This window comes from Schistocerca piceifrons, chromosome 1, assembly GCF_021461385.2.
Source record: "Schistocerca piceifrons isolate TAMUIC-IGC-003096 chromosome 1, iqSchPice1.1, whole genome shotgun sequence".
NCBI lineage: Eukaryota > Metazoa > Arthropoda > Insecta > Orthoptera > Acrididae > Schistocerca > Schistocerca piceifrons.
In genome coordinates, this window is record NC_060138.1 from 120,198,261 (window position 1) to 120,453,601 (window position 255,341).

Sequence of the window (255,341 nt, forward strand, 5' to 3'; positions counted from 1 at the left end):
GTGCGCCTCGTCCACTTCTCCGTATAGCTTTGACGAATGTGCAGAAACATGATACACGGCAATGGTGTACGCAACAAGAATGGCATCAGATAGCGTTTTCGGACGAATTCAGGTTTTGTTTGTTTGAAAATGATGCCACGTTTTCGTTCGCCGATGAGAGGGGGAGCGGCATCACAGTGGCTGCATTCGCACAAGACACGGCGCCAACTCAAAGCCTTATGGTGTGGGGGTGCTATTGGGTACAACCACGAATCACAGTTGGTGCGTGTCCATGGCACTGACCAGGGTGACCTACGTGAATGGCATCCTGACACATGTAGCCACACCCTTTCTGCACAACACCCCCATCGCCATTTTTCAGCAAGACAACGCACGACCAAATGCTGCAGCAAGAACACGTGCCTTCTTGGTGTCACAGGATGTCAACCTTTCGCCCTGACCCGCCAGATCACCAAACTTGTCGCCAATCGAAAATGTGTGGGATATGGTGAAGTGACAGGTGTAATGCTGTGACCAAATGCCAACCACCACACATGAACTTTGGAACCAGGTGAATGGAGCACGGATGGCTATAACACAGAATGCTATTCGCGCCTTATACGCGTCGATGCCATCACACATGGAACAAGTTATCAGGACCCATGGCGGACCCTGTGCCTGTTAGGCAACAGAACACATGGTGAACCGAGGTGACTTAAATGCTAATCATTTCTGCAGAACATATTAATGTAGATGTCCTGTGGATATAAACGTCGTATCTCTAGTCGTTCAAGGTGTTCTGTTTTTTTTTTTTTTTTTTTTTCGAACATGAGTGTATTTATGACTGTGGTGACTCAGTCGCAAATCTGAATTGCAGTCTTCAAAAATTCGGCTTCACGCAATGTTGTGCGAAGCTCACCTGATGTTAGCCGATCTCTGTGATAATTATAATTGTATATGTGACGCTGAATCTCGTCTTGTGAAGAAGTATCCAGTAGTGTTTGGTTAATGCAGTGTGAATTTCATTTACCAGATAAGAATAGGAAGTGAACTGACCAATTGCCAGGGCAGTTTGCCATTGCCGAACGGTTTGGGTGTGACATTGAGTGCTCTCTCTGGAGGAAATCAGCTACAGCACGTGAAGTGTCGATTATCAAGTAATTTTAGTCAGACTATAGGACTAGACAAGCTTAACTGAAATCACTAAAGAGGGAATGCTGAGCCAAGTTTAAGCAACAAAGAGGGGGAAGGGAGATAACAGAGATGAACCTTACTGCATCGTTGGCACTGTTGCTCTCTTATTTTATCGAGAAAAACTCGCCATCGCCAAGCGACCGAAGTTGCTAAAATCTGTCCAAATTAATGAATCGTTAAACATCAGAGAAGCATGCCTTAAACTATGACATACATATTATCCCTTCCTTTCTGTGGTTATTAATTATTATTATTATTAAGTGAAACACAAGAAAGAGATAATATAAGAAATATATATATAGATTGATTTGTAGGTGGCCAAAGATAAATATTAAATTATGTTTCAAATGAGCGCCAGGCTCCCTACAAATTATTTCAAATGCTTTCGGCGAAATGTAATGCAGGTTAAGTTCACTGACCTAGAATAAATCGTATCTTTGAAAGTATGCATTTTTTGACGAAATAAAATTAGTAAAGCTTTGCACTTTAGTTAATTGAATAACGTGAATGATTGTTTCTGCTCTGGCTGTGGTGCTATGTTACACAAAAAAAATAAATTTAAATACGCCGCATAGTGGCGGCCAATTGTTGCCAGTCAAAGATCACCGCTGCTCGCTTCGCAGAGACTGAAAAAATGCTATATAACTACTTGTAATTATTAATTCAGGAAGATTTGTTTGCATGAGTTCTTTAAGTAACACAATGCACTCACCTTTTGTAAATATATTTCCACTAAGCACAGAATACACACTTGAATTATTCGCTACGTACGAGAACAAATAGAACAAAAGCTACCGCTTTACAATAGCAAGCGTACCTTACATACAGCAGGAGAAATTATCTGACTCGAAGTTAGTTTCGAGAACGTTATGCACTACGATATCATCTAATATAAATAATGTCTTTTTATTACATTGCAATCGATACAGTCTTTCTTTGAAGCTAATTTAATACATTTTCATAATTAATTTTGTCGTTTATATTCAGAGTCCTTTTATTATTTACTTCAAATATATCGGTCGGCTTGTATATTTCAAAAGGGGACACTATACATAGTTTCGAGCGCGGTGGCAGCCGCTGGTTCTTCAGGATCTTGAAGAACTGCGGGAGTGGGGAGGGGGGGGGGAGGAGGTAGTCAGAGGTTTTTGTTAGCTGGACGGCTCTGCACACTAGTATACTTACGTCTTCAAAAACAGTTTGAAAAAAATTGTTTTTGTCTAACAGCTACACAATTTTATTTATTCTCTACCGGTTTCGGTAATGGCTACCATCTTCGAAGGAGAATTGTAGATCTATTACAGTGGAAATTCCATTAAACAGCCGTTGCGATAATTCGTCGCATGTTATATTTGATGTTGCCGTTTTTGACATAGATGTGTTTTTGATGCACGTGTTTTTGATGCTGTGAAAATGGTAGCCAGAACCGAAACCGGTGGAGTATAAATAAAATTATATCGCTTTCGGCACAAAAAAAATTAGACAACCACTTCAAGAACGCTTGTCTGCCTGCTGGGCAGACCAACGGCTAGTTCTCGCCTGCTGGGCTGCAGAACTTTGTCGCTTCTTCTTTGCCACGCCGGCCGGGGTGGCCGAGCGGTTCTAGGCGCTACAGTCTGGAACCGCGTGACCACTACGGTCGCAGGTTCGAATTCTGCCTCGGGCATGGATGTGTGTGATGTCCTTAGGTTAGTTAGGTTTAAGTGGTTCTAAGTTCTAGGGGACTGATGACCTCAGAAGTTAAGTCCCATAGTGCTCAGATCCATTTTGAGCTTCTTTGCCACATAAGTTTCCTGCCCTGTCGCCATTACAACCGTCAGAACGGCGGCCTTTTCTGTATCCCTGCGCTTCTCACTACCAAGAAGGCGTTTTATTCGAAACTGAATGTTTTCTATTGTCGCTGCCATATTGAGCAAATTATTAATTCCTCCCAAAATGACGGCAGCCGAAATCTGTTTATAGAATTCGGTTACTCTGTATGTTGGGAATAATCGGCATTATTATAAGATTTTTTCCCTCCCTGTAATTACTTTAATGCTTTAATTTTTGTGGGTGTTTTAGGGACTTCGAAATAAAATTGATACGTAGTTAATGGCTGCAGCAGCAGTTTTTTCGCCATCAAGAGGTCCCGAATCTGATACCGGATTTAATATTCACTCATTACTATTCGACTCATCCTTTGTTTTTGGTTATGTGTGGCTGCCCAAGTGTTCGTCAGGGCACGTGGCGTTCTTGGGGGGTTCGTAAGACTAAGGTTCGTAACACTAAGAGCAGTGGACCGAGGCGCTTCCTAAGGTCATTTTAGGGTTACAGACGGCTTATAAATCTGACATCGGTGCATCGTTGGCAAAAAATGGTATACGGGGAGCCACTGACGGTTCCGGCAGTCTACCTCACGCCTGCACCACTGCTAGATTAGGCGGAACTACCACCATTGGTACAGAAAATTCGGGAACATGTCTCAAAGATCGACAGCCAACTGATCAGCGCCACGGCGAACACCTCAGTGTTATACACAAAAAGCATTTGCGGACTTCTCCCATGTCCCATGTCATGCTCAGCGGTGATATAGTTCGAACCTCTCTTGAGCCGGCATAAACCGGACAATTCCAAGTGTTGCACGTGAGGACCACACATTGGACATCCTGCAAAATGACGAATGCAGTTGGGTATCTATCGAGAGAGTGACACCAGCGTGGGACAAACAGTCGTCACCTCTGGGCACCACGCCAGTAACCATGGTTACACAAGGCCCTGACACACCCATGCAGACCTCAACTACAGGGTCAACGCCCAGTCGCCCACACCTGTGACTGCAATGGTGCCATAGGAGCCAGACGACAAGTTAGGTTCAAGTACCCCTTCTTCCCAGGTGCACGTCACTTTAGGGGGAGGGGGGGGGGGGATGACTGTGTGAGGATAAACGGTCGATCACTCACGTTTTATATACGTTCTGTGAAATTGTTGCTTGTTCTCTATGTAATGTATTATTCGCGTTGTTTTACGTTTTCCTAGTAAGTTTCTCAAATAAAAATTAGCAATCATTATATGTGGGTATTAATTTCTCCTACAAATTTAAAAATTTGCTCACTGAGTACCTCCAGGGTAACGCTGAAGACACCAAATCCAACATGCTGGGATGCCAGTTAAGAGATTCATTGACGTTCTTAAGGCTTTGGCATACGTAATTCGTAAGAAATGTGGCGACGGAAGTGCAGTAATAGGTCTTAAAATCCTTTTCAGATTCTATATAATCCACTAGAAAGAATTACCTAAGGCGTTACAGTCTGAGAGTATGGACGTACTTACTTCACACAAATGCGGGCACAGTTCCTGTTACAAGGCCACAGCCATCTATCTGTCCCATCATTGTGAACCATACCTGTAAGTATGTAAAGGGTTGTATACACTGAAGCGCCACAGAAACTGCTATAGGCATGCGTATTCAAATACAGAGATACGTAAACAGGCAGATACGGCGCTACGGTCGGCAACACCTAAATGAAACAAGTGTCTGGCGCAGTTGTTAGATTGGTTACTGTTGCTACAATGGCAGGTTATCAAGCTGTGAGTGAGTTTCGTAGTGTTACAGTCGAAGCATGAGCGATGCGATGCAGCATCTCCGAGGTAGAGATGAAGTGGGGATTTTCCCGTACGACCATTTCATGGGTGTGCCGTGAATATCTGGAATGAGGTAAACATCAAATCTCCGACGTCACCGCGGCCAGAAAAGAGATCCTGCAAGACCGGGAACAACGATGACTGAACAGAATCGTCCAACGTGACAGAAGTGCAATCCTTCAGCAAATTGCTACAAATTTCACTGCTGGGCCATCAACAAGCATTAGCGTGCGAATCATTCAACGAAACATTGGCCGAAGGGCCACTCGTGTATCTTGATGACTGCAAGACACGGAGCTTTACGCCTCGCCTGGGCCCTTCAACACTGACATTGAACTGTTGACGACTGGAAACATGTTGCCTGGTCGGACCAGTCTCGTTTCCAATTGTATCGATCGAATGGACGTATACGGGTATGGAGACAACTGGATCCTGCATGGATCCTGCATGTCAGAAGGAGACTATTCAAGCTGGTGGAGGCTCTGTAATGGTTTGAGGCGTGTGCAGTTTGAGTGATATGGGACCCCTGATACGTCTAAATACGACTCTGACTGGTAACACGTACGTAAACATCCTGTCTGATCACCTGCATCCATTCATGTCCATTTTTCATTCCAACTTGGGCAATTGCAGCAGGACAATGCGACACCCCACACGTCCATAATTGCTGCAGAGTGGCTCCAGACCACTCTTCTGAATTTAAACACTTCCACTGGCCACCAAACTCCCCAGACAAGAACATACTGAGCATATCTGGGATGCCTTGCAACGTGCTGTTCTTGGCACCTCAAATGGATTACAGTATGATAAAATCAAAAAAATATTTCACTCATAACCACAAAACAGATTTTTCTATCTGTGTAACTAATTTTACTATATAGTGAGTGAATTGGCAAATATGAGGAGTGTGCTACCATCTAGCGGGATTTATACCCTGCGCAGACGGTTGGTCAATGCGATTAATCAACGTCCAGTCATTGAATTCTTGACAGCAGAAGGTGTCACCCAAAAGGAGATTCATCGGAGAATGAAAGCAGTTTATGTTGATTGTGTTGATGTGAGTACTGCAGTATTTCTTATGTGTAGCGATGTAGGGATGAATAAATTGGGAACAAATTGTTAAGATTAAATTCTGCTTCACTAAGGTAATTAAAATAAAACATACCCTTTTTTTAGTTTTACTTACTTATTTTTGACTCTAGTGGGAGACAAACAGCTGGTTAATGGTGTAATGGTGTAATGAATTGTGAAAAGAAGGGAAAGGGACTGGCTGTGAAAGACGATATATGGGCGAAGTTTTGTTGAGTTGAGAATGGGGTGGAGTGGGCAAAGGAATATAGGAGGAGGAGGGGCCCAAACTTTATGTGTTTGCCACAGGGCTTCCATGACTTTATATACTCATGTGTTCAGGATTGCTTATTGTAAGCCAGACACACTGATGGGAGAAAAAAGTGCTTCGCAAAGAAGAGGAGATTCAAGACCATACCACAGCTTTCCACGGAGCACGTCAAGACAGTGACAGTAAGGTATAATCATTGCATGCTAAAACTAAATGTTTTTATTTTGTCAGGGTTACTAGGTGATGAGGTTATCACCTCGAAACGTCACTCAAATAATAGTTAATGTAAAATACAATACATTTCTTGATTTCAGGAAAAAGTCACAGTGGGTAAAAAGTTAATATGGCTGCAGACTATTTCAAACCTTTAGTTGCATTTCAATACAAGATTCACGTGCACCGATATTGGAGCTTGGATACGAGCCTGTCTTCAAGACACGTCCAAAACATTCAGTGCAGGGGGTCAAATTTAATTGGCATCATGTTTTTAAAATGCATCCATGTTCATGTCGAGAAATGACAAATAGATTTGCACACTCAATTATTTGTCTAGTGTGACCAATGGAATGTGGTAAGTGTAAAAACAGATTTACAAGTGCAATAGAGCTATCCATTAATATCAAGTTTGTTTACAAACAGTGAAAATCATGATGACAGAAAGCACTGAGCATGTGCGACAAAAGCTTGCTGAAGCGTAGCCACTTTCTCTGATATAATTTGCAAATATCTGGGAGGATAAGGATCCATTCCATTGACTGTCGTATATTCTCGTGTGCATGGTGAATTCCCCAGGTTTCATCGTTTTCACAATGCAGTATAGAAAATTGTCTATTTGGGCTGGCAGTTTTCCACGATTTTTGAGAAGTAGTTGTATCCGAGAATAGTAAATCACAATTTAGATTGCAGAAGAGTTGCTCAACTAAGAATGCCATTCACTCGTTCACCCACAAAATTTGCTAATCGTTAAATAACAAAATAGCATCGGTTGGTATTTTCTGTGACTTGTCTAAGCCATGTGACTGTATGAATCACAATATTCCCCAAGCTAAACTGAAGTTTTATGGGATTCACAGTGTTGCTAACCAACAAATAATGCCGTGCATAACCAAAGGATGTAGAAAGTTGTACTTAATAATCCAACAAATGCAAGCAGAACAGATTCTTCTGACTGTGGAGAACTGGTTCCACAAAGCCTCAATATTAGGTCCACTTTTGTTTCTTATGTATGTAAACGACGTTCCTTCTAATATGCAACATTCATAATTAGCTCTTTTTCGGACGACACTAGTATTGCAATCATTCCCAACATGCATACTGCAAAATAAGAAATGGTAAATGATGTGTTTAAAAGTACAATTGCCTGGTTTTCTGCGAATGGTCTCACTCTTAATTTCAGAAAGACACAACATATTCAGATCTGCACATCTGGAGATATTAAACTAATGACAACACACTTAAGTGGAAACTTCAAAATTTTAGGTGTCGTTAATGATAAGGACTTAAACAAGAAAAAATACATTCTGAAACTCGAAAAACAACCTTGTTCAGCCACATTTGCACTTAGAACCACTGCAAATCCTGAGGCAAGACAAATCTGTAAGTAGACATATTTTGCATAGTTTCATTCAGTAATGCCATATGGAATAATGTTCTGGAGTAACTCATCTCAAAGAAAGAAAGTCTTCATTGCCCAAAAGAATAACGTGTTGTGCTCGCCCACGATCAAATTGTAGACATGTGTTTATTCCCTTATGAAATTTGTTGTATATAATCCAGTGCAGTTCAAAAGGTACAATGATGTACATAATTACAGTACACGAAGAAAAATCACATTCATTACTTGATACTAAAGCCGTCTTTAGCAAAAAAAAATTCTGCACAATGCTGTAACCAAAAGTTTTGAATACTAACCCAGTGATATAAAATGTCTAACAGACAGCAAAGTAAACTTTGAAAACAAACTGAAAAAGTTCCTCCTTAACAACTCCTTGTAATCTGTAGAAGGATTTCTATTGTTGGAATCTGTAATAGGTAGTGGACAGAAATTACTCACACCGGTATTTAAAAAAATAAATATATAATAAAAAAAGTAAAACAAAAATAAAACACCTTGTAAATGGTCAGTATGTAGCCATATTTACACAAGAATGAGTAAAGTGTGAGTAAAATGACTCGTTCCACATCATTACGATGAATCATACAAGTGATCCATGTAAAATGAAACAAATTAGTTCACGATATGGATTTTCTACGTACACTAGTTTGGCTTTGACACTGCCACATTTAATCTGTTTTTCGAGTGCTACCGTAGTCCAAGATAACGAGTCATGAACACAGTTTTTCTGCAACTTCGTTACTGCATCGTCACCAAGCGGGTGGCCAGTATGAACACACTGAGGAACAACTGCATATATGGGATGGCAAGGCACATTCAAAATGCACATGAGGTCGTATGTCGAGTTTGTTTTTTGCGCTGTAAACTGTAGCAGCTTCAGTTTGGTTTGGCTTAGGCCTACATGAAGGATTGTTATTGTTTATCAGGGACAGAAAATTGGCACCGTACCATTAATTGATAATACTGTTCACTTGTAGCCGAAACAGAACAGGAATAATGGAACATGTGGTAACTGTAGTTTGAGACATGAACATAAATAAGAAGGAAGCATCGCAAACGGACATTCCGAAGGATTGAAAGTTAGAGACGAGAAAGAGACTCTTGGAGATATATGTACATTTTGCTACTTGAGAAGCAGAACAGATAAACACGATAGGCACATACAAGGCAGAGAAGCAGCAAGAAGGCCAAAGGGCGTTTATAAGAAGCAGTAGTAGCGAATCTCCAATAATGTAAAAATCGCATCTTGTTATGTATGTATTAGCATGAGTCTGAAATCGCCAATGAAACTCGTGAGACGAGCTATAATCGTGCTTTTTTCGGTCATAGTGAATCTGGAGTCTTCCACTGCGAAGACTGCACTTCGGTTTCAGGATCTATATACCCACGATGCGTCACCTGTAACTACCCTATTTAACAAATCTGCGTCATTTTTAGTCCAATTAATCAGTCCTTGGCACACTTCAAGTCGGTATTGTCTCTGGTCACTTGACAACACCTTTGGAATGAATTTTGCAGACACTCGACGCACGTTCAGATCTTCAGTTAAAATTGACTGAACTGCATAGAAACTTAAATTAAGTTCATGAGCAATCTCCCTAATTGAAAGTCTACGATCAGAGCGCACTAAGTCGCGAACCTTCACAACATTTTAATTCGTTTTTGAGGTGGAAGGACAGCTGGACCATGGTTCATCTTAAAACGATTCGCGGCGATTTTTAAATCTGTTGAACCAGACAAAAACATTTGACTGGCTCATGCAATTATCTCCAAAAGCTGTTTTTAATAGTTCATAAGCCTCAGAAGCTGATTTCCCGGTTTGAAAACAACATTTCACACAAACTCGTAGCTCCGATTTTACGTCCATTTTCACGCAGACAGAATCCGGCAACAAGCCCTAACAGACCGACACTCAACCAGCCGCCACAACGAACTGAAAAAAGGAAACGCAGTTTCCTGTCAGAGGGCGTTCAAGGAGAAGGCAATGACTCACTCCCCACCCTCCGTGTAGCTGCCCGCAAACCAGTAAGCAGTAGCGTCTTAAAAAGTTTCCAATCACACCTCGTACACTTCCAATCGTGTCTGTATTCGCTACCAATGGTATAAGCGCTGTAAACAAATTGTGCGTTTGGGTGACCCGCACAGTCCCGATTATAGTGAAACAGTTGATCTGCAATCTTTCTCAAACTATTTTAGAGAAACAACTAGGGGAAATAAATGATTCTAAAGCATTTCATAGCTTGAACCGTTCCTTGAACTTGGATGAAATGCATAGCTCTCTCTATACTCGAGAAAATGGATTGTATATAGCACAATTCATTCCGGTCACGCGTCCAGATGTTAAAGTGAGAATGAAATATTCATCACACTCTTCTCTCTCATGAAAGGATTGAAATATCGAAATAAACTTTGGGAAAATGACAACGCACAAAGAAGAGAGTGTGCTGTCATACGGTTACTGTGTGTATCTTCCTTATCTAGCATGGCAAACAAGTAACTGCAGATTTTCTTCAATGGAATAATGTCATTTTTTATGAGTCATTGACAGCTGCTGGAAAAGAGAATTGTTACAGATTCCCAGAAACCAGAAAAAGTTTTCAGGACATGGCTCTGACAGTCACAGTTGGATTTACACACCATTGTAAGAATTTATTGTGCAGTCAACTACTAAAGTGTTATTGGATTGCCAATGGCCACTCTACATGAGAGTCTTCTGAAGATCATTTTCTAAATAGTGTAAATGATTTATATAACATACATAGCTTACTAAATGCAGTCAGTGACGCTGACAGAAAACACATTCATTTAAAACGCCCAGACAATTCTGGTACAATGTTTTATAATTATAAACATTTTCATTCAATCGTACAACAAGCAGAGGAAATTCATTTTAATCGATGTTGGGCATACGGGAAGGAAAGGGGAGGTGGTATATTTCATTCTTCTAATGTATTTAGCTTAATATACCGCCATACTCTCCACTTCTAACTACATCAGTTGGATTGCCTTTTGCATTTGTTGGAGATTTGCTTCAAAATGGCTCTGAGCACTATGGGACTTAACATCTGTGATCATCAGTCCCCTAGAACTTAGAACTACTTAAACCTAACTAACCTAAGGACATCACACACATCCATGCCCGAGGCATGATTCGAACCTGCGACTGTAGCGGTAGTGCGGTTCCGGACTGAAGCGCCTAGAACCGCACGGCCACCACTGGAGATTTGTCATATCCATGGTTGAAGCACTTTATCAAATATATGTTTTAACTGCTTGGAATGAATATTTCAACAAAGGCTTTTCCAGACCATGACGATTAATTGAATGTGCTTATGTAATAATGAGCACAAAGTGGAGCATATTTTGGGAACCAAAAGAAACTACACCAGAATTATTGACTTACAAGTATCCCTGAGTGTCAATGACCAACATGCAGTAGAAATAGAGCGTTTTGTGCAAGGCACTTATCGTACAGGACGAAACTTCAACAGCGCTTACATGAAGCTGTCCATATGAGACAGCTTTAAAACTTTTTGTCTCATAATAAAACACGATTTTCATGTGTTTCTCGGCTATGCTACTTCAATATTATTATCGCCTCTCGTTTTAAGACCATGAAAGAAATTAGAGATTAGCAAAATGTATTCTGTACCTACGGTACAGTCTATAATTCTACTGCCACCTCATCCAGTCCATAATGAATTAGTTGTGATGATAGTTGTTTCGCTGGTCCCATTAAGTACGCCAAGTAAAAACAGCTGCCAGCAAAGCTTCCGCTGATACCATTTTCTCAACAGCACAACAGATGAAACACAAGCACCAGCAACAGTACTGACCGCTATTACAGCCGTCTTTATTCCATTGGAATAATACATACATACATGAGTAAAATAAGGAGACATGGTACATGAGGTGTTGTGTACTACGCCAATGTCCACTACCGGAGTGGGGACTTACAGGGCAAACACCTTACTAAACTTATGTATAGAGGAAGAAAACACAAATATAAAGACAAAGAAAACAGGAACAAAGACGGGATTCCTCCTGTTGACAGGCCCCAGGAGTCAAGGCAGAAGAATATCCAGCAGCCTAGCCGACGCCGGCTCGTGGCATCAGCCTTGGCGCCGTCATACGTTCGTAGATGCGATAACTCGTACAGCAGATCTGCAGTACTCTGGTGCTGAGTACCGCCAGTTCTCGGGGTCGAAAGCCTAACTCGGAGAGGTCCCTCGCCGACGCTGGAGACCATGTGCCCCTCCAATTCAACGTTGCGGTGGACACAGTTACCTCCTCGACGTCGCGGTGCAGGTTGGAGATGGCACGCCGGATGGACGGCGTGTCGTAATAGGCCGCCCTCTGGGAGTGACACCAGTCGAGTCGAAGATGGTCTCCGACTACCTGGGCGTCGATCACGCGGGCGATGCCGTCTTTAACCGCCACCACGTCAGGCTTGCGGATTCTCTCAGGTGTACGGAGGTGGGGCTCCACTGACAAGGGGAGGCCGCCAATTGTGAAATTCAGATTCGATTCATACTGCGCATAATAAAAGTTCATGGCCAGAGGTGTAATATGGCAAAGCACCAAGACGCACTTCTCACCCGTTGTCGAGAAAATCGACAGTTAAAAGAAACCGTTGCGGTGAAATACTCTCTACGATTAATAGTTTTCTACAGCGTCGTGGCGCAGCGGTAAGAAGATTGCCGGATCGAATCTCGCGCCATGCAACATTTTTTTATTATTTGTTTTTTTGTAATTCAAATATATATATATATATATATATATATATATATATATATATATATATATATATACAATATCACAAATAATATTCAAGTGGATACAATTTATTGAGAAGTTCGGTGTACACTCGCACATAATTAACAATTAGTGACCAGAAGTAGCTGGAGTATCGCACGAACCAGAGTGATAGTTATCATAAAAACATGGAAAGCAGAAAACAGCACGACATCGAGCACATCTGATAAACGATGCGTTTTTACAAGAACAATTGTTTTTTAAAGTATCTGTTGGGAAACACACCTGACTGACATTCTGAAAAATTGTTCTATCGTTCGTCAGGTTTGATGCATACCACGCGTATCGTATCATATCGGCAAAAATCGGAGAAGACAATTGGTGGTGGACGATGGATTGGATTTATTTCAAGCATATATATATATATATATATATATGTGTGTGTGTGTGTGTGTGTGTGTGTGTGTGTGTGTGTGTGTGTGTGTGCGTGTGTGTGTGTGTGTGTGTATACATTTGAATTACAAAAAAACAAATAGTAAAAATATGTTGCATGGTGCGAGATTCGATCCGGCGACCATCGGATTACGAACCCGAGCGCTTACCGCTGCGCCACGACGCTGTGGAAAATTAATAAGCGCAGAGAGTATTTCACCGCAACGGTTTCTTTTAACTGTCGATTTTCTCGACAGCGGCTGAGAAATGCGTCTTGGTGCTTTGCCACATTACACCTCTGGCCATGAGCTTTTATTATGCACAGTATGAATCGAATCTGAATTTCACAATTGGCGGCGTCCCCTTGTGAGACGTTGAAGCCCCTCTGCGCGAGTCCACGAGTGACATAGCGCACAATAGCGTCATGACGCTTAACTCGGGACCCGTGCGTCCTGAAGCAAGCCTGTAGTACATGGTTGCCTGCAGCAGTAGCCGACTGCTGCCGGCGTTGCCCGAACACAGTCGGAGTCGCTCAAACGCTCTGGTCGCAGCTCTGTGAAACAAACATGTCTGATTCGCTCAGTGCCGCTCTGTGCCACTCTGCGTCGTGGCGCTCTGGTCACAGCGCCACTATAATCACAATCACGTGCGCCATTGGTCTGTTTTGCCAGCGCTGCTCTGCTCCCCGCGCCAGACGGCGCCGCTCCACTGTAACTCAGCTTACAAGGAGAGGCCACGACGCTGTGATCACAATGTTACTTCAAACTGTGTACACCTTTAGTAGACCATTAAAACAACGTGATGTGGAAGAAATAAAGTGCACCAGTCTGGCAATCGTAAGAGAAATTTTACGCGTCTATTATGTAACTTATGTATCTACATCTACATTTCCATTTGTACTCCGCAAGCTACCCAACGGAGGGCACTTTACGTGCCACTGTCATTACCTCCCTTTCCTGTTCCAGTCGCGTATGGTTCGCGGGAAGAACGACTGCCGGAAAGCCTCCGTGCGCATTCGAATCTCTCTAATTTTACATTCGTTATCTCCTCGGGAGGTACAAGTAGGGGGAAGCAATATATTCGATACCTCATCCAGAAACGCACCCTCTCGAAACCTGGACAGCAAGCTACACCGCGATCCAGAGCGCCTCTCTTCCAGAGTCTGCCACTTGAGTTTGCTAAACATCTCCGTAACGCTATCGCGCTTACCAAATAACCCTGTGACGAAACGCACCGCTCTTCTTTGGATCTTCTCTATCTCCTCTGTCAACCCGACCTGGTACGGATCCCACATTGATGAGCAATACTCAAGTATAGGTCGAACAAGTGTTTTGTAAGCCACCTCCTTTGTTGATGGACTACATTTTCTAAGGACTCTCCCAATGAATCTCAACCCGGCACCCGCCTTATCAACAATTAATTTTATATGATCATTCCATTTCCAGATATTTTACAGAAGTAACTGCTACCAGTGTTTGTTCCCCTATCATATAATCATACAATAAATGATCCTTCTTTCTATGTATTCGCAATACATTACATTTGTCTATGTTAAGGGTCAGTTGCCACTCCCTGCACCAAGTGCCTATCGGCTGCAGATTTTCCTGCATTTCGCTGCAATTTTCTAATGCTGCAACTTCTCTGTATACTACAGCATCATCCGCGAAAAGCCGCATCGAACTTCCGACACTATCTGCTAGCTCATTTATAAATATTGTGAAAAGCAATGATCCCATAACACTCCTCTGTGGCACGCCAGAGATTACTTTAACGTCTGTAGACGTCTCTCCATTGAAAACAACATGCTGTGTTCTGTTTGCTAAAAACTCTTCAATCCAGCCACACAGCTGGTCTGATATTCCATAGGCTCTTACTCTGCCTGTAGGTGCCAGACGCTAAGAGTTCATTGTGCTTAGTGTTCGAGCATCATAAGACGAATGTGTACTAATCCACGTTGCCTACACCTTCCTTGGTTCCAGGAGGTTGGGAACAGGACATGGTGGCCGGCCTTGGGTTGCTACTCCTGCCCACTTTGCCCCCACACCTCCATTTGGGGAGCTTTTAACTTTTAATCTATATTTTTTTCATCACTGGTCATTTCATTTAATTTGTGTGAAATTTGAGGGGCAATATAATTAAAAAAAACATGTGTATTTGCATGAAGTTTTAGTGAATTTCATGTTATTTGAATATTTATGTTTTTTAATTATTAGAAAAAAACATAACTACTGACAAGTAACTGAAGAAATGCATAGAGTTGTCCTGAAAATGTATGCCTGTCATGATTTGTGAAATCCCTTATACATGCAATCTGGTAAGGTATCCAGAACTACCTTGAATCTCAGTGCTTCGATCTGCAGACACAGAGGTAGGCCCCATTTGGCAGTTATCCTGCATTGGTTGATACTTCATTTATGTACCAAGAACGAATAGTATACGTGCAAAGTTTTTCAATATCACATAAATTACACTTGTACTACAAAAATAAAGGTCTTTGTGGGAGTCAAACTGTCACCTCATATACATTTGTCTTACATATCTCAAATGCTAACCACTTTTTTTGTCTCATTTTGTTCATTATTATTCATTGCATTCGTTTGGGGCAGAAGTCCCATGAAACCCGCTGAAGTTCATTGATGATCCATTCACTCAGGTTTCTTCTTCTTTTTTTTTTTTTTTTTTGTTTCTTTTAAATTACAGAGAGCAGCTAACCCTCTAACTGAACACACAGAGCTACCATGACAGCACCACTTGACCACAGTGAACCATGATGTACGGTACCTATGCACAGACATATCAGATATAGATGCGTAAAACTTCTCCACCGATTTTCTCGGAATTGCGAGAGTAGTGCACGTTACTATTTGCTTGTTATGCTGTTTTAATGGCCTACTAAAGGTGTACAATGTTTGAAGTAAATCTGTGATTAAAACGTCATGGCCTTCCCTTGTTGGTGTATCTCAAGCTGACGGAATGGATTGCAGGCACACTAATAAAGACATCTTGTGAAATTTGGCCCAATTACCCCTCGGGCATGTCCGCTAGTAGTAACAGACAATTTTTTTATTTTTATTTATTCATTAGTTATTGCAAAAACTGTCACCAAAAGCACGCAACAAAACTACATCTTTGTTTCCGACATCCATCATCTTAATTAAGCTTAGTTCTTCAAATTTCAAAAAAACTGCTATTACTCAGTGCACAATATCCCATAGATTAAGCAAACTGGTTGTTTTTTGATTTCTGATAAGGTTTGCAGTCTGCAGGACTTCCATCATGGACACATCTCATTTTGGACAGAGTTGCTTTATCTCCTTGGACATGGGGGTGGGGGATGGAAGGAGGTGAGGGGAGAGGGATGAAGCGAGGGTGGGGTGACTTCATGATGATTGAATTTCTTTAAAAATTCGGAAAATGTAATCCAAGAATCAATAATTAATGTGCTTCATTAGATTTTTCAAAAAAAATTTAATGTCTATTTTAAAGGCTGACAGGAGAATGGACCCTTAAGTCACCATAACGTATTTGCCCACAGTTTCCGCATGCACTTTCCATAAATTTGTAAGCTGCCTTTTCTTTGTTTTCCTACTTTAACACACAATATTATTTACGGTAATATAGTCGGAGACTTTTTGTCTTATTTTTAGTTCCTCCCTAGGTCAATCTAACACTTGGCACTCAGAGCATAGTATCTCAAAATTTTATTCAAATAGGCTACAAAATATTTAGAAGCAATGTTCCATTTGATATCTCTTTGTCTGTAATCACCTATAAATTTCAGTGTGCTTTCTTGGGAGTCGACAGGCATCTCAGCACACAAATCACCTCACTGTACTACACAACAAAACACACATGGGTCCCAGATGCCAGTCATATGCTAAACTGTGCAAGAACATATAACTTGTTGTAAAATCTTGGAACATATTCTGAGCTTAAACATAATAAGGTATCTTGAAAAAGTGGACCTGCTCCATGGCAACAATCATGGATTTTGAAAACATTGATCATGCAAAATCCAACTTGCACTTTTCTCACATGACATATTGAAATTTTTGATTTCCAAAAATCATTTGACTCACTACCACATCTAAGCTTCTCAAGTGAATATTATGATGCATTGAAGATTTTTTGGTCGGGAAGAAAGCAGCATGTTATCTCGTAAGGAGAATCATCGTGAGATGTAGAAAAAGTAACCTTGGGTGTGCGCTTGGGAAGTGTGTTGGCACCTTTGCTATTCATGTTATATATTAATCACCTTGCAGGCAACATTAATAGTAACCTCAGAGTTTCTGCAGATGATGCAGTTATCTATAGTGAAGTACTGCCTGAAAGAAGCTGGATAAATATTTAGTCAGATCTTTTATAAGATTTCAAAGTGGTGCAGAGATTGGCAATTTGCTTTAAATGCTCAGAAATGTAAAATTGTGAACTTCACAATGCAAAAATATGTAGTATCCTATGACCATAATAACAATGAGTCATATTTGGAATTTCACCAACTTCTACATATACCTGGATGCAACACTCTGTAGGAATATGAAATGGAAGGATCACATAGGCTCACTTGTGAGGAAAACAGATGACATATTTCAGTTAATTAGTAGAGTATTGGGAAAATTCAATCAGTTAACAAGAGAGATTGCTTACAAATCACTCATGCGATCCATTCTGCAGTGTTGCTCAAATATGTGGCACCCCCAACAAATAGAACTAACAGGGGATATTGAATGTATACAGAGAATGGCAGCACGAATTGTCACAGGTTTGTTTGACTCATTGGAAAGTGTCACAGGAATGCTGAAGAAACTGAACTGGCAGACTCTACGATAGACGTTAACTGCCCCAAGAAAGTCTACTTTCAAAGTTTCAAGAACCTGCTTTTTAAATCATTATTCTAGGAATAGACCAAAACCTCCTACTTATCACACAAATAGAGGTCATGAAGTAGATTAGATTAATTACAGTGCACACAGAGGCATTTAAACAATCATTCTTCCTGTGCTTCAAATTTGAATGACACAAAGTTTTATGCCTCGTCTGGGCCCGTCAACACCGACATTGGACTGTTGATGACTGGAAACATGTTGCCTGGTTGGACCAGTCTCATTTCAAATTACATCAAGCGGATGGATGTTTACAGGTATGGAGACTACCTCATGAATCCATGGACCCTGCATGTCAGCAGGAGACTGTTCAAGCTGGTGGATGCTCTGAAAGGTGTGGAGCGTGTGCAGTTGGAGCGATATTGGACCCCTGATATGTCTAGATACAACTCTGACAGGTGACACATACGTAAATATCCTGTTTGGTCACCTGCATCCATTCATGTCCATTATGCAATCTGATGGACTTCCACAATTCCAGCAGGACAATGCGACACCTCACACATGAACTGCTACAGAGTGGCTCCAGAACACTGTTCTGAGTTTAAACACTTCTGCTGGCCAGCAAACTCCCAGTCCTAAACATTATTGAGCATACCTGGGATGCCTTGCAATGTGCTGCTCAAAGGAGATCTCCACCCCATCATACTCTTACAGATTTATGGACAACCCCACAGGATTCATGGTGTCAGTTCCCTCCAGCACTACTTCAGACATTAGTCAGGTCCATGCCATGTTATGTTGCGGCACTTCTGTGTGCTCGTGGGGGCCCTAAACGATACTAGGCTGGTGTACCAGTTTCTTTGGCTCTTCAGTGTATATCTTTCATTCTTATAAGGTGTTGTAATTTTCATAAACATGAACATAAATTTTCCCTTAGAATATTAACTACTACAAAAAAAGCAGAAAGTAATGCATAGTTGTTAGATATTGTAATCAACAATAAAATAAATTTAAATTCAGTTTTACAAAAGTGTTTGCTTCTGATCTATATCATGAAGAAATGAGCTCATATTTCATAATGTACCTATTTTATTCTCATTGTGACATGTGGCCTCTTTTTGATGATCAACTCTGTTACCAGACTTCCTTCATACTTAACTTCAAGATGTTCTGTTTTTATGCTGTTGAATAACACAGCAGCGCTATCATGTTTACTGTCTCTGCTAAATTCCATTTGATAAATTTTTGTTCTATTTATATTGAAACCACATGTCAATCCCTTATAAACAAGAGGCATTGATTCCATTCAAAAGAAGAAGAAAGCTAGATGCTGTTGAGTGGTACACACTACTTGGATGGATGGTACCAAACTTGTAATTAAAGCATTGATTATAACTGTTTGCAAATATGTGTTACAATCATACAGTTTTAAACCATTGATGATTTCTTGACAGGGGATTTTTTTTTTTTTTTTTTTTTTATTATTAATTACCCTGCTAAAGAATTCTGCACTTCGTTTCTTATCAGGCAAACAGAAATTGCTTCATGTTGCACAAAAATGTGAATAGGGTGAGAGCAGTCATTTCCAAAAGAAACAGAAAGGAGATGTTTCAAATTTTTTGCAGTGGTTTTTAACATTGACTTACAACACAGTGAAGATGCTAATTCTGTAGAAAAAAAGTCCTATGTTTCTAAGTGCAGCCAATTTAGGAAATCATGTGTCAATTGTTCTGGCTGATGCATCCCAAGAGAACATGTGTTCCATCAGCAAACAGCACCTGCCTCTAAATTGCATAAAGCAGTTTAGAAACACTATCCTGCAGTCAATAGCCATGCCACAGTGGATGCATCAGTTCCCTTCAGATAGGCACAGTTGGGCATGATCAATACTAGAATGAGTACGCTGTGTGCTGTTGGCAATTTTCCCTTAACCTTTACAGCAGAGGGGACAGGAAGGGTGGTAGCATAAAATACCTGATCACCAGTCTTTGCACCAATGTCCTGGATTAAATTCCAAACCTCTCCATCGTGTCTCATGAAGTGAGGGCATGTGACACTGTTGATGGTGATCTGTCTGTCAGGTGGAGTTGTTAAGCTCTACTGCTCCCTTTGTGTTATTTGAGAGGAGTAGGCTATGTGCCAGCATTGGGCTTCACCCTCCCCCTCCTCTCACCATCATCCAACACATACATGACAATACAATACACATGAACTCACTACAGTCACCCACACTTCAAAGTTTCATTTGAACAACAAACAACGTTTGCACTTCACAACAGAAAAGTGCCTGCAGGTGTGAAGTTTATAAAATACCTTTACAGTTCAGGTGGCTGAAACTGACCTTCAGGGTCTCCCAGCCAGTCATGCTACACAACTTAACTTTACCATTGTGGGATCTACATTTCCTGTTCTTTTTACATTGATCACACAGATGAAAAAGAATGCAGGCAATTGACATTCTGATGTTTGAGAAAGAGGTTGAAATGCAGAAAATCCTAGTCAGGTGCTTAAAATGATGTCAAACACGACAGGGGTATTTTTGATGGTTTGATAGACCTGATTTGGACTGTCATCAGTTAGGTTATGATCAGCTGATGCTTTGGCTGAAACACTCAAAATTTAGTTTTGTGAAAATTTCACATGAAGTTTAAAAAGAAAAGCAAAATTATAAAAGTATAAGTTGATTTAAATAATTTGATGAACAGGCAAAGATCGTTGATAACAGGGAGAATATTTTACAGGCTGAAACTTTCATTTCTGGTGAAATTTTCATTGTGCATATAAACACATAATTTTCTACAAATATTTTACTTCAGCTACATCAAGACAGCCATGTCCGCCCCAGTAGCTGAGTGGTCAGCGTGACGGATTGCCGTCCTCTGGGCCCGGGTTCGATTCCCGGCTGGGTCGGAGATTTTCTCCGCTCAGGGACTGGGTGTTGTGTTGTGTTCATCATCATTTCATCCCCATCCGGCGTGCAGGTCGCCCAATGTGGCGCCGAATGTAATAAGACCTGCGATATGGCGGCCGGACCTGCCCCGCGAGGGGCCTCCCGGCCAATGATGCCAAACGCTCATTTCCATTTCCAAGACAGCCATTGTGTGTTAGAGACAAATATGAAGGACAGATTAATACCCTGTAGATTAGGATGATTTCAGACTGCAGAAAGAAAACTTCAAAACTTCGAGTGCAGTGTCAATGTCTCTCTTCCCATTTCCTCAGAATCTTCATTTTTAATTGAAACAAAAAAATTAAGTATATTTTTACAGAACGTAACACAACACTTCACTATTGTGAGTCTCTCTCTCTCTCTCTCTCTCTCTCTCTCTCTCTCTCTCTCTGTGTGTGTGTGTGTGTGTGTGTGTGTGTGTGTGTGTGTGTGTGAGGGTGTATTTTTTTGCAACATTCTTTGCATAATTATGATATAGTAAAAATTATTACTTCCATTCAGGACTGGTAAAAAGACAGTAGCTCTGAACAAATGTGTTATTTTTATGCATTGTTACTGTGTAAATTATTGCAAACATAATCATCAGACAAAGTTGGAATGTCTACAGCATTTCTGAAATAGTTACCATAGTCCACTATTTTGCAAACAGTCACAAAATACTCTCAGAACTAATAAAACAACTGGACTGAAAAAATATTCTTCTCAGATACAAACCATTTTCATTACTATTTTACACATTATATTTTTATGTCTTATGATATTCACTGATGGTTGCAGTGATTTATTGTGAGTTTATTTGGTCAGTGTGCCAGTATTGCAAAGACTTATACATTCATATAAATACTTAACACACTCATTCATTCACTCATCACATTCCGTAGATACCATCAAGAACAAGAACCTTCAGGAATGTCAAGCAAATTAAGATATAGATTAAAAAGACAAGCAAATTATAGAAACTTGATCTGCAGTAGCTTTTAAATAAACTGTCTCTATATTGCTTGTAGTATTGTTTGTGCTTAGACCAGATAAATGTAGCCTACTAAATCAAAATGAAATTGAACACTTTGAAAGGAGCTGGTATTTCCTCAGTTAACATTAAAAAGCTGCTGTTCTTCCCTTATAGGTATGGTAGCTTAATATTTACTAGATTACACTGGTAATTTTAAAAAGAAAGTAGTTATCTACACCTTAATAACAGAGTCAGTTTATTTATTTGTGTCCAAAGCATCACAAAAGGTATAGACAAATGCAGTATTTACATAACATAAAAAAGCTATATGTTCATAGAATAGATGGTATAAAAACGAAACTTGTTACATTAGAAGCAAATAATGATACAAAACTTAATGAAGGATATATTTATATATCAATATTATTGGCTATGTCAGTTACACTGGACATTGCTAGCCACAGATCTTCAGACAAGCATGTTGCCGGACACAATGGACAGTTCATTAAATGCTTTGTTGTTTGTCCTTTTCCACATTCACACATAAGTGATTAGCATAGAAAGTTCCACTTTACTCTTTTCGTCTTCAGTGGTATCCATGTTGACTCTGTCTCTTCATGTTGAGGTAGAAGTTAGAAGCCTGTCTACAATATACTACTGTCTGTCATACTACACTCCTGGAAATTGAAATAAGAACACCGTGAATTCATTGTCCCAGGAAGGGGAAACTTTATTGACACATTCCTGGGGTCAGATACATCACATGATCACACTGACAGAACCACAGGCACATAGACACAGGCAAACAAGCATGCACAATGTCGGCACTAGTACAGTGTATATCCACCTTTCGCAGCAATGCAGGCTGCTATTCTCCCATGGAGACGATCGTAGAGATGCTGGATGTAGTCCTGTGGAACGGCTTGCAATGCCATTTCCACCTGGTGCCTCAGTTGGACCAGCGTTCGTGCTGGATGTGCAGACAGCGTGAGACGACGCTTCATCCAGTCCCAAACATGCTCAATGGGGAACAGATCCGGAGATCTTGTTGGCCAGGGTAGTTGACTTACACCTTCTAGAGCACGTTGGGTGGCACAGGATACATGCAGACGTGCATTGTCCTGTTGGAACAGCAAGTTCCCTTGCCGGTCTAGGAATGGTAGAACGATGGGTTCGATGACGGTTTGGATGTACCGTACACTATTCAGTGTCCCCTCGACGATCACCAGTGGTGTACGGCCAGTGTAGGAGATCGCTCCCCACACCATGATGCCGGGCGTTGGCCCTGTGTGCCTCGGTCGTATGCAGTCCTGATTGTGGCGCTCACCTACACGGCGCCAAACACGCATACGACCATCATTGGCACCAAGGCAGAAGCGACTCTCATCGCTGAAGACGACACGTCTCCATTCGTCCCTCCATTCACGCCTGTCGCGACACCACTGGAGGCGGGCTGCACGATGTTGGGGCGTGAGCGGAAGATGGCCTAACGGTGTGCGGGACCGTAGCCCAGCTTCATGGAGACGGTTGCGAATGGTCCTCACCAATACCCCAGGAGCAACAGTGTCCCTAATTTGCTGGGAAGTGGCGGTGCGGTCCCCTACGGCACTGCGTAGGATCCTACGGTCTTGGCGTGCATCCGTGCATCGCTGCGGCCCGGTCCCAGGTCGACGGGCACGTGCACCTTCCGCCGACCACTGGCGACAACATCGATGTACTGTGGAGACCTCACGCCCCACGTGTTGAGCAATTCGGCGGTACGTCCACCCAGCCCCCCGCATGCCCACTATACGCCCTCGCTCAAAGTCCGTCAACTGCACATACGGTTCACGTCCACGCTGTCGCGGCATACTACCAGTGTTAAAGACTGCGATGGAGCTCCGTATGCCACGGCAAACTGGCTGACACTGACGGCGGCGGTGCACAAATGCTGCGCAGCTAGCGCCATTCGACGGCCAACACCGCGGTTCCTGGTGTGTCCGCTGTGCCGTGCGTGTGATCATTGCTTGTACAGCCCTCTCACAGTGTCCGGAGCAAGTGTGGTGGGTCTGACACACCGGTGTCAATGTGTTCTTTTTTCCATTTCCAGGAGTGTATTTTACAGTCAGTACTGGTACTTGCCATCTTGCTAATTGGAATTTTCAGTCCTTGAATCTAGCTAATCAGATATTATGTAGAAGGAGTGGTTAATGAGATATATCCAGTTTTCTTCTCAGTTGGTGGAGATTCCCAATTTCTTGCTTTATGTTAGACTATCTGCTATCTGTGGCTGTGCCCAGATACCACTAGTTTTGTTGTAATGAGTTATTGTATGTAAAGTTACACTACTTCCAATGACATCAGCTTCCCCAAAGTGACTGCCTGTTCCGCTAAGCAGAGCTTCCCGAGCTGACCCAATGCACGGTGCATCAGCATGCACAGTGTTGCAGCCGAGCAGAGTGTACACACAGGCAGTGGCAGGAGTATGCATCTACACATTGTGCTATTGAAGTAGCTACACATTACACAGTATGTATATCATGCAACAACTAGTGTGGAAGTATGGATTAAACACACTGAAAATTGTACAAGCATTGCGTTCATTACTTTGAATTTTATCACACAGCACATATCAACCAATAAAAGCATTTTCACACACATGATAAAGTTCTAAAATCAAAGAGCAAATAGCCTTTTCAAAGAGCAAATATTTTTCCCTAATTCACATAATATTGTACTACAAACATTCTAAAGCAGCCTATGTTCTTCCTTAGGATTAAAGCAATGTCCATACCAAATTTCAACAAAATCAGTTCATTGGGTTAGCCATGAAAATGTAACAGGCATAGTTAATCTGCCATTTATTCTATTAGTATGGGTAAAACTTTTAATTGCAATTTTTTCTGTAACACAGCTGTGATGAAATAAAGCCTATATGGTGATGGTCAAGGTACCCATGAAAACCCCATGAAAAGATTAGCACATTTGAACAGAGAGGCAGATATGGTGGTTTTAGATAAAACTTTAATCTTTTTTTCCATGGTCTGACTTTGATGAAATAAAGCCTTTACAGTGCCTCAAGGTATAATCATGTTACCTGTGGAAACTGCATGAAAATTAGTCTTGTAGTTTTGGAGATTAGCATGTTCAGACAGGCAGACAAGACAGTTTTAGTAAAACATTAAATCATGATGTATTTTTTATTCCATGATCAGATTTTGATAAACTAAAACCTACTTGGTGCCGCAAGCTATGATCAAGTTACATGCAAAAATCCCAAGAAAATTCACCAAGAACTTCTGGAGAAGAGAGTTCAAATAGTCAGACATGACAATTTTACAGATTTATTATTAGTATAAAAGATGCAAGATGGTTGAATACCTTTGCTCCAGGGCACAATTCCACCCCAAACCCTCCACAATGAACATATTATTTCCAAGACCTTTAAAGATATTTGTGCTAGATATACAGTTATCTACTTTCCACAATGTTCCTATTGCTTGCTTCTGCTTACTAAATACTTTCTTTACTTTAGCTGCATTGCCTCAGAAGATAATTTATAAGGCAACAGGGAATACATGCAAAATTAACCAACACTCTTGTCTTTATGTGAACACAGTAAAAGATACTTCTAAGAGCAAAATATGATGAACTGAGATTTTTGGGTAGCTTATTTGTTGTGTTGACACCATTAATTTGTTATGCAAGTGGACCTCAGTGAATTTTATATAAGACACTTCATTTAGGATATGACCACTAAGATCTACTATGGGTGGTAGCAGTTCTTTCTTGCTTGTTTTAAATTGCATATTATGGGTTATTATAAGATTATGACTAAAATTGTTTTGTGTGTGTCAGCTGTACACCTGTACCATCTGAGTTGTGTCTGGTAAGGTTCAGTTTGGATCTTTGATTAGCATGTTTGTGTCATCAGCAAACATTCTATCTATTTATCTGTATCCGGATCCCACTCCAGCTACTGCTGGGTCTGAGTGCTGACGAGTCCTCTCCATTTGGCTTGGTCCTCCCACCACTTTTCTTCCTCCACTTGCTTCCAGGTCACACCTCTCCTTTCCACTGGTCATAATCTCATTCCTATTTTCCACCATGTTCTTGGGTGGCCTCTAGGTCTTTTCCCATCCATCTTTAGTCCTTCCATAATTTTGGGGAGTCTCTGCCCACACATCCTCTTAACATGCCCATACCATCTTAGTCTCTTTTTTTCAATTTCTTCTCTTATACTTTCTTGTCTAAGGTCCTTTCTGATATGTACATTCCTTAGCCTGTCCATTCTTGTTTTTCCCTTAACTGCTCTGAGAAATTTCATTTCCCCTGCTTGCAGTCTGCTCCAGTCCCTTTCTGTCATTGTCCATGTTTCTCCTCCATAGGTGACAATAGGGAAGTAATAACTATTATACATAAGGAGTTTTGCTTTTTCTGAAGCTTCCTTATTCCAAATCAGGTGTTTTATTGTTTGTTAGAAATTGCCTCCCTTCTGTAACCTCCTATTAATTTCATTGGTTATTCTTCCATTGCTAGATATTTCGCTCCCTAAATAAGTGAAACTGTCTACCACTTTGAGGGGTTCTCCATTCAAAGTAATATTTCTGTTGATCCCTTTGCTCTTCCAAAAACCATTACTTCACTCTTATCTCTATTTATTTTTAATCCATATCTTTTCATTGTTTCCTTCCACACATCAAGTTGTAACTGTACATCTACCTCTTTATCGCACCAAATTACCACATCATCTGCAAAAATCATCTTTTTGTCTTTTTCTTTTACAATATCTTTAACTGTCCTATTCATTCCCTCCATCACAACATTAAAAAGTGCAGGAGATAGAATGCTACCTTGTTTAAGTCCTTGTCTTACTTTGAAGTACTCAGAGTTCCCCAATGATGTTCTAATTCTACAACTGTGTCCTTTGTACATTGTCTTTATTACATTAATGTATCCATCTTCTATATCTATTTTCTTCATTTCTTCCCAGAGTCTTTTCCTGTTAGCTGAGTCATATGCCTTTTCTATGTCTATGGAAACCATTATCACCCTTTTGTTATACTCCCAACTATTTTCCATCAGTTGGCAGATAGAAAATATCAGGTCAATTGTGCTTCTTCCTTTCCTAAACCCACGCTGTTCTTCACTCAGCTCCTTTTCTATCTTTTCACTTATCAGATTTAGTAAAATTCTTTCAAAAATCTTGGCCATATGACTCATAAGGGTTATTCCTCTGCAGTTTTTGCGAAGTCTTTTATTGCCTTTTTTTATCATGGGAACAATGTCTCCTCTTCTTCAATCATCAAGTATTGTACTATTCCTCCACACACTTGATAGTACTCTATGCATCCACTGCATTCCCACTGGGCCTGCTACTCTTGTCATGTCCACTGATACTTCATCAGGTCCTGGGGCTTTCCCCCAATTCATCTTCTTCACAGCTATGTCCATTTCTTCCTGTGTAATTTGTCCTAATGCTGCTTCCCAACTTCTCTCCATTTCTCCATTATTTGTTGTTTCCTCATGTACCTGCTCCTCAGCATTTAACAGTTTCTTAAAATGTTCTTTCCAGAGATCTTTTATATTTCCTGGATCTTCAATCACAGTACCATCCTCTGTTTCCATCTTTACTGGTACTTCAGAAGTCTTCCTTTTATTTTTCATCATTTTTTAGAACTTTTCTTATTGCTCTTCACATCTTCTTCATTTTTTTTTTTTTTTTTGTAAACTCTTCCCATGCCTTTTTCTTTGCTGTTTTGACTATTTCTTTGCACTTCTTATTTTCCTCTATATATCAGTTATCGTCCTCATCATTTTTAGTTTTCCACCACTTTCTGCATGTTCCAATTATACTTCTAACTACTTGGATTGTGGTATCATCCCACCAATCTGTCTGTCTTACTTTTTGCTTTCTGGATGTTCTACCACATACTTTTCATGCTGCTTTGACTGAAGTGTCTTTGAATAAACTCCATTCTTTTTCTACATCACAGAAAACTTCTTTTGATAATTTTTGTTTGGTTAATTCTCTATACTTCTCAGTACTTTCACTTTCCTTCAGTTTCCAATCCCATATCCTTATCAGTTTCTTTTGTTTTATATTTTTCACACACTGATTCATGTTCCATTGTCCCACCAATAATCTATGGTCTCCTTCTGCACCCACACTTGAAATTACCTTTGCATTTGTTACTTTCTCTTCCTATTCCCTATCTACTATAATATAATCAGTTACACTCTTGGTTTTCCATCCCAACTGTATCTGGTGATAACATGACTTTCTCTCTTCATAAACCAGCTGTTCGCTATTTTCATTCCATTCCTCTGGCACAAATCCAGAAGACTTTCCCCTTCTTCATTTTTGCCTCCATATCCAAAACATCCCAACACTTGCTCAAATCCCTTTCTGTCTTTACCTACCTGTGCATTAAAATCTCCCATCACTATATTAGCACTCTCGATATGGTTCTCTAATTCATTTTCAAAGTCTATCTTCTCTTCTTCACTACATCACACTTGAAGTGCATAAATCTGGATAACTTTTAGTGTTTCTTTTTGAAATCTCAGGTTTAAGATTATGATCCTGTCTGATATATATCTCACACTTTCAATACAGCTTTGTACATTCTTATTCACCAACACTGCCACACCTTTTCTTCCAAACCTGTTATTCCCACTCCAGTACAGTTTTCCTCCTCCTCTCAAATTCTTCTCACCTTTTCCCTTCCACTTTGTTTTGCTTAATCCCAAAATATCTAACTTTCTTTCTGTTAGTACATCTGTCATTTCTTCCATTTTTCCATTGAGGGTTAATATATTAAGGGTGCCAATATTTAGGTTATTTTTTAGTCCATTTGGTTTCATCTTCTTGTACTGATGAATATCATCAGGTGTCCCATAATTCGCACCAGTAATTGAGGAAGCAGTGGAGTCAAATCCTGAGTGGTTCGTACCAAGATTTGTCTGTGTCTTGAAAGCAATATATGATGACTTTCCTACTGGCTTGCTGGGCCTAACGCAAGAAAGGATTTCTGTTGGGATTGTCTCCCTTAACCTTTGGAGTTTCTCCTCCACCACAAGGCAGTGGTTCCCTTCTCATTTAATCCACAGAAAGGAAGGTTGCCTCATCTGCCAGCTACGCCGTTCCGAAGTCTTTCTTCTCCGCTGTTGCTGCCATTAAGGTCTTCACCCGTAACCCTGGGCATGGGTTCCATGTTATACCCCACAGGATTGGGTCCTTGCCTGAACGCAGCCATCCTATCACTCTGGCCTACTGAAGTGTAGGATGCCCACTCCCACGACGTGGACATGCCAGACAGGAATTACCCAGTGGAGGAATAGGGAAGGGGACCCTACCTCCCTGGAGCCGGGTTAATGATTGTATATGGTGCCACAATCAAACATTTTAGATTTTTTTTTTATATAACTAGGGGACCAAACTGCTGAGGTCATTGGTCCTTAGACTTACAGTAAACTAACTTATGCTAAGAATAACACACACCCATGCCCAAGGGAGGACTCGAACCTCCAGCGGGAGGGGCAATGCAATCTGTGACATGGCGCCTCAAACCACATGGCCACTCTGTGTGGCTATAGTTATTCCATCATACTTTGAAGTCACTGGAAGATGCTTTGACTCCTCTGTTTGTGAACAGCTTGCTTTCTGTAATACATTTTGTCTGACTGTTAGTTTGATATTCTGCTCTATGTTATGAAAGTTAATTTGCATCCATGCAAGAAGTATGTCATTAACATCATTTTAGTTTCCCCAATATAATTTTGTAAAGCACAAAAACAAAGGCTGTGGCAAGGTTCCAAGAATAAACCAGACAACTTTTGTACTTTTGTTGTTTAGCTCTTCCAGGATTTCATTCATGAGATATTGTGTGGATTTCTGTTTCTTTTTACAAAACGTAATACTGAGAGACAGCTAATATGCTGTCACCAGAAACATGAGCCAGTGTTCTATTATAAGTCATGTTGTCAAAAGCTTTTAAAAAGACTGGCTGGAGTAAAACTGACCTGATTTGAGTGTTTTTGAGATGGATTTTAATAAAGCATATTTTAGTCTGTCAGGAAATACACCCAGATAGCAATCAGAATTATTACATTTTAGTGACCTGATGAATTTTGTATTCTATTTAGTTGAATCTAATGCCTTTTGCTTGTGCATGTAGTGTCTGCAAAAGTAAATGTAATACATCCATATTTGGTGGTTTATTGGTGGGTGCAATGTTTTCTGACACTGTGAAGAAGTAATCACTGAATCTCATGACTGATTATTTCAAAGTACCAGTGTCCTGGAGACTTGATTTCATTTGCATCACTATTTCTATTTTTTTATGTTTGATGATAGTCCAAATTGTTTTTGCTTCATCCTTGTGCTGTTTCATACTTTGAGTAGAGAATTATGTTTCACTTTTTAAATAATTTAATGGAGGAAAGGAGAGAATAGGACATTGATTAACAGGATACAGAGAAGAAAACCTAAATTACTTGGACACCTAACTCAACATAACAGATTCATAAAAATCATCTCACAATTAGAAGCAAAAAGCCTGGGGAAAATCAAGAGGCAGATCCAGAACATCTATGTTACAAAGGTTATTATGGAATGAACAGCTGCAACTACAACCAAATGCTAAAGATGGTAGGGGATGGAAAGGAAGGCTACATCTACAAGGTGTTTCCTGTCAGATGTTGGTGATTATTATTATTACTATTATTATTAGTATTGGGAGATATAATCATATTGGTGGTAAAGGAGTTACACCTCTTTACTTTCTCTTAATTAGGTAGAAGCCTCCATTTTTTTAGGGGAAAGAGGGTGACAATCATCACTTGTATACAGTAACCTGTTTGATGTAGGGTACTTTAATTACTGGTTTGCGTGTGTGTGTGTGTGTGTGTGTGTGTGTGTGTGGTCGCATCAGTTTTATCTGTGTTTATTGATGGAAACCTGATACTAAAGGTGCTGTAGAAATATGTTTCAGGCAGTGTTTCCACACTGTCTGCCTTATAAATCTCTTCTCAGAATTCTTCCCATTTCTCTCTAAACAGAGTTGAGTCACTGTTTCTGATTCTGTGATATAGTACTTTTCTTCTATGTTCTGAAGCTAACTGGACAGTGTACATAAGTTTCACATTTGTTCATGGACAGATAGACCACTGGTTATTGATTTTACATTTATATCCCAGAAAACAACTGGATCTAAAAACAAACTGTTATTGGGTATTGTGCTATGTTGTTTAATACTATTAGGGGGTTTCACTATCAAAAATAATCTAAAACTGGGAACAGTAATTCTAGAAGTCCTTAATCAAAACTGTCTACAGAAAATGAATGTTGATGCTTCCACAAAAAACAACATTTTTCTGTTTATTTCCATATTACCTTGTAATACTCTAGTTGGTATACCAATAGTCTCTAATAGTGGCCTGTGAACAGTCATTATCAGTGTGAGTGTGATTGAGAAATTAAGTTTCCTTTTTGTAAAAAAAGAAAATATAGTTATGTGGAAAACTTTATTGATAACAGTTACAGCAAAATTTAAGCTATTTTCAACATAATCACCACCAAATCCGAGACACTTGTCATGTCATGGGATGTGTCACAGAAGTCTGGCATCAGGGAATGGAACCAGGATGTGACGTAGTCCTCAGCTTTTCATCATAATCTAAGTGCTGACCAGAGGACAAGAAGTTTCTGAGATACAATCAAAGCTGAAAATTGCTGGGAACAACATCAGGACTGTACAGCGGATGATCAAATAGCCCCCAGCTGAACTATCCCAGAACAATGTGCTCATCACTTTGAACCAACACAACCTGTTTGAAGTTTGTCTTGACTGGAGGTCCAATGCATTGACTGCTGCTTCATATCAGAGGTAAAGTGAGCAACCCGTGTCTCATTGCACATTGCAACCCTGTTGAGGAATTTGTAGTTATCATTATGGTACTACTGTAGAAATTTCAGTGTACACCTAAGTGATTCATTGCATGTTCTACTGTCACATTGTTTGGAACACACCTGCCACACACTTTGGTACTTAGTACCAAGGATCACAATATCTGCTGAGATCCACAATGTAGAGTGACAATTCTCCATAATGTGTCACCGCAGGACGTCCACAGGGCCATCATGATGAGAGACTGTCACCCACAGCCCTCTTCAATATGTACACTTCTACACCCTTTGGAAACCATCTGTTTGTACATGACATTTGCCCTATACACCTGACACAGATGAAACTCAGTTTCAATAAGCAGTATGTTTTAGGCATTAAGAAATTTTATTACAGATCAAACCTCGTAGACAGTGGGAAATAGAATAAGAGCTGCCATTTTCAGCCACTGCTGCATTGTTACTGACTAGAGTCCTGTATGAATGAGTAAGTGAGCATAAAATGTATGATGTGGCAAGAAGAGCCTATTGTATTGTATGAAACCGGGGACCTAGAAACGACGGACAGGCTTCGTCCCGCTGTAGCCCTCAGTGATTCACAACCCCACAACAGGCCACTGCAGTCCACCCACCTCACCACCACCCCACACTGAATCCAGGGTTATTGTGTGGTTAGGCCCCCAGTGGACTCCCCCCTCCCCTCTGGGAACATCTCATACCAGATGAGTGTAACCCCAGTGTTTGTGTGGCAGAGTAATTATGGTGTACACATACGTGGAGACAGTGTTTGTGCAGCAATCACTGACATAGTGTAACTGAGGTGGAACAAGGGGAACCAGCCCACATTCGCCAAGGCAGATGGGAAACCACCTTAAAAACCACCCACAGGCTGGCCGGCACACCAGATCTCGACACTAATCTGCCAGGTGGATTTGTGCCGGGGACTGGCAAGCCTTCCCACTTGGGAAGCAGTGTGTCAGACTCCACGGCTAGCTGGGCAGGTTAAGCAGAGCCTAACTTGATGCACTGCTCACACCAATTATTATGTGTTGGCACAGAATTCATGACCAAATCCTAGGTAATGTTTAAGTCCAATGATGGTAAACATGTTTTCATCTGTGCACAACTACAGCCATCACAAGTTTATCATTCATGAAGTGTGCATCTGTAATAATGTAGTGTGAGAAAGCAAGAGCAATAAGAAGTAAGACAGAAATCATTGTGTAAATATTGAAGAAACAGGAGGGTCTAAAAAGTAGTGTCTGGAATAAATTTCTGGTGGTTGTAGATAAGAGTAGCAAGTTTATTGGATTCCTATCATGCATAAATGGCTCTACATTATATTGTTTTCAGTTGGTATCAAGTTATTTAAAGAACCACAATTGCAAGAAATTCTTCACTGATAGCTCCTTCCATGGATACTGACAGTAATAAAAAACTTTATAATAGCAAAATGTGTTGCAATGTATGCTAAAGATATGATACCTTTTGATGATGCTTCTGATAAAGGTTCCAAAGAATCAGGGAAAGAATCAATAGATCTGGGCATACATTATGGGGAATTCAGTGTTTCAAATACCATACCACATCACTAAGTAAACATGTCAAAGAAAAAGTTGATTCAATTCAAAACAGCATAATGCCTTCTGTTATTACAGAAATCATTAACAAAACATACCCTGCAATAGTTTATATCCAGATTGATTCATACAGTCAGGTATGTTATTTGATGCTTACAGTACATTACATACACACTAACTGGCCTCTTATGAATAATGTTTTATTTATAACTAAGTTCTCATATGTTAAGAAGATGGGAGTAAATATGAAAGAAATAGAAGAGAGGAAGGTTGATTGGAACATTTCACTGGAATTGTTGATTGGAACATTTCACTGGAATTGTCGCATAATTTTTTTGTCTCAGACCAAGGTGCCAACATAATAAAAGGTATGAAAAGTCACAAAAGGTTTCCTTGTGCTGCTCATTATATCAACACAGCACTCAGCCAAATTTTTTTGAGGCTAGTTTATTGTTAAATCATGCCCTGAACATTGCAGAAACAATAAATACTGCAAAATACAAAGAACAGTACATGAAGAAAAGTAGCCTTGTCTCATACTCAGAATCAATTTTGAAAAAAGAAGTAACAACACACTGGAGCAACGTGTTCTATGCTTGAGTCCTTACACAGTAGGATGAAGTTGCTGTTTTACTGATGGATTATTAAAGGGATATGATGATAAGTTTGCTATTAATGACAAATTTCAAAGCAAGCTTAGGCCCAGTAAACAAGATACCAGGCTAATACTAGCACGCAACTGAGTTCAGAGTCCATGTGCACAAACCAGGAAAGCTATGACTCCAAAGGCCCTGCCCAATGTTTGCGACACTGATGCCACTTACAGCGGATTTCTCGGCCGCAAATGACTTGTCATCTGACATACAGGAGTCAGGCAAGAATACCAAACTTACCATGTTTCAAGAACCAGCATTAGGTAAGGAATATAGGAATATCAAAATTGTTCTATGTATTGTTCTAATAGAGACTACAAAGACATGGTCAGATTACTGTATTACAGCTTGCACAGAGGTATTTAAGCAATCATTTTCCCATGCTCCATACATGAATGTAATGGGAAGAACACTAATATGGGGTACAATAGGAAGTACCTCTCCCACACACTTCATAGAAGTTTGGAGAGTATCAATGTAGATGAACTGAATGGAGTACTAGGGAAAACTGACAAATGCTGCTTTAAGATTCCCTCCACCATCCACCAATTGGTAGCTTGCAAAAGTATAGATACAGATGTAGATTTGCATCACAAAATAATTTTATTTCACAAACCTCCACAATACAAATTTTTAAAAGGAATCACATTTTGTAAGATGTAAAAATTATGTAAGACAGAGTATATTAACAAATCTTACAAATATCCCAGACAGGCTACAGCACATTTCATAGTCCATTGTGATCCTCTTCACTCTCTCACTAGTATGGTGCACGGTACGGGTATTCAGGATGTTCGTTAATCCTGTAATGAAAAGAAATTATGCTTATCAAGACTGGCCTGTAACAATGTAAGTGTTACTACACTGTTCTATAACTTGACAAAGTAAAGTGTTTTCTAAAATTATGTGAATCATCGAAAACTTGTTTTCTCTAGTCAGCTCTGGACACAAACATATACAGAGTGACATATAGAAACAGCTAGATTCAGAAAATCGGTGAAAAAAGGAGACTTCTGCCAATGTAAATCTGTAAGTGTAGTTTGATAGGATCTGGATTTATTCATGCTATTTAACAATACACATATAATCAACTGAACTGATGTAGTCAAAGCTTTGTTGTCCACTATCTTAATGTTATAACGAATATCACTTTATCACAGTGTAAAATCCTTTGTTATCTTGGACCACTTTATCACAGTGTAAAATCCTTTGTTATCTTGGAGCAGTCACACACCATCTGCAGTTTCAGTAATGTTGAATGTGGCATTTCAAGCTTCATTTTATACTTTCAGTGATAGCTCCAAGAAACAAGAAATGTAGGCAGTTCTCACAGGCAGGGCTACCTGTGAAACCAGTCATGTGATTTCCAAGCTAAGCTGCAACCACTGTGCTGCATTTTATGTAGGCATGACAACCAACAAGCTATCTGTCCGCACGAACGGCCACTGACAAACTGTGGCCAAAGTAAACCACCCTGTAGCTGAACACGCTGCCAAACATTATACCCCTCACCACAATGACTGCTTCACAGCCTGTGCCATATGGATCCTTCCCACCAACACCAGCTTTTCTGAATTGCACAGGTGGGAACTTTCCCTGCAATACATCCTACGTTCCCGTAACCCTCCTGGCCTCAACCTTCGTTAGTCACTGTCGTCACCCATCCAGCCCCCTACCTGTTCCCATTCCAGCACTGCACAGCCATCATTTCACCACCGCACCCAGTCTTTTAATTTATTTTTATTTTTATTTCTCTCCTTTCCACTACTTACCCCCTCCCCCTTCCCCCTCCACACCTTCTCTCCTTCCCTCCATCTAAACTGCAACACTTCACTGTCCGCCACTCCCACCAAACTATCCCTCCTCCTCCCTGCCCCAGCCTCCTCCTTACCCCCAACCAGTCGCCACTCCCATCATGCACTGGTGCTGCCGCTCGCAGTGTAGTTTCAGCTCTCTGAGACTGCAGATGTGTGGGCAAGTTGCACTTGCGTGAGTGTGTGTGTGCGCGTGTGTATGTTTGTCTACTGCCAACAAAGGGCTTAATGGCCGAAAGCTATGATTGTCTGAATCTTTTTATTGTGCCTATCGTGACTCAGCACCTCCGCTATATGGTGAGAAGCAACTTTCCTTCTCTCGTATTGTTACATTCCATCCTGGATTTTCCATTGTTTGATATATTCTGTACTCATTGGACTGTTCATTCCATTCAACAGATCCTGTAATTCTTCTTCAGTTTCACTGAGGATAGCAATGACATCAGCAAATCATATCACTGATATCCTTTTGCCTTGAATTGCAATCCCACTTTTGAACCTTTCTTTTATTTCCATGGTTACTTCTCTGATGCCTAGATTGAACAGTAGGGGTGAAAGACTACATCTCTCTCTTATACCATTTTCAATCTGAGCACTTTTTTCTTCACTTTACACTCTCATTGTTCTTTATAACACATCTTCCATTTTCTTTTCTTTTCTTCTGCATACTACTCTTGTCAACAACTTTGATGCATGAGCTGTGAAGCTGTCTGTGCGATAATTCTCGCACAATGCCTAGATTGAACAGTATGGGTGAAAGACTATATCCCTCTCTTACACCATTTTCAATCTGAGCACTTTTTTCTTCACTTTACACTCTCATTGTTCTTCCATTTTCTTTTCTACTCTTCTGTATACTACTCTTATCAGCAACTTTGATGCATGAGCTGTGAAGCTGACTGACCGATAATTCTCACACTTGTTGGCTCTTACTGTCTTCAGAATTGTATGGATAATGCATACATCATACATCCTTCAGTGATTATCAAAATTCTGGTGGAATGTTATCTATCCCTTCTACCTTATTTGATTTTAAGTCTTTCAGAGCTCTTCTAAATTCTGGTTCTAATACTGTATCCCCTATCTCTTCTCTACCAACTCCTGTTTCTTCTTCTGTCTTGTCATCAGATGTCCTCCCCCTCATACAGACCCCCCAGTGTTCTCTTTCCACTTATCTGCTTCCTCTCCTCTGCATATAACAAGGGAATTCCCATTACAATCTTAATGTTATTGCTCTTGCTTTTAATTTCACTGAAGATTGTTTTGACTTTTGTATATACCGAGCCAGTCCCTCTGACAATCATTTCTCTTTTGATTTCTTCACTTTTTCCTGCGGGCTTTCTTCATGAGGCCCTTAGCTTCCCTCCACTTCCCATTTATTTCATTCCTAAGTTACTTATATTTCTGTATTCTTGAATTTCCCTGCAAATTTTTGTACTTCCTTCTTCTATCCACCAGCTGAAATATTTACTCTGTTACCCTTGGTTTCTTTGGAGTTATGTTCCTTGTACCTGTGTTTTTCTTTCCAGATTCTATGATTTCCCTTTTTTAGAGATGTCCATTCCTCTTCAACTGATCTGAGCCATTCATCATCACAGTATCTATAGCTTCAGAGAACTTCAAGTGTACCTCTCTATTCCATAATACACTCCTGGAAATTGAAATAAGAACACCGTGAATTCATTGTCCCAGGAAGGGGAAACTTTATTGACACATTCCTGGGGTCAGATACATCACATGATCACACTGACAGAACCACAGGCACATAGACACAGGCAAACAAGCATGCACAATGTCGGCACTAGTACAGTGTATATCCACCTTTCGCAGCAATGCAGGCTGCTATTCTCCCATGGAGACGATCGTAGAGATGCTGGATGTAGTCCTGTGGAACGGCTTGCAATGCCATTTCCACCTGGCGCCTCAGTTGGACCAGCGTTCGTGCTGGACGTGCAGACAGCGTGAGACGACGCTTCATCCAGTCCCAAACATGCTCAATGGGGGACAGATCCGGAGATCTTGCTGGCCAGGGTAGTTGACTTACACCTTCTAGAGCACGTTGGGTGGCACGGGATACATGCGGACGTGCATTGTCCTGTTGGAACAGCAAGTTCCCTTGCCGGTCTAGGAATGGTAGAACGATGGGTTCGATGACGGTTTGGATGTACCGTGCACTATTCAGCGTCCCCTCGACGATCACCAGTGGTGTACGGCCAGTGTAGGAGATCGCTCCCCACACCATGATGCCGGCTGTTGGCCCTGTGTGCCTCGGTCGTATGCAGTCCTGATTGTGGAGCTCACCTGCACGGCGCCAAACACGCATACGACCATCATTGGCACCAAGGCAGAAGCGACTCTCATCGCTGAAGACGCCACGTCTCCATTCGTCCCTCCATTCACGCCTGTCGCGACACCACTGGAGGCGGGCTGCACGATGTTGGGGCATGAGCGGAAGATGGCCTAACGGTGTGCGGGACCGTAGCCCACCTTCATGGAGACGGTTGCGAATGGTCCTCGCCAATACCCCAGGAGCAACAGTGTCCCTAATTTGCTGGGAAGTGGCAGTGCGGTCCCCTACGGCACTGCGTAGGATCCTACGGTCTTGGCGTGCATCCGTGCGTCGCTGCGGTCCGGTCCCAGGTCGACGGCCACGTGCACCTTCCGCCGACCACTGGCGACAACATCGATGTACTGTGGAGACCTCACGCCCCACGTGTTGAGCAATTCGGCGGTACGTCCACCCGGCCTCCCGCATGCCCACTATACGCCCTCGCTCAAAGTCCGTCAACTGCACATACGGTTCACATCCACGCTGTCGCGGCATGCTACCAGTGTTAAAGACTGCGATGGAGCTCCGTATGCCACGGCAAACTGGCTGACACTGACGGCGGCGGTGCACAAATGCTGTGCAGCTAGCGCCATTCGACGGCCAACACCGCGGTTCCTGGTGTGTCCGCTGTGCCGTGCGTGTGATCATTGCTTGTACAGCCCTCTCGCAGTGTCCGGAGCAAGTATGGTGGGTCTGACACACCAGTGTCAATGTGTTCTTTTTTCCATTTCCAGGAGTGTAGTTCTGTAGCCCAGTTATTTGACCATTGATTTTTTGTGACTACTCGCTTAAGTTACAGCCTACTCTTTGTCATTACTAAATTGTAATCTGAGTCTATGTTTGCTCGTGGGTATTCTGTACAATGCAATATTTGCTTTTGGAATTTCTGCCGGACCATGATGTAATCTAACTGGAATCTTCCAGTGTCTTCAGGCCTTTCGCAACTATACCCACTCCTCTTGTGATTCTTGAACAGAATATTCACTATTACTAGCTGAAATTTATTGCAGACCTCTATAAGTCTTTCTCCTCTCTCATTCCTATTACTGGCCCCATATTCTCCTGTAACCCTTTCTTCTAATGCTACCCCTACAATTGCATTCCAATACCCCTGACTATTAGATTTTCATCTTGTTTTACGTACTGAATTATCCTTTCAATATCCTCAATCTATCTCTTCATCTTCTGCTTGCAACATCAGAATGTATACCTGAACTATTGTTGTTGGTGTTGGTTTACTGTCAATTTTGATGAGAACAGCCCTATCACTGAACTATTCACAGTAACTCACTCTCTGCCCTACCTTCCAATCCAATATGAATCCTACTCCCAGTATACCATTTTCTGCAGCTATTGATATACATCCTACACTCGTGTACCCAGAAATCCTTGTCTTCTTTCCAATTCTCCTCACTGACACACATTATATCTAGAATTACCCTTATCATTTGTTTTCAAGAATTTATAGCCTCCCTACCACATCTAAACCTCTGACATTCCATGCCCCAATTTGTGGAAATTACCCTTTCGTTGATTATTCACTCTTTTTCTCTTGGTCACTTCCCCCTTGGCAGTCCCCTCGCAGAGATCTGAATGCGGGACTAGCCTGTTTTCTTTTGTCAATGGAGAGATCATCATGACACCTTTTCAATTACAGGCCACATATCCTGTGTTTACACATTCTTTGTCTTTAACACAGTGGTTTCCATTGCCTTCCACATCCTCATGCTGTTGATCATAGTTGATTATTCTGCCCTTTAGAGGCAGTTTGCCACACCAAAGGCAAGAGAGTGCCCTGAATCTCCGTCTGCTACTCCACCATTGTTGACATGGCTGTTGGCAGAATGATCATGACTTCTTATGCCAGAAGCCTTTGGCTGCCATTGCTGATTATTTTTATTCAGAACTTAAGCACCATTTGACTGTTCCAAATAAGTCTGGCTTACTGTATTAGTGGTAACTTATTTTTATTAAAAATGGTGCACCTGAGATTTTTAGGTAGAAACTGTCTTAAAGAAACATTGAAGGACAAACAAAATAGTAAATCTTAATTAACCTGAATCTGCTTGAAACTGGAGGACATCAAGCAAATTTGAGATGGTTAAATTGGAAATTTGTACAAAATTATCATAGTTGAACAGAGCTTTCAAATCTGTGCATTATTTTCTGGAAGAGTTGTTATCTTGAACAGTACTTCTGACGCTATTACTGTTTACACAAAAGTGTTGCTATTGAGCAATTCTGAAGTAAATCTGAATGACTTCAATAAAAAAATCCAAAATCAGTGATAACTTGCTTAAATTTGGATGAATGCAAGACAGTGTAAATGAGTAGAGGGGAAAAAGCCTGGTACATTTTGAGTGCAGCATGCAACTGAACATGGTTCCATTCATTAACTGTCTTGGTGCAGTGCAATATGAAGTGGATAAAAGATATAAAACATCACTTGTAATTCATGGCATGTGTTTATCGGGTGACTTCTGGGAATGCACAGGACATATGAAAATGAGATTACATACAATAATATTGTTCAGCCTACTCCTGAGAACTATTTAAGTGTTTCATATTCTCAAGGAAACAGATTTTTGTCAGTTCATTCAGTGATTGTAAGTGTGTTATGGAGAAGATCTGGGAGCTTATCTTGGAATGTATGGAAGATGGATTACTACCTTTCCATGAAGTGATGGGCAAGTTAGGATAACTATTATTCAAGATGACTGGTTAAACAATTTTTCTGACTCTATTGAATACTATGTGTAAGACCCGCAAAACCAAGAGAAGAGATATTAGTGTATGTAGGAAGCACAAAGACAGATGTTATCACTGCTCATATTTTCTGAAGGAAACAGAGAGGAAGTGACAAATACAGAAAAAAAAATTTCACCATGCATTGTGCAGTTGCTTTGGGTATATACATGGCATATCTAAAATTAATGTAAAAATGCAGGGATGGTATAGAGGGTCGTAACATGCAACTTTCCATTAACAATCCATGTTCACACTCCTTATCATTAAGAGCTAGATATCATTTAAAAGTGTGATGTGCCACTAGAAACGTAGCCATTAACCCACCATCCGACCCAACATGGTAGCAGGTCTGCAGGTCAACATTTTCAGTTTCTTTGTAACATTGAAGTAGAAGAGAAATAAGATTGTCATTTATAATCTTTATTTGCAAACAGCTACAAAAACAGCTCAAAATTACACCCTTCTGCTTGAATGCATGCCATGCAATGACACCTGAGTGAGTGTCGCGCCCTTTTAAATGTCCCTGGCAATGTGAGGATTGCATCAGAGGCTACCATAAATCACACTATCAGCTCTTCATCTATCTCAATAGGTGTTTTGATGAACAATAGATTTCAGGTAGTCTCAGACAAAAAAATCAAGGGGCATCAAGTCAAGGAAATGTGCATGACATGGTATTGATCCACCACACAATCATTGTTGTTGTTGTGGTCTTCAGTCCTGAGACTGGTTTGATGCAGCTCTCCATGCTACCCTATCCTGTGCAAGCTTCTTCATCTCCCAGTACCTACTGCAACCTACATCCTTCTGAATCTGCTTAGTGTATTGATCTCTTGGTCTCCCTCTACGATTTTTACCCTCCACGCTGCCCTCCAATGCTAAATTTGTGATCCCTTGATGCCTCAAAACATGTCCTACCAACCGATCCCTTCTTCTAGTCAAGTTGTGCCACAAACTTCTCTTCTCCCCAATCCTATTCAATACCTCCTCATTAGTTACGTGATCTATCCACCTTATCTTCAGCATTCTTCTGTAGCACCACATTTCGAAAGCTTCTATTCTCTTCTTGTCCAAACTGGTTATCGTCCATGTTTCACTTCCATACATGGCTACACTCCATACAAATACTTTCAGAAACGACTTCCTGACACTTAAATCTATACTCGATGTTAACAAATTTCTCTTCTTCAGAAACGATTTCCTTGCCATTGCCAGTCTACATTTTATATCCTCTCTACTTCGACCATCATCAGTTATTTTACTCCCTAAATAGCAAAACTCCTTTACTACTTTAAGTGTCTCATTTCCTAATCTAATCCCTTCAGCATCACCCGATTTAATTTGACTACATTCCATTATCCTCGTTTTGCTTTTGTTGATGTTCATCTTATATCCTCCTTTCAAGACACTGTCCATTCCGTTCAACTGCTCTTCCAAGTCCTTTGCTGCCTCTGATTGAATTGCCATGTCATCGGCGAACCTCAAAGTTTTTACTTCTTCTCCATGAATTTTAATACCTACTCCAAATTTTTCTTTTGTTTCCTTTACTGCTTGCTCAATATACAGATTGAATAACATCAGGGAGAGGTTACAACCCTGTCTCACTCCTTTCCCAACCACTGCTTCCCTTTCGTGCCCCTCGACTCTTCTATCTGCCATCTGGTTTTTGTACAAATTGTAAATAGCCTTTCGCTCCCTGTATTTTACCCCTGCCACCTTCAGAATTTGAAAGAGAGTATTCCAGTTAATGTTGTCAAAAGCTTTCTCTAAGTCTACAAATGCTAGAAACATAGGTTTGTCTTTTCTTAATCTTTCTTCTAAGATAAGTCGTAAGGTTAGTATTGCCTCACGTGTTCCAACATTTCTACGGAATCCAAACTGATCTTCCCCGAGGTCCGCTTCTACCAGTTTTTCCATTCGTCTGTAAAGAATGTCATTGACAGAGCACACAATCATAGTTCTCACCAAAGTTCTCATCTAAATGATTTCACACCACACGAGTGAAGTACGCAGATGCACCATCATGTTGGTACCACATGCATTGTCGGATGTTGAGTGGAATGTGTACCAATAACTCTGGTAATGTTCCCCTTAAGAAAATAAAGTATCTTTTCACATCCAGTCATTAGGGGAGCATGTAAGGATCAATAAAATTATTACCTACCAAACCAGCCCAAACGTTGACAGCAAAGCACTCTTGGTTACCATGAACAATGGTGATGTGCACATTTTCCCAGGCCTACATTTGTTGATTGTGGTTATTGAACACACCTTCCTTTGTAAAGGATGTCTCATCTGTAAAAAGTACAATGTGTGAAAATTCAAGTTGCATGGCATATTTTTGCAAGAACCACTGCCAGACATCAATGTGATGCAGAAAATGGGTTAAGGGCTTGAACTTTCTGAAAGTGGGTAAGGGTGTAAATCATCCTCATTCCACACACGCTGGATCATGGCATTGCTTACATCCATTTCTTGAGCAGCACTTTGTGAGCTAGTTGAGGGCATGTTTTGTAACAATGCAAATGCATCCTCCTCAAGCTCTGGGGTAGACACTGTGCAGCCTCGTCTGCCCAACTTTCACACCTTTATCACAAATTAATGCATGTATCAGGTTTTGATGTACACCTTAAATACACACCCACCATTACAATACCTTGTCAGTGGACTACTCACCTTAAGTGAACTTGCTTCTCTTAGGGTGTTGACGAATGTGAGGATCTAGCACTCGATAATTTGGAAACAGCTGAACAGGAGCATTTCCATCTCCCGTCCCAGAACCACAGTGCATGTCTGCCCTTTCCTACCAAGAAAAGCACTCCATGCACACGCATCATTACACTACCTTGTCAGTGGACTACTCACCTTAAGTGAACTTACTTCTCTTAGGGTGGTTATGAATGTGAGGATCTAGCACTCAATAATTTGAAAACAGCTGAATATACAACCTGTAAGCAACGGGAGCACTTCCTTCTCTCACCCCAGAACCACAGTGCATGTTTGCCCTTTACTCCCAAGAAAAGTACTCCATTTCCCCTCTGCTCTGCACACCCTACCAAAGACATAAGTAGCCCTGTTTGTTGACACAATGAAGCAAGGTAACCAGACTCTGCAGTGCTGCCCTCCAAGTGACTTATATCAAACAGGCATTTGCACTGCCAAAAGCAATGTATTTTCATCCCAGTAAATGCCAGAAGTAACTCTGTGGTGTTTTCCTGCCCACAATACCTGCTACCATTTTCACTCCAATGGTGGATTGTATACCTACCTTCCCGGTAGTGCACGACACTCTTAATGGACATAGGCTACTATGTGAAAGCCGCTTGATATGATCCACTCTACCAGCCCTCTCATTTTGTTCCATTCATTTGAGAAACACCCTATATGAGAGGGGTAGTCACAAAGTTTTAATTAACACCTTCAAAAAATGAAGTTACATAATTAATTTTTTATTTGCAGGTACAAGTCTGCAATCCCAGCTGAAATGCCTACAAACAGTACCAGAGCACACTGCTAGAGGAGCCAAAAACAAAATGATGTAGCTCATAGATAAAGAGGAGTATCGTACAATAATTCATTTCTGCATTTGAAGGGGAACAATGCTGTAACAATCCCTGCTGAGTTTGTGGAAATGTCCAGCAAAAATGCAACATCATATGATATAGTGGTGCAGACATTTCCAATGGGCTAAAGAAGTTGGACTGATAAAGAAAGGAATGGCACACCATCCCCCTGTGGAGAACCGAGATTTTCAAAAGAAATGGAGACCCAGGTGCTTGAAGACCAGCACATCATGGCAAATAATGGAAAAAGTGACAATTAGCCATGGATCAGTTTTTTTAACATCTTTCATGACTTTTGAACATGATGAAGATCACTGCCCACTGGGTTTGACTTCTCATTCACATTGAGAAAGCCCACCAAACTGAGGCAGAAGTGGTAATGTTGCAGTTGTGTCTGGCCAATACAGATGACTTTTTTTACCAGCTTAATCACTATGAATGAGTGCTGGGTGTAACACTATGACCCTAAGACAAAGGAACAAAGAAATCAGTGCCAACATGTGGATTGACCAGAGAGCCAACCATCAGAAGGCAAGGTAATGCTGAGAGTTTTTTGGTACTGCCATGATGTGGTCCAATAAATTATATTCATAAGGAGTAAATGACAACATGAGCTTAGTACCAAAATCTGATGAGTGACATGGCTAGTGTCGTGGGAAACTGTGTGATGGGGTGTTTTTGCTCCATGACAACACCCTAGTTCATAAGGCACAGATCAATCATTAAAGGCGCTTCTTTGGGCCATTAAATTTCCTCTCACCCCCATATTCTTTTGGCATGGCAATCAGTGACCTTTTATTCAGATGAAGAAATCATTGTGTGGCAGATGTTTCCAGAATTATGATGAGCTGATTTTTGGAGTGGAACATTTTCTGAACAAGTCTCTGCCAGTGCATCCATTGTTGAGGAAAAATATGTTGCATTGAATGGTGAATACATGGACAAGGAGTGACATCATTATTAAGTCTCATGGTCCCAGGTTGGCTCTTTCAAGACAATAGTTAAAAGTTAATGACAAGTCATCATATATGGGTGTAGATTATGATGATGATGATGATAATGACGTAGAGTGAGAGTCTGGTCTGAAAGCTTCTCTGTGAATGATCATTCTCAAAACTTTGTGTGTGATTCACTAAAATACTTTTCTTTAGCTATGAATTATACTTAAACAAGCAGTCAATGATTAATACAACCACCTCATCTGTATTATTATACATCTATTATGTTACAGCCAGTTTCGTTCATTGAACATCTTCAGGTTACCGAGTTGAACTAAAATCATGACACAATTTGTCTGGTTATCATAGTTAATGTTAAAGACCAAATCCAAAATCACTGATCATAAATATTCTATCAACTGCCTAGTCGAAGTATGGCAAGCATACGCAGCATCATGCATACAGTAAACTGGGAATTCTGCCAGCTGATCATCAGAATGTTTATGATAAGTGTTTTTGGATTTGCTCTTTAACATTAACTATGGAAACCAGATCACTTGTCAAAGGTTTTCAATGAACAAAACTGGTTGTAACACAATAAATGGATAATAAGACAGCTGAGGTGATGTATATTAATCAGTAACTGCTTGCAAAGTATAATTCATAGCTAAAGAAAAGTATCTTAGTGAGTCAGATATATAATTTTGAAAATGATCATTCACAGAGAAGCTTTCAGTCTAGACTGACAGCAGTCTACCTCATCATCATCATCATCATCATCATCATCATCATCCTCATCATCTACACATACACATGATGAGTGGTCATTTAGTTTCAACTATTATCTTGAAAGAGCCGACATGGGACCATGAAACTTGGTAATGGTGTAAATCCTTCTCTACATATTCACCACTCAACGCAACACACTTTTCCCCATGAATATATGACTGAGCAGAGACCTCTTTTGTAGGAGGCTGTTCAGAAAATGTTCCACTTATCTCATCATTCTGGAAATGCCTGCCAAACATTGATTCTTTCATCTGAGGAAAAAGTCACTGAGGGTTAAGTCAGGAAAATGTGGGGGGGGGGAAGGCAAAATATGATGGCACAAAGGAGCACCTTTCATATGACCATTCTGTGCCAGCTGAACTGGTGTGTTGTCAGAGAATGAAATCACCCCTTCAAAGAGCTTCCCACAACACTCGACAAATTTCGGTAGTAAGGTCACGTGATCATTTGCTTCTTATGAATATAATCTGTTGGCACCACACCATGACAGTCTCAAAAATGCACCCGGTATCACCTTGCCTGATGGTGGTTGAGTCTCTGGTGAATCAACATGTTTTCATCGCTTTCTTTGTTCCTTTGTCTTAGGGTCAAAACGCTACAGCTACAGCCAGCTCTCATCTATGGTGATTAAGGTGCTAAAAAGTCATCTTTATTGGCCTGACACAGCTGCAGCATTGCCACTGCTGCCTCGGTTTGGTGGGCTTTCTCACTGACACTGACACACACACACACACACACACACACACACACACACACACACACACACAAAATTAAGGTGAGATGTCCACTGATCTCTTCAGTGCAGATGCAAACCAGGCTCAAACTCATATGGGAATTGGCAAAACACCACAAGAAATGAGGATAATGGGCAAGGGAACTAAACATTAGTAGGGTGTGGATAAGTTGAGAATTTGTATCTTATTGGGTTGGATGGAAGGCATGCTAGGGTAGTCCATACAGTTGCAATGACCACTGTGTCCAGATGGCTTAGTGGTTACAGCATCTGTCTAATAAGCAGGAGACCCAGGTTCGAACCCCAGTCCAGCATAAATTTCCAACTTTCCCCATTGGTTTCAATCAATGTCCACTTGCAGCCAATATCTGTAATCCCTTTATGTCTTAATGATCAAGATTATTTACAAGCAGTATCTCTCATAGTTCTTTAGTCTGTACAACATATAAGAATTCAATCTCTTAAGATAAATTCCATTTCACAATCTTCCACGAACTCCTCAGTGTTCACACCTTGATCTTTTCCCATACAGATGTATGTACCATATTATTTCATGTTCAATTAGTCATAATTAATGATTACATTAACTCTGAAGTGCAATGCCATATCTGTGCTACTTTACCAAATCCTTTACCAAAATTTTCAAATTCAAAATGCTGCTCATAGTTGACAAGTTAATGACAGCTATAGGAATCATTGCAATTGTATGTAATGAATTCCATACTTCTCTAATTTTTTCAGTGTCTTTTGTAGTGCCGTAAGTATTAAAGATGTGAAACCAGTCATATTGTTCACACATCACTTCTTGTCCCATCCCTGTACAAGATAATCATAATTTCTTTAAAAGCAGACAGAGAATAAGATGGGACTAGGAAGCTGTTGAGGTAGAGGTAAGTGGATTTCAGGGAAAAGGAGGATTGGAGAACCAAAGGTATTGAGGAACATTTCCCATCACTATAATTCACAAGGGTTAGTGGTGGAGAAGTGAGCAGGATTCACGTAGCTCAAGTCACACATTTGCCACTGAGGTCTACCATATTCTGATCAGCAGTGTCCTTTTCAACTGGGTGGCCAAGTTTACATTCGGCCACAATTTTATCTAGGCCTTTAACAAAAGTGGAAAACCGATTGTAGGTCATGAGTATGTAAAAGGCCAGACAGCTAGTTGATGGCTGGATTTACAGGTAACACTGCATCTAATGGGATAGAATATACTCGTACTAATGACAGGGCTGGAATGATATGTGATGTGATGGAAGGATGCATGTGGATGTTTCATACAGCGGTAATAAACATGGCAAGAGATTAGGAAGAGCAGTGTGAGGATGTAACATAGTGTTTCATATAATGAGTAGTGAAGTACCACACTGGGATGACCAGAAAAGATCTTGGGAAGAAAATTACACACTTTGGGATGTGCTGAAAAGTGGTTAATATCCTTAAAGAGGATGTGATTCAGGATTTTGATGGTGGCATTTAGTAGTAATTGAGGTACTCTTTCACGGGTGGTTGGTGGCAGTGAATGGAAGATTGAGGATACTTCATGTTTATGTAAGTTAACTTTTTCTTGAATTATTGAATATTTGCGCTGGAATTACTTTAGTAATATTTGGAGGGAAATTAAATTTCACCAGGAGGAAATCTCAAACAAAATTGTATTTGTATCATAAAATTCACGTACCCTTTCAGCATGTGTTCACCAAATAAACGTCCTTTGTGACCTTTGTCCAAAGCATTTAGTTCTTCCATCTCCTCATTACTCAGTTCAAAATCAAATATCTGAAATGTATATCAAAGATTGACATTAAATTTCAAAATGCTGGATTGCACTGCAGAGAATGAACTTTTTTATCAAGCAAACAGGAGAAGCCCTCAATGAACATGAGAAATCAAATAATAACACAATGAAAAATTCAACCATCTATAAGATTTTGCAATCTGCAGAAAGATTATATTAATAGAAAATTACTCTGGAGGCTAAGAGAAATGAAAGATAAACATCAATGTAAAATGTTAACTATCAGTGTTACTTACATCAATATTTTGTTTTATTCGCTGGGGGTTTGCGCTCTTTGGAATAACAGCAATGTCACGCTGAATGATGTGTCTCAGCAACACTTGAGCTGGAGTTTTGTTGTACTTTTCTGCCAGTTTGCACACCACGGGCTCCGTCAATGGGCTAAGTTTTGGTATCCTGAAGAATAATGGTAACACACTTGCTTAATAACTTGATGTACGAATAAAATTTAATTTGTTAAAATGAAAGCATAACTGGAATATTAGTGATTTTGTCTGCTATAATATGTAGAATACTAGTTAAAAATATGGATGAGTCTTCAGATTGCTTCCATTAAATTGCTTCAACAGGATGCATGTGGGAAAGGGGGGCAGGGGGTCTGTAAGTACAGTTGATGAGAGAAGGGAACATCTTTAGAGCTCTATTCAGCTATACTAATTTTCTAACTGACCCAGAAGTTGAAACTGTTTCCACATTTTCCAACTGCTTCTGTGTAATAAAAGTTCCTGTTATTGAGGACAGTGTGCTGAATCTTCCCAATCCCATGCATAATATCATGGCCATGAATGTTTAACGCAGAAATATTGTGAATTTTAAAATTTTCCCAGTGAATTGAATGTTCAAACAAATTTCAGTTTAAACATTGACTGGCTGCAAGCCCAAAATTTGTCTGAACGTACAATCATGGTTTGACCCATACATGTCTATGATGCACAGCTGATCAAATCATCTCTTAAAACAATGCTGCAACTTACACATCTGCTATTATATAATTCCAGTATCCTATTCCAGCCCACATAATCCTATAACTAAGACAAAACCTCCACCCACCAAATGTGAATTAATGTCCTCATACACCTTAATGGCACACCCCTCTACCTAAAAAACTCCTTACATCTCATACTAACTCTTAGACGTAAATCTGTTTCGTTACTGCTGCAAAATATCTACCCCTTTGATTGCTCCCACACCCTTCAATAAATCATTCCAGCCATCCATTCTGTATTCTATCTAAATACCACCTCCCTCTTCCACACTCTTCCCCACTTCCTTTCTCTTACCCAGATGCCTTGTGTCCAATCCTGCTTTCATTCTGCCCTGCACAGCACTCAAACCCCTTTACAAGCATGACATGATCTAGGAATGACGTCTTCAAACCACTAAAATCTGATATATCAATGATTCTTTATTTGGAGGTAGTTCAATCATAGATCATTATCAGTCAACATAATATTGGGTTGGTGCGTAAGTCCAAGCTGTTTTTCATTGGATTGGTGCATAAGTCCAAGCCATTCTTCATTGGATTGCCACTCTTGCTTTGTAAAGCCTTAGTTTTTTGTTATTCCATTGTTTTTCTTCTGTTTTGAGTTTAAATGTTGCAAACATGGACTTGCATGTTGTTAACAGCTTGTTCTAACCATTTGCAAGACTAGTCAGTATGGAATGTCAAGTAGAGAAAAGTGAACATTTCCAGTAGATTTTACTCTTTGACTTTAATTAAGGATCTAGTGCTGCAGAAACCAAGGGAAGAATTTGTGATCTGTACAGGAGAGAAGTATTTGCTAAGAAGACACCATGGGAATGGTTTTCTTGTTTCCAAGAAGCAAAATTTTACTTGTGTGATGAACTACATTCCAGAAGACCTTTCTCTGATGAAAACTGCCTAAATCAGTTGGTTCAAAATAATCCTTGCCAAACAATGCAGTAATTGGCATAATTTATGTAATGTGATCACAAAACAATTGTGTGCCACTTGTATTCATTGGATAAGGTGCAAACATTGGGTACCACATATTAAGAGGTACTAACAAAAATCAGCGAATAACCAATGTTCATGTTTGCTGGCCCATTATAGTTTTGTCTATTGTAGGCACACAATTATATACCATATTCTCTAGATTTAGCCCCTTCTGATTATCACCTTACAGATGATGAGATGATTAAACTTGCATGCTCAAAATATTAAGTTGTGCAGTTGGTGAAATCAAACAGGCATTCCTCATCATGAACTGCTACTAAGGAAGTTAAAAATAACAGCTGCTGTGTACACATAACAACTAAGATGACTTGCAGTTGCTACTGAAAACAAAACACATGGTAAACCTGTGCTGTTATACCATGATAATGCATGCCTGCATAAGGTCGCAATCATGACATATGCATTTGCTCAACTTGGTTGGCAACCACCTCCTCACCTTCCATATTCTCTCGACTTAGCGCGTACTCATTATAACGTTTTCTGGTCTCTCTCTCTCTCTCTCTCTCTCTCTCTCTCTCTCTCTCACACACACACACACACACACACACACACACACACACACACTCCTCCCCCCCCCCCTCTCCCTCTCTTTGACAGCATTCTGGGACAAGTGTTTAAGTGTTTCATGATGAAGTTTCTCTTAGCACTGGGTAACAGATTTCTTTCACTTAAAACCACAACAGTTCTGTAGGAGAGGCTCTGAGCTCCAGCCAGAACACTGTCAGGCAATCACTAATGAAGAATGAATATATATTGGGTAGTGTGTCAATCTTGTTATCATGTATTATATTGTAATGTAATGTTGTGTACTGTATGCTAATGAAATAAACCCATGGCTTTGAAAAATTGGCATGAACTTATCCACCGACTCTATATTATACAGTACATATACCAAGGAAATTTATTGATGTCAAGTATACAGACAAGAGAAAAGAGCACTGTGACTCTATAAATACTTTCAATGATTGGTATGACTTTGCTTTAAAATGAATGATAGTCTGTTTGCTCAGTCCACTGAGAAAAACTTGGAATGTAAAGACTGAAATGTTAACTTCTACTTGCCAATAAATATGGACAGTTTCTTCTTTCTATCATAAGGCCTTAAATGTTATGCAGGTTACTGTCACCTCATTTTATTTTTAACAGGTATATTTTTATTTATTACCTGTTTAACCTGTCAAGGCCTTCTCCTACATCTAACCAGGTGTTTTACGTATTTTGCGTCACATATATTTCAGTAAGCATGTTATACCACATTTTGGAATTAAAAATTACAATACTATAGGTAAACAGAAAAAAAAAAAACACACACACACACACACACACACACACACACACACACACACAAACACAAACAGCTCATTATACTTGTATAGCAATAATTAGAAATTATGGAAAGGTATGTTTTTACTTATGAGCACTAGCAGCAAGCAGCAAAGCACATGAGAAAATGAGGTGAAGGAATGTGATAACACACAGGTAATGAACAGAGAGAAAAGAAGGTGGCACGACTCAGAAAGAAAAGAAAAGAGAAATGAGCATAAATGGGAGAAGATAGGAGTACAGGGGTAGTTGGCCCTCTATATTAATTTTTGAGGAAAACATTAGGAATGTGACATAAGGAACTGCTTCAACTTCCTCTCAAATGCAGCAGGGCATTGAATTATGCACAAAGTGCAGTGGAGCTTGCTACAGAGACAGGCAACAATGACAGTGAAGGAGTTTCAAATACTTTTGTTTTGTGAATGGGCTCTGTTAGAGTACTAGATAAATAGGACCTTTGTTTCAGTTATGATGCCATGATAGGTGTTTAATCTCTAGTGTGAGGTAATGGGATGCTCGAGCACGGAGGAGCTGGTGAAGTAGGAAATCATCTGGTATTCATGTAATTTATCTGGTTGCAACCACCGCAACTGTGCATGTGAAGCACTGACATGGTCATATCAACAGATGTTGAAGATGTGACACACACAAACATTCATGGTTAGTTCTAATTGTCTTGTGTTTTCACTACTTATTTCATGTTGAATTACATCACAACAGTGGAGTTGTAGTTAAAGAAATGCTTGCATGAGTTTACACTTCACATCCTGTGGAAATATGTTACAAAACTTTTTGAGGGTGTAGAGGTTATCATAAGTGTTCAGGCAAATTGTGATAGTGTTCTCTGCCCAACTGAGACGGTCACCTGGAGATACACCCAAGTTCTTCACTGTTTTCTGATAAGGTACTGGAATACCATTGAGTCAAATAGGAGGCAACTGTTCACAGATTTCTGAACTTATTAATTTCTTATGGGATACCAATATAACTTGTGACTTCTTTGCATTTAGTTTAAGCCCCAGGTTTTTCTCCCATGTTACTACTGAAGACAGATTATCATTTGTCTAAAATATTGCAGCATCTATATTTTCAGATGTGGCTCTTAGGTAAAGCTGGAATTTGTTGGCATAGAAATGATATTTACAGAAATACAGAACCAACAAAATATCATGCACATACAAGGAAAACAAGAGTGGGCCTGAGAGTGGCCCCTGTGGCACTCCTGAGACAATATGTTTCAAGAATGATTTTTCATTCCCACAGACAACCCATTGCTGTCTGTTTCTAATGTAGCTTTCGAACTACTTCAGTGCCACATCTGAGAAACATGGCATTCAATTTTTCTAAGCAGAATAATAAAGTTGACAGTGTAAAAAGCTTTGCTAAAGTCTAGTAGTGTCAATATTGTGATACCATGTTTGTTGATGGCATATTTCACATCATCAGTTACCTTAATTAGTACACTGTTTGTACTGTAGTTTTAACAAAATGTGGACTGATATTTGCCATACAGGTTGAATTTGCGCAAATGTTCAGTGATTTGGTCATGAACAACATACTTCAAGGCTTTGGAAACAGCAGGTGACATATTTATTGGTCAGAAACCAGGCAATGTGGGTTTTTGGTCCACGCATTAGTTGGACTATGCTTTTCCATGGAGTGAGATATATTCCATTTATGACAGAAAAATTATATATTTCACTTAAGATAGGTATTAAGCCATTGGTGACATTGTTGCTCATGGTTAAGCTGATACCATCATTGCCTATCACTTCAGAGTAAATTATTATTATAGTTTCTTTTGTCACATTTATTGTACATGTTTTAGATGTAAAGTGTCATGGTTAGTTATATAGATTGTGGACTCTTGTGACAGTTTTTTGACACCTGTGGGTTGACTGGTGGTAGAGAAGAATTAATTCAGTTCAACAGCTGAGACCTGAAAAGCAGTTCCTGATTTTGCCTTACTAATATCCGTGTCATATAGATTCTTCCACAGCCTCACAGATGTCATATTTCAGCACACAATGGAACAAGGAAGCCTGATTTTGGCATTGTAAATGCATTTCTTTACCCTGTTTCACAGCTTTTTATATTCTTTGTAACATTCAGATTTGTCTTGAAATGTCTATGAGCAACATCCCTATCATTCATTATTTGATGTAATTCAGTTGTCACCCATGAAGCAGGAGATTTTCTTCCAACAGATTGTGTGTATAAGGGGATGTTTGCCACACAGAGCAGTAAGTTTATTAGTGAGTCATTGCTTTGGCAAGAATTGTAGGCTGTCTGATTATTTTATGCCATGAGGTTCCGGAGCAATCAGCTGTTATGGCATCACATTCTAGATGTTTAATGTTCCTACAAGTTATGTGATGCATTATCAGCTTTGGAGGCTGCACAGAGTAAACCAGGAATATTACTGACAGGATTGGAGCCAAAGTTTGACCTATATCTCTTACTTTGTCAATGTTTTTCATTATGATTACTGTCTTGGCTATCAAATTTTATTAACACAAGAGGTGTCATGACTGTCAAATTTGATTAATGTAAGAGATGTCACGGTTATCAGATTCTAGTAATGTAAGGAGATGCACAACGCAGCTGGAGGGAAGTAGAGTGAGCCGTAGCAATGACAACACACAGAGGTGAAAGTGAAGCACTCACAGAGCATGGTCACTGACAGACAATAAATGCTTGTATTCAATGTTCATAACAGTGGCCAGACAGCCAAAGCAAAACACAAGAATGGTAGCAAAGTCACCTGCATCTGAGAAACATTTCAACTGAGGTTGGGTGTTTCTGGAAAATAGGGAAGAGTCAGAGAAAAGTGACATTATGTGAGAAACTCATCCAAGAGACCTGAAAAATCAGTATATAAGCAGTCAGCACAGGGAAATAAGTCCATCAGTCCTGTGAGTTACAAGGCATGAATACCAGAAAGCAGCTAGGGTAGTACAACAACCAAGTCATCAGGAGCTATCACTACATAGTGACACTTTGATGCTAATGCAGTAAAAACTACAAGAAGTCTGTACACATTTGAGGGAGGACAACTGAGTTTCTGATAGTGAGGGTAAAGCAACACTATGAGAGAAACTCGTCCAAGAGCCCTGAAAAATCAGTATGTAAGTGGCCACCACAGGAAAATAAGTCAGTCAGTACCATGAGCAAGAAGGAGTGATTACCAGGAATCAGCAACAACCAAGTCATCAGGAGAAGTCACTATATAGTGGCACATTGACGTTGATTCAGTACGAACTGTCAGAAGTCTGTACACATTCAATGGAGGACAAGTGAGTTTCTGATAAGCATTCAGCAACAGTTATTATCTAGATTGTTTCTGTCTGTTGGAAAATAATGAGCTCTATAGATTTTGTCTTCTGTAGGGGCAACGAGTACTAGGTGTTTATTTATTTTTTTTTTTAAACACACACATCAAAAAAAGTTTTGCATCACCACGGTTCCCAGAACTCCTGGAGACAGATGTTGACTGTGGATATTGTATCACAGACACAGTACCTTTGACTGTTCAGAGATGTCCCTGAACCTGCCCAAAGATGTAAACAACCATGCATAAGCAGATGAGCAGTGCCTATTAGATGGAGAGGGTCCAACGGCTGATCAGTTCCAGTCATTCCACCAGGAAGGAGGTACACGTCTTGTGTTGTCTGCTGTAATTCAACCATGCCTAGGTGGTCAATACTGCAGTTTGATCATGTCTGGATTTTTACTTTGTGCCAGGAAGGGCTCTCAACAAGGGAAGTGTCCAGGCATCTCAGAGTGAACCAAAGCGATGTTGTTTGGACAGCAGTGGATGACCTCTATGGATGACCTCTACCTATGAATTATGGTTCGAAGGAACCCCGACAGGAATGCCACCATGTTGAATGATGCTTTTTGTGCAGCGCAGCCACGGGACATCGTGTTATGACTCAAACTATGCGCAATAGGCTGCATGATGCGCAACTTCACTCCCAACGTCCATCTTTGCAACCACGACACCATGCAGTTCTACAAATGGGCCCAACAACATGCAGGATGGACTGCTCATGATTGGCATCACATTCTCTTCATCGATGAGTGTCGCATATGCCTTCAACCAGAAAATCATCGAAGACGTGTTTGGAGGCAACCCAGTCAGGCTGAACACCTTACACACTCTTCAATGAGTGCAGCAAGGTGGAGGTTCCCTGCTGTTTTGGGATTGTATTATGTGGGGCTGACGTACGGCACTGGAGGTCATGGAAGGCGCAGTAGTGGCTGTATGATACGCGAATGCCATCCACCGACTGATAGTGCAATCATATCAGCAGCATACTGGTGAGGCATTCTTCTTCATGGATGACAATTCGTGCCCCTATCATACACATCTCATGACTGACTTCCTTCAGGAAAATGACATTGGATAAATAGAGTGGCCAGCATGTTCTCCAGACATGAACCCTATCGTACATGCCTGGGATACATTGAAAAGGGCTGTTTATGAATGACGTGGCCCACCAACCACTCTGAGGGATCTATCCCGAATTGCCATTGTGGAGTGGGACAATCTGGACCAACAGTGCCTTGATGAACTTGTGGATAGTATGCCATGATGAATACAGGCATACATCAATGCAAGAGGACTGCTACTGGGTATTAGAGGTACCAGTGTGTACAGCAATCTGGACCACCAGCTCTGAAGGTTTCACTGTGTGGTTGTACAACATGCAATGTGTGGTTTTTATGAGCAATAAAAGTGGTGGAAATGATGTTTATGTTGATCTCTATTCCAATTTTATGCACAGGTTCCCGGACTCTCGGAACCGAGGTGATGCAAAACTTTATTTGATGTGTGTATAAAGAGGAACAAGTTGTGTTGTAGTTATCACAACATGTTACAAGCAAAGTGCTCATCTCCGACAGCAAAAGGTAGAATTCAGAAACATGAAGTTGGAGGGAAGGATTAATATATGGTGGTAGAGTGTACTCACTGATTTGCAAAGATATAAATCCACTGTAAGACACCTCTGTGAATCAGGTTGAACTATCGGAAAATAAACTGGATAAGAAGACAACAACTTCTCTACATTTCAAAATCACCTCTGGTAAGCGCCCTAGGAGACTTTCTCCCTCTCACTCCATTAATGATAACTCTCAGCCCACTTTGTCATCAACACCCTGATTGTGCCACACAGGCCACATCTTTGTCCAAGCTGGCAACAGAACCTGTTACAGGATGTGACATTATATCTACAAGAGTGTGACTGCTAGCCATACAGGGTGTAGGTTGTAATGGAACAATGTTTATGTTGTTGCAGTGAAAGTGTCTCTCACAAAGTATATGTTCATAACTCCCATTACGATGACATGTTCATAATGATGCTGAAGTGAATGTACCATGTCTTTAACAGTGGACATTATAACAATCCTTCAAGAAAAACTAAAAGTTTTCCTTTTCTCAGTCAGCTATAAATGTACTGAGTTTTAAATGACTTACATTTCAGGGTCATCCCCAATCATCTTCACAAAACTTTGTAGTCCAGGTGATCCAATTGGTGCATAAGCACAAACTGATATGTCCAGTGCATGACAGAAAGCGACAAGTTCACGCTGTTGAAAATATACGTGCAATTCCACCTGTAGATTTGCGGGTACAATGCGAGCAGAATCTGTAATTCGCTTTATCTGGTTTGAATTAAAGTTAGACAGTCCAATAGCACGAGTTAAACCAGCATCCACGAGTTTTTCCATTGCCTGAGAAGAGAAAGTAGCAAAATTTCATATTTATTAAAAAATAAAATAGAAGAAGAAAAAAGACGGAGTAGCAAAAGCACAACATCAACAGCAATAAAATATTTTTAATAATTTAACATAATGCAGAATACATAATTTATTTTATCTGAAAATATGCCATAGTGTAACAAACTATTTTTAAAAAGTACTACACTATTTTACTGATGTGACTGAGGCAATTGTTATTAACCATTTAATAAAAATCTGTCTAGTCACACAGATGACTTTCTATTTCACACATGGTAAACCCAAACTCCATTGACAAAATTCTGGAGGTTGTTCAGGGATAAAAATATTTAGACATAAGGGACCTGTGATCTCCAGTATCTTATAACAGAATAATTGCATTTTGTTTGATTTCTTATCTACATCTATCTTTCCTTCTGTACTGCACTGAAATATCTGCTCAAATTGTGAATGTCGATATCATTTGCTGTGTGTCTTGTTTGGTTACAGACTTGCTTGATTCACTCAATGTACTTGCTATTGACAACAATAATGTCCACTTTACTCTTCTCCCTCAAGCTTCGATTCAGTACTGCTATTTTGCCAGCAGTGTTTGTTGTGTGTTAACAGAGATAAAAAGTGGTATGGATAGGTTTCTCAGAAGAATTGGCCGATATGGTATGGTTTCACTGAAGGTATTGCAAAAGCTGTGTGACAATGCTATATTGAGTTGCTCCATCAGTGATGATAACCACATCACAGTAATCTTGAATCTGCCCATAGATGGCCTCAAGAAATCAGATACTTCTGTGTTAAAATGGAAGATAATGGCCAGAATGCCCAGTCTGAAAGTCAATGTGTTGCACATGATTGGTGACAATTGTGTAATACTTAACTGTGATCATGTCACCATCCCATAAGCTCATTTGGTTGCACACATTTGCCACATCTTACCTGTTTTTCTCATGGGGCAAAAAGCCATAGCAAAGGAGCTGGTCAGTAAATACCTGTGAACACTCAAGCAATATAAATCCTTATTTTCCTATTATAGGAAAATAAGGATTTATATTTGTTTGATGAAGAACAGAATGGTGTATTTTCAGGATTGATACTTTTATCTCACAAACAGCTACACTTGTTTGTTCATGGGCTACTGTAATTAAAATGTATCAAAACTAGTGGTCAATCAAGTAAATGATAAACATGTTGTGCAAGTGTACAGGAAAGTTGATGGTTGCAAGCATGTCAGCTATCAACTTTCCTTCACATTGCACAACGTGTTTGTCAATTACGTGATTCGCCATTAGCTTGGTAAGTGTCAGCTTTGACATCTGGTACATATCAACAATTACAATTGAGCCAATCACTACACAATACAGCACTTTCAACCTAGCATAGTACACCATTATTACAGTCACATATATGGAGTACTTCAGTATATGGCCACCACAAACCCCTAGCTTGAAGAATCTTGTAAAACACATACCAATTGGCAAGTAAGCTATGTGATTATTTTTATGAAATATTTTGAGTCAACAGTCTTCTGACAGGTTTGATGCAGCCCATCACAAAGTCCTTTTTTGTGCCAACCTCTTCATCCCAGAATGTCCTCAATTATTTGTTGTATGCATTCCAGTCTCTGTCTCCCTCTACAATTTTTATCCTCTACAGTTCACACTAGTACTATGGAAGTTCTTTCCTGATTTCTTAACAAATGTCCTATCATCATGTCTCTTCTTCATGTCAGTGTTATCTATATGTTCCTTTCTTCACTGATACTTCAGGGAACCTTCTCATTTCTTATCAGTGCACCTAATTTTCAATATTCTTCTGTAGCAATACATCGCAATTGCTCTGATTCTCTTCTTTTCTGCTTTTGCCACAGTCCAAGATTCATTGCCATAAAATTCTAAGCTCCAAACATACACCCATAAAAATATCTTCCTGAAATTAAGACTTACATTAAATACTAGTAGACTTTGTTTAGCCATGAATGCCCTCTCTGAGTGTACTAGTCTGCTTTTTATGTCATCTTTGCTCCATCCATCATGTATTGCTTTGCTTCCAAGATAGAGGAATTCTCCCATTTCATGTAGTTTGTGGTCACCAGTTTTAATTTGAAGTTTATTGCTAATCTTAATGCTGCTGCTCCACATTACTTTTGTCTGTTTACACTAAATCCATATGCTGTGCTCATTGGACTGTTCATTTCATTCAACACATACTGTAATTCCTCTTCACTTTCACTGAGGGGAGCAATGTCATCATAAAACCTTATCTCCTTTCACACTGCTTTTAATCGCAGTGTTAAAAGTGTTTTTCTTTTTTTAATTGCTTCTACAACGCATCCTTGTCTTACACCCTTTTCAATCCAATACTTTTTTCTTGGTCTTCCATTTTCATTGTCCCCTCTTGGTGCTTGTTCACATTTTATATTACCCATCTTTCCCTATAGCTTGATCCTATTTTTCTCAGAATTTTGAACCTCTTTCACCATTTATATAGTTGAAGTCTTTTTCAGTGGTGTTCATTTTAGCAGTATCTACAGCCTTAGAGAATCTCAAATGTGGTTCATCCTTCATCAGTGCAGCAGCATTCAGTGGCATAGCAAACACAACTAGCACCTGGGGCATGAAGCATTATTGACCCCCCACACCACATCGGCATCCAGGGCACAACACTTTACTGGTGCTGCCCCCCTCCTGGGAAATCAGGGTTCTATGCTACACTCTACAGGTGTCCTCTCCCCCTCCAGGAACATAATAGTAATATACAGATTGTACTCTAATAATAATACATTCTCCATAAAATCTTGTTATTTCTTGGAGACCATTTGGCACTCTCTGCAAGTGGCGTTCGGGGCATGACAAACCCCCCACCCCATTCCCCTTGCTATGCTGCTACCAGTGTCCTACTTTTCTCTGTATTTACTCTCTTTGACAATTCTCTTCAACTTCAATCTACTCTTCGCCATTACTACATGGTGATCCAAGTCTATATCTGCTCCTGAGTATGCCTTACAACCCTATATCTGATTATGGAATCTTTGTCTCGACATAATGTAATCCATGTGTAATATTCCCATGTCTCTGGTCTTTTACAAATACCCCCCTCCTCTGGTTACTTTTGGACAATGTATTGGTTACTACCAGCTAAAATTTGTTGCAGAACTCAATTAGTCTTTCTCCTGTCTTATTCTTATTACCAAGCCCATAGTTTCCTGTAACCCTGTCGTATGTTCCTTCCCCCACTGTCACATTCCGATTAGCCATGATTATTATATTATCAACTTCCTTTAAATACTGAATTACTCATTCAATATCTTTGTATACTTTCTCTGTTTCTTCTTCTTCTTCTTCTTCTTCTTCTTCTGGCAATATGTATACCTGAACTATTATTGTTGGTGTTGTTCTGTTGTTGGTTGTGATGGTGACAATGTTATCACTGAACTGTTAACAGTAGCTCACCCTCTGCCACTGGAGAGACCATCATGACACTTTGTGTGGATACACATTATGTAATAGTTTCCATTGGCTTCTGCATCCTCATGCTGTTGATCATTGCCAATTCTTCCACCATTTGGAGGAATTTTCCCATCCCCAGAGCAAGAGGTTGCCCTACTTCTACCTAACGTCTTTGGCTGGCATAGCTGATGACTTTCATTCAAAATTTAAGCAGTAAGTGGTATTGAACCCCAGACTCAGGACACTTTGATTACTAGTCAAAGACACTATCCCTAGACCATAGTCACTACACAGTGTAATGTGAAGAAACATTTTTTTTTACAACCTATTAAAATGATTCATTTTTCATGATGGGGTATGTTACCAATGCAAAGACGAGTGTATACTATAGTGAAAACTGTCTCAGTTGAACAACAGCATGCATCCATTACAGATGCTACAAGCTGCTAAATTAACATTCACATTTGGAATAATTTTTCACATCTTCTGGTAGCCTATCCCAGTATTCTGTTTCTGGCTTGGACAGCAACTACACAGCTGTTCAGAGGTTCTGCAATGTGGTGAGCTTGTGCGCCAGTTGAAACCACACAAGTGTTACCCACTTTTTTTGTACTTAAGTTAGATTGACTGATTGATTGGTCTGTTTCGTCATGTTTGTACATAGTTACAAACTGATATTGGACAAGTAATTTTTTTGTGAGATGATGAGATGAGACAATGTGAATTTATGTGATGATTATAAATTGTATATCTACTACAATATAAATAAATTTGCATACATAAAACTGTAAGCAAATGTATACATACAGATTACTGTCTTCATGCTCTCCTCAAGAACTTTCATCAACTTTCTAGTTAAAAAGCAAGAGGATTTTTACATCAATGTGTTGATCACAGCTTACAATTTCTATAAAGAACTTCTCCAGGTAATTACCTTAGCACAGAAGAGTTCATGTGGGCAACGAGGTTTGGATCCTTCCATTCAAGGGTTATGCTGGCAATAGCATAGTAATCAGTAGGGACTACCACACTAGAAAGGACAGATGAATGTATCTCATAATGATTTGTGTTCTCCTGTCTCTATTAGTGCTTGGAGCTTCTGGGAGGAGTCACTAGCTCAGAGGCTCCTGACTCCCATCCTAAACCTTTTCCTCTACTCATTCTGTCCTATAATGGTGTAGGATGGATTCTGTAGGGATGGTGATTCTGAATACAATCCTCCCAACTTTGAAGGAGCTAAGTAACATACCCTCTGCTGTGCTCACTGTGCAGAACACTCTTAATGTGGCCATGGGGTGTCAAAAGTCAATTATAAGCTTAACTAGCATAAACTAGTGGTTCCTGATGCGCAGATAATTATCCCTCAGGGGATAAAACTAAATTATCTGAGGGACAAGAAAAAATGGCTTGATTATGGTTTAATCATTACTCTAAATTATTTTAAATAAATAATCTTCATCTGTTAGCAATTAGCTAGACAGTGCCTCTGTATTAAATCTCATTTTTCATAAATGGAATTTGATGCTCATGGTTGTCAGAATTGAGTTACTATTGCCGTTATTCACATATACAAGAACAATACTGCTTGAACTACTGCTATGAAAAATTTCCCTTCCCTAGATGCGGTCACTTTCAAGGCTTAATGTTGTCCGAGACTTCGTGGTCATATTCTGCCTCTGCTAGTGCTTCTGTTGCTGGTGATACAATATAATGAGAATGAAAGTTGCTCCTCACCATATAGTGGAGATACTGAGTCACAGATAGGCACAACAAAATGACTTTCACAATTAAAGCTTTCGGCCATTAAGACCTTCGTCAACCACAGACACACATATGCATACACACACACTCACTCAAATGCAACTCACACACATGACTACAGTCTCAGGCAACTGAAACCACACTGCAAACAGCGGCACCAGTGCATGATGGGAGTGGTGACTGGGTGGGGGTAAGCAGGAGGCTGGGGCAGGGAGGGGGAGCGATAATATGGTGAGGGTGGCAGACAGTGAAATGCTGCAGGTTAAATGGAGCATAGGGGAGAGGTGGGGAGGGGGAGTAGTGGAAAAGGAGAGAAATAAAGAGACCAGGTGTGGTGGTGGAATTACGGCTGTGCAGTGTTGGAACGCGAACAGGGAAGGGGCTGGATGGGTGAAGACAATGACTAATGAATGTTGGGGCCAGAAGGGTTATGGGAAAGTAGGATGCATTGCAGGGAAAGTTCCCACCAGCACAATTCAGAAAAGCTGGCATTGGTGGGAAGGATCCATATGGCAGGCAATGTGTTCAGCAACAGGGTGGTCCACAGGTTTCTTGGCTACAGTTTGTTGGTGGCAATTCATGCAGACAGACAGTTTGGTCATTGTCATGCCTACATAGAATGCAGCACAGTGGTTGCAGCTTAACTTGTAGACCACATGACTGGTTTCACAGGTAGCCCTGCCTTTGATGGGATACGTGGTGTTAGTGACTGGACTGGAGTAGGTGGTGGGAGGAGGATGTATGAGACAGGTCTTGCATCTAGGTCTATTACAGGGGTATGAGCCATGAGGAAAGGGATTGGCAGCAGGGGTTGTGTAAGGATGGATGAGTACATTGTGTAGGTACGGTGGACAGCAGAATACCACTGTGGGAGGGGTGGTAAGGATAGTGGGTAGGACATTTCTTAATTGTGAGAGTCTTTGTGTTGTGCCTATCTAAGACTCGGCATCTCAACCATATGTGAGAAGCAACTTTCCTTCTCGTAATATTGTTACATCCCATCCTGGATTTTCCATTGTTTGATTGTTGCTGTTAATAAGCTGTTGTGTTTCATTCTAGGTGTTTTGCAAATTAAGACCTGATGATATGTTATGTATTTTAATTAAAGGACATGGAGACACTGCTAAATTTTGTTTAACGAGTGCTTGGGCTACATAAACATCTTTTTAAAAAATAAAATGTACTGATCTTGCCACAAGCTGAGAAGTGATTTATTCTTTTTAAGCCACTTCACGCCTTCAACACAGTATCCTGACCCTGGGGAACACTCTGTATGCTCTATAAATCACACAGCTATTGCTGTCTTAACATGGTGTCTATAGATTTACTGTAGAAGGTCTGCTGTTAAAAACCCATTCACACATTCTCAGTTGACTGATAAATAGCATGCAGCAGTTGCATATTGATTTTCTTTACATCACTATAGCAAGATGGTACTGTGAGAGAAAGGTGACAGTGCCGTGTAATATGACAGGTTTGACAGCAATGGTGCTCTGGAATCTGCTGTCAAGAAATAATTATAGATGGCAAGTTGCGAGGTGACTCCCAAGCCACACACGCAAGTGTGGTCCAAGTAGATATTGCCAAGAATTTCTGATGAGGGGGGAGAGCAGTAATAGAGGAAGCACCTGACCACAGCACATGAAAATAGTGAGATTCTGTCTGCATTTGAAACTAAAATACAGATTCACTAAAAATACTAAAATTGTCTCTACTAAAGCTATAATAAATCTGAAAACAGTATTGAAATCACAAGAAAAAGACAGTTCCTATAAAAATATCACCATGTTTGCACTACTATTACAAAATAAAATATTAACAATAGTTTACAAAGCCATCTAACAATTATAACAAAGGATACCAACATGTTGCCTGTGCACATGATATAGGAAATGTTTGAGCATGAAATCCACTAACAGGTGAGTGTGTTTGGCATAAGGGTAAATTAAACTACCTAATTATTATAAACAAAACTGCTTAAATTACTACTGCTGTGTGCCCAAAACAAAGTTCTCCTTAAACACACAAAACAGCTAGCCTCTGCACAGATAGTTTATAGAAATATTTAACTGTCTATGTTTATTTAATGAAAAATTTGAATGTTAATATTTGCGAGATGACATTTGAGTAATTTAGTTAATTCAGTACAGAAAGAAAAAAGGAGCACTTTTGACTAGTGATTGCAGATCCAATTCATGCAATGTTGAAAATGTAATAAGGAGATGGAATATATAACAATGTGTAAATGAAATGATACTACCCTTAAATGTATGTATACAAAATTAAGTAATGCAGGCACGGCTGAAAAATACTAACGCGAATTCTTTGCAGATGAATGGAAAAGCTGGTAAAGCCGGCCTTGGGGAAGATCAGATTAAAATTCCGTAGAAATGTTGGAACACGTGAGGCAATACTGACCCTACGACTTATCTTAGAAAACAGATTAAGGAAAGGCAAACCGACGTTTCTATCATTTGTAGACTTAGAGTAAGGTTTTGACAATGTTGACTGGAATACTCTCTTTCAAATTCTGAAGATGGTAGGGGTAAAATACAGGGAGCGAAAGGCTATTTACAATTTGTACAGAAACCAGATGGCAGATAGAAGAGTCGAGGGGCACGAAAGGGAAGCAGTGGTTGGGAAGAGAGTGAGACAGGGTTGTAGCCTATCCTCAATGTTATTCAATCTGTATATTGAGCAAGCAGTAAAGGAAACAGAAGAAAACTTCAGAGTAGGAGTTAAAATCCATGGAGAAGAAATAAAAACTTTGAGGTTCGCCGATGACATTGTAATTCTGTCAGAGACAGCAAAGGACCTGGAAGAGCAGGTGAATAGAATTGTCAGTGTCTTGAAAGGAGGATATAAGACGAACACCAACAAAAGCAAAATGAGGATAATGGCATGTAGTCGAATTAAATCGGGTGATGCTGTGTGAATTAGATTCGGAGATGAGATGCTTAAAGTAGTAAATGAGTTTATTTGGGGAGCAAAATTACTGATGATGGTTGAAGTAGAGAGCAATGGCAAGGAAAGCGTTTCTGAAGAAGAGAAAGTTGTAAACAGATTATAGATTTAAGTGTCAGGAAGTCGTTTCTGAAAGTATTTGTGTTGAGTGTAGCCATGTATGGAAGTGAAAAGTGGATGATAAATAGTTTAGACAAGAAGAGAATAGAAGCTTTCAAAATGTTGTGCTAAGAAGAATGCTGAAGATTAGACAGATAGCTCACATAACTAATGAGGAGGTATTGAATAGAATTGGAGAGAAGAGAAATTTGTGGCCCAACTTGACTAGAAGAAGGGATCGGTTGGTAGGGCATATTCTGAGGCATCAAGGGATCACCAATTTAGTATTGGACAGCAGTGTGGAGGGTAAAATCGTAGAGGGAGACCAAGAGATGAACACACTAAACTGATTCAGAAGGATGTAGGTTGCATCTACATCTAGATATACATCCATACTCAGAAAGCCACCTGACGGTGTGTGGCGGAGGGTACCTTGAGTACTTCTATTGGTTCTCCCTTCCATTCCAGTCTCGTATTGTTTGTGGAAAGAAGGATTGTCAGTATGCCTCTGTGTGGGCTCTAATCTCTCTGATTTTATCCTCATGGTCTCTTCGTTAGATATATGTAGGAGGGAGCAATATACTGCTTGACTCCTCGGTGAAGGTATGTTCTCAAAACTTCAACAAAAGCCCGTACCGAGCTACTGAGCGTCTCTCCTGCAGAGTCTTCCACTGGAGTTTATCTGTCATCTCCATAACGCTTTCGCGATTACTAAATGATCCTATAACGAAGCACGCTGTTCTCCGTTGATCTTCTCTATCTCTTCTATCAACCCTATCTGGTATGGATCCCACACTACTGAGCAGTATTCAAGCAGTGGGCGAACAAGTGTACTGTAACCTACGTCCTTCGTTTTCATATTGCATTTCCTTAGGATTCTTCCAATGAATCTCAGTCTGGCACCTGCTTTACCGACGATCAACTTTATATGATCATTCCATTTTAAATCACTCCTAATGCGCACTCCCAGATAATTTATGAAATTAACGGCTTCCAGTTGCTGACTTGCTATATTGTAGCTAAATGATAAGGGATCTTTCTTTCTATGTATTCACAGCACATTACACTAGGTACTGGGAGATGAAGAACCTTGCAAAGGATAGAGTAGCATGGAGAGTTGCATCAAACCAGTCTCTGGACTGAAGACCACCACAAAAACAACAACAACAACAACAACGTCTGGTATATTTCAAGCCTGTGCAATGATTATGTAAATGAATGATGGTCAGGCATATAGATATTCTTTTGAGCAGAGTGGCAGGTCATGTGATATAACCACATGTGTTACAACTGTGACATAACTGAGAACAGAGTGTGCAGGGCTGCCATCGGGGTCTTTTGCTGGGGGATGCTGTCTGGGCAAGATTGGTTGAGCTGTCACAGTGCCATTCGTATTTGACTGTATTCTGAGTTACGCACATTCCTGTGTGTGCTTATATGGAATTTAGTTACTGTATATCAGTTGGTGATTTTGAGACCTTGAAACTATCATATGATGGTCTACTTGTTGCAAGGAGATTTGACTGAATTTGTAAAGCGCTAGGAATCCATAAAATCTTAAATGAATTGAAGTGCACTGCTCAATGATTTTGCTTTATGGTAACCATTGCCTGCAACTGCTCTGCCCACTCTGCTAGAACAATCATTAATAATTTCACCTTTACTGTTGTGGATAGCATTATCCTGTGTAGGGCCATCATTCAAAGAAAATTTGTCTTCTATTAATAAATCAGAAGTAAAATTTGAATGTGTGGTTAGTCTACATCATTATCATAAGGGATCATTACCTTAATTTCCTGTTAATTAATCATTTATATTTATTCATATTGTATACATGTAACATTCATTGATTTCTGACATAGCCCCCTTGATAATCTTTAGACACTTGCATAAGGACATAATGCAACAGCGTTCAACCAAACCTCTTTGTAGATAAGCCACCTCACAGTTCTCTTAGGTTGTGTATTTGTTCTGTGGTGGATTGAGAGCTGTAAGTAGTTACGAAACCCCATCTCCAGGCATGTTACAGCATCATGCTGTACTGTTCACTGCATTTACAAATGATGTTCTATTATCTTCACACAGTGTGAGATTGACAATGATATTGTTACAGCCACAGCTACAGCTATAGATTACAGTCATCCATTAAACTAAATTCAGCAATATCTCACATCCTTTAATTCAAATATCTAACATATCATCAGGACTTAATTTACAAAAACAGTTTACCAACATCAATAGGTGCACCAGCAGATGCAGAATATGAATACAGTGTCTTTTACAACATCAGAGTCCTGAAAGCGATGATATGTTAGTGAGGGAAATTTTCCATAGCATTAATTCCAACAAAAGTAATCCAATTCTGGCCTACATGAATATCAGTCTACATCAGTGTAAAATCAATTTAATAGCACAAAAAACTGAATGACCACAAAATAATTTCTGATATGTAGTTGTGACTGTATCACTATGACAGTCACTCTCAACATCATAAAGCTGTCTCTAGATGGTAGGCTGCTACCTATAAATATAAACACAGTGAACAGAATGGCGTGGTGTCAACGTGCAGTAGCGACAAACACAAAATTAAAATGACAGCAACTGCTCACCATTTATACAGGGATCACACCAACTGATAACATGCAAGTGGGTATTCAACGACAGACCACCTATAGAAATACTAGAGGGAGTCTGCTTTATCAGCATTTACAAGCATTATCATCATCATCATCAAACATCTGACACCCACTGGCCTCGAGCAGATTTCAAGCCATCATAAAGGCGATGGGTGGGTGTACCCCTGTCCACTAATAGGTGTCTGGCAACTTTTGATCAGATACTGTGTGTTCATTCACTTTAGGTGTGTGTTGGCACACACCACTAATAATTTTGTGGTTGATACACATTCTATGAGCTCATGAGAGTTACTGTTGGGTTTTCTGGTTATGTGGAAACTAGTGCTTAATTTGTTGTTTTTCTATCCACCTGCACACATGCATGAACGTTTCTCCAGCTTTTTCATCAATACATGTGGTGACTCATCAAGGATGATAATGTTACTGTCATCAGCTAACATCACTGTTTCACCATGTTTGACTCTCTGGGAAGAATTGTTGATGTATATCAAGAATATACTGGTCCAAGCTTTAAACGGGACACCCCCCATAATGACTTGCCTCCTTCCACAGCCAAATTTGTTCAAAAGTTATGATCACCAACAATAAACTTTTCATGTGAATTTCCTTCATTTATTATTGAAGGGGTGGATGAATGTCTATGTCTCCAGCTGATAAACAGATTACCTGTACACATTGTCCAGCTCTGTACTGACTGAAAACTTAATGTGATGGGCTCAGTTAACACTGGGTGTGATAGACAACTATGTACAATCTCAATACAGAGAGCTATTTCTGGGAAGTGATAGGGTTCAAATCGGTGTCCTTCCTTCAGTGCATTCCTGAAGCTGTACTACAACAAGATAATTGACATTCATACATTGCAATGAATGTTTGAGACGTCTCTATAAGAGAGATACTGCTTTTCCTTGGCCAGTCCATTCACTTTTCTTCAGAGACTAGTACGCTAATCCAATGGTCAAAATATGTGAACTGACTGAGACTGAAGCTACCTAAAATGTTATTCCTCCAGGATGCATAAAAAAACTTGTTTCATTCAGTGCTGAGATGTGTCAAAGCAGCATTTGCAAGTTTCCTAAATATTAATTATGAGCATGTAACAGTATTTTAAAGCTCTGTATCTTCAATCATTTCTTTGTATCACTATAGGTCATATGTGGAATAAATTTCCTTCCTTTTTATGTGACATGACATTACAAATATAACAGTGGTGTACAAAAATTTCATTCAATAATTTTGATGACAATGACTACCTGAAGTAGGCCCCTAGTGCTACAATAATTATTTAAATTTGTTGTCAGTACTTTACCTTCCACACACTTATGATGTCTGTTTCCTTATCTACAAGCAGTGCACCAGACTCATCTCGAGGCAACATGTCACCTTCTCTCTCGACAAGACCACATGGATGGTGGACCAAATACAAATCTAAATAGTCCAACTGCAGGGCTGCCAGTGATCTTTTGATGTATTTTTCTACTCTGTCAGGGTGGTTTCCAAAGTTAGGCAACTGAAAAACAACAAATAATTTTCTTATACACATCTACATGCAACATTAATAAGTGCATAAATTACATAATCAGTTTCAAATTACATTTTTAAATCAAAAATCAAGGATGGGGCTTCAAATTATATTTTTATGTTATCATTACTCTACAAAATTATGTTTAAGTACTAATATCTCTGCACCTGGAATGAAAACATACTGAGTCAGCAATAATTAAACAATTGATTACATCATTCACTTATTCAATTTCATTTCTGTTCTTTTCAGAATCTGAAGTTAGTTTGTAGGCTCTTAGTTGTATAGACAGACAGCAGTGCTTCACTGCCCAGTTTGGGAAATCTTTTAAGAGGTGTTGCATTAGTTTTCAAGGTCCAAGCAAGATCCATAAATGCCATGAATGGCACTTATCGTATGTTTTATACTCTTGCTGGTGGTACACACATCATCAGTATAATATGTGATGCTCTCAAGAGACAATACAGCATGTCATTGGTGTCTGCAGAAATTTTTCTAAAATGGGGCACAATTCAAAATTTAACAGTTTTGGTATAAATGATTCAATGAATTAAAAAGATGTGTCATACCACATGGACTAAATTTGACAAGAATTACACAGAACTTATTGTATCTCAAAGATTTGATAGTTATTTATGTAAAGTACATCTTTTTATGTCACTAATATGAACATGGGTGCCACCTTTTTGATTCAACAGTCTGAAATGAGATCCTCATAGGACTAAATCCTGCATTTCCAATTACTTATTAAGTAAAGCTGGTAAATATTCACAAAAATAATTTATTCTCACTCTGATAATGTTGGGTTGAATGTCAAAATTAAAAATCTGAAATGGAAGAAAACATCAGAATGACAGACAATTCTGCTGGATTTCAATAAAATTGCCACATTTATACTCCTTGAAATGGAGAACAGGGGGACAGACTTTTAAGAAAGGATTGTTCAACTTTGATGCTTCCTATAATATTTTACATCTGTTTATGTTAATGGATTCATTGAACTACTTCTATGGTTCCTGCATTTTTAGTGTTGGCTGCCATAGCTGAAATGCATAAGTGTATCCCATGACCAGTATATGACTAGACGAATGTGAAACCTTCCCAAACCATCCTCAAATTGACCAACAGAATCATTTCTTTGCAGCCTAGAACTTTTCCATCCCGTCTTTCCCATTTGTCACATTAATGTGCAGCATGTCTACTAGAATGCAGAAGTCTTAGTTCTGTGACTGAATATGACACTGTGTTACATGCTTAGACTTTGATAAGGTCTTGATTCTGGCATTCACATGTTTTCGACCTTGAAATTTCACACTGTTTTCCCTATCTGCTAACACAGAAAATTATATTGTTCTTTCTTTGGCTGCTGTGTTTGGGATCAAATATAGATGTACACACCTGGAATGTAACATGCCTGGTTCTTTTGAATGTACTACAACAGCTCTGCTGTGTTAAACGGAATGCAGAATCAGCAAGCTATTATGGATTTTCATTTTCTACAAACAAATGGTAACTACTGTTGTGATTCCAGCATGCTTGAAGGGGAAGATTGGTTGGTTGACAGATTTGGGGGAGGGAACCAAACAGTGAGGTCATTGGGAAGGATGGGGAAGGAAGTCAGCCATGCCCTTTCAAAGGAACCTTCCAACCATTTGCATGTAGCGATTTAGGTAAATCATGGAAAACCTAAATCAGGATAGCTAAACACGGATTCAAATAGTCCAGTGTGCTAACCAATGTGCCACCTCACATTGAAGGGGAAGGCAGTCAATATGGGAACTGGGAACAGGTGACTGGTATGTATCCTCCTGCTATTTTATGCACCAGGAATCTGAGCTGGAATCTGTGTGTTAGTGTGTTTGACAGGATCCTTTCTGCAGTTCATTAAGGGCTGAATGAGGAAGCAACAGAAAAAGACTGAAGATGTTATTTTTGGCAAGGTTCTTCAAAAGCGTATATCAATCTTCATTGCATATCTGTACCAAACTGCAGCTGCAGTAAGGCATCAAAAGAATTTACCATGAACAGAGTGAGAACTAAGAAAACCAAAGGTATATATATCTGACTGCATTTACATGCACAGTGAGAATGTACTTAATTCATTAGATAAGAAACTAGGGGTTACTGGCAGTTTCTGTAATCTGTCAAAAGCCTTCGACTGTGTGAATCACAGATTTCTCTTAAATGAATTAGAATATTCTGGCATCACTGGCAGTGCTGCAAAATGGTTTGAGTCACACCTGACTAACAGGAAACAAGGGGTGTCATTACAAGATACCTGTGGAGTAAGCAATCAGTCTTCATCTGACTGCGAACACATGCGGTTTCTGTTCCTCACAGTTCCATCTTGGATCCATTGCTTTTTCTTGTGAACATTAATGACCTCTCATTTTTTACATTTCCAGATGCTAATTCTGTTTTGTTTGCAGATGATACAAACTTTGCAATAAATAGCAAGTCAAATACAGATTTGGAAATGGCTGCTAATCAAATTTTCACGGAAATTAATACATGGCTTAAAACTAATTCACTGCCTTTAAACTTTGAAAAGACTCACTATATGCAATTCAGAACCTGGAAGATATTTTCTTCTGGTATGTGTATAACATATGAAGACATGCAGGTAGAAGAGGTCGACAGTGTCAGGATTACAACTCCCAGTTGGGAAGGCCATACCATACAATTGCTGAAGTGCCTAAACAAGTCTGTGTTTGCAAATGTGGGTGATGTCAGACATGGAACATATAAATACAAAAAAACTTGCATACTTACTTTCATTCTGTTATGTCATAAGGGATCACATTCTAGGGCAACTCATCAAACCAAGCAAAAGTTTCTTGAGTGCAAAAGCATGTAATGAGTGAGACTCATTTGTGGTGTAAATTCAAGAACATCATATAGTAACCTGTTCACTGAACTGGGTATTCTAGCCACTCTTTCTCAGTATATTGATTCCTTAATGAAATTTGTTGCAAATAATATGTCTCTATTTCCAACTAGTAGCTCAATACATAGTGTCAATGCTAGGAACAAGAACAATCTCTGTAAAGACCTAAAATCACTTACCTTGGTCCAGAAAGGGGTCTAATATTCAGGGGCACACATTTTCAATAAATTGCCAGTAACCACTAAAACCTTGGTTCTGGATAAACATAGTTTATATGGAGTTTGAAAGACTTTTTAGTAGGCAACTTCTTCTGCTCTATAGACGAATATCTTAACAGGGCTGTTAGAACAACTTAAGAAAAATTGTCTGTTAGATTTCAGTTTTGATGGCACTTGGTCACAACAGTTAAGATTACGTATTTTGTGTACAATAAATTTATTAAAAGTACAGAACTATGTTTCATTCTGACATTGTATTAGTTCTGTAAATATTAGCAGTTCCAGTTTACTATAATGTATTCACATATATTGACAGTCTTCTGACAAATGATCAGGGAAGTGAGTATTATATTCAGATTTCTGTGTTCTTTATGTTATACTTCCTGGCATGTTCCACTCCCATGAGAATCATCTCATTTTTGGGTCTATGGAACAAAAACCGAATCTAGTGCAATCATGTTCATTTGGGTTAAGGTCAGGGAGTAAGTTGGCCACTCTATATCAACTATATTTTTCATGTTGAAGGCATTTTTCCCCTGCATTATCATCTGCCAAACGAAACCAAGGCCCGTTTACATCATGCAAAAGGTTGAAATGCCATCCCATGAGGTCATTCCTAAGGAGCACAGTCACAACAGTACACATGAAGCTGCCCAAACAAGAGCCCTGGTACCACCATATCAATTCTTCCACAATATCAGCCAGGTTGTAAAATGTCATATGGATGTCCTAGACAGTAGGCACTCAGCATCTCTCTCCATAATAGATGTAGATATCTGACTCATCTTGAATAGGCAAGCACCCCATTATTCCTTGATTCATATATTAATTGACACAAGTAATGCTTTTGTACAACGGAAATGCATCTGGTAGGACACTAAACATACAACAGTAATTTCTAAAAGTCCAAGATAGATTCTTATGGAAGATGTGTAGCCCAAAGGCTGCCATGATGTATCTAACAGATACTATTTCGGTTGAGTGTCTTCAGACTTAAGACAGCAATGATGCTGGCTCCGAGATGAATCATTTGTATGTACATACTACCACTGAATGTTTTATGCCTCCTCTTGGGACATAAAACAACATTTCAGATGACACTCAGCTCCTAGCATATCTCACGCACCTAATCTACCAATGATCCATGAATATTTAACGCCATCCATATGTGTTTACTGTGCCACCTTGTTACCCTGTGAATCACCTCATGCACTGCATGTTGTTTGTACCTAAAATCCAGTCAGAACTGAAACACTGGAGACTTCAGCACAGGCACACTATATGAGCTCATAATTTTGAGCCAAATTCATCTTGTATTTGTTTGTTGTACAGCTGCATTTCAGTCCACACAGAGTCATATGACAGGCTTTTACATGGGTCTTAAAGACCCCTTCAGTTACAGGTGTTAGTGCAGTTGGAAGATTTCTGTGAGGAGATATTTCTTTCATACACACCACAAAAATGTCCTGTCTGCTCTTTTAAGTCTCTCTTTCTTTGCCTTCACATACTGTTTCTTTACTACAGCTGTCACTCATGTTTGTCATGTCAAAACTATTATACAATCTTGGCATCTCGAACTCCGCTCTTAAAGTAAATATGGCTCTTTACTACAGTTGTCAGCCAAACATACTCTAACCACTATTCATTAACTATTAAAAACCAGTCTGGAGTCTTCAGTCTCTAAGGAGTCTTTTCGGAGAGTACAAATGCTCATTCAAGTACTACTTGAAAGTAAGAAAATATTAGCTACCTTTTTATCTAGGGGGAAAAAAGTTACAATGCAACAGAAGTTTACAAGATTTTCATGTCTTCATAAGTTTAATTTTATATGAAAGCTACACCCCTTAAGAATATATTTAATATATGAAAAATGAAAATTTTAAAATAAATCAAAGTTGCATGTTTGTCATTAATGAAATCATTTCTGCAGAGAAGGCCAAAGGTTAGTATTGAGCAACATCAGCACGGTTTTGTGGGCATGCAAATGGACTGTAGGGGCTGTCTATAGTAATGGTAATTGCAGCTGACAGGTATTTTCATTAATTTACAGTTATTGTTGTATCTCTAGCTTATGGTATATTTTATAATTTCCTCACCACAAAGAGAACACAAAATAGCTATAGACAACTAAACAATGTAAATAAATACAAATTATCAATAGACAATTAAACAATGTAAATAAACATTTTAACTAACAGAAGTGCTGTTACTTTGAAAAATTCTATTTTGGGCCAGATACATCCATCTTCTGCTTATCTACTGCTGCTGTTTCATATTTACATAACTACAGTCCTTACTGATACATACTGAGGTTTTATATGTGAGCTGGAAGATTATAGAGTTATTTTACTACATACATTTTTCTTACAAGCTTTTTTAGTCATGTAAACCACACGTTTTATAAAGGAGCATTTAATTAGGTAAGCAATTATCAGTAGCAAACTCACAAATATGAGAGATACTGTAGGGTTAGATCAATGATGGCTGTAATGTTACCTTTGTCACAATAAACAATTCTTCCCTTTTGACCTTTCCTGAATCCAACCATTTCTTCAAAGCTCTCCCAATAGGAGCTTCATTCATATAAACATAAGCTGTGTCAATGTGCCTGTAACCAGCTTCTAGGGCTGTATTTATTGCTGTTTCCACTTCTTCATCGGTTGCCTGAAAACAATATGTCCATCAGAAACATAAATAATGACATTACAAAGTTTAAAGGTGCATACTACAAACAGAAAAGTTCAATAGTGTCTTCTCTGCTTTATTTACATCTTTATTGGTCTCTAGTAAAAAATGTTTGTAGTAATAAAACAAAAATAATGGCATTCCAAGAAAAGAATCCACTCAGATAGAAAATCGTTTTAGATCACTTTTAGAACAGGTCTCTCAGATCTCCCACATAGGCTACGACATAAGTTTTGATTTTGACTTTGATACTGAAAAGAAAATTCACATTTTGCAAGCTATGTGTGGTATCATTAGTAGAAGATTGTGCCATTAAATACAAAATGAGAGCACCATAAAATTGTATAAAGTGATGGCGGCTCCTGTCTTATGCTATGGAAGTGAAAACCGGGTGTCAAAAATAAAGGTCAAACAGCAGAGATGAGGTTCCCTATGGAGGACAAAGGGCTGCACAAGACAAGACATGACTAGAAATGAAGATATCAGAACATAATTAAATATCTTCAACAAGAATAAAACAATTCAAAAGCATAATGAAAATTAAAAACAATACCTCATGAGAATGCCAGGTCATAGAATTCCCAGAAGATCCTGAACTAAAAATCAAATGGGAAAAGAGATATTACCTGTTTGTAAGTTTCGAACAAGAATAGCCAAACCTTTGAAACAAAGATGATGATGGTGAGATAGGTAGCTATAAAGTGCACAGAAATGTTGGAATACCAACTCTTTGCTGTAAATTCAGAATATTTCAACATTTACTGTTCTTTTAAACCATTAGCCTCCTTACTCTTGCCATGTGCATCTGTAAGAGTTTGTTTAGAGAGAGAGTGAGGGGGGCAAGTTTGCGACAACTAAACATAAGTAAGTCATAGCAATTGCTAAGGTCCTAGTATTGTCTCCTGTAATCAGTCACAGAAAGCTACAAGTGACCATTAGAGAAGTGTAGCGGAATCATGAAAAATCACTTCTGGAAGTCTATGAAAAATCCACAATTAATAAAAATTCTGTCTAAATTTACACCAATACTCTGCAAATCGCTGAAGTTCATGGCAGAGGACACTATCTATATCCATTATTAGGGCTTCTTCCCATTCCATTTACAATGGAGCACAGAAAGAATGCCCCTATGTGTGCTGTAATTAATTTAATCTTGACCTCACAGTCCATCAAAGAGATACACAGGGTGTTGTGTGTACTCTTGGAGTCATCATTTAAAGCTGGTTCTTGTAATAAGCTTCCTCAGGATAGTTTGCATCTAACTTCAAGTGTCTGCCAGTTCAGTTTCTTCAGCACCTCTGTGATATTCTCCCATTAGTCAAACAAACCTGTTACCATTCGTGCTGCTCTTTGCCACATACATTCAATATCTCATGTTATTCCTAGTTGGTACAGGTCCCCCCACACACTTGAGCTATATGCTAGGATGTCTCACACAAATGATTTGCCAGCAATCTCCTTTGTAGACTAACTACACTTCCCTAGTATTCTACTAATGAACCAAAGTCTATCACCTGCTTTACCTACGACTGAGTTTATGAGATTGTTCCATTTCACATCCCTACAAAGTGTTACAACCAGGTATTTGTACGATTTGACTGATTCCAACTGACTTGTTGATACTGTAGTCATAAGATACCACATTATTCATCAACTCTGGCAAAGGTAAAATTCATTACACATCCACAAAACACAGAGGGGCTCCGCAATATAACTTAGGCACCAACTGCATTAGCTGTAGTAATCTCCAAATCGTCGATTGCGTTGCATATGGTCATGACCGAACATCTCCTGTATCTCATGTAGCGTGGCATCTTTTGTGTGAGCGATCTAATGTGCCGTATGTGTGGCTGCACGAATACTGACGCCTTCTTTGACAAAATGATTACTCAAATAGAAAAAACAGTTGCCTAGTAACCTAGTGGTCAACTTCCGAAGCATTCGCAAGAATGTCCCAAAGTTTGAAGCGCTCCTAAAAAGCACTGAAGCTCACACAATAAAGAACTCAAAAAGCTGGTTACAAACCGAAACTGACAGCTGTGACATTTTTGGGGAAAATTTAAGAATACATTGAAAGGATAGGCTAATGGGAATTGGAGGTATTGTATTTGTACCAGTAGGCAATAAACTCAAATCCACCGACATAGGAAATGAAGCTGCATGGGAGACTGATTAGGCAAGAGTCAGTGTCAGAGATAGGTAAAAAATTATAGTTCGATCCTCCTATCGACCACCAAACTCTCCTCCTAGCGTAATCAAATCTTTGGAGAAAATCTCAGTTCGCTAGTTCGAATGTTCTCAGATCGTACTGTAATAATCGGAGGAGACTTTAATCATTAACAATCAATAGGTGTTGTTACAATTTTTGTGGTGGGCATAACAAGACATTCTGTGAAACATTATTAAACTTCAAACTTTCTATGAGATTTGTAACGATCTCACGTTGGCTAAATGTACCAGTCACGAATCTTGCCGCTCTTCTTTGGACCTTCTCAGTCCCCTGAATCAGACCCAACTGGTAATGGTCTCATACAGACGAACAATACTCTAAGACTGGACGAACTAACGGGAGACTGATTGGGCAAGAGTCAGTGTCAGAGATAAGCAAAAAATTATAATTGGATCCTCCTATCGACCACCAAACTCTCCTCCTAGCGTAATCAAAAACTTTGGAGAAAATCTCAGTTCGCTAGTACGAACGTTCTCCAATCATACTGTAATAATCGGAGGAGACTTTAATCATTAACAATCAATAGATGTTGTTACAATTTTTTGTGGTGGGCGTAACAAGACATTCTGTGAAACATTACTAAAATTTAAACTTTCTATGAGATTTGTAACGATCTCGCTATGGCTAAATGTACCAGTCACGAATCTTGCTGCTCTTCTTTGGACCTTCTTAATCCCCTGAATCAGACCCAACTGGTAAGAGACCCATACAAACGAACAATACTGGAATGCACGCTACAGGGCGTCTAGCTCGGTGCTGTCCTTCAAGCAACCGATTTGTATCAGTTCGCTGTGTCACTGTGGTGCCAATTGCTGCTCACACTGCTGCTGCAGATGCAGTACGATGCGCCAGAGCCACACGCCGAACACGATGGTCTTCCCTCTCGGCAGTGCCACTTGGCCGTTTGGAGCCCGGTCTTCTTGCGACCGTATATTCTCTTGACCACCGCTGACAGCAGTTGTGCACAGTGGCTACATTTCTGTCAAGTCTTTCTGCAATACCGTTGAAGGATCAGCCGGTTTCTTGTAACACTGTTAAATGACCTTGCTCAAACTCAGTGAGGTACTGATAATGGCGCCTTTGTTTCCTTAAATGCATTCTTGACTAACATCAACTCATCACGTCCAGTCTCAAAGAAACTAACGCTCACAGCTTCTTTTTTTTCCTTTATTGTAAATTCCTTTGATACAAAGGGGGGCTGGCAGTGGCTTATAGACGCCGCTCTTCAGCCTATAGGATAACAGAAATCGTACAAGAAGACATAAAAACAGATCGACATGAATGTTAAAAACAGTTGGTACACAAGAGAATGTGATGGAAACGTTCGGTGCACGGCACATGACACATAAGCAAGGTCAACAGAGCACACAAACGAAGGCAGTCAGTTGTCCACGGAATGAAGGAGCACACCGAAGAGAACGCTGACGCACAGTAATGACGAAAACACTGTTGCACAAAACACTGGCAACGACCTCTGGTGCTGAGAACACTGAACACAAGGGGGGGGGGCTGCCACTGGGGGGAGGGGACAGGCAGGGGGGAAGGAAGGAGGAAGAAGCCAATGAGAGAAAGGGTGGGTTAGGGGAGGGGAGAGGGTAGGGTTGGGTGTGGAAGCCTGGTGAGGGAGGAGGGGGAGGGAGCGGGAAACTGGGAGGGAGGAGGAGAGGGGGGGGAGAAAGGAAGGTGAGGAAGGAGAGAGGGAGCCCTGGAAGAAAAGGGAGAAGTAAGAGAAGGGGAGGATTAGATCTGATAGGAGGGGTATATGAAGGGAATGGGGAAATCATCAGGAAGGGGGAGTTGGCGGAAGCCACCTTGGGCAAGGGTGTGGAGAGTGTGAAGATGGAGAGCAGGTGGGACGCAAGAGTGCAGGCACAACAGCGGGATGGGGTGGGAGAGGATGGAAGGGACAAGCGGGTGGTGGTGGGGGGGGGGGGGGGATGAAGCTTGCGGGAGGTGTAAAGGATCCGTATCTGTTCGAGGAAAAGGAGGAGGTGTGGGAAAGGAATCAAGTCATAAAGGATCCGCTTCGGAGATGGGAGACAGATGTGATAGGTGAGGCGAAGGGCATGGCGTTCAAGGATTTGAAGGGACTTATAGGAGGTGGGAAGGGACGCTCACAGCCTTTACAGCATATATTTACAGCAAACCTGATTCGCAACCTCATAGTGTCGCTACTAGCGCCATTCTTACGTGACTGGTGCGAAATTTGAATAGACGTCATTTTCCAGATGTAGAAGCGCGCGTACCAGCTGTCTTTTATGTCGCACAGCTACTTGCAGTTTTTCTCCGTCAGTGCACTTTCATTTGACGTGCGTGTCAGTTTAAACTTGCGTGTAGTCGAATCCAGCGCTCCACCCGTGATTTCTCTTTCGTATCACACACAAATTTATGTTATCCCAGCCAGCTGTTGTGACCGACCGGTTCTAGGCGCTTCAGTCCGGGATCGCGCTGCCGCTATGGTCGCAGGTTCGAATCCTGCCTTGGGCATTGATGTGTGTGATGTCCTTAGGTTAGTTAGGTTTAAGTAATTCTACGTCTAGGGGACTGGTGACCTCAGATGTTAATTTCCATAGTGCTTAGAGCCATTTGTACCATATATTATCCCTTTCAGTTGCACACACAAAAAGTTTGACTGTGTTAATGAGTTTTCAAATACTTTAACGAAAAATTTTATACAGTTTCACTACTTACTGGTGAGCTTTCTTCACGAATAAGATATGATTTACGCAGTTAAACAGTGTCTATTGTTTAATAAGCGAACATAACACTAGATATCCCATTTTTTCCTGATGGAAAATTATGTTGTCAAAAAGTTACATTATTAAACCAAAAAAGAGAACCAAATTTTATATTTTCATGCCTTCCACCCAGTTTAATTCTTAGCACAGTTTTATTGATACTGCAATAGCACAGTAGGTCTGGTTCTTTCTGCTCTCGTTAAAGCCTTTACAAATCTCAGGAGCCATTTTAAATGGAAATTAATCGTTTCTTTCAATATTTAATTAATCGTTGTTTCTTTCAATATTTAGCACTGGAATAAGATACAGAGATTTATTTCCTTTATAATGGAATGATTACGTAGAACTTACCAAAAAAACTCGTTTCCACGCTCACCAGACTTAGACAGCATTTTAGAGCCCGAAAAAAAGGCAGGGGGGGGGGGGGCAGATAGGCATGTGTCGTATGTGTTGAAAAATATTCTCGAATCAGCTCTGGATACAAACGTGTGAGTTGCAGTTTTGAAGATGTGTGTGACTGAGTTTTATGAGACAGCGGAGATATTTACGATGTTTCATCTCATTTATTTAATCAGAATCCTACAATGTAATAAATATGAGTGTCCGGTATCTATTAAGGTGCGTTAATGTGATGGTATTTGTGTACTACTCTGAGGGACTTTTGAGAATGGAAATGAGGCACCAGATCACAATGCGAAACTGACGATGAGGGTAGTAGGGCTTTGATGAAACTTATTAATCCACAGTCATGCACGTCAGAGTACCCGAGAACAGGTAAATGTGATGAACTGTGATCACTCCACCATCGTCCGCCCCGGTAGCTGAGTGGTCAGCGTGTCAGACTATCAATCCTAAGGGCACGGGTTCGATTCCCGGCTGGGTCGGAGATTTTCTCCGCTCAGGGACTGGGTGTTGTGTTGTCCTAATCATCATCATTTCATCCCCATCGACGCGCAGGTCGCCGAAGTGGCGTCAAATCGAAAGACCTGCACCAGACGAACGGTCTACCCGACGGGAGGCCCTAGCCACACGACATTCCCATTTTTACTCCACCATCGTGCGACATTTGCTTGCAATGCGGAAGGTGTATGGGTACCGTATGTTCTACGCCAAATTCACAAAAATCTGCGGGCGGCCAGATGTGCATCTCTGTTTGCTCGTCATCAATTGGCTCGCGAAAAACACCGACCATTCCTACCCTGTATCGGTACTCTAGTCGGTCCAGGGGTAGCGTCTTCGATTCATAACCAAAACGTCTTCGGTCCCGGGTTCGATCCCCGCCACTACCTAAATTTTGATAAATAATCAGCATTGGCGGCCGAAGACTTCCGGCATAAGCAGTCAGCCTCATTCTGCCAACGGCCTTGTCAAAGATGGCGGAGGAGCGGATAGAGGTTCAGGGCACTCTCTTGTCCTAGGGGTCGGAAATTGCCACTAAAGGCGGATGAATCAGCAATGATCAACGACATGAGGATGCAGAAGGCAATGGAAACCACTGCATTAAAGACACGTAACGTGTATCCACAGGACATGTGGCCTGTAATTGAAGAAGTGTCATGATGATCTCTCCATTGGCAAAAGATTCTGGAATAGTCCCCCATTCGGATCTCCGGGAGGGGACTGCCAAGGGGGAGGTTACCATGAGAAAAAGATTGAATAATCAACGAAAGGATAACGTTCTACGAGTCGGGGCGTGGAATGTCAGAAGCTTGAACGTGGTAGGGAAACTAGAAAATCTGAAAAGGGAAATGCAAAGGCTCAATCTAGATATTGTAGGGGTCAGTGTAGTGAAGTGGAAGGAAGACAAGGATTTCTGGTCAGATGAGTATCGGGTAATACCAACAACAGCAGAAAATGGTATAACAGGTGTAGGATTCGTTATGAATAGGAAGGTAGGGCAGAGGGTGTGTTACTGTGAACAGTTCAGTGACCGGGTTGTTCTAATCAGAATCGACAGCAGACCAACACCGACAACGATAGTTCAGGTATACATGCCGACGTCGCAAGCTGAAGATGAACAGATAGAGAAAGTGTATGAGGGTATTGAAAGGATAATGCAGTATATAAAGGGGGACGAAAATCTAATAGTCATGGGCGACTGGAATGCAGTTGTAGGGGAAGGAGTAGAAAAAAATGTTACAGGAGAATATGGGCTTGGGACAAGGAATGAAAGAGCAGAAAGACTAATTGAGTTCTGTAACAAGTTTCAGCTAGCAATAGCGAATACCCTGTTCAAGAATCACAAGAGGAGGAGGTATACTTGGAAAAGGCCGGGAGATACGGGAAGATTTCAATTAGATTACATCATGGTCAGACAGAGATTCCGAAATCAGATACTGGATTGTAAGGCGTACCCAGGAGCAGATATAGACTCAGATCACAATATAGTAGTGATGAAGAGTAGGCTGAAGTTCAAGACATTAGTCAGGAAGAATCAATACGCAAAGAAGTGGGATACGGAAATACTAAGGAATGACGAGATACGTTTGAAGTTCTCTAACGCTATAGGTACAGCAGTAAGGAATAGCGCAGTAGGCAGTACAGTTGAAGAGGAATGGACATCTCTAATAAGGGCCATCACAGAAGTTGGGAAGGAAAACATAGGAACAAAGAAGGTAGCTGCGAAATAACCATGGGTAACAGAAGAAATACTTCAGTTGATTGATGAAAGGAGGAAGTACGAACATGTTCTGGGAAAATCAGGAATACAGAAATACAAGTCGCTGAGGAATGAAATAAATAGGAAGTGCAGGGAAGCTAAGACGAAATGGCTGCAGGAAAAATATGAAGACATCGAAAAAGATATGATTGTCGGAAGGACAGATTCAGCATACAGGAAAGTCAAAACAACCTTTGGTGACATTAAAAGCAACGGTGGTAACATTAAGAATGCAACGGGAATTCCACTGTTAAATGAAGAGGAGAGAGCAGATAGGTGGAAAGAATACATTGAAAGCCTCTATGAGGGTGAAGATTTGTCTGATGTGATAGAAGAAGAAACAGGAGTCGATTTAGAAGAGATAGGGGATCCAGTATTAGAATCGGAATTTAAAAGAGCTTTGGAGGACTTACGGTCAAATAAGGCAGAAGGGATAGATATCATTCCATCAGAATTTCTAAAATCATTGGGGGAAGTGGCAACAAAACGACTATTCACGTTGGTGTGTAGAATATATGAGTCTGGCGACATACCATCTGACTTTCGGAAAAGCATCATCCACACAATTCCGAAGACGGCAAGAGCTGACAAGTGCGAGAATTATCGCTTAATCAGCTTAACAGCTCATGCATCGAAGCTGCTTACAAGAATAATATACAGAAGAATGGAAAAGAAAATTGAGAATGCGCTAGGTGACGATCAGTTTGGCTTTAGGAAAAGTAAAGGTACGAGAGAGGCAATTCTGACGTTACGGCTAATAATGGAAGCAAGACTAAAGAAAAATCAGGACACTTTCATAGGATTTGTCGACCTGGAGAGAGCGTTCGACAATATAAAATGGTGCAAGCTGTTCGAGATTCTGAAAAAAGTAGGGGTAAGCTATAGGGAGAGACGGGTCATATACAATATGTACAACAACCAAGAGGGAATAATAAGAGTGGACGATCAAGAACGAAGTGCTCGTATTAAGAAGAGTGTAAGACAAGGCTGTAGCCTTTCGCCCCTACTCTTCAATCTGTACATAGAGGAAGCAATGATGGAAGTAAAAGGAAGGTTCAGGAGTGGAATTAAAATACAAGGTGAAAGGATATCAATGATACGATTCGCTGATAACATTGCTATCCTGAGTGAAAGTGAAGAAGGATTAAATGATCTGCTGAACGGAATGAACAGTCTAATGAGTACACAGTATGGTTTGAGAGTAAATCGGAGAAAGACGAAGGTAATGAGAAGTAGTAGAAATGAGAACAGCGAGAAACTTAACATCAGGATTGATGGTCACGAAGTCAATGAAGTTAAGGAATTCTGCTACCTAGGCAGTAAAATAACCAATGACGGACGCAGCAAGGAGGACATCAAAAGCAGACTCGCTGTGGCAAAAAAGGCATTTCTGGCCAAGAGAAGTCTACTAATATCAAATACCGGCCTTAATTTGAGGAAGAAATTTCTGAGGATGAACGTCTGGAGTACAGCATTGTATGGTAGTGAAACATGGACTGTAGGAAAACCGGAACAGAAGAGAATCGAAGCATTTGAGATGTGGTGCTATAGACGAATGTTGAAAATTAGGTGGACTGATAAGGTAAGGAATGATGAGGTTCTACGCAGAATCGGAGAGGAAAGGAATATGCGGAAAACACTGATAAGGAGAAGGGACAGGATGATAGGACATCTGCTAAGACATGAGGGAATGACTTCCATGGTACTAGAGGGAGCTGTAGAGGGCAAAAACTGTAGAGGAAGACAGAGATTGGAATACGTCTAGCAAATAATTGAGGACGTAGGTTGCAAGTGCTACTCTGAGATGAAGAGGTTAGCACAGGAAAGGAATTCGTGGCGGGCCGCATCAAACCAGTCAGTAGACTGATGACCAAAAAAAAAAAAAATCGGTACTGGTGACGGAAAATTATGTCTTTACGCTAACGTAAGAAAAACAAAGGAATGGTTGTGCCCAAACAAATCAGCAACTTCCCGTACAGAGGCCTACACGCATCCACAAAAAAATAATGTTATGCATCTGCTGGAACAGCGACGGTGTAGTACGAATTGCTTCCACAACGTATACCCATCACTGCTGACACGTATTGCCATCAAGTGAGACGTCCTGCAGACACAGTCCACGAACAACGACCAGGAAGTAAGTGATGCTGCCCCACGGTTACGCCTGCCCACATTCCGCTAGACTGACAAGAAACACTGTACAGGAGTTGTGTTGGGTAGTCATTCCGCAGCCACCTTGTTCACCTGACCTTGCGCCCTCAGATTTTCATCTTTTCCGCTCTCTACCGAAAGACCTTCAACGAACATCCTTTCCGGCTGAAAATGCTCTCCGAAAGTGGCTCGACGAGTTCTCAGAACCATGTGATTTCTACAGTCACGAAATCGACAAGTTAACCCAGCCTTGGGAAGCTGTCGTAAATAGTGGAGGAGAATATACGGTTGATGATTGAAGTCTCTGTTACTAGTATCTGTTGTGTTTATTAAACTTATGGTAAACGCTACGACGTTATGCACCAACCTAGAAACAACCAAAAATGGACCTAATATTTAATAAATTTATAACGAAAGTACATACTGTCCCAATGGTTTCATTTGGAAACCACTCATAAAAGAAGTAATCTGACTCCGATTTATGTTAGAATAAATTTAGATATACTCAGTTTCGCCGTCCATTATAACCTCAGTAATGTCACTATAAAAGAAAGGTCACAATCTCCTACAATCACTTAGAACAGTCACTGCGCCCACTATTGCTTTGAACGTTGTGACTGATACAATGCACTACCTTCGTAAAAGAACCTCACTTACCACCAGACGTCTGTCTTGCAGTAGCAGCTGTGATTTCACGCGAAAGGCGCTGGTACTTCAAAATAAAAGTAATAAAATGGTGGTTTCAGGCAAAAACGAACTGTACTCAAAGGTGTTCTCCCTTTCTTTTTCCTTTTTCTTCTTTTTCTTTTTTTTTAAAAAAGAAAAACTGGCTTTCGGCATGTGCCCATACAGTCATGTCAACAGTGGAAGATGCGACATTGTGTTTCAACAATTCAGAACAGTCATTAGCCAAGCCGTATCCTGGTGCGAAGCTACATAGTTAAGACTTCTCATGTGACGCCGTGCAGGGACTGTGATTATAAGAGGCGTGTTTTTTTAAGTACGTACCGTTTTGAAATTAAAAAAAAGACGTACTAACATATCTCAATAATTTTATTTTTACATGAAAGCCTGTACCTCAATCTACTTTTCTACATAATTTCCGTCAATATTGAGGCACTTGTCATAACGTTGTACCAGTTTTTGAATACCCTCCTCATAGAAGTCTGCCGCCTGACTTGTTAACCACTGTTTTGACTTCGTCATCGTCTTGAAGACGCTGACCGCCCAGGTGTTTCTTCAAGTACAGGAACAGATGGTAGTCACTGGGCGAAAGATCGGGGCTGTACGGAGGATGATCTAGAGTTTCCCATCGAAAATATGTGATGAGATCTTTGGTCTGATTCGCCACATGCGGGCGGGCATTCTGTGCAGCAAAACGTTGCCCTTGCTCAACTTCCATGGACTGTTGTTTCGATTCTGGTGTGACGTAGGCCAACCATGTTTCATCGCCCGTAACAATTTGGCTTAAGAAATCATCACCGTCGTTGTGGTACCGCTCAAGGAATGTCAATGCACTGTCTAAACGTTTGGTTTTGTGCACATCCGTCAACATTTTCGGTACCCAACGTGCGCACAATTTTCGGTAGTTCAAGTGCTCGATCACAATCTCATACAAAACACTACGAGAAACATTAGGAAAGTCATCCCGCAAGGAGGAAATCGTAAAGCGTCTGTTTTCTCTCACCTTATTGTCCACTTCCTGCACCAAACTTTCATTAACGACCGAAGGACACCCACTCCGTTGTTCATCATGCACATTTGTGCGACCATCTTTAAATGCTCTCACCCACTTTCTTACCATTCCATCACTCATAATGTTTTCTCCGTAAACTGCACAGATCTCACGATGAATATCGATCGCTTTTAGGCCTTTAGCACTAAGAAATCTTATAATAGCCCGTACTTCACAGTCGGCGGGACTCACGATTATCGGAAGCATCTTAAACACTTAGTACACAGCGTAAACAAGGAAGAATCAGACTGTAATGGCGTCAGTGTATAGATTAAGGTACAGGCTTTCATGTAAAAAGAAAATTATTGAGATATCTTAGCACGTCTTTTTTTTATTTCAAACGGTACTTACTTAAAAAACACGTAGATGGGGACACTATAAGGTCGCTGTCGGTCACAGATGTAAACAAACGAGGACTTAGATCGCCCGATAGGACAGGAGCTGTGCGTGGGCACAAGCCCCGACTCCCTGTCACAGGGCTGGCAGCCCATGTCCGTATTCTGTGCTTCTGCGAATGCAGAACCTACGTAAAGTCGTATGGATCGCCAATCCCTCTTGGTCTGTCGAGAATCGTTCTCGAACCCACCGGGATCAGTCTCTTCATTCATTTCAAATCAGGAAAGGAAACGAAGAACAACGCACAATACAAAGCAGAGTACACGAAGCATTCGATAACAGTTACAGCGTATTTGTTTGATGAGGCTGGAAAGCCTATAACGTGGTAGTTCTCGTCCAACCTCCAGAGGTATCTTACGCAACCATATATCAAAACACAGCCCACCTAGAACTGCCACGTTATAAGTGTTCGCTTAATAGTCATTTGATAATGTACGAAAAAGTTATAAATAATGAGACTTCGTATCTTTTGTTCAGCTATTAGTTTTACTTGCTCAAATTTACCAGCATTCATTGACGAGAAAGATCTGTCTCTTAAAACAATCACAGTTGTCGTTTACAATCGTATCCATTTGTTACATAAAGCTAACAGACAGCAAGAATAGGTGACGCCCATGAGATCTGAAAAAAGATGAGTAATGTCTTCCCATAACATTTTTCTGTGAGTTTTACCTCTGGTTTCGTTTTGATTTACATCGAAAAACAGGAATCAATCATCTGTGTTCCTCTGCGTTTTCTGCATGAAAACCAGACGATTCTAGCACATGAAAACAATCCCGTGTTAGTAATTCGTTGTTTTCTGTACACATGCATCCTGAAATAATTCGTGATCTCGCATGGCTGTAGATAAATCCTAATTCACCAATGCCACTCTTCAATCGAGGTAATGAGAGGGGCTGTGATGATGATTTATTCTTCCGTCGAAAACATCTGTTCCTCTCTACCGACAAAGCCACACAGAATGGCGAACGAAAAACAACCAGCAATCGTAGTTTCGGAAGTACGGGTTCACGTAGTACAGGTATTAGTGGTTTGGTTTTCTTTGCGAACAAATTTCGGTCGAAGCAATAACATTTCGGAGCGTCCACGATCTTAATTCACAAGGATGACTTTTAGAATTCTTCAGTGCTACAACATGACAACGACCTCGCTTTCGAAAAGTGAAAATGTACACAGAATGCTTGTTCCACTTCCAGTATTCAAGGACGTAAAACAGCTGAACAAAATTCGCTTCGGTGTGAAGCGTTTTTTCCTTATTGTTTCTTTCTGTGCAGCAGTTTTCTTGTCTAGAGAGTGTATTCTGTCTGCTCACATTAACGTAGCATATCTCCAAGGTCTGCGGTCACCCGTCGTGTAGCTATTTCCCTTCTAAAAACCATTCGCTGTTGTCAGGTCCACCTTTATACTTCGCTGCACAGCAAGACGTAATTGAACGTAAAGGTTACTGGCACTGACGCAAGCACGTAATTACAAGCCGCTTTAGGACGCTACTTCTATTTTCACAGCACATTTTTCCTATCTTTATTTAGTCTAAATACTGGTCGTTTGTGACTCTAACACTGTCGTAAGACAGTCATAAGTGTGAAACCCAGCTCGCGCTATTCGTCCACGAGACTCAGAGGGCCATAGACACGGGTTCCCAGGTAGATGCCGTGTTTCTTGACTTCTGCAAGGCATTTGATACAGTTCCCCACAGTCGTTTAATGAACAAAGTAAGACCATATGGACTATCAGACCAATTTTGTGATTGGATTGAAGAGTTCCTAGATAACATAACGCAGATGTCATTCTCAATGGAGAGAAGTCTCCCGAAGGAAGAGTGATTTTAGGTGTGCCGCAGGGGAGTGTCGTAGGACAATTCACAATATATATAAATGACCTTGTGGATAACATCGGAAGTTCACTGAGGCTTTTTGCGGATGATGCTGTAGTATATCGAGAGGTTGTTACAATGGAAAATAGTACTGAAATGCAGGAGGATCTGCAGCGAATTGACGCATGGCGCAGGGAATGGCAATTGAATCTCAATGTAGACAAGTGTAATGTGCTGCGAATACATACAAAGGAAGAGCCTTCATCATTTAGCTACAATATAGCAGGTCGGCAACTGGAAGCAGTTAATTCCATAAATTATCTGGGAGTAGGCATTAGGAGTGATTTAAAACGGAATGACCATATAAAATTAATCGTCGGTAAAACAGATGACTGAAATTCATTGGAAGAATCCCAAGGAAAAAATGGCTCTGAGCACTATGGGACTCAACTTCTGAGGTCATTAGTCCCCTAGAACTTAGAACTAGTTAAACCTAAGGACATCACAAACATCCATGCCCGAGGCAGGATTCGAACCTGCGACCGTAGCGGTCTTGCGGTTCCAGACTGCAGCGCCTTTAACCGCACGGCCACTTCGGCCGGCTATCCCAAGGAAATGCAGTCCGAAAATAAAAGAAGTAGGTTACAGTACACTTGTTCGCCCACTGCTTGAATACTGCTCACCGGTGTGGGACTCTTACCAGATAGGGTTGATAGAAGAGATAGAGAATATCCAACGGAGAGCAGCGCGCTTCTTTACAGGATCATTTAGTAATCGCGAAAGCGTTACGTAAATGATAAACTCCAGTGGAAGACTCTGCAAGAGAGACGCTCAGTAGCTCGGTACGGGCTTTTGTAGAAGTTTCGAGAACATACCTTCACCGACGAGTCAAGCAGTATATTGCTCCCTCCTACGTATATCTCGCCAAGAGACGATGAGGATAAAATCAGAGAGATTAGAGCCCACACAGAGGCATACCGACAATCTTTCTTTCCACGAACAATACGAGACTGGAATAGAAGGAAGAACCGACAGAGGTAGTCAAGGTACCCTCCGCCACACACCGTCACGTGGCTTGCGGAGTATGTATGTAGATGCAGACACCTCTATATAACCTAGAATTACTAGGAATAAGGAACGTAGGTAATGACTGAAACCAATGTAGGTAACAGACAGTAGAGACAGCATAAACCTCAAATAAGGCTAAACTTTTAGTGAAACACTTATCAGAACCGTAATTCATTAATGTAGAAATTCCTCAAGGTAGCATACTAGAACCAATATTGCTCACATCAGTGGCTTTCCCAACAGCGTTAGTCAAAGAAAAAAATTATCTTTGCTGACAGCAACATTATAGTCAACAGGACTACTTGCATGGAAAGGAAATACAACGGTTGGTCAATATACCCTAACGGGAAAAAATCGCAGCACCAAGGTCAAGTTGTGCGATATGAACGAAGGTTGGCAGGCATGTTTCTGCATCTGAAAAACGACGTCTGTTCATACAACGCACCAGTCGCGGAAGAATGGCGCTAGTATCGCGACTATGAGGATGCAGATCAGGTTTGCTTGAAATACACGCTATAACGGTCGTGAGCGTTAGTTATCTTTGACAATGGACGGGGTGAGTTGACGTCAGTCAAGAACGACTTTAAGGCGATAAAGACACAGTTATCGATAGCTCACTGAGTTTGAACGAGGTGGTGTAATAAGGCTACGATAAACTGAAACTGATACTACAGACTTGGCAGAAGTGTAGCCGCTGCACGTGGTTGTTGATAGCGGTGGTCGCCAAACATATGGTCGCAAGGAGACCGGGGTCCGGACGGCCACGTGACACTGCCGAGAGGGAAGACCATTGTGTTCGGCAGAAGGCGCTGGAGCATCGTACTGCATCTGCAGCAGCAATCTGACCAGCAGTTGGTACCACAGTGACGCAGCTAACTGTTACAAATATGTTACTTGAAGGACAGCGCCGAGCTAGACGCGCTGTAGCATGCATTGCACCGACCCCAAACCACCTCCATTTGCGACTTCAGTGGTGTCAAGCGAGAGCTCGTTGCATGGGAGGGTAGCGGTCTGTTGCCTTTTCTGATATAAGCTGTTTCTGCCTTAGTTCCAGTAATGGCTGTATGTTGGTAAGGAGACGCCAGTTGAGGACCTCCAACCAACCTGTCTGCGTGCTAGACACACTGGACCTGTAGCTGGGATTGCGAGGGTGAGTCGAATGAAAACCTTAAATATATTTTTTTTAAATATTATTTATTGTGCAGAACTGGTACAAAGCTGTATCACTTTTCAACATAATCTCCCCCACGCTCATTGCAAGTCCTCCAGCGCTTACAAAGTGCATAAATTCCTTTAGAAAAAAAATATTTTGGTAGTCCGCGCAACCACTCATGGACCGCGTGGCGTACCTCTACATCAGAACGGAACTTCTTTCCTCCCATTGCGTCTTTGAGTGGTCCAAACATATGGAAATCACTTGCGGCAAGGTCTGGTGAGTATGGTGAATGAGGAAGACACTCAAAATGCAGGTCTGTGATTGTAGCAACTGTTGTACGGGCAGTTGTGGGGCCTTGCATTGTCATGTTGCAAAAGGACACCTGCTGACTGCAATCCACGTCGCTTTAATTTGATTGCAGGCCGCAGATGCTTTTTTAGGAGATCTGTGTATGATGTACTGGTGAGAATGGTCCCTCTAGGCATGTAATGCTTCAAAATGACGCCTTTTTCGTCCCAAAAGAGAGTCAGCATAACCTTCCCTGCTGATGGTTCTGTTCGAAACTTTTGGTGATGAGGAATGGCGCCATTCCTTGCTCGCTTTCTTCGTTTCCGGTTGGTGGAAGTGAACCCAGGTTTCGCTCCCACTAACGATTCTTTCAAGGAAGCCATCACCTTCTCATTCAAAGCGCCGAAGAAGTTCTTCACAAGCATCAACACGTCGTTCTCTCATTTCAGGAGTCAGCCACTGTGGCACCCATCTTGCAGACACTTTATGAAACTGGAGCACATCATGCACAATGTGGTGTGCTGACCCATGACTAATCTGTAAACATACTGTAATGTCATTGTGTCACTCGGCGGTTTTCCTTCACTATGGCTTCAACTGCTGCAATGTTCTGTGGAGTCACAACTCGTTGTGCCTGACTTGGACAAGGAGCATCTTCCACTGAAGTCACACTGTTTGCGAACTTCCTACTCCATTCATAGAGTTGCTGCTCTGACAAACATGCATCAGCGTACTGAATCTTCATTCGTCGATGAATTTCAATAGGTTTCACACCTTCACTACGCAAAAACCGAATAACTGAACGCTGTTCTTCCCTGGTGCAAGTCGCAAGTGGGGCGCCCATCTTTATACTGATACTGCGACGGTATGTGTGCATCTGAACTATGCTGCCACCTACAGGCCATTCTGCACCTTGTTTGTAGCACGCTTACCAACTTACAGGATAACGGCGCGAAATTTCGACTTGTTATTACAAATTTAAGGTTTTCATTTGACTCACCCTCGTATGATCTGAGTTGCGATTTCGTTTGAACAGTAGGAGCACTATCGTGATTATCCCATGCTTCCTGACTGCAAAACTGTACGTCAATCTGGTGATTCGACTTGTCGTGCTGCCATTCATGAAGAGCATTCTAGGGGGTGTTTTCCAACGGTATAGCGCTCGCTACAGACCACTATTTTAACCCTACATGGCCTACAGAGTGTCGACATGTTGACTTGGTCTGTTCGATCACGAGATAGTTTTCCAGTCGATCACACACGGGACGTCATTCGGACGATAAGTCCAGTGTCATCCACAAAGAGCGTTAACCGTCCCTGTATTGACCTACAAAGTGCAACAGGCATGGAAGTCCATCCCACAAACCGATATCCGGCACCTGCACAACAAACTGCATGTACGTTTGCATGTGTGCATTCAACATTCAGGCAGTTATACCTGTCTTCAATGAACCAGCATTTCACATTTACATTAACCTGTGATGTTGTAATGTTAATCACTTAAGCATGTTACCTGGACAAATGTATTCCCAAAATTTCATTCATCATTATCATCATCATTAGTTTTGTGCTGTATTGGCAGGTCCTTTGCCTCTCCATTTTCTGCGATCCATTGCTTCCTTCTTAAGGCTGCATCACGTCATCCAGTATCTGAAATCTCTTCCTTCCTCGCTTCCTTTTCCCTCCTACATAGCCTTCTAAAACTGTTTTTATCAGTCCGTCATTCTTTCTTAATATCTGCCCAATCCAATTTCTTTTTCTTCTTTTTATTACATCTAGTAACTGTCTTCTCTCTCCCACTCTTCTCAGTAACTATTCATTTTTTACTCTGTCCATCCAACTTACTCTTTCCATCCTCCGTCGTGTCCGCATCTCAAAAGTCTCCAGCCTTTCTCTGTCTTTCTTCCTCCAAATCAGCGTCATATAGAAGAGCACTCCATACAAGACGTTTTATGAGTCTCTTTCTGAGTTCTCTATCCAGACCGCTGCAGAAAATTCTCCTTTTCTTATAAAATGCCTCTTTTTGCCATTGCTATCCTTGTTTTAATTTCTGTGTTGCACTTCCAGTGACTATCCTGCTTCCAAGATACTCAGAATTTTGCACCTGTTCTAGTATTTCTCCATTCAGCATAATTTTTATTTCTTTATTTCCTCCTAGTGCCAATACTTTTGTTTTCTTTGTGTTAATTTTCATTCCATAATTTTTGCCGTTAGCTTCAATGGTGTCCACCAAATCCTGTAATTCTTTTTCCCCTGTAACTAGAAGGACCTTCCCACGCCCGGGTTCCCGGGTTCGATTCCCGGCGGGGTCGGGGATTTTCTCTGCCTCGTGATGGCTGGGTGTTGTGTGCTGTCCTTAGGTTAGTTAGGTTTAATTAGTTCTAAGTTCTAGGGGACTGATGACCACAGATGTTAAGTCCCATAGTGCTCAGAGCCATTTGAACCATTTTGAACTAGAAGGACCATATCATCAGCAAACCTCAAACAACCTACACTTCTTCCTCCAAATTTCTACTCCTTTGTCATCTAATGAGCATTGGTCAACCGTATTTTCCAAGCAGAGGTTGAAAAGAGTATGTGATAGACAGCATCCTTGTCTCACTCCTTTTCCTAGTCCGATTCAGTTTGTACTTTCTCCTCTCACTTTAACTGAGGCTTTATGATTAAGATATAATGAGTTTACAAGTCTTCTGGTTTTCCAGTCCACTCTGTTTTCCCTCATTATAGTCGCCAGCTTGTCCCAAACCACATTGTCAAACGCCTTTTCTAGATCGATGAAGCACGTTTATAGGTCTCTTCCTTTTTCAATAAACCTTTCTCCCAAGATTCGTGGGAGCCCTATTGCATCTCTGGTGCCCGTATTCCGTCTAAAGTCAAACTGCTCCTCGCCAAGATTCTCTTCCATTGTCTTTTCAGGTCTTTTATAAATTATTCTTAACATAACTTTGGCTGCGTGTGAAATGAGGCTGACTGTCCTGTGCTCACTGCATTTCTTGGTTCCTTGTTTTTTCGGTAATGGAATCGTTACTGTTGTCACAAAGTCCTCAGGCCATTCACCACTCCCATGTATTTTATTACATAACCCCAATGTTTGTCTTATTCCATCTTGGTTCTCTTGGTATCGTATTATCTGTACCTACGGCTTTGCCATTTTTCATTGCAGCTATGGCAGACTTTACTTCTTCCATTATGATGGTTGGTCCTTTCTCGTCATCACTTACACTGTTGTGTGATTCAAGTTCAAGAGTTTCAGGTTTGCGATTTGTGTCATATAGCTCTTTTAGATATTCTTCCCATCTCTGAAGGATATCGTCACGGTCTTTGTACAGTACCTCTTCGTCTTTACTCAGAATTTTCATAGTAGCACTTCCTGCTCTGTTTTGTTCCGATATCATAGTCTTTACTCTGTTGTATAGTAAGTCGTATTTTTTTTTTAATTTTTTGTGTTACGATTTTTTTTCCTTCAGTGTATAATAAAATGGCATTGAACAGAAAAAAGAAAAATGTCTTTCATTTCAATTTGAAGTGTGAAAATGACACTGTTTAACTGAGGATACTTGGCACCTCTACAGACTGTGCAGCAAACACAGAATTTCTAGGAATGGGTATTGATTCTCAGCTGAAGTGGTGTGAACGCACAAAGATACTTGGAAACAGAGCCCTGTCATCAGAACAGATGAACAAAATACGAACACGATTGTGGATCTCATAGTAAAGGTCTGTTCAAAACACTGTAGATTTTAGCTACACCATTGTGTGCATCAAACATAATACTGATAATTACCATACAAACTGTTCTGTGCATGACTATGGAACAAGGTCTAAACTGAACTTACATTTACCAAGTAAGAATGAATACAAAACTTAAAATAGCAATTTCTACCAAGAAATAAAGTTGTATAATCAAATGCCCAAAGAGATAGATTACTGAAACGAAGATATTTAAAAAGGACGTTAAAAAGTACCTGTTAAACAACGCATTCCATACAGTGGAATTTTATACGATGCTGAGTAAGAGTTTGGTAAATTCTGTAACACAAGTAAACTGAAATAAAACATCTACGATTGTACATGACGCTTCCAAACTAAGTTTTTCCTTCTTTTTTCTTTTATTATTAACTCCTAAAACTATGCACTGTATAATACTAACGACTTATAGTCTTTCTGAGCTTCATCTCACTCATTACAGAGAGATGTTGATTCAGTTGATCAGGCTACCAAAGGGAAGTTGCTGTGTAGAAAATGGAAAACAGACATCGTCACCATGGTCCTGGTATCAGCTAATAGAGTGTGTAGTGTTACTTCATAAAATAATCTGCGTATTGTGTGTGTAGCGTGTGCAGTGACTGGGTGTGTCAAATAAATGAACAGTGTTGCACTAGCTTTTTAAATTATTAAATAATGTCATTCCAAAACAGTACTGTCCAATAGGTATAAACGGAATGAGATAGTATTGTTTTATACATAATGATCTTGTCTTCAGAAGGGTGGAGGTTCCAGTCTTCATCCTGTCATCTAAATTACGTCAGGCGATTTCCAGTACGGTTCACACTATTAGGACGCGACCGATTATCTATCCCATCCTTGTGAAACTAGATCTGTAAGTACGTAAATGTCATATATAGCGAAGAATTATGTTAATTTTTGACGAACACTCTCCCTCTGCCTCGGCTACAGACTGCCCATCAATTATACATCGTAAGCTACCATAAAGCGCGTAGAGGTGATTATTGTGTAACTATATTAGGGAATTAACAGCCAATTTCGTTGGGGTACTGGGTGTCATAAAAATCCTTGCACAGTGTCCCCGAATTTCAAGCACTCTTCCTAAACGCCGGAGCTGTAGACCTGCTAACAAATTGGTCGCAGTGACGCCTTGTAGGCTGCTTCCCCTACAAAAGAACCACGCTTTCCCGGAACCCTTCCAATAAATGTCTTCCATTCGCCTTTCTTCTTTCAGTAACTGCTGTACCCTATCCTTTAAAGAAGCGAACTCCTGTGCATTAAACAGCTTCAAATGTCTGATAATTTTAAAAATTAGTTAATGTGTCAAATATTTGTCATTAAACCTACAGGGTTATTACAAATGATTGAAGCGATTTCACAGCTCTACAATAACTTTATTATTTGAGATATTTTCAAAATGCTTTGCACACACATACAAAAACTCAAAAAGTTTTTTTAGGCATTCGCAAATGTTCGATATGTGCCCCTTCAGTGATTCGGCAGACATCAAGCCGATAATCAAGTTCCTCTCACACTCGGCGCAGCATGTCCCCATCAATGAGTTCGAAAGCATCGTTGATGCGAGCTCGCAGTTCTGGCACGTTTCTTGGTAGAGGAGGTTTAAACACTGAATCTTTCACATAACCCCACAGAAAGAAATCGCATGGGGTTAAGTCGGGAGAGCGTGGAGGCCATGACATGAATTGCTGATCATGATCTCCACCACGACCGATCCATCGGTTTTCCAATCTCCTGTTTAAGAAATGCCGAACATCATGATGGAAGTGCGGTGGAGCACCATCCTGTTGAAAGATGAAGTCGGCGCTGTCGGTCTCCAGTTGTGGCATGAGCCAATTTTCCGCGGGCTACGCGTGAAACTTGCCCGCACGCGTTCAACCGTCTCTTCGCTCACTGCAGGCCGACCCATTGATTTCCCCTTACAGAGGCATCCAGAAACTTTAAACTGCGCATACCATCGCCGAATGGAGTTAGCAGTTGGTGGATCTTTGTTGAACTTCGTCCTGAAGTGTCGTTGCACTGTTATGACTGACTGATGCGAGTGCATTTCAGGTACGACATACGCTTTCTCGGCTCCTGTTCCATTTTGTCTCACTGCGCTCTCGAGCGATCCGACGGCAGAAACCTGAAGTGCGGCTTCAGCCGAACAAAACTTTATGAGTTTTTCGACGTATCTGTAGTGTGTCGCGACCATATGTCAATGAATTGAGCTACAGTGAATTTATGAAATCGCTTCAACCATTTGTAATAGCCCTGTATAAAAACGCCATGGCTGAATAAAAAAAACCCTAATTTTGTTAGTTTTACTACTTTCGGGGCATTCAACCAAAGACTAATGAAAAAGTCAAAACAAGAACGACGTTCGTAGAATGATATACAGGATTTAGATTATGGAACTATATGAAATAAAATCGTCATTACTTCTGAACGGTTTGAGTTACGACGTTCAAATTGCGCGGTTGGCCGCGGAGCATGAAAGGAATTAGTACGTTGTGGTATGGTTTCGTTTAGCGACGAAGCCCACTTTCATTTGGTGGGTTCGTCAATAAGCAAAACTGGGGCATTTGGGGGACTGAGAATGCGTGCATTGTGTATAAGAAATCGGTTGGAAACTTTCCTCATGTCAGCACGTTGTAGGTGTCGCCACTGGCGCCAACATTGTGTGAATGCTCGTAAAAGCTTATCATTTGCATATCACAGCATCTTGTTCCTGTCGGTTAAATTTCGCGTCTGCAGCACGTCATATTCGTGTTGTAGCATTTTTAATGGCCAGTAGTGTAACTGTAATAAGTCACTGCTGTAAAATACTAACACGAATTCTTTACAGACGAATGGAAAAACTGGTGGAAGCCGACCTCGAGGAAGATCAGTTTGGATTCCGCAGAAATGTTGGAACACGTGAGGCAATACTGACCCTACGACTTATCTTAGAAAATAGATTAAGGAAAGGCAAACCTACGTTTCTAGCATTTGTAGACTCAGAGAAAGCTTTTGACAATGTTGACTGGAATACTCTCTTTCAAATTCTAAAGATGGCAGGGGTAAAATACAGGGAGCGAAAGGCTATTTATAATTTGTACAGAAACCAGATGGCAGTTATAAGAGTCGAGGGGCATGAAAGGGAAGCAGCGGTTGGGAAGGGAGTGAGACAGGGTTGTAGCCTGTCCCCGATGTTATTCAATCTGTATACTGAGCAAGCAGTAACGGAAACAAAAGAAAAATTCGGAGCAGGTATTAAAATCCATGTAGAAGAAATAAAAACTTTGAAGTTCGCTGATGACATTGTAATTCTGTCAGAGACAGCAAAGGAACTGGAAGAGCATCTGAATGGAATGGACAGTGTCTTGAAAGGAGGGTATAAGATGAACATCAACAAAAGCAAAACGAGGATAATGGAATGTAGTCGAATTAAGTCGGGTGATGCTGAGGGTATTAGATTAGAAAATGAGACACTTAAAGTAATAAAGGAGTTTTGCTATTTGGGGAGCAAAATAACTGATGATGGTCGAAGTAGAGAGGATATAAAATGTAGACAGGCAATGGCAAGGAAAGCGTTTCTGAAGAAGAGAAATTTGTTAACATCGAGTATAGATTTAAGTGTCAGGAAGTCTTTTCTGAAAGTATTTGTATGGAGTGTAGCCATGTATGGAAGTGAAACATGGACGATAAATAGTTTGGACAAGAAGAGAATAGAAGCTTTTGAAATGTGGTGCTACAGAAGAATGCTGAAGATTAGATGGGTAGATCACGTAACTAATGAGGAGGTATTGAATATATTGTGGAGGAGTTTGTCGCACAACTTGACTAGAAGAAGGGACCGGTTGGTAGGACATGTTCTGAGACATCAAGGGATCACAAATTTAGCATTGGAAGGCAGCGTGGTGGGTAAAAATCATAGAGGGAGACCAAGAGATGAATCACTAAGCAGATTCAGAAGGATGTAGGTTGCAGTAAGTACTGTGAGATGAAGAAGCTTGCACAGGATAGAGTAGAATGGAGAGCTGCATCATACCAGTCTCAGGATTGAAGACAACAACAACAGAGTAACTGAAAAGTGGTCATCGTTACTTTCCCGGAGAGTTTAGTAACAAGAGCTAATTTTTGTTGTTCCAGTTTAGTTCCTCTACAAAATAGTTAGACCACTATGCACAAAATTCAGAAAAATAAATTATGGATTTACGTTGTTGCCACGTTGCTTCTTGAATCATTTCAGATGATTTCATCCGCTTGAAACGGGAGCGAAGCAAATTGAGGAAGAGTGAAGTCCGCTCGGCGTATTAATTCACTGCTATCGTGTCAGAAGACGCCGGAACCTCTGTTCCAAAAGCGTAACCACCGTTAGCGCTGCCAAATGAGCCAATCAACGGTTCCCCGATGACACCTGCGCGGGAGGCAATCACAGACTGTTAACTGTATGGATAGCTCAGCTTAACTGTCTGTGGGTGGCTACTCCAGAGATTGAGAATGTAATTAAATAACAGGCTATTCGTTTATTCAGTACTGTTCGTATCATTAACACTTCTTTTAAAAATCATATAAAAAGAATGTATACGTGGAAAATACCTGAGACACCGATTCAGATTGATTATATGATGGTAAGACAGAGATTTCGGAACCATATTTTAAATTGTAAGACATTTGCGGGGGAGGATCTTGACAGAGCACTATTTACTGATGTAGGTTAAAACTGAAGAAACTGCAAAAAGTTAGGATAAGCTGAAAGAACCAGACGTTGTAGAGAGTTTCAGGGGATGCATTAGGGAACGATTGACAAGAACAGGGTTGGTTGGTTGGTTGATTGATTTGGAGGAGGGGACCAAACAGCGAGGTCATCGGTCCCATCGGATTAGGAAAGGATCGAGAAGGAAGTCGGCCGTGCCCTTTCACGGGCACCAAACCAGCATTTACCTGAAACGATTTAGGGAAATCACGGAAAATCTAAATCATTATGGTTGGACACGGGTTTGATCCGTCGTCCTCCAGAATACGAGTCCAATGTGCTAACCACTGCGCCACCTCGCTCGGTCAACAACGGGAGAAAGGAGTATAGTAGAGGAAGAATCGGAAGCTTTGAGAGATGAAACAGTGAAGCTAGCAGAGGATCAGGTAGGCAAAAAGACGAGGGTTAGTAGAAATCCTTGGCTATCAAAGAGATATTGAATTCAATTGATGAAAGGAGAAAATATAAAAATGCAGTAAATGAAGTAGGCGAAAGGGAATACAAGCTTCTAAAAAATCAGACTGACAGGAAGTGCAAAATAGCTAGAGGACAAAAGTAACGATTTAGAAACATGTATGACTAGCGGAAAGATAGATGCCGTCTACAGGAAAATTAAAGAAAGCTTTGCAGAAGAGACCTGTACGAATATCAAGGGCGCAGATGGAAAACCAGTCGCAAGCAAAGAAGAGAACGCTGAAAGGTGGAAGGCGTTTATCGTGTGTCTATAAAAGGGAGATGTACTTGGGGTAATATTATGTAAATGGAGGAGGACGTAGATGAAGATGAGATAGGACATATGCTACTGCGTGAAGAATTTGACAGACCACTTGAAAATCGAAACAAAGCCCCGGAAACAGACAACATTCCGTCAGAACTACTGATAGCTTTGGGAGAGCCAGTCATGACAAAAATCTTTCAACCAGATGAACAAAATGTATGAGACAGGCGAATTACCTTTAGACTTCAAGAATAATATAATCTTTCCAATTCCAAAGAAGCAGGTGCTGACAGGTTTGAAAATGAGCGAACTATCAGTTTAATAATTCACGGTTGCAAAGTACTAACTCGAATTCCTTACAGAAGAATGGAAAAACCGGTAAAAGCCGACCTCGGAGAAGATCAGTTTGGATTCCGGAGAGGTAGGTAGGTGGTTAGTGTTTAACGTCCCGTCGACAACGAGGTCATTAGAGACGGAGCGCAAGCTCGGGTTAGGGAAGGAAATCGGCCGTGCCCTTTCAAAGGAACCATCCCGGCATTTGCCTGAAATGATTTAGGGAAATCACGGAAAACCTAAATCAGGATGGTTGGAGACGGGATTGAACCGTCGTCCTCCCGAATGCGAGTCCAGTGTGCTAACCACTGCGCCACCTCGCTCGGTGATTCCGGAGAAATGTAGGATTAGAGAAAGCTTTTGACAATGTCGACTGGAATACTCTCTTTCAACTTCTGAAGGTGGCAGGGGTAAAATACAGGGAGAGGAAGGCTATTTACAATTTGTGCAGAAATCACATGGCGTTAATAATAGGGTGCACGAAACGGAAGCAGTGGTTGAAAAGGGAGTGAGACAGGGTTGTAGCCTGTCCCCGAGGTTATTCCATCTGTATATTGAGCAAGCAGTATAGGAAACAAAAGAAAAATTTGGAATAGGAATTGAAGTCCAAGGAGAAGAAATAAAAACTTGGAGGTTTGCCGTTGACATTGTAATTCTGTCAGAGACAGCAAAGGAGCCGGCCGCTGTGGCCAAGATGTTCTAGGCGCTTCAGTTCGGTACCATGCGGCTGCTACGGTCGCAGGTTCGAATCCTGCCTCGGGCGTGGATGTATGTGATGTCCTTACGTTAGTTAGGTTTAAGTAGTTCGAAGTCTAGGGGACTGATGACCTTAGATGTTAAGTCCCATAGTGCTTACAGCCATTTGATTTGAACAGCAAAGCACTTGGAAGAGCAGTTGAACGGAATGAACAGTGTCTTGAAAGGAGGCCAGACACTGTATCTGGATACTAGGCTGAAAATGAGTTACAAGTTCGTGGCGCCCTCCATCAGTAATGCTGGAATTCAATTCGTTAAACCAAGCGAGGCGTCGTTTGGCATTTACCGGCGTGAAGTGTGGCTTATGAGTTAGCCGCTCGACCATGAAATCCAAGTTTTCTCACCTCCCGCCTAACTGCCATAGTACTTGCAGTGGTCCCTGATGCAGTTTGAAATTCCTGTGTGACAGTCTGGACAGATGTCTGCCTCTTACACATTACAAGCCTCTTCAACTATCAGCGGTCTCTGTCAGTCAACAGACGATGTCGACCTGTACGCAGGGATGATTAGGAGTGTGGAAATCTCGCGTACAGACGTATGAAACAAGTGACACCCGATCACCTGACCACGTTCGAAGTCCGTGAGTTCCGCGGAGCGCCTTGATGATAGCTTCCACTCTCGAAGGCATACGTTCAAACAGGAGTTGGAAGGTTTCTTGGGGAATGGCATCCTATTCTTCAAGGAGTGCTGCACTGAGGAGAGGTATCGATGTCGGTCGGCGAGGCCTGGCACGAAGTCGGTGTTCCATCACAAAGGTGTTCTATAGGAGCGCCCGATTCTGCTCTCTCACGATTTCTAATGACTACTGAGGTCGCTGATATGAAGTACGTGGCAGTAGGTGGCAGCACAATGCACCTAATATGTAAAACGTATCCTTTGGGGGTGTCCGGATACTTTTGATCACATAGGTTAAGACGAACATCACAAAAACAAAACAAAGATAATGGAATGTAGTCGAATTAAATAATGAGATGCTGAGGGAATTATATTAGGAAACGAGACACTTAAAATAATAGATGAGTTTTGCCATTTGGGAAGCAAAATAAGTAATATCGACCGAAGCAGAGATGATATAGAATGTAGACTGGCATTGGCAAGAAAAGCGTTTCTGAAGAAGAGAAATTTGTTAATATCGAGTATAGATTTAAGTGTCAGGAAGTGTTTTTTGAAAGTGTTTGTAAGGAGTGTAGCCATGTATGGAAGTGAAACATGGACGATAAACAGTTTAGATAAGAAGAAAACAGAATCTTTTGAACTGTGGTGCTACATAAGAAGGCTGAAGATTAGATGGGTGGATAATGTAATTAATGAAGGGGTACTGAAAAAAGCATGAGGAGGAAAGAAATTGGAGGCACGACCTGTCTATAAGAAGGGGTCGGTTGGTAGGACACATTCTGAGACATCAAGGGATCACCAATTTAGCACTGGAGAGAAGCACGGAGGTAAAAATCGTCGAGGGGGACCAAGAGATGAATACAAAAATGGTTCAAATGGCTCTGAGCACTATGGGACTCAACTGCTGAGGTCATAAGTCCCCTAGAACTTAGAACTACTTAAACCTAACTAACCTAAGGACAACACACACATCCATGCCCGAGGCAGGATTCGAACATGCGACCGTAGCGGTCGCGCGGTTCCAGACTGTAGCGCCAGAACCGCTCGGCCACCAGTGGCCGGCAAATGAATACAGTAAATGGCTCTGAGCACTATGGGACTTAACATCTGTGGTCATCAGTCCCCTAGAACTTAGAACTACTTAAACCGAACTAACCTAAGGACATCACACACATCCATGCCAGAGACAGGATTCGAACCTGCGACCGTAGCGGTCACGCGGTTCCAGACTGAAGCGCCAGAACCGCACGGCCACACCGGCCGGCGATGAATACAGTAAGCAGATTCACAAGGATGTAGGTTACAGTAGTTACTCGGAGATGGCAAGACTTGCACCGGATAGAGTAGCATGGAGAGCTGCATCACACCGGTCTTGGGATTGACGACCACAACAATTTGTTGTAGAATCATGGAACATATTTTGTCTTCAGACATAATGACCTTTATAGATTCTGAGAAGTTCATCTGCAGAAACCAGCACGGTTTTAGGAAACAGCGGTCATGCGAGAAACAGCTGGCCCTCTTTGTGTATGATATACAACAGGCTCTAGATACCGGCTCAGAGGTTGATGCCATATTTCTCGACTTTCGGAGGCGTTCGACTCAGTTCCGCAAAGTCGATTGCTACAAAAAGTGCGCGCTTACGGTCTATCCGATGACATATGCGGTTGGACAGAAAGTTTTCTAACAGACAGCGAGCAGTGCGTCGTCCTGAACTGGGTGACTTCAACAGAAACAAGCGTAACTACAGGTGTGTCCCAGGGCAGCGTAATAGATCCTCTGCTTTTTATGATTTACATAAACGATCTTCAACGTGAAGAAACTGCAAAAAGGTGTGAATTTAAGGAGATGGGACCTGGATAAACTGAAAGAGCCAGAGGTTGTACAGAGTTTCAGGGAGAACGTAAGGGAACAATTTACAGGAATGGGGGAAAGGAATACAGTAGGAGAAGAATGGATAGCTTTGAGGGATGAAATAGTGAAGGCAGCAAAGGATCAAGTAGGTAAAGACGAGGGCTAATAGAAATACGTGGGTAACAGAAGAGATACTGAATTTAATTGATGAAAGGGGAAAATATAAAAATGCAGTAAATGAAGCAGGCAATAAGGAATACAAATGTCTCAAAAATGAAATCGACAGGAAGTGCAAAATGGCTTAGCAGGGATGGCTAGATGACAGATGCAAGGATGTAGAGGCTTTCTCACTAGGGGTAAGATAGATACTGCCTACAGGAAAATTAAAGAGCCCTTTAGAGAAAAGAGAACCACTTGATGGATATCAAGAGCTCAGATGGAAACCCAGTTCTAAGCAAAGAAGGGAAAGCAGAAAGGTGGAAGGAGTATATAGAGGGTCAATACAGGGGCATTGTTCTGGAGGACAATATTATGGAAATGGAAGAGGATGTAGATGAAGATGAAGATGGGAGATACGATACTGCGTGAAGAGTCTGATAGAGCACAGAAAGACCTGAGTCGAAACAAGGCCCCAGGAATAGACAACATTCCATTAAAACTATTGAACGGGAGAGCCATTCCTGACAAAACTCTACCATCTGGTGAGCAAGATGTATGAGACGGGCGAAATTACCTCAGACTTCAAGAAGAATATAATAATTCCAATCCCAAAGAAAGCAGGTGTTGACAGATGTGAAAATTACCCAACTATCAGTTTAATAAGTCACAGCTGCAAAATACTAACACGAATTCATTACAGACGAATGGAAAAACTGGTAGAAGCCGACCTCGGGGAAGGTCAATTTGGATTCTGCAGGAATGTTGGAACACGTGAAGCAATACTGACCCTACGACTTATCTTAGAAGAAAGATTAAGGAAAGGCAAACCTATGTTTCTAGCATTTGTAGACTTAGAGAAAGCTTTTGACAATGTTGACTGGAATACTCTCTTTCAAATTCTGAAGGTGGCAGGGGTAAAATACAGGGAGCGAAAGGCTATTTACAATTTGTATAGAAACCAGATGGCAGTTATAAGAGTCGAGGGACATGAAAGGGAAGCATTGGTTGGGAAGGGAGTGAGACAGGGTTGTAGCCTCTCCCCGATGTTATTCAATCTGTATATTGAGCAAGCAGTAAAGGAAACACAAGATGAGTTCGGAGCAGACATTAAAATCCATGGAGAAGAAATAAAAACATTAAGGTTTGCCGATGACATTGTAATTCTGTCAGAGGCAGCAAAGGAGTTGGAAGAGCAGTTGAACGGAATGAACAGTGTGTTGAAAGGAGGGTATAAGATGAATATCAACAAAAGCAAAACGAGGATAATGGAATGTAGTTGAATTAAGTCGGGTGATGCTGAGGGAATTAGATTAGGAAATGAGACACTTAAAGTAGTAAAGGAGTTTTGCTATTTGGGGAGCAAAATAACTGATGATGGTCGAAGTAGAGAGGATATAAAATGTAGACAGGCAATGGCAAGGAAAGCATTTCTGAAGAAGAGAAATTTGTTAAGATTGAGTATAGATTTAAGTGTCAGGTTGTCGTTTCTGAAAGTATTTGTATGGAGTATAGCCATGTATGGAAGTGAAACGTGGACGATAAATAGTTTGGACAGGAAGAGAATAGAAGCTTCGAAATGTGGTGCTACAGAAGAATGCTGAAGATTAGATGGGTAGATCACATAACTAATGAGGAGGTATTGAATAGAGTTGGGGAGAAGACGAGTTTGTGGCACAACTTGACAAGAAGAAGGGATCGGTTGGTAGAACGTGTTCTGAGGCATCAAGGGATCACCAATTTAGTACTGGAGGTCAGCGTGGAGGTTAAAAATCGTAGAGGGAGACCAAGAGATGAATACGCTAAGCCGATTCAGAAGGATGTAGGCTGCAGTAGGTACTGGGAGATGAAGAAGCTTGCACAAGATAGAGTAGCATGGAGAGCTGCCTCAAACCAGTCTCAGGACTCAAGACCACAATGACAACAACATAAACGATCTGGTTGATGGTTCTGACAGTGGCCTTAGACTGTTTGCCGATGATGCTGTAGTCTACAGGAAAATAGTATCACCCGAAAGTTGTGAACAAATCAATGAGGATTTGCAGAAAATAAGTGCGTGGTGTAGTGACTGGCAGTTATCTCTAAATATTAGTAAGTGTAGCCTACTGCGTATAACAAGGCGAAAATCCCCATTAATGTACGAGTACAAAATAAATGCCCAGTCTTTGGAAGCGGTAACATCCGTCAAGTATCTAGGTGTGACTATTCGAAATGATTACAAATGGAACGATCAGATTACACAAGTAACGGTTAAGGCGAACTCTAGATTGCGGTTTATTGGTAGAATCCTGAAGCGATGCCGTCCTTCAACAAAGGAAATAGCTTACACTACGTTAGTTCGTCCAGTATTGGAGTATAGTTCGTCTGCATGGGACCCTTACCAGTTGGGTCTGATTCAAAAGATTGAGAAGGTCCAAAGAAGAGCGGCAATATTCGTGACTGGTACATTTAGCCACCGCGAGAGCGTGACAAATCTCATAGAAAGTTTGAAGTGGGACACACTTGCAGATAGACGGCGCGCTAAGCGGAAGGGGCTGGTCACTAAATTCCGAAATCCGATCTTTACCGAGGATGTAGAGCATATATTATTACCACCAACTTTCAAATCACGCAATGGTCACGATTCAAAGATAAGGGAAATAAGAGCTCGTACTGAGGCGTTCAGACTGTCGTTTTCCCCTCGCGCGATCCGTGAGTGGAACGGGGAGGAGGAGGGGCGAATATGTCTTTGGCGCGAATTGTACCCTCCGCCACACACCGCTTGGTGGCTAGCGGAGTATATATGTAGATGTAGATGTAGAATAACATAGGTAATGTTCATGAGCAGATGTGACGCAACGTAACGGAGACGCAGTCTTGACGAACATACTATAAGTATGTTACTTATCGACTCATCGTTTAGAGGTACCAACACAGTATGAGAAAGGGATAATAATATTACTGGTCGAATGTAAGCAACCACATCTACACACTACAAATAACGGCAAAGCAAGTAGCAGAGTTTACTCCTCACAGCGCATGTCAAACACAGGCCTTAATTTGAGGAAGAAATTTCTGAGAACATACGTTTCGAGCAGAGCGTTGGATGGTAGTGAATCATGGACTCTGGAAAAACTGGAAAAGAACAGAATCGAAGCGTTTGAGATGCAGTAGCATAGAGGGATGTTGGAAATTAGGTCGACTGAGCAGGAATGAGGAAGTTCTACGCAGAACTAGCTAAGAACGGAACATGTGGAAAGCACTAAGAAGAAGAAGAGACGCAAAATAGGACGTATGTTAAGACATCAGGGAAAAATTTTCTTGTTACTAGAGGAAGCTATAGAGAGTGACTGCACGGCAGTAGTCGAACTGCGGCGTGCGGGCTGCATGCGACCCAAACCGGGTATTCGTGGAGCTCGAGGTTTTCAGCCATATTTTATAATAATACGCGTCTAACAACTAACATTCGAATCAAACAACGTCCACTAACGTCAAGAGCTTCGTAAGAGTGTAGTTTTCCTGCTCAGAAACAAACAAAAATACTTACAAAATGGCTCTGAGCACTAAGGGACTTAACTTCTAAGGTCATCAGTCCCCTAGAACTTAGAACCACTTAAACCTAACTATCCTAAGGACATCACACACATCCTTGCCCGAGGCAGGATTCGAACCTGCGACCGTAGCAGTCGCGCGGTTCCGGACTGAGCGCCTAGAACCGCGAGACCACCGCGGCCGGCAAATACTTACACACACAGTAATATTGATATTAATTGATGATGGTGAATTCGGCCGTGAGCTGGGTAAAGTCGGTAGTTTACCTCTGAGGCAGAGGGGTAAGTAACGCAGCCACTGCAGGGTTAGGGGATGTGAAAGTAACCCACTGCTATGGTATAAATTTTGACACAGAAGTAACATGGCTTTATGAATGCGCATCACAGAGACAGTAATCTTCAAATGCTGTACAGACGAGGGCTATTCGGAAAGTAAATTCCGATCAGTTGTCAAATGGAAACCACTGTGAAAATCAAAAACGTTTTATTTGCAACGGTTGGTTACACCTTGCAGCCAGTTGCGTACACAGTCACCGCTCCGACTTACACGTCTGTCGCAGCGTTGTACAAGCTCTCCAATGCCCTCGTCATAGATGACAGCCGCCTGTGCTTTCCGGCAGTTCTCTACGCCGGTCTACTGCTTGTTGTCCGTGCCAAAATGTTGATTTCATAGCTACCAGTTCGTGTGAGCAGAGATGAAACTCAGCGGGAGCCAGTTCCGGGCTGTACTGTGGGTGATCAAACTCTTCCCATCGAAAACGCCCAGGACCATCTTGTTTGCCCCTGCAGACTGCGGCCGAGAGTTGTCACGAAGAAGTGACAGTATCGCAGTTATGTTATGTGGGCATCAAGCGAAATCTCTCACCAGGCGCCCATACTTGGCGGGAGACACTATTTTCTAGGCTCACTGAAAAGAGTGACACGACGCGGTCGACAAGCATACTAGAGACGCTGCCCAACAAAGATGTGTAAAGCTTCATCAGGTTTTCACAGAGTTTCCATTTCGTGACCTATCGGAACTCACTTTCCGAATAGCCCTCTTATTTGTAGAAAGGAACATGAAATTTCATTAAGTCTGTTTAATGCAAAGTAATGCTAAGAGAAAAATGACATTCAAAACATTTAGTAGAAGATTTGTGAGTGCGTCTCATATCGCATAATGCATTTAAATATAAGCACAATTACTGTTATTAGTCAATCATCCGCTTACAAAGACAACACAGCAACAGGACAAGAAATTACAGTGTCGCAACTTGGGGATCACTGGGTGGTAGCAACCTGAGAAAGAGAACAGTTTATACAAAGTGTTCTGAATGGTGCCAACTTATAACGACCAGTACCTGGAGACTTGTAGCCAACTTATCACGCACGTATATGTCTGGTGGACATTCACAATATACCATTTTATGTGGGTTTCCAAAAATGTTCAAATGTTTGTGAAATCTTATGGAACTTAACTGCTAAGGTCATCAGTCCCTAAGCTTACACACTACTTAACCTAAATTATCCTAAGGACAAACACACACACCTATGCCTGAGGGAGGACTCGAATCTCCGCCGGGACCAGCCGCACAGTATATGACTGCAGCGCCCAGACGGCTCGGCTAATCCCGCGCGGCTGTGGGTTTCCAGTTAATGGTTCAAATGGCTCTGAGCATTATGGGACTTAACTTCTGAGGTCATCAGTCCCCTAGAACTTAGAACTACTTAAACGTAACTAACCTAAGGACATCACACACATCCATGCCCGAGGCAGGATTCGAACCTGCGACCGTAGCAGTCGCGCGGTTCCGGACTGAAGCACCTAGAACCGCTCGACCACCGCGGCCGGCAGTTTCCAGTTAATAACAATAACAGTCTATTGGGTCTTCAGCAAGTTGCGACCACTGCTGTAGCGAAAGAAAGAGATTAGAATACATCCACCAATTAGATGAGATCGGTGGGTACAAGTGCTACTCCTAGACGAAGTGGTTAGCACAACAGGAAATTCGTTTGTTAAGAAGTTCCATCCATGCCCCAGGTGGCTTAAGATTAACCCATGGAACTCGCACTCGAGATCCTTCTATTCTCTCACACGTAATAGGATCACGTGAATCTAAAGAAGCCGTTCTTAACCTAGGTGTCAGAGTGACGAGTGGGGTGGGGGGGGGGGGGGGGGGCTGAGAATAAGATAAATTTTTCAGCTGGGACGGAACGAGAATTGTTCGATTATGGTTTAGTCACGACTCAGACCTCATCACCCATTTTACATCCGCTTCTGGATAGAGCTTTTAGACTTTTCCCTGCGCTTTGGTCTTCACATATAGGTCTAAAAATAGCTGCTACTGCTGAATGTTTTCTACTGTGGCCGGCCGCTGTGGTCGAGCGGTTCTAGGCGCTTCAGTCCGGAACCACACGGCTGCTCCAGTCGCAGGTTCGAATCCTGCCTCGGGCACGGATGTTTGTTAGGTTAGTTAGGTTTAAGTAGTTCTAATTCTAGGGGACTGATGACCTCAGATGTTAAGTCCCATAGTGCTTACAGCCATTTGAACCATTTTTTTTCTACTGTGATGTAGCCACCTTCCATTAGATCGTCCGTCGTCTGGGCCTTTTTTTTTATCTCTTTTAATTCAGCAAGCCGGCCGAAGTGCCGTGCGGTTCTAGGCGCTGCAGTCTGGAACCGCGAGACCGCTACGGTCGCAGGTTCGAATCCTGCCTCGGGCACGGATGTGTGTGATGTCCTTAGGTTAGTTAGGTTTAACTAGTTCTAAGTTGAAGGGGGCTAATGACCTCAGAAGTTGAGTCCCATAGTGCTCAGAGCCATTTGAACCATTTTTAATTCAGCAAACAGCTTGCCTTGGCCATCCTACATCCATTCTCCTGACTATGTGTCTCGCCCACCGTCAGGTAACTTCCACTACATTCATAGTTACACTATCTGATGAAAAGCATCCGGAGACCTATTAGAGGTCATTAATATGGGGTGCGTCCACCCTTCGCCTTCATGACGTCTTGAACTCTTCTGGGGACACTTTCAACAAGTGTCTGAATGTCTACGGTGGAATGGCGGCCATTCTTTCTCAAGAGCCAAAACCAGAGAAGGTAGTGATGTTGGAGGTTGGGGTCTGGAGCGAAATCGACTTTCTCCAAGTCAGATTGGTATTCTTAAGAAAGCCAATCCATATCTATCTATCGCTTGAGCCTTGTCTCGCATTTACGCAGGGTCAGCCATCGTTAATCGGATTTGGCAAGTTAACGTTTAGGGGGTGGCCGGATGCCCTTCCTCCCGCCACCCCATACTCCCGGGACGGAATTAGTGTACCCCAACTGTCTGCGTCGAGTGTAATCCATGGAAGAATGCGAAAGTGTTCAGATGTCTGCGAGCCGTCTAACTGAGGCGGAACATGGGGACCAGCCAGGTATTCACCTAGCGGGATGTGGAAAACCGCCTAAAAACCACATCGAGGCTGGCCAGCACATCGGCCCTCGTCGTTAATCCGCCGGATGGATTCGATCCTGGGCCGGCGCGCCTACCCGAGTCCAGGAAGCAGCGCGTTAGCGTTCTCAAAGCCAATCCATATCAGGACAGCTAATGTCCATAAACCAATGGCTCGCAGATGATACTTCATGATAGGATGCACAGGATGCTAATACAAACAATCATTGTCTCAGGTTCCTCCCCTGCGTGCAATATACAATGCCATACAATGTGTTCCCATCCTTTGGCACTTACCGTTTTCTTAAGCGCAATACGGGGCCACAATCTGGCCGCAAAACACAGTCCTATATCGTAATAGCCACCTCGTGCACACTTCATGATGGCACAGCACTTGATGCCATGTACCGTGCGCCAGGCTTTCGCCAATCCCGAACCCTTCCGTCGAATTTTCACAAGATATAGCCTAACTCATCACTCCAAATCACTTGTTTTCGATCATCCGCTGTCCAGTTGCGTCGCTCTTTCAACCATGTCAAGTGTCGCTTAGCACTGAGTACGAAAGTATGTGGCATATGAGGAGCTGCTCGAGCATTCAGCCTTATTATTTTAAATTCCTTATGCACAGTCATTGTGCTAGGTGCATTGCTGCACTAACGAGCAATTCCTTCCGCTGGTTTCATGTGATTTTTAGTGTTCCTTACCTCAATCTGTAAAAACACGATCACTTTGCTGTCCATCTGTCTGCCTGTCCAGCACTTAAAAATACCTTTCTTCAGGAATGGTAGACTTTTTTCTTCTTTGAGGCCTCAATCTTCTGGCTGGTTTGGCGTGGCTCGCCATGAATTTCTCTCCTGTGCTCAATTATTTGCTGGATGTATTCAAATCTTCAATTCTCTTAAGTTTTTACCTTTTACAGCCCCTCTAGTATCGTTGAGGCTATCCCCTGATGCCTTCACAGATGTCCTATCATTCTGTCCCTTCTTCTTGTCAGTGTTTTCTACATATTCTTTTCCTCATTGATTCTGCTGAGAATTTCCTCATGTCTTACCTTAACTGTCCACCTAATTTTCAACATTCTTCTGTAGCGCCACATCTCAAAGGCTTCGATTCTCTTCTGTTCCGGTTTTCCAACACTCTACGTTGTAAGTAGGCTGTTTAGGTTTTTATGTTGGTGACGCCACGTAGCGCTCTATATGAAAATCACTGACTGTGCTGTGTGCAGTCTGTGGCTGGTTGGCATTGTTGGAATGTTCGCTATTGTAGTGCTGGGCACTTGGATGTGAACTGCGCGTGGCATTGCGCAGTTGGAGGTGAGCAGCCAGCAGTGGTGGATGTGGGGAGAGAGATGGCAGAATTTTGAGAGCGGACGATCTGGACGTGTGTCCAGATGCATTAAAACAAGCGTTCAGTGCATAGTGCTGTGGAATGTGGAAAAAACCGCAAATTGGCGTTCATAAGAAGAAGAACAACACCAAAAATGCAACAGGAGCGTAATATGTAAGAAATTGTCCACGCAACCTGCCACTGATGATGCCTTGCAGAAAATAAAGGCGAAACGCGTATGGCACTAAAATTGTGTTTTATTCAGTTGCTGTCAGACGGTCCATAAGTAAAAATTATCAATATACCGTAATAGGACTACAGTATGTCTACTCTGTGATGACCTACCTACCAATATTCTTCAAAACTTCGACTGACTCTGCTGTGGGTTTGCTCTGTTGTGGCCCATTACCTATCAACATGTAAAGAGTTAGCACTGTCTTTCCATTGGAAGGACAACACTACTTCTTCGACACTGTATGGAAGTCCACTACTTCCGTGTGCATTTTCTTTTACTGCTCAGACTTTGAGAAAAAAAAAACTGCAATTACTACTGTGATGAATGATCAGGACTGTCTTTATGGACTGTGAGAAAATTTTTGCTTTTGACCAACACTGTATCGATAAGTGTGTGCATTTGATACATTTGTTAGCGTTAATATAAAAAATTTTTAACAAATATGTATTGGCCAATGCCCAAAACAATTTGTAAAATTTTTTGTGGGGAGCATGGGGGCTATGTAAGTAGGCTGTTTAGGTTTTTATGTTGGTTACACCACGTAGTGCTCTGTATGAATATCACTGACTGTGCTGTTTGCAGTCTGTGGCTGCTTGGAATTGTTGGAATATTTGCTATTGTAGTGTTGGGCAGTTCGGATGTGAGCAGCGCGTAGCGTTGTGCAGTTGGAGGTGAGCCGCCAGCAGTGGTGGATGTGGGGAGAGAGATAGCAGAATTTTTAAAGCGGACGATCTGATCTGGACGTGTGTCCGTCAGAAAAAGGAAATTTGTAAGACTGGATGTCATGAACTGATATATATATGTTATGACTTTTGAACACTATTAAGGTAAATACATTGTCTGTCCTCTACCAAAATCTTACATTTGCTAACTATGCCTATCAGTAGTTAGTGCCTTCAGTAGTTAGAATCTTTTATTTAGCTGACAGTATTGGCGCTCGCTGTATTGCAGTAGTTTGAGTAACGATAATTTTTGTGAGGTAAGTGATTCATGTAAGGTATAGGTTATTGTTAGTCAGGGCCATTCTTTTGTAGGGATTATTGAAAGTCAGATTGCGTGGCAGTAAAAATATTGTGTGTCAGTTTAGTGTTGATCAGAATAAGTAAAGAGAGTAATGTCTGAGTACGTTCAGTTTTGCTCAGCTGTTTAACAATCAAATAACGTAAGAGGTTTACCAGTACTGTCATTCTTAATTTTTCTAAGGGGATGTTTCATAACGTCTCACAGCCATGCAATGCTGAGCTCCAAATGTAAGACCTATGTTTGATACTAGCAGACCACTCTTGGCCGTGAATGCGTTTATTGCCAATCCTAATCTGCTTTTTACGTCCTCCTTGCTCCGTCTGTCATACGTGATTCTCCTGCCTAGATGGCAGAATCCCTTAACGTTGTCTGTTTCGTGGTCACCAATTGTAATGCTAAGTTGCTCGCTGTTCTCATTTCTGCTACTTCTCATTACTATGGTTTTTCTTCGATTTGCTCTCAATCAATATTCTGTACTCATTAGCCTGTTCTTTCCATTCAAGACCTCCTGTAATTGTTCACTTTCACTGAGGACAGCAATGTCATCAGCGAATCGTATTATCGATATTGTTTTACATTGAATTTTAATCCAACACTTGAAACTTTCTTTTATTCCCCGCATTGCTTCTTCGATGTATAGTACGGGCAAACGACGACATCCCCGTCTTACACCCTTTTTATTCTGAACACTTCGTTCTTGATCTTCCACTCTTATAGTTCCCTCTTGGTTTCTTGTACATACTGTGTATTACCCACCTTTCCCTATAGCTTACCCCTGTTTTCATCAGATTTTCAAGCATCTTATACATTGTCGAAAGCTTTCTCTAGGTTGGCAAATCCTATGAACGTGTTTCGATTTTTCTTCGATCGTGCTTCCATTGCCAACGGCAACGTCAGAATCACCTCTCTGACGCCTTTACTGATCTTCATCTAACACATCCGCAACTTTCTTTTCCATTCTTCTGTATATTATCCTCGTCAGCAACTTGGATGCATGAGCTGTTAGGCTGACTGTGTGATAATTCTCGCACTTAACTGCCCTTGCTAGCTTCTAAAACGTGTAGATGATATCTTTCAGAGAGTTTGATGGTGTCTCCGGTCTCATAACTTCTAAACACCAACATGAATAGTCGCCTGACTGCCAATTGCCCCCACCGATTTTAGAAATTCCGGTGGAATGTTATCTTTCGCCTTTGCCTTGTTTGACCTCAAGTCTTCCAGAGCTCTTTTACATTCTGATTCTAATACTGTATCCCCTATCTCTTCCCTGTCGGCTCCTGTTTCTTGTTCTATCAGGTAGTCAGACAAGTCTTCCCCCTCGTAGATGCCTTCAATGAACTCTTTCCACCTATCCGCTCTCTTCTCTGCATTATGCAGTGGAATCCCCATTGAATTAGTAATGTTACCGCTCTTGCTTTTAATTTCATCGAAGGGTGTTTTGATTTTTCTATATGCTGAATCCGCCCTTCTGACAATCATTTCTTTTTCGATTTCTTCACATTTTTCATGTAGCCATTGCGCCTCAGCTTCCCTGCACTTCCTATTTACTTCGTTCCTAACTGACTTTTATTTCTATATTCTTGAATTTCCCTGAACATTTTTGTGCTTCCTCCCCTCATCGATCAACTGAAGTATTTATTCTGTTACCCAAGGTTTCTTCGCAGATACCTTCTTTGTACATATGTTTTTCTTTCTCACTTCTGCAACTGCCCTTACTAGATATGTTAATTCATCTTCAACTGAACCGCCTACTGAGTTACTCTTTGTTGCAGTGTCTATAGCTCAGAGAACTTCATGCGTATCTCTCGATTTCTTAGTACTTCATTATCCCACTTCGTTGCACACTGATTCTTCCTGACTAGTCTCTTAAGCTTCAGCCTGCTCTTCATCACTGCGAAATTGTGATCTGCGTCTATATCTGCTCGCTAAAGAAAATGAGAGTTCCAGCGCAAAGGATTACGATAATTCAGTAGTTATACAAAAATAATAAAATAAGAACTTGTGCTGTAAGGAATGGGGTAGAATTTGCCGATATTAATCAAGGAATTAGACAAGGCTGCTCATTGTCCCTCACCCTTTGCAACGTTTATATTGAAGATATCTTTGTTAGTGCCTTTGTATTCTCATTCGACTTCAATGACAGTCAATATTCATCCCTAAAAATTGTGTATTTCTTACCCAGTCCGCGTGGAACTATCATCTACTTTCGTTATTATAAGAACAGTAGTGTCGAATCATCTTTTTCAATCGGAAATTCAGTTACGTGTGAAATCTTGTTGGGGATAGTGCGTTCTATCTGATCTCATTCCGGAATAGTCTCAGAGCGGCTGAGAAGCGTTGGTCTGTAGGCCGCCTTTGGGCTCAGTGGAAAGGAGGTGCGCACACAGCGGAGTTCAAGGCACGAGCGGCTTCGCAAAAGCGAAGTTGGTTGGTTGATTTGGGGGTAAGGAACCAAACAGTGAGGTCACCGGTCCCCTCGGATTAGGGAAGGATGGGGAAGGAAGACGGCCGTGCTCTTTCAAAAGAACCATGCGGCATCTGCCTGAAGCTATTTGGGTAAATCGCGGAAAACCTGAATCAGGATGGCTGGGCGCTGGTTTGAATCGTCGTTCTTCCGAATGCGAGTCCAGTGTGCTAACCATTGCACCATCTCGATCGGTACTTCGAGAAAGTGAAGTACAGTAGAGTCTCGATTATCCGACCTAAACCAGCCGCGGCAAGGTCGGATAAGCGGGAAGGTCGGATAACACGGAAAATAATACAAAGAAACACAAAAATTAAACTAAAAGTAATACATTACAAATCAAATGATAGAACTTTCTTGTTTCACTCTGTTCCTTTAGTTCTTCTAGTTCTTGAAATTACTTCTTATTCCACTCTCTTTTCTTTCTCTTGCACAGTCTGTTAGCTCTTCTCCTTAATTCTCTATATTGTTCCACATTATTTCTGGTTTCTCTCTGTAGCATTTTTGTTCTTGCCCTGTTCTTTTCCTCTATTGCTGACCTGCAATCTTCATCAAACCACTCCTGGGTTCTTCTGTTCCTTCTTATGCCTATTATTTCCTCTGCAGCATCCTTAATGGCTTTTTCAAATCTGTTCCACCTTTCATCTACTCCTACTGTGGTCTCTTTATTGCTCAACTTTCTGCTTAGTGCTACTTGGTATTTTTTTACTTCATCAGGGATGTTCAGTTTGTCTGTATTCCATTTCATCATCTTTCCCATTCTGTTGCCATTTGTTAGTGACAGTTTCTCTCTCAAGACTGATTTTATCAGAAAGTGGTCTGAATCACAGTTTGGTCCTCTGCAGCTCCGTACATCCGTAACTGACGTGGAGTGGCGTGCAATCACTAAAATATGATCAATCTGATTGACTACTCCATTGGCTGCTGACTTCCAAGTACCCAGATGGATCCTTTTATGTGGAAAGCAGGTACTTTTAATAATCATATTATTCCTTGCTGCGAATTGGCATAGTAAGTCTCCATTCTCATTGTTTTCTTCATGTAGTGAATATTTTCCAGAAATTCCATACAGATGTTCATTCCTCCCTATTTTTGCATTAAAATCTCCTATCACTAGCATCAGGTCATATTTAGGTACTGCACCGTATACTTTTTCCAAGTCTTCGTAGATAGTGGAAAGATGGGCAGAATATTTCAAAGATACACTAAGCACCAGTCTAGAAGATGAAGAGACATCTGCACAGGAGGAAAGAGTGGAGCTGGAAGTAGACAATGAAACCAATGAGGCAAGAAAACCAACACTACAAGAGGTCTCCCAGGCTGTGCACAAGTCAAAAAACAATCGAGCCCCTGGGGAAGACAGCATAATTGCTGAATTAATAAAAACTGGTGGTGAGGCTGTAATAAAGGAACTGCACACATTAATATCAGATATATGGGAAACAGAAACTATGCCAGATAATTGGAAAATTGGAATAATAGTCCCCATTTATAAGAAAGGGGACAGAACAGCATGTGAAAACTATAGAGGTGTAACACTCCTAAGTACAGCTTATAAGATCTGCACAAGTATTTTAAACGAAAGGATACAGAAGTGTGCAGAAGGCATACTAGGGGAATATCAGTGTGGCTTTCGACCGGGCAGAGGAACAACTGATCAAATATTTGTGATAAGGCAAATGATGGAAAAGTTCTATGAATATGATATAGATCTGCATTTCTTATTCATCGATTTCAAACAAGCCTTTGACAGCATAAATCGGCAAGAACTATACAGAGTACTGAAAGAAGTTGGTATATGTGCTAAATTAATAAGACTAATCAGAATGACAATGACAGAGACAAGAGCAAAAGTAAAGGTCCTTAGCAGAACAAGTGAAAGCTTTGACTTTAATAAAGGTGTGAAGCAATGGGATAGTCTCTCCACTGTCCTATTCAACATTGCCCTGCATAGTGCAGTAAATAAAATCAACAAAAGAGGCACCATATTTATGAAAACTAGCCAGATATGTGAATACGCTGATGACATTGCTATAGTAGGAAGAAATACCAATACACTCCTAGAAACATACCGGGCAATGGAAACAGAAGCCTTAAAAATTGGCCTCATAGTAAATGTAAACAAAACAAAATATATGGTAATGTCACAATCTGAGGCCAGAAGAACCCCTAAAAACCTAAACATCAATGGGAAATGCTTCAATGGAGTGTCCTCTTTTAACTACTTGGGAGCCCTAATAACAAATGATAACAGTATTGGAAAGGCTATAAGGGAAAGAATACAAGCAGGAAACAGAGCTTACTTTGCAAACATGCAGCTTTTCAAAAGTAGCCTTGTTACAAGAAAAACTAAATTGCTAATATATAATTCCCTAATCCGCCCAGTTATCACATACGGCTCAGAGGTATGGACGTTGACAGAACACGATAAAAATGCTCTAAGAAGCATTGAGCGGAAAATACTACGCAAAATCTATGGGCCAATAAGGGAGGAAGTAGGCTGGAGAATACGCTACAATGCTGAATTACAGGAGTTAATACAAGGCAGGGACATAGTAAAATTTGTTAAATCACAGCGAATACGATGGCTAGGACACTTGGAGAGAATGGCAGAGGATAGAATTTCAAAGAAAATGATGAAAGGTATGATCCATTCAGTTAGGCGAAAAGGGAGACCTAGAAGAAGATGGATCGATGAGGTAATAATGGATATCAGCAATATGGGAGTCCAGGGGTGGAAAAGAGCAGCAAATAACAGAGAAGTGTGGAGGAAGATTGTTGAAGAAGCCAAGGCTTACCAAGGGCTGTAGAGCTACTGAAGAAGTAGAAGAAGAATACAAATCATATTAGACTGAATAGATATTCACTGTGTGAAGAAGTTAGTAATTGTCTTTTGTTTGCCTGCTGTTTGCCGTTTTTTTTTTTTTTTTTTTTTTTGCCGCTAAATCACGTAGACTCTTAAGAAGTAAAACCTCGGTAGACGATGTTTCCTCCAGTTGCTCTACATATTTTAAAGCAGTTTCTAAGGCCTTATGTCCTTCGTTGTGAGAAATCTTAGGCGCACTTTCCTCCACTACATCCGCTTCTTCGTCTTCTTTTTCGTTTACCATGTTGACTATTTCTTCATCTGTCAATTTAAATTCTTCATCTTGGACAATCCATTCATTTATGTCATCTTCTGTGGCGTCAGCACATCCCGGAACTTTTCGTAACAATGTAAGCAGGGTAGTATTTTCCGGTTCGGTGAGCTGCTGTAGATTTTCATCATCTGGAGAATTTTCTTGATTTTCCTGTAGCAAAATTTTCCAGGATTTTGCAGTTGTATTTGTTCCAACACTCTCCCAAGATTGGGCCACGTCATAAGCTACGTCTTTCAAATTAATACGGCGCAACTGCTCTAGCACGTCTCCTCCTTTGACCGTAGCATTAATTAAAGGGGAAAGCAAGTTTCTGCGGTAGTTTCTCTTCAGTGTCTCTAACGTCCCTTGGCCCATAGGCTGACATAAGGATGTGACATTTGGAGGCAAAAACATGGCCTTTATATCTTGATCTTGAAGTTCATCTCCATTAGGAACACAAGTAGCATTATCTACAAGCAACAGTGCTTTGCGGGGCAAGTTGTTGGCTTTCAATAACTTTTCAGTTTGTGGCACGAACTCGTTAAAAAACCATTCTTTAAAAAGGTCTGAACTCATCCAAGCATTTTTTTGGTTGTAATATTTCACCGGTAAAGCATTTTTAGATACATTTTTAAATGCTCTCGGTTTTTTTGGCTTACCTATCACAGACAGTTTCATTTTCAAATTTGCTGTGGCGTTACTGCATGCAAGAATAGTCACTCTTTCTTTGCTACGTTTGTAGCCTGGCGCTGCCTTTTCGGCCTCTGACGCTAATGTTTTTTCCGGTAACATTTTGTAATTGAGACCAGTCTCGCCGCAGTTAAAAATTTGATCGCCTGTTAAGTTTTCCTTGTCCAATACCTTGTGAAGTTTATCCCTAAACAATTGAACAGCTTCAAATTTTGTTGAAAGCTTTTCACCGCAGATATTAAGTTGCTGAATTTCGTATCTTTTCTTCCATCTATCGAGCCAGCCTACACTAGCTGTGAAATCAGGTTACGAAACTTTAAGGCTTTTTCCTGCAATATAGGTCCCGCCATGGGCACACCTTTATCTCTATGTTGAGTAAACCATAGGAACAAAGCTTCACTTACTTTTTCGTAATCACATTTTTTCATGGTTTTCCGATCTTCCAAAACAGCCAAGGTTGCTCGCTGAGAACACCACTTCTCAATTTCATTGCGATTCCTTTTACAGTCTCCCAACTGTTGTTTTCCCGACGTTATAATCTTGCGCCACTTTTAATAAAGTTTCACCATTGTCTATTCTTTTCAAAGCTTTAAGTTTTTCTTCCATTGAAACGACCACCTTTCTCAGTTTTGAAGCCATCACCACAAATTTTTACAACAAACAAAGTGCAACACGTCCTCTCCACTACAGATCTAAGTTAGCACTGAGGAGTGAGGAGTAGCAGACGGCGACAATGAACTGAGTATCAACAAACAACACGTTAGTCACTAAGCTGTCGCCGGCCGGAGTAGCCGAGCGGTTCTAGGCGCTACAGTCTGGAACCGCGCCACCGCTACGGTCGCAGGTTCGAATCCTGCCTCGGGCATGGGTGTGTGTGATGTCCTTAGGTTAGTTAGGTTTCAGTAGTTCTAAGTTCTAGGGAACTGATGACCTCAGAAGTTAAGTCCCATAGTGCTCAGAGCCATTTGAACTAAGCTGTCGTCGGCTGACGCACGGAAGGCGTGGTGAAAGAGTCGGACAACACATAAGGTCTGATAACCGAAGATCGGATGATCGTGACTCTACTGTAGTTGTGTTTTCCGAAATGCCTGAGCTGTTACCGATTGCACAATAGTCTGATTAAAATCACTTGATAGTTGACACTTCCCGCTTTGCAGCTGGTTTCCTCCAATCACAGCGCTCAACGTCACGCCCGAACAGTCCACCGTTGCCAAACTGCCACAACAACTGGTCAATTCACTCCCAGTTCCTTGTTTAACATATATTCTTGATGTGTTTGGATCCCAAATCCTGGGTCTGGCACTTGTATTTTGTATTTCATCATACGCGATAACCGTACACTACAAGCAACACACACAAATAACGATGCACATGAAATAATACGTTTCATACACAGCACTAACTCAACTCTACTGGATACTTCCGCACAAGACGCGATTCAGCGTCACGTAAGCAGTTATCATAATCACAGAGATCTACTTACATTAGATAATCTTTGCACGATATTGCTTGAAACCGAGTTTTTGAAGGCGACTGGGTGACCATAGTCAAAAATATAACAACAAATGGCTCTAAGCACTATGGGACTTAACATCTGAGGTCATCAGTCCCCTTGAACTTAGCACTACTTAAACCTAACTAACCTAAGGACATCACATACATACATCCTGAGGCAGGATTCGAACCTGCGACGTAGCGGTCGCGCGGTTCCAGACTGAAGCGCCTAGAGCCGTTCGGCCACACCGGCCGGCCATATAAAAACATCACCATGCGTTGCACTTTACCGCAATGGTTGGCATATTAACCTGCAAAGTTGAATGTCGCCAGTTTTTTTTATATTTCTAAATCTAATCAAACAAGTTTCATTGTAATTTTTATTCAATTAATTGGTTTAAAAATTACTTTTTAAATTTCTATTGTCACATCATTTTCATCATCGTATTGACTTTTTCTATTTGCTCTTAATAACCTACTTCTCATTTCTTTTCGTCTGGAAGCTGCTTGTATGGTTTATAATATGGAGCCAAGTGCCAACTACTAGGACTGCTCATCGGTTGGTAAAGCGGCAGCTCGTGCGGCCAGTGAGAAGATGGTTTCAGGTAACCAACGGCAGCAAGAAATTACAGTTTGCTTTTAGGGCAAAAACTGAGTATTGTCTGCCTGGAGTTTGCTCGTGAAGGTTAGCTTTTATAGTTGTGAGGAAAGCGATGGTGAATTTAGTTCTGCTGCAAATTGTTGGCCACCGCTTTCTCGGATACACGACACATAACGAGGTTGTGGTTAGCTTAGAACATGAGATAAAGTTCAGGGCTACAAAACGCGTCTACTGTCACAGTTCACCCATTGGTCAATTAAAATCAGCTGACGACGGAGCATCTCTCATTTTTTACATACCTTGCGGCGGCTACGCCCAACATTGCTCCGCGGTAGATTTTAACAGAAGTTTGAAGTGACTTGCCTTGTTTGTTATGTTACCTATGACCGAGCGGTAGCTGGCGGCCGATGGGGCAACGATGTAGCGGCAAGTGAGAGATGTCAACTATCAAGTAATTTTAAACAGACTATATAGATGTACGTAGGCATCAAACCGGCTTCCACCTAGCTCCCAAAACCTGTTCAACTGGTACGTCACAGCCGAAACACTCGCGACCAGTGATTCCCCAGGCTAATGTGCAGGCCTTGGAAACAGTAGAACGTGTCGTCCTTCGAAGGAAGCTCGCACATTCTTTGCGACACGTGGCTGGGCGTTGCCCTCCTGATGTACGGCACGTGGAGCTGGCGTCCTCGGGCTCGTAAACCTAATGTGTCAACGGCTGTGCCGAGGTAGATACACCGGTTCCCGTCACATCACCGAAGCTAAACACCGTCGAACGTGGCCAGTACTTATAAGGGAAAGTCCCCATCAAACCCCGCTCAGATTTAGTCTAAGAGGGCCCAGTGGGCAGTCTGTCAAAAACTGAACACAGGTCACGCATGAAAACAGGCAGAAGGTGTACTGAACTGCGGAAAAAAGTTAACGACAAACCGGAATTGTTCATAAACAGGTACTGCAAGAGAAAAGGTTACAAGCGCCAGCGAAAGAAAGATCTTGCAATATCGTTGCAAAGAATCTGCAGCATCATCGCGGAAGTCAGAGAACTTACACGAGTGGTAAACAATGCGGAACGAAGCGCTTTGCGATCAGTACAGCTGACTGAATACAGCATTGTAGGACCTTCTGCTTTAATAGAGTGGTAGTTTTTAGCAGAACGCGTGGCTCAGTGTTCATTCACAGAAGCCAAGGGACCGATCGAGGACAGAAAGTGGTTTTTGAAATCGTTATTAAAGACTGAAAAAAATAACACACACTCTTTATCCGAAACATAGTTCATTAAGTGAGTCGTTACTGACGTTTTCTTCTACTCGTTGCGTGAATCACTCATTATGGGAGACGCTCGATAAGCAAGGGTCAACTGTAATAAAAAAAAATTATGGCGGGCCGGTGTCGGCCCCGGGCCGTAGTTTGGGGACCCCTGGGATACACCATCTGTGGAGACCCGCTTGTCACGTTGAACCTGTAATTTAGTTGACAGAGTTCTGAGCTGCAAGGAGGAAGATAGCAGGTTCGCGCCTAACTCCTTCCAGTTCTTTTTTCCTTTGTTTTCTAAAAGATTATGGGTCTATTATTAATTTATTAGAAACACTGCCTGCAGTAGTCGATGTTATTTATTATAAATCATGTATTCGCCGCAATTCTTGTTGTAAAGGCAAAAGACAAGAATGTTTATCCTGTGGCCAGAAAACTTAACGTTACTTGCAGTCGATGTCAGAAAGTAAACAGAAGTTACACACTGGAAGTTTTTGCTCTTATGACACTTTGTGTACAATACGTATACCTATCTATTTGTTTTAAGGACTGCCTCTCGTCTGCAGGTTATCGATAAACATTGTTTTTCCAAAGATGGCGAACAGTTACCAAATGAAATTACGAAATGAATCTCGATCTTGATATCTATGTGAGGAAGTACGTTACTTCGGAGTAATGGTAGTCAACTGAACACCGAGAAAATGGTTACTGTGCATGCGCAAATTGACAATAGGCACTATACTTCAACTGTATTCGATTTAAAAACGAACAGGATAAAGATTCTGTTGAGCTAACGACTAAATTCTTCTAATATGTACTAGTTCGCTGAACAACAATATTTGCTATTCAAACCATGGACGAGTCCACAATCTTCTTTGCGATTTCCTCCGCTTTTCTTCGACAATCGCTAAAAGAGTTACCGCAGCTATTTTGCGTGCGTCCATTGTCGTAAAGAAACTGTGTGATTTACGCGCCCAGACATCTCAGACTCCCGTGGTGAGCGTTGCTGTCGCAAATGACGATGTTCTGTGAATTGTAACTGGTCGTTTCAGAGCGTGCAGGGACCACGATGATTACCACATCTGGAGTGCTTCGCGCTGAGAAACACGTCCCGTTTGAGGACGGTTTTAGGAGATGTAAGTTTCTGTGTGAACATATACATTCACATCTACGAGGAGACTTACTGCAGCAGGCCAAGTAGCTTTCATCTCTTTTCCGCAAGCTGCCGAGCGATGTTACTTCGTGTACTGCTGTCTCCTGCGACATTTGCTGTCCACGTGACTACTCTTGCAACTCTTCCTTTCGTCCTATCATTGTAGTTCTTCGTTTAAACTTGCGCATTTTCAAGTTTTGTATCAGAAATTTACCTCTGGTACATTAACAGTATCATTTCTCAGAAAATAAAACTAAAATATGATTACAGTTCTGTACTATATTTTACAGTCTTGTATTATCACACATAAAATGATCCATATGCTGCCTTCTTAATCCTCAGCGTATAGCTGATGGTGATATAGCACAAAATTTGCAGTAGTTTCCCTACCCTTATCCTTAAGTACAGATTCCGTCCTTCGACAGCCAGTCTTCTCAGTATACCGAAGAAACAACGATATGCCCAAAAGATCTTGACCTTACAAAACAAAACCAAAAATTATTTTTTTAACATATGATTTGCTTCCCGCTCGATGTTGAAATATACCTTCTTAATATTTCATTTCCCACCGAAATTAAATGGAATAGTGCTGGGTTACCTAGCGATTTGTACTGAAGCCTTTCTAGGTAAAATTTTCACCAAAGAAAAGGAAATTCTATGGAGACTCTAAATGCTGCTCTGCGAAGGATCCGTGCAGTGGAAGCTAATTAGCAGGTAATGGAAACGGAGCAATAAAATTTCTGCTTTAGATGACGACTTCGTCACTTCTGCTAGAACAGCAAAAAAACACGCACTTCGATAATTCTCGCACTTGTCGACTCTTGCACTGTTCGGAATTGTTTGGATGATGTTTTCTTCTATTGCCACGTTCCCCAACGATTTCAGAAATTCTGATGGAATGCTATATCCCTTCTGCCGTATTTGATCTTAAGTCTTCCAAAGCTGTTTTAAATCTGATTCTAATAATGGATCCTGTATCTCTTCTACATCGACTCCTGTTTCGTCTTCTATCAATCTGTCAGCCAATTCTTCCCCGTTATAGAGGACTGTAATGTACTCTTTCCATCTAACCGCACTCTCCTCTGTAAGTGTTGCCATCCTTGCATTTCACCGAAGATTGTTTTGACTTTTCTACATGCTGAATCCGTCCTTCCGACTATCAAATGGTTCAAATGGCTCTAAGCACTATGGGGCTTAACATCTGAGGTCATCAGTCCCATAGACTTAGAACTACTTAAACCTAACTAACCTAAGGATATCACACACATCCATGCCCAAGGCAGGATTCGAACCTGCGACCGTAGCAGCCTCGTGGTTCCGGACTGAAGCGCCTAGAACCGCTCGGTCACAGGGGCCGGCTTTCCGACGATCATTTCTTTTTCTATTTCTACACATTTTTGATGCAGCCATTTCGCCTTAGTTTCCCTGCACTTCCTACTTATTTCATTCCTAAGTCTCTTGTATGTCTGTATTCCCACATTTCCTGAACATTTTTGTACTTCCTTCCTTCATCGGCCATCTCCATATAACATATTTTTTTCCTTTATGTGTGAGGACTGTTTCCTGGAAGTTTAGCCACACTTTTTGGTTACACCCTGTATTCAGCTATCGGTCGGACGGTGGTTTTGAAAGTTACCGCCTGCCTGAGGATTCTTCAAATGAATCTCTGATGGCTTCTGCCTTTCTTGCTCCTTGCGCATACTTCCAGACATTTAATGGACGCAATTGCTTCCAGTGATTGCTCAGCTATCTTGTAATCAAACAAAAACAATACTTTCCGCCGATTTATACTGAATACCTTTATTTGTTTACTGCCAATCACTGCATCAAGCGGCGATCTCTACAATTTTCTGTATTTCACTACAAGTTACTAACGCTATGACTTCAAACACAAAAGTAAAATATTGCGACTCTGAATGGTGTATTACACTGCCAACTTATGTATTTCCGTTTGCTGAAATCAAAAATCACCCAAAAATGACCTATTAGCTTTTGCTTTGGAGACACAGTAATGTGTCATTGTTTTCCCGATTTACATTTTTAGTTTGGGGATAATTATGTTTTTGGAGTTGTCACACCTGTTACATGAGTCAAAACAGTTCTCCAGACGTTTGTAGCTTCTAAACATTATTGCTGTTGCTGTGACGGTGAGTTTCATACTGTTTGTATTGTAATTTGTACGGATTTTCCTGTTTTCGAGTGCTTTTGAAGTGTAAAATCCGTTGAATTAAAACCGCCACGAAAATGTGGAAATTCAATGAACATTTTTGTTACATCTGTGGTGAAATGACATTTTCCTCACAGAAACGCAATCTGATGTCACTTGTGATGACAGCCTATCAGCAGGAGCAAAAAAAAAAAAAAAAAAAAAAAGTCCTACTGCTGTTGCTGTGCCTGTGATTTGGAAAAAGCCTGCAAACCATACGGATGACTGTCATTTCCATTTGGCTCCACGCATAAAGGCTGGACTGTCACTGAAGTAGAAAAAAACGATGCAGTACCCCAATCTTCCACATGCTATTTTGCCTGTTCTATATTCGAATAGTTTACCTGTCCCTACTCCGCCCCAAAATTATGAGCTCCAAGTAGAAGATGAAGACAGTGTGGAAGAAAAAGAAGAAGAAGAAGAAGAAGACGAATAACCGATAAGCCTTCCGCAACCCATGTGTCCGTTTCTGACGAAAAAGATGACGAACCTCACGGACTGAGACAAGCGGGATTGAGTGATCTCATTTGTCGAAGGAGAAGCAAAACTTCTAGCGTTGAAGTAGACAACAATGGAATTTTCTCCGATATGTCAGGGTGTCAGAATGGAGACATAGTTATAAGGATCTGATTTCTTTTTTGGAAAAAGATAAGTCTCCCTGTGGCGTTAAGGGCTTCATGAAATATTTGAATTTGAATCATGACCCAACTGAATGGAGGCCATGCACAGACTTCAAGCTTAGGTTTGAATGTTGCATTACTTTACAAAGGCTAGTCTGTGTGTAGTAGTGCTGCGGCACTCAGTCACAAGAGCCAAGCCAAAAGACAATGGTGCCATAAAACGACGACATATTTCTCTACACACCCAGCCGACTAGCACGTATTCTTCCATCAGTTTAGAACTTTTGGAATGTGACTGTCGTTGAAAAATGTGAAATGGCCGCTACGGTCGCAGGTTCGAATCCTTCCTCGGGCATGGATGTTTGTGATGTCCTTAGGTTAGTTAGGTTTAACTAGTTCTAAGTTCTAGGGGACTAATGACCTCAGCAGTTGAGTCCCATAGTGCTCAGAGCCATTTTTTTTGTGAAATGGCCTTTCAGTGTTGTTATCATATGCAGATAAAATGTATCGTTTTCTCTTAGTCTGTTAAAATAAAATAGTGCCACCTATAATAAAAAGTATAATAATAAAAAAGTTTCTTTGTCTTTTTGTTTTTGTCAAACGAACATTAATAGGATCTGACTCAAGAAGTGAAAGAAACATTCAAAACAATTTATTTTATTTATTTATTTATTTATTTTATTTTTTTTTTTTTATTGTTGGGCAGTGTTATTAGTGCTACATGTCACTGAATCCAGTACCCTGTGGCGTCCAAAAGACGAATCACTCTCAATAGGTAACAATACGTCTTTACTGTACACAGTAATACTAATTGTGTAAATTAAAGGAGTAAACTTCAAGAAAATCAAATTTACAGCATTACGCCAGTTGAAACGTTCGATCTCAACGGACGAGTGGAATCTGCCGGCGGCCAGGTCGCCGCTGCACGACGATTCGCATGCTCCGTTGTCGAGGTCGTGCCGGCCCTGGGCTCCCCACGTGCCAAAATCTCAAGGGTGAAACCCGAGCAACTCGATCAAAAAAAGTCCGACATCGCTCTGGTCACCTGATGAGGTAAAAGCGTGTTGGTTACAGATGTCGCCATCGACTATCGAGGATGGAAACAGTGGATACACGTGCCACAGAGCGGGAAAAAAGAAAAGCATCAGATAGGCGGGCCGCACAGCAGTTAACCAGTCAGCAGTTCAAAGCTGGATGGTTCTAATGGCTCTGAGGTCATGGCTCTGAGGTCATCAGTCCCCTAGAACTTAGAACTACTGAAACCTAACTAACCTAAGGATATCACACCCATCCATGCCCGAGGCAGGATTCGAACCTGCGACCGTAGCAGCAGCACGGTTCCGGACTGAAGCTCCAAGTACCTAATAAAATTAAAGTTTGTACTCACTCGAAAAGATGCAGTACTTACAAGTCACATATTAAAGAAGATCTAAGCCGGAAAGACGACGTCATGAACACTTGTGAGATGGCGAGCAGCTAAGGGCAGCTCGTACTGTGAATAAGGGTTGCAACAAGACAGTACGAGCAGCCCTTAGCGGCTCGCCATCTCGCAAGTGTTCATGACGTCGCCTTTCCGACTTAGATCTTCTTTAATATGTGACTTGTAAGTACTGCATCTTTTCGAGTGAGTACAAACTTTAATTTTATTAATGTACTATATACCTAATGTTTTAGTACAATTACTCTAGTTCTCAAAACGATGCTCATAGTAGCGTCGAAACCAGGTCAATTTTGACTCGATATTTGTGACCGAGGGCTTATTTGTTACAATATAATTCTGACACGGCGACTGAACCTTAGCAGCTATGTTCAAAGTTAATGAAATATCTTGCGATTGTACACGTTGGAGGAGAGCTTCTGAAAAGTTTGGAAGGTAGGAGACGAGGTACTGGCAGAAGTAAAGCTGTGAGGACGGGGCGTGAGTCGTGCTTGGGTAGCTCAGTTGGTAGAGCACTTGCCCGCGAAGGGCAAAGGTCCCGAGTTCGAGTCTCGGTCCGGCACACATTTTTGATCTGCCAGGAAGTTTCCTTCCAAATGTTGTTTCCGCGAAGCGGAGTCTAAGTATTTCGGCAGATGCAAAAGGGAATAGAGTTTTACTGCTTGTTTTTAAAGGTTCCTTGCAGAGTTAATTTGGTGTAGTGTGTTAATTAGTGGGCTCTTCGCCCAGTTTTAGATTTAGACTTTCTTTTAATAAGAAGGGCAGATCTATGTTAAGTCAGTGTAATTTTAATTGTTCTTCTATTCGATAAATGTCTCAGTTTGGTTTTCAGTTATGCTACAGATAGTCGCGTAGTTAGTAAGCCTTGCGTGGTCTTCAATAAGGTGAATCACGAGTTGAATTTGTCTGCCGCGTGAATTACTTGCTGTTGCAGAAATGGTCTGGTATGTGGGGCAGATGGAGTTTGTCGTCTTGGCGGGCAGATTGAGACCGTGTGTGTGTTCGGCGTGTGTTCTGCCCTGGCTTGCAGCATCATCATCTTCGAAATTGCTTGGCGGTTGCTTTACTCGTTTGTTCCTAGTACCACCGTGCGTAAGCCGTGCTCCCATCCTTCAGTTACATATCCGGCCTGTCCGCCAGGGCGGACGAGATCTTTTTATATGTAACTCAAGGTTACTGCTGTGTAAATTTTGGTTACGTAAGCAATGAACCGAATAGTGTGCTTATGGTGGTGACTGTCTATGATCATTTTGCAATCAGATCTAATTATCTTTAAAATACAATTTTGTTATATTAATTCATGATCCAGCCACATAAGTCAGTTGTATATTTTCTTAAGAGGACAAAAGTCTGAATTAAATTTTTATATTGTTATTTTGATGCTGTAATTCAATAATAATGAGATTTGTGCTGTAGTTGAAATTAAAATTGTTTACCAACCACAAGCTTGTCCATCAGCAAAGATCCCGTGCTTCCTATCGCCTTTGAGAAGCTGTGTTTAAATAGCAATTTTGGGTTCTCTAGCGTGTAACTTGAGCAGACACACAGCGCAGTGTAGTTCTGGAAGACAAAATGGATCACCACAAGTATGCATCTACACCCTTGGTGACCATGTCCACTCCTATAACCAGTTTGTTTTTCCCCAACACGATGCCATCTGCCATAAGGACAATGAAACGTGTCGCTGTGCTTGCCGTGCACGTGCGTGGCTTGAAAAGCACCAGGATGAGTTCACTGAATTCCCCTGGGAATCAAACTCCCGTATTTAAACTCTATTGAGAATTATTTTCATGTTGTTCCTGATTGTTCAGATCAAACTTTATATGAGATTAAATGTATCACGGCTGTTGAGTAAATGTGTCGTGTGGCTGTCGTTAGCATGCCTAATTCTTTTAGTTGCCTACACGAAATTCGAGGATGGACATGTTGTTGTTGTTGTCGTCCTCAGTCCTGAGACTGGTTTGATGCAGCTCTCCATGCTACTCTATCCTGTGCAAGCTTCTTCATCTCCCAGTACCTACTGCAGCCTACATCCTTCTGAATCGGCTTAGTGTATTCATCTCTTGGTCTCCCTCTACGATTTTTACCCTCCACGCTGCCCTCCAATACTAAATTGGTGATCCCTTGATGCCTCAGAATATGCCCCACCAACCGATCCCTTCTTCTAGTCAAGCTGTGCCACAAACTCCTCTTCTCCCCAATTCTATTCAATACCTCCTCATTAGTTATGTGATCTACCCATATAATCTTCAGCATTCTTCTGTAGCACCACATTTCGAAAGCTTCTATTCTCTTCTTGTCTAAACTGTTTATCGTTCACTTCCATACATGGTTACACTACATACAAATACTTTCAGAAATGACTTCCTCACACTTAAATCAACACTCGATGTTAACAAATTTCTCTTCCTCAGAAACGCTTTCGTTCCCATTGCCAGTCTACATTTTATATCCTCTCTACTTCGGCCATCATCAGTTATTTTGCTCCCCAAATAGCAAAACTCCTACTTTAAGTGTCTCATTTCCTAATCTAATTCCCTCAGCATCACCCGACTTAATTCGACTACATTCCATTATCCTCGTCTTGGTTTTGTTGATGTTCATCTTATACCCTCCTTTCAAGACTGTCCATTCCGTTCAACTGCTCTTCCAAGTCCTTTGCTGTCTCTGATTGAATTACAATGTCATCGGCAAACCTTAATGTTTTTATTTCTTCTCCATGGATTTTAATGCCTGCTCCGAACTCATCTTGTGTTTCCTTTACTGCTTGCTCAATATACAGATTGAACAGCATCAGGGAGAGGCTACAACCCTGTCTCACTCCCTTCCCAACCAATGCTTCCCTTTCATGTCCCTCGACTCTTATAAATGCCATCTGGTTTCTATACAAATTGTAAATAGCCTTTCGCTCCCTGTATTTTACCCCTGCCACCTTCAGAATTTGAAAGAGAGTATTCCAGTCAACATTGTCAAAAGCTTTCTCTAAGTCTACAAATGCTAGAAACGTAGGTTTGCCTTTCCTTAATCTTTCTTCTAAGATAAGTCATAGGGTCAGTATTGCCTCACGTGTTACAACATTTCTACGGAATCCAAACTGATCTTCCCCGACATCGGTTTCTACCAGCTTTTCCATTCGTCTGTAAAGAATTCGCGTTAATATTTTGCAGCTGTAACTTATTAAACTGATAGTTCGATAATTTTCACATCTGTCAACACCTGCTTTCTTTGGGATTGGAATTATTATATTCTTCTTGAAGTCTGAAGGAATTTCGCCCGTCTCATACATCTTGCTCACCAGATGGTAGAGTTTTGTCGGGACTGCCTCTCCCAAGGCTGTCAGTAGTTCTAATGGAATGTTGTCTACTCCGGGGGCCTTGTTTCGTCTTAGGTCTTTCAGTGCTCTGTCAAACTCTTCACGCAGTATCATATCTCCCATTTCATCTTCATCTACCTCCTCTTCCATTTCCATAATATTGTCCTCAAGAACATCGCCCCTGTATAGATCCTCTATATACTCCTTCCACCTGTTCTTTGCTTAGAACTGGGTTCCCATCTGAGCTCTTGATATTCATGCAAGTGGTTCTCTTTTCTCCAAAGGTCTCTTTAATTTTCCTTTAGGCAGTATCAATCTTATCCCTCGTGAGATAAGCCTCTACAGCCTTACATTTGTCCTCTAGCCATCCCTGCTTAGCCATTTTGCACTTCCTGTCGATCTCATTTTTGAGTTGTTTGTATTCCTTTTTGCCTGCTTCATTTACTGCATTTTTATATTTTCTCCTTTCATCAATTAAATTCAATATTTCTTCCGTTACCCAAGTATTCCTACTAGCCCTTGCCTTTTTACCTACTTGATCCTCTGCTGCCTTCACTACTTCATCTCTCAAAGCTACCCATTCTTCTTCTACTGTATTTCTTTCCCCCATTCCTGTCAATTGTTTCCTTATTCTCTCTCTGAAACTCTGTACAACCTCTGGTTCTTTCAGTTTATCCAGGTCCCATCTCCGTAAATTCCCACCTTTTTGCAGTTTCTTCAGTTTTAATCTACAGTTCATAACCAATAGATTGTGGTCAGAGTCCACATCTGCCCCTGGAAATGTCTTACAATTTAAAATATGGTTCCTAAATCTCTGTCTTACCATTGTATAATCTATCTGAAACCTTCTAGTATCTCCAGGGTTCTTCCATGTATACAACCTCCTTTCATGATTCTAGAACCAAGCGTTAGCTATGGTTAAGTTACGGTTCAAAAGGCTCTGAGCACTATGCGACTTAACGTCTGAGGTCATCAGTCGCCTAGAACTCAGAACTAATTAAACCTAACTAACCTAAGGACATCACACACATCCATGCCCGAGGCAGGATTCGTACCTGCGACCGTAGCGGTCGCTCGGTTCCAGACTGTAGCGCCTAGAACCGCACGGCCATTCCGACCGGCGGTTAAGTTATGCTCTGTGCAATATTCTACCAGGCGACTTCCTCTTTCATTTCTTAGCCCCAATCCATATTCACCTACTACGTTTCCTTCTCTTCCTTTTCCTACTGTCGAATTCCAGTCACCCATGACTATTAAATTTTCGTCTCCCTTCACTACCAGAATAATTTCTTTTATCTCACCAATTTCTTCATCATCTGCAGAGTTAGTTGGCATATAAACTTGTACTACTGTAGTAGGCGTGGGCTTCGTGTCCTTCTTGGCCACAATAATGGGTTCACTATGCTGTTTGTAGTGGCTTACCCGCACTCCTTTTTTTTTATTCATTATTAAACCCACTCCTGCATTACCCCTATTTGATTTTGTATTTATAACCCTGTATTAACCTGACCAAAAGTCTTGTTCCTCCTGCCACCGAACTTCACTAATTCCCACTATATCTAACGTTAACCTATCCATTTCTCTTTTTAAATTTTCTAACCTACAGACGCGAAATTTAATCGACAGAAGGAAGATGCTGTGATATGCAAATGATTAGCTTTTCAGAGCATTCACACAAGGTTGGCACCGGTGGCGACACCTACAACGTGCTGTCATGAGGAAAGTTTCCAACCAATTTCTCATGCACAAACAGCAGTTGACCGGCGTTGCCTGGTGAAACGCTGTTGCGATGCCTCGTGCAAGGAGGAGAAATGAGTACCATCACGTTTCCGATTTTGATAAAGGTCGTATAGTAGCCTATCTCGATTGCGTTTATCGTATCGCAACATTGGTGCTCGCGTTTGTCGAGATCCAATGACTGCTGGCAGAATATGGAATCGGTGGGTTCAGGAGGGTAATACGGAACGCTGGATTTCAACGGCCTCGTGTCACTAACAGTAGAGATGACACGCATCTTATCCGCATGGCTGTAACGGATCGTGCATCCTCGTCTCGGTCCCTGAGTCAACACGTGGGGACAACAACCATCTGCACGAACAGTTCGACGACGTTTGCAGCAGCATGGACTGTCAGCTCGGAGACCATGGCTGCGGTTACCCTTGACGCTGCATCACAGATAGGAGCGCCTGCGATGGTGCACTCAACGACGAGCCTGGGTGCACAAATGGCAAAACGTCATTTTTTTCGGATGAATCCAGGTTCTGTTTACAGCATCATGATGGTCGCATCCGTGTTTGGCGACATCGCGGTGAACGCACATTGGAAGCGTGTATTCGTCATCGCCATACTGGCGTATCACCTGGCATGATGGTATGGGGTGCCATTGGTTACACGGCAGCTGTACCTGTACACACCAGCCAAGCTCTGTTTGACTCAATGCCCAGGCGTATCAAGGCCGTTATAACGGCCATAGGTGGTTGTTCTGGGTACTGATTTCTCAGGATCTATGCTCCCAAATTGCGTGAAAATGTAATCACATGTCAGTTCTAATATAATATATTTGTCCAATGAATACCCGTTTATCATCTGCATTTCTTCTTGGTGTAGCAATTTTAATGGCCAGTAGTGTATGTCTGCATAAAACTGTGTTCAACAAATACACTGCCGGAAAATAATATGCATCACCCTGAAAGACTGTACCCTGTGACACCAGAACACAATATGTCCGTAGTCAGGGTTTGTTGCCTTAGTGATTCATTTGTCAGCGTCATCAGCAATCAGATGAGTACGCACTCCTGTTGAACAGCTTGAGCCATTTGAACGGGGTCGCATTGTGCGCCTGCGGGAAGCTGGTGTGAAAGACAGACTGCCGCAAGTGTCGTGCGCAGTGTATCCGTGGTATGGCGCTGCTTTCAACAAAAGTTCGTGGAACATTCCTACACCATTGGACCAGGTGTGCAGTACGGACATACGTCAATATCGACGCATTGTTGGAGCAGCGGTGACCGAGCGAATATCTTCCAGGGACCAAATCCGGGAACATGTTGCATCTACTGAATCAACAGCGACCACTGGGGACCGTCTGCTTGCAGCAGGATTACGATCACGTACACCGCGAGGTTGCCAAGGCTGGCTACTATGGTGTCGTGAAAGAGTTGACTAGAGAGTCGATTAGCGCTCTGTTGTCTTCAGCGATGAGAGTAGGTTATGTCTGTATATGAGCGATGGACGTACACGTGTATGGCGTAGACTTGGTGAACTACCCGTTTCAGACTGCATTCGCCCACGACACCTACATCTACATCTACATGGATACTCTGCAAATCACATTTAAGTGCCTGGCGGAGGGCTCATCGAACCTCCTTCACAATTCTCTATTATTCCAGTCTCGTATACCGCGCGGAAAGAACGAACACCTATATCTTTCCGTATGAGCTCTGATTTCCCTCCATTTATCATGATATCGTTTCTCCCTGCGTAGGTCTGCGTCAACAAAATATTTTCGCATTCGGAGGAGAAAGTTGGTGATTGGAATTCCGCGAGAAGACTCCTCCGCAACGAAAACTGCCTTTCTTTTAATAACGTCCACCGCAAACCCTGTATCATTTCAGCCACACTCTCTCCCCTCCTATGCGATGATAAAAAAACGTGCTGCCCTCCCTTGAACCTTCTCAATGTACTCCATCAATCCTATCTGGTAAGGATCCCACACCGGACAGCAGTATTCTAAAAGAGGACGGACAAGCGCAGTGTAGGCAGTCTCCTTGGTAGACCTGTTACATATTCTGTCCTGCCAGTAAAAGGCAGTCTTTGGTTAGCCTTCAAAAATGGTTCAGATGGCTCTGAGCACTATGGGACTTAACATCTGAGGTCATCAGTCCCCTACAACTTAGAACTAGCCTACTTAAACCTAAATAACCTAAGGACATCACACACATCCATGCCCGAGGCAGGATTCGAACCTGCGACCGTAGCAGTCGCGCGGTTCCGGAATGAATCGCCTAGTACCGCTCGGCCACCGTGGCCGGGTTAGCCTTCCGCACAGCATTTTCTATATGTTCTTTCCAATTGAAGTTGTTCGTCATTGCAATTCCTAGTTATTTAGTTGAATTTACGGCCTTTAGATTTGACTGATTTATCATGTAACCAAAATTTAAAGGATTCCTTTTAGCACTCAAGTGGATGGCCTCACACTTTTCGTTATTTAGGATCAATTGCCAACTTTCGCATAATACAGATATCTTTTCTAAATCGTTTTGCCGGCCGGTGTGGCCGAGAGATTCTAGGCGCTTCAGTCTGGAACCGCGCGACCGCTACGGTCGCAGGTTCGAATCCTGCCTCGGGCATGGATGTGTGTGATGTCCTTAGGTTAGTTACGTTTAAGTAGTTCTAAGTTCTAGGGGACTGATGACTTCAGATGTTAAGTCCCATAGTGCTCAGAGCCATTTGAACCATTTGTTTTGCTCCTCTGATGACTTTACTAGTCGATAAACGACAGCGTCATATGCATACAACCTAAGACTGCTGCTTCCATTGTCTCCCAAATCTTTTATATAGATAAGGAACAGCAAAAGGCCTATAACACTACCTTTGGGAACGCCAGAAATCCATTTCTGTTTTACTCGATGACTTCCCGTCAATTACTACGAACTGTGACCTCTCTGACAGGAGATCACGAATCCACTCACATAACCGAGACGATATTCCATAAGCGCGTAATTTCACCTGCAAGCCGCTTGTGTGGCACAGTGTCAAAAGCCTTCCGGAAATACAGAAATACGGAACCAATTTGAAATTCCTTGTCAATAGCACTCAACACTTCATCCAAGTAAGGAGCTAGTTGTGTTTCACAAGAACGACGTTTTCTAAATCCGTGTTCACTGGGTGTCACTAGGTCGTTTTCTACGAGCTAATTCATAATTTTCGAACACAATATACTTTCCAAAATACTGCTGCATATCGACGTTAACGATATGGGCTGGTAATTTAGTGGATCACTCCTACTACCTTTCTCGAATGTCCCATCCTAGGCTTCATTTTGTGGAGAGCCATCAGATAAAATTGTGGTCACATTTGGTGTTTCTGCACGGTAAAGTAACCTGTGCGCCCTGCACTACACAGGTTGTTATCCCCGTGCTAGTGCATCTCTTCGACAGGAAGATGGTGTGCTTTTCCAGCGGGACAATGCATGTCTGTTGCGACGCAAACTGCTCGTCGTGGTGTACAACAACTGTCCTGGGCAGCAAAAGATCACGAGGTGTCTCGCTAACTGAACATGTATACGTCATGGTGAAGCAGGGACTTGCTCTTTCTCCGGGGCCTGGAAGAACCACTGCCGAATTGCAACAAAAGCCGCAAGATGCTCTAGACCAGTGGTTCCCAACAGGTGGTCCGCGGATCCCCAGGGGTCCGCGAGCTATGCCAGAGGGGTCCGCAAGCTGCTATAAGAATAAAAAAATATATTACATATATTTCGTATGATAACAGATTTTTTGTTTTGTCAGTTTGAACTCATCTCATTAACAACTGGAAATTAAAACTAACTGTATACTGATGGAGTCCTCTGTTGTAACTGTATTTTTTCAAATAAATAATACCTTGTATGAAATTAGTGTTTTCTTGTTTTTCACACATGCTCACTCAATGCAATCTCAAGTGTGGTACACTTGAAAGACCAATACACTCAGTTTTAATTTTTTTCTCTGATTTCAGTTCATACTCAATTTTTGCTATTTTAAGGACTTTGTTATAATAAGCACCCAAATTTGAAGGGAAAGATTTTGAGCAGTAATCAAAAATTTGACAATAACAGTGATGGCTAAATTTAAAAAGTTTTAAGCTCAATGTTTTTTCAATAATGAATATGTCAATGTTTTTTCTAAGTGCCAAAAGCAGAAAACGTATAAGAAGACTCTTAATTTGGCTTTTTTAGGTACTTGATACTGTGATATGACAAGGTACCAATCATGCTCGATAAGGGGGTCCTCGAGAAAATTTTGTTGGGAACCCCTGCTGCAGACAGTCTATCGCAGGATGCAATTAGGCATCTTTATCGCCGTTTGCATGCGAGAATACATCGTGTATTGATACGACTGGTTCGACATGATTTACTGTGACGTGTGTGTTTCATTTGGTCTGCATTTGTTGTCGTATGCTCCTACAATGGTGAACTACGTGCCGCCTCTGTTGTCAATAAAATGGCCTTGTACTTGAGGGTGTTGTATTTTTTTCCGGCAGTACATATGACGTTGTCTGCGATTCTTTATCCTAAGAGCTTTTCTAGAAATGAGAAAAATGGTGTCCATAAAATATATTTGCTATCAGTTTAACACAACTTAAACTGCAGCGGTGTACTTTTAGCTACAAATAATAACTTGCGGTTTGAGGTAACTGAGTTATAGCCCGTCTCTGTTGAGGTCAATATCTTTCGCGGGATCCACAACTAAATGCTTACAAATTCATAGGTTTGCTGAACGAGGTGGCCCATTACGTAATACTGTGAATTCGCTGTCAGAAGATTTGTTATCAAATACACGTCCAGCCGTCGTTTCCACGCGCCGGCAGTTAACAGAATGTTTCTTCCAAGACCGAATGGATGATGGAATAATTAGCAGGACTTCGTCTGACCTAACCAAATTAGGACTTCGTATCTGTTATCCATGATATCAGTGAGACGCTAAACTTTGGAAAAATGAAGTTACCTTCCTGGACCGTGAATAAAAGCGGCAGCTATTCTCGCGTCCGTCGGCCGTCGTAATTTAATATATATATTATTATTGTTATTATTATTTTTTGATTGTTGCCGACTTACGTGGTGGGCCTTAATAAAAATGATATTTAAGTTGAACAATGTAATAAACTTTTCATATTAATTTCCTCGGCTAGCCAGTTCACTTTAAAGCAAAAGATCTTTAGTTATTAATTACAATTGCGGTCCACACACGCGCGAGAGTATTTTTCTTACCTCCGTTAAGAATGGTATTGTATTCAGAGTCCTGGCTCTGGGTATCGGCTATGGTACTGAAAATAAGAATCTTAAAGCTAAGTATTTCTGCAACTTCGTGCGGCTGTGGAGAAAAATTAATGTTATGCTAATAGCGGGCGAGTTTTCCGCTTCCGCTAATTTTTCATAAGTTAATATCGCCACGTAATGGCGTCGTTGGCTGCATCGGCCGCTGCGATTGTTGAACTGTAAATTACTTGAATGCAGGTTAATTCAAGGAAGGCGGACATGAAATCGGGATCACCTCTTACAAATTAAAAGTGCACAATAATATTAAATCAGTATATTATATGCTTAGCTCATACAAATATGCTTACATTTGCCAGTACTCGCAAGATGTCCATCTGTCACCATAAAGACAAGTGAAGAAGTAAGGTCGACTAAAAAATTAACAAAAGAGTGTAACTTGTCGTCTCTTTAGATCATTCTGTCATAAATTATTTCTTTGCAATCTAAACCTACACAGAGAAATTATTATTTTACGGCTACATGATAAAAATTTGGCACTGGGGACGCTATACTATGTATAAAAACAGATGCCGCGAACGGGCACTTCTCGTTGTTTATAGCACGCCACTGCAGTGATTGTGTAGGCACGCTGGTGGTAGAGCAGGATTTTCTCGACGGGTCAGTGGCCCGTCACGTTTCCTGTGTCCACTGCGGCGCACGCCGAACCGTTAACTCGAGCGTGACGCCGGAAGAGCAGGTCGCTGCGCTAGAGGCGACTTCCCAATCACACACAATTATAACGTCTGGGGACAGACTGCAGCTCGTCGACAATTTAAGCTTACTACGGGAAATGCCAAGAAAATTCCCCCGGTCTCGCTTCGAAAAACTGAGACGGAAGATTACGATTTAACGTCCCGTCGACATCGAGCTCATTAGAGACTCAGTAAAAGCTCGGATTGATTCAAGGATAGGGAACGAAATCGGCCGTGCCCTTGTCGAAGGAACCATCCAGGCATTTGCCTGGAGCGATGTAGAGAAATCAAGGAAAGCCGATCGGGTAGGCCGGATTCGAATTTGACCCAGCGTCCTCCCAAATGTGAGACAAGTGTGCTAACCACTGGGCCACCTCGCTGAGTTTCTCTTAGACTTGCCGAGAGGAGTCTTTCGTAGGTGCTCTGCTGAACATGAGTCTAAGCGTCTCCACTCGTTGTTTTGTAGAATGTCGAACCTAGCTATCTCTTCCGGATCTTAGTGTGCCCAACTGTTGAGAAGGACAAGCTAGAGGTAAAGAACATTCGTGATGTGTGTGTGTGTATATGTATGTAGTGTGTGTGTGTGTGTATGTGTGTGTGTGTGTGTGTGTGTTTGTGTATGAGTGAGAGAGAGAGAGAGAGAGAGAGAGACAGAGAGAGAGAGAGACCCATAAGGAAAAATTTGTTAATTTGTGTTAAGATCTTATGTGACCAAACTGCTAAGGTCATCGCTCCCTAAGTTTACACACTACTTAATCTAACTTAAACTAACTTACGCTAAGGACGACACACGCACCCACGCCCGAGGGTGAGACCCATAAGGAAATAAGGGCTAGCAAGGGATAGTGTACCTATTCAAAGAAGCACAGCACGAATGGTCACAGGTTTATTTGATTCACGGGAGAGCGCCGCGGGATTTCTGAAAAAGTATCAATTGGCAGACGTCTGGAGACGAAAGCCAGCTATCGCATGAAAGGATTCTTACAAAGTGTCAGGTAAGAACGCGGTAAGTGCTATAACCCGATTTTCCAAAAACTTCGCTCAGTTGAACACGAGCAAAAATAAGCGAACACGTATCTCGGCTTATCGGTAAATATTCGACCGGTTTTGAGAAAACGACGGTCAAAACTTTGTGCACGGTGAGTTCGACCGAAGCTGTGGCACAGTTGCTAGCGTCGCTGATTCACTGTTTTACGCCCTGTGTTCAAAAAAATGGTTCAAATGGCTCTGAGCACTATGGGACTTAACTACTGAGGTCATCAGTACCCTAGAACTTAGAACTACTTAAACCTAACTAACCTAAGGACATCACACACATCCATGCCCGAGGCAGGATTCGAACCTGCGACCGTAGCGGTCACGTGGTTCCAAACTGACGCGCTTAGAACCGCACGGCCACACCGGCCGGCCCCTGTGTTCGAAATGTGATTATTGTTTCTTTCTTTTGTTTTTGTTTTTATCTACACATTCCTTGGAAGATTACTACACGAATGTTTTCCAGCGTATGTTGAAATAACGCTGTCCTTATGAGTCTACTAAATGTCTGTCTGGTAAATGAATTTAAAAAAAAATGAGAAAATTATTTGAAACTATTTTCGGTGAAATTCCTGTAGAGTATCGTGATTCATAATCAATTACAAGCGCCATTTTTCGGAAAAAATAATCGATTACGTGACGTTGGCCGCGAAAGGATTGCAAATGCGTGAAATCTTCAGTAATGTTAATGGCGTTTCTTTCCCATGAGAGATTCATTGTGGTAAACCTGCCTTCGCACGGTGTTCATGGTGTTCGGAATTTCTGTTTCGAATGTTTCTGCGATCAGTATCATCCAAGGGACTGCGCCAAATCTTCCTGAAGAATAAACATTAGAATAAAATGTAAGAGGTAACACAAGAATGAAAACTGAGAGTATGGCCTGAGAATGGTACTATGTACCAAAACCAGTAGTTAGTAGGAAAAATAAAAGAAACTGGGACAGTAGACACAAACATATACTTTTTCATAACAATGATAAGTTATTTATGTTAGTGCTTAGTACATGACTCTAATCTAACTTCCCACCAGTTACAATTCATAGAAAAACATAATCTGTAAAGTATCTGTCCGAAAAAAACTAGAGCTATAATAGCAACAAACTCTGACAACTTCGACAAACTCGTGGTTTACACAATATAAAATCGAAGTATGCAATCACCGCTATCAGTATTACACTAAGCACTAGACTGAGGATATAGGTCTCAGAGTAAGGCCTTGCGAGCCTGTAAATGGAGGACACGGCTGTTCCTTTCAGTCACCTCCGCCCACACTCCGGAGCGTCAGCCTCTGTTACTTTTTCCCTAATGGAGATCTTTCCTTTTTCTGTCTTGCCTTAGTCAACATGTTGTGGTTTGCAATTCTGCCTGTGGACTCTCGAACCGTGTCGCAGTTGTTGCTGGCAGCAGTTGCGGTCAGCCAGTGACTGAACGCCTTTTCCTGGCAGGAATGTTGTCTGCAGCCGATTAGGACGCAAGCCCACCCACGTGGGCAGGCTCTCGAGCATGTATCCAGCGTTAAACGTAGCTTGCAGTTTTCCAGAATTCTCGCCTTTTTCAAGACTCTTCCCCCTCGTGAGGCTTTTATTTCCTGAAAGTTGTCTCAGGAATATGGAGCTTGTTATACACGCAAAAATATAAACACTTTTAGTGAAATGTTCTCTGGAAATGGGGTGAGTTAACCGCTACCTTCAGTGCCAGTTGGTATGATGAATGGCAGCTGGCCGTAAATGTGGAAAAATGTAAGTTAATGCTGCTGATTAGGAAGAACAAACCGGTAACGTTCGGATACAGTACTGGGTGTCCACAATGAGACTCCAACATTTTAATATCCTATATCTTTCTCATTTCAGATGGTGGACCTGTGAATCCTGAGCTGCGCGGGATTAGCCGAGCGGTCTGGGGCGCTACAGTCGTAGACTGTGCGGCTGGTCGCGGCAGAGGTTCGAGTCCTCCTTCGGGCATGGGTGTGTGTGTTTGTCCTTAGGATAATTTGGGTTAAGTAGTGTGTAAGCTTAGGGACTGATGATCTTAGCAGTTGAGTCCCATAAAATACCACACACATTTTTTTTTTTTTTTTTTTTTTTGTGAATCCTGAAGGGGCAGACAGAGCAACTCAACAAGTTTGTGGTGTGCAAATTTGATAAGCCACGTGGCCGTAGTGGAGCTGCAATCAATTGTTTTAGCAAAATGGAGGATATGAAGGAGCGTGCACAAGTGGTCTGGTGGTATGCAGAGATAAAATCGGCGACCCAAGTGCAAAGAAACTTTCGTCGAGTTTACAACAAAGCGCCCACGCCGTTCAAGACTATAAAGAAGTGGTGTGATCAGTTTCTGGCTACTGGGAGTGTTGCGAAAGGGCAGGGTGGTGGTAAGCCTGGGATCAGTGAACATCATGTGGAACAAGTGCGGCGGTCATTCGAAAAAGTCCACAGAAGTCAGTGCGACAGGCAGCACGAGAACTTCGTATGAAACGTTCAACAGTGCACAAAGTGCTTCATCAGCGATTACGTTTGTACGCAGAAAAAGTGCAGGTACTGCAAGAAATCAAGCCTGATGATCGACCAAAGCGAGAAGAATTTGCATGTGTCATGTTAGATCGCGTTGCCGCGGACGAGACATTTTTGTCACGCGTGATGTTTACTGACGAGGCAACCTTTCACGTGTCAGGGGCTGTCAATCGTCACAATGTGCGCATCTGGGGGTCCGAAAATCCACATGCTCCTAGGGAACATATACGCGACAGTCCGAAAGTTAATGTGTGGTGTGGTTTGATGATAAATCGCATTGTTGGGACGTTTTCTTTCAGGAGCCGACTGTGGATGGAGCCATCTACCTGGACACGTTGGAACAATTTGCCGTGCCTCAGATAACAGACCTGCAGCCAAATGTGATGATTCAACAGAACGGTGCACCACCCCATTGGAGCCTTGATGTCCGAAAATTTTTAAATGACACATTCCCGCAACGATGGATTGGCCGTGGAGGTCCAATTCCTTGGCCGCCACGTTCGCCCGACATAACCCCCCTCGATTTTTTCTTGTGGGGTTGTGTGAAAGACCGGGTATACGCTACACCAGTAAAGGACCTGCAAGACTTGAAACAGCGCGTAAGAATTGTCATCAACTCTGTCACAGAACAGATGCTCCGCAACACATGGCACGAAATCGATTATAGACTCGATATTCTTCGCGCTACCCGTGGCGCCCATGTTCAAGTGTACTGAACCGTCCACCTGTGTATGAAAACTTGATGAGACGCTGTATGATTTCACTGTATTTGTTCGTCAATAAATTGTGTTTCCTCTCAGATTTTATGAGTTCAAATGTTGGAGTCTCATTGTGGACACCCTGCATTACTAATGTCCAGCTTCGCACATGTCAAGTCGTTTAAATGTCTGAGCGTAACGTTGCAAAGCGATATGAGGTGCAACGAGCAAGTGAAAACTGTGGTAGGGAAGTCAAATGGTCGATTTCGGTTTATTGGAAGAATTTTAGGAAGGAGTGGTGCGCTCTATTCTTGAGGACTGCTCGAGTGCTTTGGGTCCGTACCAGGTCGGATTGAAGGAAGACATCGAAGCAATTCAGAGGAGGACTGCTAGATTTGTTGCCGGTAGCTTCGAACAAAACATGTTACGGAGATGCTTCGGACACTCAAATTGCAATCCCTGGAGGGAAGGCGGCGTTTTTTTTCTGGAAACACTATTTAGAAAAATTTAGAGAACCAGCATATGAAGCTGACCGCCGAACGATTCTGCTCCCGTCGACATACCGGGTGATCAAAAAGTCAGTATAAATTTGAAAACTTAATAAACCACGGAATAATGTAGATAGAGAGGTAAAAATTGACACACATGCTTGGAACGACATGGGGTTTCATTAGAACAAAAAAAAGTATTGCTAGACGCGTGAAAGATCTCTTGCGAGCTTCGTTTGGTGATGATCGTGTGCTCAGCCGCCACTTTCGTCCTGCTTGGCCTCCCAGGTCCCCAGACCTCAGGCCGAGCGATTATTGACTTCGGGGTTACCTGAAGTCGCAAGTGTATCGTGATCGATCGACATCTGTAGGGATGCTGAAAGACAACATCCGACGCCAATGCCTCACCATAACTCCGGACATGCTTTACAGTGCTGTTCACAACATTATTCCTCGACTAGAGCTATTGTTGAGGAATGATGGTGGACATATTGAGCATTTCCTGTAAAGAACATCATCTTTGCTTTATCTTACTTTGTAATGCTATTCTTATCAGATGAAGCACCATCTGTCGGACATTTTTTGAACTTTTGTATTTTTTTAATTCTAATAAAACCCCATGTCATTCCAAGCATGTGTGTCAATTTGTACCTCCCTATCTTCATTATTCCGTGATTTATTCAGTTTTCAAATTTATACTGACGTTTTGATCACCCAGTACATCGCGCAGTGACCACGAAAGTAAGACTCGATAAATTAAGGCTCATACGGAGGCGTACAGACAGTTGTTTTTCCCTCGCTCTATTTCCCAGTGGAACAGGAGGGAAAATGAGAAGTAGTGATACAGGGTTCCCTCTACCAAGCACCTTACGGTGGCTTGCGGAGTATCTATGTGGATGTAGATGGTTCCTTGCGCATTTTATTCCCTCACCAAGGTGCTTGGGGATTCACACTGCTTCTTCGTAGTGGACGAGCCATAATTTATAGCCAGCGGAGTGACAAGCGGAGGGTGTACAAAAATATGGAAACATCAAAACATAAAACACACCACACAAGCTTCCATCATCTCAGAATGGATAAATACGGGTGCTCTATAGTTGTTAAGGGAGTCTTATACCATTCGTCCTGCAAAATAGTGACAAGTTAAGGTAACGATAAAGGTGGTTGATAACGGTCATGCACTCTTATCTTCACAGAAGACCACAAAGGGTGAATAATACAGAGGGGTCCAAAAAAATGTATCCATTGTTGAAAAGTCCATAACTGACAAACTAATTGACGGAGTTGTCTCATCTTTGGTAGTGCAATAGTTTGTAGTTCCGGCAATCGCCACACGAGCGTTGTATTGCGTTATTTTGTTTTGTCAGATGACAGTAGGAAACGTTAGCGACAGCCCCGGACATTTGCACAAGCCCCGCCCATTTACCCCCCTCCACACCTACCCCCCCGCCACACCATCCAAGACCGCATTAATATGATCTTTGGTAGTCCTCGTCGCTGTCGTGCTTTTGTTCGTCGCTTTTTGTTTAACCACAGTTGTTCATACTAGCAGTGTTGTGCTGTTAGTACTTCTTTGCAGTTTGTGTAATTAAAAGCATTTAAAATGAGTAAATCTAACAGACATTAAAGTACAATAAGATGTGTTGGAATGACACTGACGAAATTATGTACATACGTTTAACAATAGCCAGCTCTAAAGCTCTCAAACACTGAAGAAGAACTCAAAGTAATCTCGTGTCTGCTACAAGCAAGCAGTCATAAGAGTTGACAAGTAAAAATTCACCCATTACACAGGCAAATATTAATGAAGAATGTCACTGTATAAATATCTGACTGCTTGCATTACGCATTTATACATAATCCCACTCTTATATTCTTTTGTCTTAATGAGGTAATCAGAAACAAACCAAGATATCGACTTTGCCTTGTTTATGCACAAGATTGACTTTAGACAATCGAGATAATGGACAGCATCCTTGGTGATACTACCAATTAATATTTCCCAACAGAGTTTCTTACACTATGCGAGGTGACGGAAATTTGCGCTCACTGCAGTTAACAAATATCAGATTTTTTTTATATAGTGCAGATGAAAGCTTATGAAATGAAAAAGACAGTGTGGATACCATTTTTATTTTTCTTTCTTACTGATTATTTTTCAAATCGCATATTCAATGAACATATTTCTAATTCTTTTCACAATGGTACCGGAAAAACTGTATTTCATACTAACTACTGATTTTCTCCCTTGTTATGACTGGCATATCTGTGACACGAACAACTTTGATGTTGGAACATGCGGCAGACCATGGGCGGAGCTTAGGATATGGATTGGTGTGGAGGGGGGAGAATGGGCGGGACTTGTGCACCGTCTGGGGCTGTCGCTAACGTTACGTGATGACAGTCGCCAGATAGTGTTTTGTTCTTAGTTGCACCTAGTTACTCGAGTAAACATGGTTGGCGCAAGGCTTACATTCGACGAAAGGAAGTCAGTTTTGAAGTGGTATTTTAAGTACGAAAAAATTAATGAGGTTCAATGGCAATGGCGAAATGAGTATCAAACAGAGCCACCTACACGTTTAACGATTCGTCGCATTCGGGACAAATTTGAAGCCGAAGGCCGTGTTAAAGATGTACACAAACAACGATCTGGACGACCTGTAACAGTAACAAGTCCAGCTAACTCCCGTCGTGTGTTACAACAATTCACTCGCACACCACAGAAGTCTGTGAGACAGTGTGCCCGTGAAACTGGAGGGAGTCGCTCAAGTGTTGGGCGAATTTTGAAGACAGCAAAGTGGAAGTGCTACACCCCATGACTGCCACACGCAATGAACGAGGACGACCCAGATCATAGAATGGAGTACTGCGAGTGGTATACTAACATGGTGCGCGAGGATGAAGAGTTTGCAGAGATGATTGTGTGATCTGATGAGGCATAGTTCAAACTCAATGGTACAGTAAATTGCTACAATTGCATCGACTGCGCCGCCGAAAATCCGAACGTCCATGTAGACAAAGCCGTGAATTTGCCAGGAGTAAATGTGTGGTGTGGCTTGTCTTATCGGGACTTGATTGGGCCATTCTTCTTTGACGGCACAGTTACCGGTGAGGTGTACCTTCAGAAGCTTCAGACATCCATTTTACCTGCCCTCCGAGACTTGTATGGAGACGGAAGAGTTTACTTTCAACAAGATGGTACCCCAGCCCACTACCAAAATCGTGTTAGGGCGTATCTCTACGAAAATCTACCAGGAAGTTGGATAGGCCGTAGAGGTGCTGTGGAGCGTCCACCACGTTCCCCAGACCTAACTCCTCTGGACTTTTACCTGTGGGGAACACTAAAGGGCGTCGTTTATCGACAAAAGCCATGGACGAACTTCGAGAATCCATCGTACTTTCATGTGCAAATATCCAACTGAACACGTTGCTGTCAGTAGTTCGTGCTGCAGTTCGGCGGCATCGTTTGTGTGTGGATGTTAATGGTGACCATTTCGAACACCTACAGTGATATCTTTAAGTTGGACTTAAAGCCACACTTTCACCAAAAATGAGACAACTCCGTCAATTAGTATGCAAGTTATGGACTTTTAAACAGTGGATACATTTTTTTGGACCCCTCTGTATTGTGATCTGGTGATCGTCGTGGTCAGCAGAGACTTGACGATCCATCCTCCTTATCCCAAATCCAGTCCTGGACTATGAACAGGAATCCTGTCGTCTTCGAACATAGCATCACCATTGGAGAATGAACATTGTACCATAGGGTGGACCAGATGAGCCAAAATGGTCACATAACACTTGGCAGTAATGCGACCTCGCAGAATAACCGAGTGGCCAATGCAATACTACCATATGTCTGCCCAAATCATCACCGACGCCTGTCATGTTTCTCTCTTTGGTCGTAAACCCAGCCAGAAGTTGGAAACAGTGAAACAAGACTCATCCAATCCAACGAGTTTCTTCCGTTGCCCCATTGTCAAGGTTTTATGGTTTCGGCACCACGTTACAGGCATTTGCGTCAGTGATGAATGGTTCTGGAATTGCACCCTTCCCTTCAGTTCCCTGCCGGCCGGAGTGGCCAAGCGGTTCTAGGCGTTGCAGTCTGGAACCGCGCGACCGCTACCGTCGCAGGTTCGAATCCTTACTGTATGATTACATGATGATGGCGTCCTCTTGGGTAAAATATTCCGGAGTTAAAATAGTCCCCCATTCGGATCTCCGGGCGGGGACTACTCAAGAGGATGTCGTTATCAGGAGAAAGAAAACTGGCGTTCTACGGATCGGAGCGTGGAATGTCAGATCCCTTAATCGGGCAGGTAGGTTAGAAAATTTAAAAAGGGAAATGGATAGGTTGAAGTTAGATATAGTGGGAATTAGTGAAGTTCGGTGGCAGGAGGAACAAGACTTCTGGTCAGGTGACTACAGGGTTATAAACACAAAATCAAATAGGGGTAATGCAGGAGTAGGTTTAATAATGAATAGGAAAATAGGAATGCGGGTAAGCTACTACAAACAGCATAGTGAACGCATTATTGTGGCCAAGATAGATACGAAGCCCACGCCTACTACAGTAGTACAAGTTTATATGCCAACTAGCTCTGCAGATGACGAAGAAATTGAAGAAATGTATGATGAAATAAAAGAAATTATTCAGATTGTGAAGGGAGACGAAAATTTAATAGTCATGGGCGACTGGAATTCGAGTGTAGGAAAAGGGAGAGAAGGAAACATAGTAGGTGAATATGGATTGGGGGACAGAAATGAAAGAGGAAGCCGCCTGGTCGAATTTTGCACAGAGCACAACATAATCATAACTAACACTTGGTTTAAGAATCATGAAAGAAGGTTGTATACATGGAAGAACCCTGGAGATACTAAAAGGTTTCAGATAGATTATATAATGGTAAGACAGAGATTTAGGAACCAGGTTTTAAATTGTAAGACATTTCCAGGGGCAGATGTGGACTCTGACCACAATCTATTGGTTATGACCTGTAGATTAAAACTGAAGAAACTGCAAAAAGGTGGGAATTTAAGGAGATGGGACCTGGATAAACTAAAAGAACCAGAGGTTGTACAGAGATTCAGGGAGAGCATAAGGGAGCAATTGACAGGAATGGGGGAAATAAATACAGTAGAAGAAGAATGGGTAGCTTTGAGGGATGAAGTAGTGAAGGCAGCAGAGGATCAAGTAGGTAAAAAGACGAGGGCTAGTAGAAATCCTTGGGTAACAGAAGAAATATTGAATTTAATTGATGAAAGGAGAAAATATAAAAATGCAGTAAGTGAAACAGGCAAAAAGGAATACAAACGTCTCAAAAATGATATCGACAGGAAGTGCAAAATGGCTAAACAGGGATGGCTAGAGGACAAATGTAAGGATGTAGAGGCCTATCTCACTAGGGGTAAGATAGATACCGCCTACAGGAAAATTAAAGAGACTTTTGGAGATAAGAGAACAACTTGTATGAATATCAAGAGCTCAGATGGAAACCCAGTTCTAAGCAAAGAAGGGAAAGCACAAAGGTGGAAGGAGTATATAGAGGGTCTATACAAGGGCGATGTACTTGAGGACAATATTATGGAAATGGAAGAGGATGTAGATGAAGATGAAATGGGAGATATGATACTGCGTGAAGAGTTTGACAGAGCACTGAAAGACCTGAGTCGAAACAAGGCCCCGGGAGTAGACAACATTCCATTAGAACTACTGATGGCCTTGGGAGAGCCAGTCATGACAAAACTCTACCATCTGGTGAGCAAGATGTATGAGACAGGCGAAATACCCACAGACTTCAAGAAGAATATAATAATTCCAATCCCAAAGAAAGCAGGTGTTGACAGATGTGAAAATTACCGAACTATCAGCTTAATAAGTCACAGCTGCAAAATACTAACGCGAATTCTTTACAGACGAATAGAAAAACTAGTAGAAGCCAACCTCGGGGAAGATCAGTTTGGATTCCGTAGAAACACTGGAACACGTGAGGCAATACTGACCTTACGACTTATCTTAGAAGAAAGATTAAGGAAAGGCAAACCTACGTTTCTAGCATTTGTAGACTTAAAGAAAGCTTTTGACAATGTTGACTGGAATACTCTCTTTCACATTTTAAAGGTGGCAGGGGTAAAATACAGGGAGCGAAAGGCTATTTACAATTTGTACAGAAACCAGATGGCAGTTATAAGAGTCGAGGGACATGAAAGGGAAGCAGTGGTTGGGAAGGGAGTAAGACAGGGTTGTAGCCTCTCCCCGATGTTGTTCAATCTGTATATTGAGCAAGCAGTAAAGGAAACAAAAGAAAAATTCGGAGTAGGTATTAAAATTCATGGAGAAGAAATAAAAACTTTGAGGTTCGCCGATGACATTGTAATTCTGTCAGACAGCAAAGGACTTGCAAGAGCAGTTGAATGGAATGGACAGTGTCTTGAAAGGAGGATATAAGATGAACATCAACAAAAGCAAAACAAGGATAATGGAATGTAGTCTAATTAAGTCGGGTGATGCTTAGGGAATTAGATTAGGAAATGAGGCACTTAAAGTAGTAAAGGAGTTTTGCTATTTGGGGAGCAAAATAACTGATGATGGTCGAAGTAGAGAGGATATAAAATGTAGGCTGGCAATGGCAAGGAAAGCGTTTCTGAAGAAGAGAAATTTGTTAACATCCAGTATTGATTTAAGTGTCAGGAAGTCATTTCTGAAAGTATTCGTATGGAGTGTAGCCATGTATGGAAGTGAAACATGGACGATAAATAGTTTGGACAAGAAGAGAATAGAAGCTTTCGAAATGTGGTGCTACAGAAGAATGCTGAAGATTAGATGGGTAGATCACATAACTAATGTGGAAGTATTGAATAGAATTGGGGAGAAGAGGAGTTTGTGGCACAGCTTGACTAGAAGAAGGGATCGGTTGGTGGGGCATATTCTGAGGCATCAAGGGATCACCAATTTAGTATTGGAGGGCAGCGTGGAGGGTAAAAATCGTAGAGGGAGACCAAGAGATGAATACACTAAGCAGATTCAGAAGGATGTAGGTTGCAGTAGGTACTGGGAAATGAAAAAGCTTGCACAGGATAGAGTAGCATGGAGAGCTGCATCAAACCAGTCTCAGGACTGAAGATCACAACAACAACAACAAGTTCTAGGTGACTGATGACCTCAGTAGTTAAGTCCCATAGTGCTCAGAGCCATTTGAACAATTATTTTTTTTTTTTTTTTTTTTTTTTGCAATTCCCTGCTTATGGATCTCGCTTCGTGTTGTTTTCGTGCTGACAGGATTAGCGAGTGCGACATTCAGTTCTGCAGTGACTTTTGCAGCTGTCGTCTTCTTATTTTTCGTCACAACTCTCATCAAGGACCGCTAGTCACGATCACTCAGCATCGTCACCTTGTGACTTAGAGAATAATGTATTTTTTGCTTTCGCTGTGTGTAGCACAAATCATCGATACGGTACCTCTTCAAGCAGCAAACACTTCAGCTCCCTTGGTTACGGGAGCGCCCACCATACGAACACTACCAACTTGCCCAGGTTCGAATCCACTTAGCTCCGACATAATACACTCACAACTACACAGAACACTGTTCTAACCACGACTGACACATGCAACAGCGCAACCTGCAGTCTTGGTTAGCATCTGCATTTACAGGGTGTTTCAAAAATGACCGGCATATTTGAAACGGTAATAAAAACTAAACGAGCAGCGATAGAAATACACCGTTTGTTGCAATATGGTTGGGACAACAGTACATTTTCAGGCAGACAAACTTTCGAAATTACAGTAGTTACAATTGTCAACAACAGATGGCGCTGCGGTCTGGGAAACTCTATAGTACGATATTTTCCACATATCCACCATGCGTAGCAATAATATGGCGTAGTCTCTGAATGAAAATACCCGAAACCTTTGACAACGTGTCTGGCGGAATGGCTTCACATGCAAATGAGATGTACTGCTTCAGCTGTTCAATTGTTTCTGGATTCTGGCGGTACACCTGGTCTTTCAAGTGTCCCCACAGAAAGAAGTCACAGGGGTTCATGTCTGGCGAATAGGGAGGCCAATCCACGCCGCCTACTGTATGTTTCGGATAGCCCAAAGCAATCACACGATCATCGAAATATTCATTCAGGAAATTAAAGACGTCGGCCATGCGATGTGGCCGGGCACCATCTTGCATAAACCACGAGGTGTTCGCAGTGTCGTCTAAGGCAGTTTGTACCGCCACAAATTCACGAAGAATGTCCAGATAGCGTGATGCAGTAATCGTTTCGGATCTGAAAAATGGGCCAGTGATTCCTTTGGAAGAAATGGCGGCCCAGACCAGTACTTTTTGAGGATGCAGGGACGATGGGTCTGCAACATGAGGCTTTTCGGTTCCCCATATGCGCCAGTTCTGTTTATTGACGAAGCCGTCCAGGTAAAAATAAGCTTCGTCAGTAAACCAAATGCTGCCCACATGCATATCGCCGTCATCAATCCTGTGCACTATATCGTTAGCGAATGTCTCTCGTGCAGCAATGGTAGCGGCGCTGAGGGGTTGCCGCGTTTGAATTTTGTATGGATAGAGGTGTAAACTCTGGCGCATGAGACGATACGTGGTCGTTGGCGTCATTTGGACCGCAGCTGCAACACGGCGAACGGAAACCCGAGGCCGCTGTTGGATCACCTGCTGCACTAGCTACGCGTTGCCCTCTGTGGTTGCCGTACGCGGTCGCCCTACCTTTCCAGCACATTCATCCGTCACGTTCCCAGTCCGTTGAAATTTTTCAAACAGATCCTTTATTGTATCGCTTTTCGGTCCTTTGGTTACATTAAACCTCCGTTGAAAACTTCGTCTTGTTGCAACAACACTGTGTTCTAGGCGGTGGAATTCCAACACCAGAAAAATCCTCTGTTCTAAGGAATAAACCATGTTGTCCACAGCACACTTGCACGTTGTGAACAGCACACGCTTACAGCAGAAAGACGACGTACAGAATGGCGCACCCACAGACTGCGTTGTCTTCTATGTCTTTCACATCACTTGCAGCGCCATCTGTTGTTGAAAATTGTAACTACTGTAATTTCGAAAGTTTGTCCGCCTGAAAATGTACTGTTGTCCCAAGCATATTGCAACAAACGGTGTATTTCTATAGCTGCTCGTTTAGTTATTATTGCCGTTTCAAATATACCGGTCACTTTTGAAACACCCTGTATGTGAATCATGCATGCATTTCCCGAGGTGTTTACATATTTTTGTCCAACACCTGCAATTATACTGAACTCGCCCCAAGATCTATTCCAAATCGACCACACAAAACTGCTTCAAATTATCAGCCCCTTTTCATTTGGATGTTGTTGTTGTTGTGGTCTTCAGTCCTGAGACTGGTTTGATGCAGCTCTCCATGCTACTCTATCCTGTGCAAGCTTCTTCATCTCCCAGTACTTACTGCAACCTACAACCTTCTGGATCTGCTTAATGTATTCATCTCTTGGTCTCCCTATACGATTTTTACCCTCCACGCTGCCCTCCAGTGCTAAATTTGTGATCCCTTGATGCCTCAGAACATGCCCTACCAACTGGTCCCTTCTTCTTGTCAAGTTGTCCACAAACTCCTCTTCTCCCTTGTTCTGTTCAATACCTCCTCATTAGCTACATGATCTACCCATCTAATCTTCAGCATTCTTCTGCAGCACCACATTTCGGAAGCTTCTATTCTCTTCCTGTCCAAACTATTTATCGTCCACGTTTCACTTCCATACATGGCTACACTCCATACAAATACTTTCAGAAACGACTTCCTCACACATAAATCAATACTTGATGTTAACAAATTTCTCTTCTTCAGAAACGCTTTCCTTGCCATTGCCAGTCTACATTTTATATCCTCTCTACTTCGACCATCATCAGTTATTTTGCTCCCCAAATAGCGAAACTCATTTACTACTTTAAGTGTCTCATTTCCTAATCTAATTCCCTCAGCATAACCCAATTTAATTCGACTACATTCCATGATCCTTGTTTTGCTTTTGTTGATGTTCATCTTATATCCTCCTTTCAAGACACTGTCCATTCCGTTCAACTGCTCTTCCAAGTCCTTTGCTGTCTCTGACAGAATTACAATCTCGTCGACAAACCTCAACGTTTTTATTTCTTCTCCATGGATTTTAATTCCTACTCCGAATTTTTCTTTTGTTTCCTTTACTGCTTGCTCAATATACAGATTGAACAACATTGGGGAGAGGCTACAACCCTGTCTCATTCCCTTCCCAACCACTGCTTCCCTTTCATGCTCCTCGACTCTTATAACTGCCATCTGGTTTCTGTCCAAATTGTAAATAGCCTTTCACTTCCTGTATTTTACCCCTGCCACCTTTAGAATTTGAAAGATAGTATTCCAGTCAACATTGTCAAAAGCTTTCTCTAAGTCTACAAATGCTAGAAACGTGGGTTTGCCTTTCCTTAATCTTTATTCTAAGGTAAGGCGTAAGGTCAGTATTGCCTCACGTGTTCCAACATTTCTACGTAATCCTAACTGATCTTCCCCGAGGTCGACTTCTACCAGTTTTTCCATTCGTCTATAAAGAATTCGCGTTAGTATTTTGCAGCTGTGACTTATTAAACTGATAGTTCGGTAATTTTCACATCTGTCAACACCTGCTTTCTTTGGGATTGGAATTATTATATTCTTCTTGAAGGTATTTCGCCTGTGTCATACATCTTGCTCACCAGATGGTAGAGTTTTGTCATGACTGGCTCTCCTAAGGCCGTCAGTAGTTCTAATGGAATGTTGTCTGCTCCCGGGGCCTTGTTTCGACTCAGGTCTTTCAGTGCTCTGTCAAACTCTTCACGCAGTATCGTATTCCCATTTCATCTTCATCTACATCCTCTTCCAATTCCATAATATTGTCCTCAAGTACATCGCCCTTGTATAGACCCTCTGTATACTCCTTCCACCTTTCTGCTTTCCCTTCTTTGCTTAGAACTGGGTTTCCATCTGAGCTCTTGATATTCATACAAGTGGTTTTCCCTCCAAAGGTCTCTTTAATTTTCCTGTAGGCAGTATCTATCTTACCCCTAGTGAGATAAGCCTCTACATCCTTACATTTGTCGTCTAGCCAACCCTGCATAGCAGTTTTGCACTTCCTGTCGATCTCATTTTTGAGACGTTTGTATTCCATTTTGCCTGCTTCATTTACTGCATTTTTAAATTTTCTCCTTTCATCAATTAAATTCAATATTTCTTCTGTTACGCAAGAATTTCTACCAGCCCTCGTCTTTTTACCTACCTGATCGTCTGCTGCCTTCACTACTTCATCCCTCAGAGCTACCCACTCTTCTTCTACTGTATTTCTTTCCCCCAGTCCTGTCAATTGTTCCCTTATGCTCTCCCTGAAACTCTGTACAACCTCTGGTTTAGTCAGTTTATGAAGGTCCCATCTGCTTAAATTCCCACCTTTTTGCAGTTTCTTCAATTTTAATCTACAGTTCATAACCAATAGATTGTGGTCAGAGTCCACATCTGCCCCTCGAAATGCCTTACAATTTAAAACCTGGTTCCTAAATATCTGTCTTACCATTATATAATCTATCTGATACCTTTTAGTATCTCCAGGGTTCTTCCATGTATACAACCTTCTTTCATGATTCTTGAACCAAGCGTTAGCTATGATTAAGTTATGCTCTGTGCAAAATTCTACCAGACGGCTTCCTCTTTCATTTCTTACCCCCAATCCATATTCACCTACTATGTTTCCTTCTCTCCCTTTTCCTACTTTCGAATTCCAGTCAACCATGACTATTAAATTTTCGTCTCCCTTCACTACCTGAATAATTTCTTTTATCTCACCGTATATGTCATCAATTTCTTCGTCATCTGCAGAGCTAGTTGGCATATAAATTTGTACTACTGTAGTAGGCGTGGAATACTCTTGTGTAATTTACTTTACCAGATTTCTTCGCGTGGTTAAAGGGTTCGTGTTTGATTTCTCTTTTATAAATTATCTCCGGATTTACTAACACGTATTGGATGTCCCAACCACCCCTCATTAGCAGTGACATAAAACTTAAGGACGAAAGTAACTTTCTCACTGGCAAGTTGCGTAGCCCGATCTAACTTGGACCATGCATAGAAGAACCAGTACAGTGTAACACAGAAGGTAATTGAAAGAAAGACGTAATGAGACGAACAGAAATGGTGCCGATATTCATCATCATTTTCTTTGGGCCTTTGTCCCACTCCAAGGCGGAGTCGGCCTTGTTGCTATGGAATTTGGTGATGTTAGTGGCAGAGGGTGGCCAGGTCCCGTTCCTGTCGCCACACCAAAACCCCTGGGATGGAATTAGTGTACCCCAGCTGTCTGTGTCTAGTGTAAGTCATGAAATAGTGCGAACGATTTCAAATATCTGCGTGTCGTGTAACTGAAGCGTGACGTAGGGACGAGCCTGGTATTCACCTACCCTCGACGTTAATCCACTGGGGCCGGCGCACCTACCCGAGTCCAGGAAGCAGCGCATTAGCGCTCTCAGCTAACCTGGCAGATAAATGGTGCCGATATTAAAGACAATAAATATACTGAAGTCACTGCGATGTATGATGATCCACTGGACAGTACAGAAGGCGGGACGCGGTTCTTATTAGGGTGTGCGATCATCACAGTCGCCATTGCACACTACAATGTGCTTCCATGCTGGTCCCAAGATAGATAAGGACTTCTGGTGGTACGGCGTTCCATTCCTCCATTCCATTTCTCCACCAGGGCAGTCGATAGCTGTCGTATGGTCTTTGGTGCACTGGAACGTGTTGCAATACGACTCCCCAACACATCCACCACATACTCGGTGCGATTTAAGTTGGGGGAACGGGAGGTTCAATTAATTTGCCGAATATCCGCTTTTTCCAAGGGCGCAGTTCGATGCGGTTGCACATTTTCATCCATAAAACTGAAGTCAGGAACGAATAAACCCCTGAAAAGACAGAGGAATTTCCTGGAGTTTCCTGGCGTCAAAAATGTGTTGGCAAAAATATTTCCGATTTTAAAAGAACTATGCCGATTTTTTAAGCGGTTTATTTAAACAAGGCGTCAGTGTCAAGGAGAGAGTAACTCCGAGCAACCCCGAGAAGCCCATTGTTTACAAGTATAAAAAAATCTAACGGGTGTTGGGGACACTGACTTCCATTAGCACACACTGTGCTTGCTAGGGCAAACTGTTACGTCAGTCACTTGTACAAATGGTTCAAATGGCTCTGAGAACTATGGGACTTAACAGCTGTGGTCATCAGTCCCCTAGAACTTAGAACTACTTAAACCTAACTAACCTAAGGACATCACACACATCCATGCCCGAGGCAGGATTCGAACCTGCGACCGTAGCAGTCGCGCGGTTCCGGACTGCGCGCCTAGAACCGCGAGACCACCGCGGCCGGCGTCACTTGTACACTTCTCATTCCGGCACACAATTACAAGTGGCATCTTACGAACTTATCGAGGTGATTAGAGACTGGGCACGAAATCTAATTGGACTGGAATAAGGAAGGCAACATCTCGCACATTCGTCTTAAGTGAATTAGCGAAACCATCAAACACCGAAACCTGGATGTCAGGAACTCCGATCCCGCCAAGCTTCGCTAATCACTATGCCAGTTTTTTCTGTCAAGACATAGGATTCCCAATGAATGATTTCACATAAAGGGTAGAGTTTTTTCTGAATGGTTAATGCGTTGATCATGAAATCACTTTAGCTTAAAAACTGAAAAGGTGTTTGAAATTGGATCGGGATGCAGGAAGACAATCACGCCCACTGGGTTTTGCTTGCCCAGAAACCAGATGAAACTTACAGCAGCCAGATTCCCATTAAATAGCAGTAATTCAAAGCCGCCTTGTATACATCGAACCACACTTCAGTAAATTGGCACCATCAAACTACCGGAGTCGTTTTATTCGGGTTGTCAGCTTGCTGCTAACGGGGAAATCAGAGGTACATTTCAAGGACTGTTCTCCTGGTGTTACTGCTGCGTTGAAGTTTTACCCTCTAATAACGTTTTTCGTGTAGATAACAGTAAGTGTTATCCATCTTCAGCAATTGAGTGCTTATTTTCTTTGCATTCAAACTTGCTTCATCTACTCGTATTAGGTGTTACTCGTGATTTGTATGTTTCCTCCAACAATAGTTCCCACGTACTAGCAGGTTTAACAATATCTAACAATCAGCCGAAAACATTTTTTTGTATTTTCACTTTTCTGTGTTCTATAATGAACGTTTTAAAAACATTAGCTTATTTTCTCCCTTCGGAGCGGCTTTCTCTCTTAACTGAGTGTTTCTGTTCTTATCTTAAGAACGAAAACAGATGATTAAACGTTATCCACCGAAGGGGCAGGAATGAAAAAGTGCTCGCTTTCTGGATTAGCTCACGAGACACCATTGCCAACATTGAAACATTCCAGGTAAATATTGAAAGAGTTCCCTAAATGAACCATCCGATTCCTCCACAGTTCTGTCAGTCTGACTAGCGCAAATTCACCTGAAGATCTTGCTGTCAACGGGGCTGCAAATCACGCTAGCGAAAAGAAGAGGAACAAAGGTCTTTGATCACGTAACGACAATTCTTCCACCTACACAAAGATTCACGGATGGCCATTCTCTGCGAACACGTCTATGTATTCCCGGTGTTGTTCGAAAGCTTAATCTGCAATGAAAACCCGTGGACTGAGCACACTACTACGAATTGAAAGAGAAAGCTCCAACGACGCACTTGTATATTACGTAAACGAATCTGATGCTGGAGCGATTCATACCTTTACGTAACCAGTTCCTGCACATAAAATATCAGCCAAGGACAGAGCGCAAAACTTCCTGCTGCTCTTAAGGTCACTTTGTTCTAGGCAAGTATGTGAATCTACTAGATCTAAGCTGTTGTCACCATTTGAACGGTGACTTTTCTTAGAAAAGATCAGCATTTTCAGTAACGACAGTGCAATATTAACTCATTTTGCCCCCACACTCTCTCTTTGTCCTCCCATTCCATTCCAAAAAAATTAATTTTTCTAAATAAACTGATAATACATCAGGCAAAGCGTATCCGGTGATAAGCTAAAAAACCGGACAATTGTGCTAGGAGTCGCGCTCTGAGGGTTCTGTACAAACTTAATTATATATATAAACTGTTCATTAGCTCATCCACAGGTTTTGATGAATGAATGCACGAGTATCAAAATTTGTGACATAATTGGCCGTATCTTTAGACTGTATTGACTCAGAAGCTTAAACTTTTTACACCACCGAGTGACTGTAGACCTTAGTATTTGACATACGTAAATTGTAACTTGATACTTCAACCCGTTCCTGAGAAAAAGGGGCCTCGACAAACGCACAGTCAGACAGACATCAACATGATCCTATAAGGGTTCGGATTTTACCGACTGAGGTACGAAACCCCAAAAATAGCAGTTCTTTGACTGTAACAAACACAAGACAAAATAAACGATTGGGGAAAGAATACATATAAACACACTGGCGTCCAAAATTGAAGCAACAAACGGCTATTTCCCCTTCCTGTCTCTTAGTAACGATATAATCCAACAGACTGTGCGATCGTGTTCTGCATGGAAGATGGCATTCCGGTCAACGGACAACCACGCCAGCGATGATAGTGCACCAGTTAAACGGGGTAGCATTTGCCGGGTAGTCCCACATCCACAACCGCTGTGTACACAGTCACAGATGGGGCGGGCAGTATGTCACAGAGAAGATGCCTATCAGACACTCTGCGATGGAGAGGCGTAGGAAGAATGGAAGCAGGATGGTCGCAAACTGATGTGACCCGATGACTTAAAGTGAATCGTTCTGTTGCTTATCGGATGTGGTTACAGTTTAGAGAGACCGAAACTGTATCCCAAAGATCAGGGCAGGCCCGACATCAGAAAGAGAGGCCAGTATTTGGCTGTAAGAGTGCAACGGTACCGCCTTACAAGGGAACCTCCCCATCGCACCCCCCCTCACATTTAGTTATAAGATGGCACAGTGGATAGGCCTTGAAAAACTGAACACAGATCAATCGAGAAAACAGGAACAAGTTGTGTGGAACTATGAAAAAATAAGCAAAATATACAAACTGAATAGCCCATGGGCAAGATAGGCAACATCAAGGATAGTATGAACTGAGGAGCGCCGCGGTCCCGTGGGTAGCGTGAGCAGGTGCGGAACGAAAGGTCCTGGGTTCAAATCTTCCCTCGAGAGAAAATTTTACTTTCTTTATTTTCGCAAAGTTATGATCTGTCCGTTCGTTGATTGACGTCTCTGTTCACTGTAATAAGTTTAGTGTCTGTGTTTTGCGACCGCACCGCAGTACTGTGCGATTAGTAGACGAAAGGACGTGCCTCTCCAATGGGAACCGAAAACATTTGATCGCAAGGTCATAGGTCAACCGATTCCTCCACAGGAAAACACGTCTGATATATTCTATACGACACTGGTGACGGCATGTGCGTCACATGACAGGAATATGTTGTCGACCCACCTAACTTATACACTTCGCGAATGGGTAAAAAGATTCTTCTACCTTGCCCGATTTAGGTTTTCTTGTGGATGTGATAGTCACTCCCAAAAAAGTGATGACATTTGATCGCAAGGTCATACATCAACCGATTCCTCCACAGGAAAACACGTCTGATATATTCTATACGACACTGGTGACGGCATGTGCGTCACATGACAGGAATATGTAGTCGACCCACCTAACTTATACACTTCGCGAATGGGTAAAAAGATTCTTCTACCTTGCCCGATTTAGGTTTTCTTGTGGATGTGATAGTCACTCCCAAAAAAGTGATGAAAACATAAGAGTTTGTCATGTAAACCGAAAATAAATTAAAATGTTCACTCGAGAGAAATCTTGAACCAAGGACCTCTCGTTCCGCAGCTGCTCACGCTAACCACGGGACCACGGAGCTCCTCCGTTCATAAATGCCTTGATATTGCCTATCTTGCGCATGGACTACTCAGTTTGTATATTTTGCTTATTTTTTCATAGTTCCACATAACTTCTTCCTGTTTTCTCAATCGATCTGTGTTCAGTTTTTCAAGGCCTATCCACTGTGCCAACTTATAACTAAATCTGAGGGGAGTGTGATGGGGAGGTTTCCTTGTTAGTACTGCACGGCAACTGGCATCTGACCTCGCAGCATCCACTGGACGTGTTGTATCGAGACAAACTCTGCACAGAAGGCTACGGCAGAGTGGCCTTTATTGTCTGACAAGGGGAGGCCGCCAATTGTGAAATTCAGATTCGATTCATACTGCGCATAATAAAAGCTCATGGCCAAAGGTGTAATGTGGCAAAGCACCAAGATGCACTTCTCAGCCGTTGTCGAGAAAATCGACAGTTAAAAGAAACCGTTGCCATGAAATACTCTCTACGATTAGTAATTTTCTAGTGTCGTGGCGCAGCGGTAAGCGCTCTGGTTCGTAATCCGAAGGTCGCCGGATCGAATCTCGTGCCATGCAAATTTTTTTTTATTATTAGTTTTTTATAATTCAAAATATATATATATATATATAGGTTAGGTTAGGTTAGTGGTGTTTAACGTCCCGTCGACAACGAGGTCATTAGAGACGGAGCGCAAGCTCGGGTTAGGGAAGGATGGGGAAGGATATCGGCCGTGCCCTTTCAAAGGAACCATCCCGGCATTTGCCTGAAACGATTTAGGGAAATCACAGAAAACCTAAATCAGGATGGCTGGAGACGGGATTGAACCGTCGTCCTCCCGAATGCGAGTCCAGTGTGCTAACCACTGCGCCACCTCGCTCGGTATATATATATATATATATATATATACACACACTATTAATGAATTGCTTACGCATGTTGGTGAAGGCGGATCGCTCTCCAATTCTACCGCCTCCATTTTTCCCTTTTTTTTTAACAGGGTGTACCAAAGCTCTCCCGTACGCACTGATTTTCGACGATGTTATAAGTTGCGCTAGGGACCGCATCTACCTTCTTTCAAAGTTAGCAGGCAACTACGCTGTTATGCGGCGGCTCGTTTCGGCCCATTCAACATCTGTCCTTCAAGTGTAACGAGCGAGTAACGGAGTTTATATTTCATACCTGCCACAGCAAATTTGTGTTCGTGGTGTCTCTATTCTAATTCGAACGATTGCCTTACGCTATACGTATTCGTTTCGGAATATCGTTTCTACGTCTTCCGTTAACTATACGTGGATAACATTATGAAAACAATTAATAACATTTGTGAAATACAACTTTGTTTGCGGAAAACATAATGATGTTCGAAGTCGCCAGTTTTTCCACGACAAACGACTTTCAACAACTTATTATATGTATAATTGTTGCAACTGATTGTCGGGAATTATATATATATACATTTGAATTACAAAAAACAAATACTAAAAAAAAAGAGGCTGCATGGCGCGAGATTCGATCCGGCGACCTTCAGACTACGAACCAGAGCGCTTACCGCTGCGCCACGACGCAGTGGAAAGCTATTAATCGTGGAGAGTATTTCACGGCAACGGTTTCTTTTAACTGTCGATTTTCTCGACAACGGCTGAGAAGTGCATCTTGGTGCTTTGCCACATTATACCTCTGGCCATGAGCTTTTATTATGCGCAGTATGAATCCAATCTGAATTTCACAATTGGCGGCCTCCCCTTGTGGGACCGGCTGTGTGTGCGCCTCTGGCGCATCTTCACAGAACGGAACGTCTAGAGCAGAGTCGACGGTCGAACAGAGAGCCAATGCTCTTTGTACAGATGAGTCCAGATTTCGTCCGAAGAGTGACTATCGACGGATTCGTCTGTCGAGGGAACGTGGAATACGATTTCAGGACAAAAACATTGTGGAAAGAGATCGATATCGAGGAGAATCCTTAAAGGTCTGCGCAGGGATTATGCTGACCACTTGAACAGCTCTTCATGAAATTTTACGGGAGAATCGGTAAGGTTTAACTGGTGTCACGTATCGTAACGAGACCTTGGGACCATAGGTGCGGTTGTTGCAAGGTGCTGCTGCTGTGGGCTCAGGACGCTAATGCTCGGCGTCATACAGTAGGGGTGCTTGATGTTTTCTTCGAAATGGAAGATATTGCACACAAAGGGTGGCCTGCTCGCTATTCCGGTTTGAATCCCATAGAGCATCCTGGGATGCACCCTCAGACAGGTTGCATCACGTCAGAATCCACCAACCCCAAGACTTGCGAACAGCTCTGCAGGAAGAATGGACATTATTGCGACAACATGAGATTGAGTATATTGTTGTGGACTGGCAAGACAGCCAATCCACAGTGACGGGTAACCGAAAGGCACGCGCTTAAACTCACGCAGGCTGGCGTGAGGTCTGAAACAGGATACGTAATGAATGCTATAAAGAAAAGTACGTAGCTGCTGGAATACTTAACTTTAATCCATCATTGGTGTACATCGTTCTTGGCGATACAAGTGAGACTCTTTAGATACTTGCAATATACTGTTAATGGCGCCTTGCTAGGTCGTAGCCATTGACTTAGCTGAAGGCTATGCTGTCTATATTCTCGGCAAATGAGAGAGTCTTCGTCCGTGAAGTCGCTAGCAAAGTCGTCCGTACAACTGGGGCGAGTGCCAGTACGTCTCTATAGACCTGCCGTGTGGCCGCTCTCGGTCTGGAATTACTGACAGTGACGACACGTGGGTCCGTCGTATACTAGCGGACCGCGGCCGATTTAAAAGGCTACCACCTAGCAAGTGTGGTGTTTGGCGGTGACACCACATATATCATTCACTGCCTGTCCCGTCGTTGTCAGGCCTGTGTTGCTGCCAGAGGTGGTCACACCCCATACTGTGTACATTAATTAGTTGTCTGAATGTGTGTGCAAATCCGTTAAGTTGGAAAAAAACGAAGAACATTTTTGTCTACAGTTACGCATGTTACAGTTGTTTACGTTCTGTATTCTTGATATTGTTTCTACTTTACTGTCACCTATTTATACTGTTTTAAGGCAAAATAAACGCAACCTTGCAAAAATTCCATTTGTTGCTTTAATTTTCGACACCAGTGTATATTAGTGAGAAATGAAGTATGGGAAAAGGAAAATGCTGAAGATGTTACGTTCGAAACGAAAGAAAAGATTAAAAAGAAACTGTACTTCGAAAATAGTTTGACATAGCATGAGAAACCCCTTAAGAAGTTTTCGATTGTGGTTGGTTTGTTAGCTACATTTTCTATGGATCAGCTGAACAGTTCTTCTATCATGTCCATTATAATTATCCGGGCTGTTATGCCGTGGTCGGTTGATGAATTCTGAGGTGATTCCCAACGTTTCGTCTCCGACTGCGGGAGACATCTTCAAGGGGGTCCGTAGTTTGATGGAAGGTCCAACACACACACTGGCTCGCTACTGACGTGGAATACGACCCAGTGTGTGTGTTGGACGTTCCATCAAGCTACGGACCCCCTTGAAGATGTCTCCCGCAGTCGGAGACGAAACGTTGGGAATCACCTCAGAATTCATCAACCGACCACGGCATAACAGCCCGGATAATTATAATGGACATGATATTTCCGGCCGTGAAAGTTTACATTTTAGTTCTTCTATCGAAATGCTACGAAAGAGTTAATTTACAGGCTACGTATACATGACTAATTTTTTAGCTTCCTGGTAAATTAAAACTGTGTGTCCGACCGGGTTTCAGACCTGGGCCTTTATGCTCCCGGGTAACTGCTGTACTGACTGAGCCATCCAAGCACAAGTCATTACATGCCCTCAAAGCTTTACTTCACCAGTAACTCATCTCCTACCTTCATAGGTACTAATGCTGTTCCGGCATACATTTTCAATCTGCCAGGAAGGCTCAAATCAGCGAGCACTCCGCTGCAGAGTGAAAATCCATTCACGATTAATGTTAACCTTAATTAACATATTTGAGCCGGCCGCGGTGGTCCAGCGGTTCTGGCGCTGCAGTCCGGAACCGCGGGACTGCTACGGCCGCAGGTTCGAATCCGGCCTCGGGCATGGGTGTGTGTGATGTCCTTAGGTTAGTTAGGTTTAAGTAGTTCTAAGTTCTAGGGGACTTATGACCTAAGATGTTGAGTCCCATAGTGCTCAGAGCCATTTGAACCATTTCAACCAATTAACATATTATTTTTAGTCCTTGCGATGCATTCAAGTAAGAACACTTACAACTAGGACTTTTTTTTTACCGGTTCCCAGTTTTTAAATAGAAATTAGTCCATGGAGTAGAAGCTGTTTCCAGGAGATACGATTTTAGATTAAATATGAAACTTGCATTGCTACCTGTCAGACATTTTATATCATAGGGAAAATAAGCAAAAATTTTGTCGCAGCATATGAACTCCTTTCTTAGTCACTGACAGCTTCAAAAAAATTGTGACGAATGTCATATTTTCCTATAAAGTTGGTACGCACATACTATTCTTCTCAGATAGTGATGGATTATTTATGACAATTTTCACTAACGAATATATGTATTGCAATCGTGCAGTTGAAATGCCTGACTACTTAAAGAGGTATCTTTACACGATGACTGCAGGTGAACACTACATATTATTCTTACTGATCGCTTTTGTGCCATCGGTACTTTCTTCCTAAGTGACGAGCTACCCCAGAAAATATTCCATAAAACATTATGCAAAATATGCCAGGACACTGATTTGTTTGTTTCCAAGACCTGAAATTGTGCGAATAACAAAAATAGTTGAACCTAATAGTCTGAGGAGCTTCTTCCATTTCAAGGTTGACCAACATGTACGCTCAAAAATTTTGAGCATTCTATCCTGTTTGATCTTTGTTCCTGTGATATATCAATTGCTGGTATGACTACTCGTTGTGCATCAGTGAAAGTAGAGTGTTTTCTCAAAATTTAGAAAGAGTCCTTTTCAGAGAAGCACTTGATAATTCTTTGAAAACATCATTAACAATCTCTTCTGTTGTTTTCCTCTAATAATACTAGTATCGTCTGCAAAACGTACCAATTCTTCTCGATTAATATGAAGTGGGAACCTTGTGGTACTCCGTTTCTCCCCAATCTATAAAATTTTCTACACCTCCAACATTGTCTGAATATTAGGCACAACGTTTTGCATTCTGTTTGTTAAATATCACTGAAACCAGTTGTGTGCAAAACCATCAAATTCATAAAACATAAATTTTTCTAGAAGAGTAACATGATCTACGCTACAAACGCCTTGGAAAGATCACAAAGATACCATCTCGTGATACTTTATTATTTAAGGCTTGTTATAATTGGTGACTGAATGTATAAATAGCATTTTCACGTGACCAGCCCTTCTGGAATCCATTCTGTGATGTACTAAGTAAATTTTTCTGCTAGAGACTACTCTTGAGTATGTGATTTTTTCTACTACTTACTTTTTCAAATATTTTGGAGAAAGATCTCATTAAGGAAACGGAACGACTATTACGTAAGACTTTTTTGGCACGTTTCTTATAAAGAGGGAAATTCTCTGTGCCAGTGTTGCATTACATTGTCACTAAGCACATTATTTACGGCATTAAATTAAAACAATTCAGAATTTTGCTAGAAATTCTATCAACACTACATCAGCTGTTGTTTGTCAAAACTTCTTACAATTTCGGTGAAGGACGTTAGCGCTGCTTATTGTTGCTTAAAGTTTTGTGGAATGGCATTGTTAATATGTTCTCTTGCTTCTTCATCTGAACCATTTAACCCTATTTTTGCTGCTAAATTTAGGAAGTGGGTGTTAAAAATACCCGCAACTTTTGAATTATTTGTGACAACGTTGTCATTTTGTCCAATTGTTATGGTATTTTGTATAGTGACTAGTTGTCCTGTCTCCTACTTTATTTAGATTTAATCTTATTTTCTTCGTTATTAATTTCAGTCAAGAAGTGCCAACGATTTCCGAAAGATTGTTATTTACAGCTAACTAAGTTCATCAGCTGTTTCAAACAGTTAAAGCTCACCATATAAATGAGGCACATGTATTGTTTTTTCAACAACAAGATGTGCCGAAATGCGACTGGAATAACCTGTGAGTTTCAAAGAACAATAAGCGATTGACCGCCAAACTCGTTCATTCATTACAAATACAATTTCCTTCGATTTTCACTTATGTACTTGAATATCTATTATTTTCACTTTTCTCGCAGCTAATACTTGAAATTTCAAAAAGATGTCAGATATTAAATAAAAATAGTATTTGTACTGATGACGAGCTGTACAGTGTGAAGAAAAAAAATCATCAAAATATGACACCTACACGAGTCACAGTACGTAAATAAATAAACGTTCATTAAAAACAACAAGGTCTTGATGTAAGTACAAATCAACCTGTTCTTAACGAACTGTTTCTCGATCTAAAAGCAAATCAAAATGTAAATAACTTAATTACAGACAACTGATGATGCTTTACCTCAATAAAGTGAAACGCGTCTGGTCAAAAAATCACGCATTTTTGTAGTTGCAACGACAGAACAAAATTACCCTCAAGAATTATAAAGCAACTACGGACACTAAGGCCACACAAATGAAGAAGACAACATCTTTTCTGTCCCTATTTTGAGACGTGGTAGTACGTACTAAAACAAGAAAAAAATGCCCATTGTACATGGCTCTAAAGTGAACACTGTAAGTGCTACGAGCACGTGTTCGTCATTCGTAGTGTGAAACACCTCTCTTCTACTGCTCAAGTGCTCTTATATTGTTCTTAATCTACACCTTTTCGCGCCCTTGCTTACTACACAATTTTTACTTGTTTCGGTCCATACTACCTCCTCCAAAAAAATTGAAAGCAAAGAGCTTGCAATAGAAAAGATTTGTTTCACAGTATCGAAGACGAAGAAGCACTCATAGCTCTTAAGACATATTTCAGAGCTCATTTTCACAAGTTTTTTTTCCTTATCTATTTACTCTTCTCCATCAGTCCTAAATGTTTGTAACATAATCATGGGATCACACTGTATAGCCTTTGTCCGTTTGAATATTCTCTGACATCTCATGTACAATTTTGAATTAAATCTGTCAAGAACTTTTCGTGGCTTTTGTTAACAACGTTCCCCCTTGATACAGGTGAATCATCTAAAATTTGCACATCAAATATTGCGGAAATGGAAAATGCCATTGGTGTGCGATTGTCACAGAATGGATTGGTAGTCAGGTGCTCGCATTGTTTACCAATAAACAGATTGTAATAATAGTTAGGAAATGTATTTTCTCCTAAACATACACTTCTTTAAATGGAACAATGCCTATTAACATCAGCAAACTAAAAGTAGGATAAACTGGAATGTCAGTGGTGTTTGTTGCAGGATTCTGGTGAGAGTCGTTTACCAGATATCGTATTTTGAAAAGTTTTCACGCCAACACTTGTTTGTGCCATTCAACCTGCGCAGTTGCTGGGCAAGATGTCGTTACGTTTGTTTACAGTGTGCTTCTGTGTTCCTTGAGTGCATTGCGACTTGTCAGTCAATTTGTGGCAGTCGACGCAGCAGGTCGTGAATGTACCAGTGCAGAAAAAGCCGACATGCTCATGGTGTATGGAGAGCACAGGAAGAATGCAGTTCGTTCTTGTACGTTGTATGCGGTAAGATATCCCAATAGACGTCATCCATCTCGGCGATTATTCATCAACCTCTTCAACCAGCTACTCGAAAGTGGTAGTGTAACTGCTAGACAACGTAACAGAAGGAAACAAGAAATTAAGGTTCTTGTCGCTGTTGCAGTTGATCCACACGTTAGTCCTGCGTAGTTGTACGAGGTAGTGGCATGTGTCAGGAGTGTCCTATGCATTGTCCATCGACATAGGTTCCATCACTATCACATCTCTCTCCATCAAGAGCCGCATGGAAACAATTATGAGAATCTGAACTTCTGGACATGGACATTAAGACAGAATACTCCAGATGTATCATGTATCTTGTTCAGTGATTAAGCCACATTTACCAATCATGGCCAGGTAAACCGCCGAACATGCACTGTTGGTGTCTTGACAATCTCCGTTGGCTTCATCAGGTGGAACGTCAGCGTCCATGGAGCGTAAAAGTGTCGTGTGGGATAGTGAATCATCAGCTCATAGGCTTATGTTTCATAGACGGAACACTGAACGCGCACAAGTATCGCAGCCTGGTACCAGACCATCTTCCACGTATGCTAGAAGACGTTCCTCTGCACACTAGGAGGAACCTGTGGTACCAACATGATGGCTGTCCAGCCCATAGCGCACGCAGTACTGAAGCATGTCTTCACGAGCTGTTTCTAGATCGTTGGAGTGGTCGCAGAGGACCTGTACCTCGACCGGCCAGTTCCCCACATTTGTGAGGAAACCTGAAGGACGCTGTCTACAAGGACATACCAACTATGCATTGTTGTATCTTGTATTTAATTCTGTTCATTGATCAGTATGGACTGTAAAAGAAAACGAATACTCTTGTCTTTTAATATATAAAGAATGGCTTTTCTTCAAGACACAAACGTAAACCTTGCAAAGAAGTCAAAGTTATCATCTGACGATGGACTCAGGCCAGAAACTAGTTATGGTACAACAAAATTATTTCAAAAAAAACTTCTGGCTGGTTGCAGTACTTCCTAAAGAATTATTTACGAAAACAACTGCGCTATTCTCTAACCAGAATGGATAAAACGAAGACAAAAAATCAGGAATGTGTTAAAAATCACGAGAAAGAAGAATTGGAGGAAAATAAAAAAGATCATACACGGCATTCCTCACCGATTCAAAATAGGCACTATATTGCAGTAAAAATGTCAATATTTCTATACAGTTACATCACAACTTACGTTGATGGTAAATTCATGCACAATAGATTTAAAAACTAGTAGCATCATGGTCAGTTACCAGACGTTCCTCAAAAATCGAGTGCCGCAAGTACCACGAGCGTTTTGTCCCTATCAGGACCATGTATTTTATCGCATCAGATTTGACTGGACAGTCTTCCCTAATGCTATCACGCTTTTCCCAGACGAGCTGTTTGATCGAAAATGAAACTAATCGAAATAGATTAAGCAGCTTCGAAGAAAAGTCTGACGATTTACTCCAAGAAATGCTCAGTAAAGACAATCTTTGGTCTCCTCAAACATGAAAACTTACTGTGGTAGAATGTTTGCTGATATAACCTGTGCTAACGGGTTAAAATGGATTTAGAACGGGGGTCTTCGCCTTACCTCGTGCTATCGTGCAAGAACGTCTCATGGACTGCAACAGAGCCCAATTGCAAGTTCATGTAGTCAGAAAATAGCGAATTTAACAAACAAGTTTTTCATTGGTCAGAGTCAATCTTTACGTCCACGCTCTTGTAACACAGATGATGAGATGCAAAGACCCGCTTTCGAGGCCCAGTCCACCACACAGTTTTAACTTATCACAAACAATCAGTACGGGTATGTGAACACGATCTCCACCGGCAAAATGTCGGAAGCTGTTTTGGGATATCTTGACAGTATTTTGGTACGGGGGACCCGTCTTTTCCGGTGATTCGCTGCGAAGTTGTTCGGTTTGTTATTCCTGTCACCTTTGCTTCTGTGAAAATACCCTCACAACGGCGAATAAGCTTCTAATGTACAAATACCAAATCGTACAACGGAAAACAGATAATAATATAACACTCGGATACGAAAGTCCGTCACTGTGCTGCGGTCGCCATCGCTGCGAGAGCAGATCAGCGGCTCACTGTGCTGCCCTTCCATTGCTTTCAGTGAACTCACATACAGGGTGGCAATAATTGAACTATAAAATAAAATCGTTGTAACTTCTGAACGGTTTGCGTTAGGACGTTCAAACTGCACGGTTGACCGCGGGGCACGATGGGAATTATTGATGTGAATATGGTTTGTTTTAGCGACGAAGCCCATTTTCATTTGGATGCGTTCGTCAATAAACTGTCTCATTTGGGGGACTGAGAATCCGCACTTCGCGATCATGAAGTCTGTTGTGTTGGCAGAAGAGCCAACACCGTGTTACAACTGAAGGCCGAAATGCACGTGTTTTAGCTCACGCAGACTGGCGTGAGGAGGGAAGAACTATACTGACGTGAGGTTTGGAACATGACAAGGAATGAGAGTTCAGGAAGCAGACATAATTAGTTTGATACTTAACTTTAATCCATTAATGATGAACGTCGCTCTTGACGGTACATGATTCACAATATTATCTGTTCAGAAGACATATACGTAGTAACTGAATATGGTGCCTTGCTAGGTCGTAGCAAATGACGTAGCTGAACGCTATGCTAAACTGTCGTCTCCGCAAATGAGAGCGTATGTAGACAGTGAACCATCGCTAGCAAAGTCGGCTGTACAACTGGGCGAGTGCTAGGGAGTCTCTCTATACTAGACCTGCCGTGTGGCGGCGTTCGGTCTGCAATCACTGATAGTGGCGACACGCGGGTCCGACGTATACTAACGGACCGCGGCCGATTTAAAGGCTACCACCTAGCAAGTGTGGTGTCTGGAGGTGACACCACAAAGTCTCTTCACCCTCAATGGGTGACTGTGTGGTGTGCACTGTCCAGTCACGGAATCATCGGTGCGATATTCCTTGGTGACACTGTGGCTACCGAACGGTACGTGAAGGTTTTGAAAGATGGTTTCATTCCCATTATCCAATGTGACCTTGATTTCGACAAGAAATGGTTCATGAAAGGCTGAGCTCGACCCCATCGAAGCAGGAGAATGTTTGATATCCTTGAGGAGCACTTTGGTGACCGCAGTCTGGCTCTGTGGTACCCAGAGACAACTGGCATGGGCCTCGATTGGCCGCAATATTCTCCGGATTTGAACACATGCGTCTCCTTTTTGTGCGGCAATATTAAAGACAAGGTGTACAGTAATAACCCCAAAAGCATTGCTGAGTTGAAAACAGCCATTCAGGAGGTCATCGACATCATCGATGTTCCGACATTTCAGCGGATCATGCCGAATTTCGCTATTCGTCTGCGCCACATGTAACACCTCGGTTCAGTTTACAGTGATAAAAGCTATAGAAAGAATAATTTAAAATTAAGAATAGAATTTTTTGAGGGGAAATAGTGTAGAATCAGAGTTCGGTAATTGCAAATCAAAATTATAGTATATCAGCAAGTAGTTTAACGTCTAAGTACAGCAAAGCCACGGAAGCTCCGTCATGGAGAAGGCAGTGACGTTAAACTCTTGTGATGAAAAACCTATAAAAAGGCTTGATCGTCATTATTGCCGCCTTTTTTCCTTGATTGTTTCGTTAAAGGGCGGGGAACCCGTGTCAGTCTGCGAGACAATAATTAGATTGGACTTCATCGTGTTAAGATTCACGATAAACTGTTAGAATATTACAGAGATTAAAAGTGATGTAGTGTACGATCTCTGACTGTTGGTAGCAACGGAGTATTAAGGGGATTTTAGGACTTTAGTGCTAGACTGAAACTTTCCGGGCATATAGACGACAGAAACTCAAATTATCTACTGATACGAGTGAATTCAGAGGTACCGGTATTCAAATATTAACGTGTGAACTTTTGAAAGTGTCGTGTGCCGTTAGTTGCGAATCTGGACGTAGAGCGCGTGCATATCGGCATTTGCGGACTATTTAGATTCTTCCAGGCTAGGGACCTTTTAAATAGACCATCATCCATCACCATCTTAATCCTTGAATATAGAGTGACAGTGAAATACAAGAGTGTTGTACTTATTCCATTTACCTAGTACTAATCAGTGAAGGTCTTACGGAACCAAAGCTATTCAGTAGTAAGTCAGCACCATCTAGCGGAAAGCGTAGGCATTAACTAACACGCTAACTGAAGTGAACGTTTACGTGTTTTATGGACTGCTTAATATGAACTTTTGTGACTCTTTGACATCCCCACTCCCTCCGAAAGGTGGCGCAGGCTGTCTTAATCATAAAAAGGGAGAGTTTTAGCCGAGCTAATTACTAAATATAAGCGATATTTACAAGACTCGCAGTAATAGCAAAACACAAGGCCCGCACCTCATCGGAGAGTCGTCGCTGTGACGTAGGGAAGTATAGCCGGAAAACCTACCGACGATACGTATCTACGAGCAGACGTCGACGTGGAGTACCTGAAAAGGGAACCACAAGAGAGTTGGGGATGCTTCACACATCATCGCTAACGACGGCAGGCATATCGAACATGTCCTAACCTAAATTTGAACATCTGTAGTGACGTTTACATGTTAAATACAGTGTGTGCACGCCGTAGTTTATAACTAATTTACGTTTTTTGCACATAGTTCAATAATTGTCACCCAATACGAGATGCATATTGATACTGCTGTGTAATACTCTTAACTTGAAACTAACACTGCTGAAATAAAAAAAAAAAAAAAAAAAAAAAATCAGACCCAAGGCTGAACATAGCAGTAATGAATGCAATCTTGAGAGAGAAGGGTTTTTTTGCTACCATCGGTCTCACCCGATATCCCCTCCCCATCCACTATCTCAAATATCCAACGGCACAACAATGCAAGCATCCTGTGATTTTCTGGGGCCAGTCCTAAATTTTCGTACTTTGTCCTCAGTTCCTTTAAAACTGATTGAGGACAACAAATATCCTCAATTTCCTATTTTTTGTCGTACATTTTTGAAATTTCCAACAATAATTGAAACAAGAAGAAAGTGTTGTACATTTTAAACTAGAACTCAGCTAAGTATATCAGTGCAAGCAAATTTGGCATCAATTACTTATTTTATTTAATTGCAAGAAAATGGGCTAATAAAGGTTTGGAACTATTTTCTGGTGCAAATGAATTTTTCCTTAAATTTACAATTTATGCTGTACTGCTGGGAGCCATCCCGAAACATCAAACTGCCTCATCTCAATAATGACGGTGTTATTTCGTTTCTGTTTTAACTGAAATATTTTTAGAGTAAAGAAAAATCTCATCTTTTTCAGCGTCCAGTTTCTTGCGCTTAAATAAATTTCATGTCATGTTTGCATTTTCTATTGAGAGTTCTACAACTTGTATTAGCCGCTTTGGTGACGCATTAGTCTAAGCGAATGGCATCTGATCATTGGTCTGAGATAGGTCCGGGTTCGAATTTCAGTGAGGTATGGATGTGGTGTTTGTCTAAGGCTCTTTCCCTTCCCTGGAATCAGTGGCCCTAATTAGGGTCAAACGACTGCTTAATAGCCCATTGAGTTGCTCAGGTGGCCGTTAAACCCTAAGTCAAAACTCTCAGTAGCAGCTGCTTTAGTTTCTACTTTTTAGTTAGGAAGACGCAATCTGCTTACTTTCAACAAAGTAAGTAACGCTTTATTAAGTGCCCTGTTCCATACGCTTTTGAAAACAATTCAGTGTTTTAATTTTTCCTCTTTTTCATTTTGTTTCTCCTCATTTGCTCAATTTATTTCGCTGTTTCATTTGAAATTAATTTTTTTCCGCCCTTTGCCGCCCCTAAAATATTGCTGCCCCAGGCGGCCGCCTAGTCTTGCCTAATGGTAGAAACTACCGTGGGTGAATGAAACATGTTTGTTTCCAAACGAAACGCGGAGTACATACTACCCAACCACCATAATATTGCACTGGTGTACGTTACCGGAAACACGGAATGCCATAACAGTGAACAAAAACCATATCCAGTTCTTAGAAGTCCGAATAGCTTCCAGAGCAAATTTTGTGGTTGTTGTAAGAGCAGAACACATTCGGCTAGTCTTAAAGTGCACACGAGCCGACTGAAACGACCTTGTAGTTGCAATAACACTGTGGTCACCTAATAGTATCGACACTGCACTGTAATGTAGATATCTTCAGTGTACTACAGACGCGAATATAAATTAGGGGGTAATAATAAAACGAATTCAATTATTCTATAGTGAGCCACTGGAGACTACATGTCCTTATTTCAAAATATCTCTGAAATTTCGTCGGAAGAGTTCAAGTTCACTCCGTAAAATAATTTGAAGTTCTGAGAAATGTAAGAATCTGCGGGAAATTATTAGCCGCAAAAGCTAATGCGCTAGTGCGAAGAGGGTGGACGACGGCAACGACATTTGAAGTGCTTTGTGGAATATACAGATTCAGATATGTCTTCTTACAGATAAAGCTTGGACATTATTATCCTATGGTCAGATTACCATGTCTAATGTTATCGAATCAAAGACTAGTATTTAAATCCTCTCAGTCGAGGGAAAATGACAGAAAGAAAGTTCTTCTGCATGATTATAAGGGGTAGGCCAGAGTAGAATTTTTTTAAGTCTGATTTTTTATTGTCTTCAAATGTTCCTTAGAGAGTCTGCTTCTAAGATTCATTCATTTCAAGTATGCCACAAATGTTAAAATCGCAATTTACCCCATGGGGCTCTGGGGCCTCCAAGCGCTCGAATGCAACCGATGTAATACTATAAAACTTACCGATGGAATAGGGGACCTGTTAGTATCGGAGGGCATTAGTATCAACCAAAATACTATTCTCACGAAGATCTCTCTTCGTAACAATTCGTTTGTGGTATACAGTCTGAGAGCATGTGTGCGTGTGTCGCTTGTGCTTAACTTGTCATTCCGCTTTTTTTTTTTTTTTTTTATACGAAGTAAAACGCGAGTGCTTGCAGTTTCAGTATTGAAAAACACAAGTTGAAACTATAAATGCTTATTTTTTCAAAATAACATTTTTCAAGTTGGCGGGAGATAAAGCTCAGGAAATACAAATGCAGTTACGTGATACCTTTTTGTAACTTGTGAGTCGCTGTTTTTCCTACTTTGCAACGTAGGCTTTTTGCGGTGTATTTTAATTTCGATTTCATGAATATAGGTCCTAAAATTGAGCGTCTACTCCCCTAGCGCCAAAAATTTCTTGAAAGATTTACCTTACGCCAAACCCCATACGGAATACAATAAGACCCACCGCTAGAAAAGAAGAGAGGGAGTCGATTCCTCGAGAAGATGAACCAGGAAAATTGTTGCATAAAACTGCTAGCCCCAAGAGAAATAGAAACCTGACTGAACGCATTAGAATGAAGATAACATGATTAAATTAAAAATAGAATAAGTAAATGCAAAAAGGTTACGGCATTAGAAATAATCAGTCTTAAAGCAAACACTAAAATGCAGAACGTTTAGGTGATGAATGGTAGAGGAGAGAAAATGAAGGAAAATTACGATTTAAGGTCTCTTCGACGACGGGTTCATTATTTATGAACACAGCACAAGCTGCGATAGAAGTGCATAGATGAGGCGGGAAATCGGGCGCGAACTTTTCAAAGAAAGCGTCTCGCCATTCCCTAAATCGATTGGGGGAAAATCGGGAAGACCGGATGGCGATTTGAACCCTGCTCCTCCCAAATGCGAGTCCAGTGTGCCAGCCACAGCGCCACCTCTATAAGAGACGGAGTACAAAGAGGTGAGAGACCGGCCACTTGCTGTAACGACTGTGCACAAACAGGCGCCAAGACTGTTAAGAAAAATAGCACATAGAGTGTGGTTCCTCTAATAAATATACATGAATTACCTGCCATGTGCCGAGGCCCACTATGGGCATCTCGCTGCCGTTGTTGAGCTTGATCGTTTTCATGATGTGTGGCGTGGAAGCTCTGTGTTACGCCCGCGATGTGTGCAGATGATGGATTGCTAGGCAACTCCAGCAGACTCCGTCGCGCAGCCGCCTCTCCCAAACCACTACCCCTTCCCGAGGTCACCCGCTCCTTCCCCCCACCAAGGCAATGTCCCCCTCCACGTGCCGACTTCACATCGATGAGTCTCGCCTAGCAGGAAGCAGCCGTTGTCGGTGCCAGTCGGCAGTCTGAATTCGATAGATAATTGTACTAACACATCCATCCCAACAACAAAAACAAAAAGACTGTAGCTCACAGGACATAGAATATTCTGGTAATAAACATGTTCATTTGTATGCGCCCTGTTAAACTCCACTAGTTCTGTAAAAATACCGATCGCTCCCCAACGAAGTTTTACATCTTTATGTGTACGAACAGTAAATTCTCGTGCTCCTGTGCAATGACTTATCATTTAGCAACTCACTCAAACCAAAGCAGATTACTGCTACCTTGACATCTGCAACAAGTTGAGAAAATCGAGAGAAGGTGATTTTTGGCGTATCACTCCGACGAATGGGGGCGTGGAAGATGTGCTGTCTCATCCCTTCCATGAGGGCAGCAGGAAAAAACAATTGTGTTCTGAGTGCCTGTAAAGTACGCCGTTTTCAGTTGATTGCGGCTAGCATGTCGAGAGCAGTGTTTTGAAAATACCCTCAAAGAAGATTAATAATGTTGCGATGTGAATGGATTGAGTGACATCCCAGAATTAAGGCAGTCAAGCCGCTATCGACAAACGAAAATGTATAAGCGAACATCTCGACGTCCTTAACAGAGAGCTGACCGTCTCAAATGAAACTCCAATTTAAAACGAAATTAAAGCTTTCAAAGAAGAAAATATCGTAAAACATCTAAACGAATGAATACTGTTCATACATGAAAAGGAATGCTTATTGGAAATAATTCGCGATGAAACAAAAGCTGCAATGAACGTTGCGTGATGTCTCTGAAACGAATGTCAAGAAACAACAGTCAAATGACGGAATAGATACACTGAGTGACTGATTTGTATGTGATCCCATTTTGTCCACATAATGTAGTTCTACCACACTGGTCACTGCTTCTACTGTGTTCTTATACTATCGATATAGACATGTCAGGTTAATCTAAGATCTTCAAATATTTAACCTACGTTTTATAATTGAAAGTAAAAACTTGACAAATATTGTGCTGTAGTAATTTTCTACATTCATTTACCTCTGCATTTATAAGTAGGTCATAAAGTTGTTTAAATATCCTTTAAATCGGGTGACTGCAACACTTATGAACAAATATGTATGCTCTGCCAACATGCGTAAAGAAAAGGAAACGGGTTAGAGCAGAGTTAAAAACATTTTTTGTTGAAAAGTGTTTCAATGGTGTAAGTGAATACATTAGCTTGCAGAAATAATAGGCCCCCATTAACTGTTGTGCACACTTTAATCCGTTACCCCATGCACTATCTATGCTGTGTGTCTCTTTGCACAACAATGTTTCTCTTGTTGCTCTCCAATTTTCTCTGTTTCAGATGTATTGTAATACATCTCGGAGTAGGGAATTAGTTGTAATAAAAGTTGTGATGAATATAGTGTTGGCAAGTGTTAATGAGCTTATATTTTTCAGAAGTGTAATAGAATGTATTATTGCATGTATGTTTTTCAGAAGTGCAATTTAACAAAAGTTTCATGCTCTAATTGTATAATTATTTTTCCTGTTTATGCATGATGTAAGATTCTTGTAGACTAGATACATCTATCTACATCTATACTCTACAAACCACTGTGAAGTAATTGTACAAGTCATTAGGTTTATTTTATTTTTGTGTTCTATTTATATTCAGAGTCCAGGAATAATGATCATACAATGCCTCTGTTTGTGCTCTAATTAATCTAATCTTGTCCTCGTGACCCCTATAGGAGCAATATGTAAGGAGTTGTAGTTAATTCCTAGAGTCATCATTTCAAGCTGGTTCTTGAAACTCTGTTCATAGACTTTCCCAGAATAGCTTCTGTCTGTCTTCAAGAATGTGCCAGTTCAGTTCTTTCAATGTCCCCATGACACTCAATTGTGGATCAGACAAATCTCTAACCACCCATGTTGCTCGTCTCTGTAAACATTCAATATCTCCTGTTAGTCCGATTTGGTGTGGGTCCCCCAAACTTGAGCAGTATTCTAGGATGGGTTGCATGAGTGATTTGTAACCAATCTCCTTTGTAGGCTATTGCCTTTCTCCAGTATTCTACCAATAAACCAAAGTGTGCAGCCTACATTACCCATAACCGAACTTATGTTCTCATTTCATTTCATATCCATATAAATTGTTATATCCTAGTACTGACATTAGTTACCTTATTGGAACTGTGACTCACTGATAGGACACTATGTCTTTTTTTTTTCAATTAGTAAAGTGCACAGTTTCACATTTCTGAATATTTAAAGCAAATTGTCAATCATTGCACCACTTTGAAATTTTCAATATCTGACTGAATATTTATACAGCTTCTTTCAGACAGTATTCCATTATAGATAGCTGCATCATATGATAAAAGTCTGAGGTAACTATTAATATTGTCTGCAAGGCCATAAATGTACAACATAAACAGCAAGGGTCCCAACACACTTCCCTGGGGCACATCCAAAGTTATTTCTATATCTGTTGATGACTCTCCATCCAAGATAACTTTCTGCATCCTTCCTACCAAAATATCCTCATTTGAGTCACAAATTTCACTTGATACCCCACATGATTATGCTTTTGATAATAAGCATAGATATGGTACAGAGTCAAATGTTTTTCAGAAATCAGTAAATACTGCATCTATTTGGCTGCCTTGACCCAAAGCCTTCAGTATATCATGTGAGAAAAGTGTGAGTTGGGTTTCACATCATCAATGTTTTCACAATTCTTGCTGCTCAGCAAGGATGAGGCCTTTCTGTTCGAGATATCACACTATGTTTAAGCTCAGAAGATGTTCTAAGTGTGTACAACAAATCAATATCAAGGATACTGGATGGCTGTTTTGCGGATCACTTGTACTGTCCTTATTGTAAACAGGTGTGACCTATGCTTTCTTCCAATTACTGCACGTGAGTTTTTGTTCATGGGATCTATGATACTTCATAGTTAGTGGGGATCTAACTCACTTGCAAATTCAATATAGAATCTGATAGGGATTACAATGGATCCTGGAGCTATGTTGATTAAATTGGGGCAGTTCTTGTGGGTTTTCCTTTGTAGAGGAATATTTGAAAATGGAGTTAAGCATTCCTGCTTTTGTTTTTCTATCCTCAGTTTCAGTTCCTATCTCATTCACGAGTGATTGGATGCTTTTATTGGTGCCATTAATAGCCTTTACCAACGTCCTTTTTTTCTTTTCTTTTTTTGACAAGGGGGGGGGGGGGATGGTTTGCGAAAGATAATTTGATAATATCCTGCTGGTTAACCACTGAAGGCTTCATGTATTGCTCTCTCAGTTGTTAACTGCATGTCATTCAGCATCTCTCTATACCCATTACGCAGTAGTCTTTGTTTCTTTAGAAATTTCTTTACGGTGGCAGTATACCATGGATGATCCCTCCCATCATGAACTCTTCCACTGGGTACTCGTCTATCCAGTGCATGATCAACTATTCTTTTAAACATGATCCATAGTTCTCCTACAGGCTCCTGTCCTGTGGTAAAAGATTCAAGTTCCTCACTGAGGCATGGCACTTGCTTCTTTATCTAGTTTACTGACATATATATTTTTCTGCTTTTTTTAGTTATCCTTTGTACTTTGGTAATCATTGTTGCCACAACTGCCTCATAGTCACTGATTTCAGTTTCAGTGTGGTCTTCCTTAAAGAGCTGGGATCTGTTTGTTACCATCAGATCTAATACATTATAATGAGTAGAGTTCTGAACTGTCTGTTCTAAAGAGTTTTTAGACAAGACATTTATATAGTAATGTTTCACAGGATGTCTTGTTAAGCCCTCCACTAACAAAACTGTAACTGTCCCAACTGATTTTTGAATGATTAAAAGTCTCCACCAATTATTACAGTATGATTCGGGAACTTACATACAAGCAAATTGAGCTTTTTGGTTGCACCAGAAGGTGAGTCTGGAGGTCAACAGAAGAATCCAAGTACAAGTTTATGCCCAATGCTGATACTGAGTCTAGCCCAAACAATCTCGCATGCAGCTTCAATATTTATCTCTGCAGATTTTAGTTTCTTGTCTTCTGTGACACATAAACCACCTGCATTTTCCATTAGCCTGTCCTTTCAATATACACTTAAATTTCTCCCAATAATCTCTCTGCTATCAGCTTCAGGTTTTAGCTAGCTTTCTGTATCTAGTATTATGTGAGTTTCACTGTTTTTCATGAGTGTTTTGAACTCTGGCATTCTGTTGTGATTGCTTCAGTGATCAACTACAGTAGTTCAGATGGCATAAGAAGATCCCTGACAACTCACAGCACTATTTTCAGCTTTTAACTGTAAAGTTCTAACAGCTGCAGGTGAGCTTTATTAGCTGTCTACAGAGCTGTGACAACACTGAAGCATTGTCAAAGAGATATTTACAAAATTGTGTTACATTATTGGTTGAGGTAGGCGTGCAAGGCTGCCATGCCCAGCCCACTGCAACTATCAGGGATCGTCTTATGCTCACTGCAACTATCAGGGATCAACTTATACTGGATTTTAATAGTCTCACCTATGGGCGCATTCCATTGGATCTTACACTAACACTTACTGGTCTCCTACAGCTGTTGTTATCCAGAGTAGGTGGAGAGCCACCTAAAATAATTAAAAATCTGTGTTCATTTAGGGGGATGCTGCAGTTCTCAACCCTTTGGTGCAAGTCTATGGGGGTTGCAGCCTTGCTTGTCATAGAACCCTCAAAGACTCTGGTTCAATCCTTCCACTCAACTCAGATCAGTTGTGGGGACACTGCTGCAAATTGTGGGCTTCATTGAAAGGCCAAGGCTGGTCATTTCAACCTCCTCTGCCAGTTGCTGAAATGATTCGAGTATGAACTCAGAGCCCAGAGACAGGACTCATTTGGACCAATGTTTGCCACAGTCTGCAGTCGGTTACGACCTGTTTCCTCAATGGCTGCCGGAATAATCTCTTCAACATGTTGAATGAGGCCCCCAGGCATACACACTGAGTGCATTTTGTGCATGAGGTTTTCTCTCCAAATCATTTACCAACAAGGTGGCTAAGCCAGTGTGAATGCCCTGGACTCACATTCACAAAGAATGGGTTTCACATCCTGTTTGATCATTCAGACTTAGTTAGGTGAATGCTGGGATGTGTCCTATAATAAGGCCATGACCAACTCCTGCCCTACCCTTACATAATACTATTATACTTTGTATATATTTATTTATGTATGTATGTATTGTTTCTGTAATGTGTCTGACGTGTCCTGTACTGTTGTGCCACTTGGTCAAAGGATTAATAAATAAATGCTTAAAATAATTTACATTTATCTGTAGTTTTATATTCAGGTATAATTATTTTCATACACAGGTACCTGTAAACATACATAATAGTTACAAGAAATTCCTCATTATTCATATATACAAGCCATAGTTAAGAGACAAAGCAATATTTCAATACTAAAATTAACATCACACAGACTGTGCCAGAAGCTTAGTAAGCTATCATGTTCCCTTTGCAATGTTAATCCTATGTGGTTTGGAGAATGCTCATAACGTGTGGCTTACATGTGTTAACTAGTCCCTCTTCTCATTGATCAGCTTTGGCTTGCTTGGCATCTTTACTGTGTCCTAACAAAGTGGAACCAGAACTAACTTTGCATATGTTTTCCTTTAGCTACATATGAAAGTGCATCCCACCTGCCTGGTGGCATACCTCTCTTGAACTTAATTCAAACCATTTATGATTACCTGACTAATTCTATCATTCCTCTGTTAATGACAGATGTATGTACTATCTCAATGTGTAATACTCATTTATGGCAGTGTATGTGGGTAAAAGACTACTGATGCTAAGATCAGGCATTTTATACCTGTTAATCCTGGTGTACTCTTTCTTTCCTGCCTTTTTTTTCCCTTTTCCTTCCAGCTTTGTTCAATATCTGTTCAAATTGCAAAGTTGCACTGTGGTCCAGTTTATATGTAAAACACTACGTTCACTCACAACTTGCTGTACTTGTACACAAGCAAGAGTCAGGGAAAGACATACCTCTTCTAGAGAAACTGTGCCTAGCGAATACCGTATTTACTCGAATCTAAGCCGCACCTTTTTCCGGTTTTTGTAATCCAAAAAACCGCCTGCGGCTTAGAATCGAGTGCAAAGTAAGCGGAAGTTCTGGAAAATGTTCGTAGGTGCCGCCACAACTAACTTCTGCCGTCGAATATATGTAGCACTACACAGGCATGCTTTGCAGGCACAAAGATAAATACTGGCGCCTAACCCTCTGCGTCAGTAAATAAATTTAAAAAAAAGGTGGAAGAAAAACTTTTTTCTCCACCTCGAGTTTCGGCCACTGCATTTTCATACATTATCCAACGAAGTAAATACAAATTCCGTATTGTGCATCTTCGAATGTAGCAGCATTTCAATGTACTACGAAAATCCGACTGGCAAGATTGGGATGTTTGTCAATATGGCCAACTCTACGTTCTGAATTTTTTCCTACCTGTGAGAAGAGATGGTTTCTTATAGGAACTTTTATGAATTGTGAATTGCATGCTGTATTCTCTTCACCATAAGAATAATACGAATATAAACATTTTGCCATGTATTCTTTCGTGTTTGCTGCTAACTCATTTAAACCCTGTCTGCCTAATAAACTACAAAACTAGAATGAGACAACAGCAAACGCGGAAAAATATAGATATCATCCCATGTTTATATTCGTATTATTCTTTCGCCTAATAGTGATACAGTCAGAAATAAAGCACGGCAATTGACTAGATTTTTAAATCTAAGATGACTAATTTCAGTGCAGAATGTAATGTACTAAAGAGGCGTCTGCAAAGATTTTCAAACGGAGAAAATTTTTCGCTAAACTCTCGTTCAGAACATCATACGCTGTCTATTATTTGGTTCTTGTTGATCATTATCAAAGAAAGCAGGAGTGTAGGTAACAGCAAATAGCGGTCTCTTGCCATTGTTTCGCTAATGGGACAATTCCTCTCTCTCTCTCTCTTTTTTTAATTTTAAGCGGCAGTAGTGTCCACAAAAGCAAGGCATGCCGCGAGCGGCGACAGGTCGTAAACACTCATTATCAGAATGCGACAAACAATGCATGACACAGTACAGTAATGCATTTGCAGCTTAGTGTGATGTAAACACCTATAACAAAGAGAACGGCACTTATCAGATCAAAGAAAAAATAACAATCACTTCAAACCAAACGAAGTACGCGAAAAAGGAAGGGTACTCGTATAAATACGGACGGAGCACCTGACGCATAGCAATGGCTACCTGGTAAAGCTTAACTGCTAAGCTTACGACTCGAACCAATCTACTGTAGCTGTATCGACATTCATTCGACCTAAATTGTGTCTCATTTCGATGGACGAACTTTGTTTCGATTTGGAGGTGCGGCCTAAAACTTTTCTCACCCGTTGAATTTTGAGTCTCAAATTTTAGGTGCGGCTTAGATTCGGGAATTTTTTTTTTCCTTGATTTCGAGTCTCATTTTTCAGGTGCAGCTTAGATTCGAGTGCGGCTTACATTCGAGTAAATACGGTAGTCTGTTGCTGACTGCAGTATTCAGCAAACAACAATAGGAAGTAATGTTTACTTTCTAAGTGATTTTTCTTATTTCATCCCACATATAAAAATGAGAATATTTGTGTGCTAAACAGAAGGCGTGGACAAAAATATGGAAACACCACAAACACAGCATATTACCACAGCCTAATATGTTCTAGCAAAACTATGGCATTCAAAACAGCTCCCATTCGTGTCAGCTTCTTGTTGGGTCTTCAGCCAGATCAAACTGTCACCCACACACAATATTTAAGCAATCCACCTGACTGCTGCCGTCAGGTGAGGAAAGCTAAGCCACTCTCACTGGTAACTGATTCAAGCCATGGAACCTTTATATGCAGCGAAGATACAAAAGTGCATGTGCTAAGGTAATACACAAGCGCTTAATCATTGCTGCTGCCCCCTTGAGCTGGAGTGGGAGCACCTCCAGTGGTGAATACTGTCAAGAAACAATATACTGTTTAAAAAATTTTACTTATAGCCAGCTAATTCAGATGCCATTGTTTTCCATATCTGATAAAATAGGATTCCAAGTTTTACTTAGCAGGCATCAATTATCGTGGTTAATGATATTATTTGTTAGTCTGATTTTGACAGATTCTTTTAAAACACAATCCCAGAAGCACGAGGCATTTGCAATCTCTTGTATCTCATTGTATAGCATCCTATGTCCCTCTGCAAGACAGTGTTCAGCCACCACAGATTTGTCAGGTTGTAATAATTGAATATGGCAAAGATGTTCGGCACATCTGTCATTGATGGTACATATAGTTTAGCCAGTGTATATTTTACCACACCGACATTATATTTTTTAAATGCGAGGTTTCTTCAAAACAAAATCATCCTTAATAGAGCCAAGAAGTGCTCTAATTTTAGTTGACGGACGGGATGCACATCTGATTTCATGTTTCTTCAAAACCCTACCTATCTTGGCACACGCATTCACAGCATATGGAAGGAAAGCCACAGAACTAAAAGGGTATTCAGCTAGTTTAGATAGTGGTCCAAACTCAAAAGCACATCGAATCCATCTGTCTGTATATCCGTTATGATTAAATACATCCTTAAGATGTTGCAGCTCTTGTGGTAAATTCTCAGCATCCGAGATAGCATATGCTCTTTTGACCAAGGTTCATAGGACTCCTGCACATTGAAACGGTGAATAACAGCTGGTAGCACATAAATACATATCAGTATGTGTGGGTTTATTATGAACTCTGTGTCCAAGAGTTCCATCATCTTTTACAGAAACCAGTACATCCAAAAAGGGTAACTTCCCCTCATTTTCAACTTCTATCATGAAATTGGTGTTAGGATGAAAACAATTAAAATGGTCCAATAACCAGTGCAAAGAATCTATTCCATGTGACCAAACAATACAAATATTCTCAACACACCTCAAAAAACATGTAGGCTTCAAAAAGATGTTTTCATGGTCATATGAAGGGCTTATTTCAACAGTGGTACACGTCCATTTTTCTTCATTTTGAGATAAAGAGTCCTAAAGGAGCACTGAAAAATCTGCAGTTGAGATACCAGAAATTCGCAAGCATATGGCTTCTTGCTAGAAATGAATCTCTCTTTCTGTTTGTTTGGACCATTAATTTCAGAAGCATTATAGGCAGAAAAGTGGAGGTAATGAACTTGTACCACTATTGAAATAAGCCCTTCATATCCTCAAAGTCCTCCATAAAAAGATTAGTGACTATGGGGGATGAAGTACTCCCCGTAGCCTCTCCATCAGTCTTCAAAATATCTGTTATTGAATAAAAAGTAGGTGTACCCAGGACATGAAGGCAGAGCTTCATCATTTCTGTACCTCATTTTTCATTAATTAAAATCAATGAATCTTCAAGAGGGACTCGAGTAATGTTAAGGTATATTTATGATATGTTTCTTGCTTGGCCATGTGGAAAGAGTCTTTTCACTGGTTTTTGGGCCATTTTAATTGCTTTCACCCCAGTATCAAATTCATGATAGAAATTTAAAAGGAGGGGCAGTTATTCTTTTTGGATGTACTGGTTTGTAAAAAAAGATGATGCAACTCTTGGACACAGAGTTTATAGGAAACTCACGCATACTGATACATATTTGCATATTAATATCTGTCATCTTCCGTTTCAACATACAGGAGTCCTACAGACCTTGGTCAAAAGAGCATATGCTATCTCGGATGCTGAGAATTTATCACAAGAGCTGCAACATCTTATGGACATGTTTAATCATAACAGCTATACAAACAGACAGATTTGATGTCCTTTTGATACCTAAACCAGCTGAAGATCCTATTAGCTCTGTGGCTTTCCTTCCACATGCTGTGAATGTGTTTGCCAAGATAGGTAGGATTTTGAAGAAACATGAAATCAGATGTGTATTTTGTCCATCAGCTACGATTAGAGCACTTCTTGGCTCTATTAAGGATGATTTAGGTTTCAGGAAGCCTGGTATTTACAAAATAACATGTGGGTGTGGTAAAGTATACATTGGCCAAAGTATTCGTACCATCAGTGACAGATATGTTGAACATCATCGCCAAACGCAATTATTACAACCTGACAAATCCATGGTGGCTGAGCTCTGTCTTACAGATGGACATGCTATACAATGATGGATGCTATACAATGAGACACAAGTGGTTGTTAATGCCTTGTGTTACTGGGATTGTGTTTTAAAATAATTTGTCAAAATCAGACTAACAGAATATCATTAACCATGATAATGGATATCCACTAAGTTAAACTTGGAATCCTATTTTATCAGGAATGAAAAAACAATGGCATCTGAATTGGCCAGCCATAAGTAACAGTTCGGAAACAATAATTTTTCAACAGTATTCATCACTGGAGGTGCTGCAACTCTTTTACGCCAAGGGGCAGCAGCAATGATTAAGCACTTGCGCACTACCTTAGCAAATGCACTTTCGTATGATCACTGCATATAAAGGTGCCATTGTTCATAGTTTGAATCAGTTATAGGTGAGAGTGGTCTAGCTTTTCTCAGCCAATGATGGCAGCCAGGTGGACTGTGAAAATATTGTGTGCAGATGACACTTTGATCTGGCTGAAGACTCGACAAGAATTTGAGCTGTTAGTATGCTGGGAAAGTCTACATAGTCACAGCTTCCAGTCATCTCAGAATGGATAAGTAGAGGTCCCATATGTTTTTCAAGGGAATCTTATACCTTTCTTCCTGTAAAATAGTTCAGGTAACGATGGTGGAGGTGGATAGCGATCATGTATCCTTCTCTCCAAAAGCTCAATAAGATTGAGATCTGGTGACTGAAGTGGCAAGAGGAGATGTAACAATCCATTCTCATACTCACAAAACCAGCCCTGAATGACGTGAGCTGTGTAAACAAAGGACATTGTTGTCTTGGAATACAGCATCACCATTGAGGAACAAACATTGTACCATGGGATGGACCCTATCAGCCAAAGTGGTCACCTAGTCCTTTGCAGTAATGTGACCTTGCAGGGTAACCGTAGGGCCCATGCAATACGATGATATGGCTGTGTCACTTGGAATGCAAACTTGGCCAGAAACTGGAAACAGTGTGAAACAAGATTCATTTGACCGAATGACATTACTCCATAGTTCTGGTTTTATACTTTCAGTACCATGTTTTCCTGTTATGGATATTTGCATGACTGGTGAGTGGTTTTGGAATTCCAACTCACCCTGCCTCTAGAGCTCCCTTCATGTTGTTTTTATGCTGACAGGGTTCACGGGTGCAACATTCAGTTCTGTAGTGACTTTTGCAGCTGTCATCCTCTTACTTTTTGTCATGAACCTTTTCTGCGACCATCTATCATGATCACTCAACACACACTTTCTTCCACATTGTAACTTAGCAGATGATGTTTCTCTGTATGTGGTATAAATCTTTGATATGATGACTCTTGAACACCAAACACTTCAACTGTCTTTTTTTACAGGGGCACCTGACACAATTGCCAACAATATGCCCAGGTTCGAATGCACTTAGCTCCAACATTATGCACTTGCAACTACACAGAATACTGCTTTGACCAGGACTGACACTTGCAATGTATTATGGACATTGCACAGGTGCCATTCATGTTCATATACAACAGTGCTACCTCCAAGCTTGGCTAGCAACAGTATTTATGTTCAAGCATGCATTTCTCTTGGAGTTTCCATATTTTTGTTCAATTCCTGTATGATCATAAAGGTGCTACATAAGGCAAAACAGTCCAGTCATACTTTTTCCATCATCATGAAATCCTACATGTTTGCACATACTGAAATGCAAAAGGAGACACAGTGTAGCCTCAGTCAGAAAAAGCATAGAACATTGTAGGAATACTACAGCCAACTATCAACATTTTGCTTCATTTAGTGTACCACTTAACAAACCAAAATTTGCTTTCTTCATTTCCCTATTCTAGGAGACAAAAGTTAAACATACTTGGAAGAATTGTGGTTGACATTATTCTCCCCTTTTCCTCCAAAGTGGTAGATCCCTCTTTACCTAGGATCTGAGTTAGCTTCCTAACCATTCTGATTCTTCCAAGACAGTTCTACTTTTCGATGAATTGTCTTGGTGCACCCAGAAACTTTTTGGGGTAAGAGAAATTTCTTGGACTCTCACCTAAAAAAAAGAAAAACTATTGGCTTGTCATAATAGGATGCTTTCTTACAGTATGATGGAGAAATTTCCCTTTCATTACTTCACTTGTTGCATCAATTTGAAGAATGCTAATACCGGGTGTACATAGTCAGGGAACACTTTCAATTATTTATTGCACAAGAACTAAGAATTGTATAGATGTCACACATATTGCATTTTGAAGAGGAACTCTGAAAGTTTTTTATTTATTTATTTATTTATTTATTTATTTTTTTTTTTTACAAACATTTGATATACAAACCATGAGTGACCTGGCAGATGTCAATACGGTAATCGAATTCCCGTCCCAGAATGGCATTGTTAACTGTGGCAGTTGAGTCACTTCCCATATTCTCTCTCACAGCTCTGCTACATCATGTGGTAGAGACAGTAAATATACCAGATCTTTAATATGTCTCCACAAAAAAAGCCACACAGAGTGAGATCTGGTGATCGGGGAGGCCATTTCATGAAACAGCTGCCCCTTCTGTAGCACAGCCAATCCCTTGATATGGCAGCTCCATGTTCTGCACTAGCTCCAATTTGAATGGTTTCATAGACAGCTTCTGTCGCAGGACTTTCCACACTGTCATTGGAGCCATTTCCAGTTCACGGGATGCATGACACACCAATTTCTTTGAACTTCTTGTGAATGTCTCTTGTACACGCTCCACATTCAGTTCACTCACACTGGGCTATCCGCTTCTCTTTGCCGATCACAAGCAACCCATCATAACGAATTTGTTGCACCTGTGGTAAACGGCCTTCCTTGTTGTTGGCTTCTTCCTGTACTTGGGTCTAAACATCCGTAGAACAGCTGCAGTACACTTGTTTTTGTCGAACTCAAACACACAGAAAGCTCGCTCCCCACCTGAACTCACCACATTTGCGACTAGCGCTGACTATTGGCATATTACCAAACTATGCTGTGGCGGTATACATGAAAAAAAACTTTCAGAGTTTCTCTTCAAAATTTCATATGTATAATATCTGTACAATGTTCGGTTCTTGTGCAATAAATAATTGAAAGTGTTCCCGGACTTTATGTACACCCTGTATTAGAATTTGTCCCCTTAGAAATCATGTTGATCCACTGTGGTGAAAATATCATCACAACCAAAATATTTATTGCTTTTCTGCAACTAATGCTTTTGTGATCTCTGTAATTCAATTTGGCAAAAGTGACGCCTGCTGGTGAAGTGTACAATGCTGGTCTGTGTAACTCTAATGGATTAACTTTCAGTTGTACTTTTTTCCTCCCTGCATTTTCAGCTACTGTTACAGAGAATTTGTGGTGTGTGTGTGTGTGTGTGTACACACACACTTAAATAGAAACAGGTGGTAGTTGAATTGATAGGAAGTGAAATTATCTATGCTCTTAACAGTGTCCAAGCATCAACGAATGAAGCATTCTGTTATACAGTAAATGTGATGCAATGTGAAACAATGGGTAACAGTTGTAGTACAGTTGGACTTCTCCATCAAAACATAAGAAGTTTGTTAAATGAGCTTCTCATATCAATGATAATGATAAAACTATGACACATCAGTCTGACAAAAAAATATGTAAATTTTTAAGGGATATGTATTGTAGCAGTAGGAGAGAGATATGACAAACTATTAAAATGAAATTTAAGATTATGTCAAACTGTGAGTACAGTGCAAATGTTGCTGCTTGTGATCCTCTCTTTATGTGGCACATGAAGATATTGATGCACAATCCAATGTCAGTGAACAGGGAGCTGTAGCTGATGAACATGTTCCACCTAATAGGAAACATCAGTCAAATTATGGCACATCATTAAGATTGTCCAGCAAGATAATCACGTATCTGTTTTAGATATTGTAACAATATTATGAGATGGAAAGTTACTACTCACCATATAGCGGAGATGCTGAGTCACAGATAGGCACAACAAAAAGACTCTCACAATTATAGCTTTTGGCCATTAAGGCAACAATAGACACACATATGCACGCACACACACACACTCGCCCAAATACAACTCACACACAAGACTGCAGTCTCAGGCAACTGAAACCGCACTGCCAGGACTGCACTCTCAGGCAGATGAAGCCACACTGCCAGTGTGAGACTGCAGTCATGTGTGTGAGTTGCATTTTCGTGTGTGTGTGTGTTGTGAGTGTGTGTGTGTGTGTGTGTGTGTGCGCGCGCGCGCATGTGTATGTGTGTCTATTGTTGAAGAAGGCCTTAATGGTCGAAAGCTATAATTGTGAGTCTCTTTGTTCTGGCTATCTGCGGCTCAGCATCTCTGGTATATGGTGAGTAGCAACTTTCCCTCTCATAATATTGTTACATTCCATCATGGATTTTCCATTGTTTGTTTTAGATACTGTTGAACCAAACATATATGATGAAGCAATTACATGTGATGAGGCACAAAAATGAACAAATGCAGTGAATGCTGAAATTAACTCCTTGAAAGTTAACCAATCCTGGACATTGGTTGATCCACCTGTACTTCAGCAGTCATCGATAACAGTTTCTCATACAAAATCAAATATTCTAGTAGTTATGATGCTCCACATTTCAAGACAAGACTTGTGGTTGGAGATTTTAAGTAAGCTGCAGGTATAGATTATTATGAAACTTATAGTTTAATGAATAGATTTGACTCAATTTGGATACTATTATCCATTTCACCATCAAGAAATATGTGACTTGATCAATTTGATCTCAAAACTGCTTTTTGTTTTGGAAATTTGGCAGAACCCATTTATATGAATCAACCAAAAGGTTTAAAAGATGGAACTAAGCATGTGTGTAAACTAAAGTGAAACTTGTATGGCCTGAAACAAACTTTCAGGTGCTTAAACCAACATTTCACTGCACTTTTATGCATGTTTGGTCTCCACCCAACAAATGCAGATGCATGTGTATGCAACATAAAGAACACAAGTAATTTATAAATGTTGACAGTACATGTGGATGATGGTCTGATAGCTGGTAAAGATCCTGCTACAGTTTACTTTTTCTGAGTGAACTACATGGATAATTTGACATCATATCCTAAATTGGGTACCTACTTGGCCATGCTTGCAGAAGAGATGGCAGACCGACTTTTCTGCCACGAAAATTCTATGCCATTTGAGGATGGAGGATGTTAACCCTGTAACAGTACCTGCAGATCGTCATCATCATCAGCTATGTGCTGACACACACTTAAGAATGTATCCCATCTGGATATAGCCAAGCTGTTGGTAGTCTGTTGTATTTGTCAATCCAATTCAATCTCTTTATTCATCTGTTAACAATACGCATTGTACGGATGTAGTCAATTACAATATAGTTTCTTACATTTAATTTATTTCGAAAATGTGGATAATAAATACAAATATTTTATATCAGTATATATAAATAATATTACTTTTCCATATTCAGATATTCTTCAATCCTATAAAAACTGTGTGTTAGTAAAAATTGTTTAAGATCTACCTTGAATTTATGACGTTCTTTAATTTCCTTTTACTTGTTTCATGGTTAAGAATCTGATTATTTAATGTTGAAAATTCCTGGTGAGTTTTCAGAAAGCATACACTTTCATAGATGTATAAGCTAGGAAGAGTCATTATTTTAAATTTTTTAAATATTTCCCTGCATGAGACTCTGCAGGGAAGCCCTTTCATTATTCTAATAACCCTTTTTTGAAGTTTGAAAGCTTGTTTCGCCATACCTGTATTTCCCCAGAAGATCACACCATATCTAAGCAGACTGTTCATGTAAGCATAATAGGCAGACAGCAATGATTCAATGTTGCAACATTCCCAAAGTATTCTTAGCACATAGCAACATTTACTTAATTTTTTACTCAAAACTTCTAGATGCTTTTCCCATCTCAAGTTTTCATCCACCTATATACCTAGGAATTTTGTGCATGGAGCTTGTGCAATAACATAGTTACCTAACTCAGCTTTTACTCTTCTTCTAGCTTTACTTTTAATATTACTGAAATTCATCAATACCATTTTATCCTTATTTATGATCAAAGCATTATTGAACCATTTTCCTGTCTCATTTATTGTCCTAGAGACACTCTGCAGTAGATTACCCTATGTGTATCCTTTTATAAAAATGGTAGCGTCATCAGTGAACATCACTGTTTCTGCAACTGTCAGATGGTTTGGCAAATCGTTTATGTACACCGAGCAATTTACATCACTGACAGGTTCAACAACAGTACCAACTAAACCAGCAGAAGCAATGAAAACCACCCGCCCCTTAAGCAAAAGAAGAGTGTCACCACCAGGCCATCTCAAAGATTTTTTATTGGAGGCAGGCAGCAATCAGCCAATGCGGTGACCACTGCAACAGATGATAAGCATAAAAAATAGTAGTTTTTTATCAAAATGTACAGGGTATAATTAGTAAGATTCCAGAGTTAGAAGTACTATTGCTTGATGAACTAAAGGATGTTTCAGTTCTATGTGTATGTGAACATTGGCTAAAAGAAAATCAAGCTTTAACTGCCAGAATAACAGCATATGAAATGGTTAGTAGCTTCTGTAGAGAAACTTTTAAAGGGGGAGGAACATGCATTTATGTCAGACAAGGAATTGAATGTAAAGATATCAAGTTCAGTAAGGCATAAAACATTGAAAAAGTATTTGAATATTGCGTTTGCAAACTCACAGACCTTAAAATAATTAATGTGTGTGTATACCGTTCCCCATCAGGCAGCGCAGTGGTTAGACACTGGACTCGCATTCGAGAGGACGACTGTTCAATCCCGCATCCGGCAATCCTGATTTAGGTTTTCCGTGATTTCCCTAAATCGCTCCAGGCAAATGCCGGGATGGTTCCTTTGAAAGGGCACGGCTGACTTCCTTCCCCGTCCTTCCCTAATCCGATGAGACCGATGACTTCGCCGTCTGGTCTCCTTCCCCGAAACAATCAACCAACCAACCCATCAGGCAACTTCATGGAATTTTTGGACAGTGTTGAAAGTCTTTTTAGTGAGTTAAGACATTCTACAGAAAGTATTATTATACTTGGAGATTTCAATGACAACTTTAAAATCAACTGTTTAAAAGTTACAAAACTGACCAATGTCTTTTGTTCGCATAATTTAGCACCAACTATCTTTGAATACACTAGAACTCTGAAACAATAATAGACCAAATATTTCTTGACTTACATAAACTAGACAACGTTGTAGAAGTGATTGACACTGGATTCTCTGATCATAAAGTGCTAAAACTCAGTATAAATAATGTACTCTGTAAAAACTCTAGGCCAAATGAGAAACACATCCACAGGATATGTATTAATGAGGACAACATTAGGATTTTTAATTCCTTGTTAAAAAATACAAGTCGGGATCTAGATAGACATGATAGTATAGACATGAAGTTTGAGTCATTTGTAGCTGATTACAAACATAACTTTGAAATTGCTTTTCCCCTTAAGAAAATGAAAGTAAAAGGCAAAATTAACACATGCATAACACAGGGCATAAGAAAATCTGGAGAGCAACTCAGAATGTTAAGTAAATCAGCAAGGCAAAATTCCGCTTTGAAACATGTTAAGTGTTATAGGAAATTATACAAGAAAGTAATTACTGCAGCAAAAAAGTTAAATAATGATTCATATATCAGTAGAAATAATGGAAACAAAAAAATGAAATCAGTTTGGAAAGTGATCAATAGTAACTTAGGAAGAAGCAAAGTAAGAAACAACATTGTTATTAAAACTGAGGACAAAACTATAAATGACCCATTACACATTGCCAATATATTCAACTGTCATTTTACAAGTGTAGTTCAAAACCTCATACGAACCCAAAGTAGTACAGACATCAGTCATAACATCACATTGAATCCCAAAACTATGTTTTTGTATCCTGTAACAGTACACGAGGTAGAGAATGCCATCAGCAAACTAAAAAATAAATTATCCTGTGGCACTGATGGCATTCCAGACAAAATCATTAAACACAGGAGATATATCACTCCTATTCTTCTAGATACAATTAATGAATCTTTCAGTACTGGCACTTTCCCTAGAAAGCTGAAACAATCAATTATAAAACCATTATACAAAAATGGGGATCGTTATGATGTAAAAAACTACAGGCCTTTATCAATGTTATCTTGTTTTTCAAAAATTATAGAAAGAGTAATGTATAGAAGACTCTCAACTTTCCTAAAAAAAGTGGAATATTGGTCAATGAACAAAATGGCTTTCGAAAGAATAGATCTACTGAAACAGCTATATACAACTTTCTAAAACTTGTCATAAATTCCATTGATAATAATGAAGTAAATTGTGGGGTCTTTTTAGATTTATCAAGGCCTTTGACGTTATTGATCCTAAACTACTGCTCGATAAACTTAGTTGCTATGGAGTCCGTGGTACTGCTCATGCATGGTTTAAGTCATACTTATCTGGCAGATGCCAGAAAGTAGAAATAGTTCATGATGGAAAGTCATACTTTTCTGGTTATAAGGAAGTTAGTTATGGGGTGCCCCAAGGTTCGGTGTTGGGACCCCTGTTGTTCTTGATCTTTATAAATGACTTGCCAAACTATTTAACACAAGCTCATTGTGTACTTTTTGCTGATGATACAAGTCTCTTTATTAAAGCTCAGAATGAGACCGACCTTAACAGGAAAATTGAAACAACAACAGTTGAAGCAAGTAAATGGTTCAGGGACAGCAGTTTATTTGTGAATGAGAAAAAAACTTTATGGATGAATTACAGACATGTTTCAAATAATGTGAAGCCCAATATAACTGTGAAGCTAGGCCAACAGAATATACTACAAACGCCAAATACAAAATTCTTAGGAATTTGGTTAGATGAGCATCTAAAGTGGGACAAGCATATAGATGTGCTCAATAAAAAATTAAGTAAATGTTGCTACATATTTAGAATGCTCAAAAATTGCTGCAGTGATCAAACAGTATTGTGTACATATTATGCATTTATGCATAGTCTTTTGCGATATGGTGTCACATTTTGGGGCAATTCAAGTCAGGCAAAACGCTCTTTCATTATTCAAAAATGAGCGATACGGATCATAAAAGGAGCTGCACCTAGAGATCCATGTAGGGAATTTTTCAAGGAATATAAAATCATGACTCTTCCATCCATTTACATCTATGAAAGTATATGCTTTCTGAAGTCTCACCCCCAGTTTTCTTCTTTAAACAGTGAGTTCCATGACTATACAACAAGACAGAGTAATGGCTTTCACAGAGAAGTGCATAAGAAAGCCGAGTACAACAAGAGTGCAATATACCACCCAAAAATTCTCTATAGTGCCCTTCCCTTAAATATGAAAAGGACTCAGAAGCTGAGCAATTTTAAAAGCGAACTCAAAGGAATGTTTATTAGTAATAGTTTTTACAGTGTTAGTGAATACATGAATTCTTCAGAAAGATAGCATGCCTTCACCTATCTTATAAGTCACTCATATACAAACTTGTGTCGTGGGGTAGACTCTTTTATGTACCCACAGAAATTAATTAATTTGTCAATATAGAGTGTTATAATCATTGTCTCTTGTTCCTGTCCATTATACACAGAATATATGTAACTTATTTGTGTCCTATATTGTTACAAATTCATATCTTGTAAGCTATAATTGTTTTTGGCTATATATTTAATTCAGACTGTTCACAGATATTTTTTACATAATATGTTGTTATTCATATTTTTTCTGTATGTAACATATGACAAGTCCCATATCACTGTACATGATAAAACGGGTGTTCAATAAATCAATCAATCAATCAGACAAACAACAGTGGGCCTAACACCAAACACTGAGGCACTCCATAGCTAGTTTTTTTTTTTTTTTTTTTTTTTTTTTTTTTTTTTTTTTTAAAAATCTGAAAGTTTGCCTTCATGACATATTTGTACTTTCTGTTGTCTATCAGAGAGATAAGCCTTGAACCATCTGAAGTCCCCAGACCCCATAAAATTCTAGTTTCATAAGCAATAAGTCATGGGTGATTAGATCAAATGCTTTAGATAAATCTAAGAATATCCCACAGCTTAATTTGTTCTTGTCAAAGGTATTTAGAACTATTTTCATGAATTGGAAGATTGCCATTTCTGTGGATCTGTTCTTTCTAAACCCAATAGGAACATTACCTTCTTAGGCAACAGACCCAGTCAGCATCTTGAGAAACCAATTAAAACTCATCAAAATGCTGTGAAAAAGACCCTCAAATGTATTAAAAGCATAAGGATCATGGACTTTATTTTTCTTCAAAACAGAAAAATCATCTTCAGCCCACAGTGATGCAGACTATGCTGGTGATGTGGAGAGTAGGAAGTTTACAACTGATATTTTGCCAAAGCTTGGTGAATCCACTATTAAAGGAGGTTCAATAAAGCAAATAGCGGTAGCACTCTCTACAACTGTGGCTGAATGCATGAGAGAAATTATAATGATTAAGAGTTTGCTCTATGACATGGCTTTATTCAACAACATTAGAGTAACATTGAACATTGGCAATTTAAGTATAGTGAAACTGATTAAAAACAAAGAGTTTCATCAAAGAAGTCAGCGTACCAATGCACATTATCATTTTGTGCATGACAAGTGCAAGAAGAAAGAATTTGTACTGGAATGTGTTTAATCCAAAAACCAGCAGCTCGATTTACCAACCAAACCCTGATCAGGCCGTGGTAGCTGACATCATGGAACTTCCTGCTCCTTCCCGGGTCCAGTCTTGTGCACTGCCCAGCGCTGCTACACCCCCTACTGCTTCTGAGGTTTTGGCTCCAATGCCACCTCAGGCCAGAACATCGAAGCCAAAGACAAAGGTGAAGACTCGCCCACTAAAGGAGACTGCAGTTATACAGTCTCCTGATGTGGATGTCATTCTCTCTGACGTCTCTCTCGACTCCTCTTCTGAGGCAATGGAGGTTGATGTCAGACTGGGGCAATCATCTCGCCCCAAAACTGAGCCTCCACCTGTTGTGGGCTCTCCTCCCCAACAGAAAGTGAGAATGAAGGTACTCCCACCCTGATAGATGGCTCCCATTATACAGTGGAACATGAATGGATTCCGGGCGCATGTGGAGGAACTGAAGCTCCTAGCACGGCAACGCCCCCTGTGCTTGTGTTTACAGGAAACACATTTAAAACCATCTGATGCTCCTGTACTAAGGGGCTATACGTCATATCGCAAAGATGACCTGACTGGAGAAAGGGCCAAAGGCGGAGTCGCTGTGTTTGTCAATAATGACCACCACTCCTCTGCTCTCCCCCTGGATGCTGACCTGCAAGCAGTTGCAGTTGAAATTCATTCACCTCGGAGGCTTACCGTTTGCTCCCTTTATTTACCCCCTCTGGATGCAATGACCTTAGACGCTCTCACAGATCTCATCAACCAACTCCCCCACCCATTTCTCCTCCTGGGAGACTTCAATGCCCATCATGTCCTGTGGGGCTCCACTTCTCTTTGCGCTCGAGATCGAATTTTGGAGAGCCTCCTAACATCTCAAGTGTTGTGCATCCTCAACACAGGTACTCCGACTCATTTCTCTACTGCTACAGGGTCATTCCCAGCCATTGACCTATCTTTCTGCTCTCCAACCCTCACCGACTCTGTTCACTGGGAGGCCATTGACGACCTTCATTCCAGCGATCACTTCCCTATCCACATTCATCTCCTGGATGGTGTATTGCTGGAGCAGCGGCCACGATCGTGGATGATTGGCAGGGCTAACTGGCCACTGTTCACTCGGTTGGCTGTCTGTGACCGCCACAATAACGTACAGGAATGGGTGGATCACATCACGCTTGTGGTCCATCATGCTGCTGACCTGTCCATACCACAGTCTTCTGGCACTCTTAAGCGGCACCTTGTGCCTTGGTGGACAGAAGAGTGCCGTTCAGCCATCCGGGACAGGCGTGCGGCTCTTCGCCGATTTCAATGCCGCCCAACAGCGGTCAATCTTACCGCCTTTTGAATTGCGAGAGCCAGGGCACGCCGTGTCATTAAAGAGAGCAAGAAAAGGTCATGGCAGCAGTTCCTGGACTCCATCAACCGTTCCACTTGTTCCACAAGAGTATGGGAAGCCATCCGGAGGATTCCCGGTAAACATAGCCGTTTACCAATAGCTGCTGTCCTGAACCAGGGATGCCTCCAAACGACACCCAGAGCCATTGCTCAGACGCTGACAGAGCATTTTGCACAAAGTACTGCCACTGCAAATCAGGATCCAGCGTTTCGTCGCTACCATGCGACTGTCGAAAGAGCGACCTTGGACTTTCGGTAGAGCAGTTCTGAGGCCTACAATTCCCCTTTCTCCATGTGGGAACTTGAATCGGCACTTACTGAGACTTCTGACACTGCACCAGGTTACAACCGCATCCGGTTCTCCATGTTTCGACATCTACCAGCGGCGTCAAAGGAAATCCTCCTCGAATGTTTTAATCTCATATGGCAGACAGGAGTGTTCCCCACCTCGTGGATGGAGGCAATTGTCATCCCTCTCCTCAAACCAGGAAAGGACCGCACATGTCCCGGTAGTTATTGTAGTATCGCCTTGACAAGCTGTGTCGGAAAGACCCTGGAACGGATGGTTAACCAGCGTCTGGTCTGGCTGTTAGAGACCAGACAGCTCCTTAGCCGCTTTCAGTGTGGATTCCGAAAATTTCGGTCCACGGTCGACAACCTGACCCTCCTAGAGGCGGCTATTCAGCAGGCTTTTCTCTGTCAGCATCACTGTGTCGGTATCTTCTTTGATATCAGTAAGGTATATGATACTACTTGGAGACACTGTATTCTTGCACAAATGCATCAATGGGGCTTTCGTGGCCGCCTCCCGATTTTCATTCGGTCTTTCCTGTCTCAGCAGTTTTTTCGGACCCGCGTTGGTAACACACTGTCTGATCGCTTTGAGCAAGAGAACGGTGTCCCCCAGGGCAGTGTTTTAAGCGTTACCCTCTTTGCCATAGCCATCAATAGTATAACGTCTACAGTGAGGAGTCCAGTACAGTGCTCCTTATTTGTGGACGACTTTGCTGTTTTCTGTTCCTCCTCCAGTGTTGCAACCGTGAGCCGTCAGTTGCAGCTAACAGTGTGGTGGTTAGAGGAGTGGGCTGCAAAGACGGGTTTTCGGTTTTCTGCCAATAAGTGTGTTTGTGTTCATTTTAATCATTCTCGTCATCTTTTTACTTTGCCTGCCTTGCATATGGGGGTTACTGTCCTACATTTTAGAGACACAGTGTGGTTTCTGGGCCTAATTTTTGACTCCAGGTTGTCATGGCTGCCACAACTACGTGACTTGAAAGCCAGAACGCTGAAGGCACTGAACATCCTCAAGTGCCTCAGCCACAGGTCTTGGGGCGCGGACGGGGCGCGTTTCCTACAGTTTTATGGAGCTTTTGTGCGTTCACGGCTGGACTATGGGTGCACAGTATATGGATCAGCGAGGCCATCTTATTTGCGGATCCTTGACGCTGTCCACCATGCTGGGATCCGACTGGCCACGGGTGCTTATCGGGCCAGTCCCGTACCCAGCCTCTGTGCTGAGGCTGGCGAACCGCCACTTACCATCCGGCGGCAGCTCGTGCTGGTGCGCCAGGCTTGTAAGTTTCTTGCAGCTCCCAGCTCGCCTGCTCAACGTCTTGTTGCCCATCCACCTCTGGACCGCCTTTTTTCCCGCCGTCCCCAGGTTACGTTGCCGTTTGGGATCCATGTGCAACGTGTACTAGAGTCCCTCGGTGTGGAGTCTGTACAACCCCAAATCCAAGGTTTTAACCGCCTGCCACCCTGGTTACTGAAGAGGCCCGGAGTGGTTTTAGATTTATTGCAGTACAAGAGAGATTGCACTCCTGCCACCGTTTTTAATGCAGCGTTCTCTGCCATCTTATCTGAGCACCACGACTATGTAACTGTTTTTACGGATGGGTCGAAACAAGGGGATGCTGTTGGTTGCTCAGTTGTTTTTCCATATCGTGTCCTCAAGGTCCGACTGCCTCAGACTTTTACTGTCTTTGATGCACAATTGTTTGCGATCTTGCGGGCACTGGAGCACATGAGACATTCTTCCTCTCCTAAATTTCTTGTCTGTTCCGATTCACTCAGTGCCCTTCACTCATTGCATCGTTTGTATCCGGCAGACAAAATTGTCCAGACCATCCAGGATGCCCTCCTCCGACTACAGCGACTGGGGAAGGTTGTAGCTTTCTGCTGGGTTCCGGGGCATGTTGGCATTGCTGGGAATGAAAGGCAGACCTCGCAGCCAAGGAGGCGTGTCTTGCCCCACAAGTATCTCAGTGTGCTATCCCCTTGCACACACTCACCTCACTGTTGAGCTCACGGGTCATGCGCCAGTGGGAGGATGAGTGGCTGGAAGTGACTGACAATAAGCTCCGTATAGTCAAGCCCACAACGCGTGTGTGGTGTACTTCCTTTCAGCCCCATCAACGGGACGAGGTTCTCCTCACTGGGCTTCGAATAGGCCACAGCCCCATGACGCACGGCTTCCTGCTCCGGCGAGAGGACCCTCCAATTTGTGGTGCTTGCGGCGTCCAGGTCACTATGCGCCACGTTTTATTGGATTGCGTTTTATTTTCTGACCAGCGGGTCGTGGCTGACTTGCCAGTGGACCTGCCATCTCTTTTAGGCAACACTCGGACGAATGTGGTTAAAGTTTTAAAGTTCTGTGCCCTGTCAAATGTTTTTACAAAGATTTTAGGGAGAGGATTTTAATTTGCTCACTGTGTGACAAGCTCGCCCATATTTTATGTAAGTGAACAGCCAATAACAATTTCCTTTAACATTCTTGTTGCTATGTTTCCCCTTTCCTTAGGTTTTACTTTCCTATGTAGCATTTTCCTTCTTTTCCTGCTTTTTTTTTTTAGTGTGTGCTTTAGTTTTCTTAGGTCTGTCCACATTCGTTCCTTTTAATGTGTGTCAGGGCGCTGATGACCTCGATGTTGAGCGCCCATAAGCCCCAACACACCACCACCACACCACCAAAGGTGTCACTTCGGATGCAGAGGAAGGTGCTGAACATCTTAAGCATTAAGTACATTCATCAGAGATTTCTAAACATTTGATAATAAATTTGAGCGCTCTTTACATGAGAGAGTTAAAATGTGGAAATGAAGGACAAATTTATTTTTGTTGTATGTATCAGAAATTGAGCAGTTTTTCTTCTTTGGCATTCAAGAATCTTTGCTGTGTGCATTTTCTTTGCATGTGTCCATATCTTTGTGTATTCTGTTGTATGTATCTGGCCTGAAATGATACATCAAATGATCAACCTGTATATGTTTTGTATTATAAATGCTATCAGGAATATGTAATTGAATGACCTGTTATACACAAGTAGAGAGGGCAAACTTAATATACGTCAGTAATGGTGATAATAATCAGTAAAATGTTATCTCTGAATTTTTGTAAGTTGTTCATCGCTTGCTTTTAGTCAGTCTTCTTTTTCTTCTTCTTCAACTAGCCTACTCTCTCCTGCCTTGACAATTGTTTTTGTAATCATTTGTAGTTCTTAGTTAACAATAATTGCAGTAATCGGAAATGGCGTACATGTCGTTACTTTAAGAGTAATAATCACCATTTTCACAGCTGGTGAACCAGAGATTCCGGTTTCTTAAAGTACTTGTGATGCTTTCTGGAAAAACTGCTTGCCGATAAACTATCAGTAACCATTTTCTACATCTAACAATGGGGAATCCAGGATGGAATGTAAGAATACGAGAGAAAGAAAATTGCTAGTTACCATACAGCGGAGATGCTGAGTCGCGATAGGCACAATGAAAAGACTTACACAATCATAGCTTTCGGCCATTAAGGCCTTTGTGAGCAGTAGACACACACACACAAGCACACACACATTCACACAAGTGCAACTTGCACACACATCTGCAGTCTCAGAGAGCTGAAACTACACAATAAAAAGACTCACACAATCATAGCTTTCGGCCATTAAGGCCATTGTCAGCAGTAGACACACATAGACAAAAGCACACACATACTCATCCTAGCGCAACCTGCACACACGTCTGCAGTCTCAGAGAGCTGAAACGGCAGTGTAGTTTCAACTCCCTGAGACTGCAGACGTGTGTGCAAGTTGCGCTTGCATGAGTGTGTGTGTATGTGTGTCTACTGCTGACAAAGGCCTTAATGGCCGAAAGCTATGATTGTGTGAGTTTTTTTATTGTGCCTATTGTGACTCAGCATCTTTGCTGTATGGTGAGTAGCAAATTTCCTTCTCTCGTATTGTTACATTTTCTACATCTCATACAGATTGCTGCTAACGGTAGTAAATTTCTTCAGGGCCTGCAACTATCATTTTATTATGAAGTCCAATGTCTAAGTGTGAGTAAAATTAATGTTCCTGTAATAATTAATACTCACACAGTTCTAAATTAAGAATGTTATCCCAGCAGCAGAGTATGAGTCTACATATCTTCAGTCTCAAGTGATTTCCTTTGTCAATGTAACTCTTCTTCTTGGTTGGAGAGGGAGAGCTATGGACCTTTTGAGTGTTGTGTGTGTAACTGTGTGTTACAGTAGAAAGCAAGTTCATTGTGATGTATTATTTATTAACCCTGAAATAATCAGCTCCTCCATCATCATAGAGAGGACCTTTTCATGTCAGAAGCACGCATGGACCAAATGCAGCGCACCAACTAACGAATAAGAAGTTCATAACAGTACAGGCAAAAGGATTAAAGCATTTTATTTAACTTTAGACATATAAGATTGTGATAAAGTCGAGCTGGTGTGTTCAAAAACATAAAGGAGAAAGAATAGGCGAAATTCCACGTTAAATTTGACTGAAGAGAGATTTATGTAAAGGAATGCAAACAAGTGTAGGCGAGGAAGAAATTGTGATCGGCCCTTGGAGACAGGCCGACCCCCAGTCACTTTGCCTCTGTTGGGCGTAATCTGGCAGCAGCAGGAAACATGATGAGAGACCTGAGAACGAATATGTCTGCGAAGTTCATATATGCAGATATAAAAGAAAAGTGATGAGTTAGAAAATAAGTTAGGGTTACATAGAACAGTAGCAGAGACTGAATTCATTTCCGCAGTTAGCTTCTAACAAATTTAATTCTTGGTCTCCCCTCGTCACCTTCCACACAATATTTATTACTTTTAATAGAACTATTTACTACGCATAGGACGAAATGTTGTTGCAGTGTTACTCAGTTACAAGCTGCTGTTTCTAAACTCCAGTTATTGTAAGCTGAAGTTTCTCCATTTTCAGCAATTACGGTTTAATAAATTTTTGATCATCTCCCCTTTCCCCCCTTCTTTACAGTATTTACTATTTTTAATAACATTTTTTACTACATGCACGGTGTAATATCATTGCAGTCTTACTCTGCTATAGGAATGTTTTCCAGATTCCATTTTTACTCGCACTAATATTTCTGTTTAGTTTTACGTGCGGCGTTAAATAAGTAATGCAACACATTTTTTCTCAGCCAGTTTCGTTTAAAAAATTCAGAATTTTTTGTTGGGCATCTTGGATGTTGCCGCTTCAGGCCCGATAATTTCATTGAGTTCTGATAGGTGGCGGCGCATACATAGCCTTCAAAGTGGCTTCTGTAACTGAGGTGTGTTCCAAGCAGAGAGCAGTCATTGAGCTTCCTTTAATGGAAAACCAGAGTGTCGCACTTATTCATAGGCGCTTGCAGAATGTCTACGGAGATCTGACAGTGAACAAAAGCATGGTGAGCCATTGGACGTCATCGCAAACAAGGCCCTGCAAACCTGTCCAATCTCCCACGAGCCGGTCAGGCGCACACAGCTGTGAGTCCTGCATTATTGGAATGTGGGGACACACTCATTCAAGGTGATCAACGCAAATTGAAGAAACAGCTTCTGCATGTTCGTCACCACAAATATGCAAACAAACTTCTCCTTCTCTATGACATAGCAAAGCCCTATTCAAGCCTGCACAGCCAATACGAGCTCACAAAACTGGACTGTTCTTCCTCATCTACCTTATAGCCTGGATCGCACATCTTCCGACTTCCATCTGGTTGGTCCAATGAAGGACCTATTCCGCAGGAAGCAATACAGTAAGGCAGTATAAGGTCGTCCTGTTGAACGGAGATAACGTTGAGAAATAGGGTTTTGTAGCAAAAAGAGTGGGTAGCAACATCGTGTATTGGAATCCCAAATAAAACTAACTTCAGAAAAAAAAGCTTGTTGGATTACTTATTGAACACCCCTCACATATCGTTTTAGATTAACAGTCGCCTTATAGAACACACGATTTTCTTTCCTATTTTAATTTACATGCGCTCTAGGTGCATTTCTCATGCACATGTTTAGCGTCCTCTGCATGAAGCTTTCCTTAGCACTAGAGCCTGCACATTTGGGCAGTTGACTTTTTTCATTTGTCATATGCACACTCTTATTCTCCAGATGCCATCAGTGTGTTTTAATGTATGTAGGTCAACTTTTATGTCGACAAAAGTCTCTTCCTAACTTGCCACGAGAGTGAGTCAAATGAAAACCTTAAATATTTTTTAAATATTATTTATTTTGCAGAAGTGGTACAAAGCTGTATCACTTTTCAACATAATCTCCCCACGCTCAATGCAAGTCCTCCAGCGCTTACAAAGTGCATAAATTCTTTTACAAAAAAAAATTCTTTTGGTAGTCCACGCAACCACTCATGCACCATGTGGCGTACCTCTTCATCAGAATGGAACTTCTTTCCACCCATTGCGTCTTTGACTGGTCCAAACATATGGAAATCACTTGGGGGCAAGGTCTGATGAGTATGGTGGATGAGGAAGACACTCAAAATGCAGGTCTGTGATTGTTGCAACTGTTGTATGGGCAGTGTGGGGCCTCGCATTGTCATGCTGCAAAAGGACGCCTGCTGACAGCAATCCACATCGCTTTGATTTGATTGTATGCCGCAGATGAGAATGGTCTCTCTACGCATGTAATGCTCCAAAATGACGCCTTTTTGGTCCCAAAATAGAGTCAGCATAATCTTCCCTGCTGATGGTTCTGTTCGAAACTTCTTCGGTTTTGGGGACGAGGAATGGTGCTTTCTTCGTTTCTGGTTGGTGGAAGTGAACCCAGGTTTCGCCCCCAGTAACGATTCTTGCAAGGAAGCCATCACCTTCTCGTTCAAAGTGCAGAAGAAGTTCTTCACAGGCATCAACACGTCGATCTCTCATTTCAGGAGTCAGCTGCTGTGGCACCCATCTTGAAGACACTTTGTGAAATGGATCACATCATGCACAATGTGGTGTGCTGACTCATGACTAATCTGCAAACATGCTGCAGTGTCATTCAGTGTCACTTGGCGGTTTTCCCTCACTATGGCTTCAGCTGCTGCAATGTTCTGTGGAGTCACAACTCGATGTGCCTGGCCTGGACGAGGAGCATCTTCCACTGAAGTCACACCATTTGCGAACTTCCTACCCCATCCGTAGACTTGCTGCTGTGACAAAAATGCATCACCATACTGAATTTCAATAGGTTTCACACCTTCACAACGCAAAAACCGAATAACAGAACGCTGTTCTTCCCTGGTGCAAATCGCAAGTGAGGCGGTCCTCTTTATATTGATACTGCGACGGTAGGTGTGTATCTGCACTGTGCTGCCACCTACAGGCCATTCTGCACGCTGTTTGTAGCATGCTTACCAACTTACAGGATAACAGCGCGAAATTTCGATTTGTTATTACAAATTTAAGGTTTTCATTTGACTCGCCCTCGTATATTGTTGTAGTCTTAAGCGATGATTTGTGATTATTTGTGTTTGTAAGATGAATGTTTCATATGACAAGAGCTATTAGAATATGACGTAACAAGTTAGTATGCTTACCTTATAATTTTTGTCTACAGCTGTTACTTCCTTGTTTCATTTGAAACATTTTTATAACCAGTAATGTAAATGTAATTTTTAGGGTCCATTATACCTTCTGAAGAAGACAATTTTAAAATTGCCGAAATCTAGCTCAAGGTTCAAATAAATCTTCATTTTCAATGGGTGGCTGATTCTTTTCAACCATCTCAGGTTACTGGATCCGTGATACAAAAAGTCAGAGTATAGTATCAAAATTGAGGAACTAACAACGATAAAGTTCACTAATAGCCACAGTAAACTTCACAACATATGTTCATTGTCATTTTCTATGATAAAGTGCTGAGAAGTGAAGCAGCATTTCAAAACGTCAACACTTGTGTGCTAGCAGGAATATACGCAAACAAACACATCAAGCAATATTTATAAGGAAATAAATAGAGCCTGTCTATCTTATCTATTATGTTTTTCTTTCTTACGCAACTAGAAACGTCATAGACAACTATATTTTTCTCCTTTATTAGAGCTGACTTTTTCACTTACAGCTGTTATTTAATAAAAATTACTTCAACTTTCTTATTTACACACATTATAGGTGTCAGCTGTGTTCTTTTATTGTAAAACATAAATCATTTTTCGTTTTCTGGTATCTGACCTTGCTTTCAGAAGAACGCTCATTGAAAAAAATCCGAGTTGTTATGGAACATGTGCAATTTGTCTCGAAAACAATGCGAAATAATAAATCAAAGTTTAAGAAGAAATAAAGTAACAAAATTCACTGGCCCTACATGAGCAAGTAAGGCAAAAATGTTAGCAGACAAAGATATTGTCAAAACCATCTTGAGAAACCTTAATGGTGACATGTGACGTGAGGGTCGGCTGTTGGCCTGTGTGAATGCCGCCATTTGACGTAGAATGAGTCTGATTGCACCATAGAGGTAAGAGTATATCTGCATCGACTGCACGCAGGTAAAGTCAGGTGTGATTATGATGGTTCTAAGTGCAAACTGTTCTTGCAGACGAATTAAAGGAGCAGCTTATTATATCTTCACTTGATATATTCATTGTTATATTGGACACTACTTGTGTCTTTGGTTTGTTTGAAAGTGTGTACCTGGCAACTTTACATAAACATTACCTACTGCCCTTGAATGAAATCTAAGTTCTGTGCAAATACTGAAATGTGTAGAAAATGTCAGATGAGTAGTGTCAACACAACTTTGCATTTTACTGATATAAAGAATCGTTTGTAAGTATTGACCAGTCACTACTGTAATTTGAAACTGGTATTCGAGAAAAAAACTCTTTGCTCACCTATTTTCAACAAAAATGCTGTACACGGAAACTAAATGAGAAGTAAACTTTAGCATTATGATATGACCTCCCTGGTGTCTCTGAGAAAATAAGCAAGACTGAAATGTGTCTTTCACCCCAATGAGATAGAAAGCCTCGAAAGTGTGTTTGAAGGTCAGATTCAACAATCCTTATTAATAAACTGCTATGACAACCTAGAGAACTTCTGATGCAGTTCTTCAATAATATGTGCAATTGGTTGCCGATGTGAAGGGTATCTGTCATATTACACATTGACATTAGATATTTCAGTCTTTAATGTTAACAACAGAATCATTTCTGAAGATAATTCCGTATGGGCATTGAATTTAACGTCTATTCCATGTCACACTTTGTGGTATTTTTCGCATAAACAAAAGAAAAATCAAATTCACAGTAGGTTTGAACACAGCGCCTCTATCAGTTGAACCACACTGTAATCACTTTAGAAGTTCCTAGTTTGATGTTCACAAACCATATTGTGATGTCATTTTTCGAATAATTGGCAGGTTAACACTCTCAAAGAAAGAAAAGACGTCAACAGCTTTCGAAATTGCAATGAATATACAAATTGAAGATATAATGAGCTGCTCCTTCAATTCATCTGCCAGAGTGGCTACTGCAGCTTAGAGTCTCAAACAATCCCCAAAACCTATACACAGCCTCTATCGTCTTAGATACAGTATGTACCGACACACGTCATAATGATCATGCCTGACTTTATCTGTGTGCAATTTACTGAAATGCATTCTTGAATGTTTTGAAATGATGTGGCTTGATGTGATAGCAAATGTGAATTGGCCTCAACTGATCCTCATTACAATAAATAGAAGCCAGAAGTGTTGTGCAGTCCAACCACAAACAAATTTTCTTTTACAACCAAACTGAAAACACATTTTTACATACTGACATCTTGTGGTGTGCTGTATATGTGAAGATGTTTGTGGCTTGGTATCATATAGTTTTTTACAGTAAATCTTCAGGCTGTTACAGTTTTAGTTTCTATGTCTCAACTGAACGGGCATGAAATGATACAAAATATCTTTCATCATTGTTGTTGTCTCCTGGATATTGACTCCAATCATCCCTTTCAGAGATTATGAAGCTGATTTTAGGAATGAATGAAATTCACATACACCATATTTCTGGGCACACAGATTACAGTACCAAAATTATTTTGTTCTTCGATAATTACAATAATAGATTGAAGGTGAAAAAGAAGAAACTATTATGTACAATGTGTCTGCAATGAAAATATATAGTTGTTTCAACAATCCCCCCAATTTCTCGAGATGGTGATTTGTGAAGTCTGAGAGCCCCACAGCTTGGAAGGACCACTGATGCTTAATCTTTGGCAGTTCATTTGTTAAAAAATCAGCTTGCTACTTGTCAGTCCTGAGCGACTTGACACTGAACTTTCCAGCAATCATGATCTCACGAATACAGTAGTACCTCATGTTGATGATATTTTTTTGAGTATGATGCATAGTGTTGTGACTCAGTGCAAGAAAATGCTTACTGGTTTTTCACTGTGTTCAGAAAACAATTCATGGACAAATCCTTGAAGATATATTGCTTCTTGCGCTGCTGCTGTTAAGGGCCACGTATTTTGCTTCTGTAAGTGATAGAGAAACCATTTGTTCCATTTTGAATTACATGAAATTGCTCCCCCCCCCCCCCCCCCAGCTAAGTTAAAAATAGTGCCCATCATCGATCAACATCTGGTGTATAATTGGCATCACAGAAGTCTTCATTTCCGGTTGCTCCAATTTTTCAGAAACTTAGTTCTACATTAACTGTGTCTTCCATATCCATCATACTCATTGGATTGTGTAATAAATCAGGATCTGACAAACCTTTTGCTCAGTTAACGAAATATGTGATACCACAAAAATTATAGAAATATTCGTATTCATTTTCATCTATAAATTACATAATCCATAATAGTGGATGTTCACAGAGTTTTCAAGTCATTGGGCGTAATTTTGCCATAAATATATTTTTTCGATTTTGCACTGATATGGTCACAAACTGCATGGATACATGATACAGATTAATTTGCAAATAATTAACAGAAAATACTCTAAAAACAAAACTACATTATTTGTTATTATATTCACCAAACGGTTTTAAATGCAGACAAAAGGAATGTTAGTAGTTATTTTTTATTCTTTTTACAGTATCGACATGACTGACATCTCAGTATGACAGGAAGTTTGCAGGCTGAACAGTGTCTATAGTTTATAAATATTATCAATAAATCTCATTCTTTAAAAGCTTTAAAGAAACACATATTCACAAGAAATGTTTAATAAATTAAATCTCATGTATAATTTACAATCTGAAGTCACACCAGCATTTTATTCACTTACAGAATATTCCTCTATTATTGTTCCTCAGCGCTGATTGCGTCAGATCGATTTTGAAGCTTGTCGTGTATTCACCACCGCACACCCTTTTTACTTTATATGCAGTTTATACGGCATAATATTTTAATTAATTTTATATTGCTTATTGTTGCGAGCACAACAGATAAAATACGATTTTCACTATTAGTTTCTGCAGTTGAAAATATTTTAACTTTATCCACTTTGACCTATTATGTGGGAATACGCACAACACTGAAAGATTTCCTGCTGTGGATGTACAATCTTTAATTTGCCAGCTATTTTTATATAACACTGATATGGCTTGTTAGATATGGAACATGGTATCATTACTGTAAGTAATTATGAAAAAAAATGCCCTTCGCTACTTTCATCTCTTGAATGCACAGAAAATTACTCTTATTGCCTGTACAGAAGTTACAGTATGTTATGTTCACTAAACGTAAACGCTGCAGTAGATTTTTTTTTTTAATATATGAAGACTATTAACTGCCATGACTAACATGAGAGTATGAAACAAAAAAAATGAAATTTAATTATTACGTTATTAGCTAGAACAGGTTTTGCACAGTAGTCTTTGATCACACACAAGTAAAGCTTTATCACTCATGAATTACTTACGAAACTAATAACATAATAGCAGCTGCCCAGTCCACCTGAAAATGACGTAATAAAATCCACAATTTCCCTCTGAAGTCTTCGGGAAGCTGAAAGAGATAATTTTAATGTACCATTACCTACCTGCTATATTGCAGGAAAACTGCTTTCATTCAGTTTAATTTGAATTTGCCGCGGCAGCGGCTCCCGCGATCGCTGCACAGGTCTGCATCATGAAAAGTTCCTAATATTCTGAAAAATGCTAAGAATACGGAATGAAATCTTGGGCAAGCTAGCAATAAATTATTACAGGTAATAATTTTAACAATTTCTATATTGAAAAAATCGACAAAAATTGGAAGTACACGCGTTTTACAAATATCGAACTCCAATGGCGTCTTTCTCGATCAAAGGACAAACGAAGGCTACCTACGCATTCCAGCGAGCGTCACAGGCTCTTACAACTTTAACGACTACAAGAAGACAGAGAGAGTAATGTTTTAACCTCCACTATTTATAGGCAATTTAATATGCAACTTTGTTCTCTTTGAATTATCATTGTCTGATTTGATACATACATTCGCCGACCACAGTCGTTATTTGTGAAATACAAATACATAAATATTGCACAAACACAAAACTGAAAAATTGTTATTTCCTTTTATTCATAATCTACAACCATTCACACAGTAATGAAATAATTATAATAATACAGATAAATGTTTATTTTTATTATTTTTTATATATTATAACGATTTTGTAAGTCTCTTGCCAGGAGACGTCACAAGCTGTGAGCGTAAAGATGCATGAAGCTCTCTGCGATATGGAACAATGTATATGGTTAAGGTGTATATATTGTTTTTGTGTTTTGAAACTGTGGAAATGAATCTGGATCAACCTTTTTTTTTGTATAATGGAAACTATTTACTTCGCATCTTTCCACTAAACACCCCAGACATAACAACTGATATTAAAACTACAGACTACAAAAGAACCTTTAATTGCCAACGCCATTTTGATGTTAAGGAAGACCTTTAATATACTATGTAACGTAGTGGTGGATACAGAAAAACTTCAAGGAGAGGGGCTAAAAATATCTTGAGCTACCTTTACTTTTACCATAATAAAAAATAATAAAGCTACATGTAAAGTTTAACAAAGTTTTATTCAAACTGATTATACACATATACAAGACAATGACATATTATGATACAAAAAAGTAACAATTGTCGTTCTCTTCCTTAAATGATGATTTTTATATGCCTATTCTTCCTGGCAAATTGGTTAATTGTATCATCAATAGGACAATCAATGCCAGGGTGAGTGTTCAACAGAGCTAACCCATTAAGTCAATCCTCCTCCATTGTCGACCTGAGCCATGTCTTTGTACTCCGCAATGTTGAAAAACTTCTTTCTACTGTAGCAATAGATGCAGGTAGACAAGCAAATATTTTGTACAGCGTGTGCAAAGTAGGATAGTCAGCTCTAGGACAAACAGACAACGCTTGCATGCCAGAATCGCGAACATTATGGGCGTTTATGCTCGTTTGCTTGTATTGGAGAGTCGAGTCAACTGGCGAAAGAAACGAATGAAGAGCATGCGGGGTGAGTGGCGGGGGGCGGCGTGGGAGGCAATGCGAGTGGCGATGCAAGGGGCACTGACGTGATGTTAGCTTCTTCAGAATTGGAAATACATTACTATAAAATGACACTTATTGCTTTGTAATGTAATGCGGGGCATTACAACTGCTTCCTGGTATATTTCTATAACTAGTGATTGGTCTTGTGCCTTGAGACAAATACAAGAGTGACTCAGTGGCTTGCTGATAAGAATTGCGATGTAATATAGGTTATTCCTCATCTGTCAATTTTCTTCCTATTTTTGACGCTTCAAACCAGAGCTAAGTCGATTACGACTGAACTGCAGTGTTCCATACCAAATTTGTTGAGTGTGTCTGTCATGTATTTGCTGTTGTAGGGGTCACTGAGTCCTGGGCTAGAATCACCTATTGTTTCAGTAGGATGGAGGTTGAGGAACCTCTGTGCCATCGTCACAATAAAACAAGACCCAGTTTTACTTAATTTATTCCTCAGAATACACCTTGTCACCATGTCCTCAGCACTGGCTGGTGGCTTTTAAGCTAGAGTGGAATTTGCTGAATCCAGAGGCGGGCTCAGTGCTGCCAAATATCACTGCATCAGCCTCAAGTGCTGGTTGGTAACTCGAAGTGTGATGGGTTGAAGACCTGTTGGTCCAGAGGACACTTCTCATCATCTGGTCTGCTGTGAATGAGGCTGTGACCGTGGTGTGTTTGTCCATCCTGAGACTATCCTGTCCCTCTTTGGTCATTGGCCATGTTGTCCCATCAGATGGATTGTAATGTTTGATGCTGTGATGTTTTGTTGAATGCTAATCCTGGCCCACATGTTCAGTATGCCATCTAACCCAAATGATGCTGGTGTTTCAGAGCAGAAGAGGAATAGTGTTGGTAGACTCATGCTGTCCAACAGTGACAGGTTCAGTCTTCGATGCTGGTTCATAATCATTCACAACTATGCATCAGTGATCATTACATCAGGCAGAAAGAGTTTGACCAATACTGGAACAATCGTATAAAAGATGTTGCAATATAATAATGAGAGAATCAAGTGAAAATGACATTGATCCTACTGATCGACTGCCTCTACACTAGTGGGGTGGACTATTTATGGCGTTGAGGAGTAGCTTTGCTGTACATTGTCATTTGTAATGACTGAATAGGTCTCGCTCATTACGAGTCATCAACAGTCTTCACTTTTGCTGTATTGGCTTAATCAGTTTGTTTCAATATCTTAACTGCTTCATCAAACTTGTGATAGGTGTTGTTGCATCCTAACTAGAGTTTCTACATAACGTTATGAGAATAACGAGTTCAGGTTCGTCTGCACTTCTCTTATACTTTTCCACTGAGCTCACTCGCCCTCACATAAATGTTGATGTTTCACTCTTGATGTTAGACTAACCATGTTGTGATGTTTACACCTCGCAGCTGGCTCATGTAAATACTTTTGTATGCCTGAGCAATGCCACACCGTAGGGATTTAGAAAAATTTTCCCTCTCTCTTTCCCTTACTATCTTGGTTGTATAACATGCTACTACACTTTAATAATTCTGAATTTTACTCTTTCCTTATCTGCAAGTTAATTATCTTACATAATTACATCCCCCCCCCCTCCCCCCATGAACCATGGAACTTGCCGTTGATGGGGAGGCTTGTGTGTCTCAGCGATGCAGATAGCCATACCGTAGGTGCAACCACAACGGAGGGTATCTGTTGAGAGGCCAGACAACGTGTGGTTCCTGTAGAGGGGCAGCAGCCTTTTCAGTAGTTGCAGGGGCAACAGTCTGGATGATTGACTGATCTGGCCTTGTAACACTAACCAAAACGGCCTTGCTGTGCTGGTACTGCGAACGGCTGAAAGCAAGGCGAAACTACAGTTGTAATTCTTCCCGAGGGCATGCAGCTTTACTGTATGGTTAAATGATGATGGCATCCTCTTGGGTAAAATATTCCAGAGGTAAAATAGTCCCCCATATGGATCTCCGGGCGGGGACTACTCAAGAGGATGTCGTTATCAGAAGAAAGAAAACTGGCGTTCTACGGACTGGAGTGTGGAATGTCAGATCCCTAAATCGGGCAGGTAGGTTAGAAAATTTAAAAAGGGAAATGGATAGGTTAAAGTTGGATATAGTGGGAATTAGTGAAGTTCGGTGGCAGGAGGAATGAGACTTCTGGTCAGGGGACTACAGGGTTATAAACCAAAAATCAAATAGGGGTAATGCAGGAGTAGGTTTAATGATGAATAGGAAAATAGGAATTCGGGTAAGCTACTACAAACAGCATAGTGAACGCATTATTGTTGCTAAGATAGATACGAAGCCCACGTCCACCACAGTAGTACAAGTTTATATGCCTACTAGCTCTGCAGATGACGAAGAAATTGAAGAAATGTATGAAGAAATAAAAGAAATTATTCAGATAGTGAAGGGAGATGAAAATTTAATAGTCATGGGTGACTGGAATTCGTCAGTAGGAAAAGGTAGAGAAGGAAACGTAGTAGATGAATATGGATTGGGGGTAAGAAATGTAAGAGGAAGCCGCCTGGAAGAATTTTGCACAGAGCACAACTTAATCATAGCTAACACTTGGTTCAAGAATCATAAAAGAAGATTGTATACATGGAAGAAGCTTGGAGATACTGACAGGTTTCAGGTAGATTATATAATGGTAAGACAGAGATTTAGGAACCAGGTTTTAAATTGTAAGACATTTCCAGGGACAGATGCGGACTCTGACCACAATCTATTGGTTATGAACTGTAGATTAAAACTGAAGAAACTGCAAAAAGGTGGGAATTTAAGGAGATGGGACCTGGATAAACTGACTAAACCAGAGGTTGTACAGAGTTTCAGGGAGAGCATAAGGGAACAATTGATAGGAATGGGGGCAAGAAGTACAGTAGAAGAAGAATGGGTAGCTCTGAGGGATGAAGTAGTGAAGGCAGCAGAGGATCAAGTAGGTAAAAAGACGAGGGCTAGTAAAAATCCTTGGGTAACAGAAGAAATATTGAATTTAATTGATGAAAGGAGAAAATATAAAAATGCAGTAAATGAAGCAAGCAAAAAGGAATACAAACGTCTCAAAAATGAGATCGACAGGACGTGCAAAATGGCTAAGCAGGGATGGCTAGAGGACAAATGTAAGGATGTAGAGGCTTATCTCACTAGGGGTAAGATAGATACTGCCTACAGGAGAATTAAAGAGACCTTTGCAGAAAAGAGAACCACTTGTATGAATATCAAGAGCTCAGATGGAAACCCAGTTCTAAGCAAAGAAGGGAAAGCAGAAAGGTGGAAGGAATATATAGAGGGTCTATACAAGGGCGATGTACTTGAGGACAATATTATGGAAATGGAATCGGATGTAGATGAAGATGAAATGGGAGATACGATACTGCGTGAAAAGCACAGAGCATTGAAAGACCTGAGTCGAAACAAGGCCCCGGGAGTAGACAACATTCCATTAGAACTACTGATGGCCTTGGGAGAGCCAGTCCTGACAAAACTCTACCATCTGGTGAGCAAGATTTATGAGACAGGCGAAATACCCTCAGACTTCAAGAAGAATATAATAATTCCAATCCCAAAGAAAGCAGGCGTTGACAGATGTGAAAATTACCGAACTATCAGTTTAATAAGTCATAGCTGCAAAATACTAACACGAATTCTTTACAGACGAATGGAAAAACTGGTGGAAGCTGGCCTCGGGGAATATCAGTTTGGATTCCGTAGCAATGTTGGAACACGTGAGGCAGTACTGACCTTACGACTTATCTTAGAAGAAAGATTAAGGGAAGGCAAACCTACGTTTGTAGCATTTGTAGACTTAGAGAAGGCTTTTGACAATGTTGACTGGAATACTCTCCTTCAAATTCTGATGGTGGCAGGGGTAAAATACAGGGAGCGAAAGGCTATTTACAATTTGTACCGAAACCAGATGGCAGTTATAAGAGTAGAGGGGCATGAAAGGGAGGCAATGGTTGGGAAGGGAGTGAGACAGGGTTGTAGCCTCTCCCCAATGTTATTCAATCTGTATATTGAACAAGCAGTAAAGGAAACAAAAGAAAAATTCGGAGTAGGTATTAAAATCCATGGAGAAGAAATAAAAGCTTTGAGGTTCGCTGATGACATTGTAATTCTATCAGAGACAGCAAAGGACTAGGAAGAGCAGTTGAACGGAATGGACAGTGCCTTGAAAGGAGGATATAAAATGAACATCAACAAAAGCAAAACGAGGATAATGGAATGTGGTCGAATTAAGTCAGGTGATGCTGAGGGAATTAGATTAGGAAATGAGACACTTAAAGTAGCAAAGGAGTTTTGCTATTTGGGGAGCAAAATAACTGATGTTGGTCGAAGTCGAGAGGATATCAAGGGATCACCAATTTAGCATTGGAGGGCAGCGTGGAGGGTAAAAATCGTAGAGGGAGACCAAGAGCAGATTCAGAAGGATGTGGGTTGCAGTAAGTACTGGGAGATAAAGAAGCTTGCACAGTATAGGGTAGCATGGAGAGCTGCATCAAACCAGTCTCAGGACTGAAGACGACAACAACAACAACAACAACAACAACAACAAAAGCTAGAAATGTTGGTTTGCCTTTCCTTAATCTAGCTTCTAAGATAAGTCGTAGGGGCAAAATTGCCTCAAGTGTTCTGATATTTCTACGGAATCCAAACTGATCTTCCCCGAGGTCGGCTTCTACTAGCTTTTCCATTCGTCTGTAAAGAATTCGCGTTAGTATTTTCCAGCCGTGACTTATTAAACTATTAGTTCGGTAATTTTCACATCTGGGGGGTCAACGCCTGCTTTCTTTGGAATTGGAATTATTATATTCTTCTTGAAGTCTGAGGGTACTTCGCCTGTCTCATACATTTTGCTCACCAGATGGTAGAGTTTTTTCAGGACTGGCTCTCCCAAGGCTGTCAGTAGTTCTAATGGAATTTTGTCTACTCTCGGAGCTTTGTTTCGACTCAGGTCTTTCAGTGAATTGTCGAACTCTGAATATGCTTAGTGTATTCATCTCTTGGTCTCCCTCTACGATTTTTACCCTCCACGCTGCCCTCCAATTCTAAATTTGTGATCCCTTGATGCCTCAGAACATGTCCTACCAACCGATCCCTTTGTCTGGTCGAGTTGTGCCACAAATTTCTCTTCTCCCCAATCCTATTCGATACTTCCTCATTAGTTATGTGATCAACCCACCTAATCTTCAGCATTATTCTGTAGCACCACATTTCGAAAGTTTCTATTCTCTTCTTGTCCAAACTATTTATCGTCCATGTTTCACTTCCATACTTGGCTACACTCCATACAAATACTTTCAGAAATGACTTCCTGACACTTAAATCTATACTCGATGTTAACAAATTTCTCTTCTTCAGAAACGCTTTCCTTGCCATTGCCAGTCTACATTTTATATCCTCTCTACTTCGACCATCATCAGTTATTTTGCTCCACAAATAGCAAAATTCCTTTACTACTTTAAGTGTCTCATTTCCTAATCCAATTCCCTCAGCAACACCCGACATAATTCGACCACATTCCATTATCCTCGTTTTGCTTTTGTTGCTGTTCATCTTATATCCTCCTTTCAAGACACTGTCCATTCCGTTCAACTGCTCTTCCAAGTCCTTTGCTGTCTCTGATAGAATTACAATGTCATCAGCGAACCTCAAAGTTTTTATTTCTTCTCCATGGATTTTAATACCTACTCCAAATTTTTCTTTTGTTCTTGCTCAATATACAGATTGAATAACATCGGAGAGAGGCTACAACCCTGTCTCACTCCCTTCCCGACCATTGCCTCCCTTTCATGCCCCTCGACTCTTATAACTGCCATCTGGTTTCTGTACAAATTGTAAATAGCCTTTCGCTTCTTGTATTTTATCCCTGCCACCTTTAGAATTTGAAAGAGAGTATTCCAGTCAACATTGTCAAAAGCTTTCTCTAAGTCTACAAATGCTACAAACGTAGGTTTGCCTTTCCTTAATCTTTCTCCTAAGATAAGTCGTAAGGTCAGTATTGCCTCACGTGTTCCAACATTTCTATCTATCTATATCCGAATCCCGCTGCAGCTACTGCCGGGTCTGGGTGCTGATGAGTCCTCTCCATTTTCTTCCTCCACTTGCTGCCAGGTCACACCTCTCCTTTCAACAGATATTCTCAAGCCCTTTTTCCACCGTGTTCTTGGGCGCCCTCTAGGTCTTTTCCCATCCATCTTTAGTTCTTCCATGATTTTGGGGAGTCTCTGCCCATGCATCCTCTTAACATGCCCACACCATCTTAATCTCTTTCTTTCGATTTCTTTTTTGTTTGAGGTCCTTTCTAATCTCTACATTCCTTGCTCTGTCCATTCTTGTTTTTCCCGTAACTGCTCTGAGAAATTTCATTTCCCCTGCTTGCAGTCTGCTCCAGTCCCTTTCTGTCATTGTCCATGTTTCTCCACCATAGGTGACAATAGGGATGTAATAATTCTTATAAATAAGGAGTTTTGCTCTTTCTGAAACTTCATTATTCCAAATCAGATGTTTTATTGTTTGGTAGAGATTGCCTCCCTTCTGTAACCTCCTATTAATTTCGTTAGTTATTCTTCCATCCCTAGATATTTCACTCCCTAAATAAGTGAAACTTTCTACCACTTTGAGGGGTTCTCCATTCAAGGTAATATTTCTGTTGATTCCTTTCTCCCTTCCAAATACCATTACTTCACTCTTATCTTTATTTATTTTTAATCCATACCTTTTCATTATTTCCTTCCACGCATCAAGCTGTAACTGTACATCTACCTCTTTATCACCCCATATTACCATATCATCTGCAAAAATCATCTTTTTGTCTTTTTCTTTTACTATATCTTTAACTGCCCTATTCATTCCCTCCATCACAACATTAAAAAGCGCAGGAGATAGAATACTTCCTTGCTTAAGTCCTTGTCTTATTTCGAAGTATTCAGAATTCCCCAATGGTGTTCTAATTCTACAATTGTGGCCTCTGTACATTGTCTTTATAACATTAATGTATCCATCTTCTATATCCATCTTCTTCAGTTCGTCCCAGAGTCTTTCCCTGTTAACTGGGTCATATGCCTTTTCTATGTCTATAAAAACCATTATCACCCTCTTGTTATACCCCTAACTTTTTCCATCAGTTGACGGATAGAAAATATCAGGTCGATCGTGCTCCTTCCTTTCCTAAACCCATGCTGTTCTTCACTCAGCTCCTTTTCTATCTTTTCACTTATTCGATTTAGTAAAGTTCTTTCAAAAAACTTGGCTGTGTGGCTCATGAGGGTTATTCCTCTGTAGTTTTTACAAAGTCTTTTATTGCCTTTCTTGAAAGTGGGGTCAAATCCTGAATGGTTCGTTCCGAGGCTCGTCTGTGTTTTGAAAGCAATATAAGAAAACTTTCCTACTGGCTTGCTAGGCCTAACGCAAGGAAGGATTTTCTGTTGGGGTTGTCTCCCTTAGCCTTTGGAGTTTTTCCTCCACCACAAGGCAGTGGTTCCCTTCTCATATAATCCCCAGAAAGGAGGGTTGCCTCATCTGCCAGCTACGCCGTTCCGAAGTCTTCCTTCTCCGCCGTGGCTGCCATTAAGGTCTTCACCCGTAACCCAGGGCATGGGTTCCATGTTATACCCCACGGGATTGGGTCCCTGCCTAAACTCAGCCATCCTAGCACTCTGGCCTACTGAAGTGTAGGATGCCCACTCCCGCGACGTGGACACGCCAGACAGGAATTACCCAGTGGAGGAATAGGGAAGGGGACCCTACCTCCCTGGAGCCAGGTTAATGATTGCGTATGGTGCCACAATCAAAGGGCTACGGAATCCAAACTGATCTTCCCCGAGGTCGGCTTCCACCAGTTTTTCCATTCGTCTGTAAAGAATTCGCGTTAGTATTTTGCAGCTGTGACTTATTAAACTGATAGTTCGGAAATTTTCACATCTGTCAACACCTGCTTTCTTTGGGATTGGAATTATTATATTCTTCTTGAAGTCTGAGGGTATTTCGCCTGTCTCATACATCTTGCTCACCAGATGGTAGAGTTTTGTCAAGAATGGCTCTCCCAAGGCCGTCAGTAGTTCTAATGGAATTTTGTCTACTCCCGGGGCCTTGTTTCGACTTAGGTCTTTCAGTGCTCTGTGCTTTTCACGCAGTATCGTATCTCCCATTTCATCTTCATCTACATCCGATTCCATTTCCATAATATTGTCCTCAAGTACATCGCCCTTGTATAGACCCTCTATATACTCCTTCCACCTTTCTGCTTTCCCTTCTTTGCTTAGAACTGGGTTTCCATCTGAGTTCTTGATATTCATACAAGGGTTTCTCTTTTCTGCAAAGGTCTCTTTAATTTTCCTGTAGGCAGTATCTATCTTACCCCTAGTGAGATAAGCCTCTACATCCTTACATTTGTCCTCTAGCCATCCCTGCTTAGCCATTTTGCACTTCCTGTGTATCTCATTTTTGAGACGTCTGTATTCCTTTTTGCTTGCTTCATTTACTGCATTTTTATATTTTCTCCTTTCATCAATTAAATTCAATATTTCTTCTGTTACCCAAGGAGTTCTACTAGCCCTCGTCTTTTTACCTACTTGATCCTCTACTGCCTTCACTACTTCATCCCTCAGAGCTACCCATTCTTCTTCTACTGTACTACTTTCCCCCATTCCTGTAAGTTGTTCCCTTATGCTCTCCCTGAATCTCTGTACAACCTCTGGTTTAGTCAGTTTATCCAGGTTCCATCTCCTTAAATTCCCACCTTTTTGCAGTTTCTTCAGTTTTAATCTTCAGTTCATAACCAATAGATTGTGGTCAGAGTCCACATTGTAGCGGGACTTTGAATTTCGCCGCGCTGCACTCGTTTCCTCAGACATGAATTGTGCCGTTGCAGCGGTATGAGCGCTCGACGGCAGAGAAAATACTAAAATTGTAACTCTTTTTTGTTTTTCTATCCGTTTCTTGATTGTCTCTTGATAGCCGAAGCTTAAGGCAGACGTGATCTGATGAAGACGTTAAAAAAAACTATTTATTAGCTAGTCTTGATCTGATTTTAATGTGTAGACATATTGTGGAAGTTGTTAAGAAATTCGAAGGATGGAAGTAGCAAAATAAATTAAATTGCATACAGTATCAAGATGATTTTAATTGGTATAAATTAGTGATTCCTGGACGATTGCAAGGTTTCGGAGCAGACTTTTCACGCATAAATGAAGGAGATTTTTGAAGACCTGGACGCTGCATGAAAGAAGACAAGTTAACCTGGTAAAGGATGAACTCTTATCTATGCCACTCCCCCCTGTCAGTTACATTTTGTTATTCTCTGTTTCTTTTCAATAATTTTTGTAGTGGAAATTGGTTTAACTTTTGCTCAAAAGCGCCACAAGGACCACCCCAACAGTAGCTTTTCTGTAATACGAAGTCCGATATGCATTTCTTTCCCTTTTTTCACGGTCATTAACGATTTAAAAAATTAAAAAATAAAAAAAATAAAAACATTTTCACTTACAATTTCTTCCCACATTTTCAATCCTTTTCTTTTTCTTTTCTTCTCTCTTTTCTTTTTTTGATTAACCACTACAACATCTGCCCCTGGAAATGTCTTAGAATTTAAAACCTGGTTCCTAAATCTCTGTCTTACCATTATATAATCTATCTGATACCTTCCAGTGTCTCCAGGATTCTTCCATATATATAACCTTCTTTCATGATTCTTGAACCAAGTGTTAGCTATGATTAAGTTATGCTCTGTGCAAAACTCTACCAGGCGACTTCCTCTTTCATTTCTTAGCCCTAATCCATATTCACCTACTATGTTTCCTTCACTCCCTTTTCCTACTCTCGAATTCCAGTCACCCATGACTATTAAATTTTCGTCTCCCTTCACTACCTGAATAATTTCTTTTATCTCATCATACATTTCTTCAATTTCTTCATCATCTGGAGAGCTAGTTGGCGTATAAACTTCTACTACTGTAGTAGGCGTGGGCTTCGTGTCAATCTTGGCCACAATAATGCGTTCACTATGCTGTTTGTAGTAGCTTACCCGCAAACCTATTTTTTTATTCATTATTAGTCCTACTCCTGCATTACCGCTATTTGAGTTTGTGTTTATAACCCTGTATTCACCTGACCAAAAGTCTTGTTCCTCCTGCCACCGAACTTTGCTAATTCCCACTATATATAACTTTAACCTATCCATTTCCATTTTTAAATTTTCTAATCTACCTGCCCTGTTAAGGGATCTGACGTTCCACGCTCCGATCCGTAGAACGCCAGTTTTCTTTTTCCTGATAACGACGTCCTCTTGAGTAGTCCCCGCCTGGAGATCCGAATAGGGGACTATTTTACCTCCGGAATATTTTACCCAAGAGGACGCCATCATCATTTATCCATACAGTAAAGCTGCATGCCCTCGGGAAAAATTACGGCCGTAGTTTCCCCTTGCTTTCAGCCATTCGCAGTACCAGCACAGCAAGGCCGTTTTGGTTAGTGTTACAAGGCCAGATCAGTCAATCATCCAGACTGTTGCCCCTGCAACTACTGAAAAGGCTGCTGCCCCTCTTCAGGAACCACACGTTTGTCTGGCCTCTCAACAGATACCCCTCCATTGTGGTTGCACCCACGGTATGGCCATCTGTATCGCTGAGGCACGCAAGCCTCCCCACCAACAGCAAGGTCCATGGTTCATGGGTGAGGCTAGCTTTTGTAGACTTAAAGAAAGCTTTTGACAATGTTGACTGGAATACTCTCTTTCAAATTGTAAAGGTGGCAGGGGTAAAATACAGGGAGTGAAAAGCTATTTACAATTTGTACAGAAACCAGATGGCAGTTATAAGAGCCAAGGGACATGAAAGGGAAGCAGTGGTTGGGAAGGGAGTGAGACAGGGTTGTAGCCTCTCCCTGATGTTATTCAATCTCTATATTGAGCAAACAGTGAAGGAAACAAAAGAAAAATTTGGAGTAGGTATTAAAATCTATGGAGAAGAAATAAAAACTTTGAGGTTCGCCGATGGCATTGTAATTCTGTCAGAGACAGCAAAGGACCTGCAAGAGCAGTTGAACGGAATGGATAGTGTCTTGAAACGAGGATATAAGATGAACATCAACAAAAGCAAAACGAGGATAATGGAATGTAGTCGAATTAAGTCGGGTGATGCTGAGGGAATTAGATTAGAAAATGAGACACTTAAAGTAGTAAAGGAGTTTTGCTATTTGGGGAGCAAAATAACTGATGATGGTCGAAGTAGAGAGGATATAAAACGTACACTGGTAATGGGAAGGAAAGGATTTCTGAAGAAGAGAAATTTGTTAACATCGAGTATAGGTTTAAGTTTCAGGAAGTCGTTTCTGAAAGTATTTGTATGGAGTGTAGCCATGTACGGAAGTGAAACATGGACGATAAATAGTTTGGACAAGAAGAGAATGGAAGCTTTCGAAATGTGGTGCTACAGAAGAATGATGAAGATTAGATGGGTAGATCACATAACTAATGAGGAGGAATTGAATAGGATTGAGGAGAAGAGATGTTTGTGGCACAACTTGACTAGAAGTAGGGATCGGTTGGTAGGACGTGTTCTGAGGCATCAAGGGATCACCAATTCGGTATTGGAGGGCAGCGTGGAGGGTAAAAATCGTAGAGGGAGACCAAGAGATGGATACACTAAGCGGATTTAGAAGGATGTAGGTTGCAGTAGGTACTGGGAGATGAAGAAACTTGCACAGGATAGAGTAGCATGGAGACCTGCATCAAACCAGTCTCAGGACTGAAGACCACAACAACAACAACAATTACATTTCCTCTGAATCTTTGGTTCTTTTGATCGCAACATAAATCTTACCGTATGTTCATATTATCTTCCTCCTTTGCTTGTTTATACATTATGTATAGGAACTCTGACTTGTTGATCTGAATCTAGTCCATTGGTACCTCATGGATTATTGCTTCTTCTGCATGAGTGATTTTCTGTCTCAGACAAAAGCAGACTGCACAAATGAATGCTAATATCCCAATAATACTAGTGGTTGATATACTGATCTTAATGATATTCTGTTTACATTTGCTTCATATTGCTGTACATGTTCTAACATCAGATTTACCGAAATTTGTCATTGCTCTGAATAGATTAATTCAACAATTGTTCATAGTAAAATGGGATCCAAGGTACTGTTCACGGAAGGTAGGTTTTAAGTGAGTAACACATTTGAGGTTGCTCCAGCCAATGCAACATTGGTCGAGTTCCTGTAATTATTGTGGTACCAGAACTGCTGCATGAAGGTGAAATAATGTCACACTTGGTTCCTTTAATCAATAACCTACTCTGTCACAATTTTAATTTTATAATACCAATAATCTATCGTTATAGCAGTTAACTACTACTGCCTCTGGTGAGAACACGGAATAGATCCAATGATTGACCACATCCTGAAAGTATGGTTGTGGTAGTGATACTATCCATTCTCATTATGGTGTTTCCATTTTCCCTAGGAATAACTGAATTTCACCCAATCGCTTATCGGTTCACACCTCCTGAGCTGGAAAAATGGCGACTCATTCCTTGATACAGTTGCTAATACCTCTTATTGACGTAACGATGTTCATATACCTTTGATCTGAAACAAATAATACATCGCTAGTTTGAACCTGTTTCCACTTATTAATAAGCTTTCATTTGACTAGATACGGATGAATTGCAGAACACTGCTATCAAGGGTTTAAATCCACTACTGGAAATTGTGAATTAATGTATACCCTAATCTAATCTAACTAAAACTTAATCGAAGAAATGTGATAGAAAAGTGCTGTGTTACTGTTCACTAAAGATAAAACATGTCGTAACTGTATTGGAAATTCCTCTTCTGCTTGCTGCAATCCTAAATAAAACTGCTGTGATGGCAGTAGTGTTGTACTTACTGTCCACGTGTTGCATGGTGAACTGCTTCCTATACCCTTTCAGTTTCTGTTCTGACATCTCCCAAGCTATTACCTAGTTTGCATAGTACTCTCGCTACTATTAGTTCCTCGTCTAATGTCTTTAAATGATTTCGTATTAAAATCTTTGTTTAGCGTTTCTATCGTTCCTCTCGCAAACTGCTGTAAATCGATTGTTACTATGTGCATAGTTTTTGTAATGTTCAACATTCCCTGTTTCATATGCGTGACCTGTGTCGTATGCTAACATAAAGTTGTTTCTGTGCTCTTAGTTATTTCCTGTATTGTTTAAATTCACAATATTCTAGTTATCTCTCGTCCCACATAGTGTTTTCAATAGCTTTCCACCAGCATCTAGCCAACTGCTCTTCTTTTTCTCGCCCTAGCGACTCAGGAATTATCTCTGTCAGTTGTTGCAAATTAGGGCTGTAACTTCTCGTAGGAAAACTTCAATTGCTGGTTTTCACTCTGTATATCCGTTAGCGTTTTCCCTTTGACTGCTTCAGGAAATAAGTCTGTGAACATATCTTGTAATCATGGTACTTCATTTCTCACCTCCCAGATGTCAAATGTGAGTTTTAACGACCACCTGTGATTTGTGAGGCGAATGTCCAGTAGCAATGAGAAGAAGTTTTCATTTTCCAAGAGCTGATTCTATTTCATCTCTGCTTCACATAAGAGTGCATATGTGTAAGATCACTACACTCATAATAACATATTTTAATATCATCTTCAATATCATCTAGGAGAAAGTCATTAAAATGAATCTCCTCCATCCTCAGGATGAAGGTGTATCTCAATGAAAACTACATATAATACAGCAAATAAAATCAAATAACTTTACCCTAGGTAATCAATATAAAATTAAACACACATAACCCAAGACTATATTACTTTCCCCTAGACTTAAGCCTGTGGTTTCGTTTTGTGTGGTTACTTCTTCTTCTACAGTAACAGTGATGGTAACTGCAGTAACACATCAGCAGTACCCTTTAAAGGCGTTATGCAACTAACATTACTTTTGACATTTTCATCAGCAACTGCGGCTTGATAACGACTTAAAGCGTTTATGAATGATTATGTTTACAGTTGCAATACTGTAGATGCTCCACCTCCAGTCTTAAGCTCCAAACTTTTAACTGATTTGCACAACATAGGATGGTGTTGACGACGAAAATAACGAAGCAAAATCAACTGTGACGTCATTGCCTACCTTACTTTAAATGTTGGAGAAAGTTTTAGTAAGGATATTGGTACATCATTTGTAGTGGGACCTGTGGACGTTGCTAGATGGATCAAGACGAAGATATTTATATGTTGTCTGAAGGATCCGATGTTCGTAAAAACGTAAAACTTGTTGGTGATTTGACTGCATATTATAATAAAGAACCCTGATTCCCAAAATAAAACTACACGTTGATCTTGCCAAAAGCCGAGAAGCGACATCCTGGGATGCTCTCTGTGTGAATCACACATGTGCATCTCTGTGAGTCGCAGCACGGTTGCGTAACACAACAGAGTGCTGTGTCTTTCCCTCAGTTGCAACTGTTTACAGAGTCGTTAATAGATGCTTTAACGCATTTTAAAAAATTGCTGTTCCCTGTCAATAAAATGTTGAAACTGAAGAGTTGACAATGACAGAATGATTAATAAACGCTTTAAGGCATTAAAAAAAATTGTTGTTCCCTGTCAATAAAATGTTGAAACTGAAGAACTGACAATGACTGGTGAATCATTTCCACTACCTAATACTGTCCTTGAATCTTCACAAGAATTCCTTAGTTTTATCCTTCGGTGTGTAAGGCTACACCAGTTAGACCCAGTACCGTATTCTGTACTGAGATAGCCTAGTTGCACGAAGTACAACGCGTTCTTGTTGCTCCAGTGCTTTTCTATTACCACTTTTTACTTTTTGCCGCTGCTCTTTCAACGTTTTTGCAAATTGCTTCACATGTTCGCCCTCTGTGCCTAAACTGCGTTTAAAATTAGTGGCGACTGTTGACAGTTCAGCATGGAGCGAGTGGAGGTGACGGTAGTGCCAGGCCTGCTCAGCACAGAACCTATCAGCCTCTCTCCTGCCTGCGTGAACGAACAGCAAGCTGCGCAAGCCGGCCAATCCGCAAGGTTTCTCAAACGATTTTAGAGAAACTATTCGGTAATAAACTCTGATTTCGCATATCTTATAGCTTACTTCGCCAGCTTCGTGATGAACTGCCTATCATATCGCTAATGGGCGTAGTTATTGTGATATTTGATATTACATAAACTACTGCGAGATATTTTTAAAGTTTGCCATGAAAAATAAGGGTCGCTATGAATCTGCCTTTGGTGCATGTTACATCATATGTTGCTGCATATGAAATGTAGATAAAATATTGAATTATTCTTTAAACTTGGAAGGATATCGCTATTTCTCTCCAGTTTCGATAAAATGGAGTTTATGTAAAGAGTGCTCTGTCACGAACGAATGCGCCGCTGAAGAAGCCAGAATGAAATAGTCACAAATCCCTCGTATCTCATGAATGGTCTGAGATATCGAAACAATATTTTGGCAAATGGCAGCACGCAGAGAGGAGAGTGCTTTGCCATATGGTTAACATCTGAAACTTCCATAAGTACTGCGATATTCAAGCACCGACTGATATTTTAAATGGAATAACGTAACTTTTCAAGGACCATAAATAGATGGTGGAACGAAAATTGCTGTGGGTTTTGCAAAAAAAAATAAGTGAAGAGGTTACACATTGATTTTTATACTGAGAATGAGGTTTTTCATTAACTATTTATCTGTCTTGCCCTCAGATACTGTTTCAGGAGTTCGTCGCAATTTCTTTTTTAAATGTATTAGAATGTTAGAGACATTGCTGTGTTTTGGCAAAAGAAGCAGATTTTAACCAGAGAAGTTACGTATTAGTCAAAACTCGTCACAATCGTTCATGAATCCCTCTTCGCAAGTACGGTACCTTTTTGGTATGGCTGGCAACTCGAGATTAGGCCTGTGGTGCAACATTTGCAATGGCATCTTTTGTCAGCATTTGAACCTCACTGAGCGTAAATTTCTTGTTTTTTTTGGCACTTAACTTTTCACCTAGGCCCCCTTAGTCGGATTTAAATGATTGTGATATGGAGTAAGCCTGATTAAACTATCCACTTTAGTGTTAGTTACTTCGTCGACCGGGTACCATGGAGTGTGTGGCTTGTACAGCCCTGCAAGTTCCATTAGCTGCACATTATACATGCTGTGATCAACTTTATTCAGTGGACCATTTCTTTCTGCCCAGAGCAAAGTATCCACACTTCTCCACTGCATTGTTGGTCCTTTATCCATCTCAGCAGAGTGGTATGCGCATTACTCATTATTATTGTCGAAATCGAAGGAATATTTTGCAGCAGAACGTTATCTTCACAGCCAGTGAACGTGTTCTTTGACGACAACTTTTAACGTGAACTTTGTGTTCAAACATGCTACACTGTTACTATTAACGCAACGCCAACACAAAACACTTGTCCACAATACCTGATTGCTTCAAAACACTTGCGGGCTTTCAAAAATAAATGTGGCGTGGTGTGGCCCTTAACTATGTACCCTCAGACACAAAGTTGAAACGTTAAAGTTTTGGCTGGTTTCGTTGTCTAGGGGCTGGGATACATATTTGCCGCATTGCAAGCCAAATACTGCTGAGTCTACAGAATACAATATGAATATACACATGAATCGAATAGTCGAAGGTTCCTATCACTTGGCGATCGCGAGTGTAATGTAGAAATTTATAAATAAAAGATTGCAATGAATAAAATCTGCAGGTACTATCTTAATGACTTTAAATGATAAGTACGATAGTAGAAGTACTTTTGAGAATGTGGTATATTTCTGCAAAACATTTATCGGTGTCGATGGTCCAGCAATTAAATAAATAACAGGGAAACAATAGATTCCTACTGCACGTAATTAGATAAACGACAACATAGCTCGCGAGATATTCACTTCTAAACGCATACTACGCCTTACTGTAGAAACCTCGGAAATCTCACAAGTTCACAAGTCCGCATTCCGAAGTATTTCTACCTCTCGCGACCACGCCCAAACCGCTCCACACCCCAAGTCTCTCTCGCGATCGTGCGTCCCTTGCGCTGTCTCGTCCAGCACTTCCCGTGTCCTGTGCCGTCCCTTGCATGGCACTGTTCCTCTCCCCATTCACGAGCGCTGTGATGTTCTAGAGCGCTCCCACCATGTCTTCAAGCCAACGCACATTCACAAACGTAATGAAACACATTCGAAATATTGGATTTACATTTAAATAACTTGAAATTTAATAAGTATTCCTATGGCTGGACCATAAACACGCTCAAACATACATTATTAAATACATAAACAAGTTAAATAAACGTATATCAAAGGAATAGGAAGCAAAAGTAGGCCAGTAGCCTAATGTTTCTGTGCTTTCTAAAACACAGTAAATATTTGACCAATTTCTTCATGAATAGTATGTATCGGATATAAACAAAGACATTGATGAATAAATATAGGGAAAGGTGGGGGAATTACACGCATGTGGGTAATCCCACACAGGCTGATTTACGCAGTTTGAATGGCGCAAGCCGTTCCCAGTTGCTGCTACACCCGGCCGGCAGGAGTAACAAATAGTATGCAGCTTACGCCAGCCATTTTCCAGTGGCATTGTTGGAGCAGTGAAGTATTGTTTATTTTTGGCGTGTCTCATGTAATTTTGGTCAGCTGTATTTTGCGAGGTAAGTGCTACTATAAGTTGCTTTAATGTAATTCTTGCACATCAACTACTAACCCTATATGAAACCTTTAATTTAATTGTAGATTTGTCCCGCTATTTGAATTAGGTGCCGAGTTATGCTTAGGTTAGTCATCGAACTTACAGTGGGGTAATGCCACGCAGCTGTTGTTGTGCGTGGTATTCCCCCTTGCAGGTTATATTTTCGATACTATCGAGGTTTTTTTTAAATTTCAGATGAGTAGATATTATAAAAGAAAAACCCAGAAAGCAAAATGGACGCAAGAGGAACTTTGTAAGGCTCTTGATGCCATCAATTCTGGAAGAAAAATGAGGGAAGTATCAAGAGCTTTCGGGATTCATGAAGCTACTCTGCGAACCAGAATGAACGTTAAAAATACCGAGGGTCCAAAACTTGGAAGACACCCAACATTTTCGACAGAACAGGAAAATGAGATTAGCGATCATGTTATTACAATATCCAAGCTGTTATATGGCATTACATGCATCCAGCTGCGAAAGATTGCATTTGAATATGCAGAGGCAAACAATTTTGATAAGTCATGTAGGTTAGCTGGAAAGGATTGGCTAGCTCTATTTTTAAAAAGAAACCCAAGTATTAGCATGAGAAAACCTGAAGCAGTTAGCATTAACAGAATACAGGCATTTAATGAAGAAGAGGTTGATGCATATTTTAAAAACTTAGAACATGTCTTTGAAAAATATAAATTTAAAGAGGGGCGAGTGTTCGACGTCGATGAAAGGGGCATAAATACTGTACAAAAGTCCGAGAGAATTTTGGCTCCTAAAGGTGTTAAACAAATGGGTGGGCCCATGTCTTGGGAAAGGGGGAAAAACTGTGTTATGTTGTTTCAGTGTTGCTGGTACCTACATCCCCCTATGTTTATCTTCCCCAGGAAGAGGATGTCAAATCTCTTAAGTAAAGGTGGACCAGTTGGAGTAATATATGGTTGTTCTGTCAGTGGCTGGTCCAATGAGTCATTATTTTTCAAATGGATCCAACATTTTCAGAACAATGTAAAATCAACTATTGATGACCCTGTGTTGCTGATTTTAGATAATCACAGCTGCCACATTTCACTTGAAATTTTTGAATTTTGTAAAAAAAAACATTCTATTGTCATGCTAACCATACCTCCACACACTTCTCACAAGCTTCAACCAATAGATGTTACATTCGTTTCTTCTTTGAAATCAGCCTTCAATCGTGAATGTGACATGTATATGAAGTCACATGTGTATCAAAAAATTATACCATATGAGTTAGGGGAACTTTTTAATAAGGCATATATTAAGGTCGCTATCATGGACAAAGGGCAGTCAGGGTTTAAGGCAGGTGGGATTTGCTCTTTCAATCCAAACAAATTTCAGCATGACGACTTACAACAATGTGATCTTCAGAGATGTTGTCCTTGAAGATGAAGAGGTTCCAAATGGAACAAATGGAAATGAAGTGGTTGCATCTACAAACGAGCCACATATTCCAAAAAGGAGTCAAGAACATATTCATGGAGCTCCAGCAGAAGATGTTCCACTTCTAGTAGGCCTAGAAGAGGTCACAACATCAACTAAGAGGGCATGTGTTAAGCACGTTAGTGTATTTGGCATATCTCCTGTTCCTAAACAAAAACAACTTCTTCCTAAGGCGAAACAAGCCAAGGGAAAGCCTAAGGGAAAGTCAGTGATCCTTACAGCAAATCCAGAGAAGAATAAACTGCAAACAGAGTTATCAATAAAGAAACAAAAAGAAGCCATGCAAAAAGGAAGCTGAAGGAAACAAGAAAAGAAATATTAAGGATAAAGCAGATAAGAGCAGAAATCTGCAACTTAAAAAAGTCTCGAAGAAGAAACAGACATTATATAAGAAGAAACACCACCACGAAAGTGAAAGTAGCAGCGAGGATGACCTAAATCTGGACTTGCAGAACATTTGTTATGACGATTTAATGGACGATATTGATCCATTGGCGATTTCAGAAGATGTCTGTTTAGTTTGTGGAGAGTTTGGGAACGATGTTGAACTATGGTATCGATGTATTTCTTGTAGCAGATGGAGTCATGAAGAATGTAGTGGCTGGAACACTCCAAAAGATTACAAGTGCGATCTTTGCTGTATGAGAAAATGAACTCTTTTCACATCAATAAAAACGTAAAAAACGAAAATTATAAGAGATGTTTGTAGAATTACATTCTTTCGTTCTTAAATATACTGTTTACTATTTCTAGTAACTAATAAGAAAATAAAAATAGCAAGTATTGTACATTTTTATGGTTTGTTTGTTTTGCGTGTTATTACCCAGTACTTTGCGTGCCATTACCCTCAGGGGTGGGGAATACCACGCATTTGCACCTTTTTTTTTATTTTAATGTTCAGAATTAAGGTACTGTTTATAACTATTTACAGACGATTGGACTATGTGGAGAAATGTCCATTGTATGGTATGTACTTATTTTCGTAGGTTTTAATGACGTAACGAATGGTTCACATCGATTTTTCCTTAGGTGCGTGTATTTCCCCCGCTCTCCCCTATTTATAAGCATACCGTTTTCTCGTGTAATTGTGGAGTACTTATGGCCTGACGCAATCGATAGTGATCGGCCACTTTGACCTTCAATAACTCGTATACTATTCAAGTTACATGCCTGTAATTTATACCAATTTAGGTTTACACTAATAGCTTTCCAAAGACATGTCGATTGACGCAATCGGATGAATCGTTTAGATTTTGGAAATTCGTTGCTGGGTGTTACTCGTATAATTTATCATCAAATACTAAACTTTAAACTAATAAAGATATTGAAAATCTGATTACAGCATCAGAATCGTCGTACAAATAATAGTAATGTACATGTTTCTTTCTGAGGTATCATGATTCATCTGGCTACTATTAATTTCTATACAAACTGTGAAATGTCTGCCATTAAGGTTTCACGAAGTCCACTATCTTTGGCACTTTCGGCATACAAGTCTCTTTCATCGACACAGCGTCACTGTGTAATTCCCCGCCACGCGGCCGCTGGACCCCTCTTGCTTCAGCCAACGTCCGGCACCACGTGGTCGGCCCAACTTGGAACGTAGAATATTTCCAGGGCACCACAACTCGCCCGTTACCTCGCACACTTCAACAGCAGAAAACACCATCTTGCAACAAGAGCTGATGAATGTAGATGTGCATCTAATGCACAATACTACATGGTACTGTTTAACCTTGGCATGGCAATCGGGGTGCTTTCACCCATATACTACTTTTTATGGCGATACACCTGTTCCTGTGCAGATGTTAGAGTTTTACACACCCACCAAATAACTTAAGTATATATCCCTATAAACGTGTTGGCTATTCACATAATAACTTAACATATTTGCCGTGGTGGGCTCACTCTGTATTACCATTTGCTCATAGGGGAAATGAACTAAAACGCAACTTCTTCACTTTTAACGAACAATGTAACTGCCTCATCAGGTCAGACATAAATTTGTTCCTTGATCTGTGATTATAGTTTCTGGTGTTCCATATTTAAGTAACCAATTGTTCACCATGGGTTGAGCTACAGTGCCTGCTTTCTGATCTGGTACCACTTTCATTAGTAGGTATCTCGACAAATGGTCGATAGTAGTTAGCATATACTTATTAACCGCAAAGCTCATGTTAATTGGTCCTTGAATGTCAATTTCACCTTTTTAAATGGCTTCTCTGATTCTGGTAACCTCTGTAGCAGTATTTTCTCGCGATTCTGGTCTCTTTGTTGAGCACATGGGGTGCAATGTCTAACATATTGCTCCACATTACCACATCATATTCTCCACCAAAATCTCTCTGCATTTCATTTGCAAGCAGGTATTTTACCTCCATGTGCCGACAGTACATGGTCATGTGCATGTTGTAACACTTTGATTCAAATTTCTGCAGGCATGACAACGTGTCATCCACATATTGTTGATCTACGCCATAAACATTTATGCACAAGAAGCAGTAGTTGCTTGCAGTACAGTTGTTACTCTTTGATCATCGCTCTGCCTTCTTCCAGTCTGTTACACTTAATCCAGATACACTATGTGATCAAAAGTATCTGGACACCCCCAAAAACATACGTTTTTCATATTAGGTGCATTTTGTTGCCACCTGCTGCCAGGTACTCCATAACTACGACCTCAGTAGTCATTAGACATCGTGATAGTGCAGAGTGGGGTGCTCTGCGGAACTCACGGACTTCAAATGTAGTCAGGTGATTGGGTGTCACTTGTGTCATATGTCTGTAAGTGAGATTTCCACACTCCTAAACATCGCTAGGTCCACTGTTTCCGACGTGATAGTGAAATGGAAACGTGAAGGAACACGTACAGCACAAAAGCGTACAGGCCGACCTCATCTATTGACTGACAGAGACCGCTGACAGTTGAAGAGGGTCATAATGTGTAATAGGCAGACATCTATCCAGACCATCACACAGGAATTCCAAACTGCATCAGGATCAGACTGCAAGTACTATGACAGTTATGCGCGAGGTGAGAAAACGTGGATTTCATGGTCGAGCAGCTGCTCATAAGCCACACATCACGCCGGTAAATGCCAAACGATGCCTCACTTGTAAACATCGGACGACTGAACCGTGGAAAAACGTTGTGTGGAGTGACGAATCATGGTACACAATGTGGCGATCCGATGGTAGGGTGTAGGTATGGCGAATGCCCGGTGATTGTCATCTGTCAGTGTGTGTAGTGCCAATACTAAAATTCAGAGGTGGTGGTGTTATGGTGTGGTCGTGTTTTTCAAGGTGATGGCTTGCACCCCTTGTTGTAGTGCATGATGCTATCACAGCACAGGCCCACTTTGATATTTTAAGCACCTTCTTGCTTCCCACTGTTGATGAGCAATTTGGGGACGGCGATTGCATCTTTAAACACGATCAAACACCTGTTCATTATGCACGGCCTGTGGTGGAGTGGTTACACTACAATAAAATCCCTGTAATAGACTGGCTTGCACAGAGTCCTGACCTGAATCCTATAGAACACCTTTGGGATGTTTTGGAACGCTGACTTCATGCCAAGCCTAACCGACCGACATCGATACCTCTCCTGAGTGCAGCATTCCGTGAAGAATTGGCTGCCATTCCCCAAGAAACCTTCCAGCACCTGACTGAGCGTATACCTGCTAGAATGGAAGCTCTCATCAAGGCTAAGGGTGGGCTAGCACCATACTGAATTCCAGCATTACCGATGGAGGGTGCCACGAACTTGTAAGTCATTTTCAGTCAGGTGTCTGGATACTTTTGATCACATAGTGTACCTCTACCACTGCAATTTTCCTACCAACTGTGTCCACATTTGTGTTCACAGCACCAGTGCTGCGAACTAACTCATACTGAAGTCACTTAACTTCAGCGTCCATCTTGTTAGTCGACTTCAAGGGTCTTTCAGTGCCAATAACCACTTCCAGGATGCATGATCCTTAACCATTTTAAATTTATGACTATGTAGCCAGCAATGGGAATACAAAATACTGTATATTAATGCTGTCATATTTTTTGTGTCAAATAGTTGCACTCAGATTTATTTATCTGATGAGATGCATCTGTCACTAGATGATCCTTTCCATCTATATTTTGACTTAATATGGCATCTAAAGCAGTACTACTTGCATTACACGATAGTATAAATTTTTTGGTAAAAGCAGGACAAACTAATACAGGATCTGACGTTAGTATCTCCTTTAAATTTTGAAATGATGTTTGACATTGTGATACCCACTGAAACGTAACCCATTTTTTAGTAACGTAGTCAGTGGCTGTGCAATATGTAAAAACACTTTGACAAATTTTCAGAAATAATTTTCTAACCCAAGAAATGATTGTAACTGTTTTACCTCACTTCGTGTTGGCTATTAATATGTCCAAGGTAATTAACTTCTGAATGCACAAAATCACATTTGTCAGTGCATAGCGTGAGACGAGCTGTCCTTAACCTATCAAATACTTCTCAGGCACTTTACATGTTCATCTCAATCTTTAGAAAAAAACTAAGCTATCATCCAAATATACCACGCATTGTTTAGTTTTCAGACCCTGAAGGACCCCATCCACGTTTTTTTTTTTAAACAAAAAGGCATTCTGTTATATTGGCAGTGACCCAACAACACTGTAAACACTGTCCTTTCGTCTATCATTTAGACATACTTTAATTTACTGGTAACCACTCCTCAATCTATCGTAGGAAAGAACTTACATTGTTCCAACTTATCCCAAGTTTCAGTTATATTATGAATCAGATATGTGTCAGTCACTATACATTCATTTAAATATCTGTAATCACAACAGAATCAATATTTTTTCGTTCCATCAGGTGACTTTTTTGGTACAAATACTATAACTGCTGAGCAAGGCCTATGCCTGTCTTCCATTAAGCCTTCTTCCAATTGCTGATATACGAACTGTTCTATCAGTGGATGGAGGTGTGTCAGTAACCTATACTGCTTATGGTACAATGTAATCCAATGCTGTGTTACAGATGTGGCTGGCAATGGACTCTGAATTAAATAAATCTTTCAGTAGCACTAACGATGATTTCATGCCCAGCTAATCATTACCTTTTAAATGACTAACTTTAACACACAACACAGGTGTACTGACAATTTACTTGACTTCATGCTAATGCAGGGGCAACAGTCTGGATGATTGACTGATCTGGCCTTGTAACACTACAAAACGGCCTTGCTGTGCTGGTACTGTGAACGGCTGAAAGTAAGGAGAAACTACAGCCGTAATTTTTCACGAGGGCATGCAGCTTTACTGTCTGGTTAAATGATGATGGCGTCCTCTTGGGTAAAATATTCCGGAGGTAAAATAGTCCCCCATTCGGATCTCCGGGCGGGGACTAATCAAGAGGATGTCGTTATCAGGAGAAAGAAAACTGGCGTTCTACGGATCGAAGTGTGGAATGTTAGATCCCTTAATCGGGCAGGTAGGTTAGAAAATTTAAAAAGGGAAATGGATAGGTTAAAGTTAGATATAGTGGGAGTTAGTGAAGTTCGGTGGCAGGATGAACAACACTTCTGGTCAGGTGACTACAGGGTTATAAACACAAAATCAAATAGGGGTAATGCAGGAGTAGGTTTAATGATGAATAGGAAAACAGGAATGCGGGTAAGCTACTACAAACAGCATAGTGAATCAATTACTGTGGCCAAGATAGATATGAAGCCCACACCTACTACAGTAGTACAAGTTTATATGCCAACTAGCTCTGCAGATGACGAAGAAATTGAAGAAATGTATGATGAAATAAAAGAAATTATTCAGATAGTGAAGGGAAACGAAAATAGTCATGGGTGACTGGAATTCGCCAGTAGGAAAAGGGAGAGAAGGAAAAGTTGTAGGTGAATATGATTGGGGGTAAGAAACGAAAGAGGAAGCCACCTGGTAGAATTTTGCACAGAGCACAACTTAATCATAGCTAACACTTGGTTCAACAATCATAAAAGAAGATTGTATACATGGAAGAATCCTGGAGATACTGACAGGTTTCAGATAGATTATATAATGGTAAGACAGAGATTTAGGAATCAGGTTTTAAACTGTAAGACATTTCCAGGGGCAGATGTGGACTCTGACCACAGACTAAAACTGAAGAAACTGCAAAAAAGTGGGAATTTAAGGAGATGGGACCTGGATAAACTGAAAGAACCAGAGGTTGTAGAGAGTTTCAGGGAGAGCACAAGGGAACAATTCACAAGAATGGGGGAAAGCAATACAGTAGAAGAAGAATGGGTAGCTTTGAGGGATGAAGTAGTGAAGGTAGCAGAGGATCAAGTAGGTAAAAAGACGAGGGCTAGTAGAAATCCTTGGGTAACAGAAGAAATACTGAATTTAACTGATGAAAGGAGAAAATATAAAAATGCAGTAAATGAAGCAGGCAAAAAGGAATACAAATGCCTCAAAAATGAGATCGACAGAAAGTGCAAAATGGCAAATCGGATACGGCTAGAGGAAAAATGTAACGATGTAGAGGCTTATCTCACTAGGGGTAGTATAGACACTGCCTACAGGAAAATTAAAGAGACCTTTGGAGAAAAGAGAACCACTTGTATGAATATCAAGAGCTCAGATGGAAACCCAGTTCTAAGCAAAGAGGGGAAAGCAGAAAGGTGGAAGGAGTATATAGAGGGTCTATACAAGGGCGATGTACTTGAGGACAACATTTTGAAAATGGAAGAGGATGTAGATGAAGATGAAATGGGAGATATGATACTGCGTGAAGAGTTTGACAGAGCACTGAAATACCTGAGTCGAAATAAAACCCCAGGAGTAGACAACATTCCATTAGAACTACTGACAGCCTTGGGAGAGCCAGTCCTGACAAAACTCTACCATCTGGTGAGCAAGATGTATGAGACAGGCGAAATACCCTCAGACGTCAAGAAGAATATAATAATTCCAATCCCAAAGAAAGCCGGTGTTGACAGATGTGAAAATTACCGAACTATCAGTTTAATAAGTCACGGCTGCAAAATACTAAGGCGAATTCTTTACAGACGAATGGAAATAACTAGTAGAAGCCGAACTCTGGGAAGATCAGTTTGGATTCCGTAGAAATATCGGAACACGTGAAGGAATACTGACCCTACGACTTGTCTTAGAAGCAAGATTAAGGAAAGGCAAACCTACGTTTGTAGCATTTGTAGACTTAGAGAAAGCTTTTGACAATGTTGATTGGAATACTCTCTTTCAAATTCTGAAGGTGGCAGGGGTAAAATACAGCGAGCGAAAGGCTATTTACAATTTGTACAGAAACCAGATGGCAGTTATAAGAGTCGAGGGACATGAAAGGGAAGCAGTGGTTGGGAAGGGAGTGAGACAGGGTTGTAGTCTCTCCCCAATGTTATTCAATCTGTATACTGAGCAAGTAGTAAAGGAAACAAATGAAAAATTCGGAGTAGGAATTAAAATCCATGGAGAAGAAATAAAAACTTTGAGGTTCGCCGATGATATTGTAATTCTGTCAGAGACAGCAAAGGAGTTGGAAGAGCAGTTGAACGGAATGGACAGTGTCTTGAAAGGAGGATATAAGATGAACATCAACAAAAGCAAAACGAGGATAATGGAATGTAGTCGAATTAAGTCGGGCGATGCTGAGGGAATTAGATTAGGAAATGAGACACTTAAAGTAGTAAAGGAGTTTTGCTATTTGGGGAGTAAAATAACTGATGATGGTCGAAGTAGAGAGGATATAAAATGTAGACTGGCAATGGCCAGGAAAGGATTTCTGAAGAAGAGAAATTTGTTAACATCGAGTAAAGATTTAAGTGTCAGGAAGTCGTTTCTGAAAGTATTTGTATGGAGTGCAGCTATGTATAGAAGTGAAACAGGGATGATAAATATTTTGGACAAGAAGAGAATAGAAGCTTTCGAAATGTGGTGTTACAGAAGAATGCTGAAGATTAGATGGGTAGATCACATAACTAATGAGGAAGTATTGAATATGATTGGGGAGAAGAGAAGTTTGTGGCACAACTTGACTAGAAGAAGGGATCGGTTTGGAGGACACGTTTTCAGGCATCAAGGGATCACCGGTTTAGTATTGGAGGGCAGCGTGGAGGGTAAAAATCGTAGAGGGAGACCAAGAGATGAATACACTAAGCAGATTCAGAAGGATGTAGGTTGCAGTAGGTACTTGGAGATGAAGAAGCTTGCACAGGATAGAGTAGCTTGGAGAGCTGCATCAAACCAGTCTCTGGACTGAAGACCACAACAACAACATGCTAATCATTGACCTACTGATGTCTTCTTCACTGAGTACTTCTATGCAGCCTCACTTCGTCAATTCCGAAATTGTCAAGTCTTATTTGTACCATAATCTAATCATCTACGTTCCTGCTATAGTCCTTCATATAATACAAAGCTGTTCACATAAAATGTTCTATCAAACATACATCTTGCTCTGGTACATCGAGATTTAGCGCAACCAAAGTTAGCTTCCCTGTACTTGCTGGTAGCCTGTCATGTGGAACAACTTTTAATGCACTTGTCACAGTTCATTTTGTACTACCTTAGCAATGGGTGTACCTTGTGACACACTAACATTTGCAACTGCTGTACCCATCAGAAACGAATTTCCATTAGGTACACCTGTTTGTTGCCATAGGTCGATTTTAGTATAATGCCTAATTGGATAGTCTAAACCAAGTATTGCAGAAAATTCCTGTCCCATATTTGGCAACAGATCCTTCTGCTCATGAAAAATTGAGCTGTGTTGTCACTACTGAGTTTATCCTATTATTGCTATTCCGCACGATCTGTATCTCGGAGTTTTCAGTCTCCTCTTGTCCACATGGTCCAGGCCCACAACCAATACCTGTGCCCCAATATACACTAGAAATCTATACTTTTTTTTAAATTCATACACGCAAACAAACAACTACCCGACTAAGTGTATGTTTTTACTGTACTGCAGTTTATTGGGAACGCTTCCCGATAGAAGGAACATTCCTGTTGGCGTTTAACATCTACATCTACGTGATTACTCTGCTATTCACAATAAAGTGCCTGGCAGAGTGTTCAATGAACAACCTCCAAGCTGTCTCTCTACCGTTCCGCTCTCAAACGGCGCGCGGGAAAAACGAGCACTTAAATTTTTCTGTGCGAGCCCTGATTTCTCTTATTTTATCGTGATGATCATTTCTCCCTATGTAGGTGGGTGCCAGCAGAATGTTTTCGCAATCGGAGGAGAAAACTGGTGATTGAAATTTCTTGAGAAGGTCCCGTCGCAACGAAAAACGTCTTTGTTTTAATGATTGCTACTCCAATTCACACATCATGTTTGTGGCACTATCTCCCCTATCTCGCGATAAATCAAAACGAGCTGCCCTTCTTTGAATTTTTTCAGTGTCATCCATCATCCATCACTCCCACCTGATGCAGATCCACACCACACAGCAATACTCCAGAATAGGGCTGACAAGTGTGGTGTAAGCAGTCTCTTTAGTAGAACTGTTGCACCTTCTACGCGTTCTGCCAATGAATCGCAGTCTTTGGATTGTTCTACCCGGCAACATTATCTATGTGATCATTCCAATTTGAGTTGACTTTACAACCTTCAGATTTGTGTGATTTATCGTGTAATCGAAATTTTGCAGATTTCTTTTAGTACTCATGTGAATAACTTCGCACTTTTCTTTATTCAGGGTCAGTTGCCACTTTTCGCGTCACACAGATGTCTTATCTAAATCATTTTGCAATTCGTTTTGGTCATCTGATGATGGCGGTAAATGACTGCATCATCTGAAAACAATCTAAGGGGGCTACTCAAATTGTCTCCTATGTCGTCAACGTAGATCAGGAACAATAGAGGGCCTATAACACCTCCTTGGGGAACGCCGGATATTACTTCTGTTTAACTCGATGACTTTCCTTCTATTACTGTGACTGTGACCTTTATGATAGGAAATCACCAAACCAGTCGCAAAACTGAGGCGATATTTCATAGGCACACAGTTTGGTTAGAAGACACTTGCGAAGAATGGTGTCGAAAGCCTTCTGGAAATCTAAAAATATGGAATCAATTTGACATTCCCTGTCGATAGCGCTCATTATTTCATGAGTATAAAGAGCTGGTCGTCTCTCACAAGAATGATATTTTCTGAATCTGTGCTGACTATGTGTCAATAAATCGTTTTCTTCGAGGTAATTCATAGCGTTCGAACACAGTACATGATCTAAAACCCTACAGCAAATCGACGTTCGTGATATGGGCCTGTAATTCAGCAGATTACTCCTATTTCCCTTTTTGAGTACTGGTGTGACTTGAGGAATTTTCCAGTCTTTAGGTACAGATCTTTCTGCGAGCGAGCGGTCGTATATAATTGCTAAATATGAAGCTATTGTATCAGCATACTCTGAAAGGAACCTGACTGGTATACAATCTGGACCAGAGGCCTTGCCTTTATTAAGTGATTTAAACTGCTTTGCTACACCGTGGGATCTACTTCTATGTTTCTCATCTTGGCAGTTGTTCTTGATTGAATTTCAGGAGTATTTATTTCGTCTTCTTTGGTGAAGGAGTTTCGGAAAACTGTTTTTAATAACTTTGCTTTAGTGGCACTCTTGCTGGTGACTTCAACGTTGTTATCGCGCAGTGAAGGTATTGATTGCATCTTGCCACTTGTGTGCTTTATGTATGACCAGAATCTCTTTGGGTTTTCTGCCAGATTCTGAGACAGAATTTCATTGTGGAATTTATTAAAAGCACCTCACAATGAAGTAGGTGCTATATTTCGAATTTTGCAAAACTTTGCCAATCTTGGGGATTTGGCGTTCTTATAAATTTGGCATGCTTTTTTCCTCGCTCCTTCAACCGCGATCTGACCGATTTTGTGTACCATAGGGGATCAGTACCATCACTTTTTAATTTATTTGGTATATATCTCTCAACTGCCTTCAGTATTATCTCCTACTATTTCCTTTTCCCATTGTTTTTGCCATGCTTTTTGGATCCACAATCCCTAGCCTGATACCCAAACCGTTGGCAATTGTAGCATTGTGGTTGGCGCCCCTGTGGCCTTCAAATGCTCCTGCTGACCACAACGTTAACATTCCTTACGAGACATAGATATCTTCCGTTCATTGTGCGTTTTTGTTGCACTCTCTGTTTCTAGCAAGTGTGTGGCAACGTAAAGTGCTGCTACTAAATCCTCAAGGCTTTCCATTCGCGTCTACTGTGAAAACTCTGAGGGAATCACTCTCAGGGAAACAGCTAATGGCCTATTCTCTGCTTCTTTAAGCATGACCCTGTCAGTATCTGGCTTTTATGTCAGCCTGTAAGTCAGTGAATTCAGTTTGTTTATCGTGTCAGAAAACAACTGAATCATTTCATTCGCTTCCTGTGTCAAACTACTGAATTTTTCCCTAAAAAACTTTTTTGCTTTCTACACCTTTGCCTTTAACTTCCGTTAATTCTGCATATTTGGACGCTTTATTTAGAACTTCTTGATGCAAGATATAGGTCTCAGCCTCACCTGTTAAGTAATTTAGCCATCTGCAAGCAAGTTTCATCTGACCAGCTGCTTAACTTGGCCATGGCTAATTCATCATTGCTAGTACATCATTTACGCTACGGTTGCAAACTCAACGAATGAGGAAGCAACATTTATTTTATTTTTAATTCCTCCCAGACCAGATTGTGGCTGCCACATTTTAGTAAAGCCTTAACTGCTAATTTGACTGTTCATTATGGGCTGTCTGCTTTTCAGTGTCCTCTAACAATTAAGAGCTGTTATCTTATCATCAGTATTTGCTGCTTAGATCTGTCCATGTCTGAGCGGTTTACTTCCCCATTTTTTCACGAATAAATTAGTACCACTTCCAAACACTAACTCAATAACTACAGTTGGACCAAGGCAATTAAATTTAATTCTTATGCCTAATCATTTCCAACAACACTCTGAGCGGTCATCTGCTGTGTGCCTGTATCTTCTCAATGTGGCGCATATCACAGGTATAAATTTATCACAAGTTGCACTACAAGCCATGAAATTTAAAATTTAACAACATGTCAGAGCAAGATACGTTTACCGAGTATTACCTGTAAATTGAGATAAATCAGCTGGCACACTCATCCTACTAAAAGTAACTTCCCCGTGGCATGGCAAAAAATACAGTTTCCCCAAAAACAAGTACAATGTTTCTCTCTGACCGCAAGCCAGGTGACTGTTGCAGACATTGATCGACTGGATGAGAACCACTTCCAGAATCATCGTCCTCCTTAGGGTTGACCACTATTCCTCCCCCCCCCCCCCCACCACACACACACATTTCAATTGGGACTGGGCTTGAGCACTTCTAGCATCCGTTTTGTTGGTGCCAACCACAAACTGGAAATTCCTACTATTTTGCTTCAATGGAGGCCGAGAAACTTGTGTGGTGTCATCAGAAACAATGAAACAAGATTAAATATTACTTATTTTATTCCTCAGAATACACCTTGTAGCCATCTTTTCATGGAGGCCATTCGCTTCGTAAGACAGAATAGAATCTGCTGAATCAATAGGCAGATTCAGGGCTGCGAAAGATTGCTGTGTCAACCCCAAGTGCAGGCTAGTGACTCAGAGTGTGGTGGGTTGCCTGCCCATTGGTTCAGAAGATGCTTCCTTTCAGTTGGTATGCTGTGGATGAGGCTGGACTGCGGCATATGTGTGTTTGTCTCATACACCATCCTGAGACTACTCTGTCCCTCTCAAGTCACTGCCTATGTTGCCCCATCATAATGACTGGAATACTGGATGCTGTGATGTCATGCTGAATGCTGATCCTGGCCTGCCAGCTCAGTAGGCCCTCTGGCCTGAATGATGCTGAGGTTTCTGACTAGAACTTGAATGGTGTTGGTAGACTCGTGGATTACCCATCAATGGTAGCTTCAGTACTGGATGCAGGTTAACAATCATCTGCGGCAAGAGTATGACGAATACTGGAGCAATTTCACACAAGATGTTACACTGTAATAATCAGGGAATCAACTGTGAACGACATAAACGCCATTGATCCTACTGATCGACTGCCTCTAGACTAGCAGGGTGGAGTATTTATGGCATTGAAGAACGGCTATGTCATATGCCATAATTTGTTATGACTGAATCAGTCTCGCTCATTATAAGTCTTCAGCGGTCTTCACTTTTGCTGTATTGGCTTAATCAATTTGTTTCAGTTTCATAACTGCTTCTTCAAGTGTGTGATAGGTGTTATTGCGTCCTACCTAGTGATTCTTACATAACGTCATGAGATTAATGGAGGCAGATTTGTCTGCACTTGTCTTAATACTTTTCCACTGAGCCCTCTCACGCTCACACAGAAGCATTGATGTTGCATTCTTGGTGACAAACTTACCATGTGGAAATCTTCATGTCTAGCAACTGGCCCGTGCTGTTACTTTCATGAGCATGGGCAACACTGTACTGTAGGGACTCCTGTTCCCATAACACTATGATCACTGCTAATCATCCTTTATTTTTCTGTCTCATTTTACTCCCATGTCAAGACGCCTGCTGTGTTCAGCAAGATCTCTCATCTGAAACTGATTCATTAATTTTTTCTTCCAGCTGTTATTTCTGTTAGAGAAGATAGTTAAGTTTTCTGCACAAATGGTCAGAATTTGTATACTTTTCATGCATGGCTCATATTCTTACTTCTTTAGGTTTATTTTACATGACGCTGAATCCCATTTCTTATACCAAACACATGATGCCTATTTCAGATCATAAATAGCTTTCTTTAATTTGCAAACCATCCTCTCCTCTTCACTTAGTATTCAGTTTGAGGAATGTAATCTTTTTTGATATCATGTGGGAATGTAGTTAATACATCCACGTGTTCAGTCTCAAAATTAAATTCAGCTACTATAGTTAACAGGGTTTGAATTGAAGAATGACAAACAACAGGGAAGAATGTTTTGTCAGAATCCACTGCTAGTATCTGGGACTAACTTTTGTGACAAAATGAGCCTTATTAAGTTCAGTTTCACCATCTGAACCTGAATAACCGTTTCAAATAGACTGCCTTTCTGCCTGGTCGTAAGCTGGTCTCGTTTTCACGGAACGACTTAATTCATCAATGAAAGCTCCCCTCCATTTTTTGCGGTCATTATGACTCATAGCTTCTTCAACTAATTTGTCCAAGAAACACTAGCAAACCAAGCAAAACCCTAATTGATATATTTGGAATTCAGTTTTCTTTGATGATTTTCTAATTTATAACTACATAGTTTCTGTATCTGATTGCTCTGTGCCTCTATGTTGTCATTCACTATCTGACCAGTGATGCTTTGTGCCAATTCAAGACAAACTGCATTTTTTTGAACTTCAGCAGGTTGTGTTGGTTCTACTACTTTTTCATGTACTGCTGCCATTTGAGCATTGGTCACACCATTATCAACTATTGCATTAAGGCCAATTAACACTGGCCATCATGGCACCATGACGTCACAGCACCATCATGTCAAGATGTATTCACACTGTCTGTCACCGCATGGCCCATCAAGTATATTCAAGTCACATGATCTCAGCTCACATAGATGTAATCAACTCTTTTTTCGCGGGAATTGTGATCTTCAAGAGATGATTATCAACGGTTTTTACGTGCAAAATGTATGTACACAGCATGGTAGCTTATATAGGCGGATATTTGAGTCCACATTTATTGGAATGGGAATTTCACACACTGTACAAGTAATTCGAGGAAGAGTAATCTTCATTTTATATTTCAGAAAGTTGAAGCATCAGTTTTTTTCATTTCGTTCATCAAACTGTACCCAGAATTACTAAGAGAAAATCAGTGTTACGAGCTACAATCACATCCCATTGAAAATTCTTTGATTTAAGGTAAAGTTTCGTTGGTAGTTCACTGCAAATTATCATACAATATTCATATCTCTCTCAATACCTTTCCCTTCGAGGTTTATAGGTTTTCTTTACATCTTGTATTTGGGTTTTAACAGTTCAAGTGCCTTATTTGTACTAAGGTTAGCTAGTAAAGCCATATAAATATTGACCATAGATGCCTGCAATACTGCTTCACACACAATCCAGAGCGCTACTTAACAATAAATAAGCCTGTCACAAACACATATTTAAACAAACAACTTGCCATGCCTGAAGGTTTCAGTATATTTCTTCATGAAACGCTACAAATGCCTGACAATGTAAAAATAAGTTTCACATACTAATCAATCTGAGTCCACCAACAGTACTTCTTTCTTACTTCTAGTTGTAGTCGCATTGCATGCATTTCATTGTAAAATATCAAATACCATATGAGTATGTATAAAAATCCAGTTTATAAATATAATAGAAGGCAAGTAATTTTGTACATTCATGTCATACAATTCAGACTGCTGCCTCACTGTTTCAATTAATCTTTAGCCATCTATTACAAATTTTAACAAAAGAAATAACGAAACAAAGCAACTTGATAAGAAATAACAAACAAAAACAATTTATATTAACCATTAAAACCACAATGAAACGAAACATGGAGATATGCACGTACCCATGTATTGGGAGGAAAAGAGCATGGGGGTTATATGACAACAGATGGATGATATCAGCCATCAAACCTTTCTTGTCCAGAAAACTTGATAGTGCTGTGACGTGATGTGATATGATGACACAGGACAGAGAGTTTGGATGCTGCCATTTGAAATACATTGTGGTATGTTTTGACAGGATGGGACATGACGTGACAGCCAGTGTGAAATGGTCTTTACTGTTCGTGATGCTGTTTCCATAGTTGTATTTTGGATTTTTGATTAACTGTACATCACAGATCTTCACAGTTGTTTTTTGTGCACATGTATCAGTTAGACAGTACGCTTTAGAATTGTCATAACATCCAACAAAGATAGGTTTTTCGGATTTGCCTTCTGACATCGTTTTTCCTCCGGTGCTTACACAAGTACTCAACATCAAAAATTCATAAGTGACTCAGATTTATTTGATGACTGTTCTATAATTCTTCAGAAGTAACATTTTGAACAGCTTTTGCTGGATCTCGATTCTACAGTTAAACCACTATGTTAAAGGCTTCAGCCCCATACTGTTTGCTCAGTCCTGCAACTATCAACATCAATCTTGTCTTTTCAGTGATCATCTGATTCACGCATTCTGCAACTCTGTTTTGTTCTGATGTGTTGGGAATTGTCGTTTCAGGTCGCATTACTTTCGCCTTTAAGAATGACTACATACGCTCTTTAACAAATTCTTTCTGATTATCTATTCGAATTTATCAAAATATTTCAATTTTTTGGTAGGTTTCATTTTCTGCTTGTGCTCTGAACCCAATGAAATTGTTACAGACTATGCTTGTCTATTGCGCATGCAACCAAATGACTCTTGATATATCATCTGCAAAAGCGAAAAAATAATGTGTTGTTCCCTACAAAGCTATGCTCATTGGTCCAGAAACATCAGAACATACTGCATCAAGTAGATCTTGTACTCCTCTACTTGATGTTTTAAGAGATATTTGCCCAAACTGTTTTTTTTTATCAAGAAATAGATGAATCTAAATTGATGGTCGTCCTGCTCAGCACATAAGCCATTGTTTCCTTTAATAAATGCATACTTACACAATTCAGATGTCCTGGTCTTCGGCGCCATATTTGTAACTGTTGATTTGTACAGCATATGCATTATGACCAACTTCATTTAATCGATACATGCCACCTACTTGAGTTGCAGCTGCAACTTGTTTTCCAGAGATGATTACATCACTTTTGTTGTGTACATTACTCTATACATCACAGACAATATGCACAATCCACATCTTGTCGTCTGAATGGACAGCAAATAGTATCCAAGGTGTGGAACATAAATAACGTAATTAATAGTTATTTGCTTATTTTTGTCATCAGCAGCATATTACAGATGAATGTTGTCCCCTGTAACTGCCTCAATATTGCCATTATCTGACACTTAACTTCTACAATTGTGGCTGACTGGAAATTTTTGTACAGGTGTCTCATACAGCCAGTATCTATAAACCAGCTGTTACTGTCATACAAAGGTGCAGTTAGAGTTATTTCTGATTTCAGTTCTGCAGTGTTCACAGAATTTGAAGATTTATTTGGTTTATTTTTACTTATACACTAATTTGCCTAATGACCAATTTTGTGACATTTATAGCATTTAAATGACTTGTGATTTCGTCCATCACAGTGATGTTCGACTTCTGGTGTTTACTATTCTGCTTAGTAGTTGCCAATCCCGAATCTTTCATTTCCTTTGTTGAAGCAAATGAACATTACATGGATCCTTGCATAAACCACTGAATTATTAAAACAATAGGAATTTTGACACCAGAATTCTCAATCTGTACAATCAGGGGCTGCTAATCTGCTGGATGTCCATTTAGCTGTGATCATAGACAACAAATTTCTTAATGTAACGACAAAGGTCGTAAGCAGCTGCGTTTACATGAGCTGCCAAAGAGTTCGTGCACCAGCACAAGAGATGTGGGATTTTGATTTCTTTCCCCTGTGTTCAGTGCAGTTTTCCATGAATACCATCTAGAAAGATAGTTTCTTGACACTCACTGACAGTTCTTGTCAGATTCTTCTCTAGCAGTAACTAGTCTCAGGTCTCAACAAGTAACTATTCTGTGTTTACTGGGTAATAAATCTTTATTTGTTCCTGTCTCATGGGAATTTATATTTCATATAACTGGTTGAGAATCTCAGAACATGCTGTTATAGTCACTCAGACAGTTAACACCTAGTTGCGCCGACATTAGTGACCCTGACACCATCTTAGCCTACACGATCAGTCTAAATTATCAGAAGTATCGTAACTGACTTTCAAGAGTGAAAAAGAATTTTCACGAAATTCAAGACATACCAGCCACTAAAGCATCCATAGTATCGCGACTCTCTGTAAGATTGACTCCATTCTGGCCACGTAATTCAGCATTATGGTTCGCAAAGGTAGAAGCAAGCCTTCAATTCGACAGAATAATTATGGATTTGAGCAAATCTGACTTGATGGATAGCCAGCTCAATCATTATTTCAGCTGAAAATGATGATGTAATAACTGCACCTCCTCAGTGAGATTCCTACGACAAACACAAAGCCAAATTAATTTGCAGGGTTTCCACCTCACAAGAAGAGCGGGTGTGACAAGTCCTAATGCGAGAAGATATTGGTGACAGAAAACCGTCACAATGTATCAGGCACTTACACAGTAAAGTCAACGGAGGCACTTTACTTGATACCTTACTATATCCATTGTGGAGTAACCGTCTTTCAAGCCTGCTGAAAGCTTTAATAACATCTGAGACAGAAATGCCATTAGACGCTGTCACAGATCTGACCAGTAGGAGACAAGACGCAGTGATGCTGACTGATCAGCTCAGTGGTAGCACCATGCAACAGTGCTTCGTCATCAGCAGTGAACATGCAGATTTGACTGCCTCACAGATAAGGTTGACACTCTGACTGGACAGATTATTGAACTGCTGTCTCACTGCAACTCCAGCAACAGCAGGGGACATTGTCAAAAGAGAGTACATTGTCATTCGTCTACGAATTCCTCGGCCCTGAATGGCACAGAGTAGCTGTCTTCTTTTTCCTGGTATTATAGGATGTTTGGAGGCCATGCACACAAGTGCACTTCGTCTTGTGCTTCCCCAAATGCCAGAAGCAGTTGGATGTAGGCACATATGATTATCAGTCACAGTCTTAGCATCTCCTTATTGGCGATCAGAAGATGGTGCAAACTTTTTTTGCAGATACTGGTCAGACTTGTATATTTATCCACGTACCTTACTGTACAATTGCTAGCCATTAAGTTCGTTCCGTCTTTCCACATCAAACTATTCATCCACTGTGACATACAGCACTCAACTTAATGAGCTAGACTTTTTACAGTGATATGCCTACTACTGGAATTTCACCGTCACCAACGTCATGGTTATAAGTACGCCAAGCTATTTGAACAGTTTCCAGTAATAATGGCTGTTGTAAAGGCAGAATTCGACTCTATGCTCATCCTTCTAGCTGTCCATGGTCTACCGAATTCCCAAGAAATATGGCACAAGGCACATGGCATGTGGCACCTGTGTGGTAATTATCAAGCACTTAATGCATGGACAGTACTAGACAGATATTCAGTACCCCTGTTAAGAAATTACAACTATGATCTGCATGGTGGGACCATATTTAGAGTGCTAGACTGAGCAAAGGCCTTCACCCAAATTCCCCTGGCAGATGAGAACATTGCGAAAACAGCCATATAGTAACCTTTGACTTGTCTGAAATGCTTTTTATGATATTTGATTGACCTACTGCTGCACAATCTTGACAAAGGGTTATTGACATCATGCTGCAAGGACTGTTTCTCTGTTTTGCCTGCCTAGATGACATTCTCGCTTTTTCATCCACTGCAGAACAGCACCAGCAACACTTGGTGGAAGTCCTTAAATGCCCATAGAAAAACCCACATTGCACTGAATACTGCCAAGCCTTTATTTGGTCAACACAGATTACCTTCTGGGGGAATCTGATTTCGTCAGCAAGATCACTACTGCTTCCTGAGAAAGTAAAATTCAGACTGGAAACTCTGCGACCTCAAACCATCAGGAACTATGCCATTTCTTTGCAATGTTAAATTTTTACTGGCGTCATCTGCCCCACTCAAGCAACGCTTTCTAGACCTGAAACTAAGGGGAACTCTCTGGCCCAATGGACAGATGCGATGAACTCTATCTTCAAAACAGCAAAATGAAGCATTCTAAATGCCACACTCTTGGCACACCTCAGATTAAACACGTTTCTTGTGCTGGTGGTAGATGCTATCCAGACTGTTATCGGTGCAGCATTACAACAGCTAGTGGATGGTGCTTTTCACTCGAGCTCTCACGTTTGCAGCAAAAATAGAATGCTTCCACATGTAAACTTCTCGCAGTTTATGAAATAATCAAGTACTTTCACCCCCAGTTGGAAACCTGGAAACCTGAGAGTTCACAATGTTTAATAATTACATGTCTCTTGTTAACACTTTTAGAGAGAATGACAAAAAATGCTCAGCACATCATTACCCAATTCATCACGGATATTCACCACATTTCAGGCACTGAAAATGTGGTAGTCAACTGTCTTTCTCAAATTAAAAGTGTAACAAATGCACTTGATTTGGTAGAACTTTCAAAGGCACAGGAATCTGACCAGGAACTCCAGAATCTACTGAAAGATGAATTGTTCACAACTCAGTTACACAGCAGTCTGCAGATGTGCTTTTGACAGCCTGCACAACCTGTGCCACACTGGCATTATATCATCAACTCATCTGGTTTCAAAACTTTTTTGTTTGGCCTGACATGCAAAAGGGTTGTCATGAGTGGACTCATGCATGCTTTCACTGTCAGTGCAGCAAGATATCCTGTCACATGCATGCACCAGTGGGAGACTTTCCAGATGCAAGAAAAAGATTTGCACCTCAACTTAGTAGATCATCTACCTATGTCAAACGGTCAGCGTCATTTGTTACCGGCAATCCACTATTTCATTTGTTGGCCAGAAGCTATACCAGTTAACAACATTTCGGCAGAAACCTTAGTTTTCGGGATTGTGCTGAATTGGATTTCACTCTTCAGTTGTCTGTTGCACATCACCACATATTGTAGCCGATAACTTGAAACAGAGATATTTGTACAACTTAGCAAATTCTGTGGCACTATTCACCAGAGGACAGCACACAACTACACAGTGAGCAACGACATGCCTGAATGTTAGCGCTTCCCTGAAAGCTGCACTGACCTGTCATGACAGTAGTAGGACGACAGCCTTATTCATGGTCCTACTTGGCCGTTGCAAAACATATAAACCAGACTTGGATTCTTCATCAGTGGATCTCTGAAAGCGGCTGGTCCCGGCGGAGGTTCGAGTCTTCCCTCAGGCATGAGTGTGTGTGTTTGTCCTTAGGATAATTTAGGTTGAGTAGTATGTAAACTTAGGGACTGATGACCTTAGCAGTTAAGTCCCATAAGATTTTACACACATTTGAACACATTTTTTATCTCTGATACGGCGAAGCACTATGATTACCTGGCAAATTCTTTGACCCAGGTTCCGTCCGGCTTCCTTAACACAACCAGACAGATTTCATTCATCACCTGAAGGGAAATTCACCCTCGTGAAGGATCCAAACGTGGCAGAAGACCCACTGTTGAACATGTTGGTTTACAGACATGCACACATCATGTTATGAAGAGACTGTGTCAGACCAGCACTACAACCACCTTACACAGACCTTCATTGTGACATTGATGGAGGAGCATGACTCTGGACATTCTACTGAATGGCAAAGTTACCACAGTCTCGACTGACAAGTTAAATGCAGCTTCCGTGCTCCCAGAAGTAGGACCTATCGTCAGCACACTTACGGCTCAACAAACCTCACCCTCAATTACAACCGCATTCATCCAAAGCAGATCCGCTACCTAGTGAAGAACACGCTCCAGCCATTGAGTGCACTTCCCAGCAAGAGTTTTGGATAAAGCTTCGCTCACACTAAGGGGCTGGTAAAGCGAACAAGATCTTCAGTTGCCAAAGAGCCTATGCACCAGCCGCCAGAGGCGCAGTTGTTTTTTCCACTCTTATGTCCAGACTGACGTTCCATGAATGGTTTACAGGACAATAGTTTCTTCGCAGTGATAGACAGTTCTTATCAAACTCTTCTCTAGCACTAAAGAGCACTACACACGCACCAACTGACTGATCGGAAGACAAACTGGATGTGTGTAGGCGTTTTCGCCAACCGACCTACCGTCCTTTTTCGTCAAGCTGTTGGACGGGTTTGACCACCCGACAGCTGACCCCTCACCACTTCACCCGATAAAGTGATGCATGTGTAGTGGACTAACTAGTACCTCTGGTCTTATCAGGTATCTATTCTGTGTTCAGTGGGTAATGTTTATTTGTTCCTAGTGCCCGGAGTTCGTAATTCCTCCAATATGCTGAGAATTCAGAAGGCGGATTACAGTTGTGCGGACAGCTAACACCTACTTGCACCGACATCCACCAGTACTTCGAATTTGTTGAGCATATGGTATAATTTTTGGCGAATACTCTTCCATATATTTCTCAAAAGTCAATCGTACATTCATTAAGCATTGCAGCAGCCGAATATAACTAGATAAACTCTTATTTTTGAATGCAGAGCGTAATTTTCCCTCAGCAGCGGTTACTCCATAAAGTTTTAGACATGCAGATGAATTTGCAGTTAAATGTATATTTTGGATAATGGTCTCTGTACAGTCTTCGGATCTTCATCACCGCTGGTAATTATTTCCTATAGACACAAATATTTTAGGTATCGCACATTTTGGTTTTAAATT

General features: G+C 40.9%; 1 protein-coding gene and 1 long non-coding RNA gene across 2 annotated transcripts; one reads left to right on the plus strand and one right to left on the minus strand.

Annotated features, from left to right (window-relative positions):
• Positions 1 to 34,359: 34,359 nt before the first annotated feature.
• Positions 34,360 to 177,773, minus strand: LOC124794194 (aldo-keto reductase family 1 member A1-like). Its single transcript, XM_047258079.1, has 7 exons — positions 177,619 to 177,773; positions 75,564 to 75,731; positions 69,750 to 69,950; positions 57,275 to 57,531; positions 48,728 to 48,887; positions 48,375 to 48,472; positions 34,360 to 34,582 (listed from the first exon to the last, which is right to left on the minus strand). Exons 1-7 carry the CDS (start codon positions 177,679 to 177,681, stop codon positions 34,540 to 34,542), a joined length of 990 nt encoding a protein of 329 aa, XP_047114035.1. The 5' UTR covers positions 177,682 to 177,773; the 3' UTR covers positions 34,360 to 34,539.
• A 129-nt stretch (positions 177,774 to 177,902) lies between these two features.
• Positions 177,903 to 183,176, plus strand: LOC124795273. Its single transcript, XR_007016673.1, has 2 exons — positions 177,903 to 177,995; positions 182,511 to 183,176. It is a non-coding gene; the product is annotated as an uncharacterized LOC124795273 (long non-coding RNA).
• Positions 183,177 to 255,341: the final 72,165 nt, after the last annotated feature.

Excerpts from the sequence above, each read along its gene's own strand:
- LOC124794194 (XM_047258079.1), bottom strand. The coding sequence starts at position 177,681 with ATGAAAACGATCAAGCTCAACAACGGCAGCGAGATGCCCATAGTGGGC. Across the intron at positions 48,473-48,727 it reads GAATAAAACAAAATATTGAT|ATATTTGATTTTGAACTGAG; the intron begins GTAAGTAACACT and ends TATACATTTCAG. Across the intron at positions 34,583-48,374 it reads GGTGAACACATGCTGAAAGG|GATTAACGAACATCCTGAAT; the intron begins GTACGTGAATTT and ends TTTTCATTACAG.